Raw genomic sequence first — 242,037 nt, forward strand, 5'->3', positions numbered from 1 at the left:
ACACTTTTGCAAAAGCATCAGAGTAAAACAATAACTGTCTATACATCACAAAAGACTTAAAAATTGCCTATGACTAAAGATCTGATGAGAGTTCATTTCATGTATAGAGGGTGCCAAAAAAATGTATACATATTTTAAGAAAGGAAAAAGCTATTAAAATTGTAATACTGAATATATACTGAAAACAAAACATGAATACAAGTCACGTTTGACTTCTGCAATTACAAGAGATGCTCAAAGTGGTTACCATCAGCGTCCAGACACTTCTGATTACAGTGAACTACTGCTTGAGCAACGTTGACCAAAGTGTCCACTTGTATACATTTTTTTGGCACCCCTGTTATATATACTGAAAATCAGAACCAAGAAAAGCAAATATTACCTATAATACCTGGCTTTAAAAAATTACATAAAACGGAATGTGTGAAAGTCCACCTAACTTCACCCTTCCAATCCCCAAGAGTATGCACTATCAAGTTTTTCCTGTACTTACACTGACATGTCTTTTACCTCCATTTTAAAAAACAAAAAATGAGATTATGTTATGCAAACTACTTGCAGTGTTTTTTTGTTTTTTGTTTTTTTCCAATCAATGACATATGAAAGATATCTTTTCAGGCCAGTACATAGGAATCCATTTAATTCTTTTTAATGCCTGCGTAGTGTTTTGCTGTATGGTTGCATCATTTATTTATTTTATTAGTTATCTATTGATGGATATTTTGGTTGTTTCTAGATTTATGTAGCTACAAGGCTGCAATAAACATTCTTGAAATTGAAGTATATATGCTGTTTTGTTTTTTTTCTTGGTAGGATAGACTTCTAGAAGTATTATTGCTGGGTCATAGCAAACACATGCTTTTAATGATATTAGATACTGTCAAAGTACCTTCCAGTAAGTCTACATCAGTTTACATTTCCACCAATAGTGTATGAGAGTGTCTATTTCCACACATGATTGGCATTATCACGCATTGTAGTGTTTATTGAGTGACTGTTCTTAAGTCCGTCAAACCAAATGTGGCAGAAATGATGGATTGGCTCACTCAACGTCCAGTCTAACTGCCTCCTGGTATGTTTTCCTGGTATGTACTGGAGGCTGGAAAACCAAATTACATTCCCAGACTTGTTTCCAGTTAGGGAACTGGATGCACTCTTTCAAGACTTGAGTTTGGAACTGAGTGAAGTGGGAAAAGAGGCAGGGCACAAGATAACCATTTGTGCTGGTGTGAACTGCAGCGGAGACGGCAGGGTTCTGGAGCCAACAGCCTTAAAAGGGGCTTCCTGATTGTGGTAGAGCCACAGCTCCTTTGGTGGCTCCCACTATTAGGAATTGGGGAGTCACTCCTAAAAGTTCAGCCTGGAGTCTTTTTCTTTAGCTCCTTCAATGATTCTTCAAGTGATTTCATTCCCTGAAATAAACATTTTTATGCTTACACTATCTAGAGTGGATCCTATGACCTTGTTTCCTGTTATATCCAATTGTGTGACATTGTCAGTTTATTAACCTCTCTGAGGCCCAGCTTCCTTATTTGTAAAAAGTAGATAATAATATTACCTATGGGGATGTCATGAGGATTAAATGGAAAAGTGATGGACTCAGTTTGGCTTCAACAAGTCTTGTGGGCGGTGGGTCCCTTTTCTCTTCCTTTTTTTTTTAAGACTCACTCATTCTATAAGACCCAGCTCAAATGCCATCTCCTAATACCTGTGCAGAGACAGAATTATTGCTGTCTTCTCTGGGCTCCCACTATATTTAGTTAATTCCTTTTATAGGTCATAACATGTTGTACTATGATTTATTCATAAATGCGTTTGTTTCCCCAACTAGAGTTTAGCTCTTTGGAGGCAGGGGTGTTCCTGATCTATCTCTGTGTATTTTCAGGGCCTGATACAGAGCAGGGGATGAGTGAAACGTGTTGGTTGAATGAATTAACCCTAGCCCAGCCTCACTGAACTCCTCAATTCCCCATCCTTGTCACAACAGTCAACTCTTAATGTCCCCATTGGTATCTTAGACTAGTATCACTTGGCCACAAGGAACAGGAAGACTTTTAAACCACTTCCAGCAAAGTTGGGTGTATCAGTTAAACTTCAGATGCAAGAAACAGAAATCACTCTAGTTACCACAAGTAGAGAAAGAGTTAAAGAGAAATGAGGTACTTATAGGTTGTTGCAAATGTAGAAGGAGTGAGTTGTAGGCTGAACCTACAGGAATAACTCCCAGAACAACACTGCCAAACTGACGTGCTGGTGGAGCTGCCACCCTTGGCACAATCAGGGAGGTAGTGGATCAGAAGACCAGCGTGGAACTATGGATGTTCAAGAATATGCAACACAGCTGCACCTGAGGGATCAGGCCGCTGCGGCCGCTGCTGTCATAACCACTTGTAGACGCCCACGAAGTTAGTGACTGGTCACTGAGCTACTGCTGCAGAAGACCCCGAAGTCTCCATAACGGTTCTTCCTGGCATCAGCAGCCAAAGCTGATCCGTCCCACCTCTCCCTTTCCAAACTCTCGTGAGTGCCTCTCATTGGTGGAGCCTTCTCTCCCACCCCTCCTGTGTTATTGCTCTATTGCTTACTAATAAACTGCCACAGACTTAGGGGCTTAAAACAACACATATTTATTATCTCAGTTTCTGTGGATCAGGAGTCTGGGAAGGATTTAGCTAGGTCCTTTGCTCAGGGTGTCACAAGGCTCCAAGCAGCGTGTTGAGGGGTTACATTTTCCTCAGAAGCTTCCAAGCTCCCTCACGTTGTTGGCAGAGTTCATTTCCTTGCAGCTATAGAACTCACGGTGGCATACTTTTTAAAGGCCAAAAGGGAGAGCAAGAGTGAATCTGCTTGGAGACTTCTATACTGAGAGTACCTGGAAATAGCGACACTCCATAGTAATGAGCTCACCTAGTGCTTAGACCTTGGCTTGTAACTACTATTCTTCAGTGAAAGGAATCCAAACTCTCTATTGGAGAAAAGGCTGATTTGAGGACTGGATCAAAGAAAGTACTAGAAGAGCCTAGAACACCTTGGGCCAAAAAGCAAGGAAGTGCTCAAAGAATGATGGGGACATGTCAAAAGGAGACTGAATTGGTACAACCATTTTAGAAAACAATTGAACACGTCTTACAGAGTTAAATATACATTTCCCTACAAGGGGAAATTCCATTTCACACCCAAGATAAATGAAAATATATATCCACACAAAGACTTATACATAAATTGTGGCTTTATTTATAATAGCCCCAAACTTGAAATTCCATCAACAGTAGAATAAACAAATTGTAGCATATCTGTACAATGGTATACTACTCAGCAATAAAAGGGAAGTGGTGACTGACACATGAAATGACATGGATGATCTCAAAACCATGCTGAATGAAAGAAAGCAGACACAAAAAGTACAGACTGTATGGTTCCATTTATGTCAAATTCTAGAACAGGCAAAATTAAAGTGACAGTAAGCAGATCATTGTCAGAGGTTTAGGGGATTGAATGAAAAGGCGCACAAGGCAATTTCCTGGGTCAGAAGGGTGTGATAGTATATATACACGTCATCTGTAGTTGCTTGCTAGACCAGCAAGCCAAGCCACAAAGTCCAGGGGTTTCCAATGAGGGATGGAAGCCAGTGCATAAAAGCTCTCAGTTTCAGGTAATCTCTTCCGGGAGGCATTCTGTCCACTTCTCTGAGGTTCTGGCAGAAGTGAGACCCTCAGTGACACACTCTACATTGGCTTTCCCTTTCCCTCGTCTCATTACTGTTACCGAGGATCACCTCCCAAATGAACTACCTGCACCCAAGTACGCACATTCGTCTCAGGTTCTACTTTTTGGGGAAATCTAAACTTAGGTAGTTGGTACCAGGAGAAGATTCTGGAACGGAATCACTCACTGATCAGATGGCAACAAGGATCTCCTGTTGATGTAACTTGAGCAGTGCTGGCCCCTGATATGCTGTGCTATCATAACGAAGCCTTCACCTGTGGTAGAACAGGCACCAGTGGAAGGAGTACTTAGATTAGGTAGTAGCTCTAGCACAGAGATTCCAACCCGTTTTGTTTTTTAATAGTGCTCTCTTAAAGAGAAAACTTAAACTTAAAGTATCCCAGGTGGGAAGGCGGAGGGGCAAAGAGGTAAAGGTGATCAAAAGGTACAAACTTCCAGTTATAAGATAAATAAGGTCCTGGGGATGTAATGTACAGCATGGTGACTATATAGTTAATACTATTTTGTATATTTGAAAGTTGCAAAGGAAATAGATCGTAAAAGTTCTCATCACAAGGAAAAAACTTGTAACTATATGTGGTGATGGATGTTAACGAAACTATATGTGGTGATAGGTATAAACTAAACTTTCACAATATATATGTACATATGTGTATATCAAATCATGTACACCTAAAGCTAATAGTGTTATAGGTCAATTATCTCAATACAAATAAAATATCCCACAAACCATTGTAATATCTAAGATGTAGTTTTGCCCACCTCAGAACAAGTTTCACTTCCTTGGGGGGAAGTATCATCCCCATTGAGAATTCGTGCTCCAGCACTTGAATGATGTGGGGTTAATGTTAATTACAATTTCATGGAATCGGCTGGATTTTGTTAACTATTTTAAAAGCCTTGAAGAAAGTGATTTTCAGGCGCAGGTTATCCACCTATCAATTTAGGACATGGTATGAAATCCAGAAGACTTTCATGGAAAATTTCTAAAAAACCTTCTCCCACAGCCGGAAGCAGATCATGCTGAAAATCAGGCCCAGAATGTAATAGGGCCAAGATCCTTTGACTGTTCCCTTATGCTAAAGTCGGGTTTTCCGTAGGTAGGGAGTGGGACCGTGAGGCCTGGGATGGAGACATTTGGGTGGATGCAACCGAGAACCCGGTACCTTTAGCAAGTAGCTGCTCCCACTTGTTAGCACAGAGCTGTCACCCTTGACTAGAGACTCTATTCGCTTCTTACTGCTGCAGTAACAAACTGCCACAAGTAAGGTGGCTTAAAACAACGCATTCATTATTTTTATTTTTTTGTGGTTCAGGCTGCTTTTCGAGGGAGTATGTGGATATGTGCGTGGGGGTGGGGATGGCTTTCATTCCCTACACAAAAGTTAGATGCTCGGATCACACTCTTCATCCCCATTCCTTCCCTACCTACTGGGTATTCAGTGGTCACATCCTCCTATTTCAGTCAGACACACAGTCATTACTTCACAGTTCTGTGGTTCAGAAGTCCGAAATGGGTGTCACTGGGCTAAAATCAAGGTGTCCGCAGGGCTCTGTTTCTTTCTGGAGGCTCCAAAACAGGATCTGTCTTCTTACCTTTTCTAGCTTTTGGAGTGGTTTTTATTCCTTAGCTGGTAGCTCCCTTCCTCTGTCTTCAATGGGTGGGTGGAGTGCTTCTCACATTCAGTCACAACTCGATCTGACCTCTTCTGCCGTCTAGCCTACCTCTTCCTCACTCTTCCGCCGCCCTTTCCCGCTTTTAAGGATGCTTGTGATTACACGGAATTTACCTGGATAACCCAGGATGACCTCCCCATCTCAAGGCCCTGAATGTAATCACACCTGCAAAGTCCCTTTTGTCACAGGAGGTAACATATTCATAGGTGCTGGGGATTATCAGGAGGTGAACCTTTTTAGGGAGACATTATTCTGCCTACCACAGAGACCACGCAAAAGCAGTTTCGTTTGGGATTAATTTACTGGGTTATGATCTTGGGTTAACTCCTCTGGGCCTTGGTTTCCTCTTCAATAAAATGAGGAGGGAAACAGTAGTCTATCTCAAAGGCTTGTTAGAGGTTTACAGGAGATAGTGCTTAGAATAGTACCTGGCACATGGCAAGTGCTATGTTAACATTTATTTAATATGTTTTTATAACATTTTATTGATTCTTACTATGTGTCAGGCACTGTTCTAGATACTGGGGATGTGGATAGAATGGATAGGAATATGACGATCTCAAGGAGCTCAGGGAGTCGGATAGACAAATACAGTCACCACACAGTGTGCTACGTGCCATAACAGGCATGGAAGTCCTATAGGGTTACAGCAGTGTGAAGGCTCAGGGAAACTTAAGAGCTATTAGTTGAATGAATAAATGAACATGACATTTGAGCTGGTGGGGATGAACAAGGGGCCCCATACTAACCCTGACGAGCTCAGGGGAGGCCTGCACTGCCAGCCTTACAAACTTAGAGACCCAAAGAGACCACACAGGATGATCTGAACATAAAAATTCCTGACTAAAAGCTAGTCACATCCTAGTCCTGTGGCTTCCTTGACAAAGGTCAATCTTTACCTTAAGTGAGCCTGTCGGTTGTCTTTTTGGCATCTAAGATAACATACCTTTGAAATGTCAGAGAAATCCCCCTTTCCAGATGCCCCAGGGCACACCCACCACACCAAAGCAGGAGACCACAGAACCCCTCATTGCTATCTTGTTCCCTAATACCATCTTTACATGCTATAAATATTAAGTATTTACTATCCTGTACCCACCAATGTAAAAGAAGCATTTCTCTCCGCTTTACTTTTTATCCAATCCCAGAGATTTCCCCGCTTTGCTTTCTCCTGCCCCCTTAATCTACCACCGGTGAATTTCATGTAACCCTCCTTATGTCTCCTCCTTTGATTCTAAAGTATAAAATAAGCTCCAACATTGCTATTCTCTAGAGCATTTTCTCAGTCTGTTGAGATTTTGCTTCCTGGCCATTGTCAGTTCAGCTCAAATAAACTCATAAAAATTCTCTATAGGTTTGGACATTTCTTACGTTCACACTGGGCTTTGTAGAATGAATAGGTATTGGCCAGTGAGATAAAGAGAGAAGGGCTCAGAGCCATGAAGAAATGTATGTTCAATGAACATTAAATAGCATTTTGGTGTGGTTGGAACAGAAGATTTATGGTGTGAGATGAAGCTAGACAGGCTGCTGTAAGTACCAAGGTTGTATGGTACAAAAGCCTTCCAGAGTGTTTAAACAGGAGTGGGCATCATCAGTTTGTGGTTTTAAAAGGCTACTCTGGTCCCCAGTAAGAATGGATTGCATTTGGAGACTGAAAGCTGCTCCAGTTGTCCAGGTCATGGTAGTGAGTGAAGAGAAGGGCAAGGCCTTGAGAAATATTTACGATACTCTACAGGATTTGGTGACTAATTTGATAAGGGTGTCGAGAGAGGAAGAATAGGGTTATGTCCAGGTTTCTGGGACTGCTGGATGATGGTCCATTCACTGAGAGCAGGAGGTAACCTTAGTCGCACCTTTGGGTGAAATTGGTAATAGGTATGGTCAACATTCCAAACGGTTTCATGAGTGCTAAATTGTAGTTATTATTATTATTGTAAAACTGAGGCTTGGAGAGATCAAATTTAGGTACACAGGTAGTACTGATTATGGAGAAATTGTGGCTTAGAAATGTTCAAGTCCTATCACTAGCATTTGTACAGCTGGGACTTGAAGCAGGACAGTCTGATTCCAGACCCTTAGTCACCAAGGTTTCCGTTTTGGACACGTGGAATTTGAGGTACCTGAAGTGTAAATGACGCTGCCAGGAAGCATGGGGAAACACAGAATCTGAGCTCCGGGGAAAGGTTTGGGTTGAATGTATCCTCCGTGGTCGGAGAAAACCGAGAAAGGAAACCCATTTTTTAAACCTCAGTACAAGATAGTTCAAACCTCCATTAGTACAGTATTTCTTTATCTCCTCTCCACTCCAAATAGTATAATAAATGTTTGGCTCTGAGGTCATAGGAGATGGGGTGGTTTTCAAATTTCGCTCTTGGCAATGATCTAGCATATGCGGTGGTGCTTTGTAACCTGAAGGGGACCACAGGACCAGGGGGTTAGCCATCTTTTGGGACTTTTCCTGCACCATTAACGCCCCCAGAAATCGTCCCAAAATCTTCCAGGAGAAAGGCGATGCCAAAGGAGCCTGCAGCTGTAGACCGCCGGACCTGAGAAGAGCCGCTGGTGCAATGACGTCATGCGGCCTCGGGGTGATTCCCCAGCCTCTGGCGTCATGCACCGATGACGTCATCCCAGAAGCTCGCCTTCCCCTACGCCTGGGTTGGCAGTACTCACGTGGGTCTGCCCTGGCCTCCCCGCCCCCTCCCACCTGCGGGAGGCGGGGCGGGCGGGCTCTGCCAGCGCCGCTGCCTCGCCGGGAAGGGGGCGGGGGCCGGGGCCGGGCCGGTGGGAGAGGCTGTCCCGCCAGGCCCCGCGGCGTACAATAGAGCGGCTGCGGGCGGGCGTGCGGCTGCAGCTGGAGCCCAAGGTGCCAGCAGGCAGTAGACGACCCTCACGGCTTCCCTCGCTCACTCCCTCCCCGCCGCCTCCCTCCCTCGCCGGCTCTGCGGTCTTACCCCACGGACGCTTTCCTGTAGACTCTCATCCCCTCTTTCACGGAGCCCCACTCTGCCGAGATCCCCTCGAAGAACTGTCTTCGCCCCACCTCCTCCCCGGGAGGCTGCCCGAGCCCTCTCACGTCCCCGCCCCCCACAGCACCCCCTTCCCCGCGTCGCCTGGCTCCTTCCCTTCCCCCTTCCCCGGCGCTGACACCCCACCCCCTCGTCCTGAGGGGACTCCCCGGCCCCAGCCCAAGCGGGGTGGGGGAGGCGCCGAGCGCGCCGCGGCGGCGGCGGGAGGGAGAAAGTGAAGCGGCCCGTCGCGCACACTCGCGCGCTCACTCCCGGGCTCGGCCGCTGCCACCCGGGTGGAGGAGGAGGAGGAGCCCAGTCGAGCCGGGCGAGCGCGGAAGGTGAGAGCCGGCCGCCTGCGGGTACCGCTGGCGTCTCAGGCTGCCAGGCTGGGGTGCGGGGTGCGGGGGCCTGGGCCCCATTCATTCCCGAGGCGGGGTGGGGCGGGCGGCCGAGGGCGCCAGGTGAGACGAGCGGGGGCGTCGACCCGCGAGGTTGGCCGTTCCCGTCCGACCAACAAAGGCTCCGTGTGCGCTCACCCTCGCGGCCGCGGGTCTCACGCTGGGGGACCCAGGAGACCCCAGGGACCCGGGAGAGGACAGAGGCTGGGGCGAGGCCGGGAGACTCCACAGATCCCAGTCTGGGAGCGACTCCGTCCTGAACTTAGCGGTCCTCCTGCGCTAACCTTGGCCGGCGATGGGGAAGCCTAAGCAAAGCGGCGTCCGATTCGTTCTGCTTGGAACAAGCACCCCTGTCCGGGAGGGAGGAATCACCTGTAGGGTCCAACTTCTTGAAAAATACTATAGGATAGAGCCTGACTTCTGCAGTCCCTCCCCCACCCCGGGAATACTCTAACTTGTGGAGTTAAAAACAGGGAAAGGATAGAGCTATTGTTATGTTCATTATTCCCTTTCAAAAGACATGATTGTTGCAACCTTTACTGTCTTGAATATTTTCTCAGCCAGCATTGGTGGGAATGTTTTTGGAAGAATGCTTGAGAAGTTTTGGATGTTGGGAGCAAAGTGCTTGTTGTTTGTGAAACCCTTTGGGTGACTGGCGTAGGTTCCCCACCCCCACCCCCGGAACTGTGAAAGGTTGTACTATGGTTATCAATAAAAATTCGAATTCATTAGTTTAGCCTTTAAGAATTGTTCCTGAGAAAAATCTTTAGTTTGCTTACTGTCTTTGGGCGCTCTCAACTTTGTCAGGGGAAAGCAGGAGGCAACAGTACACAGATGCCTCATTGGTCTTACCTTGTGACTTTACCTACTTCCTGTGTGACCTTGAGCAGGTCACTTCCAGCCTTAAAGTTCCAGGAGTTTGCTTTTATGCCCTAGAAACAGGCAGGTATCAAGCACTTACTCAGCTTTCAAGACTCCACTGAAGATTTCCTCTCTCTTCGCCCCACTGCGAAATCGTTGCTAGCAAACACCCCCAAACTCTAATCAGGCAAAACCGACTTCTCACTGGGGCTCTCAGAGGCCTGTAGGATTTACCACAGCACTTGTAACTTTTTTTGTTCCTGTTTGGGAAATCCTCAGGTGCATATGAAATGCACCTCATCTCAACTAGAAACTCGATTCAAAAAGGGTTTTGGGGACATGGACCCTGAAACATTCCCTGAAGCTTATTCGTATCCTTACCTGTGTGAGCTCATGGGTCTATCTGGTAAATTTGCTTATCCAGTCTTTCATTTACCCAATATTACTGGAGTGTGGAGCGCTGCTGTGTTTCAGGTTTTCTAGGGCTATGGGGATTCAGAGTCTATTAAGACATTCCCTGTCTTCAAAGAGCTCAAAGTCTAGTGGGTGAGGTAGACATGTAAACAATGGAAGCCTGCCCTAATCTCTGGGGGACTCCAGCTATCCAGGGAGCAGTGTGCAATAATTGCGGCCGCTAGACCTGTTTTACCAGTCTTTTGGTCCTGGCCAAAGTGAGTCCAAAGGGAAGGTGGTGACCTGCCTCTCATCCATAAGACAGCACTTGGTAAAGGCTTGTTTAATTCAATTGAATACGCATGTACCAAGCACATGTTCTGAGGCCCTGTGCTAAGCTTGGAGGAAGCAGGGCTTTCTGGAAGGAGAGTAGTCTGTATCCAGAGAGATCTTTGTAAAACAAAACCCTTCACATCATTTCTCCCTACCTCAACTAGTCCTAAAGATACATTTTCAAACTCTAAACAGAATAAGAAGCTCTCAGAGATCAGATTGCTGCCCACCTTTGCAGCCTCACTTTTCTGTAACTCCCCTGCCGTACTCTTTCTCATCTCTGCTTTTGCTAGTTCTGTTCTTTCTGCCTGGAATGCAGGTCTCCCGACTCCCTACCTTCCTGTGGAGAAGTGCTTGTTGGACCTCTGAGAAGCAGTCCCTTAGTCTCTCTTCCTGTGACTTCCATAGGATGAGTTGCTCTTCCATTCTTTGGCTCTTGCACGTACCACTCTTATAGCAATAACTGCACTGCAATTATTTGATTTGTGCCTGTCTTTTCCATTAGTTAACCTTTGAATTTCTTGAGGGCAGGATCTGTTTAGGTTTAGTGCCTAGCAAAGTTCTTGCACTACATAAGTGTTTGAAAAGAATGAATGTGTGAATGTGTGAATGAAGAAGCAAGCCGAGGCCCATGAGATAGAGGATACCCAAGCCTTTGGGTTAGAACAATTAGCTCTAAGTGTGAGCTCAGCACCAACCGCATCAACATAATCTGGAAATTTGTTAGAACTGCAAATTATTTGTTCCGTCCTAGACCTGCAAATGAAAAATTCGGGGTTGGGGCCCTAAAACCCCTGCTTTAACAAGCCCTCCAGGTGATTCTGACACTTGCTAAAGTTGGAAAACTGTTGGGTTAAAAGATCTGCTTTTGATAAAACCAGCTCCTTGCCAGCTCCCTTCCGCTCTTCCTTCTTTTTCTTCCTTCTGTATCAGAGCATTTACTGCCTGACATTCTATTCCGTTCCATCTGTCTTTTGCCACTAGAGTGAAAGCTTCCTGAGAGCAGAGAATTCTGTCCACTACTTGAATCCCAGTGCTTAAAATAGTAACTGCATGTATCAGGCACTCAAATATTTGTTGAATGAATAATATGAGATGATTTAGTCCCATTTACTGCCAGCTGCTACGTTGGGATTTTATTCAAGAATAGTTCTCAGCATAAAGAGGAACCACACTCCAATATGGAAATTCAAGTGGATTCTAACATTTTTTGGGATTTATTTTAGACTGAGCTTTTCTTCCCTTTTACATCTGTCTTTCTCCACCAACGCCTGCAGGAGTTTTCGGCTTTTGTTCTTCTAGCCAAGACCTGAAAACTGCTGTTGAAATATCCTAGGCCAGGATTGTTTCTTGGGAATTTGCAACTTGGTTTTGCAAGTCTAACTAAGCACCCTAACTTCTGAGCCTTTTAACTTGAAACTGTCTCTTCCGGATCTCCTGTGGTTTTGTCTTTCTCTAGTGATACTCAATGCCGTACAAGGGCCTGTTTGACTCCACACAAAGGTTTTTCTTCCTTATGAAGCTCTTAAAATTTTTTTCTTTCACTTTCTTATTAGCCCTAAGATACCATATCCAGTTCTCTCTTTTCCTCAATGCCCTCTGGGAGATTGACTTCATTTGTTCATACATTTATTTATAAACATTTATTGAGTCCTTCCCTACCATGTGCCAGGCTCCATGCTGGGACAGGATGTTCAGATATACATAGGATGCAGTTCAGGTCTTTAAGGCGTTAAAGATATCACAACATGGTGTGATAAATCCTGAAATGAAGGGATAAAATGAAGAGAAAAAAAGTGATGTATACTCATAAACATGGGAGAAAGCTGTCTTTCTAATTCACCCCCGTCGATTAGGAATAGTTTATTAAACAAGCATCATTTTGATAAGCAGACTTTAAAAAATTTTAATTAAGAAGTTGACGGCTTTGTTGGGGAAAAGGAAAACAAAAATCAAAGTAGCATCAGCAATTGCCAATCTGAGAGAATTCTCAATTCGGTTTTAATGAATTTTCCTTTCTCCCTTTTTTATCTTTCTAATCATAACCAGAAAGTAGGGGGAATCTTTTCTTTTTTTTTTTTTTTTATAGTAAAGAGAGAAGTGTAAGGTTATCAAAAGAATATACTGTTTCATAGATGTCATTTTAACTTCTAAAGACCAGTGTTGTAATTTGAGGTGGGTGGGTGGGGAATAATGAAACCAGGAGAAAGGCAGGAGACCTTAATTTAGTTTCTATATTACTGCATGACCTTGTGGAAGTAATGTTATCTCTGTGCCTTTCCTCCTAACTGTAAAATGGGGATAGTAACTGTTGGTATGACTAGCTTACAGGGTTATGAAGCAACTAGATAAAATGGTGACTAAAAGGAAACTTTTCAAAGTACAATTTCTTAGCTATTTGTCACCTGGTGGTAAACTTGTTAATAGTCGCTTACATTATTGAACACCTGCTATGTACCAAACACTATGTGAGATGTTTTCTCCAATCTTCAAAATAAACATGTAAGGTGACTGGTGCTGTCTCTCTTTTGTGGCTAAGGAGGTTGAGGCTTAGATTGGCAAAGGGAACTTGTTCAGGGTTTTTCTGAAAGTAAGTCGCAGACCTCAATTTCAGTGTATACACACCTGATACCAGCTGTTATGTGTTCTGTTCATTATCGGGGTGCTGTAATTTTTCCGTATGGAGGGTATAGGAATGTTTTGCAAGTATATTGCTATGAGAGTTAAAATAAAAATGTTCCTCATTTAGCCTGCTCTCTTTTTTTGTGCATAGAAAGATTGGGGAAGACAGATTTACATACATTTACATTTATCTTTCATACAGGGGAAAAGAACATCTTGTGCTGGTGTTTTTGTTCAGTCTTTATAACAGCCCTGTGAGATAGGTATTTATTTCCATTTACAGGAGTTAGGAGACAGGATCTTGGAAGTTTTGGCTTGCTCAAAGGCACATTATTAGCACATGACTAAATATCGGTTTAAAACTACATTGTTTTGAATCTAAATGTAGTACTTCTACCACTGTATCATACTGCCTTTTAAACTCTATCAATCTGAACTGTGGGGCACTAGAAATGTCCTTTTGGATTGCTTCCTAATCTCTTTAGCCTCTTCTGCCTAAGAAAATCCTGACTGAAGTCCAGCAAAAAAAAAGAAAGAAAAAAAAAACATCTTCAGACCGTCATGATATTGCAGACTTACAAATAACACTTCTCTACTGAAGCTGAGAGATCAGACTGTATCCAGTATTCTGATGCACTTGTGCCTGAATATTCATTTCCCTTTGCCATCATAAGTTTATTAACATAACGTAATACATTTTTCTACTCTTTGTTAAGCCTTCTCTCTCCTGAGTAACTTCCTCTGCCTCCCATCCTTCTAGTCTTTGAGATGGGGGAAATCACCTATGTGCTAGAATCCTACAGACATCTCCTCTAGGAATAGTGGACTAATAAGTCTAGAAAGAGCCGGAGGTTCATTGATCCCTCCTTAACAAGATTTTGTTTGGTATTGATTCATTCTCTAAAATTGGTCTAAGTCTTAGTTATAAAAAATCCGTTATGTCTTTGCTCTTATTCATGGACTCAGGGTGAGCTAATTTGCATGCAGCATTGGGAAATTTATTTTTGCTTATGGGGCTTTCGTCTTCTACTTTTCTACTTCCAATGTCTTTGTCCCTTTCAGATGAAGTACCAACTGAGGCTGGCAAGAACGTTTTCCTCCTTTATAATATCTGCCTTTTGAATCTTTGGGGATGGTCAATGACAGTGACAATATATGTGTGGCTTCCACCCTTTTCTGCCTGCCTGTATCTTCAAGGCCCAGCTTTCCCTATTCGTTCTCTGATTCCCACAAAGCGGGGGTTGATTAATGTCCTCCTCCTTTGAATGCTTGTCCCCGGAGCACTTTGTGTACTGCTGCAGTATTAGCTATCGCTTTCTTGGGAAGGAGATAGATGTAGAAGGAAGAGCACTAAATTTGAAGAAGGGCAAAGACCTACTTGGACGTAACTTATTTTTATCTTTCTTTCTTCATTTGGAAAAAAGAAATAATACCTAAGTCACAGAGTTGTTGTAAAGATTAAGAATGTATTAATATGTGAAAATGAATTATACCATAGTAAGGTACAAAGATGTTAAATAGACTTGTAACTTTATGACTACTATTATGTATAGCAGTCATTTTTAATTTTGGCCACGCGTGTGAACTACATGTGAAGATGTTAAAAAAAGTTGCCTGTGCTCTAGCTCAAGCCTACTTAACCAAAATCTCTTGGAATCTCTGTTTTTGAAGGTTTATAGGTGATTCTGATACACAGTCAAGGTTGAGAAGTACTGCCTTATATTATTTTTCTATCGATGTTTTATGTGCTTATTATATAAAAACTAATGATTTAATGTTCATTTAAAGTTAATTTCCTAAGCACACATTACGCATCAGGCACTGTCATGGGCCTTGAAGACACAGGTGACTCATACCTGGTCCCTACCTTTAAGTTTACACTTGAGAAACAGGTATGTTCATAGACAATAATACTATACGGAGACAAAAATGAAACATGGAGGTAGACATATGTTGTTACCGTGTGAAGACAGAGAAAAGGCATCTACTACTCCACATGAAATGGGGGTGGCCTGGCAAGTCTTAACGAAAGTGACACCTAAGTTGGGTTCTGAGAGGTAAGCCAGGGTTAACCAAGTACAGTGGGGGGAGGGTAGGAAGAGAGGCGGGAGGGAAGACCTTCCTGAAGGAGAGTGCAGGAGGCGGGCTAGAAGGCTTGAGAGCATGTTTGGGGAACCCTGACTAGTTTAGTCACTTAGAGGATAGATGCAAGGTGGGGAGTGGGAAGAGCAGAGAGGAGGGCAAGCTCATATGATGAAAGGCCTTTTGTGTACTATACAAAGTACTTTCACTGATATTACCTCACTTTATTCTTTCAACAACTCCTGGGGTTAGCTAGGACATATTGTTTTATCTCCATTTTATGGAAAACAGGTTAATTGAATTGCCTGAGGCTGTACAGCACCACTAGTGATGTGAAGCCACGTCCTTCTGAGTCTTGAGCTGAGGCTTCCATTGCGCCATAGCTGTTCTGTACCTGTATAGGGCTGTGAGGATCCGATGAGCTCCTGATAGATGCACAGCAATGTGTAAGCTGTGAAGTGCTTCGCTGACGTTGCCTATACGTTGGGAGTTTGGATTAAGTGGCCTATGACAGTGCTTTTAGTTCTAAGAAATTGTGGCCCTTGCCTCGGATTTTCCTTAATTCCTGAAGTAGATGTTTTTCTCCAGGTGTTGGTAACCAGGGCCCAGTGAGCTAAAATATTGTCACATAGTTGCTCTTCCAATTTGAGTGTCCTTACACAAATCGCCTTGTTTGTTTTACATATGCTTTTGTTTCTTTTATCATGAAAGCAATACAGCATTCTTATAGAAAATTTGGAGACTGCAAAAGAATAAAAGGTTAAAAAAATAAACCCAAACCCAATAAATCCATCAGAGTTTTATTGTAGAACGATAACTAGTAGTAGCATTTCATCTATTTCTTTATAATCTTTTTGAAAAAATGAGTTTGGGACGTGATCCCCCTGTTTTCCAAGTAACTCCTTCCGCCAGCTTCACTGTTGGGAATAAATGGGATGAACCAATCAACATCATCAGCCTCATTACAACTGACCTTTCATTGAAGACTTTTACAATTTACACTTTACATTTGATTTTTCATTTACACCTCAAAATAATCATTTTATAGATTTATATTCACTTTATAGATGAGGAAATTTAGGAGCACAGCGATCAAGCTGGGATTTGAAGACTTTTGGGAGGGGAAGGGGAACAGGACTTTATTGGGGAACAGTGTGTACTTCCAGGACTTTTCCAAGTCAAGTTGTTGTCCTTTCAATCTTAGTTGTGGAGGGCGCAGCTCAGCTCCAGGTTCAGTTGCCGTTGTTGTAGGGGGCGCAGCCCACCATCCCTTGCAGGAGTTGAACCGGCAACCTTGCGGATGAGAGGACGCGCTCCAACCTGCTCAGCCATCTGGCCACCCAGGAGCTGAGCAGCAGCTCACTGACTTCATTCTAGTTGCAGAGGGCGCCGCTCACTGGCCCATGTGGGAATCGAGCCAGCTGCCCCATTGCCCAGAGCTCGCGCTCTAACCAACTGAGCCACCTGTCCACCTCGAAGACATTTTTATGATTATTACTTTGTGACCATGGCAAGTCACTTAACCAGCCTGAGCCTCAGTTTTCATTAGCTGTCATATAGGTGTATTAAATTTGATGCCGACTTCCCAGTTCAAATATTTTATGACTGATTTTTTTCCTTTCTCTCCAACTTCCTGCTCTCACCCTTTCCCAGTAATACACTAAGGCATAGTCCATTAGTAACAGTGTTTCACTATGGAAAGAATTCTCAGTGGACTAGAGGAGCAAAATTTAAATTTCCAGGTTGGAGGATGGGAGGAAAGGGGCCTGGTATAGTTGGGAGGAATCTTAGTCTCCCTGTCATCTGCTGGAGATATTATAACATTATTTTCTTTTTAAATATTTTATTGGGGAAGGGGAACAGGACTTTATTGGGGAGCAGTGTGTACTTCCAGGATTTTTTCTAAGTCAAGTTGTCGTTTCAATCTTAGTTGTGGAGGATGCAGTTCAGCTCCAGGTCCAGTTGCTGTTAGTTGCAGGAGGTGGAGCCCACCATCCCTTGTGGGACTTGAACCAGCAACCTTGTGGTTGAGAGCCCACTGGCCCACGTGGGAATCGAACTGGCAGCCTTTGGTGTTAGGAGCACGGAGCTCCAACCACCTGATCCATCGGGCCGGCCCTATAACATTTTTTTCCATTTAAGATTATTTTGCCATCTGGACTTTGACCGGTCCAGCATCTATCATTTTTATTTTGTGTCAGGGTAGATTTTGTTTGATTAGTTCAAGAAGTTTTCTATATATATTCTGCAAAGTAACTTAAAACAAAGCAAAAAAGCCATATGAGCAATGGGCAAAAATTCATAATGGTAGACTTTTGAAATCAAAGCTTCCTGAGCAGCATAGAGACAATTAATACAGATTTAGTATTTATTGTTTTCAACACTTTTATATACAATCACATTCAATTTAATTCTATCCTTAAGGCATCACATTTTTACAGATGAAGAGAAGTGGCTTGTCCATGACAAAACATAGCTGGGAATTTGCAAATTGGAATCTTTAATCCATACCTTCTCCCAAATTTGGTATTGGCTCCTGATCATTTGGGCCCTGCCTTCACTTCTTTCATTTTCCCTTGAGTTTTAAAAAATTCCTGGTTTCTTGAAGAATGGTAAAATCTATTGATAGCTTGCTCTCTTAAAAAAAATCATGTTTCTATCCATTGCCACTTGCCTGAGAGTTGTCTGAAGTTGACTACTTTGTAAATGCCCCAGGCCAGCCGGGAATGGCTGATGAGTATGTTCTGATTTGTGGGCTGGTAGAGTAGGGGCAAGACACACACGTTCACTTGTAGTGTACAAAACCAATACATCTCTCTCGTGCTTCTGTTTATTCCTTAATTACAAATATTTATTGCTTGCTTCCTATGTGTCAAGCAATGTACAAATAAGGATACAATTATAAACATTACAGAAATGGCCCTTGTTCTTTCTCTTACTAAGCTTACATTCCAGAAAGGAATACAGACAAAAGCATTAAATGTACAAATAAACAGTTGCAGGTTTTGCTAAGTCCTACAAAAGTCATAAAGGACTCATGTAGAGAATTTTGGAGTAATAAGGTGAAGGCCTCACTGAGGAGATGATGTTTTTAAACTAAGAAATGCAAGAGAAGTGGATATTAGTCATGCAGAAAATCCAGGCAGAGGGGACATTTTAAATGCACAAAGACCCTGAAAGCAGATAAAAGTTTAGAGCTATTCTGTTCAACATGGTAGCTACCAGTCAGTGTGGCTGTTGAGCACTTGAAATGCGGCTAGTTCATATATCGATACGCTGTAAGTGTAAAATACATATCAGGTTCTGAAGACTTAGTACGAAAAAAGAATATAAATTAACTTTTTAGATTGATTATGTATTGAAATGTCAATGTTTTGGATAAATTGAGTTAAAATATATTTTCAAATTAATTTCACCTGCTTTTTTAACTTTTAAAAATATAGCTATTAGAGAAATTTAAGATTACATATGTGGTTCATGCTAGTGGCTTGCATTGTATTTCTATTGGATACCGCTGGTTTGCTCAACTTAGAGGAACTGAAAAAAGGCTGTTAAGTCTGGCGCATAAGGAGTAAGAGTGAATGGTACAAGGTGAAGTTGGCGTGCTATCCTGTGCAATATTCTAGTTACTCCTGAGAGTCTGAGGAGGGATTAAATCTGATTTTATAGATGAAGTTGATTGGTGACTACTTGACCCCTTTCCTCTCCCCCCCCACCTCAGTAGTGCCAGAATGAGGGGGTGAACCAGCACTTTTAGCAGTGTGTTGAGTGTAGAATGTTTTCTGTCATTGTCAGCTAAAATAAGCAAATAAATATTGATGAATAAATTGATTAATCCAAGTTTTCAAGTGGTTTTGAGATTGCCTCTAGGTATCTATGATATCTAATTGGAACTGTTGGTCAAAGATTGAATTTTTCATTAAAGGAAAAAAAAAACAACCCTCCTGTAGGCTGACTCCTCTTGAAACTGTTTCACCCTACTTCTTTCAATTTTTTTTGCGTTTTTAAAAATTCTTTATAATAAAATACTGGGAGGGGAGTATGTACAGTGAGCACCGATATACTCATTGTTTAGATTCCATAATTTTTTGCTGTATTTGCTTTATTGCATTTATTCCTTAATCTATTCATCGATCCATCTTTTTTTGAAGCATATTTCAGAATAAATTGCAGATATCGTTATACGTCACCCTTAAACACTTTAGCCAGCATTCATATCATTACTTGTTTACATGGAACCACAATCTTACCCAATATGCTATGGCATTGTTTGATTGATGTGTGTCTACCCTATTATACCCTAAGCTCCAGAGAACCATTTCTCGTTCAGGCCTGGCACTGTAAAGGGAATGAGTTTTAACACAGTACACTTTTCTTGAAAATAAAGTTGTTTTCTTTTTTTTTTGCTCAATGTTTTATTCACACTTCCTAGCATATAGTAGGCACTCAAAAAATATTTTTTGAATATTGATTGAATGAGTGAAAGTGGAGCTGGCATTCACACTGAGGTCCATATGATTTCGTTATGAAGAACACTTGCTTGATTTTTCTCAAGTTCAACAAACATAACAAGAATCCTTTCAATGTCTGGTGTTGTGAGAGAGGAGAGATGAGACCTCACTCTGCTAAATATTTAGCTACCCAGTGCAAATATCTCTGAGTCAAAGCTGCAGTCATGCCCTTCGACGAAGGATGTGTAAAATTCCCCGATCCCCAGCTACTTTGTTATTCTAGGTCAGTCTTCATTGCATGTGAGTTGAGGAATTACACATTACTGAAAAATGGCATTGGATTGAGGCTCTTGTAGGCATATTTGAGGGTCCCTTCATTTTAGTGCTTATCCAAGGCAACATTTCAAAACAGGCAGTTTCTTTTAAATTAGTATGAGCTTCTGTAAAATGCCACATAATTCTGATAAAGCTCAATATATATAAAGTACTTTCTTCCACTAGAAAGAGCAGAGCTCTGTTTCACAAACTGTTTTGTAACACTATTAATACATTTGAAATTCAGTCATGATTCCATCATTCTAATGAATAAACTCTTTTGTTTCCTTTCTTCTTTTTCTTGTTTCCTTTTTTCTTACATATAAACGTACATATTTACATAGTTGTAATCACAATGGAGACCTAAGTTGTTTGCCCGTTTTTCTTGACCTATAAATGTTTCTTCATGTTGCTTCTTAGTGTTCAATATACAATTTAACATGATATTCCATTATATGCCTAAAACCATTGTATCTGTTCTACCAGAGTAACTTCATGAGTAGAATTCTTTCTCAGGGAAATCTTGGTTATGTGCTTGAGGCCTTTCAACTGATTGGATGGTGCCTACCCACTTTATGAATGACAATCTCCTTTATTTAAAATCAACTGATTATAGATGTGTCCCACATCTACAAAGTACCTTCACAGCAGCACCTAGATTATTGTTTGATTCAATAACGATGCCATAGGCTAGCCTAGCTGACACACAAAACTTACCATTGCAATCATTTAGGTTTTTCTTTTTCTGTTATAAATTACACTGTAATGTTATCTATAACACAACATATAGTTTTCTCCTTTCAAAAATTATTTCTTTAGAATAAATTCCCATGGGTGGAAAGACTGGGTTAAGGGGCACAAAGATCTAATGGGCTCTTAATATTTTCAAACGGAAAATTCCACCACAACCCCTTTTAAAAAAAAAATAGTGTCGTGGGGAGTTGGTCTATTCAACAAACTCACTTCCCATTTCCACAAACCTGCTTTTCTCCCTCTGTTTTCTAGCCCTGTAAGTAGCTGCTTTTCTTCAGGGTTAGCTTATATTCTGCCCTCAGTCTCCACCTGTCACTTCTCCTCACCTCCCTCCGTACCCCAGACTTTGCCTCATGTATCACAGGTAAAATTGAAGGTAATAGTCCTACTACTAAATCTAAGAGTCTGTTGGGTTTACATCCATGTTTGCCTTTGCCCCTTCCTTTACAGTGAAGAAAGTGATTCAAGGAGAGGTCTGCTCCTTCACAGGCTTTTAGATTCCTTCCCATGGCCCCTCTTAGAAACCTCACTTCATTGCTTTCTAATGAGTTATCATAAGCAGCATTCAAATATTCTGTTTAAAGGAAAACAATTTCCCCCTCTCCCACCAATCGGAAGCATTCCTGAGATCCCGTGTCAGGTTCCAGCTAAACCCTGTCTTTGCTCTCCTTCAAAGCCAGTCTTATTTAGATAGCTGTTTACAACCTCTGCTTCCAGCTCCTTACCTCCTGTTTACTTGGCAGCCTGCTCCACTCCACTCCTACCCCTCTGCCTCGTCAGGACTGCTCCCGGGAAGGCCAGTAATGACCCTCACAGTGTCAAATCTACTCAGAACAAATAGAAGCAAACAAACCCCCCAAACCAAGGCCACATATCCCTCCCCACCATAATCTCTTAATATCATCATATTCAGTTGTGATTCAAATGTCATATTTTTCCTTAACACTATGAAACAGAATCCAGATAAGGGCAACACAGAGATTGACGTCTTTTGTGTCTCTTAATCTCTAAATTCCATCTCAATCTCTTTTTCCCCCCATCAGTTTACTTGTTGAAGAAACCACATTGTTTGTCCTGGAGTTTCCCACTGTCTGGATTTTTCATTTTCCTGTTATAGTTTAACAAGTTCCTTGGTCCTCTATGTTACTTGTAAGTTAGTATCTAGAGGCTTGATCAGATCCACGTTTTTGTTTTGTTTTCATGGCCACTTCTTAGGTATCCGTGTGTTCTTTCATCGTGCGGCTTGTCATGAATGCCTGGACGTCTCTCTTTTTGTGATGTTAGCAGCCATGGAATTTCCTTTTCCTTTTCATCTACTGGACCTCTCAGTATATTTGCTATTCTTGATTACGCCCTCTTTAAAATGTCTTTCTTTTCCCTTCTGTGATACCACTTTTCTTGTTTGCCTCCTACCTCTGACCACTCTTCAGTTTATTTTGTTGACTTTTTCTACCTTGATTTTAAATGTGGGAATTCTTTAAGGGAGAGAGACTCTTTTTCCTCTTACACTATACTCTTTTCCTACTTGATCTCATTCATTGTCCTGACTTTAAATATCATATATATTATATATATTATATATATTATATATACTATAGATATATAAACACCTATTTTCCAGTTATCTCTAGCCTAAACTTCTTACCTCTAGACCCATATATCCAATTGTCCACTTGATATTTCTTTCCACTTTGAGGTCTTAACATCTCCTACTTAATGTTCTCTGAAACCGCGTTCTTGATCTTTTCCACAAATCGGGTCCTGCCCTACTTATTTTGTCTCAGTAAGGGGCATCTTCATTTCCCTACTTGCTCAAACCAGAACTTTAAGATTGATCCCTGACGCCTCCTACTTTCTTACCTGCCATTTGTGCTCTACCCTCAATCTTGTCAATTTTACTTACGTATTTCTTGAATGCATCTATCTTCTTCTCCCCATCTCTGCTGTCACCTCTCTCATCTAAGCACCACCATCTGTACCCTGGCATACTATAGGACGCGATCTTTTAACTGAGCTTTTGCTTACATTTTGTAAAGGCTTTTTGTTTTGTTGAGGAGAAAATATAACATCTTGAACATGATTGATAAGGTTCTGAATGACCTGGCCCTTGTTTTTGTTTCTCTGACTTCCTCTTGTGCCACTGTCAGCGGCTGTGCTTCCGTGATGGGCATTTCTGCAAAGTTTGGGAAAGTCTTTCTTGCTTCAGGGTCTTCACACCTGTGTTTCTCCCCTGGTTTGCTTCTTTGCAGTTTTGACTTCTTCGCAAGTCTGGTTTCTCTCTCCTTCCCTCTTTTCCTTTTTTAAGTAAACAAATATGGAGTATTTACTGTGAGTCAGGATCTGCCTAATCTAACGAGGATCCCTCTGTTATCCTCTTACAGTACGTTATTTTCTGTAATGGCATTTGTAATGGTGTGTAATTCTATACTTAGTTGGCTGTTTGTTATATACATGTCTAGATTTTCAGCTCCATGGAGGCAAAGATCATATTTCTTTTGTTCACAATTGTACCCCATCACCTACTACGGTGCCGGGAACAGTTGAGTGTCGTGTTCGCTGAATGAATGAGCTCGCATTATTCATCCAATGGGTTAGTGAGCCTTGTCAGTTTCTGTCTCTGAAGGTTTTTTCAAATTTGTTTTTATTTTTCTATCCCCTCTGTCCTGGTTTACATCATAGCCATCTTTTTTTCATCTTTTCTCTAAGCTTTTAATTACCTCTTAATTAGTTAACTAGTATTCTGGCCACCAGTCTTTCTGCCCCATTATTCTGCCAGGATTTTTTTAAACGTAAGTTTTTTATTTATTTTATTTATTATTTTTTATTGGGGAATGTTGGGAAACAATGTGTTTTTCCAGGGCCCATCAGCTCCAAGTCATTGTCCTTCAATCTAGTTGTGGAGGGCGCAGCTCAGCTCCAAGTCCAGTTACTGCCCTCAATCTTAGTTGCAGGGGGGACAATTCAATTGCCATGTGGGAATTGAACTGGCAACCTTGCTGTTGAGAGCTCACGCTATAACCAACTGAGCCATCCGGCCACCCCCCACGCCCCCGGAGTAATTTTTCTGAACCTCTCACCGTTTTGCCAAAAGCTATCAGTGTGTCCACATTGCCTATAGGATAATATGTAAATTAATTTGTTATCTTGTGAACTTTACAATTTGACCCCACCTACCTCTTCAGCCTCATCCCTCCTGATGCTACTTTGACTCTCTAAAAAGACTTTTAGTCTCATTCACTTTCATATGTGACATCACTCTGTGCCCTCAGGCTGGGGTTCCTTTTTCCTTTATGCTATTAAAATTCTTCATTCTTTAAGATCCATTCTTTAAGAGGCATTTCTTCTATGTAGACTTCCAGTTCTCATCCACCATTCATGATTATAAATTCCTTAAGGGGATGCTATAGACTGAATATTTGTGTCTCTTCCAAAATCATATATTAAATCCTAATGCCTAATATTTGGAGGTGGGGCCTTTGGGAGGTAGCTGATTAGGTCATGAGGCTGGGGCCCTGATGAACGGAATTAGTGTCCTTACAAAAGGGTCCCGAGAGCTCCCTTATCCCTTCTGCCATGTGAGGACACAGCAAGAGAACCATCTATGAACCAGGAAGAGGGTTCTCACCAGACACTGACTCGTCTGGCGCTTTGATCTTATATTTCCCGTCCTCCAGAACTGTGAGAAATAAATTTCTGTTGTTTGTAAGCTCCCCAGTCTATGGTATTCTGTTATAGCAGCCCAAATAGACAAAGACGGGGTAGTACTTTGTTTCTTTCCTTGCTATGCACTCAGATCGTAAACAGATCTGGCACATAGTAGGCTCTCAATACATACGTATTGAATGATTGAGTAAAATAATTTACTTATCTAGTCACTCCATAAATATTTATTAAACATTCTTTGAGTTTCCATAGCACTCTCCCCATTCATTGCACTATAATTAGATATATAAAAGTTCATTTGTTATCAATAGGAACGGATCACTTATAAAATTAGTCCCCACTCACACATCCCTCCCTGCTCACCACTGGGCTCTGTCCTCTTCACTCTGTCAGTAAGTGCCCTTCTAATGGTAGGACGATTAACGTCTAACAACACGATGCAAATATATTCTAAAATGGAAACTGAAATTTTTGCAAAACAGGAAGAATTTTATGAATTTGACGGATTATTGGATAATGGCTTGAAACACACACACACACAATTGACAAATGAGGCTCAGGCAAAGTTAGAAGACCAGTTTAAAGTTGAAGGGAACATTACCGTGAATAATGACATAATCGGAGATTCAGAAGACAATGATTTGAGTAACAAAGGATTAAGAGAGACCCTGGAGAAAAACTGGTGAAGCTCTTGAATATTTTTACAAAATTGATCCTCCTATCAGCGTGTGTTGAAAGCCAAATGTGAAGTGACAGATGTTCTTTGTTTTAAGAATTGCCTTAGTGGCAGTTAACTTCAATTTTGTTAAATTAAGAATTACAAAATTTTGTTTTATATTTATTTTGATAAAGGCCAAATGAACTTTAAAAAAAATTTACTAGGAAATTTTGGTCCCTAGCAAGTTAACTTAAATGGCATTTTGGGGTTTAGTTATCCTCAGATAACAAGAAACCCTCCGTATGTACTCCCCCATGAGATTGTGTTTTCAGAGTTTGGGGATTGTGCTTTATTCATTATATTCCTATGGTGTCTAGCTCAGTGTCTGGTACATAGGAGGTAGCTAATAAGTGAATAATTGAAGGGATTTGAAAAAGCTCCTTGAAAAGATTGGTACAGAGCTTGTGTGGCAGGTGAGTGAGGAGGATTTGACTTAATACTTTGTTAGGTCCGAAAGGAAAACCTCTCTTATCCTTCCTTTTGCCAGCCCCTCCCTACAGTGTACTTTAATATTCAGCGTCTGTTGTCTGCCTCAGTAGCTCTTGTTCTCATTGTAATTCTTCCTGGAGATTGAGATGGAAATGAGGAAGGTTTTGGGCTGCTGCCTGGGCATCCACATTCATGAGAACTTAGAAATGCAGAGGGACCAAATGCCATGCCTGACCTAAAGGAATCCAGGTCAGCCAATCGTTGCTTTCCTGGCTCTCCCTTTGTTCTCGGTGCCTCCCGCCGTCTATCTGCTGGAGGTTGGTGCTACAGCTGTTTATAGCAATTAATATAATGCTAATGTGCCCCTTAATGAAGGCATGGAAGCACAGGGTCCCAGCTGGTGGATAAGAGCTGTACTGTATCAGCCTTTAAAGTACATTTTCACTAACAACTATTCAACCAGGCACCTGACTACCTTTCCACATTGTTTGTGAAACCATGGAAACAGAAGCTGAAAGTGACCATAGCTTAGGGAGTCTAACCCCTCATTTTATGGGATGAAGAAAAGAACTCAGAGATGAAAAAGCTCATTCCAAATTAATTAATGGAATCATGCCTCGCATTTTAACAAAACTCTATCTCATGGAAATATAATTTTGTCCTCCTCTCAATATTGCATATTTGTTAAAACCTCTGTCACTGATGTAACTTTGAATCCCGTGGCACCTGCTACTTCCTGATTATGTGATCTGGGGGGAGTTACTTCTGTAGTTTTAGTTTCCTTGTCCTTAAAATGGTACGAATAATAGTACCTGCTTCATAGGTTTGTTACTAGGATTACATGGGGTAATAATTGTAAAGCACTGAGCAGATTCTGGCACATAACAAGTGCTCAATACATGTCAGCTAGCATTGTTATTATTGCACAGTAGGGGAGCTAAAAAGAGCTTAATAACCAGTGCTTTACTATACAGCCCTGTCCTTGAAACCTTTGCTTCTAATTCTCCTACAGAACCCAGCCTTGAGAAAGCAAGGATCTTGTCGGCTTGCTTGCTTCCCTGTGTCCTCAGTACCCAGAATAATTTTTAGCGCATAATAGATGCTCAGTAAGTATTTGGTGAATTCATGAATTCTCTTTGGGAAATTTACTCTGGATAACACCTCCTTTTAGATACTCCAATGACTTGAATCTTTCTTTTCTTTGCAGTTGTGTATATGAATGATCATATTTGTGTCATGTCCTTGAGCTTTTCAGATGTCTCTGTTTCCCTGTACGTTGTAAATCATCGAGAGTGGGGGTCTGTGAACTCTGCTCTGGGGTCCTAGTATGATATTTGTTTTCCACAGTTATAAGTGCTTAATGATTACTGATAACGGACTGTAAAAGTCACTTGTATTTAACAGTAATTTAGTGAACAAAAACCATTGTACTGTGGCATCATTCTCAGCTCTAAGAAGTTGTGATTTGCAAGGTAGGTCTTTGGTGGCAAGAGACACGTTAATTGCCCTTGTGAATGTGGTTCTTTACGCTTGAAACACACCTGTCCTTCCCGCCCTTTCTCTGCCCGATCTCACAGTGCTCATCTTTCCGAGCTCAGTCTTTTCTGTCAAGTTGATTTTCTTCCTTTCCTCTGTGATTAACTACTCTTGATGTAAATCTCTTCGTGGAAGAAGTAGGTAACTTTTGCAAATAGGATGATTTTGAGGGAGGGCATTCCACATTGAAGGAAGAGTTGATGCAAAGATGTGGAATGAAACAGTCAGGTATTACGGGAATATTATAGTGAATATCATGTGCTCTTTAGTGTAGGACAGGTCAGGGTTCTTATTATGATAACAGGGGCAAGCAACAGAATCTACTCTAGCAAGTTCAAGGACAAAGGATGTAGTAAATAAAGGGTACCAGAGAGATTAGAGAGTCTTTGGGAGAGTAGAAGTAGTGGACCCAGGTTGAGCTTCCAAAAATTAGCTCCCCAAACTGCACTAAAAGACTGAGCTCTCAAGGATGCTATTGTTTCTGCCATGATCGAGAAGCCACAGAATCAGGAAGCTGTTGCTACAGCTGTTAGATGTAAGTCTATGCTGCTTCTGCTGCAGTTTGTTCCAGCGAAAGGGACGTCCTGTGCCCTGTCGCTCCCTTCGTCTAATTTCATTCCAAAGCTGTATCTAGTGTGAGAGCATCTGATTAACAGAACCTAAATCACATTTAGAAGGGAGTTTGGGAAATACAGTTGTTGCTTTCCAAGATCTGTAGTACCCAAAGCTGGAAGGGGTTGGAATAGTGTAGAGCAAATCAGTTTACAGATTCCGCCATAGAAAGTATTCAGGTGGCTTGTACCCTTTTCTAGTACCAAATTGTATATCATTTAAAATTCTGTAAGCAGAACTTCTAGCTCAAATTTGGCTTAAATCATATTGACATTAATATCATTCTTGTGTTATTTTTATCTCTGAGCTGGCTTCCATCATGGTGGTAAATTGGCTGATAGGAATAGTTAAGGAGCTAAGTTTCCTTGTTAACCAATGGAATACGAAGGTCAGAGAATTAAGTTCGTGAACTCATCCTAGAAAAAGTGCTACATACCTCATTGCTGCATATCACTACGGTCACCTTCGAAGTGCTCCCCTTGGGAAGCTATGCACCGACGCCAGTGCCTAGTTCACCCTTCAAAGCAATTTTGGAACTCTTTTTCTGGAATGGCTATTAGAACTTTAGTCATGTTACCCTTGACGTCCTGAATGTCATCAAAATGTCTTCCTTTCAATATTTCCTTTATCTTCCGATAAAGAAAGAAGTCACTGGGGGCCAGATCAGGTGAGAAGAGAGGGTGTTCCAATACACTTATTTGTTTACTGGCTAAAAACTCCCTCACTCACAGACAGTGCCATGTGAGCTGGTGCATTGCCATGATGCAAGAGCCATGAATTGTTGGCGAAAAGTTCAGGTCGTCTAACTTTTTCATGCAGCCTTTTCAGCACTTCCAAATAGTAAACTTGGTTAACTGTCCAGTTGGTATAAATTCATAATGAATAATCCCTCTGATATCAAGAAAGATTAGCAACATCATTGCAACAGTTTGCAAACTTAATTGTCAGGCCGTGTGTGTGTGTGTGTGTGTGTGTGTGTGTGTGTGTGTGTGTACAGAGACAGAGGCATAAGAAGCAGAGAGACAGACATTGACTTCATCTCCCAAAATGGAAAAAAAAATTATTCTCTTTAGTCCAGTTGGAACAACTGAGGCCACTTGCCCATTCATGAACTATAATAGTTTCGGGACTTGCCAGATGCCAATTGGTTAAGCCTGAGCTCTTGAACTAACCACCGGCAAGGAGAATGGGATTACCACGTTCGATCTGGATGGAGACTAAAAGCCTAGCCCTGGAGCTAGGTTTGGGGTCAGCTTTCCCTTGGGACAGCAGTAGTTTTCCAACTGTGGTCACTTGGGAACTTGTTAAACACGCACATTCTCAGGGCTTGTGCCAGACTCTGGGTGTGAGGCTGAGGAATCTATTTTGACAAGCCCTCCCCATGATTATGACTGTGGTGACATACTAGAATTTGAGAACAGCCTTAGTCGCATAAGCTGCTGAGGGATGAATATCTGATAAAAATCAGGGTTATATTAGGAAGGAGGCAGAGGGGAATGGATGCTGGGTAAGCAGCCAACAGCATCCATTTCAAAACCGTGAGGGTGGGTAGGAGTCAGTTCATGAGAAATCTTGCACGTCTGTCTCACTGGATTGTTGTGAGATATGAGACTGGATCCTGCGTGTGGGAGGGACTTGTATAAAGAAGGAGGTGGGTTATGACAGGGATACAGTGGAAAGTACATTGAACTTGTTGTCAGAGGTTGGGTTCTTATTCTGGTCTCTTTACTGCTTTGAGCTTCAAACTTCTTTTCTATGAAATAGGGAATATCACTACTGCTGTGTTGGGAGAATTAAATGAACACAGGTATGTGGAAGTGTCCAGTTCATCGTTTAGCATATTAGTAAGTAAATATTTACTGAAAATGATGATGTTTGGCTAACATACTCTGAACTTTATTCCGAGGACATGTCTAGATGTGTTCCCTAGGGCTGCCTTTTTTCCTCAGACGATTCCCTTGTTCTCAGCAATTGTTTCAGGTCTCTGGTCTTTGACCATATTCAGATCAACTCTGGTTTAACTGAATGAGCAATGGTTTTTGCCTCTGCAGCCTTATCCTGGGGGCGTTACATGAATTATTTACTTCAGCTGTCACAGGGATATAGAGGTTTCTTTCTGCTCTTATAACTAATATATATTCAGGGTGATGTGACCATACATATTTTATGTTCTGTCTTGGCAGTGTAATTTACTACTTATTTTCTTTTGTGAGGTCTTTTAAATTTGTAACCCTATGCCCCCTCTTACTCCTAATTTTTGTTTTTTTACATATTTCACATTTTCTAAATATAGAATACTTATAAATCCCTATTAATTTAGAGTGGGGAAAGTGTTCAGGATTGGTTTGGACTCTCTCCCTTACTTTATATATGTAAAGAAACTAAGACATCCAGATATCTATTTTAGAATTTCTAAGGCTGATTAAAACATGTACCACTTACTGAATAAGACATAACAGTGATAATTTTGTTTCTGACAATGCCCATATGTATTAGTTGTGTGCAAATATCAGCTTTCCTTATGAAAGTGTACTATAAATAATGTATAATTCAGCACTCGGAGCAACAATTAGTCCTCTATGAAATAACTTAAACGTTTCCCAAGAGGAAAGATCTCTGGTTATTTGGAAATTGTATGTGTCTATAACATGTGAGATGGAGACATCTATTAGGCTTTATTTTTCATTTAAAAATACTTTTTCCTATTTCTGTTGCAATTCTGACTTCTCCCACATATATCACATTCACATGAATAGTTTTCCTTCAAAAAAAGAAAACCACAAATAACCTTGAAGGACGATCATTAATTAACAAGTGGTAATTTACTGCAAACATGGTTAAGCTGAAGTGGGTGTTGCATATAAATGAAGGACTAATGGAGTCAGAGAGGCCTCTAGGAAATGTGTCTAAGTATCTGTGCTGGATGTGGTCCTAAAAATTCCTTCTTTTGATTTTCTCAATTCATTAAAAAAAGAAAAAGAAACGAAGACAGGGAACTAATTTGTCCAAAGACTTGTAGCCTCCTTCTTGCCCTCTTCCTATTTCTTGGCATGAAGAACTTACATCTGGGGTTACATTTCATTTTTTGTCCTGTAATATTTATTAGTCAAAAGTCACTTGTAAATTGCTTACATCTGATGGGATTTAGTGAAAGTCGTAAGTCTGGTCTGCTGTAAGTGAAGCAGAGCTGATGTCCCAACCTAGGGAGAGTGTGGTGAATACAAGTGTTGGGAATCCAGCAGGGGGAAGAAGGGCCACGCCACACTCCTCACTCCGAGGCCTACTTGGAATGTTGTTCAGACGCGCCAGTTACTGGATGTGCCAACCCTGTGTTATTAGGTGGCTTGGCGCCTTTTCTGTGTTTATATTTAGGGTGTTTGAGGAAGGAAGGAATGAAATTGAATGGGTACCTTTAACTCTGTGGTGCTGAGCTCTTCTCACCTTATCTATACTATAAATAACAGTTAATTTTTTCTTTTTTGCTTTTTGAGGGTTACTGTTGGGTGGCAAGGAAACCAGAAAAACTGTTTCTCATAGACTTGGTACTAATTAAAACCTAGAGTGCCAGCTGAAGGGGAACCTAAGGGTTATCCAATCCAACACCCTTGTTTTATGAATGAGAAAACTGAGGCCAAGAGAAAAAAAACCAACTCAATTATTATACGATAAGTTAGTGACAGAGTCAGGACTACATCTCAGCACTTCTGACTCCCAGGTAAGTGTATTTCCACTACACCCCTCTACAAGACACAATGTGAGCGGAAATGGGGGGTAGTGGAAAGAGCACAGATTTGAGGTCAAAAGATCTGAGTACAAATGTAAAGATTTTGTAGGGTATCCGATGGACACTTGTCTCGTTAGGGAGACCACCTCAGGGATGATGTAGATGCCTGATCACTGTGCTGTACACCTGAAGCTGAGGCTGAAGAATAACGAATGTCAACTACAACATATATATATATATATATATATATATATATATATATATATATATATACATACACACACACACAAGAAGCAGTGTACAACATTAGGAATAGAGACAGTGGAAATGTAATGGCTGTGTGCGATGTCAGAAGGATAGTAGATGGGGGGAGGGGGGTTGTCACTGTGTGAAGGATATAGATGATAAATGTCTAACTATTACATTGTTTTGTGCACCTGAAACTGATTAAAAAAATATTAAAAAAAAGAAAAGAAAAATAAAAAGATCTGAGTACAAACCGTGGCTCTACCACTTACTGACTTGTTCCTGAGAAAGGAACATCACTCTCCAGTTTCCACATTTGTAAAATGGGTTAATGCGGACACATTATTAGAATAAAGTGTGAGATTCAGTGGAAAAAGGGAAGGTTTTAAAGTGGACGTGGCCAATTTGCTTATGGATTTCAGCTCCATCACTGTGTGATTTTGGGCAAGTCTGTAAACACAGACTTACACAACATTTCTGTAAACACAGTTTTTCCTTTGTAAAATTGGGACAGTAATAGCTCCGTTGCAGATTTGTTTGGAGGACATTAGTATATGGAAAGCACTCAAAATGGTGCCTGGCACATGATAGGTGTTCAATTAAGTGTTTGAGATTTTCTCAGAAGACTTAGTTCTTTCTTCTCAGAACTGTTCCTCTAAAGGCTTAAAATAGACATAGCAGAACTTGTTCTTCTGTGGCTTTAAAACTGTTCTGTAGAGTTTGATTTGGAGGCTGTAGGTGGGGTAAGGTATGGGCTTTACTGTTTGTCAGGTTTTCGTTCTAACCTATAGTGGCCCATGGACAGGCTCTTCTGCCTAGGGAAGGGCCTCTAGAGTTGGGAGGCATTGCATGTGGCGAATTGCTTTGCAGGATTGCAGGTCTTGGGTTTTTGAAAACTTTGCTCTACTGCTGACTTCCCTTTGCAACCTTGGTCAGACCAGACAGCTATTTCCTTCATCCCTAGTCATTGTGTGGGACCTGCCAGGTTCCTCTTCCTGGTTTTTAATGCTGGGTTGGGGTTTGTGGTTCTAATACATGATAGCTGGGGAAGATGAAATCTGTATGATCAGGCAAACAATATTTCCTCAGAGGTTCCAGGGAAAGCATAACGCTGGGTAGGTTCTCTCCTCCTCTCTCTGCCAAAAGGGAACTCTCATATACGCCATTAATTCAGTAAATACATAGTAGGCACATATATTATGGATCAGACATTCTTCTGGGTGCTTTAAATACATCATCTCACCAAATGCTAACAAGTAACTCTATGAATTATGCCAATGATATTGTCCTCAACTTCACAGATAAGGAATATGGAGTTTAAACAAAGGAAGTAACTTGCCTTAGCCAGTAAAGGGTAGATTCAGGATTTGAACCCAGGTCTTTGACTCAAAGATAATCACTGACTGCCATGTCTACCTTACTAGACTGGGAGTTCCTTGAAAGCCAGGGTCTTGTCTGATTCAAATTTGTGTTTCCTATTCTCAGCACAGGAACTGAAATAGCATAATTTTTATCAAATAACGAGTACATTGGAAGGTCATAGACTCAGGAGAGCAGGGCAGTTGGGAGGAGGTATTAAGAAACTGTTTACTGGTCTATGTTATTTGCCCAGAAGAACCCCAGTCATCAAGGTGATTTTTTTTTTATTTTTTTTTTAAAATATTGAGGTATAATTAACATTATATTAGTTTCAGGTGTACAACATAATGATTTGATGTTTGTATGTATCGCAAAATGATGACCACAATAAGTCTAGTTAACATCCATCTCCATACTTTTAAGATCTACTCGCTTCGCAGCTTTCAAATATGTTAACTATTGACTATAAATATTAGTAACTATAGTGACCGTGATGTACATTGCGCCCCCATGACTTATTTATTTCATAACTGAAAGTTTGTACCTTTTGACCCCCTTAACCCATTTCACTTGCCCCCCACTCCCTGCCTCTGGCAACCACCAATCTGTTCTCTGTATCTGTGAGCTTGGAGTTTGGTTTTTGATATTCCATATTTGTGAGATCATATGGTATTTGTCTTTCGCTGTCTGACTTATTTCACTTACTGTAAGGTTCATCCATGTTGCTGCAAATGGCAAGATTTCATTATTTTTTATGGCTAAACAGCATTTTGTCATATAAAATATATATGTGATATGTATATGTACACATATGTGTACACACAGACACACGGCATTTTCTTTATCCATTCATTCATTGCTACAAACTTAGTTTATTTAGGATGTTTCCATATCTTGGCTATTGTAAGTAATGTTTCAATGAACATGGGAGTGCATATATCTTTTCAAATTAGTGTTTTCATTTTCTTCGCATAAATACCCAGAAGTGGAATTGCTGGATCATATGGCAGTTCTATTTTTAATTTTTTGAGGCGTCTCCATACTGTTTTCCATAGTGGCTGCACCAAGTTGCATTCCTACCAACAGTGCACAAAGGTTCCCTTTTTTACACATCCTTGCAACACATATTTCTTGTGTTTTTGGTTTTAGCCATTCTGACATGTGTAAGGTAGTCTCTCATTGTAGTTTTAATTTGCATTTCCCTGATGATTAGTAATATTGAACATCTCTACGTACCTACACTGTTAGCTATATGTATGGTGTTTTTTTGGTTTTGGAAAAAAATGTCTGTTCAGATCCATTTCTTTAATCAGGTTGTTTAAGTGTTTTTTGTTTTTTTAATTGTTTGTTTGCTATTGAGTTGTGTGAGTTCCTTATATGTTGTGGTTAACTCCTTATTGGATATATGATTTGCAAATATCTTCTCCCGTTCAGCAGATTATTTTTTCCGTTTTGTTGATGGTTTCCTTTGCTGTGTAAAACCTTTTCAGTTTGATGCAGTCCACTTGTTTATGTCTGTTTTTGTTGCCTTTGTGTTTGGAGTTAGATCCAAAAAAATCATTGCCAAGATTGATGTTAAGGTGCTTACCACCTATGTTTTCTTCTGTGGGTCTTATAGTTTTAGGTTTTACATTCAAGTCTTTAATCCATTTTGAGTTAATTATTGTGTATGGTGTAAGATAGTAGTCTAGGTTTATTCTTTTGCATGTGGCCGTCCAGTTTCCCAACACCATTTACTGAAGAGACTGTCCTTTCCCCATTGTATATTCTTAGCTCCTTTGTTGTAAATTTATTTGCCATATACGTGTGGGTTTATTTCTAGGTTCTCTATTCCGTTCCATTGACCTGTGTCTGATTTTATGCCAATATCATACTGTTTTGATGACTATAACTTTGCATATAGTTTGAAATCAGGGAGTGTGATACCTCCAGCTTTGTTCTTCTTTCTAAAGATTGTTTTGGCTATTCGGGGTCTTTTGTGGTTCCATACAAATTTTGGGATTGTTCTCAAGGTATATTTTTTTGTAACCCATGGGATCAAAAAGGAAAGCATTATTCCATTCCAGACATCTATAACAGTAGTTAACAAAAACATTATAATGCTTTTTAGAACTAAGTGTTTCATTGGGAAAAGAACACCTCCATCCCGGTGTTATCTTGAGGAAAACTGAGATAATAACAAGTAAAAGAGCCTGGCAAAAGTGTCAACTGTCATGTTGTTTTCAGGCCTAGCTCTACATGTCCTATCACCTGTCCGGGCTTCAGTTTCTCTGTCTGTCCAATGAGGTTTTGGACTGAATGATTTCTGTGGTTCCTGACAAATCAGATATTTAGAGAATAGTCTTGCAGCGGTTCCATTGCTCACCTCCTCTGTTCATGCCGGAACAGATAGTGGATGCCACTGATGGTCTGCAGCCCATCGCCTCTCTCTTTAAATCCACTGCCTCGTTTCCTTTAAAGTCCATCGTCTGCTTTAGTTTTGTTTTCTTTTTCAGGCTGTTTCTCTGTGGGCTAGCGTTCCCTTTTGAGGTTGAATTGCGTTGTGTAAGGCCTCAGGAAGTGGCAGAGGCACCTTCCTCAAACCTGGTTACACCAAAAGCCCATCAAGTCAAGTTCTGTCCCCAAAGAGGAAGAGAAAGCCTGGGTTCCTTATCCAGTAGATAAGACTTTCTTCCTTGAGCTCTCTGGGCTAATTTTACCACGTAAAGAAGGGATATTTTCTTTTAAATTCTAAACACCCCACCCTGTATACGATTAATATCCCTGGGCCATTTTTGGGTCACTCCTTAAGTTCCATCCACCTTCCTAAGTCTGACCATACGAAATAAATTCAATCTCGCCATATTGCAATCCTTTATAATCACAATGGTGATTTTATTTGTGTTCTTCTCTAGTAAATATTTTCTTCAAGAGTTTCTCAGGTGATTACCTCTCTGCCTCTCTATCACTTTTCTCTCCACCGAAAATTCCTGTAGGTGGCCTCTTCTTTCTGCTCATCTTCTGTCCTGTGTAACCCATTCACTTCTACTCTCTCCAGCTTTCTCACTGTTGCTTAAATAAGCCATACATTCTCTTTCATGTCTCCCTAACTTCTTTCTCATAGTTTCTTTTGTTTAAGATGTTTTCCTTTGCTTTCTGTATTTCTTCTCAACAACCTTCAAGGCCCAGTTCAAATATCTCGGTCTCTGATACCTTCCCTGACATTCTCCTCTTGTTCCAGCAGAAGTAATATTCCCTTTTCAGCATTTATGTGATCCTTTGTTCCAATGACTATGACAGCATTTATTGTACTTGCTTCTACTGTATTGTATTTATTTATTCATTTATCCTACCTCACCCTAAACACTTCCTCAAAACAATTAGCCCTTCCAAAGTTGGAAGTACCTGGCGTATACTAGATGATCAGTCAAAGAGTAGATGAATGTTGATTGAGTGCCGTACTGCTGTGCAAGTTGCTTAGAGATGCTCTCACTTAATGCTTATACCAGGTCTCTCCTGTAGGTATTATGCCCATTTTACATACAAAGTAATTGAGGTCCAGAGTGAGTAAGTGGCGTATTTATGATCTCATAGCTGGTATCTCAGAGGACTGGGATTCAAACCTGTTTGCTGACTCCAAAACTTGAGCTGTATTTAAAACTATTCTCCTGATTCTGAATTCAGTATTTTTTCTGTGTACATCAGAAAAACACCTATTGAGATGTTTAATTCGATGATAGACAAGAGTTCTAATGGGAGCAGGGTGTGAATAGCTGTGTCACTCACATAACTGCTGTGTATTGAGAAACGGCCTTAGAATCGTTCTTGTCTTAATTGGTACTGTAGGCAGTCCTATAATTTGGAATTTAAAAATGAATCTGTTTTAACTGGTCAGCAGATGTAACACCACCTACCTTTGGGCATGTTCTGTTCTAAAACGGGGTGAAAAGCTGCTTCTCTCAAGGTGGATGAGCTCAGCTTTGACCTGAAACAGTGTTAGTGCTTCTGAAATTTTTCACTTCCAAGCTTTGTCATATTTTTATCAGGTGCTGGTAACCTACTTTTTCAGAGATGCAGAATCAGATAATTGGACAATGGGGTTCTCACCCCAACTGTTTGAACAGCCTAAGCTCTCACCAAGGAGAGCCTCACCACAAAGTACTGTTTTGGAGTTGGTAAAGGAGGCCACAAGGTAGAATTTGGGAAACAACTCTGCCTCCTTGTTTTTGTGACATGGCTTATGCTCTTTTAAATCCACTAATAGAAAATGTGTTCCAGAAAGGTAACAAAAAGAAGAAGACCCGGGTCAAGCTCTTGTTGGCTGTATGCAATTTTGGGCAAGTGATTTATGCTTCCTAGGCCTGTTCCTTGATGTGTTTTAATCCAGTGATTCTTTCCAGGGGATGTGGTCCTGCTCTCCACATACTGCACTTCTCTGCTGCCCAGGAACCATGCAAGGCGCTAGGTTACATATTTTGCACACCCCCGCCCACTTTTTTTGTAGTCATAAATTCTCCATTCACTGTCTATAGTCTAAAAATTTGTTGAAGTCTCTCATCAGATGTTCCCTCACCTATTTTCTTTCTTGTTGTTGTCTATAACTTTCTTTTTTTTTTTTTTTTTTTTAATATTTTTACCATCATTTTAATGTGATTTTGGCTGGGAACATGGGTAAATGTGTTTTTAATTTGCCATATTTTACTAGAAGCAAACTTCAAAGGAAGTTAAAGGAGCAGAAAGTAAAGTTACAAAAACTTGACCATGCAGGTAAGTGAGAGGATAGACCTTCCCTGTAGATGTCCTGGCTGCACGTGTTGGCTCCATGGTCTACTAGGCATATGACCTTGGACAAGGTAACCTCCCTAAACTTCATTTTTGAGATGGACATTTTTTTTGGAATACAGAAAAGATACATCAGAAATTGCAAGGCATTAGGAATCAAAATGCAAGTTTGCTTTTAGCAGACCTTGATGAAATCCTCCCCCCCTTTTTGGGCCTCAGTTTCCCTTTCTGGAAATTGAGGAAGTTGGCCGCGGTGCCCTCTAAGTTCCTTCTATCCTTACTATTCTGAGGAGTCTGAGATTTTCCTGATTCCTGAAGATCACTGGTCCTTTAATGCTAACATTCAGTCCCTTGTTAGGATGCCGAAGGGACCCAGACAAACAGGATGGGGTCTTCTGAATCTGTGTGTATCTGCCTCCATACCAACCAGAGAGTGATGCTTCAAAAGAAAGAGGAATCACAGTGTGCCAATCCATGGCTTTTAGACATATATGGTAAACAGCCAAAACATTTCACCCTTTTTACTTTTCCTCTGGGGATTAAGTCAAGCCAGGGTACCTGAGATCTTAGCATGAGAAAGAGGAGCTTTCTGCTCTTTGCAGTTGTGATTACTGACTGCTCCACAGGAGAGAGGAACGCGAGAGTTATTGTACTATTCAGTGATGAATGTATAATAGAGGGTTGAACACAATATTATCTAAGCAAGAGGGGAAAGGAGAAGAGGTTACAAGGTCTCCACAGAGGAGGTGACACTTGAGTGTGGAAGAAGGAGCAGGAAGGAGTTCGCCAGTTTGAAAATGTGTGATGTCTTTAAGAGTGGCTCTGTCCTGTCCTGGGCTTCAGACCAACCTAGAGGACTCCTTTCTTTATGTAGGAAGTCTTCGGAGCCTATCGGGAACTGAAAAGTTCTCTGGAAATGTGAGTTAGTGTTTTTCTGATGCTGGCTTGGGCTTCTCTTTTTGGTGGTGGGGACCTGGAGCAACAAGATACTTGGCCAGACTGTAGTTCTCAGTTTGTTTGAGGTTTGGGTGCTGATAATAGGTGTATTTCAGTTAAGCAGAAGACGATGTCTGCCCTTTTGAGAGCTACCTGAGTGAATTTCTAAGAACTGTTCGGGATCTTTACATCCTGTCATCCCCAGCTGTGGGGTCTTCAGAACTTACCCTGTTTAAGGTACCTCAATGTTTAACTCTCTTAAGTAGCTCACCAAAGTGTTTTTCTTTTTGGACTAACAGTTGGCTCTAGTTTGACTTTGCTACTTTTTGTTTATGGGTTGTTGGGGGTTTGAACTTATGAATAAGCATGTGGCAGAACAGCCTGGCACAGAGATAGTGAGTAAAACATTTTATTGCATGCACAACAAATATGATTGTACTGATTATATGCTACCTGCGGTGCTAGACCCTAAGTATACAAAAGTGAGTGAGATCCAATTCCTCCTTTGGAGAAGCTCATAGACTAGTGGCAAAGAAAGAGAAAGGAATACTTTGGGAAATGTTGACTGAGCGCTTCTTTTTTTTAAGACTTTATTGGGGAAGGGGAACAGGACTTTATTGGGGAACAGTGTGTACTTCCAGGACTTTTTTCCAAGTCAAGTTGTTGCCCTTTCAATGTTAGTTGTGGAGGGTGCCATTCAGCTTCAAGTTGCTGTCCTTTCAGTCTTAGTTGTGGGGGGCGCAGTTCAACTTCAGGCCCTGTTGCCGTTGCTAGTTGCAGGGGGTGCAGCCCACCATTCCTTGGGGATTGAACGCTTTTATGAACTGTGATAAGCACTGGGGATGAGTGAGAGTCCCAACCCTTGCTGTGTTTCTAGTGGGGGGTGGGGTAACGAGAAGGAGCCCTGGAAACCAATAACGAATACAATAGACAAAGGAGAATGTGGCTTTTACTGTAAAAGAGAGAGAAATTTTATCGTGTAAATTAAAGAAGATATCACTTCAGGATTTCACTAGGTGGTCTGTAAGCTCTCTCCTAGTCCCAAACGGTCCATGAATGTATGATTTTGTGAATTTTTCATTTATGGGTCCCAGAGAGTATGCAGTATCTACAGAAAAAGCTTAAGAAGAAGAATGTTGGTTTTAAAACAGCTGACTCCAATGTGACAGAACCGTAGACGTAGGACAAGTGATTTTCTGGTTATCAAATTCTAAAACAACAGTGGTTTTTGGAACATTTTCCAGAAAGTGATCAAGTGAACAGATGTTTCCTGAATACCTTTTCTGAGGTCAGCCTTTCCCTAAGAGTGGTCAGTGACACAAAATAACTATAAAATGATGTTCCTGTCCTTGAGAAGCTTTGATTTCGTTAGGAATGTAGGATGCATGTGCTGAAAAATGGAACAGTTCCACCAAAAAAACCTTGGTATAAACTTGAAGAATTTAGAGGAAAGTGGATGATTAGTTTCCTAGGGCTACTGTAACAAAGTACCACAAACTGATTGGCTTAGAACAATAGAAAATTATAGTCTCACAGTTCTAGAGGCCGAAAGTCTGATATCAAGGTGTCGACAGGGCCTTGCTCCCTCTGAAGCCACAAAGGAAGACTGTTCCAGGCCTCTCTCGTGCTTCTGGTACCCTCCGGTGTTCCTTGGCGTATGTATAGATGGATGTCTTCTCCCTGTGTCTCTTCACAGTCTTAGCTCTGTGTTTGTCTTGTGTCCGAATTTCCCCTTCTAATAAGGACACCAGTCAGATTGGATGAAGGCACACCCTAATGACCTCATTTTAACTTGATTGCCCCTGACAGACCCTATTTCCAAATACAGTCATTCTGAGGTGTTGGGAAGACACAATGCAAACCCATAACAGTGGGCTTGATGGTGAGGGAAAGAACTTGGTCATGTGAAATTTGAATTAGCAGAGAAAAGTGGAGATATTGTGAGACAAGTCTTTGTAGTATCCAACGCTCATAAGAGGATGCTCCAGATAAATTCATCTTGATGGAACCAGAGTTCTGAGAGCCACAAGCAGGGACATTTAGAGAACAAAGATTACATCATATATTTTTTCAGTTGTTTTTGTTCACAGTATACTATTGTGGGTTGCTTTGCTTTTTCTATAAGCAGTTTTATTGCCTCATGCCACATCTTGACCTAAATTAAGATGTTGATTGCATGGTGCCTAGAAATTTATTCTTAGGTTAACAGAAGTTAAATTATTTTAACTTATATAGTCATTTATAATAATAGAAGATATTTTGCTTTGTAAATGTGGTGAGTTTACAAAAAAACTGATGACTTCAACTCAGAGAATTTCACATTGGAAAATGAGGGTGGATCATGATATTCCTTAATCTGTGGGGCCAGGGAAGTGATTCTCGAGTGTGGCCACTCCTAGAAAGCTTAAAAATATGTTGCTACCCAGGTCCCACCCTGGACCAAATAAATTAAATTTTGTGGGTAGAGCTAGGTATAGGGCCCAGGCATCAGTGGTTTTTAAGAGCTCTCCAGTTTGTATACCTCATTGTAGCTCACTGGTTAGGGAAATAAGAAGGAAACTAGATTTTTCTTTCTCTCTCTCTCTCTCTCTCTCTCTCTCTCTCTCTCTCTCTCTTTCTTTTTAAAATTTTATTGAGGAATATCAGGAAACAGTGTGTTTCTCCAGGGCCCATCAGCTGCAAGTCGTTTTCCTTCAGTCTAGTTGTGGAGGACGCAGCTCAGCTCCAAGTCCAGTCACCGTTTTTCAATCTTTAGTGGCAGGAGACGCAGCCCACCATCCCATGTGGGAATTGAACCAGCAACCTTGTTGAGAGCTCGTGCTCCAACCAACTGAGCCATCTGGCCTCCCTTCCAGCAGCTCAGCGGCAGGTCGTTGTCTTCAATCTAGTTGTGGAGGGCGCAGCTCACTGGCCCATGTGGGAATTGAACCGGCAACCCAGTTGTTCAGAGCTCGCACTCCAACCAACTGAGCGATCCGGCCGCCCCAGGAAGCTGGATTCTTGTCCTTACCATGAGCTTTGGGCATTCCCTAAAACTTCCGAGTCTCAGGCACCTGTGAGAATGAAGAAATGTAGGTGTATGATCTCTTGCATGTACCACCTGTTCAATAACCATGGGCAAGTCACTGGAATTCTTTTTGACTTTTAGTTTTCTCATTTATAGACTGGAGATCATTAAAACTACCTTCCAGCATTGCTGTCAAAATCAAATATTGGCCAGTAGTTCAGAATACTTTGTAGATTCTGAAGTATTATATATAGTTTCACTGACAGATAAGTTGCCCAAGGTGTTAGAACTGCTTGGTGCTCTAGACAGAGCCAGAGTCCACATCTCCTGAATCTTTTAATTTCCCCATTAATTTGAAAGGTGATTTTACCCCCTTCCTTTTTCATTTTTTTTAGCCTTCCGTTAAATTGTGCCTGAATGCCGTCTGCGTTGGTGTGGTGAAAGCATATTGGTTTAGCGGGAAGAACATGGTCTTTGGAGTTGCATGGATATGAAGTGCCATCCTGGCTCCAGTACTAACCAAATCATTTTAGCCTCTCAGTTGCAGTTTCCCTGTGTGTTAAATAGAGTATCAAGTGAGCCAATGATGTAAAAGCACTTAGCACTGCACTTGGTGTATCAAACACTGGTAATGGTGCCTATTGTTCCTAGGAGGGGCAATGCTGAAGGGGATACTCTTAGTACAGCTGGTGAGTGGGACAGCAGGAGCCTTTCCATTTGATTCACTGAGCAGAGCCATCTCGAGGTTGCTGTTGGGAGTGGGCTCGATTAGGGACCTTCAAGAGTCTTCATGATAACAACTTTCGTTTTCACAGTTCTTTACTGTTTTAAAAATACCTTTACGTGATCATTAATATGCTTTATTTACAGAGTTTCGATAGTGCTAACATTTAAAATGAAAATTTTTGATGGTGATTATTAGTTTTTAAATTCTATTAAATTTATTGGGGTGACATTGGTTAATAAAATTATGTAAGTTTCAAGTGTAAGGAAGCTAAAAGTACTTTTACAAACTGGTCTCATTTAATCCTCACAATAATCTGCAAGGAAAATGTCCTTATATATTCAACAGGAAAAGCACAGGTAAGAGAGATGGAGTGACTTGAAACTAGTCAGTCCCCTTATGAATAAGCAATGGAGACAGTTATTATTTAAGGGGAAGCCCCAACGCTTGAGGCCTTGGGTTTTGTTTCAGCTGGACTTTTGCTTTTGTAACAGGGACTTTCTTTTTTCTTTTTTAATTTTTATTGGGGACTATTGGGGAACAATGTGTTTCTCTAGGACCCATTAGCTCCAAGTTGTTGTCCCTCAATCTAACCGTGCAGGGCGCAGCTCACTGGCCCATGTGGGAATCGAACCGGCAACCATGTTGTTCAGAGCTCCCGCTCCAACCAACTGAGCCATCCGGCCGCTCATGGTTACAGAACGGGCTTTCTGATGTAAACGCTCAGCTTCGTGGTTGTATTAGTTTTCTATTGCTGCATAAATAAAATGCCGATAGAACTTAAGAGCTTAAAAAAACGAATATTTATTATCTTCCCCAGTTTCTGAGGGTCAGGAATTTTAGAATGGCCAGGCTGGGTGGCACTGTTCTGGCTCCGTGTCTCTAATGAGGTGATAGTCAAGCTGCTGCCCACGGCTACAATCATCTGAAGGCACAGCTGGGCCTGAAGGGTCCCCTTCACTCGTCTGGCTGTTGGCCAGCCTCAGTTCCTTGCTACGTGGCCTCTCCATAGAGTAGCTCACACTATGTCAGCTGGCTTCCCCGACATGAATTATCTGAGAGAGATGAGAACAACAGAAACAGAAGCTGCAGTGTCTCTTATCATCTAATTCCAGAAATGACAGACCAGTCCTTCTGCTGTATTCTTTTGGTCACACAGACTGACCCTTCTACCAGGTAGGAAAAGATCCTCAAGGGTGCAAATACCAGGAGGCAGGGACCTGGGTGCTGTCCCGGAGGCTGGCCACCACCGTTGTAGAGGAACTTTGGGGCCCAGGCTACACCCATCATTTATTAAGGAATTAACCTTAATACACAGGTTCAGATTCGATTCCATGTTCCAGGCACGGTGGATACCAGAATTCCCTTACGTCTCTAAGGGATGGTTTCTCAGGATGCAGGGAATCTTTCAGAGGCCTCCTGTGTCTCATTTATTCACTGTCAGTCTAAGTTGCTAATGTCACCAGGCCTGTTTTTACAGTCAGACACTCTACACTCGGGCATGGGTTCATGAGAGGATTTCTTTGCCGTTAGATGCTATCTGGTGAAATTGTCCTTGGAAGTTTGAGTATTTTGATTCTTTTACATGTAGCGAAAGTTAGTTGAGGGAACTGGACATGCCTCCAGCCTTTAGTGTTTTTAAAAACGCCTTCCCGTGATTTCAAAGGAGAATGGTAGTGCGATGAGATGGGAAATGGCTGTCCTTTCAGTCAATGCGTCTGAATTTGAGTTCCAGCCTTGGCACTAATTGACTGTGGGACCTTGATGAAGTCATGTTCTCTTTCTGGACCCCAGTTTCCTTACGTAGCATGTGGAGGTGTTAAACGACAGTCTTGGGGTTTTGAAGTGCAACCTCACAGGCTACTGGGGTGCGAGGGGGAGGTGGGAAGAGGCTGACGAAGTGGGACTTCCCCACCTCCTTTTCAGCCAGAGCAGCTACTTTTTATCTGTTTAAACATTTTGGTGTCTATGTAAGATTTGATTAGAAAAAGAGGTCAACATAATTTTTAAAAGTTTGAAACCCCCTGAATTGAGTGATCTCAGAGGACTTCTCTGTTCAAAGGACGAGGTTGGTTTTTCTGATGCCATTGGGCAAGCGATAACCTAAGAGGTGCTGGAGTACCCTCTTCTCTACGTTTCTATAGCTAGAGCAGCGGAGCTGTGGACTGAGATATCTGCTAAGAAACCTAGACTTTTATCTCACGCTTTCTTCCTTAGGCCAGTGTTGGGAGAGAGAGACATTTGTTGCTGATGGCTGCATCTCCCATCTCTCCGGTGGTGTAGCTTCGTCAGAAATCAGGATCCAGATGTGGAGAGGTGAAGGGCCTTCCGGGGAGAGGTCATGAAACAGGCTTCCTGGGAGAGGAAGGGCCAAGGGGAGGAGCAGCAGGTGAGAAAGGCTGGTTTGCTAAATTGGCCTCTGCCTCCTTTGGATTATTTAGATGTAACATACTTTCCCTCGCATACTATTGGGCATCAAGGCCATCTGTCTTTTGGAGACTAAACTAATGGAGTGGGTAGAGGTGGGAGGAATTCAGATGAATCTTGCTTCAATAAGTTGGAAGGCTCTTGTCTTTCCGTGCCTTCAACACTTTTTGTTATTCCCCAGTTGGCTGCAGAAAGTAGATCTTTGCCAGCTGATTGATGCTAATCTCTAGCCATCTTTCCGCTACTCCCTGTTCTCTTACTGTCCAGGGAAGCATTCTTTTTGGAATAGAAGCCTGGAAATGAATGGTTTAGTGGAAAGAGGACTGGACTTAGAATTAGTAGCTCTGGGTGAAGTTCCAGCTCTCCTACTTACCTGCGTGAAACTGGGCAAGTTTCTTAACCTTTTTGTTTGTTTCTTTATATGTAAAAGAGGATTGCTGTGAAGATGAAAGGGGATAAGCATGTAAAGTACTGGACCTGCCCCACAATATGTGCTTACTATGTGCTAAGTATTTACGTATCATTATTTTTGTATTTGTATCTTTGAGAATTTAGGATAGATGCTAATTAAATTATAAAAATACCATTTTATATTAGAGCAACAAATCAATACTGGAATGAATTTTACAGCTCATTTTATATATTCATTTTAAAATTTGTACATTTTGTACTTGGAATTGTTTAGACTCAGAGTGAAGCAGTGAATGGCCCAAGGTCATCGAGGGGAGGCAGCAGGGACTCAGTTTCCAATACCTCATTCCCCAATGACAAGAGTGTCTTAGACTATTCAGGGTGGCCGGGGCTGGACTAGCTATCCACAGCAGGTTCCTAACTTTATGCTGGGAGGGCCATTAATTTGTGTGTCCAGGGTGACCAGTGGCCGCTTTGAGTTTGGGTGCCGCTGAGAAGAGCCAATCTGATAACTTCGCAGTCTCCAGAGAAGTACTCCTTGGTGTGGACCTGGGCCCCTGCAGATATACTTGGTGGTTCTTTCCTTGACAATGTAACCCCTCCTTCTCTCTTCATAAATTAAAAACAAATCCTGAAAAAAGCAGGCAGCTAGAGTCATGAGTGTCCGAGTGTGCTGGGATGGAAATATAGGAAGGAGGGAAGGAGAATGGAAAAAAAAAATCAGAAAATTCTTTGTGTATTTTTTTTTCTTTCCAAAATCTGCTAAAGGCTGTTCTTTCTGTTGTGTGAAGAGAGAATTGCAGAATTTTAGGACTGAAAATTCGCTTTAAGGGCAGTTAACACAGCCTTTACCCCATGTTTGAATTCCTTCTGCAAAGTTCCTGCCAGGTATTTCTCCAGTATCTCCTTGCATGCTTCTGTGATAGAGAGCTCTCTACTGCTAGGGGCACTCATTGTCATGGTGTGACTTTGGCTCTTACAACTAAACTCTGCTCCTCTATTAATTCTAATCATTGGCCTCTGATGCGAGGACACTTAGGTTCAGGCAGATGAAATGGTGTAACCAGGCCCGTGGGTGTGCATCTTTCCATTCCACCTTCGGCTGAGGGATCAGGCAAGAACAACCCAGCATCTCAGTTCTAGGGCCTCAAATCCATCCTCATGTCTTGTGAGTGTTTTTCATTTAAATTATTTGTTCTTTTTCATGGACTTGCTGAATGTATTAGGATCATTAGAATTTATTATTATAGATTAGTACCTGAGACCCGGGGGGGGGGGGGGGTAAAGACATCTGCCCCAAATCATGCAGAAATTCTGTGACAGAATTGGGTTCAGGACCCTGGTCTTCTGGTAGCCAGTCCTAGGTGTCTTTCCATAGACGACAGCTTTTCTAGAGAAGCTGTTACCAAACTCTAAAACTTTTTTTTCTGATGCCATGTGGCCTGTGTACCTTGAGATTTCTATTAGGAAAGACAGCATCAGTTAAAAATGACATAGATTGCCATCTAAAAAATATCGTGCTGTTTTTCAACGTCACAAGTGAAGGTAAAGAGTTCCATCTACAAATATTTTTAGGTCACCTATAGGAACTCCTGAGCCAAATTTTTTGACAGTCTCCCTCCTATTTCAGGACACAACTTAGAAATCCTTACTTCTGTGCAGCTTTCTGATTGTTCCTTCCCTCCACCCCCATCCCTTATGGAAATATTCCTCATTATAGAACTCATTCTACACAGGCAATATGGTGTGGTGAAAAGAATCTGGACATTGGATTCAAACAGGCAGACCTGGGTTCGATCTTGTCTCCACATAATTCATGTAGTGCTTATCAGAATGCTAGACACACAGTAAGAGTTCCCAAAATGTTGGCTACTGTTATTGCAATTATTTTTATTGTTACTCATGTCTTATCTCCCTCTTCAACCTGGGAGCTCTCAAGGGCAGTGTTGTTTTCCAAACTCTTAAGTCATAACCCATGGGTTGTAGATTTAATATATAGTAAGTTGGACCAGCATTTTAAAAAAAGTCACATAAAATGTCAAATAGGATACATCAGAGAAAATATTAGAATACATTGTATATAGAAGGAGTAAGGATTGCTTTGTGAAACATTTGTTTCAGTTTTGTGTTTATTGATGGGTGTCTGTGTGTGCGCATGTGCACTGGCTCTCCATATAAATCAGATTCTTACTGCAGGTTGTAGTCAGAACAGTGAGAAACCCTGCTTTAGGGAAGAGACTGCCTGCTATTTATATCTTTTATTCACAGGACCTAGCACAGGGTCTGGAACAAACCTAATGCACATGTAACTAAGACAAGGCAGCCTGAAATTAATTGTTTAATATATGATAGAGACAGTGAATGCAGTATAGATTCAAAGAAGGGGGAAATTGTCTTGAGAAACAGTTTAGTAAAGTAGTTGGGCTTAGTTTTCTGGTGGCTAAAGATCTGGGGATAAATTGCAACTCTGCTACCATGTTTCTCCGAAAATAAGACCTAGCCAGGCCATCAGCTCTAATGCGTCTTTTGGAGCAAAAATTAATATAAGACCCGGTCTTATTTTAATATAAGACCGGGTCTTATATAATATTAAAATAAGACCCGGTCTTATATAATATAAGACCGGGTATGATATGATATGATATGATATATTATATAATATATAATGTAATATAATATAACATAATACCGGGTCTTATATTACTTTTTGCTCCAAAAGACGCATTAGAGCTGATGGTCCAGCCAGGTCTTATTTTCAGGGAGACACGGTACTTACTGGCTAAGGCAATAAGGCAAGTTACCTAACCTCTGGTATCCTCATTTTCTTCATCTCTAAAATGGAGGTGATAATTACCTTAGGTTGTGAAAATTAAGTGAAATAATGTTACTATCGTGGCCAGCACATAACGAGTACTTGCATACTATTTTCAAGGAATGCAGTGGTGGTGGGAGGCGTTTTGGAGGAGGCCAGCATTTGTCCTTGATGTTCTGGTAAGAGCTGATGTGGGGAATGTTTGAGATCTCCAGTATGGGGCGGAGTACTCTGTAAAGCCCTCAGTGTCTTTTCTTCTTATGTATCCTTACTCCATGTTTTCTCTCAGCACCATACCCACAGTCTTTTTCTTTTCAAAACCACTTCCTGGGGAGAAAGTCCAACGTAAGATGTTGCAACTTGGCTCTCTCAGAGGCCAGTTTTTTTCCCCATAGACAGGGAAAAGGAAACTAATTCAGGTTGTCTAACTCAAGTAGTACTTTCAGGCAGAACAACAGTAGAAGCAGCTTAGCTTAGCCCCTGCAAGAAAGGACCCTGGGCAAGATAAATGGGAAGAGTTCTTGGCCTCTGATCCAAAGCCCAGACTGGCGCTCCAGAGGGCAGGTCTTTGAGAAGGTAGGCAACTGGGAGGATGGAGAAAGGTCAGCCGCATCTCTGACTTCTGAGGATGCTGAAAAGATATAGATCTTGTTTCCAAACATGGAAAGGAGGGAAGGAGAGAGAAAGGGGGGGAGGGGCAGAGAGGCAGTGGGGAACTGAAGAGAAAGTGCAGGCAAGGTATCTGAGTTAGCTGTGGAGGTTGCACCAGCCTGGGAGTCAGGAGATGTGGGTTGTAGCTCTGACTTCCCTGCTGAGTCTGTTCTTTTGTAAACTACTTGCCCATTTTTGGCCTTGGTAAAGTAAGGGGCTCTTTAAAACCTGTTTAAGACTAAAACTTTTATACCTACTTAATAAAGCCTAGAAGAGAGATCCAAATAAAATACTCTAGGAGTTCAGAGGAGGAGGAAGAGAGAACTTCTGTTTGATACCGTGTTTCCCCGAAAATAAGACCTAGCCGGACAATCAGCTTTCATGCGTCTTTTGGAGCAAAAATTAATATAAGACCTGGTCTTATTTTACTATAATATAAGACCGGGTATAATATAATACAGTATGATATGATATGATATATAATACTGGGTCTTATATTAATTTTTGCTCCAAAAGACGCATTAGAGCTGATTGTCCATCTAGGTCTTATTTTCGGGGAAACACGGTATGTTTAGTCCATATTAGAGTTTCTCATCTTCGAGACTTGGTATTTTGGATTGTATAATTCTGTGTTGGGGGGTCGGTGGCTGTTCTGTGCATTGTAGGATGGTTAGCGCAGCACACTTTCCTCTACCCAGTAGCATCTACCCTCACCCCCTCAATAGTGACAGTCAAAAATGTCTCTAGACATTTTTTGTCCCCTGGGGACAAAATCAATGCTGATTGAGAATCAGTCGTCTATATACATGCAAATGGTAGGGACAGCTAAAAGATAAAATTAATTTAAAAAAACCCCATAATTTCATACTTAATATAGCCCTTACTGTGTGCCAGACACTGTTCTAAGCCTTTAAATATATTAGCTTATGTAAGCTCCATAGTCATCTTATGAGTTAGGTACTCTTAGTGTCCCTGTTTTACAAATGAGGAAACTGAGGGTAAAAGGTCAAGTGAATTAACAGTAGCTAGTATTTTATGAGGCGCTGTGTGTCAGGGAGTCTGCTAAGTACCTTACCTATGATATTTCATCTTCAGAATCCCTGTGAGGTGGGTATGACTGTCATTGCTGTTTACGGATGGAGATGCTGTCGTGTGCCTCACCCTGCCCTAAGCCCTGGGGCCACTGGCATAGATTCGTTTACAGAGTACGTCTCCCTACTTTAAGAACAACACTGTGAAGTGGGTAACACAATCGGTATCCCCTACTCTTTGAAAGTGTACGTCACACTACTTCACTTTTATGAAAGACCTGCATTAGTATCTGTTTTTGCTAACTGAAAGAAAGCCGAAGAGGATTTTCGCTTTTATGAAAAAGGCGAAAAGTGAAAATAGTGGTCAGAGTTTGTTCTGCAGCAGTGTTCACAGAGGCAGTGTGTCCCCCAAGCAGCGAGAGGGGGGCTGCCCGACTCTTTCCCTGGGAAGCCTCAGGCTGCCATTGCTTTGAACTGTGTCTGTGAGTGAGTGTCTGTGCTTTTTCTCAGTTTATTTTGTGCTTCAGTTAGCAAGGTGTGTCCTGGGGTAATTCCTACCCCACCCTTTCAGCTTATGAAAGTTTTCATAGGAATCTTTTGGAGAGTGGGGGACACCTGTATCCCCATTTGATACCTGACAGACACTGAAACTCAGAGAGGGTAAGGGGCAGAAACTGGTGACCGGCATTTGTTGTGTGTTTGTTTTGTGTATTTTGTGGTTGGCCATGATGCTTTCAGCCACACAAAACAGCTGGTGAGAGCGTGTGGCCAAGAAACACTGAGCCCATTGGTGACGGCGGGAGAGCTGAGAGGAGCGCCCCCAGGGGCTATCTAAAGTTTGTTGGTGAGTTTTGTGCCGCATGTGTGCTCTCCTCCCCATGCCTACTTCTTCCTGACTGACACTGGCAGTGTACCACAGTGAATTATGTTCCAACGGGCTTGTTGATGTTTTTAATCTCTGACTTCTGCAGTATCCTGTCCTGTAAGCTCCATAAGTGTAGACTTAGGTATAAACAGACCCTGTTTTGTTTGCCATATCTCAGCACAGTGCCTTGCGTGTAGTATGACTTTTATTTGTGAAATTTCTGTATCAGTAGATACATGGGAAGGGGATTGAGTCAGAGAAATTTATTTATTCAAGGTTAGATAGCAATGTGGTGGCAATGTGGGGGCTAGATCTGATTTTCCTGTCCTCCGGCCCAGGATTCTTTGTCCAGCATTGTGCCGCTTGCCATTTACCTACCATAGGATGGGGACTGCTGTGTGGTCTTCCTGTGTGGCCTCAGGCAGGCTCCTCAGTGTCCCCTTCTATAAACAAAGGCATTAGACAGCTGTCCTCCTTTCCATCTTTGCTTGCCCACGAGGGGTGCCCTGGTGGCTTCCAGCCACAGCAAAAGCATCTAGGAGACCCAGGGGAGCCTCAGTCCTTGCTCCTTGCCAACCCAGTACCAGAACTCCGGTTTTCTCTCCCGAACAACGGCTTCCTATTTCAGTGGCGATGTGGTCGTGGTGGTCAGGGGATACAGATGGAAACAGAAAGTAAGTTTGGATTTTAGGGGAAGAAGGCATCGGGGTATCTCCTGCGACCCTTTCTTTATTCAGGGCTGCATGCTGAGTGCCTGTGTTCCTAGTCTTTGGAGCTGTCTTGCTCTTCATTTTAAATTTTGGGTCTGCTCATTTTCCTTTGAACTCGTGGGAAAAGCCACAAAGCTACTTAAATTAGGAAAAAATGTCCTTTCTCTTTGTTGTGATTATTTTTGTCAGTAAAATTAGTGCCTAGAAATGTCAATCAAGAGAAAATATGTGTCTTAGGAAATCAGCTTATGCAAGGCACTTTCTATTTTCTCACCTCACTTTCCAGCCATATTGTAAAGGTAGTGATTATTATTATTATTATTACCCTCATTTTACAAATAAACTAAGACTCAGTGAGAACTCGTCATGGAAGTAGTAAGCAGTAGAATTTGAACCTAGGTCTGACTCTTAAAGACCAGTGAATGCTCTTGCCATTTACCATAGTGTGAGTGAGTGAGTGAGTGAGTGTGTGTGTGTGTGTGTGTGTGTAATGGCTTTATTGAAATATAATTTACCTGCCATAAAATTCACCTACCGGTACTTAAAGTATATAATTCACTATATTTTAGTATATTCACAGGGTTGTACAATCATCACCACAATTTAGTTTTAGAACATTTTGTCCTCCTAAAAGAAACTCCTAATGACTCCTAAAATGACTCCTAATGCAGTCATTCAACCATCCTCTCCCATCCTTCTCATCCTAGCCCTAGGCAACTATTAATCCATTTTTTGTCTCTATAGATTTGATTTGCCTATTTTGGACATTTTGTATCAATGGACTCTTACAACATGTAGCCTTTTGTATTTTGTTTCTTTCACTTAGTGTGGTTTCAAAGTTCATCCATGTTGTAACATTTGACCATTAATATGAGCTAGTTCCTGAATTCTCAATTCTGTTTCATTGATCTATAGCTCTATCCTTATTTTAGTACCATACTGTCTTCATTGCTGCAACTTTGTAGTAAGTTTTGAAATTGGGAAGTGTGAGCCCTCAGACTTTGTTCTTTTTTTTTTCTCCAAGGTTGTACAAGTCTTGCACTTTTTAAAAATGTTACTGTAAATGGAATTTTTCTAATTTCAATTTTTACATTGTTCATTGCTTTTGTATAGGAATGCAATTGATTTTTGTATATTGATCTTATATCTTGCAACCTGGTTGAATGTGTTGATTCTAATAGGTGTGTGTATGTGTGTGTGTGTGTGTGTGTGTGTGTGTGTGAATTCCTCAGGATTTTCTATATACCAGACAATGTCACCTCAAATAAAAACAGTTTTACTTCTTCCTTTCTAATTGGGGTGCTTTTATTTCTTTTTCGTCCCTACTTGCTCTGCTGGAACCTTCACTACCATGTTAAATACAAGTGGCCATAGCAGATATCATTGCCTTGTTCTTGATTTTAGAGAGAAAGCATTGAGTTATTTACCAATTAAGTATGATATTAGCTGTGGGTTTTTCATGGATGCCCTTTATCAGGTTAAGGATGTTTCCTTCTGTTCCTGGTTTCCTGAGTGTTTGTTTCATGACAGGATGTTGGATTTTGTCAAATGCTCCTTCTGCGTCAATCAAGATGATCTTATGGCTTTTGTCCCTTGTTCTGTTTGCTGTGCTGATTGATCTTTTTGGATATTCAACCTTTGCATAGCTGGGATCATATTGTGTGTAATGACAAGTACTTGTTGGGCACCAGCTGTGACCAAGACTGTAGGAGTGTACACAGAACTAAGGTATTGTCATCCACTGTAATAGAGGAGACAGAAAAACACACAGACTTAAAGTAGAGAACACGAGAGTGCAATAAAGGCAGTGTCTTATGTTCAGGGATGATAAATAGTTACCAAAAGTAACTCTAGAATGACCTTGTTTTCAGGCCATTCAATAATCATAGGTTGGTATGTTGTAACACTTGGACCTCAGTTTCACCATCTGTATGTGGGAAAGTGGAACTTGGTGGTATTTAAGATCCCTTCTAGTTATAACGTGTTGTGAAATTACTTGCCTTTTGTGGGACTTCCTCCACTTAGGTCCGTCTGAAGAGTTTGTTGTTTCGATACGTTCCAAGTGACGAGGTAGTTAGGTGACCCTTCCGGTTCTGGTTCTGAGTGGGAAAAAAGATGCTTTACACTTTCCTTAGTTGGCCTTAATCACACCCCCGTTTCAGAGAGATTATCTCCTTCTGGTGAAAGGGCATAATAACCCTTGAGAAAAGCCATTTCCCTCAGCAACACATAAGCTCTATGAGGGAAAAAGACCCCTGGAGAGGTCTAGTTTCATTTTTTTTGCATGTATTTGTCCATTTTCCCCAACACCATTTATGGAGTAGACTGTCTTTATCCCATTGTGTAGTCTTGCCTCTTTTGTCATAGATTAACTGACCATATAGGCATGGGTGTATTTCTGGACTCTCTATATTGTTCCATTGTTCTGCGTGTCTGTTTTTATGCCAGTACCCTGTTGTTTTGATTACTATAGTTTGTACTATAGTTTGATATCAGCTAGCGTGATACCTTCAACTTTGTTCTTCTTTCTCAAGATTGCTGTGGCTATACATTTTAGGATTATTTGTTCTAGTTCTGTGAAAAATGCCATTGGTATTTTGATAGGAATTGCATTCAACCCATAGATTGCTTTGGAGAGTCTGGACATTTTAACGATAATTCTTCCTCTCCATGAGCATGGTTGTATGCTTCCATCTATTTATATCTTCCTCAATATCTTTCTTCAATGTCTTATGATTTTATGAGCACAGATCTTTTACCTCCTTGCTTAAAATTACTCCTAGTTATTCTTTTTTTATGCAATTGTAAAATAGATTGTTCTCTTAATTTCTCTTTCTGATAGTTAATTATTGGTGTATAAAAATGCAACTCATTTCTGAATATTAATTTTATATCCTATTTTACTGAATGCATTTATCAGTTCTAAAACTTTTTTTGTGTGTGGAATCTGTAGGGTTCTCTCTATATAGTATCATGTCATTTGCTAATAATGACAGTTTTACTTCTTTCCAATTTGAATGTTCATGGGACTTTTGATCGGTGCTTTAAACATTATTTGTCTAACACTTCACAACAACTTTATTCCCATTTGACAGGTGAGGAAATTCCAGTTCAGAAAGGTTAAATAACCAGCCCAAGGTGGCAGAGTCAAGAATCAAAATTAGGTCTAACGCTAGAATCCGCAGTCTTTCTATTGTACTTTAATGCCATTATCTCATTACTGTGGATGTTTAGTTTGTTAAATTGCTGGAGATGGTCTCTGCCAGGCTTCTCCACTGTGAAGTTACTCTTTTCTCCTTCATAATTATTAAGCATTTTGTAGGGACATACTATGAAACTATGTAAAAATCCCTTTGTTTGCCAAACTTTCAATATATTTAATTATTTTATATCTGTATGGAGTTGTGGTTTCCTATTTTATTTAATAGGCAATAACCTATTGCTATCACTATTTATTTTAATGCTCAAACGCTCCCTGATTTGGCCAGTGGAAGCTCCATTCAGATTGGCTTTGGTCCACTTTTGACACGTCCTTATTGTTCTTTGACAAATACGCCCTTGCTTTCTGGTCCAACAAGATGTTCTAGGCTCATCTGGTGCTTTCTCTGCCCTGGAATAAGACATTTCATCAAGGAGCCTTGATTTTATTTTATTTTAATTTAATTTTGTTTTATTTGTGTTGCGCGGCATTTAGAAGCCTAGATATGGCTGCTAGGTGTGCTTATTGCTGTTGGGCTGGTGTTACTTCCAGACCTTCTCAGTAGAGCTAGGGAGGAAAGGAAGTGCCAAGTCACCATTCCAGCCTCTCCTCACTGAGTGGACGCCTCCTCATGCTGTGTGGGCTCCAGCACTCTATACCAGGTTGCTCTGCCATGAGGACTCCTTCACATCTTCAGCTTGGGCTCCGACATACTGCACCAGGCCACTGTCCCCCCTCATAAAGATGCCCTGCCTCACCGTACTCAGACTTGGGCACCCCACAGCAGACCACCTCCCTGCCCTGTGCGTGTCTGCCCTTCTCACCCTGCTGGGGCTCTGATTCTCCTTACCGGGTTGCCTCTTACCTCCCTCCCTCCCAATGTGGACCCTCCTCAGCCTTAGGCTCTGACCCCCTCATCCTCTCTTACCTGGACTATTGTAACACACCAGCTTCCGGACCGTCTCACTGTTTCTCATCTTCCCTTACGTTCACACTTCTGCTAGAATGAGCTTTCTAAAATATCAGTCAAATCGTGCCACTGCTCTGCGTGAAATCTTTATAATCTCCTTGCTTATAGAATAAATTAAAAGTTCTTTAGGCTGGCATTCAGGGCCCTCCAGGATCTGCCCTAGATGTACTTTCCTGCCTCGTTTCTTATAAATTCCTCTGTGTGCCCTGCACTCCAACTATGGTCACTGGCCATTCCTTAGACGTACCCTGGGACATTTACTCTTACATGTTTTTACCTTTGCCTTCTCTTCTATCTGGCTTAGCCAACTCCTTTATTCTCTCTCTGACAAAATCCCTTGGGGTCCCAGTTCAGATGTCTGATATGGGAGGTCAGAGTCAGAGTACGATGAGGAGGGCATCCATTAGAAGAGGGGTCACCTGGCGACGCCTGTCTGACAGCGATAGTCAAAATTAATCCCCTTTTCCTTACTTCTGATGGAGTACTTACTTCATTTTTTCTGTTCTCATGATTAATTCTCATCTGTAGCCCCTGATTCATTGGCTGCTCCTTGAATGCACCCAACACATGGCATTGCATTTAGTAGACACTCAGGGCAGATTGATGCAACTTGTGGAGGGAATGAATTATGCATCGTGAGTCTGTTGCTCTTATTTGAAGCCTGTTTACGGACCGTGTTGAAGTCTCAGAGGCTCTGACTACAGGAAAGGCTTTGGACTGTGGCACTGCTGTGTCAGATGCATGCCCAGGACCAGAGCTCTTTTGGAGAAAATTATATATTTGCACTGCTCTCCTCTTTTGTAATTTCCAAACATGTCCTTTAAAAAAATTTCTCTACACTCTCATCCCAAATAAAAGAATTTCTGACTATAGGTATAAGGGTATCAAAAAAAATTTTTTTTCATTGGGGAATATTGGGGAAGAGTGTGTCTTTCCAGGACCCATCAGTTTCATGTCAAGTCATTGTTTTCAATCTAGTTGTGGGGGCGCAGCTCACTGGCCCATGTGGGAATCGAACCAGCAAACTTAGTGTTATGAGCACTGCTCTCTAACTACTGAGCCAACCGCCCGCCCAATATAAGCGTACTTGAAGCTTCTAATAATAGCAGTTACATCACTCTACCAAATAAACTTGCCCCAAACTGTGTCAATACAGTGTAATGACAACAAGTCTTCCGACAGCCTGCCGGCCATTCAGTCTGTCTCTGGAGAGGCATTTAAGTTGAAGTACCCGCAAAGGAGTGTTAGACTTTCTCAGTGACTTACTAACCTGTAGCTTCAGGTGCTGTAGAGAGAAAAGCAGCACCACAGGTTAGGTTCCTTGCAGGATGCGGGGATGTCTGAGGAGGAAGAGAAGGACAGGGGACTGTGTCTCCTTAGGTCTCACTTCCGACCGTGTTGCAGCCGCAGTCACATGTTGATTCTCTCTTGTTCTGCTGTTCCTACTTCCAGGCCTTTGTTGCAGGCTTTTCTTTCTTCCCTAAGTTTGAACTGCCTGATTTCAAAGCCTAGGCTCTTTTCTACGTTTCGTAATCATAGCAATGAATGGCAAAAAAATGGATTGTTCACTTTTGCTTTTCCTGTCAGATTTTCAGTCTAGTTAAAATAATTTCAAAATTGAGGTCAGAACATTCTCCAATATACATATTCAATTTTCAGCTCATCCTTCTGAAGTGTGGCAGCACCGGAATGGCAGTCAAGCTGTACTTACCTACAAGGCTGACTCTTAGTTTGATTTGGCCTGAGAGACGATAGAACGTTCTCAAGTCAAAATTAGCACTGTTCCATCTGCTTAGTGGTAACTGAAATTAAAGAAGAATAAAGGCTTTTATTCGATAATGTTGGGAAAGTAGCATGGAACATCTTTAGGATGTATTGGACCTGACTTCTGCTTCCAGCTCTAATATTTACTAGGTTTGCAGATTTTGGCAAATGTTAAGCTTCCCGTGTCTCATTTTTAACCTCAACTGTAAAATGAGGATAATAAGGCTGATTTTGTAGAGCTGTCAGGATACATTTGGTTCCCCTGGGACAGACCCTGATTTTGCCTCTGTCACCTATAGTGGGAGTCATCAGCCTAAGCTTTGTCTCTAGCCGAGTCTGTCATTTACATTCTCAAGCCACTTTTACTCACGTGAGCTTATGTAATTGTCAGCGTGTTCAGAGAGCAAAACACAGTGCTGGCTCCCATTTGACAGATGAGAAACTGAAGCTCAGAGAAGTGGAGTGGCTTGTCCGAAGACCAGGGACCTCTGAGTCCTAGTCAGGACTTCTGTACACCGGCCGGTCCTAGGACAGGGCAGCGTGGTAAAGCGTCCATTCGTGGAAGTCAAGAATACCTCATTGTAGTCTTAGCTTGGAGACTTTGGGGAAGTCATTCCAGTGTTTACTTTGTTAAAATAAAAATGCTAACTGTCCTGCCTAACTCTGTTTATTCATTTACTTTGCTGTGCTCTGTGCGAGGCCTGGTCCCTTTTCTCAAGCTGCTCACACTTCACCATGGTTAACAGATTATATAAGTGAGAAGAGCTATAGCAAATGTGTGTGTTAGGAGGAGGGGAGGTGGTGGCACTGGTGGTGGCAGTAGACCGGGAGAGATGGCTTTGGGGGCTGAGCTTTGCTTGTGAGGAGTAATCTTACAGGATCGTATGGAAGAATTAAATTGCATAATGTGTGTAGGGCTGTGCTTGGTTGATTGTAAAGAACTGTGTAAATGTTAGGGATTGTCATATCTTAAAGAAGGTACTTCTTTCCTAAAACCTTGGCTGACTTAGTGCAGCACCATAGTTGGAGTTTTAAGCTTTATTAAAGTTGGCAAGATATATTGGGAGCTCATTAAAAAAAAAAAAAATTTGCATCGAAAACGTTTTGAATCTAGGAGTCCTTAGAATGGGGATATGCCCATTAAAATAGTCGTCTGCTTTGATGACACAGTGGGCCTTCAAACTACTTTGGGTTTATAAAGAACTTATAATCAACCCCTCCCCGTATTTTAACGCCACCTGTACTGCTGCAGCTTTTAAAATATTTAGGAGAGGTATTGAAGGCAGCCTTGGAAACAAGCATACATCCTGGGGTATAAAAGGAATCAGAGCAAGACAAAGAGAGATTGGGTGGCTGAATTCGGTGCCAAAAGATATGTGATGTTTTTATTTTTAGATTTGTTTGGGATTCAGTAGATATAGTTGTTGGGAACCTTCTGCATACTAGGCTTTGATTAGTAAGTACTGAGGATACAGAAATGAATGCAGTATTCCCTAACAAAGGGACTTAAACAGTCTGGGTGCAGATAGAAGACACGTGTGGTAAGTAAAGTGACAAGAGTTTTCATGAGGTGCTGTAAGATCCTAAAGGAAGAAGACTGCATCAGAGACGGCAAGTTAGAGGAGCTGATACCTGACAGGGGGATAACGAGAGACAAGGCTATTCCCGTCAGGGACAGAGGCACGGAGACTTAGAGGAGTGCCTGCTACTGAAAGCACCCAACAAATGACAGATACATTTCTTAGAATTTAATGTTGGGATGTTATAACTGGTAAGACTTTCGGTCGTCTCCTTTTGGGGGAGATGGTGAGAGCATTTGTAGATGTTCATGGTTACTGACGATGTTAGCCTGGAATATGTTTAAAAAACAACTTATATATGGGAAGAAAGGGCGTATGTAATAGACAAGTGAAATTAATAATTGTCTTTTTTTTTTTTTTTTTAAAGATTTTTAATTGGGGAAGGGAAACAGGACTTTTTATTGGGAACAGTGTGTACTTCCAGGACTTTTTTCCAAGTCAAGTAGTTGTCTTTTCAGTCTTAGTTGTGGAGGGTGCCGTTCAGCTTCAAGTTGTTGTCCTTTCAGTCTTAGCAGCTCAGTTCCAGGTCCAGTTGCTGTTGCTAGTTGCAGGGGGCGCAGCCCACCATCCCTTGTGGGACTTGAACCGGCAACCTTGCGGTTGAGAGCCCACTGGCCCATGTGGGAATCGAACCGGCAGCCTTTGGAGTTAGGAGCACGGAGCTCCAACCGCCTGAGCCACCGGGCGGGCCCAATTGTCATTTGTTTTTCCTGCACAGCGTGAGTGACCTAGGCTTCATCACCATCGTGTGCTCACACCACACTTGGATTTAGGACTCAGTGATGTGAGAGAGAAAGTAATGGGAAGTTAGCAGCCGCAATACCTGCAAGGTTGAGTTCTGGTGCTGACGTGGTCTTGGTACTGGTAGCGGCTGTTGCACTAAGGATGAATTCCCAGCCCCCAAGTGGCAGTGCTACCCGTTAAAGCATCTAACGATGGGACGTCATTGCACTGGTTTCCTCATTGGACTGTTTCGTCAGTGTGGCTTTGTGTTTTGTTCTGGAAGTTTAGCCTTAAATCTGGCCGTCGATTGTTTTTGTAAATAAAGTTTTATTGGAATACAACCATACTTATTAATTAACATATAGTCTATGGCTACTTTTGTGCTCCACAGGCAGAGTTAGTTGAGACAGCAGTGATATGGTCTGCAGAGTCTAAAATATTTATTATGTTCTTTTGCAGAAAAAAGTTTTCCAACCTCTGTTTTGACTGATAATAGTTTTCTCTGAACAAAAGTAAGTAAAATACTTTTTCCACCAATGAAAGTTGGTTAGTTTGAGTTTCACTCCTTTCCTTTTGATTTTGGTTTGGCTTCTAGCTGGTCAGAGCAAAATTTGGTTATAAACTGCAATAGCTACCTCTAGCATGGGTTTTTGGTACAGGTATACCTTGTTTTATTGCATTTCATTTTGTTGTGCTTCACAGATACTGCATTTTTCACAAATTGAAGGCAAGGCCCTCCACTAGCAAAAGATTACAGTCACTATATTGCAATACTCGCATTATTGGTGATCTGGGACTGAACCTGCAGTGTCTCCAAGGTCTGCCTGTACTTGCTGTAATTTTCTTCTGCTTTATGACCTGTATCCCATTGATAATAACCATTGCCCTAAGACACAAACACACACTCGCACACACACACACACACCTTTATATGTGTAAACAACCTGGAAGCCTTTTTTTGAAGTAGACAGGGTTATATTGTTATTCTGTATAAAAATAAGGACTTATTAGGGAGAGTGATTGCCAGATTTCTCGTTCTTTCTTATCTACTCTGTATTGTCTTACTTTCCTAGACCTTCTTTCAATCTCATGCTAATAAGAGGGATTCATTTATGGTGAGGGACAAGTGGCGGGTAAGGAATGCATGTCGCAGACTAGTAAACATCTCCTTCCTTTTGATCCTCTAATGTGCTTCCTGTTTGTATCCGTTAGGAATGCCTTTAGCTGTAGTTTAGAAAACCTAGCGATGACTTGAAATATAGGGATTAATATTCTTCATTTAGTAAAGTCTGAAGGGAGGCGGTCGGTTGCTAGGATGGGTTCAGTTACTCACAATAGTATTTGGAATCCAGGCTCTTTCTGGTTTTCCACTCTACAGCCTTCGAGTGTTTGCTTTCAACCTTTGTGCTGATGACCTAATGGTTACAACATGGCTACTACAGCCCCAGAAAGAATGTTTGAAGAAGAAGGTGGAAAGACAGACCAGCACTCTTCTGTGTCTTATTTCATAATTAAAGGACCCATTGCCCCAGAATTCCTAGAAGCTTCTTGTGTGACTTACTGCTGTAACTGTGTCACACGGACACACCAGACTTGAAGGAAGGTTGGGGAAATGAATAGCTGTCACATTGCCTTCCTGGACAAAAATCCGGGTTTACAGAGCAAGGATGAGGGAAGAATAGATACTGGTTAGGAATTTGAAAATCTTTTGACTTGAATGAAGTTTTAATATGGTTTTTAAAAATGTGTTTGCACTCTGGATTATTCCGTAAAAATATGTAGTAGTGCCTGTATTTTTTTAAAGTTGCCTATTCTGGGCTAGGGATATGGTAATAAGTGAGGAGATATGGTAGCTTTTTAGTCTAGAAGTGAAAAGATATTATATTTTAGTCTGCTTGGTCCACCATAACAAAATACCATAGATTGGGTGGATTAAACAATAGAAATTTATTTCTTCACAGTTTTAGTGGCTGAGAAGTCCAACCTCAAGGTTTTGGCAGGATTTGGTTTCTGATGAGAGCTACGAGGTGTGATCAAAGAACACGATGAATGTTTAGATAAATCAATTCATTACAGTAAAAGACACATTGCCATTAATCCCCCTCAAAATGTTCCCCCTCACTTTGAACACACTCATCCCATCATTCTTGCCACTTTCTGAAGCAGTTCTGGAAGTCCTCTTTTGTGAGTGTTTTTAGAAGCGCTGTCATGGCTGCTTCGATGTCCTGAATCAATTCAAAACATTTTCCTTTCATGGCCATTTTGACTTTGGGGAAGAGCCAGAAGTTGCACGGTGCCAGATTCCATGAATAAGGTGGAAGAGGACACATTGTAATGTTTTTATTTGACAGAAATTGCCGTATACCAGAAGGAATGTGTGACACAGAGCCTTTTTTCTCTTTGTGATCCCAAAATATGCAATGCTGCTGTTGAGTGCCATCCAACGGAAAGGCAGGGATCTTCAATATGGGAAGTGACATGTCAGACCTTAGCAACAGTGTGTGACAAGTGTCACTTTGTTTGGTGGAGTCAGTCGGGTGTGAGCTACGGTTGAGAGAAGGTGTGTTTTAAAGTGTGCTGTAAATCGTAGCTCACAAACAATGCGTTAACGTGAAACGAGCAAGTGGTTTCATCCTCCATCAGGACAACATTCCATGTCACACGTCGCTTCTGGTGTATGGCAATTTCTGTCAATGGAATTATAATAGATATATATGATGCCAGAGGGGCAATATATTGGGGGAGTACGGTTATCACTTTGTGAGGGGTGAAATGTCTAACTGTTACATTGTTTTGTACACCTGAAACTAATAATAATAATAATAAAAACAAAACAAAATAAGACAACACATTATGGTGTGTTCTCATCCACCTTATTCACCTGATCTGGCACCATGTGACTTTTGGCTCTTTCCCAAAGTCAAAATGATTCAGGACATTGTGTTCTTAATTTTTTGTGGAATCTCCATACTGTTTTCCATAGTGGCTACACCAATTTACATTCCCACCAGCAGTGCACTAGTGTTCCTTTTTCTCCACAGCCTCTCCAACGCTTGTTATTATTTGTCTTGTTGATGACAGCCATTCTAACAGATGTGAGGTGATACCTCACTGGGGTTTTTATTTGCATTCCCTAATAGCAAATAGGGCACTTCCTAATAGAGTTCTTTTTTTTCTACATCCTCTCCAATACTTGTTATTTCTTGTCTTATTGATAATAGCTTTCTAATAGGTGTAAGGTGGTATCTTATTGAGGTTTTGATTTGTATTTCCCTTATGTTGAGCATCTTTTCACGTATCTGTTGACTGTCTGTATGTCTTCCTTGGAAAAGTGTCTATTCAGGTCCTTTGCCCATTTTTTAAATTGGATTTGTTGTTGTTGAATTGCAGTTCTTTATACATTTTGGATATTAGCCCCTTATCGCAGGTATTGTTTCTCTTCTCCCATTTGGTTGGTTGCTTTTTTTGTTGATGGTTTCTTTTGCTGTACACAGAAGCTTTTCAGTTGGATGTAGTCCCACTCATTTATTTTTGCTTTTACTTCCCTTGTCTGTGGGGTCAAGTTCACAAAAACCCCTCTGAGACCAAAGTCTATAAGTTTAGTGCCTATGTTTTCTTCTATGTATTTTATTGTTTCAGGTCTTATATTCAAGTCTTTAATCCATTTTTGTGTATGGTGTCAGATAGCAGTCTAGTTTCATTCTTTTGCATATGGTTTTCCAGTTTTCCCAACACCATTTATTAAAGAGGCTTTCCTTTCTCCATTGTATGTTTTTGGCTCCTTTGTTAAAAATTGTTTGCCCATATATTTGTGGGTTTATTTCTGGGCTATAGGGAGCCGTTAATAGGCATTTGGCCCTGTCTAGTTATAAGAAAGAATGGTATGTTAAATGACTGTTTTATAACCAGAATCATCATTGTTCACTGATTTTTACATTTAAGTGGTGATATCAGAAAATTGTAATTCTCAATCAGTGAACGTATTGTTCTTAAAATGATTTGTGGTTACAAAGGATCAAATAAAAAATCATTTTCCACAGTCTTATAGGCAGTATAGTTACGTTAATCATTAGTTAAATACATAACCCATTAGGCTGAAAGCTGTAGTGTCCAAACAAAATTTGCTAATTATTACTGATCATTAGACTTTATATGGTGTTACCAGGGGTTGCAGACTCATATGCCTCAGAAGCCAGGCAAGTGACCTGCAAGGGCCTGGTCAGGCTTAAGATGACTACACAGATAAAACATTGCGGATCAAGGTCCACGGAAGAATAACTTGTAAATTATTTACTTTGTAAACCAAAGGGCTACATAAATGCAAGGAGTTATTGAACTTAAGACAAGTTAACTGCTAACTTGTGCAAACTTGGGCAAGGCATTTGAGATCTACCTCTAGGATTTAATTTCTTTGAAAGTACAGTTTCATCTGTGAAGTCCCCTGTACCTCATTTGATAGTTTTTCATGTCTTTAGCTGATAGTGTCTTCCTTGATTATTAGCTATTAGCTCTCAGTAATAAATTAAACTGCTGGCTTCTTAATAGTGTGCTTCCATTTCATGAGTCTTGTGTTCTCTCTCAGAGGGAGCCAAGTTTAGCCAAGCTTCCTAGAGCAGAGTCAGTGGGAAGAGTCAGTGTCTGAGCCAGCTAGTCAGCCTTCTGTAACCCAAACCAGCATCTGGTTTGGAGAACTGAGACCTTAAATAGAAGATGACTGATTTTGCTCTTTCCTGCTGAAGACCTTAGTGGTCCTGCCTTGTACTCTATGATACATGTTTCTTTGTTTCTTCTACCGTATCGGATTTATTTCGTTTATTCAGTTTTCTAGTGCAGCACTTTTTATAGTTTATATATGTCAGCCTCCCTTATTAGCGCTGATTCCCGAAGACATGGGGCATTTCTAGGTCATCTTCAGTCCCTGAAACCTAGTATAGGCAAGGGCACATACCTGATAGATGTTTGCTAAGTGTTTGAGGAGATAACATACTTATTAGATTTGCCAGTGACAAAGACTGGAAGGGAACACAACCGTGCTAGATGGGGGTAGAGGGGAGAGAGAGAGCGTGCATGCGCATGCGCTTGAAAAGCTGGGTTGAAGCCAACAAGACGAAATTTCAGGAGGATGACATGAAGTTCTCATTTTAAGTCTCAAAGAAATGGCAACACATCGGCAGCCTGGAGGAGCTCTAGCAGGATGTTATTCTGATGAAAATGGTGGTTTTGGCTGCCTAAGCTCAATGTCAGTCAAAGGCATTGCAGTGGCTGAAAAGCTAATGCAGCTTCAGACTGAATTATTGGAAGCACTAAGTACAGTTAAGTAGGTGATAGTCCAACTATGTTCTATAGGGGACACGTTGCACTTAGAGTATCATGCCCCCCCTTAGGATACCAGGCAGTAAGAGAGTCATTGCAAACAGAACTATGGTTAGTGGAAGTTGCCCTACGTCACCACTCCTCGAAGTAGAGTCTGAACTGTTCCCAGGCTGCATAGAAATTGAGTGTTTAGAAACTTTTAAAGCAATTTGACAGAGTCATCTTCTATCTAATGAATCTAATAAACAAGAAAATGAGCTTTATCTTGTATGTCCTTTTTTTTTGCCTGATACTTTAAACATTTTTAAATTTCATTTTAATAGATTGTATTTTTAGAGCAATTTCAGACTTACAGAAGAATTGACCAGAAAGTGCGAAGAGCTTCCGTATACTCCCTCTCCACCCCCGTCCCCTGCATTTCCTCTATTAGCAACAGTTTGCATTAGTGTGGTACAATTGATGAACGAATATTGATACATTATTATTAACTAAATTCCATAGTTTTATATTACAGCTCACTCTTTGTGTTTTATAGTTCTGTGGGTTTTGACAATGCATACTGTCCCATATCCACCAGTATAGTATCATACAAATCGTTTCACTGCCTTAAAAATGCCCTATTCATCCCTACCCCCAATTTCCTTTTGAACCCCTGGCAACCACTAATCTTTTTGCTCTTTCTATAGTTTTGCTTTTTCCAGAATGTTGTATAGTTGGAATCAGCCTTTTCAGACTGGCTTTTTTTCACTTAGTATACATTTAGGGTTTTTCCATGGCTTTTCATGGCTTGATAGTTCATTTCTTTTTATTGCTGTTTTAATATGCCATTATGTGGATGTTTGTTTATCCATCCATCTATTAAAATCCTTCAGTAGATTGAAATCTTGGTTGCTTTTGAATTTTGGCAGTTGTGAATAATGATGCAATAAATATTTATAGACAGGTTTTTGTGTGGACATAAATTTTCAACTCATTTGGGTAAATACTTAGGAGTATAATTACTGGATTGTAGGTAAGCCTATATTTAGTTTTGTAAGAAACTGCCAGGCTGTCTCCCAAAGTGGCTGTAAGATTTGCATTCCCGTGAGAGTTCTAGTTGCTCCACATCCTTGCCTGCATTTGGTGTTATCAGCGTTTTTGATTTTAGCCCTTCTAATAGGTATGTAGTGGTATCTGATTCCTGTTTTAATTTGCAAGTCCCTAATGACATCTGATGTTGATTAATTTTTCATGTTTCTTTGCCATCTCTGTATCTTCTTTAGGGAGGTGTCTATTCAGATCTTTTGTTCAATTTTCAATTGAGTTCTTTTATTCTTATTGAGTTTTAAGCATTCTTTGTATATTTCAGATACATCTCAGATATGTGTTTTGCTAATATTTTCTCAAGTCTGTGACCTGTCTTTTCATTCTCTAACAGTGTCTTTTGCAGAATAGAAGTTTTACATTTTAATTAAGTCCAACGTATCAGCTTTTCCTTTTATGGATTGCGATTTTGGTGTTGTATGTAAAAAGTGGTCGCCAAATCTAAGGTCATCTCTATTTTTTCCTGTGTTATCTTCTAAACATTTTATAGTTTTGGATTTTACATTTAAGTGTATGATACATTTTGAGTTAATTTTTGAGACAGGGGTAAAGTCTGTGTCTAGATTAACTTTTTTGCACGTGGAGGTCTGTTTCTAGCACCATTTATTGACTATTCTTTCTTCGTTGAATTTCCTTTGCTCCTTTGTCAAAGATCAGTTGACAGTATTTGTGTAGGTCTGTTTTGGGCTCTCTGTTCTGTCTCATTGATCTATTTGTCTATTCTTTCACCAGTACCACACAGTCTTGATCACTGTAGCTTTACAGGAAGTCTTGAAGTTGAGTAGTGTTAGTCCTCTGATACATATCTGTGTAGCTATAGTTATAGATACATAAAAATATACTCGTATACCTAGGTCACATCCCACACCAATTGAGTCAGAATTTCTGGTAGGACTTCAGTATATATTTTTAAACCCTCCCAGGTAATTGTGATGCACAGAGAGCGTTGAAAACCACCCTCACATGACCATAAACTCCTTGAAGGTGTGGCTTCTAAATGAATGCTAGTTGTTGAATGAACAAATGGTTAAAAGAACCGAGGGTATTTATCCTGGAGAAGTGAAAAAGTACAGGAGCTTTATAGATTACCACACACACATATTTGAAAGTCTTTAATATGGCCTGCCCAGAAGGATGTTTTTTGAGGTGTCCCAGGAGGCAGAATTAGAAGTTTACAGAGGCACCTGGCTGAACACTGGAAAGCACTGTCTCATAGTGCTAATTGTTCGTGAGCTGTCTGTTCCCGAATACGTTCCAGCAGGGCCTGGAAAGCCATCTACAAGAGGACGCTGCGTGGGGTGGGAGGTTGGCTAAAATCAGATGCTATGATTATTGATCATTAGTTTGAAAAACGATGTCCAAGGCGGAGGACTGTTTCTGGCTCTCATTCACCCTGTATAAGTTGAGATGAAGGACAAAGGTATGGGGTCAAAAAGACATTCTGAAACTATTTTGAAGCTGACCCCAGTCTGTATTATTGACCAGTTTTGTCTGTCATGTGGGCGTCTTCAGGACATTCTGTGTCTTCTTCACCTAATTTGGGACTTCTGGTAGTTGGACTAGCACAAGTACTCAATGGTCTGGGAAAGGGAAAAGATACTTAACAGAAGAGCTTTTTCTGTCCTCGTGCAGTTCTTCCCCTATACCCTTCTGCAGTTAGATTAATTTGGGCACATTGAATGGAGGTGTAGACATGTGTCAGGGAAAATGGATAAATAACATAAAATTCCCTCTAGCACACTTAAATCATTGATCAGGCATCATGCTGGTTACCTGCTCGTTGCCAGGCAGTAGGGAGAGAAATATGACAGTTGATGTAGAGTTGAGTAACACAGCAAAGAGAAATAAAGCAGAGGCTTAGGAGTCAGACCTGAGTTGGGACAACTTGGCCACTTACCAGCTGTGTGGTCTTGGGAATGTCAGTGCCGGATACCACCCTTGATATCCTGGCATTTCAGCAAATTCTGCTGCTTCTTTCAAGCTGTCTCTAGAATATGCTTGTTTCTTTTCATCTCATCTTCCAATATATTAGTCTAAATCACTACCATCTTCCCTTGCCTGGAGTTCTGAAAGAATCTACTCAATTGTTTTCTTGTTTCCATCATTCTCCCCCTATTCTCCATTCAGTATTCAGTGATCTTGTAAAAATGTAAATTCGATCTTGGCGTTCTGCTTAAAACCTTCCAGCGCCTTACCATTGCTAAAGTTTAGAACAAAATTCAAAGTCCTAATTAGGATCTGGGAGAGACCCTGCACAATCTGACTTGCTATTATCTCTCAAGAGCAGGACCTAGAGGGCGAGTTGGTGAGGTAATATTACCTCCTAGGGAGCATTTGGAAATGTGTGAATGTGTTTTTTAATTGTTTTCATTTTTGCGGGCACTATTGGCCTTTAGGGGTCTGGACCAGGGTTGGTAAATATTCTGTAATGTGTTGTTTAGCTCAGACCCGTGACAATGCCTGACTTACATTAATAGGTGTTTAAGAAGTACTAATTGTATGAAACCACATTCTCCTGGACCTCGGTTTTCACATGTGGGTATGCGGCAGTGTCTACTTCCTAGGGTTGAGGTGAGACAGACATAACATAACGCCCCTGGAACACAACAGCACGGAAATGGTAGCTGCTGCAGAGCTCTCTCTGCTTAGTACAGGTGTAGTCCTCACCCATCTTTCCCCCCAGGGCATTGGAATTAGAACCGGACACATTTATGGGGAGGGGGTGCATCTCTTTTTCCGAAGCCTAATCTGATAGATCGGAGGTTTGACCTTAGTTGTCCTGTCCAGACTTAGATGCAGAACCTAAGGCACAGAAGAACTCGTGTTCACTTCCTTGACTCGGGGGCTCACCAGGCCTTGTCACAAGCCTTGGAAAGCCTGGTCCCTGTGAGAAATTGCCTCCAGCTGGAGACTAGGTTGGAGAGAATAGCTGAGAAGGTGGGAAAGTAGTAGTCTCCCCGCCCTCAGTTCTTCTTCTCGGAAAGGAGAAGCGCCGCTTCCTCCCGCCTCCTTCCCTCCCTTCCTCCTCCGCCCCTTCTGCTTCGCCAACCCCGAAGCAGCGCCTTCACTGCGCCCTGCGAGGGCGGGAGCGTGCTGCACCCGGGAGCCGGGGCTGCTGAGCTGCTTGCGGGGCGCCCTGCTCCAGCCGAGTGAAGAGGCGCGGGTGGAGCCAGGGCTTTGCGTGGTCAGGCGAGGCGGGAGACGTGCGGCTCTGCGACAGAAACAGTGGCCAGAGATGCTGGGGCCAGCTCTCCCCACCAGGTATTCCGGCCCCGCTTGGGTGGGTGCGCCCAGCTGGGCGGTGCTAGGGAGGGGGGTGGTCTCCGCCGGCTTCCGGGCAGCGGTGACGCAGGGTCCGGTAGATTTAGGGTCTCTTCCTTTAAAAGACCCCACATGAGAGAAGGGCCGAGGGTGGAACCCTCTGATGAGCCCACCCAGGGCTAGGCCGGCACTGGAATAAGAGCTCAGGCTAGGACAGGGTGTGAAGGGGAAGCTGGTTTTGGGGGAACTGCTCTGCTTCAGAAGCCGTGCTCCTTTGCAATCACCTTTCTGCTCGGTGGCTAGGGTGAGGCTTTTCTCTCCCTGGGCTTAGGTGCTGGCCTGCTGGGAGCACGGGGGCTTTTCTCTTGGATGCTGGGGAGATGCAGTATATTCTACATGACCTGTTGAGAGGTGCAGCACGCTGGGAGAGAGGAGGCTTGGGGCTGGTCCTGCTCAGGCAGGCTTGCTGGCCTCAGTTTCCTGATCTGGGCTTGACATTCTGTTTGTGACTCTGGCTTCCCCAGGCAGTCAGACTGCCTTTTGGAAAGGTGAGCCGGCTTGAAGCTCTTTGAATGGGCTGCGGAGATGTCTCCCTCCACACTGTCCGAGGCCCGTGAACTGAGGGAACAGAGGGTGGTACCTGTCTTCCAGCGAGCCTGTCGCATGGCCTCTTGCTGGTCTGCCCAGGACCCAGGGACTTCATGGGCAAGGCAGAGACGGAGAGTTCTGATTGTTCTAGTGTTGAGTGTAGGTTTGTTAGGTGGAGGGAGGTGGGATTGGGAAGAAGCAGATCAAGGTATGTTTTTCTCCGAACTGGCCAATGTTTTGAGACTTGGGTGCGAAGCTGCTTGAACCTAGGTTGTCTTCTCTGGAGCCCCCTCCGTCCTCTGCCAAGTTAATGACAGACCTCGGGGTTGTGTAATATCTTAATCACTATAATCTTTCCTTCTTGATGATCTGGGACCAAGAAATACACGTCAGGCTTGATCCTAACCTACCTTGATTATTTTGGACCTCCTTCCTCCCCCCAGTCTTTTTATGACTCCACCTCCTCATCTTCCTTGCTTCACTTTTCTTTCTGTTTTCTACTCCTGATTATTTTTCCTGTCCTGCCCGCTACCCACCTTTTCTCCCACCCCCACTTTCTCCCTTGTTCCTCCTCCTCGCACGCTTCCTCTTTCTTATCCCTCCCCAGAGCTGGTTTTTCCTTCCCGCTCATGTGTCCTTCTCTTGGTGAGGCTTTCTTCTCTTCCTCTTAGAAATTTGGGTTAAGCTTCCTCACTATGAGTGGATTAGCGGTTTGCAGGGGCCTTTGCTCTGGTATTTGGGAGGCCCATACACGCTGTTTCCTACCTAATTTACCTGCTTTCAGCTTTCACTTACAAATTCTATCTTCCCCAAGTGTCAATCTCTCTCCTTACTGCCTCCGTCCTAACTCTGGGCCTACCAATAAGCAATCTTTCTCCCCGGGTTTGCTCCCTACCTCCTTCCCTGAGGGGAGTGGGCAGCAGCAGGCAGTAGGGAGTCAGCAAGATGGGAAGTGGGGAGCTTGAAGACTAGAGTGGGGGGACAGCGAGTGTCTAATCGGGCTGGGCAGAAGCTCACATTCTCGTGAGATGAGTGACTGGGAATGAACAAGGCTCTGGCAGCTCTGAGACGTTGCTGACCTGGAGGAAAAGAGGCAGAGCTGTGAGCCTAGGGAAGAAGAGGGACAGTAGGGGTGAGGCGGGGGGAGAGGAGAAGGAGGGAGAAGAACAGTGGTCTTTGGAAGAAGAGGGCAGCCTGGACAGGACAGGGCTTATCTGGGGATAGAGGTGGGTGTGGTGGGAAAGAGGATCAGCTAGGTTCATTCTCTTTCCCTCGGAAGCCTGGCTTTTTGGACTGGTTTGTTTCCACTCAGCAAACTTTTCTTGAGCAATGTCCTCCAAATAGGAGAGGGAGAGGGGAAGCAGAGATAAGAAGCAGGGTTGCTGTTTTCCTGGCACTCACTGTCTAGACTAGAGTGTGCAATGTGTATGTATACAAAAAGCTTTGAATATGGGCTCCATCAATCATCAAACGTTCTCCGAACCGTCTATTCTAATGTTAGTTATGGTGCCAGGTGCTAAGGATACAAAAGTGGAAATTGGACTCAGGTGCTGTCTTCTAATACAGGTCCAGGAATATGGGTATCTGTAAGCTCTTGTGGTAAGTATATGTGACATAAGAGAAGCACAGGGGCTGGGATAACACCGAGGGAACTTTTGATTCATCAAGACAGTGGCTGAGCTGGGTCCTAAACTCAAGTCTTCTTTAAAGGTGATACCTGTTCTCTTACACCATGTTATCTCCTGGCCTATATGTACATGTGGTGTACAAAGAGCTTTCTTATATTCTCTTTTCTGCCTACCTGTGGGGTTAGACTCTAGGTACTGCTGCGAATAAAAAAGAACACTTCTGTAGGGTAGGTCAGGTCACCGTGCCATGGCCAAACAAACACTCATTACCTTGGAAGGGAAACAGACTCGGTCCCTGTTAACTTCTCCTGGCTCCAGGCCACTTGGGTGACTTGGTGCTGAGCTCCCTCTATGAGTCATTTGCTCTCTAACTCTGCTTCTGCCATCCCCTCTCCCCCCATTTTTTTTTTTTTTTAAATTCAATTTCTGGCGGGTGGTAGAGTCCAGAGACCAGATGGAGCTAGGTGAGGCATTTTACTTCCATTGGCCTGTGTAAAATAGGGATTTACCAGTTCATAGGGTTGGTGAAAATCAAATGGAATAATGAATCTTTGAAACTGCTTTGTATACTGTAAAGTGCTGTACAGATGTTACTGTAGTTATTTCTGAATGCATTTTCAGCCATGAAAAACGCTCAGATGGTGCAGCCCGAAAGACATACCCAGGGTTGCTCACTGACTAGTTTAAAACTGAGCTTCAGTCCTTAATAATAAAGGGAAAGGAGACTTGTAATTGAGTCCCATGCTGAAAACAGCTTCAGAGGTATAGTGATTTGTTTAGGGTCAAATAAATAGTACGTGGCAAGTATAAAAGGCATTGCTTTTAGTGATGCCTTGTGATACACACAACACACACACACAAAGTGTGATCAAAACATACGGCGAATATTTAAATAAAAAGATTTATTACCATAAAAATACACATTGCCATTAATCCCCCTCAAAATACTCCCCCTCACTTCAAACACACTTATGGGATCGTTCTTACCACTTTCTGAAGCAGTTCTGGAAGTCTTCTTTTTTGAGTGTCTTTAGTTGAGCTGTTGTGGCTTCCTCGATGTCCTGAATCAATTCAAAATGTTTACCTTTCATGGTCATTTTGACTTTGGGGAAGAGTCAGAAGTGGCAAGGTGCCAGATCCGGTGAAGAAGGTGGATGAGGACACACCAGAATGTTTTTATTTGACAGAAATTGCTATATACCAGAAGCAATGTGTGACATGGAGCGTTGTGATGGAGGATGATTTACGGCACACTTTAAACACACCTTCTCTCAACCGTTGCTCACACCCAACTGACTGCACCAAACAAATGGAAACTTGTCACACACTGTTTCAAGTGCTGTTTCCCGTGTTGAAGATCCCTGCCTTTCCGTTGGATGGCACTTGGCAGCAGCATTCACCATATTTTTTGATCACACCTCGTGTGTGTGTGTGTGTGTGTGTGTGTGTGTGTGTGTGTGTGTGTGTAAAGGAAGGGGAAGAATTTAAAAGCAGACTGAACTCAATTCAAATTCTGGTTCCACCACGTACTAGCTACCTGGTTTTTAATCTTGCTAAGTAAGCTTCATATATAAAACGGAAGCTATTTATACCTACCTTGAAGAGTTTACTATAAAACTTAAAAATAGTTCTATAATAAAGAAAAAAATATATAGTAGGCATTTAATAGCTATACTTAGCTTGCAAAAATAAACTCTAAGTCACCTTCTTAAGAACGTCTTCCCTGACTCCTAGGCTGTTAGGGCCCGTCTTTTGGATCCATACAGCGCTCACGTGCTTCCTCTCACCGCTCATTGTGGCTCTTACCACATTGTACTATCAGCGTGCTTTACGCAGGTGCCTCTGCCATTAGTATGTGAATATTTTGAGAGCAGGCACAGGGTCTAGTAAATTCTGGCATCTACTCTTGTAAGCCCTATTTAGTTGCTAGGTGTACATTAGAAACACAACAGACTTAGTTGCTCCTTTGCGAAGCTTACTGTTCATTGAGAGAGATGTATAATAGGTAAGCGAATATAATTAAAATTCATGACAGATGCTGTGAAAAGCAAGAGTTCCATTTGTTCATGTTAGGTTTTAGTTACTGATGAGAAATGCAGGTGGAGTTGTCTAACAGATGGTTATTAGTCTGAAAGAGAGCTTTTGAGGTAAAGATAGAAACCTGGGCATCAGCAATGTATAGATGATATGTAAAGCCATGGGAATGGATGAGATCATTTGGGGGAGTGTGTAGTGTCTGAGGAATGGAGCTTCTTAGCCTTGGACATATGGAGACTATCTAGTGAAAGAAGAGTCTGCAAAGGAAATAGGAGTAGACAGAAAGATAGAAGGAGAGCCAGGTGAATGTGCTTCCCCAGAAGCCAAGAAAGTAAATCATTTGAAAGAAAAGGGAGATCAATTATGTTGAATGCTGCTGAGAGATTGAATAAGGAGCAGACAGAATCGTGACCATTTGATTTGGCAACATGGAGATGACTGGCAATCTTGACAAGACTACTTTTGATGAAATACAGGGTGTTAGTTGGCAAACAGAAGGGGAGGAAGTAGAGATAGTATAAGAAGACAGTAGCTTTGCTATAAAGGGGAACAAAGAAATAAATGGTGTTTGGAGGAGGCTATGGGTGTGAAGGGAGGTGTGTGTGTGTGTGTGTGTGTGTGTGTGTGTGTGTGTGTGTCTTTGAATAGGAGACACTACAGCATGTTTATTTTCATCCAGCGTTCTCACGTCGGGCTAATAATTTAGAGATAAGCTTGATTTTTCCTTTTTTCTCACACTGTACATTCAGTTTCTAAATAAGCCATTTGGTTTCAAAATATATCTACCTTTGCAATACTTATTTCTACCTGTTGCTGTCCATTCAAGCCCCCATCAGTTCTCACTTGGATTATTGTAATAACTTCTCGATGGTTGCACCACTTTTCCTTGCTCCCCTGAGAGTCGGTCATCCACTGCCCTTAGTTAATTAACATCTTCAGTCTCAGTTCACTGGCTGGTGCCCCGGCATTGACAGGCTCCCACTGTCACATGGCTGATACCACTGTGAACTTCCGGCACATGGTAGTTGACTGATTATATAGTAATTTCTAATTCCCCTTACTTTTTATCCTTTTCTTTTTTTGTAATAAAATATACATAACATAAAATTTATCGTCTTAAGCATTTTTAAGTATACAGTTCAGTGGTATTAAATACATGCTCATTGTTTTGCAACTATCACCACCATCCATCTCCATAACTCTTCATCTTGTGAAACTGGAACTCTATAGCTATTAAACAGTAACTCCCCATTCTCCCCTCCCCCACCCCTGTCAATCACCATTATATTTTCTGTCTGTGTGATTTTGACAACTCTGGGTAGTAGAGCAGGTAGTAGATTCCTCATATAAGTGGAATCATACAGTAGTTGTCTTTTTTGTGATTGGCTATTGCACTTAGCGTAATGTCCTCAAGGATTATCCATGTCGTATCGTATTGCGGATTTTCCTTTCTGTTCTGAATACTATTGCATTGTATGTATATAGCATATTTTGCTGATTCATTCATTGGTCGCTGGACACTTGAGTTGCTTCTATGTTTTAGCTGTTGTGAATAATGATGCTCTGGACATGGGTGTACAAACATCCCTGCAAGACCTTGCTGTCATCTTTTGGGTATATACCCAGAAGTGGAATTGCTGGATCGTATGGTAATACTATTTTTAATTTTTTGAGAACCTGCTATACTGTTTTCCACAGTGGCTGTATCATTTTACATTCCCACTAGCAGTGCACAAGGCTTCAGTTTCTCCATATCCTCACTAACACTTATTTTTTCTGGGTTTTTTTGATAGGAGTCTTCCTAATGGTACCTCATTGTAGTTTTGACTTGCGTTTCCCTAATGATTAATCATGTTGAGCATCTTTTCATTTGCTTATTGGCTGTTCATGTCTCTTCCTTGGAGAAATGCCTATTCAAGTCCTTTGCCATTTTTAAAAGCAGGTTGTTTTTGTTTTTTGTTGAGTGTTAGAGGGTTGATGGTTTTTGATATTTGAGTGGTTTTGATGGATGTGGTTAGGGAAAAAGAGAAGTGAAGGCAGGGGGACTAATGGATAGTGGACTGGAGCTCAAAATGAAATTCCGGAATTACAGTGGAAGTTCCTGAGCCAGTGAGCTGCATGGATAGGAGGTTGTGTTTGGGTACATGTGCTTCATTCCAGGTATTGGAGTTGATGCACAGCTTGATGATAATGTGCGGGCTGTGATCGTGCGAGTATTGGCGAACTTGGACTGGAGGTCAGCCCGTGCAGTGGCCAGAGCTGGACGGTCATCGGTATGGCTGTTGGAGTCACCTAGAATGGCATCTGGTGGGGTACAGAAGAAGACTGATCTAGGTTCTAGAGCCTTTAAGTGGGGAGACCAGGAAGTGGGTATTAGGCAGCAAGGAAGTGTGATAGCAGCCTGTGGAGGCCACTCAAAGGAATGGAAGTTATACAAGAGGAAGAGAAAGAAATGTTTTGTTTTTGTTTTTTGTTTTTTTGAAATGGCACTGAAAATTAAAGAGAACATTGATAGGTAAGGTGTGAGAGAGAACAGCCTCCAGGTGAGAGGACTGCTAGAGAGGTCTGTTCTTCAGGTGACAGCTGGGTTTCTTTAAAGGAGAGGAGGCAAGGGGAGTAAGCCCACGGCAAATGGGACATTCCAGAGGAAATAATGAAAGGGCTCCAGAGTCGGAAAGGAGTGAGGAATTTGATCAGATTAGTGGGCATACAGAAAAGGTTGGGGATGAAAGTTTGGGTGATCAAAGATGACTGAAGTAAATGGACACTGGAAGCTTGATTGGCTTAGTTCGGGTTATCTTTTAGAGGCAAGAGGACAGTTCATTTTCATGCTGCGGTTTTTATGCTTCCAAGAGAAACGTTCCTTTGAGGCAGCATGTGTCAGTGCGGGAAACCACAGGATGTGTTCAGGCAGAGATTGCCTCGAAGGTCATCCACTTAGGAGACAGCAGAATAGATCGCAGTGTTTCTTGGGAACACTGGCCATCCATTGGGAAGGCTAGAGATTTGAAGTTGACTGATTTGAAGGGAATAGCTCAACTGGGGCTGCAGGTGAGGAATTTCCCAAGTTAGTAGGGAGAGGATTGTAAGACCTTTGGTACTGGTTTCTGCAAGTTACTCTAGTGCCTGTTGGTTAGGTGTGAGGAAGATGTGTAGGTGTGATTGATGGGGGAAGGGGAGGGTGAAAGGAGAGGGCCAGCTTAAGTGAATTTAAGTCTCTAACTCCAAATCTCTCTGCCTTTTCCATTTCACTTTGCTGACTCTCATACCTCTGCAATTGCAGGAAGCCTCCCAGGTACAGCCCTTTGTTCATTCTGTCTCAAATTATAATTAGTGTAGAAAGAATGTTTCTAAGAGAATCGGAATAATCAAAGGCCAGTCATGTCCTTTTCATTATTTCCTTGAATGATCTTAGATAAATTGCATATCCCTATGGGTTCAGATTCCCAGCTATAAAATAAGGCTTTGGTACTGACTGATTTTTCAAGATCCTTCCAGGTCCTGTGTTTTGTTGCTTTTTTCCCTCTAAACCAGGTTGCCTTAGTCAGTGAACTTTTAGTAATTACCAGGTCTGTGCTGGGTGGGACAAAGGGACTTAGAGGATAATTAGACACAGTTTTGTCACTTGAGTTGTTCATGGTCCCTTGCGTTGTTGATATGAAATATGGAATTTGCTGCATAGAAGAATGTATAAAATGCTATTAAAATGGGGGGGAGTAGAAGTAAGGGGGCTTCTGTGAATGTTTCATAGAAGTGAGTCAAGCTGGGTCTTGAAGAATGAGTAGGACTTTGCTTGGCAGACAAGTTGGGACATTTTAGACAGAGAGAACAGCGTGGGCAAAGGCAGGGGCATGGAAGCATATTTAGCTGGAACGACAAGTTTAGGGAATAGTAGAGATGAAACTGGAAAGATGAGTGGGGGAGGGAAACATATTTATTGGACCTTTATTTATTCTCTGCCAGGCAGTATGGTAGATGCTTTTATATATGCTTTTTAATTATGATAACTATAAAGTATTAATGGATAGTCTTATTTGTATTTACATAAGAGAAGACTGAGGGTTAGAAATTAAAGTTGCTCTCCTACCAGGCTAGAAACAGCCTCCAGTTTTCCTCCCTGCTACCTCAGCCGTTGCTTTCTTGTTGCTAACCCAGAGCAAGTGGCTGGAGGCCGCATAGCGGGGATGTCTTTGACATGTCAGAAGGACATCCCTCAGCAAATTCAAGACTGCAGCATTCTAGGCCTCTGCCAAAGAAAACCTCCTGGCACAATTTAATTAAAGATCAGATTCTCATAACTAGGTGTCAAGGGCACGCAGTACTCCCCAGTCCTGGGTGGAGTATAGGTCATGCCTGTCTCAGCTGCTCTGAGTTGTCGGAACTGAGAAATGTGATTCATATATGGAGTAGGTTTTCTTTCTTCTTTTTCCTTTCCCTCCTTCATGTTAAATAATGATCTGAGGAGTTATTAGAGGTTGTCAGGTCCGTTCCTTTGCCTCTAGAGTCAACAGTGAGGTGTGGTGTCGTGGACAGAGAGGTCTTACAGCCTTCATTTCAGGTCCCTGCCGCTGCTGCCCACTAGTTCTATGACCCGGGACTGGCTAATATTTCTATTTTGTTTCTTCTCACTTGCTCACTGTTTTATCCTCAGCACCTACCAGGGCCTAGCAAACAGTAGGTGATGAATAAATATTTGCCTGAAGGAATGAGAAAACTGATAGCGATCAAACAGATTTCCAAGTTTTCGGTAAACTCCAAGGTGTGATCTCATGTCAGTGGTTATTAAAATATCAGTCCCAAATGATGGCTGAAATCCTACTTGTAAAGATAGGGTCTCTGGGGAAGCTACGTTTTAGAACGTTAGCAACTCTCTTAGGCAGTTCAGGAACTCTCCTAAACTCCAAGTCCCATTGCGTGAATTCTCACCATCACTGAGTATGAACAGCCCAGCCGACAGATAGCAGCTGGTCCCCTCCTCCAGGCAACACCTCTTTTTTCATTGTCATCTCTCCACAGCCTTTTTTTAAATCAACAGTGTCATCTTTTATTTTTAACATGAGACAGTCATTGTGCAGATCTAGAACTGCTTAGAAGGGACCAGTTTTCTGACCGAAAGAGCTGTATGTGTGTGGAGAATGCAAGGCCCACCGTGATCCCTCAGCCTCCTTTTTCATCTTCGTGTTGCATTCTGCCCAGCTGTCCTCTCAGACATACACCGTTCCTGGGGTCTGGGATGCATCTGCTGTCGTTGTGCTTCATCAAAATCATTCATTTATTTATTGTCTGTTTGCTTTTGTGCAGGTAGGATACCAATGCCCGAGCTTGTCCCAGACCAACTAAATCGGAACTCAAGCATTGGTTATTCCACCCTCCACCCCCATTTTTTATTAGGAAAATTTTCAGAAGTACAGCAAAGTTGAAATAATTTTATAGTGAATACCTGGGTAACCACCCCCTAGATTCTTCTACCATTAACATTTTCGAATACTTGCTTTATCACATCCACTATATATTATATATTGACATATATATTGTGTCACACCCCTATGTTCATCCATTACTCTATTTGATTTTTATAAAATGTATTTCAAAGTAAATTGCAGATATTAGTGTACTTCCCCCTACGGACTTCAGCTGGTGTTTTAAAAAGCTCATAGAGGATTCGAACAGTCTAGAGTCAAAGACTACTAGTCTGCCCTATTTATTCTTTAAGCCCCTACTCTTAGTACCACCTCTTCTCTAAAGCCTCACTGATCACCTTCATTCAGCACAGTCTTTCCTTTGTGTGTCTTCCGACATGTTATTGTTTGTACTGTTGTACAGCAGTACTTCCAAGTGGCCTGGTGGTGTGGTTTTCTAGGTCCTGTCTGTCTTGCTTACTGTCCTGAGAGAACCTCTAGAGCCGAGATCATATCTTGTTCTTGTATTTATCTCCAAGTCCCTGGTTTCTAGCATAGCACCTTACATATAAATACTCAGTAAAAATGTATTGATTTGAATTGTACTAGAATGAAGAACCTGCAACTACAGCAAAAAGTGTGTATAACTTTCACGTGACTGATTTGAGGATCAAGAATTTATATGTCTTCTTTGGTGCTTAGTTCCTGGCAGAAATTTAGTAAATATCAATCAAGTCCAGCCCAGCCATGTTTATGTGTTACAATATTTGCCATTGTCTCGATTTGACTCACGTTTTGACTCACCTAAACGTAAATCAGAAGGAGCAGAATTCCGGTCAGAAAAGATACAAAGGAGCTAGAATTACCTCCAGTGTAGTTGGAAAATCCTTTGGCAGATAGTCTGAAGACATGGGTTCTAATCCCCACCTTTAAATTGCTGTGTGACCTTAGATAATTTCCTTCTCGTTTTTTGGCCCTGTGTGCCTACCTGTTGTATGAGGTGGCTAATATGAGGGGGTCAGATTAGATAGGTGACTTTTATGTAAGGTTGCTTCTGGCTTTGATGGTATGTGTATCTTAAATCTTTGATTACCTTGACTCTGTTACATAGAAGTGGCTGTGGAATCCAGATGTGACTAAGTAGAAAGAAGTAGTTTGTGAGCACACTCTTTCTCTGAATCCCTGTCCAGTTTTTATTCAGTATGTAAAGTACCTTACACATAGTAGCTACTTGGAAAGCATTTTCTTTCCCTTTTTTCTACTCTAGCACTGTACCTTTATGCTTTTTACAGCATGCTATGCTTTTTACAGCCAAAGAGGCACAGTCGCTTCCCCTCCCTGGTTTGCTCTTAACCAGTATCTGTCTAGGGACGGCACAGTGGGAAACAACAAATTGCAGGTCGTAGGTGAAGGGACTTCTGTAAGGACTGTAGCCGGTAAGTAACAGAGGACTTCAACTCCGGTCTCCTGATTTTAACTCCAGTCGCCTTTTTACTATATCGCCCTACCAGTGGCCCTTGTGAAACCTCACAGCGATCCTGCATTTATCTCAGAGCCATTCAGTTGGTTCATAATGAAAACTTCAGTATAATTTGTTGCTCATAAATTGTTAGGCTCCTGAGCTCTGAGGCAGTGGTAAAACCTGGGCAGTTTGTCTTTCTGTCTGTTATATCAGTTTGTTGTCTAGGAAGGAGAAAGGGTTGCCGTCTGAACTGTCACCCTAGATGCTGGCCTCAGGCCCACTGACTGCAGCGTCCCAGAAGGCACTGGTTTGTCATCCTCCCAAATCTTCAGCCTACAGACACTGTGTCTGGTTTCCTATTTCAAGAGTTGAGTATGTTTCTTCTTTCCCCTCTCAGGATTGAGGTTTTTGACTTGTTGCCCTGTAAACAAAGTTTAACATTGGGTAGGTTTTAAAATGTGCCAAGTGTTGTGCTGAGTACAGATGGACGAAATGACCAGTGAGGGGATCTGTGACGTGTAAAGAGAGTGAAACGTGTGGAGAAACCACAGGAAAGGACTGGTTTGAGGGCAACGGGGAAACTAGAAAAGTCCAAGTCAGTTGGGAGACAAGGACTAAGAAGGCATGAAAGTGTGTTCTGTGAGTGCAGTTGAGGGTCCTGCAATGTTTAGCATTGAGTAAATAGATTTGGGGGGCCTCGAAAGATGATTGAAGTATCTAAAGTTCTGTCTGGGGAAGAGGCAGTAATCTTTCCTGAATAGCGCTAAGAGATAGGATTTAGGACTAACAGGTGGAAATAGTTTTTGTTTGTTTATTCATTCATTTGTTCATTTCTTTCACTTCTTTATTTGTTCAACAAGTCTTTATTGATTACCTACTCTTTGCTGGAGTTGGGGCTGAAAAATAAATAAGACTGAAGTTAGTTCTTGAGGAGTCCAGAGTCTAAGTCTGGTGGGTGAGGGGGTGTAAGGGGAGGCAAACGCGTAAATAAGTAATTGCAGTGCAGTGTGAGATAGACAGAACTTAATTGAAGTGAGAACTCTCTAAATGAGGTGACCAAAGATAGAATAGGCTAACTTAAAAAAATTTTTTTTTTATTAGTTTCAGGTGTACAAAACAATGTAATAGACATTTACCACCCTCACAAAGTGATAAGAATAGGCTAACTTTTGAGACTGTAGGTTTCCTGTCACTGGAGGTTTTCAAGCATAGGCTGGATGACCTAGGCTGGAATATGATACAGAGGATTCAAGCATTGTAACTCAACAGCAGATTTTAGGTTTTAAGTAACTTGGAATCCCTTTGAAACTGGAGCTCTACCACCATATTATTCAAGCATAGGGAACGAACTGAGAAATGAAGAAAAGCTGGAAAGGTTGATGAAGTTTTTCTTGGCACAGCCCAGGGCTGTGGTCCTGAAAGGGAGTTACGGTATTCAATGAAGTTGTTGGCTGACTCACCGAAGAGGCAAGGAAGGGCCTGCTCTGGCTATCAGGTGGCTGCAGGGAGTGTAATGTTGGAAGTGGCAATCCCGAGTGAGAAGGTACATGTGAGAGCGAAGCCAGAAGTTCTCTTTTGGGGAGTTGAGGGACTTGAGTTGGGGCTGGGAGGGAAAGCAAAAGGAAATCTGCAAAGTGAAACTGGAAGAAATGGATAAAAAGCATACCATCCAGAGAGTTCATATAAATTAACAAGATGGTCGTTGCTTTCTTGATTTGATTGGTTCAGAAAGAGAAGTCAGGAGCAGTTGGTTTGCCAGAGGAAGGTCAGGATGATTATACAAAGAGGTGAAGTTTGAATTTGACCTTGAAAGATGATTAAGATTTTTATCATTCAGAGGTAGAAAAATCATTGGCAAGAAGCATTGGGGCATCAGGAGGAGGGTAAGAGACAAATTCAGGAGAACAGAGATTTCTGAGGCATAGTAGGAATGTAAGCATTGTCCAGGTGTAGTGGCTTAGTTTCTGAGGTGGGTCATTGCCAGATTGTAAAGAGCCTTACAATTTCATGTCCTACACTCCTTCAAGGCAAGGTATAGACCCCTGTGCAAACTTTTGATTAATTAAAATATTTATTGAATCTACTGTGAGTCAGATACTATACTAGACACTTTAGGATTCCAAAGGTGACAAAATCGAGCCCACCCTTTGGGGAACATTTCTGGCTCTTGGTGAAGTCAATTGTAACAGTAAAAATAAACGTAATAATCTGGAAAGTATACCCATTGCCTGGTGAGTCTGGAGGGAACACCTAGGTGAGAGCATTTGCAGAGGGATGTGGAGAAAGGACTTAAAGGAAAAATAGATGCAGGGCATCTTTTAGTTTTGCATTTATTAGAAAATATTTAAAAGACTCCTATAGATTGTGTTCATAGCATTTAAGTAATTGATATCTGAAGCAGTGGTATTGACATCTGGCTGGCATCAGGATCACTAATTTTTTAAATTACAGAATTTTGGCCTTTACCCAGTCATACTAAGTCAAAATTTATGGAGGTCCAACCGGGCATCTAAATTTCCAAAAAAGCTCTTCATGATTATTATGGTGGTTTTGATTTTTTTGAATTAGAAACTTGAGTCTCCAAAGCAGTATTGTGTGCAATTCCAATGAGCTTATGTTCTAAATGGTCATGGTGAAAGATACAATTTCCACTGTCACATGGACAAATAATGAGAAACTATTAATTCTGGAAACATTCATGTCTACCCATTGGAATTTAAGGTAATAACATCTATGTTCATTAGAACTATTGGTACATCTGATAGGGATTTTTCACTTTTATTTTAGATTTCATTCCTTCTGTTTTCTAGATGAATTAGAGATTGCTACTACATTCAACATCATGTAGGATGGGATGGTTACTGCATTGACCATGTATTTTTAGAACAAGAAAGATGGATGCAGGGCATCTTTTAATTTTGCCTTTATTAGAAAATATTAAAGAGACTCCTATAGGTTTTTGTTCATAGCATTTAAGTAATTGATATCTAACGTATTTTGGAGGAAGGAGATAGTGGAGAGGTGATACAGCCAACTTTTCCTGTAAAGAACTAGATAGTAAATATTTTAGGTTTGTGGGCAGACAGTCTCTGTTGCAACTGCTCATCTCTGCTGTTGGAAGGTGAAAGCAGCCATAGACAATATGTAAATTAATGGGTGTGGCTGTGTTTCCATAAAACTATCTACAAACCCTGCAACTTTCCTGATCCTTGATATAGTGATACAGCCCATTCCAGAGAGGGAATGTGATTTCCCTAAGGCCACAAAATTAGAGGTTGGCAGAGGATTCACTACATGGAATGCTGTTAGCAGTTTTCTTTACACTTTCATGTGAATGAATAAATGGCACCCAAGTGGTTAAGGAATTTCTCTAAAGCTAGTAAGGGGCACTGGGATTCATACTGAGTTTGGCGGAGCCGAATTTCTGTCTTTTAAACTACATCGTCATGGTTTTCTGTGCTCTCTAATGCCATAGATAGGGGAATGCGGAGGAAAACCAGAACCTTGTGAATTTTCAGCAGCATTTGGCACAGAGTAGGTGTTATATCTTTGAGTATTGTTGACTGGATATGCTAGCAGTAGTCATGCTATGTAAGCCCTGGAAGGGCTTGAGCCGGGCCCTGGAGGAAGAGTTGTATAGTTTGGATTCTTTTAAACTTTTCAACACATAGTTTCCTCTTCCTGAAAAATAATAAAAGAATTATGTTCTTTTCTTCTGATTCCAGTAGCTGCTGGTGGTGTTGACAATGTCAAATAACGGCCTCGACATTCAAGATAAACCCCCAGCCCCTCCAATGAGAAACACCAGCACTATGATTGGAGCTGGCAGCAAAGACGCTGGAACCCTAAACCACGGTTCCAAACCTCTGCCCCCAAATCCAGAGGAGAAGAAAAAGAAGGACCGATTTTACCGATCCATCTTACCTGGAGATAAAAGTACAGTATTTCATTTCTTTCTCATCACTTATATACCTTTTTTTTTTTTTTTTTTTTGTAACCTGGATAAGAGATCTATCCTTCCCTTCACTTACTTTTTCGTTAAGACCTTTATTTCCCGATTAAATGTTTCCCTTGTCTTTCTTTCTTAATGTGGTTGAAGTCAAATGGAAAATAGACCGTTTTAAAGTTCTGTTAACTATTTATCTGAGCAAATTCTACGAAAATAATTATGCTCTTGCCAGATTTTAGACAATCTGAAGCCACAGTTACTTAAAAAAGTTAGTTACTTTATAAGTTCTTAAACTGTTGATGAAATCACAAAATATAAGAACTATTGAAATATCTTCATTTGGAAATGTTTTTCCCCAAATTATTTTTATGTGGAATGTCTTCTTTCCAGATTCTTGATTGCCTCTTCTTTATTCCTATGTCCTGAGTTCATAGCCAAATCTGGGAATTAAATATCAGTAAGAAGGGCAAGTAATAGCTGAGGAAACGAAACTGAGAAGAGGAAGCAGGACTCAGCATGAGTTCACTGAAAATCAGTCATACTAGGAGGCTCATTTCCTTTTTACTGATAAAACTTCTAGAAGAATAATCGGGATTTTAACAGCGTATCTGATAAAGTCACTGAGATCCGATGGACGAGATAGTGAAATAGAGGTTTGGATGTCCTCATGGTTAGATGACTTGTTTCACACCCTCTCCTCCAAATATTTATTTAAATGTCTATTGATATGAAGTAAACTTCTCAGCCATGCTTGTGGGCCTTGTTCTTGTGGCATGCTGAAGAAATTGGCTTTCTGTCTATATATAGTTATCGTGAGCTTCTGATTTAGGTGGACCTGGGTCACATCCTGGATTCATCACTTACGAGCTCTCTGACTTTAGGTATGTCAGTTAACTTCTTTGACTTTTAGTTTTCTATCTGTAGGAAAGATTGGGATTTTCCTATCTGTAAAATTGGGATAATATCACAGGGTTGTTGTGTGAAGATTACACGCCAAGTTCCTAATACAGTACCTTCTGCACAGAAGGTACTCAAATGTTAGTTCCCTTTCTCTTTACTCATTTAGTGAAGTTGGAAGGCATAGCTAGTAGACTGCATGACAGAATCAGAATTGGGATTCTGAAACAGTAGGCCAAATACCACAATTGCGAACTGCAGAAAATAGCTCACATTGCAGAAAAATATAACTGCATAAGTACACATCGGGGGCAATGGTAGATGATAGCGTCATTAACCAGATAGGGAACACAGGAAGAAGGACAAGTCAAGAGGGTTGGTGGTTGGAGAATGGGGAAAATGATGATTTTTTAAACACAGTGCATTTGAGGTGAAAAGAATTTTAGACACTTTGCATTTGAGATGTCTTGACATAGAAATGTCTGATAGGTAATGCTCTTACAAACAGGAAATGATTGGTGAGCAACTGAAATAAGAATGATTGAGGGCTTACGTTGAGTACTGTGGGCTCGTATCTTTGTGTGTTTAACCTTTCCCCTACTGCACCTTCATTGTGAGCTCTTTTTGTGTCTAGATAGAAAAGACATGGATGAGTTGCTGAACTTGAATTTTCTGGCTAATTCATTTATAAAGTAGCTGCCAACTTACTAGGTACAGGGGCTGTGTTACCCTACCCTAGCACCTTCTACCTCATAAATAGCCATTTTGTTTATCCCTCAATTTAGGTGTTTGCTTAATTTTAATATTGTGCTTTAATCAATCATGATTCTTATAAGATCTCTATAAATAAGTAGGTCTGTAGCCCAAGTTTCTAAATGTGTAGTAAAGAGGACTTAAAATTAAAGATTAAAAGGTTGGCTTTGTTCCTGCTGACAAACTAGGAAGATAATAAGATTCGTGCCTGAGAGGAAACATCAAAATTAAAAACTTTTATGCTTCAAAGGGCACCATCAAGAAAGAAAAATGATAACCCACAGAATGGGAGAAAAATTTCCCAAATTATGTATCTGATAAGGGACTTGTATCAAAAATATATAAAGAGCTATTACAATCGAACAATAAAAAGGCAACTTAAAAAATGGGCAAAGCATCGACTAGATATCTCTCCAAAGAAGATACACAAAGGCCATGCATGAAAAGATGCTCAAAATCATTAGCCACCAGGCAAAGGCAAGTCAGAACCACAATGAGATACCACTTCACACTCAGGGTGGCTATAATAAAAAGAGATATTAACAAGTGTTAGCAAGGATGTGGAGATATTGGAACTCTCATACACTGCTTGTTGATAAGATGGTGTAGCCAGCTGTGGAAAAGTCTGGCAGTTCCTCAAAAGGTTAAACATAGAGTTACCATATGACTCAGAAATGAAAGCATGTCCACGCAAAAACTTGTGCATGAATGTTTATAGTAGCATTTTTCGTAATAGCCCCAAAGTAGAAACAACCCAAACATTCCTGAACTGACGAATGGATAAGTAAAATGGGGTATATACATACAAAGAAATATTAATTGTTAGCAAAGAGAAATGCTACAACATGCGTGAACCTTGAAAACTTGTGAGTGACAGAAGGCAGTCACAAAGGACCACATGTTGTAGGATTATTTTCGTATGAAATGTCCGGAATGGGCAAATCCATAGAGAAAAGGTAGATGAGTGGTTGCCCAGGGCTGTGGGGGAGGCAGAGAGGATTTGGGGATTTTGGCTAAGGGTTTTCTTTTTGGGGTGATGAAAATGTTCTAAAATTGATTGTGGGATGGTTGCCCAGCTCTTGAAGGTACTAAAAGCCACTGAATTGTGCACTATATGGGTGAATTGTATGGTATGTGAATTACATCTCAATAAAACTTTCTTTTTTTTTTCTTTTTTTCTTTTTTGTTAAAGAAGATTTCCTACCTTAAAAAGCAGATGGAAGCATAACCTTCAGATATCATTAGGAACTGAAGGGATGATCTTATGTTCTGAATGGGGAGGTGGGGTGTGGATATCTGGGTTGTAATTTTGATTCTGCTGCCATGAATTGGCTGCCTGATTTGGGTCGATTACTTCTCTCTGTAGACTTCAGTGCCTTTATCTGAAAAATTAGAGTCAAACCAGTAAACATATACAATCTCTTATACCTTTGAAATCCTATAATTACCTAAAGGAGATAGTATAGAGATGAAGTTTGATCAAGTTGTATATGTAGGTCATTGTAAAGAATCCAGGCCATTGTAAAGTACTGGAATCTGTGATAAAGCTGTAGACCCAGAGGTTCTTCTGGAAATACTTGCTGAGTAACTTTAGGCCAAATCTGGTTTGAAACCAAATCTCTTAGCTCAAGATCAAAGCTGTATGTCTATGCACTCAAAGCAGGGAGGTAGAAAGCATAGTTACAAGAAGTTCTTGTGAAACTTCTTTCATCCCTAGTAACCTCTCTTTCATCCCCTTGGTACATAGGTTTCCCCTCTGAGCACATGGGTTTCACCCTTTGCTTTAAGACCCTAGATGGCCGTAATTGATGCGTACACTGAAACGAAACAAGTGAGGTTTTTTCCTTTGGTTTGGAACCTTTGTTCAGCCTGACTGTGCATATTGGTACCACCATGGAAGCATTTGTTGACCTGCTCCTTTGTGCTTACCTTAGTCCTGGCGGGATACACAGCAGGGTTGGAAGTCTTTGAAGTGGTATGCCCTTCGTCAAGTATTTGAGAATTTATACCAGCTGCATAGAGAGATGGTCTAAAACTGGACTTAGAGAACCTAGGTTGAGTCCTACCTCTGACATTTACTGACTCTGTGATTTTTTTCCCCTTTTACCTATTTACTTTAATCCTAGTATCCTCATCTGTAAAATGAGAATATGCATAATTTCCATCTACCCCATATCCTTAGTAGGCTTTTGTCATTTGATGTAGTGGGGGTAAAAGCATTTTCAAAAGTGTAAAACACTATACAAATATGAAGTGGTTTTTTTTTGTTTGTTTCTTTAATGGAAACCTCATTTCTTTTTTTAAAATATTTTATTTTATTTATTTATTTTTTAATTAAAGTTTATTGGGGTGACAATTGTTAGTAAGTAAAGTTACAAAGATTTCAGTTGTACAATTCTGTATTACATCATCTATAAATCCCATTGTGTGTTCACCACCCATAGTCAGTTCTTCTTCCATCACCATATATTTTATCCCCTTTACCCTCATTTACCACTCCCCTCCCCCCTTACCCTCTGGTAACCACTAAACTATTGTCTATGTCTATGAGTTTTTGTTTCTCATTTGTTTGTCTTGTTCTTTTGTTGTTTTTGGTTTATATACCACATATGAGTGAAATCACATGGTTCTCTGCTTTTTCTGTCTGACTTATTTCGCTTAGCATTATAATCTCAAGATCCATCCATGTTGTCACAAATGGTCCTATTTCATCTTTTCTTATCACCAAATAGTATTCCATTGTGTATATATACCACAACTTCTTTATCCATTCATCTATCGAAGGACATTTTGTTTGTTTCCATGTCTTGGCCACCATAAATAAAGCTGCAATGAACATTGGAGCACACGTGTCTTTATGTATAAATCTTTTCAGATTTTTGGGGTAGATACCCAGGAGAGGGATTGCTGGGTCATATGGTAATTCTATTCGTAATTTTTTGAGGAATCTCCACACTGCCTTCCATAGCGGCTGCACCAGTCTGCATTCCCACCAACAGTGTATGAGGGTTCCTTTTTCTCCACAGCCTCTCCAACACTTGTTACTATTTGTCTTGTTGATGATAGCCATTCTGACTAGGGTGAGGTGATATTTCATTGTGGTTTTTATTTGCATTACTCTGATGATTAGTGATGTTGAGCATTTTTTCATATGTCTATTTGCCATTTGTATGTCCTCTTTGGAGAAATGTCTCTTCAGGTCCTCTGCCCATTTTTCAATTGGGTTGTTTGTTTTTTTTGTTGTTGAGTTGCATGAGTTCCTTGTATATTTTGGATATTAGCCTGTTATCGGAGGCACTGTTTGCAAAAATCTTCTCCCATTCAATTGATTGCCTCTTTATTTTGTCGATGGTTTCTTTTGCAGTGCAGAAGCTTTTAAGTTTGATATAGTCCCATTCATTTATTTTAGCTTTTACTTCCCTTGCCTTTGGAGCCAAATTCATAAAATGCTCTTTGAACCCAATGTCCGTAAGTTTAGTACCTATGTTTTCTTCTATGCAGTTTATTGTGTTCAGGTCTTATGCTTAAGTCTTTGATGCATTTTGAATTAATTTTGGTACATGGTGACAGATAGCAGTCCAGTCTCATTCTTTTACATGTGGCTTTTCAATTCTGCCAGCACCATCTACGGAAGAGGCTGTCGTTTCTCCATTGTATGTTTTTTGCTTCTTTGTCAAAAATTATGTGTCCATATTTATGTGGTTTTATTTCTGGGTTCTCAATTCTATTCCATTGGTCTATGTGTCAGTTTTTCTGCCAATACCATGCTGTTTTGATTATTGTTGCCCTGTAGTACAAGCTAAAGTCAGGGAGTGTGATACCTCCAGCATTGTTCTTTTTTCTTAGGATTGCTTTGGTTATTCGGGGTCTTTTGTGGTTCCAAACAAATCTGATGAATTTTTGTTCTATTTCTTTAAAAAATGCCATTGGGATTTTGATGGGGATTGCATTAAATCTGTATATTTCTTTGGGATGTCTTTCCATTTCTTTGTGTCTTCAATTTCTTTTAAAAATGTCTCATAGTTTTCAGCATATAGGTCTTTCACATCCTTGGTTAAGTTTATTCCTAGGTATTTTATTATTTTTGCTGCAATTGCAAAAGGAATTATTATTTTTTTATTTCTTTTTCTGAGATTTCATTGTTAGTATACAGGAATGCAGTGGATCTTTGTATGTTGATTTTGTAGCCGGCAATTTTACTGTATTCATTGACTGTTTCTAATAGCTTTTTGGTGGAGTCTTTAGGGTTTTCTCTATATAGCATCATGTCATCTGCAAAGAGTGACAATTTAACTTCTTCATTCCCAATTTGGGTGCCTTTTGTTTCTTTCTCTTGCCTGATTGCTCTGGCGAGGACTTCCAACACTGTGTTGAAAAGCAGAGGTGATAGGGGACGGCGCTGTCTTGTTCCTGAACGTAGAGCTTCAGTTTTTCACCGTTAATTATGAGATTAGCTGAGGGTTTGTCATCTATGGCCTTTATTATGTTAAGATATTTTCCTTCTATACCTATCTTATTAAGTGTTTTAATCATAACTGGATGTTGTGGAAACCTCATTTCTTGTTTTATCTGATGCCTGCAACAACTCATTTTCAGTTGGGGAGGCTGAGGCTCAGAGAAAGTAAATTGCTCAAGGTCTCACAGCTGGAAAGTGGCAGGGATGAGTGTGGAACTAATCTCTTACATCCTAGCATACTGTCTCTTTCAGTTATACTCCACCCAGTTTGCATATCTGGCTCACTTAGGGTGCTTTTAAAAAAAATACAGATGCCTGGGTTTCCTCAGACTTTTGGAGCCAGAGTTTGCAGAGCAGTAGTTAGTGTTGGGTCTCTCTCTAAGGAGATTTGGGAGATGAGAAGGAAGAGTTTCCTGTGGGCTGTGGTAGTGGCTGAGATTTGAGTTGGCAGTGGGTAGAATGTCTGTGTCATTACCTAATGCTGACCTCCAGCAGGGCTTCAGTGTGTGCTGGGGGAATGCACACATGATTGGAAGAAGCTGTCATCCAGGGCTTGTAATAGGTGGCGCTGAGTTGCAGAATTCCATGGGCGAAGGCCTGGTGCCTGTGGTTAGGATCTGGAGCCTTTGGTTTATTCTAAGGAGTCCTGCAGCATTTCGTTTGGAATCTTTTTCTGGCTGCATTTTCACAAGCAAAATGGAATTCTCTGAGCTTGGGAAGTATCTAGCAAAGTTAATTTTAAAACTGGACTATGTCAGTGTTTATCTCTCCAACTTTGGAGTGTTTTACTGCCTTGAGCTCAGATTAGCTCAGCTGAACCAATGAGAGGTGCTTCTTAAAAATAAATCTTTAAAAAATAAATAAGGCCCATGAGTTGTGCCGAGACTTGGAGGGCTGTTCAGCAACATGGAATTTTGCAGTGTCAGCCTCACGTTATCAGAAAGCCAAATGGACGAGGACAAAGATAGAGTTAAAGTTAGGATGGGTGAGGTTCTAAGCTCCTTTTTCCACCTTATTTCCTCAAGCCTGTGATCTCTAGTTACATGAGATCAGGATGATTCTTTCTTCTTTCTCCTTAGCCCGTTATCTGTCTTCATGAGTGGGCTGGGAAATCTTAACTCTGACCTCTTTCTTCCTTCCTTCCTTCCTTCCTTCCTTCCTTCCTTCCTTCCTTCCTTCCTTCCTTTCTTCTTCCTTCCTTCCTTTCTTTTTTTAAAGCAACTTAAAACAACAAACATTTATAATCTCGCAGTTTTTGAGGGTCAGGAATCCAGGAACAGATTAGTTGGGCAGTTCTGACCCAGGTAGCTCATGAGGTGGCAACAGAGATGTCTCTGACTCTTTTTTTATATTAATGATTGCTTATGTTTGTAAAGCTCTCTAGCTTACAAAGCACATACGTTTTCCTTACCTTAGTTGATCCTCAAAGTAATAACACTAAGACAAATAGTAATAACAAAATAATAACACAATAGTAATAACCATAAAAATAGTAACAACAATAACCCAGCTACTATTATAATTTGGACCCTGACTACATTTTCAGTTAGGAGATAAGCCCTCAATACAAGCTAGGAAATGACTAATGCATGGTAATATGGCAGACTACCAGTGTCTTTAGAACTTACAAAAGGAGGGAAGGTGAGGAAATCCATTCTGGAAGAATTGGGACTTGAATCAGTCTTTAAAAGAGGGCTGGGGATGTTTAACAGTGGAGGAAGATCGTTTCAAGCACGGAGAAGGAAAAGTGAGTAAACACTTGGAGGTGGGAATATGGAGGTGTATGCAAGGGTGCAGAGAGAGGAATGGCTTATGGGAGCAGAGCCGCCTTCAGCATTACCGTGCATGTTTATGTGTTAAATGCTTTTATTTCCCTGGCCTCTTTTCTTTCCACTACTCATCCTTTGAGCCATTCTCGTTCTGTGTCTCCATTACCAAAGCTCCTTTTGTGTTTGACATTCTATGCCTGTGATGGTATATTACATAGTATATTAATAACGTAGTAGAAATAATATGTAAAAATATAAGATCTATAAATATAAAACAAAAACCTAAATAAAATGTAAAAATAGCGTACCTGTTCTTTTCAATCTTTTAAGTGACTAGATCAGAAGAAATTTGGGAACAGAAAGCAACTACAAAGCCCTGTAACATGTCCCATGCAGTCTAGCTATAAGTAAGACAGATGAATTTATGTCATAAATGAAGGCTTAATTTGGGCCCTGGTAAACCCTTCGCCTTCCCTGTCTCAAAGCAGCTCCTTCTGGAAGAGAAATGATCAAGTTCATAAATAGCTGAAACCCTAGCAATTGGCATGTAGGCAAATGGTTCTCGTAAAGATACTGAGGAAAGAACTTTGGGAATCAGACCTGGGATCAAATCCCAGCTCTTACTAGCTGTGTGAGCTTGCGTAAATTATTTAACTATGTTTTCAGTTTCTTCATCTCGAAAATGACAATAATCTATCTCATAGGATGGTACTAATTAAGGAAAATAATGTGTGTTATGGTATCTTATACATACATTCTTATTTGATGTTATTTCTTCTCATTTTACCAAAATTTGTTTTCTTGACTCAACTTGAAATTCTTTAGGGAAGGTGAAATAGTAGAATGAAAGGGGCCTTGGCTTTGAAGCCAGACTTTTTGAATTTGTATTTGTGAAAATCAGGTCAGAGCTGGTAAGAATGAGACATTTATTCCTGCCCTGGAGAGAATTTGCATGTCTTAGGCAGGTGCCTTAGATGCTTTGCCAGGTTGAGTTAGGTGTCTGGTCATTTGTTCCTTTCTTCACTCATTGACCAAGCACCTATATTTTGCCAGGCACGTACTAGCTGTTAGGGATCCGTGGTGAGTTGGACATGGCCCCTGTACTGGGACTCAGTTTGATTGGGAAGATAAACCCTTAAAATAGGCAATTAGTATACTGGTGCTGTGAGAACAGAGGAGAGGTTGAAAAACTGCCCAACCTAGAGACCAGGAAAGACTTCACAGAAGAGATGACCTTTAAGCTGAGACTTGTCAAGGATCCGTAAAAGGCTTTGTGTGGCGTGGTGGCAAGGGAAGGGACAGGGCAAGGCAGGATTCACAGGCAGCGGGAGTAAGCTTGAGAAAATGGGAGGAGGTATGGAAGAGCCTATTATGTTGGGTGAACCATAACTGGTTCAGTGTAGTTGGTGTAGAGGGTATGAAACGTAAGTATTGGGAGATGAAGGAGAAGGTACAAATCTGTAGAGCAGAGCATCTCCGACTTTTTTTTTTTTTAAAGTAGACTCCCATTTGCTAGAGCAGTTTTAGGTTCACAGCAAAATTGAGTGGAAGGTACACAGATTACTTATATGCCTCCTGCCCCCACATACACACAACCTTCTCCACTATCAATACCTCGTACCAGTGTGGTACATTTGTTACGATTAACAAGCCTACGTCAACACACCATACTCACCTTACGTCCATGTTTTACATTAGGGTTCACTCTTGGTGTTGTGCATTCTATGAGCTCGGACAAATGTATAATGACATATATCTACCATTATAGTATCATACAGACTAGTTTCATTGCCCTAAAATTCCTCTGTGTTCTCCTAGTTCAAGCCTTCTTCCCGCCTAACCTCTGGCAACCACTGGTCTTTATAGTGTCTCCATAGTTTTGTCTTTTCCAGAATGTCATATAGCTGGAATCATACAGTGTATAGCCTTTTCAGATTGGTTTCTTTCACCTGGTAATATATATTTAAGGTTCTTCTTTTCATGGCTTGATAGTTCATTTCTTTTTAGTGCTGAATAATATTCCATTTTCTGGATGTACCAGTTTATCCATTCACCTACTGAAGGGCATCTTGATTGCTTCAAGTTTGGGCGATTATGAATAAAGCTTCTATAAATATAAATGTGCAAGTTTTTGTGTGAACATGTTTTCAGCTCATTTGGTTAAATACCAAGGAGTGCGATTGCTTGATTGCATAGTACAAGTATGTTTAATTTTGTCAGAAACTGCCAACATGTCTTCCACAGTGACTGTATAATTTTGCATTCCCACCAGTAATGAAAGTTTTTGTTGTTCCACATTCTTGTCAGTATTTGGTGTTGTCAGATTTGGATTTTGGCCTTTCTGATAGGTGTGTAGTGGTATTTCATTGTTGTTTTAACTTGCATTTCCCTAGTGATATATGATGTTGAGCATTTTTTCCATCTGCAGGTCTTTTGCCCATTTTATTAATTGGGTTTTTTTCTTATTGTTAAGTTTTAAGAGTTCTTTGTATATTTTGGATAATAGTCCTTTATGAGATATAGCTCTTACAAATATCTTCTCCCTGTCTGTGGTTTGTCTTCTCGTTCTCTTGATTCTCAGACTTTTATAGGCACACGAATCATTTGGGAGCCTGTTAAAATTCAGATTCTGACTCCGTAGGTCTAAGGTGGAGCTGGAGATTCTACGTTTCCAATAGCCTCCCAAGTGGTGTGGGTGCTGCTTTGGGCAGCAGACCAGAGATGCCCCGACCGCTGTTTGGATCGGAGGAGACCAGATGCAGATGCCAGGCTCCTGTTAGAATGATTCAGACCACAGATAACAATGTCTGAGGTAGGGTGGTGGCATGAGATGGAGAAGAGTGAACACATTTGATCACGGTGTAGAAGATAGAATCGGTAACAGCTTGGGGACAGGAATGCTTTGGGAGAGAGGGGAGAGATGACATCATGAACAGCAATCGAGGAAAGGCAGTGACAGAACAGAAAGGCCTTAGGGCTGGGAGTTTGAAAACCTCAGTTCTGGTCCCAACGTGCTTTGAACTTACTCTGTGACCTTGGGCAGGTTACTTAACTTCTTGGAACCTCTGTTTCTTCTTTTGTAAAATGGGTGCCCTAATCACTGCCCTGCTTGTCACAGACTTCTGAGGCTCTAGTGAACTAATTATGTGAAAGTCCTTTGTAAACACTAGAGCATGAGACAAATGATACAAATACAAAACTGATTACATCTGTAATGACCCTATTTCCAAAGAAGGTCATATTCTGAGATACCGTGATTTAGTACATAGGATTTTTTTTGGGGAACACAATGCAGTCCCTAAAAAGGGCACATCAGCACTACACCTCCTTAAGTATTGCAGCTTTTCCTGCCAGGTGAGCAGGACCTTAGTGAACATCTGCTTTATGCAAGACCCCTGATGGGAGAGGGAAGTCTGCGAGCGTTTGAACTGATGACCCTTTCAGGCCATTGCCTAGGGAGGCAGCATAGCTTAGTGGTGTAGCGCTTAGACTCTGAGTCAAGCTGCTTAGATGGGTCTGGCTGGGTGCTGCCCGTTACTAACCATGTGATCTTGGCTAAGTAAGTTAATCTCTATGCTTCCGTTTCTTTACCTGCAAATTTAGGATGCTAGTACCTGATAGGGTTGCTGTGCGGCTAAAGTGAATATATATAAAGAATTTGAACCATTGCCTGGTAAGCCCGCGATAAAATAGCGATTCTTCTTATTAAAACAACTTCCAAATGTAAAATTCTGTACTTTAGAGACCTTAAAGCAGCCCGTGATCAAGGACCAAACAAGTGAGATGCAGGTTATAGAGAAGCTCATAGAATGTGGGATGTCAGGGCTGCGCGTGCCCTTAGAGACGATCTCCTTAGGCCTTCTCTTCTTACAGACGGGGAAGCCAGGCTTCGGAACGAGGAAGGGACTTTCCCTGGAATTGGCCCATTCATGGTAGAACCAGGACTATTATCTCTGATGAATGTTCTTTCAGCTCCTCCTTTTCTTTAGTTCCACAAAAAATTAAGTCTTTAATCATGCATTAAGCAGGTACTCCAACGTAAGTCTGGGGCTGGGCTCTGTTCATGCACACATGCAATAGGCAGTCCTTGGCTTCTAAAGGAACCTACAGCTCAACAAAGAGCTAACTCAGCCTCAACACCTAATGATGTTCCTGCTTTTAATTTCCTTTTCCCTGTTTCTTGTGCAGCAAATAAAAAGAAGGAGAAAGAACGGCCAGAGATATCTCTTCCTTCAGACTTTGAGCACACAATTCACGTTGGTTTTGATGCTGTCACAGGGGAATTTACAGTAAGTCCTGGGTCACAGAAAAGCCTTTGGTCTTTCAGAGTTCTGGCTATACACGGTTAGATTCAACCCTTTCTAGTCTGCCTCATGCCCAAGACTCTCATTACTGCCTTCTTATGTTCGCGAGAGGGACACTTTCCTCATCTCCAAAGCTGTACCAGAGAAGCCTTTGAATCTTCAGTCCTTAAATAGAACTCTTAAGTGGCCCCTTGGCAGCCGGCTCTGTGCTGGGCTCTGATGTTACACAGACAAGTCAGACATGTTCCTGTTCTAAAGGAGGAATAGCCTGGTGCAGGAGCAAAAATCTCAAGAAAGGACTAATACAGTGAGATAAATACTATAAAAGATGCTTGTGTAGTGCTCTGAGGGTATCAAGAGAAAGGAATGACTAAACCCATCTTCAGCTGCCGGCAGGTATCACAGTTAGCTCTGATTTTCCTTCAAGATTCTCCATGATTGTCTTTCTGACAGCCTTGCATGTCTCTCTTACAGGGGATGCCAGAGCAGTGGGCCCGCTTGCTTCAGACATCAAATATCACTAAGTCGGAGCAGAAGAAAAACCCGCAGGCTGTCCTGGATGTGCTGGAATTCTATAACTCAAAGAAGACCTCCAACAGCCAGAAGTACATGAGCTTTACAGGTATGGAGATTGTGTCCGGTGCAGTCTGGGAAAAGAAGGATTTTCATCCGGTGGAAAAGCTCCACATGCCCACGGGTGCAGGGTGAGAGAAGAAAGTATTAGGAAGAGTGGAGATGGCACGTTCACTAAGATGGAATTTCAGAATTTGAGAGCCAAGATGATGGGTTTTTGGCATCAACTTGCATCTTTACTCTGAAACTGCACATTTAAAAAAGTAATATATAGTGAACGTTGACTTTGTGCTAGAAGATCTAAATTCTGACACTCACTAGGTTCTAATAGTCACTTCGTTTCTTTGAGCCTCAAAATGGGAATAGTAATAACTCTCTAGAGGTTGTGGTGAGGAATTAATGAGCTCATTGATGTGAAAACTTATAGGTTATAAAGAGTACTATGGAAATGTAGCTATCATTATCATTAATATCATTAAGTTATTTAATAACACATTTAATGTGTATCTTTTAAGTAGGCAAGCACATTTTCTTCCTCAAGGCACTAATTTTTATCAGTCAAGTGAAAAACAGGGCAATAATAATGTTCTTTAGATCTACTCTCTCTATATAAGGGACTGTGTTTTCCACAGGATTTTTTCCCCCATTAAACCTTGTTTTAATGGGTCTCAAAACTCTGACAGATTTTGTCAAGTTGTTTCCATTAAAAAGTACTGATTTTAAAAACTAATAACTTAAAAACTGCCCCCTACACACAAAGGAAATGATCCACAAAACATTCTCCTTTCCTCCTGAAGGTTTTACGATGCATTATAATCATTAACCAGTCTTTTACTATTAAACGTAAATGGCCAATTGAGACAAACAGCTCTGAAACCATTCTCCCACCACTGGTTAAGACTTGGGTGGCAAGTACTGGGGATAATATTCATTTAGCCTTCTGAGCTTCCTGGGCAGATTTGGTGACTGTGCCAGCACCAGCTGCCTTCTTGTCCACTGCTTTGATGACACCCACAGCAACTGTCTGTCTCATGTCACGAACAGTGAAATGCCCCAGAGAAGGGTAGTCAGAGACGCTCTCAACACACATGGGCGTGCCAGGAACCATATCAACGATGGCAGCCTCATCAGATTTCAAAAACTTTGGGCCATCTTCCAGCTTTTTCCCTCAATTATGATCCATCTTCTCCTTCAGCTCAGCAAATTTGCAAGCAATGTGAGCTGTGTGACAAACGAGCACAGGTGCACATCCAGCACTGATTTGGCCTGGATGGTTCAGGATAATCACCTGAGCCATGAAGCCAGCTGCTTCACGGTCAAAAATGACTGGTGGGTCATTTTTGCTGTCACTAGCCACATTGCCACGACGAACATCTTTGTCAGACACATTCTTGACATTGAAGCCCACATTGTCCCCAGGAAGAGTGTCACTCAAAGCTTCATGGTGCATTTCAACAGACTGGACTTTATTTGTAAGGTTGACTGGAGCCAAGGTGGCCAGCATGCTGGGTGTGCGAACCCCAGCCTCCACTCGGCCCCCAGGGAGAGGACCAACACCACCAACTGTGTAGACATCTTGGAGGGGCAGGTGCACAGGCTTGTCAGTTGGACGAGTTGGTGGCAGGAAGCAATCCAGAGCTTCAAGCAGCATGGTTCCACCCATTGCCTTTACGGGTGACTTTCCATCTCTTGAACCCAGGCATGTTAGCACTCGGCTCCAGCATGTTGTCACCATTGTAACTAGAAATTGGCACAAATACCACTATGTCAGAGTTGTAGCCAGTTTTCTTAATATAGATGCTGATTTTCTCAACGATGTCCTCATGTCTCTTCTGGCTATAAGGTGGCTCAGTGGAACCATTTTGTGAACACCCACAATTAGCTGTTTCACACCCAGTGTGTAAGCCAGAAGGGCATGCTCACAGGTCTGCCTGTTCCTGGGGACACCTGCTTCACACGCACCAGCAGCAGCAGCAACAGTCAGCACAGCACCATCAGCCTGAGGTGCCTGGAATCGTGTTTTTGATAAAGTCTCTGTGTCCTGAGGCATCAACGATGGTCACATCATACTTGCTGGTCTCGAATTTCCACAGGGAGGTATCAGTGGTGATCCCATGCTCACATTCAGCTTTCAGTTTATCCAAGATGCAGGCAGACTTGAAGGAGCCCTTTTCCATCCCAGCAGCCTCCTTCTCAAATGTTTTGATGGTTCTTTTGTCAGTGCCACCATATTTGTAGCTCAGGTGACCAGCAGTGGTGGACTTGCCGGAATTGACGTGTCCAATGACAAGGGTGTTGATATGAATCTTTTTCTTTCCCATTTTGGGTTAGATTTAACAGTGGTTTTCACTACCTGTGTTCTGGCGGCAAACCCATTGCGAAAAAGCCTGAGTTATTTTTAATAGCAGAATTGGGATTAGAATCCAGGTCTCCTAATTCCTATACCAGCATCCTATGAATTTACTACTTGCTTCAAGTAACTTTAATTGGAGAACCTCCTTCTGTAGCAGAGAGATTTTTCTTTTCCTAGATAAGTTGTGAGATGGCCTACATTTCTGGAAACTTACCTTTTATGTAGCATCTTAGAATGTTAGAGCAAGACATATCCTTAGTATATACTGTGTTTCCCTGAAAATAAGACCGGGTCTTATGTTAATTTTTGCTCCAAAAGACGCATTAGGGCTTATGTTCAGGGGATGTCCTCCTGAAAAATCATGCTAGGGCTTATTTTCTGGTTAGGTCTTATTTTCGGGGAAACTCAGTATCACTTCCAGTTCCCCCTTGTTTTGAGGACATTAAAGCCAAAAAAGGCCTTTCTAATGTGGCTAAATTAGTGGCAGAGCTGGCCTCTTAACTCTGAGTCTGGTGTTCTTTCCAGAGTCCATGCTGTCTTTTTCAAAGGGCAGTATTGTTGAGGAAGGTGGGAACCAGGATGAACTAGCTTATTTTGAAGGATGCTTTCCCCAGCAAGTATCTGGCTTGTATCAAAGGGCACAGATGGTAAGGATGACAGACTGCAGCTTTGCCCCTGCTGCCGTGGTGGTGTCCAGGAGAGGTCATGCGTGTTCCCAGCAGTACTTCCTTCTTCACGTCTGGCCCCGCTGGGGCTGTCTTACTTCTCCCATTGAAGGACTGGGTCATTCCAAGGAGAAATTGGGGTTGAGGGGTGCTAGGAGCAAGATTTCCAGTCAGGAGATTAGTGCTTGTGTTTTAGGTAGTTTGTCGTGGAGACACGAGATTAGAATCTAGATTTGAAGCCTCAGCATCAAAGTCTTTGAAAGCACTTTTCTTTCTTTTTCTTTCTTTATTTACTTCTTTCTTTCTCTCTCCCTCTCTCTCTCCCTCTCTCTCTCCCTCTCTCTCTCCCTCTCTCTCTCTCCCTCCTTCCCTCCCTCCCTCCCTCCCTCCCTCCCTCCCTCCCTCCCTCCCTCCCTCCTTCCTTCCTTTCTGTCTTTCTTTACTTTTCGTTTTTTAGTTTCAGGTGTACAAAACAGTGTAATAGTTAGACATTTATCATTTGTACTCCTCACAAAGTGATAACCCCCCTCTGCCAATCTACTACCCCTCTGACATCGCACAGCCATTACATTTCCTCTGTCTCTATTCCTAATGCTGTACTCCACTTCTTGTGACCTTGTGACCATATATATATATATATATATATATATATATATATATATATATATATATATATATATATAAATAAATATAGTTGACATTCGTTATTGTTCAGCTTCAGGTGTACAGTGCAGTGATCAGGTATCTACATCATCCCTGAGGTGGTCTCCCTAATGAGACAAGTGTCCATCGGATACCCTACAAAATCTTTACAACGTTATTGATTACATTCCCCAAACTGTCTTTCATATCCCCATGGCAATCTTGTGGTTACTGCTTGTGCTTTCTAATCCTCTCACCTTCTCCCTCATCCCCATCCCCCTCCCATCTAACAACCCTCAGTTTTTCCTCTATGTCTCTGAGACTGTTTCCGATGAGTTCGTTCATTTATTCTATTCTTTAGATTCCACATATAAGTGAGTGGAAGCATTTCTTTTTTTATGTGTACATGTGTGTAGATATGTACAAGTGTATGTATGGAAGCGTAGCTCTGTAGGTTTGCATGTTTGGAATTAAAGTCCACTTAAATATTCATGAATGAATATATGTATGATATACACATTCAGCTAATTGTGTGGATGTTCACCTGTGCATGCATATGTGAATAGCATTGAGTATATGTGTATATGTGTGCGTGCGTGTGCGTGTATGCATGCATGCAGGATTTTAATTGTCTAAAAGTTGAAAACCAGGGTTAACTCTAGGCAAAATTGTATATTTGGCACAGTTTATTTTGAATGTCACTTCTGTCCATTTCCTGTTTTCCCTCTTGTATTATTAATTATGATAACACTACCTGAATTTGTATATGCTTGTATATGAATTATGTCATTTGATTCCCATAATGGCCTCATGGGGTTGGTAGGGCAAGGATTATTATCCCCATTTACAGATTCAGAGAAATTAATTAGGCTCAGAGAAACTAAGTGACTTACTCAGGGTGATTGAACCGCTGTGTGATGGAACTGTGTTTTACACTTGGGCCTTTAAACCCTATGCTGTTTATAACCCGAGCATACTCCTCCCTGCCAATTTCTGTGTCAGGTTTTCTATTTTTTCAGCACTTTATTTTTTGTACCAATTAGTAGCTAATGTAATAGGCAAAACACAGACTAGATTGACAACTCCCAGTTCTGGATTTTAGCCCTACTTTTGCCACTGACTGATGCAATCTTGAACTATTTGTTTCCCTCTCTGAACATTAGTTTCCTCATTTGTGAAACGAAGGAGTTGGAAGTAATTTCTGCTCTGTCATTCTGTGCTATGGAATTTGATTTTGATATATAGAAATTATATATCCCGTTTAAAAGGAGCAATGCTTACTTGTTTTTTATGTGGCGAAGATATATTTATTACCGGAATAACCTAGTCCTCAAAAACACTAGCAATGCGTAAGGTTGGAAGTGGTGCAGTGAAAGCGTAGTATTGCACTGTGCTCTGCCTAAGTTGATGTTCTTTTGGACAAGAAAAACAAATATATTATGTTTAAGGTGTATCCTGAATTGATTTCTCCAGCCAGGGTCCAGCTGGCTATTCAGGGTTTGTTTGAAGAACACATTGTTGCAGTTTGTGGGTTCATTATTTGTCATGGGACCAAAGAAGCTGTGCCTGGCCCTTTCTTATATAGTGGAGTTGGAATCTTGGCCATTCTTTGGGCTTGGCTGTTGGTGAGGAGTGTGTTGGATTTGGTAGAATAGTCCCCCTCCTTAATTCCATCTGTGGCGAACCGGCAAAATCACTGTCTTCTTGTATCTTTAGGAGTTAAAGAATAAAACTGAATGCAACACTTGGTCTTTAAACTTATCTTCTTGCTAAGATCTCCTCTGGGTGTATGTTTTATATTTCATTAAGTCTAAGATATCATTGGTTGGAAGAGGTACCATTATTTTATATACCACTAAAGAGAAAAGGTTGCCAATTAAAACATGAAATGCCTTTGATTGTAGGACAGAGCTCTGTTTCAGAGATGTTAATGTGAAAAAATGTCCATCTTAGAATCAATGAAATATGATAATTGCCTCATTGAGAGAATGCAAATCTCTTATTAGATACAAGACCTGGCCTTTAATTAGGCTTGACATGATTAATTCAACTCTTTTCCTAAGCCTTAGTCTTTCTCTCCCTGTGGGGAATAGACATATATGTAGAAGATCTTTTCTAAAATCTGAAGCTGCAGGCTGGTCATAATTTGTCAGGGATGGCTCAGGGCAGTGCCAACCATGAATTATTTTCCTTTCTTTCAGATTGCAGGAAATTTCCTTGACCATTCAGGCCTGGTGATGATATAATTGATGAGGTGCATACAGCTTTATCATAGTATTTACAATTTGACCAGGATTCACATCTTGACTCCTATTTGACCTGTGTGTACCCTGGGAAAATTGCTTAATGTCTCTGAGCTTCAGTTTCCAAATCTAGAAAAGCAGATATACTAATAGTACTCAGAACTGTAGTGAAGATTTAAGGAGGTCATGTGTATAATGTGCTTATCATGGTGTTGGGTCCATAGCACCAGTAATATTGTATTATTCTCTGAGCCTGGCAAATGCTTAACTGGATGGGTTTCCTTAGTTCTCAAAAATAGATGACCTATAATTGTTTACTGACTGAGTCCCCTCTTTTTTCCTTTGCAGATAAATTAGCTGAGGATTATAATTCTTCTAACACTTTGGTAAGTCTTTATTTCCTCCATTTCAATATGGGCAGGTATGGTGGTTAGGGACTCTGACAGTGTGACCGGTGCAGAGCCTGGGCTGGCAGGCACTCATCTGGGTCATTCCCCACCCTGGCCTCAGAGTTCCTATCTGTACAGTGAGGAATTGAACTTAAGAAATAGTAGGTATCCCTTCCAATTTTAATTTTTTAATGTTCTGGAAATCCTTACTTTGGAACCAGAAGAACTGGCTTTTAGGCTCAGGTTTTCATTTGTAGCTTTGAACCTTGGGAAAGCCAGTTTGCCTGTCTGAGCTTGAGTTTTTTCCATCAATAAAAGGGATGATACACTTTGCTTTACCTGAACATGTCTTCGAAAACCTGAATTTAGAAGAGAATTCTCTTTCTTTGGTTGGTAGGGTGTACAAAACCAGGATTAGGACTCATTGCTGAAGGGAACAGATTCTGTTCACTTAAGGTTATCCATTCTGTGCTCTGAAGTTGTAGGAATGTCCTGTCTCTTAAAGGGATAACATCTCTTAAAGGGATGTTATAGGAATCATTGATGAATTGGCTGGAGTGAAACCTACATGACCTCAAAGGTCCGTCTGCCTCTCTCAACTTACAAATTCTGTTTTCCAGAGCAGATAAAATGAGATGTCGATGTGTTTGAAGGGGTCTTTAAGTAGTAAGTTGTGACACACACACACACACACACACACACACACACACACACACACGGTCAGACAATTAAGTTCATGAACTCATGCTAGAAAAAGTGCTACATATCTCATTGCTGAATATAACTATGGTCACCTTCGAAGTACTCCCCTTGGGAAGCTGTGCACTGATGCCAGCACCTAGTCCACCCTTCAAAGCAATTTTGGAACTCCTTTTCTGGAATGGCCATCAGAGCTGTCATCGTATTACCCTGGATGTCCTGAATATCATCAAAATGTCTTCCTTTCAATATTTCCTTTATCTTCAGGTAAAGAAAGACGTCATTGGAGTCAGATCAGGTGAATAGGGAGGGTGTTCCAATATAGTCATTTGTTTCCTGGCTAAAAACTCCCTCACAGACAGTGCGATGTGAGCTGGTGCATTGTCGTGATGCAAGAGCCATGAATTGTTGGTGAAAAGTTCAGAGTTCAGGTCATCTAATAACTTTTTCACACAGCCTTTTCAGCACTTCCAAATAGTAAACTTGGTTAATTGTCCAGTTGGTACAAATTCATAATGAATAATCCCTCTGATATCAAAAATGGTTAGTAACATCGTTGCAACAAGTTCACGAATTGTCAGACCTTGTGTGTGTGAATTCTTTATACCTGATGTTATCTCTTGTATAATGGTGGTTATGCCATTTTGATTTACTAAACATTTGCAAATCTCCTACTCTATGCCAAGTCCTGTGTAGAAGTGGCAATATAGGGATGAATCAGACATTGTTCCAGCTCCTAATAATCTCCTAGTTTTCTGAACAACAGGAATGTACAAACAAACAGTTATAGTGCAGTGTGCTAAAACTTTATGAGGCCAGGGGCTGTGTCTCATTTGTTAATTGCTGTATCAAGGCATCTGGCAAATAACCACTTAATGAAAGTTTGAGTGTATAAGAGAAAATTGCTTAATGGTAGAGTCTGAGCTGAATGAGTTAGTTATCTGGGGGCAAGAATTAAGAAGAGACGAGGATATTCCAGACAGAGACAGAATAAATAGCATGTGCCAAGACAAGGAGGTTTGCATGGTATGCTTTGTACAGAGTAATGCAAGTAGTTTGTTATGACTGGAATGTGAAGTGTGAAGGGAGTAGAAGTGAGTGGAAAGGAGGAATGGTAAACAGGTCAGATCATGTAGGAGTTCTAACTTTATCTTGAAGGTAATGAGAAGTTATTGAATAATTTTAAGCAGGAGAGTAGTAAGTTCTAACACAATGTTGGGTCAGCCTCAGAATACTGTGAACCATGTTTCCAGCAGTGGGGATTGGTTTACTCTGAGTCATTTATATTGTTATTGATTATAAAAAATGTTCGCATATCCAGTACCTTGGTTCATACTGGGTTCTTTCTTATTCATTATTTCCTTTAATCCTCATAGGAGCTTAATGAGGTGGGTTCTTATCTTTGTTTAGTAGATGATAAAAACTGAAATTGAACAGGGTTAATGGCAAGAGGTATCAGATTCCCAGTCTGCCTTGTTTTCCCTTGATTCATTCTTTCATCCAATGGAAGAGATGTAATTAAAATATAGGGAATAATTTGCAAATGTTGAGATCTTTGGGAGGTTCTTACCATCATTGAATAGTAAATTGTTGAAGAAGGGGCTGGAACAAAGCTGAGCTGTGCTTTGTGGCTCAAATAGCTTTCTGCTTTTATAGGCGGAGTGACAGCTGTCGTATATTGAGTGGCCAGTGTGTGCCAGGCACTGTGCTAATAACTCTATGTGTGTTAGCATAACTAGTCCTCACAGTTGCCTTGTGAAGAAAGCATTATTCCCATTTCACAGGGAGAAAAACAGACTTCCCCGAAGACTCATAATTGGCTCTTGTGGCAGAACTAGATTAGAACGAGGGTCTTCCAAATGCCAGCCCAGGATCCTTTTCATCATGGCGGTGAACTGAGAAAGAAGATGTCAGAAAGGCTTAATAAAGGAGACGGCAGTAAAGCCATAGCTGTGTTGTTCGTTAGTGAGGAGGAGAAGCCCTGGGGCTCATGCCATATGGCGGAGAGGATGACACCTGCTTGGTAGAAACCTGTACTGCTTTAATATCTACAATTACAACCACTCAGCCTGTCAAGGACATTTTCTCTCCCATTTTAGAACATTTGTCCCATTTGTGGCTCAGTACTCTGTATTTCCTTACCAGTTTTACACTATGGGGATGTGGTTTGTATTGCAGTAGCATGTCATTATTTTCCATATCGGTTTCATACAGATCATTTTACTTGATTTGTGAAATAATTGGACAGGATTATTATCCCCATAACACAGAAATTGAGCCTCAGAGAGATTAAGTGACTTGCTCCCTACCCTTGAATGAATTAATAGAAACCAATACAAAATTCAGTTCTCCCGATCATTCATATTTATTCATTCATACTATAAATATTTACTTCGTCCCTTCTTTGTGCCAAGATGTTGGAGATACAAAAATGAAAATGCACTATCTCAATCCTTGAAGGAAAAATTAATAACAGACTAGAGGGATAAGGGCTACAAGAGAGGTATAAATAATACACAGTGGGGGTCGCATTTGATGGAGTGATTTATTCTGCCTGGTAGTACAGGGAAGTTTGCACAGAGTTGTTGGGCCCTACAATCTGTTCATTTAACAAACACAATCTTTAAGGGCCTTCTAGCTTTAAAATTCTGTTATTTGTGGCTCATTGGTCTGAGATCTACACCTTTTAGTACCCGAATTCTCATTTATAAAATGAACATCTATGTGATAGGCTGGGGAGTCAAGGACTGGTAAGGTTTTTGCTCTTGATCTCACAATTTAGCGAGGAGTCAGAACACATAATCAAGGATTTATAATACAGTGTCAGGTAAACACAGGTAGCGACACCATGCAGAGGAAAGGGCAATGCTTCCTTGTGTGAGGGAGCATGAACAAAAGCCAAGTTAAAGATCCATCACGTCTGGTCAAAGGAGTTGGGCTTTGTGCTGGAGCTAAGGAATATTTTAAATAGGAGATGCACGTAGGTAGATGTACATTTTAGTACATCTTAGAAAGATTCCTCTGGAAGTTGGATCAAGGTAATGGAATGAATTCATTCATGTGTTTCTCTCTCTTTCACTATTCTAAATTTCTTCATATCAGAGAAGACATATTAAGAAATAGATTCCAAATAGTGCTCCAAACCAAAAACAAGACAAAACTGAACCCTTGTCAGGAATTCATGGAAGACAGAAAGCAGGTAAGATTGATCAGAGCTGCAGAAACCACAGCTTAAAGTGTATGGAAGTGGAAACTCCTACAGAGGTAAGAGTAGCTCCAGAGAAAGTGGGCTGAGAGAATATATATAAGAAGCAGGAAGGAGTCCTAGGTTACCTTCAAGGGTAAATTAATTAAAACTCTGCATTTGAAACAGCAGGGACAGTCTCTGTTTTACAGTGGGCAGAAGTAGCAGAATTTTGACTTCTAGTATTTTAGGATAAAGAGAAAGATCTTCAAAGCTATCAAAGAGAATGTAGAGCTAATGCCCCTCATTAACAACAGTGAACAAAGGAGCGGTTATCTTTAGAGGTATGAGGAAAATGATTTCGAACCAAGAATTCTATACCTAATCAAACTAGCATTCAAGCATGAGGTCAAAAGAAAGACATGTTTGGACAAGTGAAGATATAGGTTTACCACTCACAGATAATCTCTGAAAAGCTAAACAACAAATAGTAATAATAATTACCACCAGAATTTTTAGTGATTAAGAATATTCACTTAAAAATATTATTTTTTACCCACATATTAGATTAAAATGTCAAATAGGACTAAAATCCTTATAATTGACAGCTGTCATGGGATCTTCCTTTACCATTGGCTCTAAGCTTAAACCAGATAATTTTCTAGAGAAAGTAAACTACCTACTTGAGGAGAACTCCTGGTGTGGGAAGTAGAGCAGAACCCGAGTTAACTCTGTTATCTCTACAACAGGTACAGGAAGGGGAAAAGTAGCTCTGCAGTGGAAGAAAAATTACATTTCTTCACCCCAAGAGTAAATTTCTTATACTTTTGATAAATGGGGGGAGAAAAATCTTTCCCCTACTTGCTTTCCCATGACAACATACTAGGAGCCTAGTAAGGGGAGAGTGCTAGGGGTCTCAGCATTCAGCATGCATATATCCACTTAATGACCCTGCTTTTTTGATGTGATACTCTTATATTTAACTGTGCTGACATTTCTATGCAGACGTCCTCTGTTTTACGTTCTGCAGAGAATACACCTCTGGTTTTCTGCTGGGAAAGGGGAGGGCAAGGACTCAGAGGTGTAGAGTAGAAGAAGAGATGTAGGGATCTAACTGCAACTGAAATAACTTTAGTTGAATCTGCCTTTAGTCCTCTCCCCTCCCCCTCCACTTCATCTCCAGTTTCAGAATACATGGTGCTACCGGTTCCTGAGCCTTTTGGAGATTCTGCAGCATAGTTACATAGATCAGCTTTACCCACTGTCACCTTTGGATTCAGCCTTGAGTCAGTCTCTGCTTATCCATCTGTCATTGCCTCCTTTTTTGCTGTTCTTGCCTCTTGTCCGATTCTCTCCATCCTTCTGGGTTTAATGCCTTTAAGGACATTCCTTTATTGTATTTCTAGTGAGATTTCAAGAAATAGGTGCCTGTGTTCAACCTGCCATCTTTACCAGGCACTCCTGAGGAATGTTCACTTTTAACTCCTTGTATTTCTACATTATCTAAAATGTATAATGAGAACCTACTGATTTTATGTACAATTTAAAATTTTTACTTTTAGAAAGCAGTTGTTTTTGAGGTGTTAATTACATACTATGAATTTCACCCATACTAATCGTACAATTCAATGATTTTGTTAATTGTATACACTTATGCAGCTATCACCACAGTCTAGTTTTAGAACATTCCCATCACCCCAGAAAGTTCCCTTGTGTCCTTTTACAGGTCATTCAAACTCCCACACCTGTCCCTAGGAAACCGCTGATCTTCTTTCTGTCTGTATAAATTTATCTTTTCTACACATTTTACATAAATAGACTGATCCAACATATAGTCTTTTGTGTCTGGCTTTTTTTATTTAGCACAAAGTTTGTGAGGTTCATTTTGTGGTATGTATCAGTACTTCATTCCTTTTTATGTCTGACTAATATTCCATTGTATTGCTATATTACTCTTTTTTTTTATCCATTCATCAATTAATGGGCATTTGGGTTGTTTCCACTTTTTGGCTATTATGAATAATGCTCATATGAACATTCATGTCCAAATTTTTATGTGGATGTATGTTTTATTTCTGTTGGGTATATAATATACCTAGGAGTGGAATTGCTAGGTCATATACTTAACTTATACTTAACCTTTTGAGAACTACCAGACTATTTTCCACAGAAGCGGCACCATTTTACACTCCCACCAGTAATTATGAGGGTTCCACTTTCTTCCTGTCTTTCCCCATACTTGTTATTGTTTGTTTTTGAACATAGCCATCTTAGTGGGTGTGAAGTGATATCTCATTGTGGTTTTGATTTGCATTTCCGAATCATGGGTAACGATACTGAGCATCTTTTCATGTGCTTATTGATCATTTGTTTATCTTTGGAGAAATGCCTTTCCTGTTGTTGAACTCTGATTTAATTCCATTGTGGTCAAAGAATAAATTTTTTGTGTTTTCAATCCTTTTAAATTTATTGAGATGTGTTTTATGGCCCAGCATATGGTATATTCTGAAGAATGATCCATATGTGGTTAAAAAGAATGTGTATTCTGCAGACCTAGGGTGAAGTGTTCTGTATATCTCAGCTAGGTTGAGTTGATTGATAGTGTTGTTCAAATCTTCTATATTCTTGCTAATTTTCATTCTAGTTCTATTAATCATTGAGACCTCTTTCAGTTCTGTCCCAGCTTTAACTTTTTGCTCAGCCCTTTTGAATCTTTTATGTGTATGCACACAGCCAGGCCTGTATGAGGAGTGTGGGGCCTCTCTGTAATGTCAGCTGTGCCTGTGAACAGACTCAGTCAGATATTTGTTTGCCTTTCCCAGAACTGCAGTCTTAAGCTAGTAGGTCCTAGCAGTTGGCGCTGTCATGCTACCACCTCTCGGAGGTCACGTCACTGACAGCACACCTAGGCCTGGGTATTGCCCACTCCTCCAAATGAAAGGGAGCCTCTTGGACCATGTAGTGATAGCTGGCCCCCCCGGAAGCACCTCCAATCTGACGAAGGTGGGGTGTGGTGGATAGGAGCATCCCTGGGCCAGCACCTCAGACATCCTTACTGGGTTTTTTTTGGGTTTTTTTGTTTTTTAATTTATTGAGGTGACAATTGTTAGTAAAATTACATAGATTTCAGGTGTATAATTCTGTATTACATCATCTATAAATCCCATTGTGTGTTCCCCACCCAGAGTCAGTTCTCCTTCCATCACCATATATTTGATCCCCCTTACCCTCATCTCCCACCCCCAACCTTACTGTTTTTACCCAAAGTTTTACCCAGCAGTTTTTAAATCATATGCATGTCTCAGCAACATAGATAAGCCTCCTAGAGGTTTTTGTGGCACACCAAGCATGTTTCTATCTCAGGGTCTTTTTACTTCTTCTATCTGCCAGGAATATTCTTTTCCCAGCGAGTCCCAGGGCTTGCTCTCTCATTTCATTCAGGCCACTGCTTATATGACTTTTCATTCGAGAGGCCATTCCATGACTGGTCTATCTAAAGTAATATTTCCCTTCTTCCAACCAATCTCTACTCTCATATGTTGATCTTAGTATTACTACTTGATACTTTGCTAATTAATTTTGACTGTCTCTTCTTCTAAAATGTAAGCCACAGACCAGGGACTTTATTTTGTTCTTCAGTATAGGCCCAGACCGTAACATAGAGCCTGGTACCCAGTGAATGAATGAGTTGAAGTCATTGGCTTTTTTAAAAAAAACAGGTGTGGGGTTATTAGACATAATGATAGTTTAATTGATTCCTTACCTCTTTCTAGGTCCTTACCATTTACAAAGTATTCTTATACTCACATCACTTCATTTCATCCTCCTGGTGGCCCTTTGAGCTAGCCAGAGAGCTGCTGTCATCATCCCCATTTTAGAGATGAGAAACTTGAGGCTTAGAGTAGGACAGCCTTGCACAAGGGCACAGGTTTAAGAAGTAAAGATTTGGGGCAAAAATCTGTATCTCTTGATTCTGGTAGTTGTTAATACTAGCACCCAAAGCTATCACCTGTGGAAAACAGAATGTGTTGCTAAGAAAGGTGATGGAATCACTTTCTCTCTAGAGTCTTAGGGAACAAACAAACCTAGTGTTTATAGTATACATTAGGGAACCCTCAGGCTGCCCAGTGATGACGAGGCTGCTGAGTTAACTTCAATTCCCATTTTGGGTTCCTGGTAAAATTCTGTTGAGTGGAATAGTGGGGAGAAAAGAAATTCAAGCAGAAAAACAGCAAAACATATGCTTTGATAGTGAAAGCACCTCTACTGGATTTCAGAACTGGAAGTGATCTAAGATCACTTCTCCAATTATACAACTTCTTTTCCTTCACATTCCTCAAGAGACAAAACTCGAGACCAAAAGGATCGATGCATCGCCCGTGATCACCAAGGCTAGTTGCTTGCACATACCTGGCACTGTCACTTTTTAAATTATGCCCTGCACCGGAAGTCCTGTTAAAAATCTATGAGATTGCCAGTTTTCCTTAACCTTAGTACATCCAGTGTGGTGAAGGCCAGTCTCCCACACAGTAACAGTAGCTCTAGTCTAATAGTCCACTAGGTAAGTTTTTCCACTTACTCTGTCATTCTGACTCCCAGCTGTCCTCTCTCCAGAGGCCCCAAATGGCAGGCAGGAGGGGGAACTCACCCTCCGTCTCCTATATCAGATGATGAGCTGCTTCAGGACATGGACCACATTTTTCATCTTTGTACCTTTATGCCAACAGTATCCAACACACCATCTTGCTGAGCACCAAGTAGGTGCTCTGAAAAATATCTAAAACTGTTGCATTATATCAATATATATTAAAATATCCCGATTGCTGCTCTGGTCCTGTGCTGTATTCATTTAATCTCTATCAAAAACCTCATGTTTTGGAGCTACTTTGTTTCTTGAATCTGTGTTGTAAACAGTACTGGTAAGATGTTTTTGCCTGGACCTGCCCCTAAACCTGCCACTCTTGCTTCAGCTTTGTTAGAGTTTGCGTGGGAAAATCCAGATGCTGAGATTATAGCAGATCCAATTAGTGGTGCTGGTCAGGTTCATTCCAGGACACGGCAAAGCGTAGTGAAATGGATAGTATCCAGTCTGGGGAGAAACTCATTCATCTCTTGAGAGAAGGGGCTGCCGATGTTCTATCTTCAGGTTGAGGCAAGAGTCCCTGAGGACATATGGGTGCAGAGGATTTAGTAAAGAAAGGAAAAGAAGGAGAGGCAAAAGTCTGTCTGCACTTCCATTAACCACAGCAGAAAGGAGCAAGAAATTACAATGATAAACTCCGTATAATTCCAAACTTTTGATCCCTTCCCTGCATTTCGTACTGTATTACCTATTCAGTGTGGAGAGTGAAACTTACAGACTAAGGAGCTATGATCTTGTCTTCAGGGTTTGGATTAGAGAAGCTTCCCAATCTCCAATTGGGCTTTGGGTGTGAGAATGGGACTAAAAAAAGAGAGGGCAGCCGACTGAGTTCCTCACTGGCTACACAAAGGTGGAGAGCTTGGAGGCTGATGTGGGTTTCAGCAGAGGTGTCCGGAAGAGGTTTCTCTGGGGAGGGCCTGGGGGAGTGGGACCCTGGTAACGTAAGTTCCATGTCAGCTGGACCTGATGAATCTGGTTTTCCTCCGCTGTACAGAACGTGAAGACGGTATCTGAGACCCCTGCAGTGCCACCAGTTTCAGAAGATGAAGACGACGATGATGATGCTGCCCCACCTCCAGTGATTGCTCCGCGTCCAGAGCACACAAAATCCGTGAGTCTTTGGGGGCGTGGACAGCTCTGTGATTTATTAGAGTTTGGAGGGCAAAGGTTGGTGCTGAGCCTCGAGGTTTCATATTCTGGTCGGGGTCATTAGATTTTGGAGCTGGTGAGATCACTGAACCACCTTTATTGAAAGGTGCTTTCTTTATGATGAAAGACAATAAGGAGTATATATACTTACTGTGTGTTTGCAGATGGTACCGGCGTGTCCTGAATAATTGGTGTTTATACCAACCCAGCCCTGGTTTACTTAGCCTGATTTCCACAGACAGGAAGTCATACAGAATTAATGTTCCTTAGTGCAGGACTCACATAAATTACTCTGGTCCCCCGGGAAGCAACAAATTCGCCTGCCCCAGATCCTTTCTTCTCTGTTACATGTGCAGCGTTCAGCCTCTTAGAACATCATTGATAACACTGAAAGACCCAAGGGAGGGGAGAGATACCTTAGTGCTATTAATATGCTGGACATCCGGAGTGCATTCTGATGCCTAATGTTGGCAGTGATTTTTATATCACTTCCTTGGAGGTTCTTGCATCTCAAAATAGCCACAGTCCCTCTGCCCTCACTTTGCACAGCATGGATCTCATGCCTTTTACTTGATTTAGCATCATTGAGCACTGAGCTATCATCAGATGTTACTCTACTGGTGTTTCTTTGCTTGGACTTTTTATTATGACAAGAGCTTCACAATGAAAGAATGATGTAGAGCTTAACCTCTGTGATAATACAAACAAAAGGCTGCCTTTGTTTATTTTATTTTATTTTTATTAGCTTCAGGTGTACAAAGCAACATAGTGATTAGACATTTATACACCTCACAGAGTGATGACCCCAATAAGACTATTCCTCATCTGACACTGTACATACTTATTCCAATAATATTGACTATATTCCCTATGCTGTACTTTACATCCCCATGACTATCTTTTTCAATTATAGTTGACATTCAGTATTATTTTGTATTAGTTTCAGGTGTACAGCATAATGGTTAGACATTTATATAATTTATCAAGTGATCCCCTCAATAAGTCTAGTACCCACCTGACACCCTACATAGTTTTTACAATATTATTGACTATATTCCCCATACTGTACTTTATATCCCTGTGACTATTTTCCAGTTACCAATTTGTACTTTTTAATCCCTTCCCCTTTCTCACTCAGCCCCTCATCCCCCCTCCAATCTAGTTAGCTTGTTCTCTGTATCTGAGTCTCTTTCTATTTTGTTTGTTCGTTTATTTTGTTCTTTAGATTCCACATATAAGTGAGATTGTATAGTATTTGTCTTTCTCACTCTGACTTACTTAGCATAATACCCTCTAGGTCCATCCATGTTTTTGCAAATGGAAAGATTTCATTATTTTTTATGGCACAGTAATATTTCATTGTATAAATATATCACCTCTTCTTTATCCAGTCGTCTATTGATGGACACTTGGGTTGCTTCCATGTCTTAGCTATTGTAAGTAGTGCTGCAGTGAGCATAGGGGTGCATATATCTTTTCGAATTAGTGTTTTGGATTTCTTTGTATAAATACCCTGGAGTGGAATTGTTGGGCCATAAGGTAGTTCTATATTTAATCTTTTTGAGGAACCTCCATACTGTTCCATAGTGGCTGCACTAATTTGCAATCCCACCAGTTGTGCACAAGGGATCCCTTTTCTCCACATTATTGATGATGGCCATTCTGTCAGGTGTGAGGTGATATCTCATTGTGGTTTTTATTTGCATTTTTCTCTGATGATTAGTGACATTGAGTATCTTTTCATATGACCATTGGCCATCTGTATGTTCTTTTTGGAAAAATGTCTGTTCAGGTCCTCTGCCCATTTGTTAATTGGATTGTTTGTTTTTTTTGGTGTTGAGGTGTATGAATTTTTTATAAATTTTGGATATTAACCCCTTATCATATGTATCATTGGTGAACACTTCTCTCATTCAGTAGGATGTCTTTCGTTTATAAAAAGGCTGCCTTTGGATTAGAGCATTCAGGGAGATGTTTAAGCAGAAGTTGGTTGACTGACTATGGGACACGCTGTGAGGAAATTCAAGGGGATTAGGTGACCTCTGAAGATGAGAACTTATAAACAGAATCTGTGGAGTCACCCTTTCTGTAGGTCACAAAGTCACCTTAAAAAAAATGAGCTTCAAAATCGGAGAATTGTCAAGATACCTCACATTGCTATGGCTTTTTTTCGGTTTGTAAGCATGTTCATTTAAAAATTTTATTCCCACTAAATCATGAACTTCTTAAAAATAGAAGAGGTACATACATACATACATACATACATACATATATGTGTGTGTATATATATGTATTTGCAATGCTTAATATAGTTCTTGGCAGGTATCAGAAAAGCAGTAAATAGTGAATGAATGAATCAAGCAATCAATAAATTTGATCTTAAGAGCATTCCTTCCTAAAAAGGCATTGTTAATTCCTAATTTATAGAAGAAGAAGCTGAGATGTAGAGTGGTGACTTGATGTATCCAAAGTCTCTTAGTAAGCAAAAGAGCCAGGACTGAAAGCAGGTAATTGACTCCAGGTCCAGGTTGTTTCCCACCATAGCACGGTGGCCTCTTTGTGTGTGCAGATCTGTGCTGGGAGCCAAAGAAGGAGATTAGAGAAGGAAAAGGCAGGATTTGTGCCCTCGAGGAGCCATGTCAGGGGAATGAAAGAAGGACAAGACGTGAAAGTACAGGCCTTAAGGTGACAGAGATGTGGTTGTTCTACAGGTATATAAATAGAAAATTAAGAAATCATTATGCTTGAGTAGTCAGGAACCTCTAGTCTCTGATCTCAATGTCTTGAATTAAGTTTTCTTCCATTTCCACCTATTAAAATCCTGTCCATCCTTCAAGATTTAGCTGAAGAATCCCATTTATTTATTCATTGATTTATCAAACAGTTAACCTGAATGCATGTTTCTTGTTAGGCAACTGGTTAGACACATGCACTGAGGGATGAATGACTGTCTTCATGGGGTGTATAGACTAGCCAAAAGGTAGTTGTGGTATTTTTATGAAAAAAGTCTGATAAATGTCTTGAAGTATCTTCTGGGGAAAGGGAGTATAACTCATAATCACGTCTTCCGAACCTCAAGTGTGTGTGTGTGTGTGTGTGTGTGTGTGTGTGTGTAGTTTATTCATTTTTTATGACATTTATCCTTTTCTGCCTTATAGTTATGACTTTCTCACAAGACTTTCTTCACAAGAATAGAGGATGGGGCAGCATTTTGCACAGCAAGGGAAAGAGTAGATTCTCAATAAATGTTTAAGTAAATGAATGAATAGGAAATATAATAATATTCGCGAAATTTTGAAAGCTTAAAATCTGTTGGGCATGATTGTAATCATTTCACGTTAATTTATTACTGCGATGCCATCAGATAGGTATCCTAAATATCACCCTTTTACAAATGAGGAAACTGAAGCACAAAGAAGCCCAGTAATGTGCTCAAGGTCATACAAATGGCAAGAGTAAGACTTGGGATTTAAGCCCAGGCAGTCAGTTTCCAGAGTCTGGTCTAAATGACTATACCCTACAGCCTCATCAAGGACAATCGTAGTTCCTTCTCTGCAAGGGTTCATGTTTTAAAGAGGGAGTAACTCGAAAGAAGATACTGTTAAGTATTATCTTAACAATGCAAAATGCAGTGGGAATACAGGATATTCATTTCAGTTTGGGAAAGAATAGAATTTTGAGATGGTGCGGGTTCCTATATGATGATAGAATTGTCTTTAAGTCATTTTTGTTGAGAGTGTCTCACCTGTATTAATACCTTCAGTGTTCAGACTCTCACTAACCCCTGTTGTGTATACTGAGATCGAGGATGGGCCTGGGCACAGAGGAGGAGGAACATAGATTTTGACCTAGGAGAACGGATGCGTTTGTTGGGATTTGATCTGTGGATGTTCTAACACACACATTTAAGAGAGGCTCCAGAGCTTCACTTCCCAATGCTAACAGAGGTTGGCCTTGCCACATTCTTACACCAACAATGCAGGTATACACACGGTCTGTGATTGAACCACTACCTATTACTCCAACTCGGGACGTGGCCACATCTCCTATTTCACCTACTGAGACTAATACCACTCCTCCAGATGCTCTGACCCGGAATACTGAGAAGCAGAAGAAGAAGCCTAAAATGTCTGACGAAGAGATCTTGGAGAAATTACGTAAGCACTTTGCAGCTTTCTGAACCTTCCTCTGGTATAAGCTTAGTTAAGCAAGGATGGAATTTTGTTGCCGTAAGGATCCCAGTCATAATAACCTTGCTCTATGTGGCTGGCTAGCTCTGCTCGATAGCCACGAACTGTACTTCTCCTTACCCTGTCCCTGTACCCACCGCCTCTGTCTCACCAGCCTTAATTGGATACCACATTAGGATGGGAATGTGATGAGAGCCTTTTCTTTCAAAGGCTGGGCATCTCTCAGCCCAAGGCATGGGTTTGTAGATGGCAGATAACTTTCATCTAGTGAATAGTATGAAATGTTGTGTTGAGAAAGACTGAGGCCTTGTTCATACTTGGTAGGAAAGAGCGCTGTGATCTATTTTATTATTATTATTTATTATTATTATTATTATTATTTATATGTTTGCTATTGACCTAAGGGAAGACAGATCTGCCATCTTGGTTATAGGAAAAGAGGGAAGGGAAACTAACAGTTTGTAAGCCTGGACTATGTACCAAATGACAAACAAGGTATTTTCTTGATTTTTTTTTCACTTATTCCTTATGTTAACCCTGTGAAGACAGACATTATAATCCTCATTTTTTGCAGTTAAGGTATTTGAGGCTCAGGGATGTTAAATACCTTGCCCCAAATCACACAGTTGGAGAGTGACGGGACGGGTTAAAACACAGCTTGGGCTCCGGTAATTAGAGCACGTTGCCTCTTGCTCTCGGGTGGAAACTTAACATTTTACAGTTTTCAGTGGCCAGAAATGGGGGTATATTAGGGTAGTTTGCTCTTGTGCTTCAGTAAACCGCAAGATAATTTATATTAGAAGGAAGGACTAGGTTGGTCTGTGGGCTTGAAACAATCATTTGACAAGGCCTTTGATTTATTCTTGGTACCTACCTACTTCTAAAGAGGATTTGATGTGACTGAATTGGCCAAATCTGTGAGGTGGTATTGCTTTCTACAGACAAGGTTTCTGGTTCTCTAGCCTAGCAGCTCTCGATTTCTCCCTGATAATTCTTGTTTGACTTTTTAAAAAATGTTTCACTCTTTTCAAAGTTGCCCTTGCCCAGAGCCCTTATGAAATGACGAAGTGAGAAAAGCCACTTACGTAGTCGTCTGTTTGCTTCTATATGTAGTGTTTTTATCTGACCCAAATTAAAAAGAACAAACCAGTAATACTTAGAATTACGGAAAGCAGACTGGCCTGGTAGTTAAGGATACTTGGGGTGAAGCCCCAGCTCTGCCACCGACTTGGCTCTTAGGCAATTTCCTACTGTTCTCTTTTTTATATCTTTTAAAATAGGGATGTTAATACCTGTTTCATTTGTAAAGCAAATGAAACAATATATGTGAAAAGTCCCAAATCTGAGTAATTGGTATTAGGGGAAAGCACTTTGGAGTGGGAGACCAAAACCCAACTCCTGATCTCAGTTCTGACAGCAGTTGGCTGTGTGACTTCGGAGGACCTATCTTCCTTCCTGTGGACCTCAGTTGCACCAACTCTAGAACACAAGTTGTGAAACCCAGTGAACTCTCTCATACCTCAATGTCTTTGTGCTTGAAGTACTTCCTGTTATAACCCCTTCTCAACTTTCCCTCCATGGCTAACTCCTACTTACCCTGTAAAAATCAGTCCAGATATCACCTCCTTTCTGAAGCCTTTCCAATCTGTATTTTGTGCCTCTTTCTGTACCCCCTTGCTGTCTATCACAAAAATTACTATATTTTCATGGAACTTTATGCTTGTCTATCTCCTCCATGAAACTGAACTTCTTGAAAGCAGAGACGGTCTTTACTGTCTTACCTATTTCTTTATTCCTAGCACTCAACATAAGGCTTGGTACATAGTTAGTGAGCATATTAAATAAGCAAATGTTTATTGAATGAATGAATTTAAAAAAGAATAAATGGCGTTTAGGAGTTTAGAAATGGAACAGATTACAATGAATAAAAGCTGTAAGGAGATGAAACTTTTGGGTGGAACTTACGGGGGAAGCTAAGGACCTGCTTAGTATGGTTTTTGGGTATTGGAGGTACCTTTGCCAACTCCAGGGTTTGGGGAAACATGGGGCCTGTTTTGTACCTTGATCTGGGAAAAAATGATTCATGCTCTCTGTTTCTTTCAAAGGGAGCATAGTGAGTGTTGGCGATCCTAAGAAGAAATATACACGGTTTGAGAAGATCGGACAAGGGTTAGTAGGGGCATTTTCTTTCACTAGAAATGACTTCAAATTGTGTGTGCTGGTATATATGATTTTGCTTTTGTTTTGCCTGCCATAAATCTTGTTCCTCTTTACCCCTCACCCATCTGGAGGTGTGACATTAGGCTGACTTTAGGTTTGGCAGAATTATGCTTAATATGAGAGATGTGCCATCAGCTGACCATGTTGCTACAAATACCCCTGTAGTGAGAGTGAAAAAAAACCATTTATTTTCTTAGCATAAAACCTGCTTCCCAAATTACAGCTCTGCTTTTCCAGATTAACCCTGTTTACATGGTGCTGGGATCTACTAGCACCAATATGACACGGAACACATGCAACTGCAGACCCTTATGCTAGGGTAACGGGACCTGTGTTTCTAGGTGGATGCCAGAATTCATGTCTTCTGTTCTCTGGTTCCTTCTTTGCATCATGTATGCTGCCCTCAGTGTACTGAACTCAGTAAATCTTAATTGAGTCCTGTTACATGCTAGACACTGGGAATGCAGCTATGTATCAGAGACAGTTTCTGGCTTCAAAGACCTCGTGTCTACAGAAGGAGATAGACAGTCAGACAAAGAATTATGATACAGTTGACCGTTGAACAACACAGGTTTGAACTGGGTGGATCCACACGATTTTTTAAATAAATACTGTAAATGTATTTTCTCTTCCTTATGATTTTCTTAACATTTTCTTTTCTCTAGCTTACTTTATTGGAAGAATACGGTGTATAACACATATAACATGCAAAATATAAGGCTTCGGTCAACAATAGGATATTAGTATGTAAGGTTTTGGGGAATCAAAAGTTATACGCAGATTTTTGACCATGTGGGGGTCGATGCCCCTAACTCCTGCATGTTTAAGGGAAACCTGTATACTGTGATAAGTCTTGAAAGTGTTTGGCTATTGTTTTGAGCAAAAAAAGCCAGACATAAACAAGCAGATACGGTATGACTTTATTTATATGAAATTCAAGAATAGGCAAAACTAATATATGCTAATAAACGTCAGAATAATGGTTGTAAATGAGAAGGGGATGTTGGGTGGGAAGGGGCATGAAGGGACCTTTAAGGACGATGTTGGTGGTGAACACGTGGGTGTGTACCTATTGAAAATCCATCAAGTTGTTCACTTAATATTTGTGCAAATTGCTTGAGGTAAGTTATACTTCTATATGAAAAAGAAAAACAATGAGATTTCTGTAGACCTACCCAAACAGCTAAAATTAAAAAGAAACTGAAAAAAAAAAAACAACCCAAAAAGTCTGGCTTGTAGGAAGCGCTCAGTGTTAGTGGTTAGACAGCATTGTTGCTAATGAAGTCAGTGAGGTTTTCTGTGGTAGTTTTTTTCCTATGCATCCAAGAACTTCTGAAAATAAAGTATTGCATAATGTACTGGTATTATATTTATACAGCATTCTACAGCTTGCATCTGTTATTTGCATCTATTGTTTAAGTTAATCCTTAAAACAACTCTGGGCTTGAGTGGATCTCGTTTTTTCCCTGGTGTAGTGCTTTTCCTACCAGACATGCTTTTGTGAGTCTGAACTGGTACAGGGTAGTTAACACCTTGAAAAGGAATTATTTTCCTTGCCTCAGAGTAATCTGGGATGGCATTTCTTTTAGCTAATTACATGGAGATATTGAGAATGTAGCAAAAAGGTACATGGGCAAGTGTGGGCAAGTCAGTCCCTTCTTTGGACTTCAGTTTCTTCACAAATTTAAGGGAGAAAAGTTGTGGATTTAGGGTTTTTCACCTGCAAAACTTCTGACTTTTCAATTTTATTCAGATGTATGAGGCCCATAAATAGGAAACACATACAAAATGTGTTTTCCTTGCTATTTGACAGGTCTGTCAGTGTAAGGGAGGAATGAAATACTTATTAATCACCTATGCTGATATTTTCATGTTCCATAATTTTAAAAATATAAATGCCAAATAAATATGATGTATTAGTACTACTATAATGTTTGCTTGTTTTTCCCTTTAAGACCTGAAAAACAGTTTTTTTTTTGGACCCGGAATTCACATGTCTAATCATATGTCTATTCAACGTAGAAATAATGAAGTACTAACCAGTGGGCCTGAGTAGCTCTCTAGACTTCTGTAATAATAGAGACATAGTCCCAAAATGTCCATCTCCCAAGACCTGGGCATACTTGCCTTTTAAGAATGGTACATCTCGGGGTGGCCAGCTAGCTCAGTTGGTTAGAGCGCTGTGCTCTTAACAACAAAGTTGCCAGTCCGATCCCCACATGGGCCACTGTGAGCTGCGCCCTCCACAACTAGATTGAAACAACTACTTGACTTGGAGCTGATGGGTCCTGGAAAAACACACTTAATGTAAATAAAAGTTAAAAAAAAAAAAGAAAGAAAGAATGGTGCATCTGGTAGGACAGGGAGGATGGGCATAGGAAGATAGACAGCTTTATGACAGAAGAAGGCTAGAAGTAGGATGATCAGGCAATGGGGAAATAATTGCCGATGCAAATAATGCAATGCTTACTTGATAGCCCTAGCTCATGATCATAATTTTTTGGCATGTAGCTAGGATCCCAACTAAAGAGTGGTGGTTAGGAAGCTGGTGACCGTAATTTCTAGCTGCAAGACAAACTTACAATTGACTTTTCTTCCCGAATTGACCTGCTTTTCCTGGGAAACATAACCTTAGGGCTTGCCTAGAAATGCATTTTTGCAATACATGGAATTACATTTCTTCAAATTGCATCATATATATCTGACTTATGGCATATAAAGTTATAAATAGTATTGCATATCATCACCTACAAACATACAGGGTTTATGGTTATAGGCATAAAATGAGGTTTTTAGTTATTTAGAATGGACACGATTACTTTCCTAGCATTATTCCTAGTATTTCCCTCCCTTCTTCCCTCCATCCCTCTTTCTCTTTGTGTGAATGTACATATGTATGTATAGGGAGGACACCTTGGGGGGAGGGTAGACGTAGTATCAGATTTCCTGGAAGGATATCTGTTCAAGAAAGCATATTTAATATTTTATGTTTGAAAAAAAGAAAAAGAAAAACCTGTTCTACAAACTGCCAAATAAAATTCATGTATCTTCTTGATCGGATACATACTTGAAAAACACTGTTTTACAGGATCATAGTACCGTGTTTCCCCGAAAATAAGACCTAACCGGAAAATAAGCCCTAGCATGATTTTTCAGGAGGGCATCCCCTGAACCTAAGCCCTAATGCGTCTTTTGGAGCAAAACTTAATATTTAAGACCTGGTCTTATTTTCGGGGAAACACGGTATCATCAAAATGAGAATGGCACTTTGAGATTATTTTAGATTATTTAATGTGGTTTTCAAGTTTTTATAGGTTTTTAGTAGTTCTCATTTTAAATGTAAATTTTAATTGAATAATTGTACAACTTGATGACTTTTCATAAAGTGAACACACCCACGTAACCAGTACCCAGATTAAGAAACAGAGCATGACTGTTGCCCCAGAAGCCCATATCCCATTTTGCTACAAATATAAGCCATTCCCCACCTCATTCTGAAAATTTCCCTAGGGCCCCTTTCCCTTCACTTCTCAACTCCAGTTGCAAATCATAGCTCTAATCTTACCTTAGGTTACAGATGAAGAGTTTGAGACCACAAGAGAGTTAAGCAACTTGCCAAGGGTGATGGAGGAGAGGAGATGAGGAAGAAAGAGCAGGAAATTAGTATAGTATATTGAAGACCTATTATATTCTACGCACTTGGCTCGTGCTTTGTGAACTAATCGATTTAAATTCTCTTATATGCTTTTATCTCATTATCTTCACTTTGCAAATGAGGAAAGTGAAGCTCAGAGAATAACTTGCTCAGGATCATATAGCTGGTAGGAACTAGGTAGAAGTCCCAGATTGGAACTCAGGTCTTTTGGGTACTAGAGCCTGTGTGCTCTTTACACACTGTCTCTCAAATACGAGAAGGAGAGGGGGCAGTGGGCAGGGATAGTTTTGCTATTATTATTAACACTTGCATTGCCAGATTGTGTGTAGAGCTGCATTTGACAAATTTAACACCTGTTTTCTCCCCCCTCTTCCCACCTGTTGTTCAGTGCATCAGGCACTGTGTACACTGCAATGGATGTGGCCACAGGACAGGAGGTGAGTACCCACCACCAACTATTGCTCCTTCAGCTCTGCTGTTTCTTGGTTAAATATTAGCCCTTCTTAACTCAGTAAGGACACCTTCAGTTTCTTTTTTTCTTTTCTTTTTTTTTATTTACTGGATGCTGCTGTTTTTTGTGTTTTTTTTTAAGTTTCAAGTGTACAAAACAATGTAATAGTCAGACATTACTCCCCTCACAAAGTGATAATGGCCCCCAATCTACTAGCCCTCTGACATCGTATATAGCTGTTACTATACCATTGACTGTATTCTCTATGCTGTACTCCACATCCCGTGACTATACATGTGAATATATATATATATATATATATATATATATATATATATATATATAATTGTTCAACTTCAGCCTCAGGTGTACAGTGCAGTGGTCAGGCATCTACACAGTCCATGAAATGATCCCCCTGATAAGTTCAGTGCCCATCTGGCACCCACGTAATCTTTACAACATTATTGATTTTATTCCCCACACTGTATTTCATATCTCCATGACTATATTGAGTCTACTAATTTGTACTTTCTAATCCCTTTACCTTCCCTCCTATCTCCACCCCCCTTCCATCTAGCAACCATCAGGTTTTTTTTCCCTATGTCTTTGAGTCTATTTCTGTTGGGACACTTTTAGTTTCTTACTGTAGCAGACTAGAACTAAACAGAGGAGTAACATGGTGAGACAGATTTTGGAATCATAGTGGCTACAGTGTGGAGAACAGATTGGACGAGATAAGAATGGGAACAGGTGAGTCAGGAGGTTATTGTGTAACTCCAGGTGAGACATGATGCTTTGGACTAAGGTGGTGGCATAGTATAAGTGGATGGATTGGACAGAATTTGGTGATTGACTGAATGTGAGGGTGCCTCACAGAGAATGATGTTAGTCAAGGAGAAAGAAATAGGTGGAGGTGTGGGTTTGAAGAAGTTGGATGCTGACTGAGAGACATTCCTGTGGAACTGCCTAGTGAAAAATTGTTTATCCACATTTGGTGCTTGGGAGAGAAACCGGATATAGGAGAGATTTAAACAGATGTCTCTTGGCTCCTAATCTGGTTGTCCTTCCATTCCTCTGTGTCCAGGATTCCATAGGCATTGAAGTCCTCATTTGAAGGCATCTCTTTGTTTTTCTCATTTCATTAAGCTGGCAGAACTCCGACCTTACTGCCAAAACCGGCTGACCCAAGATCTTATCTTCAGCAGAAGGAGGCCACGAAGGGAATGAGAGTAGTTGGGCTTTCCTTGCATTCTCCTCTGTTTGCAGAGTGGGAATGTTGGCAGGCGGGCTGTGGATGGAAGCTGCCTGGGGAAGTTCATAGTTCAGAATACTGGGGCTCAGAGGTTGAGAGAGGTACCTCCTATTCCAATGAAAAGCGAATCGGGCTCCTCAGAGGAAGGCTGCTAGGACCCGCTTGTATGCGTGTGGTGGCTGAAACCCTTTGGTGCACTGAAGAAGCCATGACTAGTAGGGACAGCACATATGTCACTGCGCTCACTGCGTCTTTTACAAGTGCCTAAGCCAAACAGTGAGGCTCCACTGAAGGGAAGTCAACTTTTTAAGAAAAATCATCATTATGGTTAAGGATTTCTTAATTGTTCTTTGAAGTGAGAATCCACCCACCAAAATGTTTACCTTTAGTAACTTACAGAACCTTGGACAAGTCATTTGCCCTCCCTGCGCCTGAATTTTACTTATTTATAAAATGTGCATGATAACATATGCCTCAGAAAAGTGTTGAGAGAATTCAGGAAAGCAGTGGATGTGAAAATACGTCATCAACTTTAAGAATTACATATTTATTTATTTTTATTTGTGCCTATTCATTTATTCTACACAGCATTTACTGAACATTTGCTTTATGCCACACCTTGTGCTAAGAATAAGAACTATATGAAAGATTCAGTCCTGGGCAGGTGCTCAAGGCATTAAAATCATATATAAATGTAAGAGACCAACTTCCCATTGTGTACATATAAAACCTATAGTGCTGGCAGGAGGGAAGCTGTGTTAAAATAATGGTGAGGAAGGAAGGATGATGTCATTGTACCAATTTTAAATGTGGTGAATTGGAGGCAAAGATAGAAAAGAGGAGGTTATACTAACCCTACAAAGAACCCTATGAGGTAGGTAATGTCATTTCCTTTTTACGGATGAGGAATTTGGGGCTCAGGGAGTTTACATAACCTTTGCAGGGTTGTACAATTAGCAAGCACTGGGTTAGAAACGTTTGATTCTAAAACCTAAACCTGTGCTTTCTGGGCTGCAAGGCCACAGCAGCGCTCAGGGGAGGCACTAGGGCCCCTTGTCATGTTTCTGGCCTCTGGGGCCTTCCAGCCATTGAGGGGAGGCAGGGTGATGATGGGCAGTTCCTGGAAGGGCAGGCGGCTGCGTGTGTGAGAAGCTGCCCACGGGAAACAGAAACTTGACTTCCCTATGGGCTGCCTTGTGGTTACCAAGCTATGAATGGCAGCGAGTCCATTAGGGTGGCTAATGCAGCGTGGTCAGGAAAGCTGCATTTCCTGCCCCAGGGAGTATCAATCTTTAGTGGAGCTGGCCAGATGCGCTGAGTCTTTGTGAGTGATGCTTAGGGGGAAGTCTCCAGCTCGGTAGCACCGAGCTGTCGTCTGCCACATACAGGAAGTTTAGCGTGTTAATGCTGGGAAGTCTTCCAGTTACAGATCCAACAATTATTTCTCAAGCCCAGTTTTGGAGGGAATGTGTGTGATAGAATAGACTGGAAGAGGCTTTGGAATCATCTGGACCCGTGAGCATTGACTATGACCTTGGGCAGTTTGCTTGCAAGTCTTAAGCCTCGATTTCCTTACGTAGATAATGATTTTTGCTTGGCAGAGTTGTTGTTACGTCTTACTGAGATAATGTAGGTAGAGCACCTAACATAGCACCTGGCACACAGTAGGCGTTCAGTAAATAGTAGTGGCGGGAGGGTACCTGGTTTTGGCTGTTGTTCCTGCTGCTGTTGTCATTCTTGCTGCTCTGTGCCAGGTACTCATCCAAGGCAGTTATTACGAGGATTCGCATTTTCATGGATGCCTTACTTGATTACTTAGATTTCTTTTTTCTATGAGTAACACACTGGCCACTATCTCAGTTAGTCCTCAGAATGATCCTTTGAGGAAGGGCATCAAGGTTGGTGTTATTACCCTCAGTGTGTTGATAAAAAGACCGAGGCTTAGAGAGCTTGTGATTGGTCAAGGTCAGGAAGGGACAAACTCAGCCCCAGAACTTAGATCCTCAGAGTTTCAAGGCCAGTTCTCTTTCAGTTACAGGAGTGCTATCTGGTGGCCTAAGTAGGAAGGATCTGATTAGACAGGCATTGAACTAGGCTGTAGTCAGTCAGTAGCTATTGAGAAGGTCGCCTGGTGTCCTGCCACTGCCTCTGCTATCCTCTGCCTGCCATCCTCTCTTCTTCCTTTCTGCTGCTGGCAGTGACCTCTGTGAGGTTCGTAAGCACCATCCCATCCTCCACGATAGCCCGAGGAACACCAGAGGTACTCGTTCGGCTCCAGACCTTACCGTGTGTTACAGGGCTTGCTATACTTAACACGTTGCGTACGGATCATGAGAATCTTCACGAGGGATTTAAACCCCGCCATATACAACGTGTTAACATAATGTCTGTAGGTCAGTGTGTTACCCTACAGACATTAGCAAAAGCTCATCATCTGTGAATAAGAGAAAGCTGCAGCCAGCTCAGAAGCCTAACCTGATAGGAGACCCGCTTTTAAAGCAATTTTTTCTCACTTGGGGTAGGGAATGGAGGTGCTCAAAGTGTTTAAAAGAATCATTTCTATTGCTATTGATGAATTGTATCTGTAGAAAAACTGTCCATACTTGACTTGAATAAATAATAGAGTCAGGGTTTTTTTTCCTTAGAAAAATTTGAATTATTCATCCTTTACCCTTCTTGCTGCTTCTGGAAAGACTAACTTAGTTGTTCTAGTAGGCGTTCATGTTCTTGTCTGTTAAACTGAAAAACAGAAAATATCTCTAGGAAATGAACATTCATCGTATCATTTAAAGTCTACTCCTATGGGGTAGAGTAACCCATTGCTCATGCCGCTTGTGGGTTAAAAATACCTGTCAACCCACTGAAGTCTCTCTTTCCTTCTTCATTTGCACAAATTATTTGTTGAGCACCCATTGTGTGTCAGGCCCTGTGCTTGGCACCAGGGATTCAGAGCTTTCAAATGAACTCTCAAGCTTCTAGACGTACACATGCTAGCTAATCATATAGGGCAGAATGTGCTAAGTTTCATAAGAAAGGTTTAAATATGAGCTTATGGGGCTTCAAAGAAGGGAAAAGCCTATCTGGTCCAGAGAATGAGGTTTCTTTTGGCCTGATACAAAGTATATAAGTAGCTTTTGAACATGTGAATAGGATGGAAGATATTCCAAAGGGGCAGAAGCTCAGATCATGGAGTATATGACGGAATACAGTGGGAAGTAAGCTGTGGTCGGATCATGAGAACTTAGAAGGTTAGGCTGAGGAGCCCCGCTAGGCAAAACAGGAACCATCTATGTTTTTTCAGCAGGGGAAGTGTTATCAGATGTGTGCTGTGGGGGAAGATTAATCTGGTCGTGTGTGCAGGATAAATTGGCATCACTTTTGAGCGTTCTAATTCTTTTTTGCTAGCTGAATAGCTGTGTATGCAAGTCACGTATCCTGTCCGAATCACCATTTCCTTGTCTGTCAAAAGGGGTCAGTAGTAATGCTTATCTCATAGGGTATCTCTCAGGATTAAATGAAATACGCTTAAGAATACCTTACATAGTACCTGACAAATACACAAGAAGTTCAGGCACAAATGCCTTGGAAACTAACATATACCTTATGTTTTTATTATGTGGAAATTTGTTTATTTCTATAGACAAAACGCCTACCAAGATCTTTCTCATACATAAATATTATAGGGATCGCATCCCCTTTTTCTCTTCTCTCTTAACCTGGTCAACTCTTATTTACTTCTCCATACCAAGTTCAAAAAGTCATTTGCCCCTTCCTGAAGCCTCTCTGCATTGCCAGTGAAAAGAGTTCCTGCCCTATTTTGTGTTTCTGTAGCACTTTGTATGGACTTCTGTTACAGCGTACCTCTGTAATATTGTGATTTTTAGAAAGTATTTTTCTAATATAAAGATTTTATTTAGTAGCAAGTTGGATTCTCAGACTGTGGTGCACATCAGGGTCACCTGGAGGGTTTATTAAAACCTAGAGTTTCTGGTTTAATAGGTCTGGGTTGGGCCTGAAAATGTTCATTTCCAACAAGTTACCGGATAATGTTGATATTGCTGGTCTGGAGACCTCACATGGAGCACCCCAGGTCAGAGTGACTTCCTCAAGGGGAAGACCGTATCTTACTCATCTCTGTCTCCTTAGTGTTTCAGGTCTGGTACTTAGGAGGTGCTCAGTAAATGTTGGGGAACTCTAACTGCATATTGAATGTACTTTAATTTCAGGTGGCCATTAAGCAGATGAACCTTCAGCAGCAGCCGAAGAAAGAGCTGATTATTAATGAGATCCTGGTCATGAGGGAAAATAAGAACCCAAATATTGTGAACTACTTGGACAGGTATGGAGTGATAGGCACTGTCAGAGAGCTAGGGCCCTTGGGACTGATGGATGGTGCAGCTGTTAACAGACAAGGAAACACCAACACTCAGAACTGCCTCCATTTAAGAATCTCGCATGATGCTTAGCTCTCTGCCACTGACCCTGCGTACCACTGGACACCTCTGATTGCTGTACAGTCTATCTGGGTTAGGCTGAGCCCTACCACCCTCTAGCTCCTGACAGCTCATCCTAGTACTGTTTGTTCTGTCTCAGGAAGTTCTCCCGCCTATCTGCCTGATTCAACGTGTAGGTCTTTAAATCATTCTGCATCCGAAATCTTTCCTTATCCTGTTTCACCCTCCTGAATAACTTCTAGTTTGTCTGTATCCTCACAAAATGTGACACTCAGTATTTTCATTTGAGATTTGACCAGTATGGAGACAATGGGACTTCTCTGTTGTTCTAAACTCATCACAACCTAATGATTTCATTCATTGTGTGTGTTTTTTTTTTTGGGGGGGGCCTACTTCATTGTTGACTCCTAGTAAGTTTGTAGTCTGTTAAAATCTCTGATCCTTTTCTTTACATGTATTTGCCTTAAACTGGTAACGTAGAATTTTTTAGTTGTCTTCATTAAATCCCGTGTGGATTACTGCAGCCCATTGTTCCAGCCCATCACAGTTTTGTTCTTCAATATAGTAAGGTTGTAGCTACTATAGCATTGTGTTATGCTTTACTTTTTATTAAGTGCTTTCGTGAACAGTATCTCATTGTGAGGTAGGGTTTATTATCTGTGTTTAACAGATGAAGAAACTGAGGTTGATAGATGTTAATAACCAGTCAAGACCAGTAAGCCAGTAAGTAGCAAATGAGAGTTTGGGATTTGAATATTCCTAGCACCAACTTCCATGTGCTTTCCATCATATCATGTTTTCTCCTTTCTCTGAAAAAAGAAAGTGAGCTTCTTGCCCAGGTTTCAAAGATATCACAGATAGAGGTGATATTGAACTAAGTCTTGGACTCTAATTCCTTTACTATTTATATCACGTTGCCAACCAGATTTCATTTCTGCCAGATTTCTTATTCTGCATCCAAAAAATTGGTAAGCTTCAGTGTCTTTAAAAAGGACTTTGACTTTTCCCGTGTATGATGTTGATAGCTGTAGAGAACAAAGCCTTCCTTTGGGGGATGATTGTCTATGATGTGGGTTTGAATGGCTCTGAAGAATTCTCTGGAAGTTATTACCATCCCATCTCTTTCAAGAACTTATTATACAGAGAATATAGCTTGGACAAACTACTGCAGACAATAAAGATACCAGATTTCTGTTTATACGGGACTCAGGATAAAGAAAAATGAAAGCTGCCCAATAAGGGTATGGCATGCTCATAAAATAATGACTTCCTCCTCACGGGCGGTATCTAAACAGTAAAATGCATGACCGTGTTGTTGAAGAAATTTGTGTCTGGGAGTGGGATTAGAAGATTGATAAGTATTGTTTATTGATATGGAATCAGAAGTAAATAAAGCTCAGTCCTTGCCCTCAAATAGCTCCTAGTCTGCTGTAGAAAAAAAGGATGTGGGAGCCGCTGCGGGAGGACAGAAGTGGTGGCCTTAACTGGAGCACTCAGGGAAAGTATTATGAGGTTGGTGTAAAAGTCATTGTGGTTTGAAAGGTTAAGAATGATAGCAAAAACCACAACGACTTTTGCACCAACCGAATCCAATTGAAAGTCTGGTTTTCGTGAGTTGTCCCAGAGGAGAACTCCATCCATGTTTGTTCTTCTCCAATATGTGGTGGTCTGAGGCTTTACCTGGAGATGTGGTGTTTGAAGGTACCTGGCACAGTGTGTGGTAGCCACCAAGTGTTAGAGACAAGCTGCCTCTGGACTTGCGCTGTCGTAGCTCTGACAGGGATGTATTGGGCCCCGGTTGATGGGCTCTGCCTCGTCAGTGTCCAGAGGTCATCTCTCGGCCCCTCCTATTTCTTCCCTCTATCAGTCCAAGTTGACAGATGTCTTCTTGATGTGCTGAGTGAAAGGCCGTAAATGTGCTTTTTTTTTTTTTTTTTTTTTTTGGTCAGTTGGTTAGCAAGGAAACAGGATCAGGCCGGCGGAGGGCTTTTTACCTGGTCCTGAATTCTCTTCTGGTCCAAGTCCCCATAAGCTTCTTGGTCAAAATAGATTCTTGAATAAAGACTTACTTTGTCCTATTTATTCTTTATGGAAATTAAAAAAAAAAAAAACCTACAAGACACAAGACTTCTAATGATAAAGAATACAGAATCTTACGGAAGGCGTACTAGATTCACAGTCACGAGAATAAGACTCAAACGTTACCCTTTGCCTGAGACCATTTGTATTTTTCCAGTAGTCTCCCCATCTACACAGCAGTCATCCTACTGTCAGGATGAATATGAGGTGACATACCACACAGCTCAAGCCAATCCAACCTAGCTTCTTTGTCTGAAACTAGCAGAATAGTGTGTGGGGTTCTGGGCTGTCCTTGTTTTTATTTGTCTTACTCTACAGCTGCGGGTACTAACCAGACAGGCAAAGTGACCTTTTTATTTATCACATAACAGGACTGAGTGATCCAATCCCTGAGTCACACTATTGGTTCTCATTCATGTGTCAGCCCCATAAGCTCTTTAGGGATCTAGTACTAAATGGCAGAAGAGGCTTTGGCTCTGCAGCTCTTGCTGGATTCATGCCATTCCTAGAATCAGAGACACTCAAGATGGAAATCAGTGTCGGCATATTCACTATGTGGATAACACTCCATAGCTTTTAAATAGCTTTTATAGCCATTGTTTCATTTAATATTTATAGTTATATTTTATTTTGCTCATTGATTTATTCAGTAAATATTGGCATCTACTGTGCCGGACTCTGGGGATAGAGTCTTTGAACAAGACCCAGTGCTTGGTCTCATGGATCTCAGATCTAGTAGAACTCGCAAGGAGGGTTAGTGAGTTTCCCTAAGATTGGTTACATGGACTTCAAATCCCATCTTTGTCAAATGGTTGGGAGCTCTCTGCTCGGATGCTTCTAGCGGTGTGGGAATCATGCCTAATTTTAGGAAACATTACTTTGTGTTGTGATGAAATATAATTTTACTTTTCATATCTTCAACATAGTTGAAGATCTTCAGTTATGCCCTTTGGGGCTTCACAGAACAATCGGCTTTGTTTTCTCCAGGTGAATCCTTAGGAGATGTCAAGTTAGTAATTCTGTCTCCCAAATTCTGGTTTTCCCCAGAAAAAAGAACCCTAGACTCTTCCAGATCTGATGGAAATGTAGGTTCATTCTGTGTATATGCTTCGTCTTTGAAATCCAGTGCTATGACTCAATGTACTCTGTTCTTTCTCAACCTTTATGTGTACTTCCTCCTACAGTTACCTCGTGGGAGATGAGCTGTGGGTTGTCATGGAATACTTGGCTGGAGGTTCTTTGACAGACGTGGTGACGGAAACCTGCATGGATGAAGGCCAGATTGCAGCTGTGTGCCGCGAGGTAAGGCCAATGGCTAACCTGCCTTGAGCAGGAGGTGGCTCCATGTCTATGTCTGTGAAAGTTCTGCACCTGATGGAATCTCAGCCTGGGCACTGTGGAGATGGGAGAAATTAGTTAGACTCTCCCATCATTCTCTTATTATACCTGTTTTGCAATTTCTATCACCATGATTTTTTTCTTTAAAGATAATTCTGATTATAAAATTATATACCCATTGTAGAAAAATTAGAAAGTCCCAAATATATGTAGGTGTGTGTGTGTGTGCATGTGTGTAGTCACTTATAGTTTCAATCCTTAAAGATAACTGCTATAAACACTTTGTAATATTTTCTTTCTCTATTATATGGATAGCTATTTTAATCATGTTTTTATTCTGCTTTCTTCATATGCTAAGAAGTTTCCTATGATGTGGAGTAAGAAGGTAGTGACAGAAGAAGTACTATTTTAGTCGTCAGGGAAGGTGTTGCATAGATTTGTATAAAGATCTGAATAATATGTAAAAGCAAGCCAAGAAAAAATGTAGGGTGGAATACGTCCAGGCAAAAGAAATAGAAAACAAAGCTTAAATTGGTATTTTTCCTTTCTCCTCATTGCTATTAAATGTCTACGGCCTGTAATATGCTGGTATAAGAAGGGGAAAAAATCCCCTCCACGAGGGCTCTAGGAGAAGCAGTGTCTTCACGGGGTAACCACATTTTCATTAGAGCAAGAAGATGAAGTAAATATTCAGAGAAGTTGAGGATATTGGGGTTTTGCTGATATGAGCTTGGAACTTTCCCATAGCCCAATCATAGAAAAGTTTGGGACTTGGGAAAAGACTAGAAGATTAAATGATTACATTAAATTCAGAGTTTTATGGGGATGAGTCTAATAGAGTGGTTGGGGGTGATGATGCAAGATCTGGAGGCATACAGATGAAATTATATAGTTGTATATTTAATCAATATTAGGAAACATAAAATCATGTGACGTCAATCCTGTCCTAGAAAATATGATCACCTTTGCATGAAAAACCCTGGGATCTAGAACAAACACAATAAATTAATGGAATTAACACAGGCTTGGGATTCTTAGGAGATCTGACTTCTTTTCTGTACCACTAATGCAGTATTTTAAGAAAGGAAGTATATTAATTTGAGAACATTTAAGTAGCATATTCCAATTGGTTTGCATCTTCAGTATTTTTTAGTTGATAGAAGCTTCTAAAATTTTAGCTTTGGGTTCTGGACTTGAACTACTGGATTTAGTAGCAATCCTGAAGTTATCTTTTCTGATCCCCACATTTTACAGATGGAAAAATAGAAACCCAGAGAGAATAAATGATTTGTCTAGAATGATTTTGTTCATCAGGCAAGTGGCAAAACCAGGCACTTTCCTTGTTCTATTCAATCTCTGTGTCACTCATTCTGCTTGCTAAATATAGGTGTTTTCCAAGGTTCTTTTCTTTCTCCTCTTCTATGACATTTGCCAGTTCCAACCATTTCTGTAACTTTAAAAAAAAAAAAAAAAATCATCTCTTCACAAACGACTTGTAAGTACTTATCTCAAGTCCAGACCTCTGTATAGAACTTAAGACTCTTGTTCAATTGCCTGTTGGACATTTGTCTACAAATGTTAATAGGTATAGAAATTCAGCATACTCAAAACAGTATAAAGTATCTCCTCACAAAAGTAAGATTATCCTCCTAACTTCACTGCTTCTGATAGCACTTCCATATGCCTAGTTTCCCAGATATGATTCTTATTTGTCACTTTCCTCTAGTTTTATCATTACAAAATCCTTTCCATTCTAACAAAGTAGTTTTTCTTGGCAGGTTCTTAGCCAAGTATCTAACCCTCTGTTAAAAAACAAACAAAAAAAACCACACACTCCAAAATATATTGCAGGAACTCATGCACTTAAAGAAAACTCTTACAAGGTATATCATAATAAAGTATAATAAATAAGGTATATTGTAAGAAAGGTATAAGGCACCATGGAGTATTGAAAGAATGCTTTGTCTGGAGACAGAAGACGAGGCTCTAGACCTGTCTGTGCCACTGATTTGGAGCAAGTCTTTTTACTCGTTGGGGCCTCACTTTCTTTGTCATAGAATGGGGAGGTTGGATAAGTCGATTTTCCTGATTTTCTTTAAGTCTTCGTATTACATATCCTTTCTTTCTCCCTCTGCCCACATCACTTCAATAGTGCCTGCAGGCCTTGGAGTTTCTGCATTCCAACCAGGTCATTCACAGAGATATCAAGAGTGACAACATCCTGTTGGGAATGGATGGCTCAGTCAAGCTAAGTGAGTAGGAGTGATGATACTTCTCTGTGGGACCCTGGCTCCTACGGGATGGTATTCCTCTAATACTAGCTACAAGACTCACCAGAGAGTCTTTATTTATTTTCTGGGATATGCAGGATCTTTATATTACTCAGCACTATATAGGGTGTCATTTTATACATTCAGCCAAAAAAAAGTTTACTGCATGCCCACCGTGTGCTAGGTCTTCTGATGGGCAATGAGGTACTTTTGCCTGTCTTCAAGTAGTTCTCAGTCTAATACGTGAGACATGAAATACGTAATTACAAAAGAGTTAGTGTTGTTCTGTCATTCAGTCATTCATTCATTCAACAAACTTTTATTAAATGTCTATTACATGCCAGATCCTCTGGGAATTTAAAAAAATAAGAAGACACAGTCCTTTCTATCAAAGGCTTCATAATTTAAATAAACATATAACTGCAATGTAATGTAAATGAACTTCAGGCAGAACATGTTCCAAAGCGTTAGGACCACTAGTCCCGACAAACAGGCTGTGTCGTAGGTGGATGGGCAGCGTATGGGAAGACTGTTAGCAGGCTCTCTCCCGGGTACATTGTGAAGAATTAATAAAAGCAGCGCCATGCCTGACTGTAGGTGATTAGGGTTTAAGTCTGGGACTCATGCCCAGGAAATAAAGCAAGGACCTAGTTGCCATATTTTGGGGTATGGGAATGGTTTTCAAGAAGAACGCAGCATTGGGGCAAGGAATTAAGGCCAAAATGGGCAGCTTGGACTTTAATGCTTAGTCCTTCTGGCTCCAGGACTGGTGAGAGGCACGAGGTGATGTTTCTCACATTCTTCCAACTTCTCTTCAGTGTCGAACAGGGGACAGGCTAGGAGCTGGTTATGAAGGTGGCAGTTAGGTGACTCCAGCTTTGGAGACACAGGGATGGCGGCAGGTGGGAGTGAGACACAGCTTGACACCTAAGGGTAGGCACACAGTCAGTACTCATGGAAGGAGTACCCTAAATACAAATCCTTCTTCTCTTTTCTTTTTCTAGCTGATTTTGGATTCTGTGCCCAGATCACCCCAGAGCAGAGCAAACGGAGCACCATGGTGGGAACCCCGTACTGGATGGCACCAGAGGTTGTGACACGGAAGGCCTATGGGCCCAAGGTTGACATCTGGTCCCTGGGCATCATGGCCATTGAAATGATTGAAGGGGAGCCCCCGTACCTCAATGAAAACCCTCTGAGAGTGAGTGTCACTAGTCCCTTTTCAAGATGTTTGGGCTGTTGTCTTTAGTCCCAGGAAATGGGACTTAGGCTATTCTCTATGGCTTTCAACCTAGCTCTCTCTTTTCTGGGTAAAACTGGGCATTGTTGAATTTAAAGTATAAATGCTCAAAGATAAAATAGGGATATTAGCAGTCATTCATTTATAGTATTCAACGGTTGAATTCCTATCGTGTAAGAAGCTGTTCTAATGATAATAAAACAAATTATTATATGGTAGCAGAAAGTAAGTTCTATGAAAAAAAGCAGAGTAAAGGGTTTAAAAGAGTAATTGGGGAAAGAGGGAGAAGTGTGCTGTTTTATTTGGGGCAGAGAAAGAAGTCCTCTCTTATAAGTTATTTGTGCAGAAACCTAAAGAAAGTAAAGGAGGGAGCCATGAGATTAATCTAACCCAAGAGTTTTCCAGGAATCAGTATGCAGAGGACTTGAGTTGAGAACAACAAGGAACACAGTGTCCCCGAAGGAAGTAGGTGTGCAGGGTGGAGAATGGTAGACAAAGTCACAGAACCAGCAGGGAGCTAGGTCAGGTAAGACCTTGTGGCCCTTGTGAGAACTTGGCTTTTATTCTCCAAGAGGTTGGAAGCCATTGGAGGATTTTGAGCTGAGGTGTAATGTGATCTGATTATGTTGTAAAAGAATCATTATGGAAAACAGACTATAAGATACCATTGTAATTGTTCAGACAAGAGGGGTGACTTGAACTATACTGGTAGGAGTAGAAGTGAAGAATGGTTGGACTCAGGAAATATCTTGAACGTACCGCTGATAAGATGAATGAGAGATCAGAGAAAGGGGAATCAACAGTGACTACAATATTTTGGAACTTAATTGCAGAAAAAATTGAGTTGTCATTTACTGAGAAGGTTGAAGAGCAGGTAAAATGGGATGATGGTTGGTTTTGAATGTGTTAATTTGAAATGTTTGTTAGATAGCCAAGTGGAGATATTGAGTAGAGTTGGGCATAGGAGTCCAGAAACTACCTTCTATAGTTTCTTCCCTTTAGTCCCAGTTTTGCCTCTGAATCTACACACCATTCATCTTCCCCACCTTCATTTAGAATTGCCTTGAAAATGAAGATGAGTAGGGTGTGATGGAAATAAGACTGGGGTTTGAGTCAGAGCACGTGAGCTTATATGAATAGCTTGATCCCAGGCATACCATCTCTTTATGTGTCTGGACTTTGTGAAATGGCGATGCTACCTCCTGTCATTCCTATTACCCACAGTTATTGTGGTCATTAAGTGAGGTCGTGTTTTTGTAAGCACTTAGTGAATTAAAGTGCTGAATGCTGAAAAGGTTCGTATTACAGTGGTACCTCGGTTTTTTAACGTAATCCGTTCCGGAAGAATGTTAAACCCGATCCTTAGGTCATATTCTTTCCAGTATAGCAGAGCTGCCTCTTTGTGTGCTAGAGGAGGAAAGCCTCTGACCATATTTCTAGAGGGCATGTCTGGGACCAAGAGAGAACTTCAGTTGGAAACTAAGGTGATTCTCCGTTTGTGTTGCCAGGCCTTGTACCTCATTGCCACCAATGGGACCCCGGAACTTCAGAATCCAGAGAAGCTGTCAGCTATCTTCCGAGATTTTCTGAACCGCTGTCTTGAGATGGATGTGGAGAAGAGGGGTTCCGCTAAAGAGCTGCTGCAGGTAACTGCCCCTCTGTGCAGGAAAGCGCCTGATTCATGGGATCGCTAAACCAAGCCTTTTTTGCTTCATTTCTGTCTGTGAGGTACTGGTTATTATAGAACTAGGCTTCTCTCCTACCACTTTCTACACTCAACCTGTAGACCTAGGTCCCTAACCTTCTTCATCCTGGGCCTTTGCTCATGTTCCTCCCTTAGCCTCTTCCGCAGCCTGTTAAACTCATCACACATTCTCCTAGTCTCAGCTTGAAAATCTTGCTGAGCTCCAGTTGAACTTTACCTGTATCCTTCGTTAGCCCTTCTTTTGTTCTGTCTGACGTAGTCTAGCAGAGTTTGTGTCTTGGGGAGGAGAAGCTCTCTGACATGCGAATATTACACACGTCACAGTTTATGGGGAGATAAGCTCAAAAGATACATTTTCAGTCAAGGATATCAGAGGACATAAGTTTAGGGCACAGTTAGTAGTGAGTGCAGCTTTTCAAGTCTTCCCAGTTTTTCCACTGGAAACCCTCTCAGATGGTGGCAGTGATTTCTCCCAGGCTTGGGGAAGCCTTAAGTTGGGGGGTTGCCAAGTCTTTTATACTATCACCTGCTTAATCCTGAATATATAGCACAGTTATTTCATATGGTTGCAAAAGCTACCTTTAGCAGACCACATTAGTATTTAACATTTATATGTCAGGTACAATTTCTTATTACTAGTATTATTTTACTACATTGCCTATGGTGATTTGTTAAGTAGCACATGAAACTTTTGATAGTGATTAATCTGTAGGCATGCGTAGTCAGTTACCTTTTTATTATGAGGACCAAGAGCAACTGAGCAGGGCAGGGCAGGGCAGGGCAGAGCAGGACATAACCACACTGCCCTGCATTAAAGTTAGTTGTAAACATCTCTGTCTTTCCCACTAGATTATAACCTCTATCTTATTAATCTCTGGGTCTCCTCTTATCCCTAGGACCTAATTCAGAATTGTATTTAGAAAATATTTGTTGAATTGAATGAAATTGCGTCATTGAAATATTACCCTCTGGAACATATTTAGCATTTCTTTATGATTGGGGTTACTGGTTACAGAGCACTCGTGTGTTAGATATGAGATCTGGGTTCTGCCCAGTGTAATCCTTTAGTCTCTAGAATCCTTCGGGACTAAAAACCCCTTATAATAGGATCCTTTTGCCTTTCATATGAGGTTTGTTCTGGAAACCCTAGGCATTTGGAAATGTGCAAATACTATGCTAAGCCTGTGATCGGTGAAGATATTGTTGTTAATTAGGTACCAAATTATAGTCATTGAAAGATTAGTGCCCTTTAAAGTTTTCTTCCTGATATAATAATAAATGCATTGCACTGATTCTTTACCACACTCTAGGCACTAAGACTTTATTTATTTTCATCTATTCTTTGTAACAACCCTGTGAGTTATAGCTTCTGTTATTCCCATTTTTACGCATGAGGAAACTGAGGTGTCAGGTGTTCAGTAACTTTTCTATGAATCCATAGCTGATAAACAGTGGATGCAGGATTTCAACCTGTTTCTTTGGCTCTCAAGTTTGTGTGCTCTTGGCCACTGCTATTTTGGCTCAGAGTGATATGTCAGGTACTTAGGAAGGTCCTTAGGGCTTATGTAGTCTACTTTGTTAGACTGGAAGGTCCTTAGGGCTTATGTAGTCTACTTTGTTCATTATACAGAGAAGGAAAACTGAGGCTCCCAGTTGGGTATTTATTTGATTATGCTGCTTTCTCATCTTCGAGGAGAATAGCAGAAACACGTATCTAATGACATTGGCTCTTTAACTTGTTACTGTATATTATAAATATTCAAAACCATGATTTTTGGAATCTTAAATAATGAAAGCTTCACATCTGTTTCTCCTATGCAAACACATACATGGACAGAAATACATAGGATGTTATGTTGGAATTCATATCTTCATGATTGAGCCAAAATCTTTTATTCCTCTCATAGTAATGGTAACTTCTTGTTCTCAGTATCTATTTATGTCCTATTTCTGTCCAAAAAGAAGTTGAAGCAACTTCTAGCAAAGAACATGTGTATATGTATCTATATATATGTGTGTCTATACACACATACAATATAATTAAAAAGGGACTTATAAGAATGGAAAAATAATCAAATATGCAAATCATTTGAGTTAAATAGTTTTGTTTAATATAAAATTTGGTCCTGAGTTTCCTAGTAGCCAGGACAGAAAAGGAAATGTAATAGTCCCTGTATATCAAATGGAAGAAACATCCCACATCCTCAATACACAAAATTTTTTCACTACTAAATGTAAGATCAATTGTAGTTAAGAGGCTCTGAGTTACATAAAGAATTGTTTTCCACAGGTTTACTGAAAATGCACATGTAGTTTCTGTATGGTGTTTTCTCCAAACTGATCTTCTTTAATAGTGGTGGGTGTGGCTCAAAGTACAGCTCAGTGAAAGCAATTAATCATCACTGGATTAATTAGCCTTACTGGATTCAAGGATAGCACAGCAAATTGTAAGATTAGTACTCCTGAAATGCGTACCGTTGGGTCATGATTAGTCAATGTCTTCCTCTAGAGGTAACTGTTATTCTGATTGTCACCATAGGTTAGTCTTACCAAATGTAAAATGGAATCATACAATCTGAACGCTCTTGTATGTGGCTTCTTTTCACTCAACATAATGTTTGTGAGATTCATCCTATTGTCAGTGTATCAACTATAATTTTTTTATTGCTGTGTAATTTTCTGTATAGTATTATATGAATATAACATTATGCATTCTTCCCTTCTCTTGGACATTTGGGTTCTTTTCAGTTATGACTATTATAAGAAAACTGCTATGAACATTCTGGTGTATGTCTTTTGGTGGGTACACAAACTCCTTTCTCTTGGAAGTATACCTAGGAGTGGAATTGCGGGGACATAGGACACAGGTGTGTTTAGCTGTAGGCAGATGCTGCCAAATAGTTTTCCAAAATGGTTTATTATCTTTTAAAGATGTCCTTCAATTTGGGGCTGATATGAGCTCTCTAGGTAGCATCTTAATAAAACATGGATGCCCTTAACATCTTGTGATGGTACTGAGGAAGAATGGTAAATAGTTATGTGTCTTTTGCTCTTGTTTTCCTTTCTAGCATCAGTTCCTGAAGATTGCCAAGCCCCTCTCCAGCCTCACTCCACTGATTGCTGCAGCAAAGGAGGCAGCCAAGAACAATCACTAAAACCACGCACACTCCAGCATCATCGTGCCAAGCCTTCTATGAAATTAAAGCTCATTTCAGAAATTCCAACTCCTGATACCCTCTCTTCCTTGCCTTGCTTTCTCCCATTTCCTGGTCTAGCACTCTCGAGACTTTGCTCCTTAAAAACCATGTGTCCAGCATTGGAGACAACTGCAACCGACTAATCAAATGATGGCCGTTTCTAAATAAGGAATTTGGAATTTCCTCCCAATCTATGGATATGAGGGTGGTTTATGATCAAGGACATATGAATAAACCCTTGGACTCTTACTTCTTTTCCACACACCACCTCCCTCACCATCTGACCAATCAGTTCTTGGATATATAAATTTTGGGCTCTATAACATTATCAATTTGTAATCAGTTGAGGTTTCTTTAGTGCTTGATTTTCTGTGACTGAACTGCCTAGACATCTTGTTGTACGTGAAAATTGGAACAGCTTGTGGAATGCCATGGTGGTTGATAATCCACCAGGAACATGAAATGGCCCAACGTCCTGGACCACGACTTCGGCACAGCCGATCCTGATATGGGAGCGAGCACGACCACGTTTTTCCTTGTGTGTGCTTCTAGCAGCCGTTTCGGAGGATCTTGACCCAGTAGTGTTCCCCGTGCTATTTCTTGTGAAACGGTCTTGGCTATGTAGCGGCTTTTGACTCCCTACATCCCCTAGGCTACTGCCCCCACTCTGTCCGTGTTTAGAACATTGAAAAGTTTCCTGGGGCACATGCTCGGTGAGAGCAGTGTGAGAAGTCAGGAAAGAAAATGTAGCTGCTTTTAGAACAAGGCTGGACATCAGCACCTGTCCAATTATACTGATGCGATGTTTCAAGAACTGTCTGTTTTTCCATCTGGGATAAGAGGCTGAAAGATTAACCCAGATCTTCTAATGGCCTGAATCTTTGGGTCAAAGGGAAGGATCTCCAAACCTGAGACTACATGTTATTTTGGATGGATTTGGTGGCCTGAGATGATCCTCTGCCAGCTGTGAGGGGACCCTGTTTTCACGATGCATGGCCAAGCTCTCTGCAAATGGAAATGCTTGCACTGGGTGTTGGGGATGTTTGCTACCTCCTGCTATCTTTGTGGTTTTGGTCCTCCCACCATAGTAGGACCCCTGGCCAGCATTGTGGCTTGTCATGCCAGCCCTATGGCTACCTTGTCATGCTCTGAGGTACCTACCTGCCTCTGCAGCACAAGTTTTATTTCCTTCAATAAAAGGAGATGAAAATACTCTCCTTGGAGTTTATGGCTTTCTTTCTTCCTTTCCTTTTTTCCTTCCTTTCTTTTCTAATTTTTGAAATAATCTCAAACTTAAGAAAACAATATTATAAAATAAATGTATATGTTTTTCTTCCCAAACCATTTGAGATTAAGTTGCAGATATAATGCTCCTTTACCCCTATATACTTCAATGTGTATTCTTTCTTCTTAACACTTTTAAATATAAATTAACTAAGAGAAGTGGGCCACAGTATTTGTGTATGATAAGGTATTGGCTGAAGCAATTATGGAGGCTGAGAAGTCCCATGATCTGCGCCTGCAAGTTGGAGACCCAGCTAAGCCAGTGGTGTAGTTCAAAAGTCTGACAGCCAGAGAGCCAGTGGTGTAGATTTTACTCAAAGTCTGATTCTGAGAACCAGGATCACCAATGGCAGGAGAAGATTGATGTCCCAGCTCCACAATCAGACAGAGAGCAGCCTTCCTCCACCTGTTTGTTCTATTCAGGCCCTCAACTAACGGGACGATGCCGACTCACACCGGGAAGGGCCATCTACGTGACTCACGCCACCAATTTAAAGGCTAATCTCTTCTGGAAACACCCTCACACACATACTTGGAAATGACTTTAACCATATACTGGGCGTCCGTGGCCAATCAAGTTGACACATAAAGTTAACCAGAACACTCCCCACCCCCACCTCCAGGTGAAGGAGGTAACTCCAGGGGGTACTAAGGGAGCTGATGGCTCCTATAATGCTGTGTGGTTGTGACTTTTAGGTCAAGGGGTCAAAAAGTAATAAAATTGGGGACCCCAAATATAGTTTTGTAGAAAAAAAATACGAAGGCACAGGAGATCCTCCATACAGTTACTTAAAGAACAAGTACAATTGGATTTCTTATTTGTAATATAGAAGGACGTTATCGTTTTCCCGAAAATAAGACCTACCCGAACAATCAGGTCTAATGCATCTTTTGGAGCAACAATTAATATAAGACCCAGTATTATATATTATAATATAATATAATATATTATATTATATTTTATATTATATAAGACCCCGTATTATATATTATATTACATTATATTATACCTGTATATTATATTTGTTATATATTATATTATATTCCCGGTCTTATAGTAAAATAAGACTTGGTCTTATATTAATTTTTGCTCCAAAAGACATATTAGAGCCAATTGTCTGGGTAGGTCTTATTTTCGGGGAAACACGGTAGATGATGGTATGGCCCATCAGAAGATGAGAGTCTTTGGTACAGACCCAAAGACTGTACCTCCTGACTTTTCGATTGCAGTGGTAAACTGGCTAGTCTGATGAGGCCTGAGGAATTGTTAGCTGATTGCCCCTCTGGTATCTTAGCGTTGTCTGATTAGTTGGATGCTAAAGCAGAAGCATTGGTCGTCCTGTAAACTTACCAACACTCAATTTAAGCATTATCGGGATGACTGTTTATTCTGGTATATCTGGACATCCACTCAGATAATGGAATATTCTTCGTGCCCAGGCAGCTTAACACAGCATATTTCCCTGCCTTTACTGCTTGCAGATTATGGAGGCAAGAAAATCCTGAAACTCTCTACTCAGAGACAATTGCTGCTTGTCTAATTCTATACTGGTCCTGAACACATCTATCCTCTTTGTGTTATTTTTCTATTGCTAATATAACAAATTACCACAAACATTGTGGCTAACAACACAAATTATCTCAGTTTCTATATGTCAGAGCTCTGGGCACAGCATGGCCGGATTTTCTGCTCCGGGTCTCATTAGACTGAAATCGAGGTGCTATCTTAGAATTCTGCCCAGCCCACCCTGCAAGGGTCTATCTGCTCTCAGCCATCTGTTAAGGACCGAGGAGATCAGGGGTGGGGAACTAACTGGATAAGTACAACTGTGTACAATCCCCTGAACCTACATATTCCTTTCCACACCTCTAGATTTTGTCTCCTACTCTGATTCTCTTTGGTCGTTGGGAAGTCTGCACAAGATCCTGTACCAAGAGGGGGCAGACACCAACCCGAAGGCACTGCTTGTTCTGTGAGGCTGGCTAGTGGTGACCCATCAAACTGACATCTCACGAATACCTTTATCTTGCATTTGATGGTATTGTGTACCTTGCCACGTGGGCACTGCGTTAGGTGTCTTCACCCTTGGGTATAAGTAAACGCAGTCCAACAACTATGGGACCATGGAGGAAGGAGATTGGTGGTGAAGGAGCTGCTCCTGGGTTCCTGTTAATGGCGATTGCGCTGGGCTAGAAGTTACAGGTACTTTCAGGAGAAGGCTGTCACCAGAAATAAGGACATACCTGAAACCATGGGAGGTGTTTGGAGGAAGTACATAATATCTTGTATTTGGATCCTTTCAGCGATTGTCACCAAGGCCATTCCATTCTTCTAGGCTTCCCTTATTCACAGTTTCCCTTCCTAACCTGTCACAAAATTGGATCAATCATCAGTTACTGGATGCAGCAAAGGAAAGCAGAAAGTACTCCAGTGTTTCCTGACATTGATCTACTTTTGTTCCACTGCCCACTACCTGCCAGTGAATCTGTCAACAGTGGGCTCTTAGGTTCCATGTCTAGTTCGTCCTCTATCTCTTGGGATGACACAGGATTCTTGGTCATTGTTAAAGGCTGGGGAGCAATCCTACAGGCCTTGGTTAGCCTTTATTCAGCCCTGTAACTGGGAACGTGGCCTTAAGTTCGCACAGTGCACATATATACGACTCTGGACTGGATAGCATGCCCCTTCTCAGCTGTTTTGCTCTGTGGTCCAACAGCCTTCACTTGTTTGCCTCTCGTGACCATGACCTATAATCCTGAGGTGATCACCCAGCTGTTTCATGTTTTCTGGGTTTCTTAGGCCTCCATAACCACCTCCTGGCCTACATGTAAAGGAGAAAACTCCCCAGTTGGCAGTGGGGAGGAAAGACTAGTAGATACTACATAGTCTTATTCTTGGTGCTAATTGAGGCTGAAGATAATAGCAAATCTTCCAGTTACACTAGGCTCAATAGCTAATGAGACCACTCTAACCACCCAGCCAATTAGCCTGGATTCCTTAGCTAGGGTGCTTTCATTTTCATTATTGTTGTTACTGTTATTTTAATCAAGGTGGATTTAGACCACAGAATTGATCTTTATCATCCAACAGCCAAAGAGCTGCCTGTGCCCTAATCAACACGGCCTATTGTTTATGGATCATGATTAGTGGTAAGTAGAATAATCTATTCTGCCCGTGGAAAAAGGAGTAAGGTTATTTAATGTACCTGAAAATCAGAACCCTGTTACCTCTTACTGTCTGACTCTGAGCCCCCTCCACCTCTGGTTTAGGGGAGGGCTATTCATGGCTTTCCCTATTCTAATGATTGCAAAGTGTGGTTCCTTTGACATGTGGCAGCATTAACATTACCCGAGCAGTCTTCAGAAATGCAAATTCTCAGGTCTCTCCGTGGACCTTCAATCTGTAGATAAGTCCTGGTGATTCTGATACAGCTAAAGTTTAAGAACCACTGCCCTAGTCGCTGTATTGACCATTCTCCAGAGTTCCCTATAGGTTGAAATGGTACATATTACTGATGGAATCAGGTATGATGCATAGAGACCACACTGGAGGTGGAGAACTACAGTGGTTGAGAAATAAGGGTTAACTTGCCCAAGATTCTCTGTAGGCTGGCCTCCCAGAAAAGGAGTTGGCCTTCAAGTTCCATGGAAACTAGCCACAGGCTTAAGGAAATCAATTTTACTAGAATGCTAGTCAGGCCACTTGTCTGCCATATCAAGTCTGGCCTTTTGCCCCTGGTATGGTCAGGAGAGAGCCTTTCACTCCTAACTGGTGTATGATGCTGAAATGATGGAACAAGGCTAGAAGCCACGGTTCTGCCGTGTCATGCCGGTATTGGATCATAGCCTTTGTCAGGCCAGCCACTCTATGGTTTTCAGACTTCTTTATGAAGAAACAACCTTCCTCATTGGCAGTGAACAGGGAGGGAGTTGATTAGGAGACACTGTTCAGTTACATTCATACAAGGACCAGGGGCCCTCTCACTCCTGTGTGCTGATTCCAAATGGAATAAGCAACATGGGGTGTCAAGATCTGGTATTGCCCCTATATTCATTCATTTCCCCCAATAAATGCTATTCTGCAGGTCTGGTATGTCTACTGTCTGGTCATTTTCCTTTGCTCCGTGTTATTCAATAGTATAAATATGCTGATGCTCTTTATTCATTCTTCTGTTGATTAGCATTTGGGTTATTTGCTATTTGGGGCTATGAAAAGCAATGCTGCTAGCACAGATTTACCTAGGAGATATCCTAGGTGTGGAACTATTGGACCATAGGACATACATATAGTCAACTTTTTAAAATAATGCCTAAGAGTTTTCCAAAAGGCTTATACCAATTTACATCTCCCACTAGTGTGGAAGTTCATACATATTGCTCAACCTTATGTTGTTCAGTCAATCCTTGCTAACATTTGATATTGACAGACTATTTCACTGTGACCAGTTTGGTGTGTGTTGTAGTATTTCATTGTGTTTTTATTCTCTTGTGACATCTTTTCAAATCTTTTCCTCATTTTAATATTGTCCTTGTTGAAATTCTTTGGATAAGTATTTTCTCATTTTATGTTGTAAAATCTCTTATTTTGTTGCTTGTCTTTTTTAAATTGAACTTCTATTTTGAAATAATTATAGAGTCACATGCAATGTAAGAAATAATACAGAGAAATCCCACATGCTCTTTACTCAGTTTCCTCCAACTATAACTTCTTGGAAAACTATAATACAATATCACAACCAGAATATCGACATTGCTACAGTGAAGACGCAGAACATTTCCATCACCAAGGATCCCACATGTTGCCCTTTTATAGCCACACCCACTTCCCTTCTGCCCCCATCCCCTCCTTATTATAAATTCATTTTTTTCTGCTGGCTTTGCGTTTATTTTGCTCTTTTTCTAGGTTCTTGGGGTGGGAATTTAGATTATTGATTTAAGACTTCCTATTTTCTAATTTATGCAGTTTAGTGCTATAAATTTGCCTCTCAGCACAACTTTAGGTGTGTCCCACAAATTTTACATATTGTATTTTCACTTTCATTCAGTTTTACGTATTTTTTTATATAAATTTTATTGGGGAATATTGGGGGACAGTGTATTTCTCCAGGGCTCATCAGCTCCGAGTAGTTGTCCTTCAATCCAGTTGTGGAGGGCACAGCTCAGCTCCAAGTCCACTCGCCATTTTCAATCTTTAGTTGCAGGGAGCAAAGCCCATCATCCCATGTGGGAACTGAACTGGCAACCTTGTTGTTGAGAGCTCGTGCTCTAACCAACTGAGCCATCTGGCCGCCCCCCAGTTTAATGTATTTTTTAAATTTACCTTGAGACTTGCTCATAGATTATTTTGGAGTGTATTGTTTAGTTTCCAGATTCTTAGATTCTCACATTATCTTTCTGTTATGATTTCTAGTTTGAATCCAGTGTATTAGAGAACGCTCTATATGATTTAAATCTTTTAAAACTTGGAGTTTGTTTTAAGACACAGAATATAGTCTATCTTGGTATACATTCCATAAGCACTTGAAATATGCTGATGTTGTTGGGTCGAATGTTCTAAAATATCAATTAGATCCTGTTAGTTGAATGTTAAATTCTTCTAAATATTTACTGATTTTCAATCTAATCGTTCTATCAATTGTTGAAAGATGGATGTTGAAGACATAACGATTATTGTGGATTTGTCTATTTCTCCTTTCAGTTCTATCACTTTTTTATTCACCTATTTTGCAATTCTCTTGTCTGCTGCACCTATTATTGCTATATCTTCTTGGTGGATTGACCTTTTCATCGTTAAATAATGTCCTTCTCTTTAGTAATTATCTTTGCTCTGAAATCTAATTTACCTGATATCAATGTAGCCTCTTCTGCTTTCCTTTAATTAATGTTTTAATTAATCCATTTACTTTCATCCCGCCTATATTGTTATATTTGAAGTGAGTTTCTGTAGATAGCATACAGTTGGCTAAGGAGTCCACAATGGAGGTTACACAAAAATCAGATCATGTGTCCTGAATTTTATTTATATTTATATCCCACTCTTTCCCACAAATGATTTAAGAAAACCTGCAACAAGAACATTTTCAATTAAATAATAATAAATAAGCACAGGTAGGAAATCAGCACGAAGGAAAAGATGAGCACCAGGGTGTTGACCATAGAGGCTAAATTACTGCAATACCTGAGCCTAAAATTTGGAATTGAACTTCCTGGAAGTCAAAGTAACAAGGTAATTTATGTAATTTGCATTATCAGAAAAGAGAGAAGGCATGGCAGTTACTTGTGAGTCTAGATCGGCCCTGTCCAATGAACTTTGTGCAATAATGGATTCTATACCAGCATTGTCCAGTATGGCAGCCACTAGTCACCTGTGGCTGTTAAGGACTTGAATGTGGTTAGTACTAGCTGAGGAACTGACTTTTGTATTTTATTATTCATTTAAATTTACATAGCCACATGTGGCTAGTAACTACCTTAATGGACAGCAGAGGTCTAGAGGACAAAAAGCAGTATAGTATAGTTGGAGCTAAATAGGCGTGTTTAATTCTTGGCTCTGCCACAGGTATGTATGACCTTGGGGAAACTACTTAATCTTTCTGAGCCTGTTTCTACATCTGTAAAATGAGTATAGTAATAGTATTTACCTCTAAGTTTCTAAGGAAATAAAATAATGTATGAAAAGTGTTTATCACAGTGCCTGAATATAGCCAATGTTGTCCTGTTTTATAATGCTTAAAATAACCTGGTTTGTCAAGAGACTCAATGCCCACTCTGACTCTTACTGGCACTACAACGGAGGTTTTATAGAAAAATCAATAACTAGGAGTCAAAGTTGTACTTAAGCATCTTAGCCATTAACTGGTTTCTGGTCATAGACTCAAAGGTCAATCAAACATTGATAAAAACTTGTATCTATTTGAGGCTGCTTGAGGATACTCTTTTCCAAAGCCTGGGCCTCTTTTCCTGCCAAGTAGCTGTGGGATTAAGCCCTAATATTAGTATTTAGTATCTCATTCAGACTAGTAGTTAAATATTTCTCCAGTATGGATGTATTAAAAGCAAGAATATTAATTTCAATGACTTTCCACTTCAAATGAGATTCATTACATTTAATAAAAAGGACACTTGTTAAACCAGGAATACCACATACATTTAGCAAAGAGGATATCTACTCTTGGGCTTGATACATTGCTGCACAGTTGACCTTGGGCTTGATACATTGCTGCACAGTTGACTAGAGTCTGGCATCGAGCCCCAGCATACTGTTAAGAAAGGGGAATCATGGGGGGAGGGGGCTATCACTGTGTCAGAGATATAAATATAAATGTTTATTATATTGTTTTGTACACCTGAAACTAATTTTAAAAATGTTAAAGAAAGAAAGAAGGAAAGAGAAATCAGAGGCTGGCACTCAGCTGCTGAGGTGACATGTATTCATAGGTCTCAAATTTATCCCTTTCTTTGTGTCTATTTTATCATTTTGCAGATTTAGATAACTGGTACTTAAAAAAACCCTTGGCCATTTACTCAATCTTCAGTCCAAGCAGTGAATGATAAAATCACTCTTACAATAATGAAAAAGCTGCAAAAAGATTGGAAAATCTCATGCCTAGATTTAGGATACAGGAAAAATCAGGAACTGGCTATGTTTTTATGTTATCACCAGATTTTTATATTTTGCTGAGAAACCTCTCCTATATACAAAAGCCTAGGTGCCCCTGTGCCATCTAGATGTTTAGATAGCAAATGACTGTGTGTGTGTGTGTGTGCACGCGTGTGTACACGTTTGCAAAATATTTGAGATATGCTTTTAGACTATAGCAAACTGCACACTCTCTTATATTGTTTTTGCAGATCTCTCTATGATGATAGTATAACAATGATCACTAAAAAAAAATTTATCTCAGATCAGCTTGTTCCTTATGGGAACTATTGCACTAAGAGTCCCTACTCTACAGAAAGAAGGTGGATTTTTGAAGAAATGACAAGCAAACCTTCAGTTCGCAGTTTTGAAAGAGTCTTTAAAAAATAATAATAACTGAGTTCTTCCAACACAATCTTATTTGAGTTTATTAAACATTTTGTCTAGGATCAGACAGGGCCCACCAGACTTTGAACAATATTCATTGCAAAAGAACAATTTAATTAGATGAATAATGAGTCTACAAAATTGAGTCAGTTCTGTTGGGATAAGAAAGCTGGGGGGGGGGGGAAGGGGGCGAATCTCTCCCAGATATCAATGGGAACCCATGGTTTCTTACTTATGCCACATCATATGCCCAAGTCTACTTTCATTACTGATTTTAACAGGCAAGTTTGAAGCCTCAAACAGAGATTAAATGAATGCTTATTTAAGAAATAAGACTGTTATCATTAGACTTACTTTAATAAGCTTATTGGTACACCCCCCTTTTTTAAATATATATATTCTGTTTTGCTTCAGTTTTGTCTTGCTTCTGCTTTAAAACCAGGAGTGACAGGATCAAGCCTGTATTTGCTCAAACATAGAACCAACCTCCAGAGCTTGTTTCATTCTCTGTTGATAAGAGAAGAGGTAGTGAAAAAGAAATCAGAGTGAAGTTTCAGAAACTCTTCATTATCACAAAAGATTGCTTAACCTCTTGATTACTACCTAATCTCAGTGAGAGCCAAAGAGTTTAGTACTGCTACATCAAGGGTTAAGATAGGGTCCGGAATGGAAGATAGGGGGGAGAGAGTAAATCTCTCAAAGATCAGTATACTATTACCCCCCAGATCCAAGCTATGATTCTCCCTTAGGGATTAGTGTTAAATACTCCCAACTGCTTAGTGGGGGGTACACTCCAGGGAATTCAGCAGGGTCAGAAAAAAATGTAGTCTAACTGCTTTATTCAGTTTAAGGGTTGATGGGTCTGTAGCTTCTGACTATTTATTTAATCAACCAAATTGTGCCAAGCATTGTAGTAAGCACCATGATCAACAGATGAGTTAGATATGGCCTCACCCTCAAATAGATTACAATTAGAGGGGAGAAGCAGATATTAAAACCTCAGCAAAACAAAATAGATAATTATAACCAAGGTGGCTAATACATTACTACTACTGTAAGAGGTTTATTTGGAGGGATAGATATGACATACGAGGAAGTACTTAACTCAGTCTGGTGGTGAGAAATAGGTGTGATGACCATAGAAGGCCTCCTGTGCTGTGTCTTACACCAACAGAAGGATTTAGCTAGGTAAAAGTTGGGGTGAAGAGTGGGTAAGCCTGGCATTAGGGACAACATGAATAAAGATACACAATGGTGTAGGGGAGCGGTGCCACAGATTTGGTTTTGTTGAAGTTTCAATATGAGTGGGGCTGAAAGAGAATAGGGGGAAGATGAAGCTGGAGAGAACGGCAGGATCCAATTTAAAGAGCTTAAACTTTCACTTTAAGAATGAATTTTAAACATGGTCAGAGATGCATTTTTTAAATAAATCAGTAGCTGCTCTTTGAAATGCCGATTGTGGGAAAGGTAAACCGAAAGTAGTGAGATCCTTTGGGAGTCAACTGCAGTAACTACCTGACCCCTTACCATAGAGTCCTAAGCAGTTGGTACCCACTGAGACGATAAGGGCGCCTAGTGGGCATTAAAGTGCAACAAGAGAATGACTAGAAGAAATGGACAGGAAGTATTATAATGAGCAGAATTTGGTCGGAGTTGGGGTGGGAGTGCTGCTAAGGAAGGGAGGTGTCAAGAATGAGGCATTGAATTCCTATCTTACCATTTAGCGATTTGGAGCCACAGGAGACCCAACAGATTTGAAGGGACAGATAATTAATCCAGGTTAGGGTTTACTGAGTTTGAGGTGTCTACAGCAGGACATTCAGATGAAGATGACCAGCAGGCAGCTGGATATAAGGGTGTAGAGCTCAGCACTGAGGTCAGCGCTAGAGGGATAGCTGGAGGACTCAAAGATTAAACAAACAAAACTAAAACAGGTCCATTGTTTGAAGTAGGTTAGAAAAAAGACATAAGAAAAAATAAAACAAAAAAGAGACCATCTATGAATAAGAGGGCTACCAAAAATAGGTAATGACTGAATTGAATAGTTAACAAGAATTAAGTGGATGCCTAAGTCATTTTTATAAGAACCCAAACAGAACAAAGCAGAGAGTATACCTTAGCAGGTACATTACCAATGTGGTGCTACATGCTAAGGTTGGGGGTGGGCTTTAAATTCTCCTGACGGGCCAGAGGGAAGCATCTGAGGCCACGCCCCTGGCCACGCCCACCCATCCTTCCGCCTCAGACGCCTTCTTCAGCCAAGCCTCCATCTTGAGAGACGCTGGTCTGCTCCAGCACGAAATTCAGATTGCGGTTGGGCTGTGAAGTCATTGTAAGTAATGTGTCCAGCCCCGTGCTTCTCACTCCCGAGATAGGAGCTACTTTCATGTTATCAAGTTGGCAGCCAAACCTGAGTCCCTCAGACCCAGTCAGCTCGCTAAGTCAGGTCAACTTGGAGCTGCCATTATCCCCAAGGCTCATGGGAGGAAGCTGAGACCAGAGGGCTTCCGCCTGTGCCCGTCCCCTTAGGGGCAAAGTCTCCACGCCCCGCAGACCCAGGGCAGACCAGGGACTCGGCTGGGTGTGCAGGGCTGGCCTGCGCGGCCTGTGCGGAAGTCCCTGCAGGTGTGAAGGGCTCCGCATCATTGTTTCTCCTGTTTGGCGGATCACAGCCCAGAGCTGCGAGTTGTTCAACGTCTGAAAATGGTTGTTGCCTGTATTTTGTCCAGTTTTCTCGTTGTTTATGGTGGGAGGTTAAGTCTTGTTCTTCCATCCTGCCGGTCACGCCCTGATTTTTGACTCAAGCAACTATATGCCCTTGACTGAGATGGGACAGACTTCAGGAGGAATAGGTCTTGGAGGGAAAATCAAGAATTCACTTTTGAACCTATTAAACAAGAGATGCTTGTGAGACATCCAAGTGGAGATATCAGTAGGCTCTTGGATGTATGGGTTTGGAAATCAGAGAAGTCTGGAAGGGAAACAGTGTTTACGGATTTTTTCCCTAAATATTACTGAATTTTCAGTGTGGACTTGGCTACCCTGGCTCATACACACCAAGTTAAAGCACTTGTAGATATGTGGAAAATGGCAGTGGTAATGATTCTGATGAACATGCTCCCATTTATTCAGGACTTAAGCAGTTTACCATCCTCCCAGGTACTGAGCATTTGTGCAAAACACCTTTCTTTTATAATCCAATGTTTGCAACATACATGCCAAGTTTGTGTAGTTTCCTCATAGTTTTATTATGAACCAATTTAAACTTTTTTCTCATTTTGATCATTATGATCATTTTCCTTTGACCCATAGGTTTTTTGTTTCTTTGGGGTGGGGACAGGGAGTCAGTCCTGTGTCTTTATTAAAGAAAGTTAGAAAGAAACTACACCTGGCCACCAAGGGGTGAGGTACTGGCCAGAAATGTGGGGTGAGCTCAGGCCCTGGGGATTCAAGGACAGACTGATGGCCTGGGAGGGGCCAAGGAAACCAGGTCCTGACAGCAGTTGAGGCGGTGAATGAGGGTAGATTTGAGGCACTAGGGCGATCAGCTGGTTCTGCAGGAGGTACAGGGTGGGTTGGGCGGCCTGGAATCTCCCTGAGGCCACACTGACTTGTCTACCTAGATCATCCACTGGTCCTGGTCCTGGTCCTGGTCCTGATCGTGTTCCCTACCTTCCATCGTCAACCTGTCATCAGGTGGCTCATTGTAGTCATTCATCGCATCCATCTCCCGCACGTCCTTATTATCTTCTGAGTCCGCTTCACTATCCTTCTCATCATCTTTATCTTCCTCTTCCTCCTCATCATAGTGTTTTGAGACTGGCTTGTCAGTAGGTACCAGGTCTTTTTTGGAATAATTTGAGAAGGATAGATATTAACTCTTTAAATATTTGATAGGATTCACCTGTGGTCCTGGACTTTTGTTTTTTGGGGAGTTTTTTGACTACTGGTTCAATTTCATTGATAGTAACCAGTCTATTCAGGTTTTTTGTTTCTTCATGTTTAATATTGAAAGATTATATATTTCTAGGAATTTATCCATTTCTCCTGTCCAATGTGTTGGTTTATTGGTAATAGTAGTCTCTAGTGATTCTTTGTATTATTTTGGTGTTGGTTGTAACTTTTCTTTCATTTCTGATTTATTTATTTGGGCCCTCTCTATTTTATTCTTTTTTTTTTTTTTTTTCTATTTTATTCTTGATGAGTCTGGCTAGGAGTTTATTAATTTTGTTTATTTTTTCAAAGAACTAGCTCTTAGTTTCATTGATCTTTTCTAACGTGGTTTTTTAATCTTTATGCCATTTATTTCCACTCTGATCTTTATTATTTCTTTCCTTCTAGTAACTTCGGGCTTTATTTATTTTTATTTTTCTAGTTTCTTTTGATGTGAAATTAGATTGTTTATTTGAGATTTTTCTTGTTTCTTGAGGTGGGCCGGTATTGCTGTGAACTTCCCTCTTAGGGCTGCTTTTGCTGTGTCCCATAGATTTTGGAACATTGTGTTTCCATTTTTATTTGTCTCAGGTATTTTTTTATTTCCTCTTTCATTTCTTTGTTTATCCATTAGTTGTTTAATAGCACCTTGTTTAGTCTCCATGTGTTTGCGGGTTTTGTTTTCCAGTTTTCTTCTTGTGATTGATTCTAGTTTCATACCATTGTGGTCAAAAAAGATGCTTGACATGATTTCAGTCTTCTTAAATTTATTGAGACTTGTTTTGTGGCCTAGCATGTGATCTATCCTGGAGAATGTTTCATGTGCACCTGAAAAGTATGTGTATTCTACTGTTTTGGGATGGAATGTTCTGTATATATCTATTAAGTACATCTGTTCTAATGAATCTTTTAAGGCCGATGGTTCCTTATTGATTTTCCGTCTGAATGATCTATCCATTGATATAAGTGGGGTATTAAAGTCCCCTACTATTATTGTATTGCTGTCAATATATCTCTTTATATTTGTTAATATTTAAGTATTCCTATGTTGAGTTCGTATTTACAAATGTTATATCCTCCCTTTAGATTGGCTTCTTTATCATTATGTGATGCCTTTTTTTCCTTTTGTGACAGTATCTGTTTTAAAGTCTATTTTGTCTGATTTTTGTATTGCTATAGCTTTTTGTTTTCATTTGCATAGAATATCTTTTTCCATCCCTTCACTTTCATTCTCTGTGCATCATTAGATCTGAAGTGGGTCTTTTATATGCAGCATATATATGGGTCTTGTTTTTTATCCATTCACCACCTTATGTCTTTTGATTGCAGCATGTAGCTCATTTATATTTAAAGTAGTTATTGGTATCCATTTTAATTTGAGGTTCATTTAAGTTTGAGTGCATTCTACAAGCACTACGTTTTTACACCCCCCCCAGCACCATTTCATATATTTGGTATTATCATTTATATCTTTTTATTTTGTGTATCCCTTAACTAATTACTATGTAGTTCATTTTACTACTTTTGTTTTTTAACCTTCATACTAGTTTTATAAGTCATTGATCCACTACCTTTACTATATATTTGCCTTTACCAGTGACATTTTTTTCATATATTTCCTATTTATAGTTATGGCCTTTTCTTTTCCACTTAAAGAAGTCCCCTTAACATTTCTTATAAGGCTGGTATAGTAGTGATGAACGCCTTTAACTTTTGCTTGTTTGGGAAATGATCTCTTCTTCAATTCCAAATGATAATCTTGCTGGATAGAGTAGTCTTGGTTGTAATATTTTTCCTTTCAGAACTTTGAATATGTAATGCCACTCCCTCTGACCTGGAAAGTTTTTACCTAAAAATCTGCTGATAGCCTCATGGAGTTGCCCTTGAATGTAATATATTGTTTTTTTCTGTAGCTGCATTAAGATACTCTCTTTATTCTTAAATTTTATCATTTTAAGCATAAAGTGTCTTGGTGTGGTTCTCTTTGGGTTCGTCTTATTTGGAACTGTCTGGATTTACTCAGCCTAGATGTCTGTTTTCTTCCATAATTTTTTCAAATAATTTTTTTGGCCTCCTCTCTCTCTTCTTCTGGAACCCCTATAATATGAATATTATTATTCTTGATGTTATTAAGGTCCCTTCACATGTTCTCACTTTTAAAAATTCTTGTTTTATTTTGCTGCTCTATCTGGGTGAGATCCATTGCTTTGTCTTTCAGCTCACTGATTCTTGCTTCTACTTCTTCCATTCTAATGTTGAACCCCTCTAATGTGCTCAAGGGTGTCTGTCATGCAGATTGCTTGCTCCCACTGGCTGTGGCAGTGCTAAGGCTGCTATGCAGGGTGGGCTGGGTGTGAGGGCTTGCTTGGCCAGGTTGTGGTATGGCTGTTGGGGGGGGGGGGGTAAGGTTGTGGCACTTGTCCATCTGAATTGTGATATTGCTGTGTGGGGTGGATGGGGCACAGAGCACATTCATCAGAGCTAGCGGGCTAGAGGGATGGGATAAAAAATGGCACCTGCCAGCTCCATTACCAGCAAGTAGAATGAGATTGCAAAAATAGCTCCTGCCAATGTTTCTGATCCTGGAGAAAGTCAGTGAAGGTTCCTTTGTTTTTAGCAGCCACTTTAAGATTAGTAAGCTGGTCTCTGTCACATAACGACCTAGGCACTTTTCAAACTGTTGCTTTTATGCTGCATCTCAGGGTGAGTGGGTCTATGAGTGAGTACTTTAAGAATGGATTTTCCGTTTCATACAGCTCTATGGTTTCCCTGGTCTTAATCCCTATTGATTTTCAAAACCAGACATATTGGGAGCTTGTCTCTACAGGGGTTGGGGTGCCTGATGTGGGGGCACAGTGTCTTCACTCCTCCAAAGAAAGTTCCATTATTTTGGGATCCCTTCCCAATTGGGGTACACCACACTTGGGGTGGCATCCTAGGCAAGATGGAGTCTCTGCCTCTCATACCTGCCTGCTACATCTCTTTTACTTTTTTGTTGAGGTGCTGTTTATCTAGTTCTCAAGGCCCTTTTCAGAGGAAAATCATTCCATATGTAGCTGTAAATTTGTGTGTCCATGGGAGGACGTGAGTTTAGGGTCTTCCTACACTGCCATTGTGAACTCTTCACTACGTGGTAATTTTAATTGGATGCTAGGCTTTGTGAATTTTGCTTTGTTGGCTGCTTCCTGTATTTAAAAAATACACATTATTGAAATTTGTTCCAGAACACAGTCGTTACCTGGAAACATTTTGATTTTTTTGAAGCTGACTTTAAGCTTCGTTAGGCCAGACCATAGCCACATTGAATGTAGGCCTAATTTTTCCCCACTACTGTGGCAATACCCTCTGAGTATGCCACATAGTGCCCCATGAATTACAAGGTTTTTCTGCTCTGATGGAAACACAAACTATTTCCATCCTTTTGTGCACTCTGGAGATTGTCTCATCAATGTCTTTTGTGTGATTATTTCTCTAGGCTCAGATAATTTCTTCACAGCTATGTACTGATTAGTATTAAATTGGAGAGTCAGGGGGACATGGGAAACTCTTACCTTCCTGAATTTACATTTCTGTCTGCGCCATTCAGGGATACTGCCAGGCTCCACCTGCCTTCTCAGCCTCACTGCTTCATCCTGGAAACTTTAAAACAGATTGTAAACGGGGCGTTCATAATACTCACCTCCTTTGTTTCCTTTCTCTCAAGGATTTCTATCCTTCACTGCTTGTTGTCCACTGTCAAAAACTGTTTCATGTTTTCTGCAGTTTTTTTAGTCACTTAAGGTGGGAGGGTTATTCCAGTTCCTGTTACTCCATTTTGACCAGAAGTGGACCTATGTACTCTTAACTACAACACTAGAGAGCCTTTCACAAAGGACAGAGTGGAGCACAACAGAAAGTTTTCAGGAGCCGAGACTGTTGCCTGGGATAAGGTCCTTTAAGATGATTCATGTTTGTTTGTTTTTAGTTTGTTCTCTCCTACCAATTGTACACATTCTCTTAAAGATCCTTTGTGTGTGAACAACACTGTCCTATCACTGCATTGAGAAAATGCAGTAGTGACAACTTGATGTCCCTCAATATCTGTTTTTCCTGTTTTTACTAGTAAGAAAACCCCAGTCTGTCAGTGAAATGGCATGTTCATCTTCTGTAAATGCCCTTAAAATAAGGGGGAGCAAGCACCCTTCTTCATTCCTTCCTTTTTCCTGCTGGTTGGAATTTGGAATGATGGATACAGCTTTTGGACCCTGAGAAGGAAAACTTGTGCTGCAGTGGGACAGAAAGATGCAAGATATCTGGGTTCTTCATGGCACTGTGAAGCACATACCACATATGACTTTTTTTTTTTTTTAATTTATTGGGGAATGGTGTGCTTTTTCAGGATCCATCAGCTCCATGTCAAGTCATTGTTTTCAATCTAGTTGTGGAGGGCGCAGCTCACTGGCCCATGTGGGAATCGAACCAGCAACCTTTGTGTGATAAGCACTGCATTCTAACCACTGAACCAACCGGCCGCCCTCACATACTACTTTTTTGTTGTCAAAAGAAACGATAAACTTATTACAGCCATAGCTATTTTGAATATTTCCTCATTCTTAATGGAGGCTAACCCTCACCGATTCCATATGGGAGGGGAGAGAAAGGGAAGCGGCAGGCAGCTGTGTGTGAGTCACTTATTAGTCAAGGACTGTGTTTTTCATATACGTCATCCATGCCTCTAAGTTCTCAAGTTATTTCAAGAGCATATTACAGTTTAAAAGACGCATTGTGTGTGTGTGTGTGTGTGTGTGTGTGTGTGTGTGTGTGACCTAATGTGATGCTTTCAGCATCTATTCATTGGCTAGGACAGAGAATATGGTCCCATTTTAGAGGTGAGAAAACTAAACCTTCAATGGTGCAATGACTGCAAGAAATATTCAACAACTTAGTGGGACAGGCTGGGTTGAAGCTGTAGTCTTCTGCACCAAATCTAGTACATTATCCTAGATTATAAACTTTTAAAAAACCCATTTTTTGTGTGTGTAATTGTCAGTAGAATGATGGGGTAGAAAACGTTTAAAGGAGCTACTGGATCCTGATTGTTTTATTTTTTATTCCAGCAAAAGGTTGTACCATGTTTAGGAAGGTCAACAGGAGTCAGGCCAAGCGCGAGAAGAGAAGTCAGAAAAAGTGTTTACCATGGATTGTACATATCTTCAACCACCAGTGCTTTGTCACCTACATTACTGGCTTATACAGCTGCCAGTGGAAAACCAAGCAGGAGAGAAAACCCAGATGTGGACCCTGCTGCTGCTCCTGGGTACAGAGAGATGGGGAGGAGCTGGACCACACTTTGGGATGTGGGGAACATGGACTGGTCCCCGCTCCTATAAGGGCTCATTAGAGTCTCCAGGATGGGGCAGCTAGGGCTCTGCTTCTCCCATGGAAGGTTTGCCACAATTCCACAGCCACAGTTCACCTTGTCGAAACATGTGTCTGTTTTCTTCATTTTCCTCCACTTTTATTCTTTACTTCTCCTTTTTCTTACTGCTTCTTTTATATCATTCATTTATTTATTCACTCACTCTTGCTTTTATTCATTCAATGAACCTTGAAGAAAAAGTGAGGTTTAGGTGCAATTAGATGTTTGTGGCTAGGGATTACAGGAATGCCTGAATATTTCATTATCTCGTTATTGTGAGTTTCCCAAAGGAGCTATGCTTATGAGAAAAAAACAACAAGTGGGAAATAAGGTGCTCCTTTCTTATTGGTCAGGCTAGTGCCTGATTTTCCCTAATGAAGAACTCTGATAAGGCTGAGTGGTGACATGTGGCCTAGCAGCATTGAGGGCCTCTTTCTTGCTCTAAGCTGTATGTTGGGACCCTCTGCTGGGCTATATGATATAAGAGACTGATGAGCATACTGAAATGAGAAGATGATGGCCATATCATGTACTTGCACTTACTTGTGAACGTGGTCCAGCTAGGGTCCGAGATTCTGACCAATTGGATCACATTTTTTTTCTTTCTTTCTTTCTTTTTTTTTTTTGCCTGAGATGGGAGCACAAGGAAAGTGGTAGAAATAGGAGGCTTCTCTGGATTAGGCAGGAGTGTTCTGTCCCCTGTATCGTTCCTGCCCAGATATTTGGCTTCTGATAACAGAAGTGCCTCAGGCATGGTTCCTGCGTTCGAGGAATTCAAGTCTACTGAAGGAACAGACAAGTACACACACTATCTCAATATAGTGAGAGAAGTGGTATAATTGTGTGTGTGCGCATGCGTGTGTGCTCACACACGCATGTACCCACATATCAAGGGAGAGGCTGAAAATTATTTAGAAGCGGAAAGGTGGTTAAGAATTATGTAGGTAAATAATAGGAGATAGCAGAAAATGGTATTAGAGGAGGCGTCAAAGGGTATTGGTGTGGAGGAGTCACTGGAAGTGACACAGCTAACGTAGGGAGACATCTATGCCTTCAATGAGAAAGTAGTGGCAACATTCAAGGGAAGAGACGTTGCTGGCCTGGATGAGAGCAGTGGTAGTAAAGATAGAGAAGAGTAAACTGATTTAAACAGGGTTTCTTGTGAAGATAGAAGCGGTAATATGTGGAAAACACTTAGAATAGGGCTCAGCTCACAATTAGCACTCAGTAAGTGTTAGCTAATATTACCACTGTCCCAGAGTCACTGACTTGTGGAAGCGATCTTCCACATACAGAAATGATGGTGCAGGGGATTCTGGGTAGAGGGTATGCGGTGGTCAGAAGTTCAGAGATAGAGAAGCACAGTGGTGTGTTCAGGGAAAAATGAGTCTCCAATGTTGAATTTAGTGACATGTAAGGTGAAAAATAGCAAGTGGTGGGGTTGGAAAAGAATATTTTAATTAAATTATGAATAATTTTCATGTCAAACTAAAGTATTTGAACTTTATCCTGTAAACAGTGGGGAGCCTTTAAATATTTTGAGCATGAATGGCAACACTGAGAATCAAAATAAGGAAATGGGTTTATTCAACAAAAGCAATTTATTGAATACTTACTATGTGCCATGGTGATTAGTACAACTAAGGCCTCTGGCTCTCCTGCATCTTACATTCTAGTGGGATGAGTTATGTAATAATAAATGCAGACAGATGATTTCAGATAATGGTGAAGACTTTGAAGGTCATAAATAGAAAAATGTGTTAGAAACTGGGATGGGAGAGTGGTTAAGAGAAGACCTCTTTGAACAAGTGTAATGTGAGGTGTCTCCTAAATGCATAGGTGGAGCCAGTCATTTGCACACGGGGACAAAAGTATTCCAGGCCAAAGAACCAAGAAGGACAAAGCTCTTGATGTAGAAACAAAGTTGGCCACGTACTAGAAGCAATGTGGTGTGGCTGGAGTTCAGAAATGGAGTCAGTCAGGAGTGGGCCAGGGTTGATCATGGGAGACCTTACGGGCCATCAAAAGCAGTTTGGATAATAGTCTAGTCTAGTATAATGGGACGCTGAGGGATTTGATCAGTGGTAGGACAGCTGATACATATTTTTAAAACTCCACCCAAGTTTTGTGTAGAGAACAAGACCTGAGTCAAATCCTGTACTGGTCATCCTCCTGTACTCAGAAGTGGTAATTTAGTGCCTTGATACCTGTAATGTCACTCATCTTATTGGAATGCCCTTTCTATGTTTTCCACTTTATTTCTTTATTCTTACTCCTCACAGTAACCCCATGATTCAGGCAGGGCAGATATTATTCTATCCATTTTTAACAGAGTGAAGGCAGTATCCCTAAGAGACGGATTTCTTATTTATGCGATAGAGGAGTGTTAGGATTATAACTCAGGTAGCAACCAAAACCTAATGTTCCTGGGGAGAGGTTGGCAACCTCTGGCATGGCTGGCTTGTGACATGGTTTTCAGTGTGCAGGGGGTTGCCTTCGAGGCCCAGTTTGAACACCTCTTCTGCAATGATACCCTCCATCCTGGCTTTGGGCTCACAGTACCCCCGCCACTTCTTGTCTGTGTGACCTGAGTCAATTACTTTTGCAAAATGAGGTTAACAATACTTACATGGCTATACTGAGAGGTAAATCAAATGAAAGTAGTCCGTAGTGTTGTACTGGCACCAAGTCGCTACTCAAAAGTAGGTTTATTCCCTAACCTATTTACCCTCACGCCACACATGTTGGTAGATAAATGACAAAATGAACTGATGAACAATGAATGAATTAGTTAATGAATGAGTCATTCAACAAACACTGGTAGCTGGAGAGGTGGATGAATTCAACAGATTATCGTTGGGAGCCAGCTGCATTTAAGGAACTATGCTAGATATTGGCAATGTAGAGATGTGTAACAGAAGTTCCTTTTCCTCAGAGAATAAACTGTCACAATAGACACAAACATGTAAACATATAGTTGCAGTTCAGTGTTATAAATAGGCTCATACAAAATTCTGTCGGGGTAAAAAGAATGCAGTGGTCCCTCCAGCCTGGGGAGAGTAATGCACGGTGCTGTAGCTATGCAGACCTCTGGCAAGTATATACAGATATTACTGAGGTAATACGGATACATGGAGCTCAATTAGACTTTTTTCTTTCTCTTCCCAGAAAGAGCAATTATTTTACCCATTTCTGGTTATTTCATCTTGCTTGTCTGTGGTTTTGCTGTTCGTGTGGATAGAAACCTCAAATGACTACTTTGGCTTTGACTGGTAAGTTCCACTCTTTATATTTTCATTTGTGAAAGGGATTTTTGGTCTGAGAGCCACCTGGATCCTACCTCAGGTTGAAAGATCTGGTGGCATAAGAGGGAAGGAGGACAAAATTGGGCTTTTGACAGCTGGTGGTTGAGAAACTAGACTCTTGGGTGGGGAAAGGATGCTGGACACCCTCACCTATTATACTTCCCTTCCACCTTTGCTTGCTCTCACACTTAGTCCAAATCTGTGAGAAGTTTCTTCTGTTCTTCCAATGTGCCAATCATTCTATTTAGGTGACTCCTTGGCACCTTGTTCCTCATTCTTTTTGTCTTGGTTGCTGACGCCTGTGCTAGTCTGTCTTCATGGTCTTACCCATAAACCCCGATGTCTCTGCCTCACCTCCATCCCCTGCCTCCTTCTTCTGTCCTTTAGCGGCTTTCTACGACTCTGGGTCCAGAAATGGGTGTCCCTCCTCAGCACTCGTCCATGGCCAGAATCCTATTCCTGCACTGCTCCCAGCTCTTCCAGTTTCACTGGCCTGATTGTTTTAAATCTGACCCATTTGCATTTTGGGAAGAATAGGATGTTTAAGTATGAGGTTTTGTGTGTTTTTTTTTTTTTTATGGAATACAGTTTATTTTTCTCTTTACAGAAGAAAAATTGGTTGTTTTAAATGTAAAAATTGAAAAAAAATTAGAAACTATAAAATTCTCTTAGTCTTATTCCATAGTCACAGTCACTTGTCGGCATCTTTCCCAGCCTTTTTTTTATATTTTTGCTTATTTTTATATTTTTGTGTTCATACCATATATGTCATTTTGCTTTTCCTTTTCAGCTAAAACAATTACAAACATTTGGTAAATTATTAAAAGTCTTAATGAACATCATTTACAATCGTTTCAAAATATTTCATGACATGAAGATGCTATAGTACACTTGCTCAGCCACTTTTTACTGTTAGGCCTTATGAGTGTTCCTAATTTTCTTGTTTTTGTAAAATAATAAGAGTGCAGAGAAATGCTTCTGTTCTGACTAATGTTCTTAGACTAGAGTCCCACAAGTGGCATTCTGAATTAGAAAGAATAAAACCTCATAAAACTCATTATGTCTATTGCCAAAGAACTTTCTCAAAACGTTGTAGCAATTTCCATTCACAGCAAAGGTATATGAGAGTTTTAAGCTGTCACATTATCTATTCTAATTTTGAATAATTTTAATTCATTTTCAAGATGGCATTTGTTAAGGTTTTAATTACATCATTGATTAAGTTTCAAAACTAGTTTATTTAACTGATTTACTTTCATTTTAATTTTCTTCCTTTGCCCATTTAACTTGTTAGATCTCTAGTATGTTTTCTCGTCAGTTAAAATGTAATCGTTATTTATGGATCAGCTCTAAATTATTCTATGGTACTTGAAATACAAAAATGTTTCATTTCTTCATATTTATAAATACCCGCCCCCACGCAGTTATAAGAAAACTATTCATTTAGATATAATTGACATATAACATTATGTTAGTTTCAGGTGTACAGCATAATGATTTGATATTGATATATATTGTGAAATGATAACCACAGTAAATCTAGTTAACATCTATCATCTCACATGGCTGCAATTTCTTTCTTGTGATGAGAACTTTTAAGATCTACTCTTCTAGCAATTTTCAAATACATAATATAATGTTAATAACTATTTCACCGTGCTCTGCTTACATCCCCATGACTTACCTACTTTATAACTGGAAGCGTGTACTTACTTTCCCCACCTTTACCCATTTTGCACATCACCCAGCCTCTATCTCTTGCAACCACCAATTTTTGTTTTGTTTTCGTGAGTTTGTTTTTCTTAGGTTCTGCATAGAAGTGAGATCATACAGTATTTGTCTTTTTCATTCTGTCCTATTTCACTTACCATAATGCCCTCAAAGTCCATCCATGTTGTTGCAAATGGCAGTAGTTTTCTTCTTTTTTATGGCTGAATAATATTCCAGTGTGTGTGTGTGTGTGTGTGTGTGTGTGTGTGTGTGTGTGTGTGTCTGTGTGTGTGTCTGTGTGTGAGTGTATACCACATGTTCTTTATTCTTCTATCCACTGATGGACACCTAGGATGTTTCCACTATAAATAATGCTGCAGTGAATATCAGGGTGCATGTATCTTTTTGAGTTAGTGTTTTTGTTTCCTTTAGATAAATACCCAGAAGTGGAAATGCTGGATCATATGGTAGTTCTATTTTTAATTTTTTGAGGAACCTCCATACTGTTTTCCATAGTGGCTGCACCAATTTACAATCCTACCAACAGTGCACAGGGTTTGTTTTTTTCCACATTCTCACCACTTGTTACTTCTTGTTTTTTGTTTGTTTGTTTGTTTGTAACTAGCTGTCCTAACAAATGTGGTTTTGATTGCATTTCTCTGATGATTAGTGATATTAAGCACCTTTTCATCTAGCTGTTGGCCATTTGGATGTCTTCTTTGGAAAAATGTCTATTCAGATCCTCTGCCTATATTTTAACTGGATTTTTTCCCCCGTTGAGTTGTATGAGTTCTTTATACAGAGTGTGCCAGAAAAATGTATACACATTTTAAGAAAGGAAAACTGTATTAAAGTTGTAATACTCAAATATACTGATAACAAAAGATGAATACAAATCACGTTAAACTTCTGTAATTACAAGAAGTGCTCAAAGTGATTACAATCAGTGTTAAGACACTTTTTTTAAAAAAAACTTTTTTATTTATTTAAGTGTGTTTTTCCAGAACTCATCAGCTCCAAGTCAAGTAGTTGTTTCAATCTAGTTGTGGAGGGCGCAGCTCACAGTGGCCCATGTGGGGATCGAACCGGCAACCTTGTTGTTAAGAGCACTGCGCTCTAACCAACTGAGCTAACTGGCCACCCCCCAGACACTTCTGATTACGGTGAACTACTGCTTGAGCAACGTTAACCAAAGTGTCCACTTGTATACATTTTTTTGGCATCTCCAGTATATAATAGTTAATACTCAGTATTATTTTATATTAGTTTCAGGTGTACAGTGCAGTGGTTAGGGATTCATATAATTTATGAAGTGATTCCCTGATAATTCTAGTATCCATCTGACACCATGCATAGTTTTTACAACATTTTTTACTATATTCCCCCATTTTTTACTATATATACTGTATTTCACTCCCCATGAGTATTAAAATGCTACCGATCGTTGTATATTGATTTTTGTATCCGGTAATTTTACTGAATTCATTAATTAGATCTACAGTTTTTTGTGAAGTCATTAGGATTTTCTATATATAAAATGATGTAACCTGCAGATAGAGACAGTTTTACTTCTTCTTTTCCAATTCTGATGCCTTTTATGCCTTTTATTTCTTTTTCTTGCCTAAGTGCTCCGGTTAGGATTTCCAGTACTATCGTGAATAGGACTGGTGAGAGTGGGTACCCTGGTCTTCTTCCTCATCTTAGAGGAAAAGTTTTCAACCTTTCACTGTTGAGTAAGATGTTAGCTGTGGGCTTCGCATATATGGCCTTTATTCTATTGAGGTTATATTGAAGATTGATTATATTATATTGAGGTTATATTATATTGAGGATTGGGTTAGGATTAGTCACAGGAGAAATCTGCATAACATTTGGAAGTGGGAAGCGAATCAGAAGCTAATTTTTTGCACTCTGAAGATCAGTTGTGGGCCCAGACATTACAGCAGCCTTCAGGCACTGTCAATATCTAGTAGTTCACTTAGTTGGCGTGGGCAGTGCCTGGGCCTACGTTCTCCTGCCAGATAGTCTTCAGCTTCTTCATGTCCTGGGCCAGAAAAACATGCAGCTCAATGATGAAAGGCACCAGGTTTGCCTTGCAGGTTACCTTAATCATTAAGGGTGGAGGCACTGTGCTACAACTTTGTTAAGTAAACATGTGTTAAGTGGAGCACAGGGTGCTGGATGATGATTCTAGGCAATAATAATGGTAAGTGGAGATGCAATAGCAGACCACAAGAGAAATTGAAACAGAGAAGGTTATTAGTCATAGGTCATGGAGGAAGTACACGGCACGCCTTGAGGGGCCACACTGGGAGGTGAAGGTAGATTGCAGAGAGAGAAAGAAGCAGGATGTGGGGCACGTGTATGTATTATGGTCCGTGGGTGTAGTGCTTTGGGGTTCCTGGGCTAGGGCCCAACTGGTCAATTCCAACTGGAAGAGGGGGGTTTTGTTAAGCCCCACGGGGGCCTTATTTAGGGTACATAAAGCATGGGTACTGGGACGCAGGGGAGACCGTTTGATCTCAAGTCATTCCAGGAACTTGTATTTGCTTGTGATTCTGTGGGCTGCTGTGTAAGGTATTCACTTCCCTGAGGGGGCTAGTGTCACTTTCAGGTCCCTGGAGGCTGCTCAGCCAAACAACATGCATGCGAGGCAGCAATACCATGGAGTAGCTTAGCTAAACTCTCCACACGGTGATAGATCGGCTCAGGTTCCATGCTTTCTGTGTGTCCTCGTGGGTTCCAGTCTGTCCACATGTGTTTCAGTTTGTCCCTGTGGGTCTAGTTCCTCCTCATGGGTTTCAGTTCTCTCATACATTGTGTTCAGTTTTCTTCCCCAACTGCTGGCCTGTCTGATTTCTGGCAACTTTAGGCCAAATATCAGAACAGATGTAACAGCCTTACATAAACTTTTTTAGCAACTTCTATAATATTGTAAGGTCTAATCTCTACAATAAATCCAATTCTGAGTGATCCCAGACTAATACAGTATTTTAATCATTTTGGAAAAGTTCTCAGCCATTATCTTTCAAATATTGCTTTTACCCTATTTTCTATTGCCTCTATTTTTAAGACTTCGATTTTATGTATATTAGACCTTCTCTCTTTATCCCCTGACTTAGCCTTTCTTCTGTATTTTTCTTATATATTTTCCATGTGTCTCTGTTTCAGTCTTGATTTTGTTTTTTACCTTTTGTTTAACAAATGCTTCTAGGCTTTGTCTTACCTGCTATTAAATTCATTCACCGAATTGTTAATATTTATTGTTATATTTTCCATTCTAAAATTCTTAATTGATCCTCTCTTTAATAGTTATCTACTGAAATTCTAATTTTATCCCAGTCCAAACATTTTAAGGATAATTATTTAGAAGTCAGTGTCTGATACCTCTGTTCTCTAGATTTGCTGACAATCTTTTTATGTTGTCCATTGTTTCTTTTGGCGTTCATTAATGTGGTCTCCTCTCCTAGCGTGCCTCATTGTTTTTGCTCAAGCACCAGGCATTGTATATAAAATGTCGTATGGGTAATATGAGACCTTGAAGTATGTTATTCTTCTCAGAGAGTTATTCTGGCAGGTAACTAGGGGTATTAGCAAATCCTAGTCACCTTAGTCCATTTTCACATGTTTAAATGGTTCAAAGCTAGGATTCGGTTCCCCAAAAGAGTCTGTCTCTAGTTCGTGCTTACTCCTAGGATGTACCCCTGGAAGGTCCCAAATCAATTTTATAGTGTTTATCAGATTATTCTTCTCCCCTCTTGTCCTGCTACTGCTGCAAGATACAGAAACCCCTCCTTCCTGTGTCTCAGCCACTTCTAGAGAGAAATTATCCCAAATGCCAAGTGATGTCTCTGGATTTCTTTTACTATTTGGATCTTGGATCGATAGCTCCTCACTGCCAGTTGGCTTTCTGATTCCTTCATTTAAATGTTAAAAGAAATTTTGTCCAACTTTTCTAGTTGTTCCCCTTAGATAAGGAGAGGTAGAGCAGAACTTTTGATGGGGTAACTGTCACTTCTCCTTTCCCCCCTCCCGCGAAGTGTGTTCTGCGGTTAGACTTGTCTTCTCAGTCCTTGCTATTTGAAAGTTCCCAATGCCTCACCACAAGTGTTTTTCTTTTTCTTTTTCTTTTTTTTTTTCAGCGTTACTGTCAGCTGACAATTGGTGGTGCTAATACAAAGCATCGTGTTATGTAGGGTATATATTGGGAGAAGATGCAAGAGAGCTGTACCTTGCAGCTATGGGAAGTAGGGAAGGGGTCCTGGAAGATTTCTTTAAACATGAGTACAAAGAATGTGGATTTAGATGAGGAGGTTGCCCCCACAGAGGCTCTCTCAGTTGAATGAGAAGGCCTGTATTTAAAATGGGGGCGTGATTATGCTCCTAAGGATATAAAATATTGGCCCAGAGCAGAGAGAAAACTACTTGAAAATACTAACTCAGAAGAAGCTTAAGTTGGACAATCCATGTAGAATGAGCCTGTTGTATAGCCATCAGCAGCTGTATGTTCCTAGTTTAAAGAAGGGATAACTGTGAAAGACCCTTTTTCAATTCCCACTGCATTTGGTCTGGGCATTTACTTAAGCACATTCATTTTCATTCTTCTCATTTCTTTTTGTTACACCATCACCACCACCAAGAATGAGGGCAGGTGAATGAACCAGGAAGAAGTAGAAAAAGGAGAGAGAAAAAGAGAGAAAAAAAAAATCTTCCTTTGAGAGCTCCACTAGCGTTTAGTGAGTTTTGAGCTGAATTAAACTAATAGTAAAATTTCATGTGATTGAATACACAAAAGAAGACCTTTTAGGTTGAAAGGGAGTGAAAAAATGTAACGTAGCCGGAAATTATTAGAAAAGACAAAAGCACCAATAAATGGCAAACATTAACTTTCTTTCCTTCCTTGGAAAGCAAAGTCATCACTACCTGTTTAGGCTGTTTGATGAATTATTTTGGCTGTATCTAGACTGCTATTCAGCCCAATTTCTGTCTTATTTTCAAGATCTCTGATTGTTTTGATAATCACTGTGCTTGTGTTAAAAACATCCAATTCCTGTTATGTGTGAGTCCTTCCTTTATATTTGTAAAGATCTTTAAAAAAATTTTTAAATTATAGTTTACTTTCAATAGTATATTATTTTCAGGTGTACAGCATAGTGGTTAGACATTTACATAACTTACGAATGTCTTGCACCCATCTGACACTATATAGTTATTATTGACTGTATTTCCCATACTGTACTTTACATCCCCGTGACTATTTTGTGACTGCCAATTTGTACTTCTTAATTCCTTCACTTTTTTCACCCAATCTCCCAACCCCCGTTCCATCTGGCAACCATCAGTTTGTTCTCTGTATCTATGAGTCTTCTTCTGTTTTGTCTCTTCATTTAGTTTGTTCTTTATATTCCACATACAAGTGAAATCATACAGTATTTGTCATTCTCTGTCTGCCTTATTTCACTAGGACCATCCGTGTTTTTTAAGTGGTAAAATTTCATTCTTTTTTATGGCCGCCTAATATTCCATTGGATGTATGGACCCCATATTCTTTATCCATTTGTGTGTTTTTTTTTGGTTGGAGCCTTTACTCCATTTACATTTAATGTAATTATTGATAAGTATGTAGTTATTGCTATTTTACTGTTTTTGTAGTTCTCTGTTTTTTTCTTATTCTCTTGCTCTCTTCTCTTGTATGTTGATGCCTTTCTGTAGTGTTGTATTTGGATTTCTTTCTCTTTATTTCTTATATAGCTCTTGTAGATTTTTGGTTTATGGTTACCATGTGCTTCATATATACCAAGCTGTGTTTACAGCAGCCTATTTTAAGTTGATGGTCACTTAAGTTCAAACACATTAAAAAATCACTACCATTTTTACTCACACCCCCTCTATGTTTATTTTTTTTTTCATTATTTTTTACTTCCTTTGTATGTATGTGTGTTCATGTGTATACCTAAATTTATTGTAATGACACACAATCTTCCCACTTTTGCCTTTTAACTTTGATACTAGCTTCAGTGTTGGTTGATCTACTGCTTTTATTATGTGTTTGCCTTTGTCAATGAGAATTTTTTTTCTTTGCAATATTTTCTTATTCATATATTTAATTTTTTCTTCTCTTTCTTAAAGAAGTTCCTTTAACTTTTTTTGTAATACTGGTTTGATGGTGATGAACTCCTTCAGCTTTTTCTTGTCTGGGAAGCACTTTATCTGTCCTTTAATTCTAAATGATAGCTTTGCTGGGTAATGTAATCTTGATTATATGTCCTCGCTTTTCATCACTTTGAATATTTTGTGGTAATCTCTTCTGGTCTGCAAGTTTCTGTTGAGAAATCAGCTGACAGTCTTATGGGAACTCCCTTGTACATAACTAACAGCTATTTTTCTTTCCACTTTTAAGATTCTCTGTCTTTAACCTTAGGCATTTTAATTATGATATGTCTTGTTGTGGGCCCTTTGGGTTCATTTTGTTTAGGACTCTGCACTTCTTGGACTTGTATGTATGCTTCCTTTGCCATGTTAGGGAAGTTTTCCATCATTATTTCTTCAAATAGGTTTTCAATTCCTTCTTTCTCTTTTCCTTCTGGTATCCCTATGATGTGAATTTTGTTATGCTTGATGTTATCCCCAGAGGTCCCTTAAACTATTTTTGTTTTGCTGTTCTGATTGGGTATTTTCCACGAACTTGTCCTCCAAATCACTGATTTGATTCTCTCCTTCATCTAATCTGCTGTTCATTTCATCTAATAATGTGGTCTTCATTTCAGTTATTACATTCTTCATTTCTGACTGATTCTTTTTATGTTTTCCATCTCCTTTTTTATGTTGCCTATCTCTTTGTGAAGTTCTCACTGAGATCATCTATTCTTCCCCATAAGTTCAGTGAGCATCCTTATAAAGTGTTTTGAACTCTGTATCTGGTAGATTATTTGGCTCTATTTTGTTTAGTTCTATTTCTGAGTTTTGTCCTGTTTTTTCATTTGGGACATGCTTCTTTATCTCCTTATTTTGGCTGCCTCCCTGTGTTTGTTTCTACATATTCGGTAGATTTGCTTTTTCTCCCCATCTTGGCTGGGTGGCCTTAAATGTAGAAGGTGTCCTATGGGCCCTGTGGCACAGTCTCCCTGGTTCCCTGAGCCAGGTGCTCCAGGTTTGTTCTTCGTGTGGATTGTGCACGACCTCCTGCTGTAGTTGATCATTGATTGCTGTTAACACGTAGTGGGTGGTACTGATCCTTAGGTTGACTGGCTGTGACTACAGCAGATGAGCTGTAGTGTGGGGCCTGACCCCTTAGAGTGGGGCTCTAGTGTCTGCCTAGTCTTCCCTTTGGGTGTGTCATTTGTGGCACTAATAGTGTGGTGCTCTGGTGTGGTCTGAAGCCAGCCACCAGGTGTGTTGTTTCTGGGGCCTTTGGGTAGGGTCTCCAATGAAGGCCAAAGTTAGCTGCTGCCTGGGCCCTGTCTGTTCTGGGGCCATGTTTTAGGAGCTACTGAATAATCTCCAGTTGCTAGCTGCTTGTTCTGGATTTGGAGGCACCTGGGAGTGGTTAAGCTGTGAACCGAGGCCAGAATCCACTAGTGCTGGGCTTGAGGCTGCTTAGCAAGAGGTACAGAGCACACTGAGGCCAGCCACTGCTTTTTTGGGGTTTGTGGACTTATGAGATTTTAGGAATGTCTGCAGCATGGGACTGGCCACCTGCTTATGTGGATTAGCCTCTGACTGAGGTTTAGCTGTGCCTGTGAATTGGGTGGGGTCGGGTCTCAGAGAATCACCATGGTTGGGTCAGAGTCTTGTTAGCCAGGTTAATGGAGACTCAGATTTGTTGCCCGCCTTTACCTGCTGACTTGTAGGAGGATGACCTAGGAAAGGAACAATGGCACCTGTGGGCATTTTAGTCACAGAGAGCTGCCCCTCTTGCCCTCAGCCTGAAACCAGGAAATTCAGTTTCTCCCCATATGTCTTGTCAATTTTCGAGCTGCTGTCTCTTCTCTGGAGGTTAGGTTGAGTTTATGAGTGAGTGAATCTGTGCTCGGGCCCTTTAGGAGGACACGTGGGTGTACTGCAGCCATCCGTCTCACTGGATGCAATCTTGCTGATTTTCACAGCCAGTTGTTGTGAGGACTTCTCTTCTGGTGCTCCTGGCTGGGGAGCCCAGTGTGTGGCTGGGACCCCTTGCTCCTCAGGAGGGACCTCCATAACAGAGATATTCCTTCTGATTCTTAACCTCTACATGTGGGTGTGGGACCACCCCTGCTACCAGTGTTGACATGACTTCTTTTTATCCTTAGTTATAGGAGTTCTGTTCAGCTAGTCTTCAGATGATTCTCAAGGTGGTTGTTCTATAGTTTTAATTTTGATGCGGTGGGAGGAAGTAAGCACTTTGATTACCTACTCTGTCATATTGACTGGAAGTTCTGAAGATCATAAATATATATTTTGTGGTTTTATGAATTACATTTTTTGGGTGCAAGTTATCCTATTAATTTGGCTTCATTCTGTTCATTTGTTGACATTCTTTACTTGTTTTCTGATTCCAGGTTATGACATCATCTCCTACAGAATACTCTTGATCTGGAATAGCTGTCACTAGGATGACCATTTACCTGTTTCTTTCTTCTTGGTGTGTCTGATAGCCCGTGACTAAAGAGAATTTTCTTTTTTATCTTTAATGTGCTTATATATTCACTCATCTATATATTGTTAAAATATAATTTCTCCAGGTTTTATATAGAGAGGAGGTAATTTCTGTTATTTTGAAATGAAGAGTCTAAATTACCTGACATGTGATACCTAGATCAAGTACAGCAAATCATTTGCAATTTTCTCTCATAAAATACTTGAGGAAAAGAACTCATCGGGAGTGTTTAAGGGCCCAAATCTCTTATGCAGAACAGAGCAATTAGTATGGTGCCAATAACTGCAATTATGTAAGAAAATATACATGCGCATTGACAAGGAACTTACCAAAATGGAAAATATTCCTTGTATTAAGGCAGTAAACTTATGGGTGACTTGTTCTCTGTCGGCATTTCAAAATTTCTGTATTATTATACTGCTTTTTAAAAGTATACATAATTTTTTTAGTATATATTCTAAATAACATTAAAATACCATACCACTTATAGAGAACCCCCATTAAAGTACCCAATTGCCTGTAGCACGAAGTTAAAACTCTTAACTGACTATCCCCAAAACTCTTCACAGATATGTTCCCAAATTGCTTTTCTTATCTCCCTCTGATTTCTTATGCCTCATCTACTTCAATCTTGTCTCCCATCTTTGACAGAGATGCTACTATTTCCTGCTATATTTTAAGGATTGCAACACCTTTCTTGCAGGGTTGTTTATCTAGGCACAGGATTCTGGTTCTTCTGGTCCCTTCTTTTGCTGAGTTTATTTGGGATTCTGACTGCCTACTCTTCATTGCTGTTGGTGAGTAATGTTACCCATTTCTCCCACTCCCTTCCTGAGTGGCTTCACAAAGCTACTGTCTATGGTATGGTGGTCAGTTGGTGCTGGGAGCCCACAGACTTGAAGATCACTCTTCTGTTAGCAGAGTTGGGGTTTATATTAGCTGCTTGAATTTTAGGCACGAAGGATAAATGGAGAAAAAAGACTTGTGCTATTAAAGGATGCATTTCATCACTTTGACCCTTTGAAAGAGTGGCAGAACATCATTCTTCTGTTCCCTGTTTCGTAACCTATTTTATGGTTCACTCAACATTGTTATTTTGGACACCCACAGTTTTGTATTAGCAGTACCTTTACACATTGGACTACCTCATTTCATAGCCCATCTCCTGAGAATCAATCTTTCTGGGCCTTACAAATTAATTACCATGTTTCCCTGAAAATAAGACCTAGCTGGACAATCAGCTCTAATGTGTCTTTTGGAGCAAAAATTAATATAAGAACCTGTCTTATTTTACTATAATATAAGACCGGGTCTAATCTAATATAAGACTAGGTCTTATTTTACTATAAGACCGGGTCTAATGTAATAACATAACAATATAACATGACATGACATAACATAACATAAAACATAACATAACATAACATAATACTGGGTCTTATATTAATTTTTGCTTCAAAAGCTGCATTAGAGCTGATTGTCTGACCATTTTTGGGGAAACACGGTAGTTTTTTTAAATCTGTTACAATGCAGAAATGCTAGTCTGCTAGTCCAGGTGCAAATTACATTTTAGCAAAAGTCTCTGGCAGTAATGACCCTACCTCTGTTGTTACAGGTAGGGAGAGAAATTCAGGCCAGGCAAGACAGAAAAGTCCGTGGAAGGAAAGAGCTTATGGGAGAATAACTTTTAGGTAATTGGAGTTTTTCAGTGACCACTTATACATAGGGCATATATGTTGGTCTCTTATTTCATGATTCCTTGTCTCCACTGATTGCCTGTCTGATACAGAAGAACCCAACCCCAAAATCAGTTGCCATTTGCATTAATTTTTTTCAACAAAATTTGTTAATCATTAAGCGTGATAAATACTGAGTATACAGAGACCAACAAAACATAAGCAATTTATGTTTTCATGCAGGGCACTTCAAAGTGATATGTATAAAATGTAAATTTGCATAGTCTCTTAAATCAATGAGTCATAATAGTCGCTTAAAATCTAGTACGGCAACTGTCTATGGCATAGGCAAAAATAACTAACACGACAGACCATTATAATTGTTACAGCAAGTCCTAAATAAAGTTCTGCATGGATTCTGAGAACAAAGAGGTGACTTCCACCAACAGGATTAAGTAAGGCTTCGTGGAAGAGGTGGCACTGGAGTGGGATCGTAAAGGGATATTGAATTTGGACTTGTGTATATGGGGATGGGGAAGAACATTCCAGGCTGAGGGAACATCATGACAAAGTTGGCAAATAGGAAAATATGGGGTATGAAAATATCATAGGGAAAGGTCAGTTCTGTTAGCATGTGGGGCATAATGAAGAATAATAGGGAACATGGCTAAAAAGATATGGTTGTGACAGCTCTTGGAAGGCCTGGAAAGTAAGGTTAAGACATTTAGTAGAAATCAGGTTAATGTTTTAGGAAAGTCATCCTGGAAGTTGTGGCATGGAGGGTGACTAGGCAGAGACACAGTTAGACACAACTTTATAGTGGGGACAATGCAGTGAGGGATGTGCTCTGGGCCAGGCTCTGGCCACTGAATTGTACTGCTTTCTTACACAATAAACATGAAAAGCTTTCACTTCTAAGCTGGGAGTGAGTTCTGCTGCCCAGTAAGACACATATTTTAACAAACTTCCTCCTTTCCCTCCCTTTGATTGAATACATGCAATGGCAACAATAGTGAACAAAGAGGGAGACCTGGGTTCTATTTCCACCTCTTTCTTTAGGTTACTTTATAACCTTGGTCAAGTCGTATAACTCTTCTGAGACTCAGTTTAATTTCTTTCAAACGAAAATGGGAATATCATTAAAGACAATGGTATTATATAGGCCTGGGTAAAGAAGAAATGAAATAATATACATTAAATTATTTTGATAAGAAAGGTAAGTGCCATCCATATACATTCCAACTCTCAGTAATATCCCAAACATCTGAGGACTCCAGTTTTTCAGTTTTCTTCTCCACGTTGACTTGGTGACTGGCTAGATTTACATTCAAATCTGACTAAGATTTATTGGCTAAATACTGGTGTTACTAACAATGGTCAACAATTGTAACAACAATACTGGTTTCTCAAGAAAGAGCTTCTCCATGACCCTTGGAAGGGCTGGCCCTGACCTGTACTCTCTCACAAATGGGTCTAGTAGTACCAGAAATAAGCCCCATCACAGGGAAAAGAAATTGGTGGCAACTCAGGAAGGACATCAGTGTGGTGGCTGTGAAGAAATGCCAGAAAGGATAATTAATTCTTGTTGGAGGTGCTGGTGAAAGATACAAATAGGAGGTAACATATGAATAGGCTTTGAAGGGTCAGTGGCCTGGGGAGGAGGAACTTTTCAAGCAGAGGAGCAGCGTGGCAAACTTCTAGAGACCGAAAGGTGTGAGTACAGCAAGAAATGAACGTAGCAAATGTCGTGCTGACTTCAGAACAGTGCTGTGGGCTGCAACTCGGTGATTTCAAAATACCCTCCTTTTCCTTCTTTGCTTTTTCAGGTACTTGGATTTTTGTTGATCTGGGAAGGGAATGAGCTACACCTGCACTGGTGTCATAAGGTAGGACATCTGACTCTTCATAGGAGACCTTAGACCGGGACTGAATGTTCGCTTTGGCATTCAGTGTTAAGGACAGAGTCACACTTCCTTCAATGTTCCCCTGAGAAAGAAGATATCTATTTACACTGTTTTAATTGAAATCATTAGATTTCTAACAGATGCAACTGATTTACTAAAGGAGCTCCAATCTATTTTTTCTCACTGCTCTTTATCAAACTTACTCTGTGACTCTGTTTTTCCCATCCCAATAGAGTCACAGGCAAACTCCATTACTATCCCAACGCTTTATAGTCACAAGAAGACTCGTTTCAGTCATTACAAATTTTCGTTCATTGCAGTAACCCAAACTCCAACTCTATCCGACTTCCCCCACTCCATTCGGGCCTGACCCTGGCCTGGAAGCCTGCACTGGTGGGGAGAGCGAGATGCTCCTTTTACCTCTCTTCCACCAAAGGCGTGCTCAGGGGAACAGGAGATAGGATGAAAGAACACAGTCCTGCAAGGAAGGCCAAGAGGGTCACTTGGGGTTGATGCCATCAGGGCCAGGTAAATGCACAGTCGTTGGCTGTTTTCCCCACGGGCTTTTGCTCTGTGTGTTTTCAGAGACCCTTCTGCTGAGAACCTGGACTGCAGCTCTCTCGGTGGAGTCAGTGCTTGTCTTCCTATACACCCTGAAGTCCATTAGTTTAGATCTTTTTAAAGATCTAAAGTATCCGTATCTGGTTCCCAGAAAGGAGGCATCTTTGCCCCACTGTCTGTGAACACGTAGCTCGTTTCCCACGTAGCCTCCCTCACTTCGTTCTGCCTTGGGCTTGAGCAGCTCCCGCCTCTTGCTTATTTATAGACTGTTTCAGGCTGGGTTTGATACCTCACCTTGTGTTTCCTCACAGCCAGGAACATGTCAAACTCTCCAAGTATTCCCCTTATGTTTCTCTTCTTAGTCAAATGAGACATAGGAGCTGGACATACAAATTTGAGAGTTATTAGAATGGATGGAAATTGAAGTCATAAGATCTTCTATGGAAAGAATGTCGATTTAGAAGTGAACCAATAGGTGTTATTGAGACCATCTATTTTTGAGTTGGGACACCGTGATCAGTTAGTCACCACAAAGAATCCCAGTGGGATAAACCATTCTGATAACCATTCCAGGCGTGTCCCTATTGTAGAATCCATGCTTATCTTGCCTCTGCTGCTACATGGCCTCTGCCGCAGCAGGATCTCATTATTGCCTTTGAAATCAGGAAGCCAATTCCAGTGGCAGCATCCCTCACCTTTATTCAGGCATAGAGGATAGCTACTACAGTGCTTTTTTTCATGGATGCCGACACTTTCCCCACCAGTGTATTTTTAAATGTCCTCTGAGACCTCCTATACAACATGATAGGGAGTGGTTAGCTTATCGTTGGTGATAGCGTTCCAGCAAACATTTCTCACTAAATGTTTGGATATGTTCTTCTATATAACACCAATAAATTGTTGACATCCCAATTTCATTCAGCATAAGCCACTATTGAGCCAAGGTTTCAAATAACCAAAGAAACAATTAGAACCAATTTAAGCTTCATCTGGACCATCTGGATTATGGTATACTGAATTCAGAAGCTCTAGTAGGTGCACATATATCAATAAATTTAGCCCGATCTAAAATTACTCTTCTGTTTTTTCTCCTCGTGTGGCACTGTTAGGATCCATTCCCACACATAGTCTACATGGTTTTTGTTAAAATAAATTAACAAAGCCTTCATTTCTTGAGGCATTCTGGGATCTCATTCCAGTTACAAGTGTGCTGGCAATGAGAGGTAATGGAGATGGAGTATGAGACGGGTTGGATTTCCTTGGAAGGTAACTACCTTGGTTGGGCCTTCAAACCATGAGGACTAGGCTTATAAAACTTTGGAGGAGAGTCTGCTTCTATGAGCAAGGGAGATTCTGTAGGGCCTGGAGTTTTAGTTTTAGTGTACTCAGAGTAAACCTGGAAGGAAAGGATTAGCACCAGGCCTATAACCTATTCCCCTTCTACCTAGGAATGCTCAGAGAGGAATGAATGATCTCAGTCAAAACTCCTGGAGAATACACGAAAGATATTTATTAGCCAAAGATAATGAGAGTCCTTATCTATGAAAACTTCTAGCAGGATATAACCTGGAATATCTGGGTTGTTTATTGTAAAGAAACCTGGAAATTACAGCTTTGTAGGATGGGAGACATGGCTGGCTGGAGTTGTATAATTAATGGGATATATGATACAGATGCTCCAGAACGATAAATATTCCATCTTTGAAGCAATGTTTCCACATATTTGCTCAGAGCACACCTCTCATTTTAAGTCCAAGATCAGACAGAACATATCCTAATACAGGGAAGGAAAGAACTTTTTATGAGTAGCGGCATTTGACAGGATCAGATTTCTCCAAGGGAAAATGTTTTATTTTTACCTTATAATTGCCTGCACTTTTTCAACCATTAGTTAAGGTGGAGTAAGATCACAGAATCACATGAAATTAATGTGAGTCTGATTTGATAATTAAAGCTTTGTGTTGTGATGCATTTAGTTTGCTAATAGGCTATTTCAGATGTTTGCATGTATGTACACAGGAGAGGTTGGCCTATATAGTCGCATGCCACTTAACAGGGATATGTCCTGAGAAATGCATCCTGAAGTTATTTTGTCATTGTGCGAACATCATGGAGTGCACTTACTCGTCCCTAAATGGTATAGTCTATTGCACACCTAGGCTCTGTGCTACAACCTATTACTCCTATAGGCTCCAAACCTGCACAGCATGTTACTGTTCTGAATACCGTAGGCAGTTGTGACACAATAATTAGTTTTTGTGTATCTAAACATATCTAAACAAGAAAAGGCACTGTACTTGTATACAACTAACTAGCAATGCAGTAAGTTTGTTTACCGGCATCACCACAAACCTATGACTGATGCATTGCTCTACGGCATTAATTATGGCTACGATGTCACCAGGCGATAGAAAGTTTTCAGCTCCCTTATAATCTATGGGACCACCATCATATATGCGGCTGACTGTTGCCTGAAATGTTACTATGGCACATGACTGGACTTGTTCTTTTCTGGTAATGTCTTGGTTGAGTTTAGGTGTCTATGTTTTGTTGGTTTCACGAGAGAGGCGACTAAATGTTATATCTCTCTCTCTATTCTCTGGAAGAGTTTGTTATAGATTGGAAATGTTCCTTCCTTTAAATGTTTGGTCAAGTTACCTCTCATACCAGCAAGGCTTGGAGTTATTTTGTGAGAAGGCTTAATTATGGATTCAATTATTTTAATAGATATAGAGATTATAGAAAGGAAGGAACTGAGCCCCATCTAGAATGCTACACAGATGTAGAATGACTATATATTTCAAGTGGAAGAAGTGAAACTTATGTCTGCTTGGTCTCAACGTTCTTTCTCTATGAAGTATACAGTGCTCTGGCAGGCAGATAGTTTTCATCTGTTCAACAACTGTTTATTGAATGTTTACTATGTGTCAGACATTCTGCAGGGCAGAGAGGACATCATCATAAATATTGTCCTGGATCTCATGAAGCTTACAGTCTCTTGGGGAAAACATACATTGCAAAGACAATTACAAAATAATTACTTATGATTGTATTGAGTTAAAAACAACAAGCAGTGAATATTTGTAATGGCCCTGGTTGAAACTGAGTGAGAGACGCCAAGCAATGTGGGGGGCCCGGCTGAGGGTGGTGATGATAACTAGTAAAGGCAGCAGACCACGTCGCTGTGTAATTATTTTCCAGCCATGCTACACAACGAACACTTGGGAGCAAAGAAGGTAAATGGTTGGATCCATCCAATATCGGGGATTCGCAGGATGGTCACATTAAAAAGATGAGAAAATGAGGTCCGTGACATTGTGGGGACACACATACCATTCCCAAAGACAGTTCTAATGCAAGCCTAGGGCCTGGAAGTCAGGAGATTTTTTTGTTTTCCCAGATCCTGACTCTGCTGGTGATTGTGGTATGCACGGTTTTTATGTTGATTTTAAGCATTTACTGGAAAGACAGGTGGCTGACATTTGGGCTCTCACTGAAGGTAAGCATCATCCCATAGGTCTAGCGCTGTTTGTTCAGATGTGGTCAGCCTGACTTTTGGCTTTCTCCCAGATCTTTGCTCCCTACATCCACCTGAGCAGCATAACCATGATGGTTATCCTTTCCTGGCCCGTGGCTTTCTACTTGATGCATTTGGAACACGAAGGTATGTCATGTGGGCAGGAGTCTTGCCTGATCCTTTCAGCTCTGGCTTTCGCTTGCATACTCTTACTCAGCAAAACACAAGCATGGCAGGCAGCCACCACTATACCTCCTTGACATTCATTGAGCTTGTTACTCAGGCATGTTCTTTGTGGTCAAAGTCGCAACCCCGCATGGCCTGTCAGAGCATTTCCCTGACCAAACAGGCCTTCTTCTAAAGAGGGAGTCTGCTTCTAGGAAAATCAGAATTATCTCCATGTCGTTACACATTGACTGTCTGAACATGGATTGGGGTGCGTGGAGGATAGAAGCCATTTTAATTTAATTTGACCAGAGCGATGGTGCTAGTCACACTTCTTTTAGTTTGTATTCATATGTTACCAGTTTCAACAAATGAACTTATACTGGTCCAGATATCTCTGGTTACATTGTAATAACTCCAAGCAGGCCTCTGTGAGTTCCTGTCACACTGGGGACTTAGATCAGAAACAGAAATAGCTACCTCTGCCACTGGTTTTCTCTCCATTCTTTGCCCTAATATCATGGAAACAAAAGAGAATCAGAGCTGTATACGAAGTTGTTTTGAGAGTGGAGTAATCTCTCAGCACCCTTACCTAGAAACCAGTCGGATCTTCTTTCTACATCTCTCTTTTTCCTGTTTTTGAAACAAGGAATGTTTGCCTCCTGCCTTGTGTGAGGATGGAGACAATGACTGGATGGGTAGGGTTGCCATTGTATGTGTGTACATGTGTATACATGTGTACATGTGTGTACGTGTGTGTGTGTGTGGATGTGGATGCTGAATGGTAGGAAAAGTCTCGGGGCAAGAGTATAAAGGGAAAAATAATGAACGCTTTTCTTTTTCATTTCTAAATTTTAGCTAGAATGAGAAGACACAAGATGACATGGTACGAGAGAAGAGTGAAGAAATTTAGTATACTCACAAAGTTGAGAGGTTAGAGCTGGAGATCTAGAGTGGAAAGTGATTGAAACATAGGTGGTAATTGGAAAATGTACAAATGGGTAAAATCCTCAGAGGTTTGTAATGATGTGTTGGGGAAAGGCTAGTGATAACAGGTACTGTGGACGTGATACGTGTGTGTGTGTGTGTGTGTGAGAGAGAGAGAGAGAGAGAGAGAGAGAGAGAGAGAGAGAGAGAGAGAGAGAAAGAGAGAGAAGCAAATACCTGATATTTATTCAGTACCTATTATGAGTCAACACTGTCATTAGCAACTGCGAGGTAGAAGTTAGCAGCAAAATAGCCCCATTTTCAGACTGAAGACCCCGAGAGGTTAAGCAATACGTGCTTAGTCACACTATTAGAGAGAGGTAATGTCTGGCTTTGAACTCAGAGTTTGGTCAGCTAGTGCCCTTTCCACTATACTGTGCCGCCTTATGTATAGGGACGTTTCCAGCTGATCTTGACAGGCTTCAGGGCTTTCTCAGAACTGGTCAGTCTCCTTCTCCTGAGAAGGTGTTCCTGAACGTGACCTCCCTTTCCTTCCCACCGCCGGCACAGTTCAATCTGTTGTAAATTTGCAGTCCCAGTAATACTGCCTTAATAATAATGCTTACATTTGGATAGTTCTGTACTTTCAAATCACTGAAAGTGAGTGGGAATGTGATAGAAATCAAAAGTAAATCAGACATTCCACACATCAATGAAACCCGTGCGCTCGGTATTTACTGGCTGCTACTTTGGGATAGTTAGTTGCTTGGGATGGGTCTCTTTTCCTTTTTTTCTCATTCCCCCTCCTTCCAACTCTTTCAGCTATACAAGTGGCTGTTGGATTGCCCTTTATTATTATTATTTTATATCTCTATTTGGTGCCACTGGGGACTTATTCTCCCTGCATTCAGGAGAAGGATAAATTGGGACCCAGGCCAGACTTCTTTGGACATAGAGGTGCACCCATGGTAGGTCTGAGCGTGATGAACGTGGGTGAGTACAAGTGTGTATCGGGTGTGTGGATGAAATTAGGGGACCTCAGAACCATGGGAACACTTGGAAATGAAAAGGGGTTGGCTTTAGATGACAAGAATAGAGTTAATTGTAGAGGTTGAACTGGAACCCAGGTCACCTAACTCTCCGTCCCTGTGTTTTTACTGTGCCTAGTGACGTTGCCTCACTTGAGCAGAACCCCAGAATCAGACTGGGTAGAGGAAAATATAGGCCAGCTCTCTGAAAAAAGAGCTGAGGGAGCCCAAGTCTGCTTTGTAACGTGCTTTTTGACTGAGCTCCCCTACTACCGTAGAAGGGATGTTGGGAGGAGAAAGTCTGAGGTACGGCGCCTGATGTCTGTTTTTCCACAGCTGGGGCCAGAGAATACCATGATGTCCTTCGAGAAAGCTGTTGAAAATGGGGTCTTTGGGCTGGAGACTGATGTGTACTTAAGGTAGGAAAGCAGGGACCGCGTAGGGAGATGAGGCCAAAGCCATGGAAGATGTAGTGAGGACAAGCCCTAGGGAATTTCTCCTGTGTTTGTATGCCACGTATACACACAGAACACACACATGAACCCCTTCTCCCTTACAAAGCATACATGTGTGTACTCCCAATCACAAGCTCATAGATCATACACACTCTGTACAGTCTCCACACATAATGCAGATTTGTCCCCGTTGAAACCATGCTTGACCCTAGGCACTACCTAGCAATCTGTTTACCTAACATTCCTGGACAGCTACCATATTCCAGGCCTTCCTCTGAGTGCTGTGGAGAGGCGAATGAGTGAGATACACTTCTGCCTAAGAGATGTTCCCAGCCAGTGAAGGAGACATGGCATATTTACAAGTACCCACAGTATAAGACCATTTGTGAGGAGTGCCTCCCAGAGAAGAATAAGTCAAATACATTGGGACCTCAGTGGAGGAAAAGCCACCTCCAATTGCTTATCCATTCATCCACCAGTGGGCATGTTGATTGCTTCCGCCTCTTGACTATTTTGAATAATGTTGCTACTAACTTGAGTGTGCAAATATCTTTTCAACGTCCTATTTCAGTTCTTTTGTGTACATACCAAGAAGTAGAATTGCTGGATCTATGGTAATTTTATGTTTAATTTTATAAGGAACTGTAATGCTGGAGAAAGGGATTTTTTAAATTTGTCTATAAAATCCTTGGTAGACCTTTGTATAACCCATGCATGGGAACAGACAGAAGCAACAAAGTAGAAGATTTCATAACTGAACGTTGGTCTGGAACACCATCCAGGTTTTAGATTGACCTCTGGGTAGCACATAATGAGAATGGCCAGCGAAGCACTGAAGCCTTTTAAAACCAATTTAGCATTTGAACCACAGCCCACAAACATGGGCCAGGACCTGTATTCTGAACCTAAACATGGTGACTGCTAAAATTGATTTAAATAGGAACCAGAATCTCATAATACTGAAAATAGCCAAGATACAATCCAAAGTTTTTATCATACCAAAACCTACAAAAATCTCAACGTGAGTGAGAAAAGGTAATCAATAGATATTAACATCAAGAGAAACAGATATTGGAATTATCTAAGAATTTTCAAGTAGCTAGCATAAAATGTCTCCAACACACTGCTATGAACACCCATTAAACAAATGAAAAAAAAAACACAAAGTCTTAATGAAGAAATGGAAGGAATAAGAAATAAATAAAAGTTCTTTAGACAAAAGAAATGATTTAAAAATTCAACTGTATACATAAGAGGTCTGACAATTGACTTTGCGAACTTGTTGCAATGATGTTGCTAACCTTCTTTGATATCAGAGGGATTATTCATTACGAATTTGTAACAACTGGACAAACACTTAACCAAGTTTACTGTTTGGAAGTGCTGAAAAGGCTGCATGAAAAGGTTAGACGACCTGAACCTTTCGCCAACAATTCATGGCTCTTGCATCACGACAATGCACCAGCTCACACAGCACTGCCTGTGAGGGAGTTTTTAGCCAGTAAACAAATAACTGTATTGGAACACCCTCCCTACTCACCTGATCTGGCCCCCAATGACTTCTTTCTTTACCCAAAGATAAAGGAAATATTGAAATATTTTGATGACATTCAGGACATCAAGGGTAATACGACAACAGTTGTGATGGCCATTCCAGAAAAAGAGTTCCAAAATTGCTTTGAAGGGTGGACTAGGCACTGGTGTTGGTGCATAGCTTCCCAAGGGGAGTATTTCAAAGGTGACTATAGTGATATTCAGCAATGAGGTATGTAGCACTTTTTCTAGGATGAGTTCGCAAACTTATTTGTCCAACCTTGTATATTAAATCATTATGTTGTATACCTAAAACTAATTATATCTCAATAAAATGGGTGAAAAAGTTAACTTGGAACATCAGGAATAAAGAAAGAACAATGGAGAGGGTAATGTATAAAGAAATAAAATAGAAAATTCTCCTCCTCCAGAGTTTGAAAATTATGTTTGATGTTAACCAAACATCATAACATTGTCTGATGTGGGTCTCAATATATTTTGATATATTTAAGACAACTACATCATAAATAAATTAAGGGGGTATGGTAAAGGGACCTAAAAAGTATTTTATAATTCTACAATCTACTTGAAGTTGTAGAATTATGAAGCTAGTAAAATGTGATAAGTTAGATATATATATACAGTCATACATCATTTGATGACGGGGATACATTCTGAGAAATGTATCATTAGGCGATTTCATCATTGTGCAAACAGCACAGAATGCACTTACACAAACCTAGATGGTATAACCTACTATACACTAAACTATATGGTACAGCCTATTTATTGTTCCTAGGCTACAAACATGTATAGCATTACTGTACTGAATACTGTAGGCAGTTGTAACACAATGTTAAGTATTTGTGTATCTAAACATCTAAAAATAGAAAAAGTACAGTAGAATATGATATAAAATATAAAGTGTGTGTGTGTACGTGTACGTGTGTATGCACACGCATACATGCGCATTGGAGGGACCAGAAGGGCTCTGGAGGGAGGTGCTGTGAGAGGGAGAGTAAAGTTAGGAGGAAGGGGGAAGAAGGGACAGAAGGAAGGAAGGACAGAGGTGAGAAAGCGATAACACAGATCAAACAAGATCCAGAGAAAGATAAAGCTCCAGACAAGAAATAATAAAAGCGAAAGGGGAAGGAGGTGGAGAGAGAGGGAGAAAAGGAACAAACAGGACTGGGAGGAAAGAGAGATAAATAAAAACTGAGTGAAGGGAAGTGAGTTTGTGCACACGAGTGTGTGTGTATGCATGTGTGCAGGGGCAGGCATGGGCAGGCAGGGGCGGGGGGTGCAGTGGGCATCTTGGCTCCCCTCCTCCCCATGCTCCTTGGCCAACTCCAGGCCCCAGCTGCAGGTGGGCACAGGGCATGTGGACAGCATGCTGAGCCTCCTTGTCTATTGAAACCACCCAGAGCAGGCAGTAAATTCAGCATGTTAGTCAGGTCCAGCCTTATCTTTCTGCATCACAAACAAACGTTTTGCTTATAAACCATTATAATCATATGCAGCCAACATTGTATATGGAGTCCATCATTGACTGAAACACCATTATGCAATGCATGTCTGCACTGTAATCTCTAGGGTAACCATACCAAAAAATTATACAAAGAGATATACTAAAAAACCCACTATAGATAAAAAAGCTCAAATAACCAACAGGAAAGCCAGAAAGAGGAAACAGAGGAGCAAAATTAGAGGGAACAAGCATAAAACTAATATTAAAATGGCAGACTTACTCCTAACATATCAGTAAATATATTAAATATAAATGATCTAAATATACCAATTAAAAGAGACTAGCAGAATAGATTTTTAAAATGTGACACAACTATATGCTTTCTACAAGAAATTCATCTCAACTGTAATGATATAGGAAGGTTAAAAATAAAAAATGGAAAAATATAATATGCAAATTCTAATCAAAGCTGAAATGGCTATATTAATATTAGACAAAGTGACTTCAGAACAAAGAAAATCACCAGAGACAGAGGGACATTACATAATGATAAAAAAAACGTTAATTCATCAAGAGGACATAAAAGTTCTAAATGTGTATGAACCCAAGAACAGAGCTTCAAAATACATGAAAAAAAAATTGACAAAACTGAAGGGAGAAATAGACAAACCCATGACTATAGTTGAGGACTACAATATCCTTCTCTTAGAAATTGTTTAATCACTAAACATAAAATCATTAAACATGAAGAACAGCTGAACAACATCAACCAACAGGATCTCAGTTACATTTCTAGAACACTCACACCAAGAACAGCAGAAGGCACATTGTTTTCAAGTTTCTACAGAACATATGTCAGTATAGACCATATCCTGGGCCATAAAACAAACTTCAACCAATTTAAAAATACTGGAATAATACAGAATGAGTTCGCAGACCACAATAGAATAACACTAGAAATTAGTAATAGCATTAACAAGAACATCTTCAACCACTTGGAAACTAAACAAATCCACTTCTAAATAATCCACAAGTCAAAGAGGAAGTCTCCTTTATTTGACATGCGATTTGCAAAACTTTTCTTCCATTATGTGGGTTTTCTTTCATTTTACTTGAAGCCAACTGATTTTGACAAAGATGCAAGGCAATTCAGTGACTGGTGCCTTACACCACATATAAAAATTAACTCAGAATGGATCAATGACATAAATATAAGAGCTAAAACCAGACAATTCTTAGAAGAAAACACAAGAGTGAATAATCTTCATGACCCTGGGTTTGCTGTGGATTCTTTGATAATACATTAAAGCGTGAAAAACGATATAAAAAAAATAGGTTAACTGTACTTCTTCAAAATTCAAAACTTTTGTGCATCAAAGGACATGATCAAGAAAGTTAGAAGACAAATTACAGAATAGGGGAAAATATTTGCAAATCATATATCTGATAAGGGTTTAATATCCAGAATATATAAAGAACTCCTACAACTCAACAACAGAAAGACAAACAACTGAGTTGAAAAATGGGCAAAAGACTTGAAGACATTTTTCCAGAATGGTTATACAGATAGCCAATAAACACATGAAAAGATACTCAACATCATTAGGAAAATACAAATCAAAACCACAGTGAGATACCCCTTGACACTTACTAGTATGGCTATAATAAAAAAAGTATAAAATAAGTGTTTGTAAGGATGTGGAGAAACTATAATTCTTGTACATTGCTGGTGGAAGTGTAAAATGGTATAGCCACTGTGGAAAAGTTTGTGCTTCGTCAAAAAGCTTAACATAGAATTACGATATGAACTAGCAGTTCTACTCCTAAGGATATACCCACCCCCTGTAATGATGAGCGGGGGAAAAGAAAGAGGAGGACATGCTAGAATGAGACTAATGAATTTATTTAGCAATATGCAGTAGCAAAAGACAAAGGCAGTTAATAGAATGTGCTAATGCCAGAAAGTAAAGGCAATTAAGACTAAACTACATTGATAACAATGTCATGTTAAAGTTTAAGAGATATCAACATATGTTTACTATTGATCCAAAATCATTTGGCTAAATACACAAATAACATCGATGAGTATTTAAATGCAGTAATAAACTCTATAGAATAGCAACTGTTACAGTAGATGCCAAAAGCTCATCAAACTGTGAGGAGAGCTGAGGTATCTCCCACTGCTGCAAGCTGCAAGCTGCATACGAGTTTCCAAAATGCTAACAAGTTCTCAAGAATGCTAACCATGGGGAACAACACTGGAGAGGTCAGGAACCAGCCAGCCCTCACCAGGTCTGCGACTGGGAGTCAGGGCGTCTCCTGGTGGTGTAAGCTGCATGTTGCTGGAAGTTTCCAAAAGTGTTAGAATGATGAAGAATCACAAATGACAAAAGACGAATTTTTTTTTTCACTGCCAACTGAGGTCTGTCTGATACATTTTTTCAGATGTACCTTACAGCCAAGCTCCTTGTTCCTGCCTCCCACTCTGGGAATGGCCAGTTCCGGGAGGGTCCGGCAGTTACTGTGATAAGAATATTGCTTATCCGGCTGAAGGGCCAGTTCATTCGGACAAACAACACCTGTTGCTCTTGCCTGGGACCATCAGCCCAAGGCTTTCCAAAGCCTGGCAACATGCCTGTCACGTCATTCTGATATAACTTAGTTACTTCTCCACCTCATTTGCTGATGTGGGCAAAACAGACAGAAAGCAGCATCCTCCTATATCTCCTGCTGGGAATGAGACAAGGGAGAAATTTTCTTAACCCTAAGCTAACCAATACCTCATGTGCAGTCTCTCACGTGAGGGAACCCCACATGCAGTCTCTCATGTGGGGAAACAAAGGGACAAAAACTAACAGATAAAAGCTCACATTAGCCAATGAAGGCAAATTTTCCTCAACGTCTTCCCTACACCCCCCAAAATTGAAAACAGACTCAAACGGATACTTATACGCCAGTGTTTATTGCAGCATTATTTATAATCGCCAAAAGTTGGAAACAACCCAAGCATTCCATCAACAGATGAAAAAAATGTATATACATACAATGGGGTGTTATTCAGCCATAAAACTTAATGAAGTCTGCTACAACATGGATGTTACAATGTGGGTGAACCTTGAAAACACTATGCTAAGTGATACTGGCTAGAAACAGAAGGATAAAGCTTATCTATTTACATGAACTATCTAGAACAGGCAAATTCATAGAGACAGAAAGTAGATTAATGGTACCAGGGTCTGGGGGAAGGGGGAATTGGGGAGTTATTACTTAATGTGTATACAGTTTCTGTTTGGGGTAATAAAAATTTGAAATAGATGGTGATGGTTGCATAACATTTTGTATGTAATTAATGCCACCAAATTGCACACTTAAAAGTGGTTTTAAAATGTCAAATGTTGTTTTATATATGTTACCACAATAAAAATAATTGAAAAAAAGCTAAACAATGGAAGAAGGATAGCCTTTTCAACAAATACTCCTGGAGCATTGGATGTCCAGAGGCAAAAAAAAGACGCTCAAACTAAACCTCAACGTTTAGACTCAAAAAACCAAAACTAACCAAACAATAACAACAAACACCTCAAAATTGATTATGGTTTTAAATGTAAACTGTAAAATTCTAAAACCCTTAGAAAATAAAACAGGAGAAAATATTTGATATCTAAGGCTAGGCAAAGTTTTCTTATACCAAAAGCACTATCCATAAAAGGCAAAAATGATAAATGGGACCTCATCAAAGTGAACAACTTTTGCCCTGTGAAAGAAGTCCCTGTGAGGAGGATAAAAAGAAAAGTGTCAGACTGGGAGACAATTATTTGTAAATTGCGTCTCTGACAAGACTTCCATCTAGAATATATAAGGAACTCTCAAAACTCAACAGTGTAAAAAAAAGAAAGTCCAATATACTCCAAATAGAACATGGACAAAAGCTGTGAACAGACATTTTACAGAAGAACATGTACAAATGGCAACTAAGAACCTGAGAACAGGTTCAACTTCATTCACCATTAGGAAAATGCAAACAAAACTAAAATTACTACTCACCTATCAGAATGGCTAAATTGAAAAATAGTGATAACTTCAAATGCTGGAGGACAAACGGGATCATTCATACGTTGCTGCTGAAAACGTAAAATGATATAGCTGCTCTGGTAAGTTTGGCAGTTTCTTGCAGAATTAAACATGTGCTAACCATACAACCCAGAAATTGCACTCCTGGGCATTTATCCCAGAGAAAAGAAAAATTAATGTTCATACAAAGATCTTTAAATTATTGTTCACAGCAGCTTTATTAATAACAGCCAATATCTGGACAACCCCAATGTCCTTCAAGAGGTGCAAGAGGCAAATGGTCAAACAAACTGTGGTGTATCCACACAACAGGATTTTACTCAGCAGTAAAAAGGAACGGCCTATTGATACATGCAACAATTTGGATGGATCTCATGGGAACTATGCTGAGTGAGAAAAGCCAGTCTCAGAAGGTTACATACTGTGTGCTTCCATTTATGCATCACCTTCAAAATGATAAAATTAAAATGGTTGGAAATAAATCAGTAGTTTAGGGGGGTGAAGAAGGAAGCATGAGAGAGAGGGGTAGCTGCGGTTATAAAAGGTAGCAAGGACTGTTCTTATGTCTTTACTGCTGTGGGCAGGGCAGAGAACCTCATCCTGTACTTTACACCTTATACAGAAATTAACTCAGAATGAATCACAAATCTAATGTAAAAGGTACATCTCTAAAACTTTTAGCAAATACCACAGGAGAAAAGTCTTTGTGACCTAGAGTTAGGTGACGTGTTCTTAAAGATGACACCAGAAACACAAACTGAAAAAGAAAAATTAAGTTGGACTTTATCAAAATAAAAAAACTTTGGCTCTGTGAAAGGTCCTGTGAAGAGGATGAAAAGACAAGGTAGAGGCTGGCAGAAAATATTTGCAAACCCATGTCCAACAAAGGATTTGTATCCAGATTACATAAAGAGCTCTCTCAACTACCACACAAGCCCATTAGAAAACAGGCAAAAGACATGAATGGACACTTCACCCAGGAATACATGCAGATGGCAAAGAAGCACATGAAAATATGGTCAACATCATTAGCTATTAGAGAAAAGCAAATTAAAGCCATGATAAGACACCCCTACACATCAATCACAGTGGCTGAAAAAAAATATTGGCTGCCACATACCGACAAGAGGAACAACTGATTCTCTAACACATTTGTTGGAAGAATGTAAAATGGTATAGCCACTCTGAAAATCAGTTTGGCAATTTCTTCTAAAGTTAAATATTCACGAGCCATATAACCCAGCAATTGCTCTCCTGGGCATTTACTGTAGAGAAGTGAAAATGTATGTCCACACAAACTGTATGCTAATATTCAGAGATGCTTTATTTGTAATAGCCCCAAACTGGAAAGAACCAAAAGTCCTTCAGCAGATGAATGAATAAAAAAAGGTGGTACTTCCATACAATGGAATGCTGTTCAGCCACAAAAAGGAATAAAGTATTGACACATGCAACAACTTGGATGAATCTCAATGGTATTATGCTGAATGAAAAAACATCTCAAAAGGTTACATGCTGTGTTTCCATTTATGTATCACACTCGAATGAGAAAATTATAGTGGCGGGGGACATATCAGTGGTTGCCAGAGTTTAGGATTGGGGGAGGGTTTGACTAAAGTGGTAGCACGAGGCAGTTTCTTTGTGATGATGAAACAGATCTGTACCCCAGTTGTGGTGGTGGTTACACAAATCTATACGTGTGATAAAAATTTGTAGTGCTATGCACATATATACACACATACACAAAATTGAGTTATGTCATGTTTGTATATATTTTTTTTTCAAAGACTTTTTTTTTATTGGGGAAGGAGAACAGGACTTTATTGGGGAACAGTGTGCACTTCCAGGACTTTTTTCCAAGTCAAGTTGTTGTCCTTTTAATCTTAGTTGTGGAGGGTGCCATTCAGCTTCAAGTTGTTGTCCTTTCAGTCTTAGTTGTGGAGGGCACAGCTCAACTCCAGGTCCAGTTGTCATTGCTAGTTGCAGGGGGCGCAGCCCACCATCCCTTGCAGGAGTCAAACCGTCAACCTTTGTGGTTGAGAGGACACGCTCCAACCAACTGAGCCATCCGGGAGCTCAGCAGCAGCTCAGCTCAAGGTGCCATGTTCAATTTTAGTTGCAGGGGGCACTGCCCACCATCCCTTGCAGGACCTGAGGAATTGAACTGGCAAACTTGTGGTTGAGAGCCCACTGGCCCATGTGGGAATCGAACCGGCAGGCTTAGGAGTTAGGAGCACGGAGCTCTAACTGCCTAAGCCACCGGGCCGGCCCTGTCGTGTTTGTATATTGATGGAGATGATTCATCCTGACATTTAAAAACTTTTCAGGACCCCATATCCTGCTCCAGTTCATGCCCTATACCTTTCTTATAGGCAACATTCCTCCAAAGAGTTACTTCTGCTCTTTGTCTTCCTTGTGCTTTTCCAATTCCTTTGGAGCCCACTCCAACCAGACATTTTCCACAACACTTTACTGAGCTCTTTCTAAGTTAACAGTGACCTCGCACTTTCCAAACATGATGATAAATTTTCAGTTTTCATCTTAACCTCTCAGCATTTGAATACTCCCTCATTTTTAAAACACTTTCCTTATTTGACTTCCAGAATATCATACTCTCCTGATTTTCTTCCTTCTTAGGCTGTTTCCTATGAGATTTTCTATGCTCACTCCTACCATCTCTTCTTGCCCTCAAAAGTTTGGAATTTTTGAGATTTGTGATAAAATATTTGTAAAGGTGGTCTCATCCCCACACCCAAAGTGAACTTGGACAGAATGTTCACCCCACTTTGTAAAATTGCAAACACATTCTTAAGAAATGTCAAACGTTTATATGAAACTTTCATTTGAATATATTTTTGAGAACCATTTGTAAAGGAGGAGACATTTGTAAAGGAGGAAACATTTGCAAAGGAGGAGACCTCAAAAGCGAGTAAGGTAAACAGGTATTTAGGGTCTGAGAGAAAGCCAGTGGGAGGCCCTTACAAGAATCTATGCGAAGAACTTCTGGCTGCTGAGGTTTAGCATAAAGCCTGCCAGCCATACCCTCACTGAGCATGGAGCAACCTCTCTGGAGAAGGCGGTCACATTCTCTGAAGCACTGTGGCCCTCTTTGAATGGGCCAAAAGGAGAAATCTTGCCAGGAGTCACTGGGAGTCAATGGGAGCTGAGGCAGCGAGACTGAAAGATCCCAATAAGCTTATGTGGGCCTGTTTCCCCACGCCTTTCCCACCAACTCAGCCTCTACATAGTGTTTTAAGGGAAATAGTTGTAAATATTGTACCTAAGAACTGTGTGTGGGGGGAGAAGGGGAAGAGAGATCAGTGATTTCTCTCATTATTGGCCTACCCTTTTTACCATCCATGATGATCAAAATGTCAGATATTTCAATACAGATGTGCCATGCCAAGCCATGCTAGAGCCTGAGGCAAAAGGAAGAATCAGAAATACCAATTCTGTCTATATTTAAAATTTAATATTTTGTTTCTCATGGATTTTTTACATTAACTTAGATTTTTAAAATAATTGCATTAAAATAGTATTTATCTCAGTTACTGGTTTTTTGGGGGAAGGACCTCCCTTACATTTTACACCTGGGGTGAGTACACTATAATATTTTGTTGTTTGTTTTCTCATTCCCTGCCTTCTTTTAGATTAATGGAGTATTTTTTTAGGACTTTATCTCCACTGTTGGCTTATTAGCTATACGTCTTTTATTTAATCGTTGCACTAGAGTTACAATATAATCTTTTAAGTTATCACCTCTTTCTTTAAATATTATACATTTTTTTGTGTAAAATACAAATCTTTTAACAGTGTATTTCCATTTCACTTCTTTTATTGTTTGACCTGTTATTGTTAGGTATATCAGAATATATTGTTATTAATATTTTGCTTTAAACAGTCTTTTTAAACATTAAAAAATGAGAAAAATAGTTTTAAATATTTACTCAGATGTTTATCATTTCTCATACTCTTCATTCTTTTGTGTAGATGCAAATTTCCAATTGGTATCTACTTTTTTGCTTAAGAGTATCTTTTAATTTTTTTTTTAATAGTGCAGTTCTGCTGGAAATGAATTATCCTATTTTTTGTTTGTATGAAACATTTTCATTTTCCCTTTTTTTGGTGTTAAATATAAGTTTATTTTGTGCCTTAAGGTGATTTTTGTGTGCCAGAAATATTTCACTTTGGTTGAAATCAAAATAAGTATTCAATTTATTAAATTCAGGACACTAGTTCTTACTTAAGCTTTTAAATTTACTTAAAAACCGTATTGCATTTATAAGTCTAACATTTGAACCATCATTTTTGAGAACCTTTGAATAAAACTTAATACTGTTTTCATTAAGTAAATAAATGTTTTAAACTGCAGTTATGTATTTAATATATTTTCTTCTTTTGGTACGGCAGTTTACTAACGTAATTCTTTTCAAGGTTGCTTAAGTACTTCTTATAAATCTAATATGTTAAATGTATAACTGTGTAAACCTTAAATGTGCTTGTATCTTTCAAATTTTTAAGTAAATGTAATGAGATTTGAACTTATAATCACAAGTCTAGATCAGTTACTCAATTTCATACAGAGGTTTCAAGTGTACGATTCTGTAATATGTCATCTATATGTCACATTTTTCTGTCTGATTTATTTTGCTTAGTATAATAATCTCAAGATCCATCCATGTTGTTGCAAATGGCAGTATTTCATTTTTTCTTATGGCAGAATAGTATTCTGTTTCTCCATATTCTTGCCAACACTTGTTGTTTTCTTTTTTGAGAGTAGCCATCCTAATGGGTGTGAGGTGATATCTCATTATAGTTTGATTTGAATTTCCCAAGTGACCAGTGATGTTGAGTATCTTATTATATGCTTATTAGCCATTCACAATTTTAAATATTCACGAAAGCCAGTTTGTCTATTTTTTCTTTTGTTGCTGTGCCTTTGTTGTCTTATCCAAAAAAATCATTGCCAAATCCAATGTCAGAAAGGTTTTCCCCTATGTTTTCTTCTAAGAGTTTTGTTGTTTTATGATAGCTCTTACATTTAGGTTGTGGATCCATTTTGAGTTAATTTTGTATATGGTATTAGATAAAGGTCCAATTTTATTTTCATGTGAATACCCAGTTTTCTGGCTATTTTGACGATTTTCTCTTCCTCTTCAGTTTTCATCAGTTTTGTTATAGTAATCCCTACCATGTTTCCCCAAAAATAAGACCTAGCAGGACAATCAGCTCTAATGCATCTTTTGGAGCAAATATTAATATAAGACCCGGTCTTATTTTGTTATAAGACCAGGAATATAATATAATATAATATAATATAATATAATATAATATAATATAATATAATATAATATATATAATAAATATAATAAATACAATATAATATAATAATATCAGGTCTTAATTTTTGCTCCAAAAGACGCATTAGAGCTGATTGTCTGGCTAGGTCTTATTTTCAGGGAAATATGGTAATGTTGTGGGGGGTGTGTGTGTGTGTGTACTCTTGTATTTATCCTTTTTGGTATTCATTAAGATTCTTGGATCCCTTAATGCATAATTTTCATCAAATTTTGAAGATTTTTTTTAACTTTTATTTCTTTTTTTCTGTTCCCCCTCTTTTTAGGATCTAATCACACATACATAATATTGCTTGATATTGTCTCACAGGTCATTTGGATAGATTCTGTTACTACATCTTCAAATTTATTGATCTTTACATGATCTGTAATATCTAATCTGCTGTTAATTTCATCTAGTGAAATTTTCACTTTAGTTACTGTACGTTTTCAACTCTAGAATTTCCATTTCTGAATATATTACTACTATGTCATTATGTTCATGTTTTTCTTTTCATCTATCATATAAATTATGTGTATTTTTGCTTTACATCATTTAATACCCTTAATTTCTACTTCTATTACCTCTTTCATTTCCAAGTTTTCTTTATGGAGTAATTTCTGGTTATGGTTACATTTTCCTGCTATTTTACGTGTCTGGTAAATTTTCATTACATGCTGGACATTACAAGATCCATAGAGTTTTACTCTGCATATGTACAAATTGATATTTAGCCATACACTGAAGGGACATCTGTACATATTTCCCTAGAACTCTTTTATTTCTTCTTCTTCTTCTTCTTTTTTTTTTTTTTTTTCTGTTTTTTTTGCATAGCTCCATCCTGTATGGGACTCTAGCACATGAATTCTAGCTGTCTTGACCTCTGCTTAATCTGGTTTCTTTCTCCTCATTTCAGCACAATGGCTGGGTGCCTTTTAGGTCCCCCCTCTCTGTGCCACAGTCCAGTATTCAACTATAAGAAGGAAGCCTGGGTGATGGTAGAGCTTATTGCATTTGTTGTCTTTTCTCAGAGATCATCATACTATGCTCCCTGTTGTTCTGTTGGCTGAAAAGATAGTTCCCTTATTTTGTCCAGTTTTTTAGTTGTTTATGGGCAGGAGGCTAAGTCTCAACCCTGTTACTTCCTCATGGCCATTATAGAGTTCTCTTCATAGGTATTTTAATGGGAAAGGAAGAGAGATTTTCATAAATGCGGAGCTCCTTCAAGGCAAATAGCAGATAACAGAACCAGGAACTTTAGTGATACCATCTGATGTGAAGCATCTAGGACCAGAAATACTCAGGGCAGGTGCCAAGCTGGAAAATGGGTCAGAAAACCGTGGGAAGATTGTGCTGATACCTTCTTAGTATAGTTCTGGGAACTCAGGACCTTGTCCCATCACCACCCAACTCACCTTACTCTCAGGTCTCTACTGTACCTACTATTTTCTTAATGCCAGAAAGCCCTGGATAAGGAAGCCACCTTCACTATCACTGATATGATTGTTATATGTCACAAAAGATTGATCCCTAGAACAGAAAAATATTGACAACAAAGTGTAAATGACTGGTACTTAAGCCTTTGCTGAGATTTTGAAAGGAATAAGGAACCATAGTAAGATTTGTGACATTAATGGGCTTTCTGAGAACCCTATCTGCCAAGATGGCTGAGTTCAGCCTATCCACCCTTTCTCCTCTTTTCCCCCTCTGCCTACAGTTATGATGAGGTGCCTTTTCTCATGCATGACAATGACCTGAGAAGAACAACCAATATCAAGGAGGTCATGCCAAATGCTTCCTTAACACCTGCTGCTTTCTTCACTTGGGATTTCCTGTCGACTCTGAATGCAGGCAAATGGTTTTTACAATCACAGGTAAGACACATTCCCCAGCTCAACAATCCTGCATTGAATCGCTCTTCTATATGAGGTCATGTGATGCTCCTGAAGATAAAGGTTTTAGATGAAGATAGTCAAGCATACACAGATTTCATTCCAGTTGGTAGCAGGACTATAGCATTGGCAAGTGGGCTTTTCCAGTAATGCAGTCAATCTAATTACTGCTTTCTACAGTCACTGGAAATTCTGAAGATAAACTTTTAAACTTATCATTGTCATTTAATTCCTTTTTATCCAAGCATTTCATAAACGTTTACAGTGTACCTACCATGTACATTACAATTTCCTGGGCATTTTGAGTAGCTCACAATCATAGATGAGGCAGACTAGGAAACATTTTTTTCTTCATTCTATCTTCTTACTATTCAAAATATATTTATTGAGTACCTATTGGGCACTACACAAGGAATACAATGGTGCATAAACACACAGCCTTAATGGAGTTCACAGGCTAGCATATGAAACAGGCAATTGCAATACTTTGTGATATTGCTAAACTAGAGTTCATTTCAGTTTGCTAATTTCTGTTTTATAACTCATCAAGTTTGTAGTTGTTTATTATAGCAGCCCTCGGAAACTAATACAGATTATACAATACATCTTATAGTATCTTCAGTTATTTCTATACCTGAATAATTTGAACTTTGTTCCATTCATAGGAATAACTCATAGCTTTAAATTTTTGAGTCTTTTTAGGGATTTTATATGTATGTATGTATGTATGTATGTATGTATGTATGTATGTATGTATCTATCTATCTATCTATCTATCTATCTATCTATCTATCTATCTCAATAGATAGCAGTCTAACATCTCTTTAAGGCTGTTGGTTAGAATATTTTTGGCCAAAATTCACTTTAGAAGCATTCATTTCAGATTTGTTAAGAGTTGACAAGGGATGATATGTCCAGCATATTTTCAAGTTGTCTCCACTAGTAATAGTTTGGTGGAGCTGAGTTGTAGTTAGAGTGATAGTTGTCTAGACAATCTTAGAGTTAGGCAAATTATTGTTTTTAGTTCGAGGAACATGATAGACTAAATCAGCAGTGTATCAGCTCAAGCGAGTAAAAACAAAAAGTATGACAAGATAAAGAACAAAAGCATTCAAAGGTGAATTTAGCATTTATTAGGAAAATCTTTCCCATTGCTTTTTGATGGCAGCTCTCCTACTTCATGCAGTTGTTTGCTAGTTCCAAAGGTCTTGGCTCAGCTGTTGACTTCTAGTATTTATCCGGAGAAGTTACGTTTATGATCTCTAATGGCTGTACCTTTCCAATTCTTGTAGATAGGTGATATCATTTTAGTTGGGAACTATATCCAGGATTGATTATTTCTACTTTAACTAGTCTATTTGAGTTCAGAGTATCTGATATTGTCCTTTCCAGTGATGTTCAAGGGCAGTCTTTCTATGAGCTATTTTTGAGCCTGTTCCTGTTAGTGAGAGGTATCTTGGATAATCCTCTATAATATTTAGCTAAAAGAATTTTTTATAAATGACTGATATGAAATTTGGGTGGAGATATCCCCAAAACATGGAGCTGCATGTGACTAGTTGACAGGGAGATAATCTAAGACTTATCTGATTGGAAAGAACCCAAAGCATGAGACAAAATGGGTCTTATGGAATGTAGGGGCATGGAATTTCAAGGGTATTTGATAGTTCGGCTGATTTCAGTATTTATGTTTCATGTATTCTTCCTACTTTCCCCAAGTATGGTGTGTGTAAGGAAAGGAGATGTTTTAGTGAGGAGCAAAATTTTGCATAATTCAAAATAAATATCCCAGTAAAATGTTTTTCCTATCACAGGATAGCTAGATTAGAGCAGCTTAGGTAGAGAACACAAATACATAATAGTTTTTACAGCCATTTTAATTTACAGTTGCTATTTAATGGGGAAATGCTTTAGCCTATCCATAAAATAATCGTACAATTACTAGTACAAACTCATTACCCACAGAGGGAAGAAACTACAAAATCTGTTTCGAGATCCTCAAAGTGTCCCTTTCAGCAAGGCTCTAATCCATGACTCATTTTCACAGTTTTTTTCAGGATTATGTTGGATTCACACGAGGAAAGAACTGGTCACATCTTCAGATATCTTAGAAAAGTTGCCCCGTCAGTGTTTAATACTGCAGTTCATTTGTTCCCACTGTGATGAGTTGTATCATGAGGATTTGGGGAAGTGTCTATTTGAGGTTAATTGGTACTACCCGGTAGCCACCGTGAATCTGGCAATTTGATTAGTTCTAGTGTTTCTTTTCAGAATTGGGGGCCACATTTTGTGTGTTAATGATGCAATTCTTGAACTCTGCAAATTGATCTTTCTTGTCTATAAGAGGCCCTTGTCTAAGGTCTTTAGTCAGATCATTCTGTTTAGTATGATGATCTGCTAAAGCATTTCCTCTAATGTCTCTTGTACTGTGGACCTGTACCTTTAGAATAGCAACTTATTTGGGAAGCTTCAAGGCATAAGTCATTTGAATATTTGTTATTCATTTTTTTAATGCAGATAACTGGAGAGGTTGAAAACCTCTTTTTTTCCTATACCATTCCAAGTTGTGAACTACTTTAAAAGCAAACAAGCAATCAATGGATATACTTACCTCTTTTACTTTTACCAATGTCACATGCCCTAGAGAGGGCCATATTTTGGCCACTTGAGTCAATTTGATATCTGGTAATGGATAGATTCTAGATTCTATAAGAGAATCTAGAAAAAGTATCACATAATCAGCCTATTACCATCTTTTAAAAATAAAAGCTATCAATAAACAATATGAAATCAAGATTTTGTATAAGAGCATCCAAAAGAATTGTTGCAGGCATGGGTAGTCCTCTAAGTACAGAGATCATGAGTTTTCCTTCCCTGGTAAAGATAACACAGTTGCTGTATTAAAAGTGTTACATTGGTGAATGGTCATTTGAGAAAGAGAAAGTGTGTGGTATTAATCAACTAACATAAAAATATTGCACATTTTAAGTTAACAACAGGGATTGTATTGAATGTGGTACCATAAAGTAGAAATGTGAACCTAATACAGGATCTGAAAATTCTTAGACTAGTTTAGCCAAGACTGCATTTTTTTTTTTTTCTGAGGAAAGATAAAGCGCCTTGCTGCTGGATCAGGGGATAGACAATAAAAAGCAGTGTCTTTGATGTATGCCAAGCTGTTGAGTTAATGCCCGTAGACCGTGGCCTCTCCTTTTGTGTACTTTCAAAAAGAAAGGTTTATGATGATACGGAATATCAGCAAACAGGTTTGTTGAAGAAATATTTTGAAATCACTGAAGGTCTTTTGGTTTCTGTGTTTCATGAGAATGGTTCCAATATGTTTGATTAAGTCAAATCACATAGTGGCCTATTTCAAAAAAGCTTGCTACCTATACTTTAGAAGACCCAGTTTATCCAAGAAATCATCTTAATTGTCTTCAGTGGTCAGCCTTGGATAATTTTGGATAATTTATAATCTCTCATTTGCTTAATATCCTTTCTTAGCCAATATATCATGGCGTAGGTCAGGGGTTGGCAAACTGCAGTCTGCTGTCCAGATCCAGCCCACTGGCTGTTTTCGTACAGCCTGTGAGCTGAGAATGGTTTTTACATTTTTAAATGGTGGGGGGGAAAAAAACAAAAGAATAATATTTCATGATGTGTAAAAATATATAAAACTCAAATTGCAGTGTTCATAAATAAAGTTTATTGTAACACAGCCATTATCATTCACTTATGAATTATATACAAGCAGATTGAATAGTTGTGAACGAGACTATGTCTCCCAAAGTCAAAAATATATGGTATGTGGCCCTTGACAGAATAAGTTTCATTAACCCTGAATAATGACCTGTTATTTTGTAGAATTAAGATTTCTCCTTAGAAGTTTTGTAAATAGGGTTGTTGAATCAATCTGAGAATTTCAAGATGGGTTGCTGCATATCCTTAAGATCTTGGTTTGGCTTGAAAGGAGTAGCATGGACTGTCAGTAAATGCCTGAAGCATAACTTTCCAGGTAAATTGTTGATTTTTCCCTAGTGAAGGCAATAAATATTGACTATCTTCATCAGCAAGGACACAAAAGAAAGTAGAAATTGGACCAAGAGAGTGTAATGGGTTAGGCAGTACTAGAAAATGAGGTGTGACTCTGGTTAATAGCTCACAGGTATTGGATGAACCTTTATCCTCACCATCTCAGTTTTGGGTTTTTTTAAAGCAGGTGAAACAGACATATTGCTTGGACTAATGCAAGCGATAATTAATCCTTATTATATCAAGTCTGTCATAAGTTGGCTTACTGAGAGGATTTTAGGCAACGCTATCAACAGAGTGAATCTAGAGTCTCATGGGTTTCACTCCAATTATTCTGCCTCTTTCCCCCGCAGGAGTTCTGGTACCATGATCAATTATTTGTTATATTTTGAATCACTATACTAATACCATAGCTATAATTTGATATCGTGCAGTAGAATTATCTTTGATCCCTGAAAATTTTGTCTGTGGTACATTTCTTCTGGTGGTGCTTCTTGTGAAGTAGATTCTTAATGATGAAATTTGTAGGAAAGTGCCATAGAGAAGGAGTATTCAGACAATGGCCTCAAAATAACCTTTATACTTACGGCACATGGAAAAGGATTTCAGATTGTTAGAACTTCTTACTGATTCAGTGGTATTCATACTCTGAGCAATCCAACTTTCCATGGTAGTGGGGTTAATAGTAAAGTTAGTGGCACCTGTTTCAACAGTAAACCGTATTGTTGTTCATCTCTATTTCCAGATACTTCTCCTCAAATTGTCTGGTGAGTGGTTTCCTTTAAGTGGCATTATTGGGCAGATTTTGATTAATTTTCCTATTTCTTAAACAGTATGATACATTGAATCATCCAATGGCCCTTCTACTTGTAATTTCTCTAAGCACAAACATAGAGAACCAAGGAGTTGTCATTTCTATCTTGTTTCTTCCTTGGGCTTTTTGAAAGTGTTCAACCACATGTTGGAGATAGTGTAAACTGCCATTGTCCCATTCCAGATTATTTTTCTGACTAACTCCCCTATTTTTGATACAAAAAAAGACATTTACTTCAGCTGTTAGATAACCTCCCCTCCCCCAACACCATGTAAAGCTTACTGGAGTCTAGTTTTAAACTCTCCTGTTGATTAATCTTTATTATTTTTGCTATTTTGAATTTCTTGTCCAATTTATTTTTAAAAGAAAGACTTCATAAATGTCCTCGTATAATGCATTTGCTATTCTTTTTGCCCATTCAGGGACATTTAAAAAATGTGCACAGCTAAGTTATTTAAATCCTCTCTTGATCTTTGCCGTTCTGTTCTTTTAACAATGAAATGAATCAGTTGGTCTAGATCTGGTAGAGTCTAACAAAATCTTGAATCCTGAAGTGAATTTCTATCCTGAGGATGAATTAAATCCTCCATTATAGACCTCAACTCAGATCTGGAGTATGGTTCAGTTCTGCTTCTATGATCTGCCTTCTGGTGAGGCATGGAGATACCGTGCAGTGTGATTGTTTCTTCCCTAAGAAAAAGGTGAGAAAGAGCAGCTTGTTTAGGAACTCAAGGGAAGAAGAAATAGAAAGGGTGAGAATGAGAACGAAGATAAAGTTGTGTAGAGAACAAGAGAGATTACTTGAGTCTTAAGAAAATGTGAGGTGGCTAGTGCTTGCTTCTCCTGAGAGAAAGCCTTTTACCACTAACTTCATGTACAAATGGCCTGTAATTGGTAAATGACAATAAAAGTAGCCATCTACTACTTTTAATATAGCTGATATATGTATGGACTGAGGTATAAGATGAAATGCTTTTTATTGCAAAGAAAAATTAACAGTCCCTACGGTGAGGCAGTTACACTCCAGTTGAAGCAGTAGCAAGTTAGGGAACTAAGTGACTTGTACTCTTCTCTATGTCCCAGACATGCTCCTACACCCTGTAATTATTTTATAATATTTAATCTTCAAAATAATCTTGAGAAATACATAGATGACTCCCTCCTTCCCCATTTTACAGTTTGGGCAATGAAGACTTTGAGAATTTAAATGGTTTTACTAAGGTTACACAGCAAGAAGCATATGAAGTCAGGATTTGAATCTGGTCTAAGATATATACAAATAACTGTATATATAAAGCAGAATGAGACATACAATTACAGAGGCACAAAAATGGGCCATTGGAGTTTAACACCATCAAAGTCTCTAGTTCAGAAATATTTAAGGAAGGCTTCATGAAGGTGGTAGCATTTGAACTGGGCTTTGCAAGTTGAGGGTAGGATTTTAACAGGCCAAAGCCTATTTTCTTTGTATTACACAAAACTAGAACAGTGAGAGCAAATGGTGGAAGCCAGTGTAACCAAAAAGGGATTATATTACCTTGTGTTATAGAAAAAAAGGCTGAAAAGGAAGGTCAAGACAGGAACATGAAGGTCTTTCAATGCAAATACAACAGGTTCTTCAGTAATAGACAAAATCATTCCAAATACCCTTATTACCTTATGAAGATTACATTTAATTTCTCTTCTTGGCAACTCTTATTTCAGGACCAGTACTTCAGAGGGCCCGGTGGGTTCAATGATAATGGAGCAACATGGCGGTAGGGCTGGTTGTAGGGCTGTATAGCAGGAGGATTGGAAAATGCTTTTAATAGGAGCCAGTGTATTCTCTGATTATTTATTTTTAGTCCAAACCGTTTTACAACATGAAACCCTTATCAAAGGCTGACAGAGAAAAAGCAAGACATCAGATGATTCCAAAACTAAGTGACTTATTGGAACTTGCAAAGAAGGAGAAAAAATTTGTGATATTTGATCTGAACGCCCCTCCACCAAAACATCCGCTCAGAAACACATTTGTCCGCCGGGTAGTAAGAGTGATCCTTGAGTCTAAAATTGAGCAACATCTGGTACGTCTATCTCAGTATTGATGGTAGAGGTTGGGAGGCGGGTAGCCTGTCCCAGGAGCACAACAGTTGGACCTGCCCTGTCTTGTAGATCTTCCCTGAGATCCTTGAATAAATTTACTCCCTATAGAAATGGAGATTATTGCTCATATGTGACAATCTAAGAATGATCCACTTATATTTATCTCAGTGGGGAAAAACATTGAGGCTGTTTGCTATTCCAAACCAAATGAAATATCAGCACTCTGTTAAAAAGGAATGTGTGTAATGACTACATGATGTGACCTGGGCCATCACCAACGTAGAACTATTAGAAGGAGCCTGGGGAACACTAAGGCTTTGAGGACGTGGCTTCAGTTAATGATGTGGAAAGAACAGCTGGTTCTTATTTGAGCAGAGATTTGTTCATCATATTTTTCAGAAGCAACTCTCTGCATTAGGATAGTCAATCATTCTAAATCTCTTCAATTCTCAGAATATGGAAGAGTGCTACGAGTGAAACAAGTATGTGTTATTTTGCCAATGGAGCTATTTTCACGGATGAGTCATAATAGCATTCCCTGTTGTCAGGAAATGAGCCCCCTCAAAGATGATTTTGAGCCAGAGGAGGAGATGTTTATGATTCCCACCTTTCATCCACTCCTACCAAAGCCTCATCCACTTTGGCTGGTGTCAGGCTATCTGCACACAATGGGCCTTGACCCATGATGTTACCTGAGAAAACTCATCTCCAGAACAACCTGATGAAAGCCTCATTATAAGAGTTCATTAGACAATATTAGGCCAAGGGTTAGAATCTCTCTCTGCTCCCTATAGACTGTTACCAGTGCTGGAATGGGGCTCCAGCTATTCTACATGGGGCTGTGTGTACCTAGATTGTTGATTATCCACTGAAAGACGTCCTGTTTCTCCTTATAGATTTATTGGTTGACAGCTTTTGATAGGCATTTCGTCAAGTTGAAAGCTCCTGGTTTTCAGCAAGTGGGTCGGTTATACTCCATTGAACGCCTTGCAAAAGAAAATATCACTAAAATAAATGTTGACTACAAGAGGTTGTTCTACAGTGGGTTGAGGTAAGTGTTTGACCACCTCACTCTCGGCATGTGCTGCCTTACTCGCATAAAACCTGCATGCTAACTGAGCTACTTAGCTTCCCCTTCTCATCTCAGGATTTCTGTGTGGCTATCTTTTTGGAGTCCCCTACTATCTCCTCCTTGCCCTTTCCTCTCTCTCTCCCTTCCTCCCTCTGCCAACAAACATTTATTGAGTATAAACTATGTCCCTGGAACATAGTCTTCTGCCCCTTCTCCTCTGTGCTTTACTCTCTCATCATTCAACACACACGTTTGGTGTGCTTGGCGTTTTTGGTTTTACATAAGGTGATCATTGAAAAGTCAGAACTCAAAAAGATGTTTCTTTTCTCCTGCCATTACCAGATGGATTGCAGTACCTCACAAATAGCTTTGTAATCTACATAGTCAGGTTTCTTATAGGCATAATTAAGAACATTGCTAAATCATTATTTTAAAAAACTTAAAACAGCCAAGCATGAGAAGAAACTAAAATTATTAACCACCATATTTATAAACATATAATTAGAGACAGATTTTCGGAATTAAAAGCACCTGGGAATAAAATGGTAACTTTTCCAAACTTAACTGTTATTAATCACTGCTTAATTTAATCCATATCTCCTTTATCTTAGATTTTAAAATGTTTTCAGATCATTCTAAATGTTTCCAAGACAATGTCTTCCTTGTGTATCCAAAATCTCCTTGGGCTTAATAAAAATTCCTCTAGATACCTTTCTGCATCTCAAGCTGTGAACTCAGCTGTGGGATGCACCTCTGTTTCTGTTCCTGCTTTTCCTGCTTCTTGGCCATGGTGTGGTTTATAAAATACGTCATTTTTTAGCATTGGAAAATTGTGTTTTACCTCTAGTTCCCAACCAGATTTCTCTTTGCCCAGCTACTCCTGTATTTTTAGTGTTCTTCTGTTTTTGTTTTTGTTTTAATTTTTTTCTAAGAGAAAATGGCTCTAAATGATTTCCTTTTCTTCTGAATCATAATTTAGATTAATCTAGAAGTTGAGAAACAATTTTAATACCTTCTATTTGTTGAACTTTTATTATGTGTCAGGTTCTGTGGTTGGTAGACTACAGGCTCTTTTATAAATCCTGGCTACCCATCAGCTACACATAAGACTTTGGACACGTTTCTAATTGTCAGTTTTCTTATTTGTAAATTGAGTATAACAGTAATCTGATGCAATGGTTAAATGATTAAATGAGTTACTTCATATTTTGCACATAGTAAAATGCTGGGCAAATATTAAGAACACAATAAATGTTAGCTGCTGCTTTTATCATCAACATCCTTACATGCTGTGCTCTGGAAATTATCTTCATTTCCTTTCCCTTCCCTCAGACCCTAACTCCTTACAATGACTGATCTGTTCTCCGTATCTTTTTTTATTTATTTATTAAAAATTAATTGGGGTGACAATGGTTAACAAAACTACATAGATTTCAAGTGTACATTGCTATAATACATCATCTGTATATTCATTATGGGTTCACCACCCGGAGTCAGTTCTCGTTCCATCACCGTGTTATTTGACCCTCTCTACCCTCTTCTATCATTCCCCTTCTCTCCTTTCCCTCAGGTAACCACTAAACTGTTGTCTGTGTCTATGAGTTTGTTTCTTTATTTGCTTGTGTTGTTCCTTTGTTGCCACGTATGAGTGAAGTCATATGGTTCTCGACTTTTTTTGTCTGACTTATTTCACTTAGCATAATTATCTCAAGATCCATCCTGTTGTTGCAAATGGTCCTATTTCATCTTTTCTTATGGCAGAGTAGTATTCCATTGTGTGTGTATACCACATCTTCTTTATCCAATCATCTATCAAAGGATACTTTTGTTGTTTCAATGTCTTGGCCACTGTAAATAATGCTGCGATGAACATCGGAGTACATATATCTTTACGAATAAATGTTTTCAGATTTTTTGGGTAGATACCCAGGAGACGGATTACTGGGTCATATAGTAATTCTACTCTTAATTTTTTGAGGAACCTCCATACTGTTTTCCATAGCGGCTGTACCAATTTAGATTCCCACCAACAGTGTATGAGGGTTTCTTTTTCTCCACAGCCTCTCCAACACTTGTTATTATTTGTCTTGTTGATGATAGCCATTCTGACTGGGGTGAGGTGATATCTCATTGTGCTTTTGATTTGCATTTCCTAATAGCAGGTGAAGTTGAACATTTTTTCATATATCTGTAGGCCATTTGTATGTCTTTTTGGGAGAAGTTTCGGTTCATGTCCTCTGCCCATTTTTTAATTGGATTGTTTATCTTTTTGTTGTTGACAAAATATATAAGTTCCTTATATATTTTGGATATTAGCCTCTTATTGGAGGTGTTGTTTGCAAATATATTCTCTCATTCAGTTGGTTGCCTCTTTGTTTTGTTGATGGTTTCTTTTGCTGTGCAGAAGCTTTTAGTTTGATAAAGTCCTATTCATATATTTTAGCTTTTACTTCCCTTGCCTTTGGAGTCTAATTCATAAAATCCTCTTTAAACGCAAGTTCCATAAGTTTAGTACCTATGCTTTCTTCTGTGCAGTTTATTGTTTCAGGTCTTATGTTTAGATCTTTGATCCATTTTGAGTCTAGTTTCATTCTTTTGCATGTGGCTTTCCAATTTTCCCAGTACCATTTATTGAAGAGGCTTTCTTTTCTCCATTATATGTTTATGGCTCCTTTGTCAAAAATTATCTGTCCATATTTATGTGGGTTTATTTCTGGGTTATCAGTTCTATTCCATTGGTCTGTGTGTCTGTTTTTCTGCCAATACCATACTGTTTTAATTATTGTTGCCCTGTAGTACAAGCTAAAGTCAGGGAGTGTGATACCTTAAGCACTGTTCTTTTTTCTTACGATTGCTTTAGTTATTGTGGGTCTTTTGTGATTCCATACAAATCTGATGATATTTTGTTCTATTTCTTTAAAAATGCCATTGGGATTTTGATGGGGATTGCATTAAATCAGTATGTTGCTTTGGGTAATATGGCCATTTTAACTATGTTGATTCTTCCAATCTATGAACACGGAATGTCTTTCCATTTCTTTGTGTCTTTTTCAATTTCTTTTAAAAATGTCTTATAGTTTTCAGTGTATAGGTCTTCACATCCTTTGTTATGTTTATTCCTACGTATTTTATTATTTTTGTTGCCATTGCAAAAGGAATTGCTTTTTTTAAAATTTCTTTTTCTGAAATTTCATTGTTAGTATATAGGAATGCAGTGGATTTTTGTGTGTTGATTTTGTAGCCAGCAACTTTACTGTATTCGTTTACTGCTTCTAATAACTTTTTGGTGTAGTCTTTAGGGTTGTCTATATAAAGAATCATGTCATCTGCAAAAAGTGACAGTTTAACTTCTTCATTTCCAATTTGGACGCCTTTTATTTCTTTCTCTTGCCTGATTGCTGTGGCAAGGACTTCCAATACTATGTTAAATAGCAGTGGTGATAGGGGACAGCCCTGTCTTGTTTTTTAACGTTTTTCTCCATTTCTATAATTTTGTCATTTCAAGACTGGTACATACATAGAATCATAAAGTACATAACCTGTTATGGTTGTATTTTTTACAGTTAATTCCCTTGAGATTCATCCAGGTTGTTTATGTGTTTATGTGTGTGTGTGTGTGTGTGTGTGTGTGTGTGTGTGTGTATGTATATATATGTATATATATATATGCATATGTATATATGTTTATATAATTTAATTTTGGGGGTGATTTTTAATGGTATTGTGTTTTTAATTTCAGTCTTTATATGTTCATTATTCATATACATACAGAAATATGATTTTTTGTGTGTGTCAGTTTCAAAGTGTAAAAAGTAGCTTTTTACTACTATTTCCTTATTTATATTTTAAAATTTATCATTAGGTGATCTGTAGAATTATCTTAGAGTCATACCAGATAACTAATGGACAACACTCTTGCAAAAGTGGCATTATTATTTTTATCTTACATTTATATATTGAGCATAAGAACATGCCACACTAGTATATGACAGAGCTGGGATTCAAACTCAAACTTGTACAGAGCTATTTCCAATATGCTATACCAACTCAATTTTCAAAAAAAAATGTTTGGAAGGCACTTACATGGTATATTTTCTGAGAAATTTAATCCCTGAAAATGACAACTTGGCCAGCATTACTAGATATTCTTCTACTTATCTTCCTGTCTCTCTAGACGGTGCAGAAGTATCTACTGATATTTAATACATTGAAAAAAAGTTGGGTTCCATTCCTCCTACTCAGTGCTTGTAAAACTTCTTTATATTTGAAATTTAAATATTCACCAGATTGGTGTTCGTTTATGCATTCCTTCAATTACTATTTATGAAAGCAAGTATTATGCTAGGTACTGGATATACAGTGATGAATGGCATTGTCCTTGCATTTAATTTGCTTATACTCAAGTAAAGAAGACTGATAGGAAAGTAGATAGAGTAGAGGGTTGTCAAGTGCTTTGATGGAAGTAGGTATAGCTGCTACCCAATAATAGTGTGCTGGAGCTGTTCATACCAGCTCATGGGAGCCAATTATTAAATATTTAGAAATTTGCAAACCTGTTTTACCAATGGTAGCTTGAAATTGGCTATGGTAGGAGTATTTACACCATGGAAATTGGCAAATAGTACAAATAGGGCTTTTCTTTTCCTCCCCTGCCCCTCCGCTCCCCTTCCTTTTCCCTTCCCTTTTTCCCCCTTGGGACATCCAGTTTACTAACATACCACCATTAGTATGGGTATTAAATCCAGTCCTTTATGTCGTTGCAACATGAGCCCATTCTGCGTGTCATAAATTGTCCCAGGGCCAGCTGCTTCTGGTGATGTAAACAGCCTTTCACGAACATGGTGGCTGCCCCCCTTTTAGATGATGGGAGTCAGATTAAGTCTAAATCCCCTGTGGGTTCTGTTTTTGTTCCAGAGATTATAAAGCAGCTAACATCAATATCAACTTATACCTCGTTAATGAACCTTGGCTCTACTCACTGGCGTGGTGCTCCAGGATTCACTCAGTGACCACAGATAACGTTAAGCTCCTGAGGAAGATAAAGCACCCTTATTTCTTCATGGTAAGCTAGTTGTCCAGGTTGTTCTTCCAAGTCTGGTACAATGGGAATTCATGTCCCCTACCCCATCCATACATTGCCAGCTGTGCAGTCCTCTGGGGAGCTACTGAAAAGCAGAAACTTCTGTGGTCCTGGAGATGTGGCATTCTCCCTTTTCTCACGCAGATCCTTCTGTGATTTTCAGGGAGAAATGAATATTTTTCTAATAATTGCCGTTTATTGAATCTTGGCAATGTGCTTTTTCTGCATTCTGTAATTGAGCCTGCTGAGTTGGCCGCTATCATTACCCCATAAGAAAACTGAAGCTGGAAGATATGAAGATTTTTGCACATTGGTGCATGATACAAGATTCAGAATGAAGATAAAGCTAGACAGAGAAGCCTAAATGAGAAGCCTAAATATTTCAGGTTGCCTTCTCCGTACCTCCAGTCTTACTAGCCTCTTTTTTTGACCTGTTCAGAGTGAGGATCAGGAGAGAGGGGATCAAGGTTAAGGGCACCATCTCACACGGCCAGTAGTGCATTGAGGCCCTCTGGTGGCATTGTAAAATTTCTGTTCCCTTCTTTCTCGGGGGCTTGGGCAGCTTTGTGGAGATGATCCTGAAGGAAACCTTGGATGGCAGGTCCCTTTGTAAAGGTGAAGCCTGTCCACCTCTTTGTCCTTATACAATTCCCCTGCACGTGTGTACTATATATTTTTCTAACAATTTAAAAAATTGATTACAAAGAAAAGTTGTTCATTATATAAAATTTAGTCATTACAAAAATGCATAAATTAGAAAGCTACACACAGACACCTCCATAACCCTGTTCCTCTAAAGTAGTAATGTCTCACAGTTGCCTCTTTGGATATAGTGTAAATAAAACTTCATTTTAATACTTGAATTGATAATCAATTCATGTGATTCAAAATTCAAAAAATAGAGTGTATAAGTAAAAAAACTTCCTTCAACACCAGGCCTGGGCTTTTTTAAAGGACCCCATGTCATTTTGTTTAGGGAGGTGGGGCCAGTAACCCAAGGGCTTTCCCAAGCAGCCCACACTCTGCTGTTAGAATATGCAGACGCACACCTTGGCTTTACCACTTATTGTATATACTTGGAAATGTTAGTTAAACTGTCTGTGCCTCAGTTTGCTTATTTGTAAATTTGGGATAATAGTACAATACAAGCACTTTTATCCAACACAATCTGGTCTGATCTTTGGTCTGTTAATTGAAAAAGTTAAAAGTGGGGAATCATAAAAAAAGATACGCAGTCTATCAGCTTTTCCTACATAAAACAAAAACAAACAAACAAAAAAACCCACCTAAAACTTAGTGGCTTACAAGAAAGAAATATTTGTTACATTTTGTTTGATGATTGAGTGGTTGCTGTGGTCTGAGCCAGCTGGGCTGGGCTGTCTGGTCTAGGATGGCCTCATTCCTATGTCTAGGGTCTTACCTGGGCTGGCTGGGGTCTCTCTCCAAGTGGTCACTCATCCTCAAGGAGGCCAGCTTGAGCATGTTCACCTGGTGGCCATGGGTTCCCAGCAGCAAGAGAGGTCAAGCCCCAATGCACGTGTACTTTTCAAATTCCCCCAGTGTGATGTTTGCTAATATTCCATTGGTCAAAACAAGTCATGTGGCCAAGTCCAGATTCAAGGTGGGGCAGGAGAGAACCCGATTCCACCTCTTGATGGGGAAGAATAGCAAAGTCACAGCGCATATGGGTTTGCATTTAGGGAGGAATATTGTGGTCGTATAATCTACCACACACACACCTTACACATTTTATTTTAGTTTAAGATATTCATTCACCTTTTGACATAGAGTCAAACTCTTCTTTGAGGTTAATTCAGCTGATTGGATTCTGTATTCTCTTCCTTATTTAAATATCCAGATGAACCAGTTATGATTTCTAAGTTTTATTTCTTTAAAGCAGAATAAGAATTTAGTCATAAGGAGAAACAATCTGAATGAGGATTATACCCAGCTTTTTATAATTTACCTGCCCCAATCTCCTATAGTGTTTCACACACACCTAATTCAAATGCACTTTATTTTTTAATGACCTACTTTGTCTTCATGCAATTTTTCAAAGCATTGACTTAGTTTCCTTGAAAATGACATACTTTTTTTTCACTCGTTTTACAAATTTAAGTAACATTGAGTTATACTGAACATTTATAACAATGAATACAACTGTTCTAAGCCATTTGAAGAGCAAGAACAACTGATTCTTGGTGTTGCTTGGTGATGCTCTCCTGGGGGGCATCCTGGAGCAGGCCAGCAGGCCTGGAGCATCAGTCTGTTTCCCAGAGGGCATTAAGAGCCCCAGTTTAGTGGAAGTTGTTAAGAGCCTGGTAGGACTGTTATGAGGATTAGATGTGAAAATACTTAGAACTCTTCCTTAGCTTCTGTAAATGCTCATTAATTGTTGGTTATTATTATCATGATCATTAGTGTTGTTATTAATATTACTGTATTTGCCATGTATAATGCGCACGCATGTATAATGTGCACCCACATTTTTGACCCACACTTTCCAGGGAAAAAATCTTTTGTTTTAATTTTTTAATTCAAATTTTTATTTGTTTACATTTAGGTACTTGTTTTTGGTATTATAAAGGAATTTTAGCATTTATTTTTTAACATAATGGTACAAAAAATTTTATGTAACAAATAATTACAAAATGTAAGAACAGATACAAGGTACAAGAAATTTTATGTACCGGTAACAAATTTATGATATTTAGGCATCATAGAAGGTCAAGAACTCTTTGTTGCTGCAAGTTCATCATTAAGTTCAACAAAACCGATTATTGTATTCCAACCGATATCTGTATTATTTTGCATACAGATATCATTATTGATTTCTAGAGTTACACTTAACTTATAAGCATAAATAAAAGATTTAAAAACATACTACCTATGTATAATGCACATCCTTAGTTTTTCCTCACAAATTTGGTCAAAAAAGTGTGCATCATACATGGCAAAATACGGTAATATTATTCAGTCCAAGGAAAGACCTTGAGCTAAGGTAGAGAATGGCCTAAGAAAGAATAAAAAGTGCCAGCTCCAGTAGCATCAAGTAAAATTGGAGAGGGAACAGTGGGGGAGGAAAGGAAGGATCAAACGAGGGAATTGTAAAACTCACACAAGAAGACCCAGGAGATGCAGCTCTTGGAAGTGGGTGGTTCAGGCGAGGAGCATGGAGAAGGGGGCATGTTAGTTTAGGGAGCATTATAAATTCAGCATGCTTACTTGAAGCATCATGGTATAGAACAATGATTCCTAAGTGCTGGCTTACAGACTAGTTGCATCAGCATCACCTGGGGAGCTTGTTAAAAATGGAGAAATTCTAATTCCTGAGGTCGGTAGGGCGACCCAGGAACCTGTATTACTAAAAGCTGCCCAGGTAGATTTGGATGTACAGCCAGGATGGGAAGCCATAGCGTGAATACACAGAGCACTGGAAGTCAAGAAACTTGGGCTGGAGTCCTGGGTCCAGAGCAGACTTGCTCTGTGGCTTCGCTGGGACTCCCTCAGGCCTCTGTGTTGAGGGTCAAGGGAAATGAAGGGTGTGGACTGTCTTATCCCTTGTAGAGCACCCCCACATGGAAGGGGTGATTGTTAGGACAGCAGCAGGTACTCTCTGTGTTTGAGACCACCACAGCAGTCAAGGTTTCCTTCACTTCTGCCGCCGCTTTTCGCCACCCCCAGCCCAGGTGGCAGAGCAAGGGACGTGGCCCATATGATCGAAAATCCCTTGCCACTGTAAAGTTCTTTGACTTCAGTTTGTTTTCTGTTTTGCAGACACCAGGTTACTATATGTTCATGTGGCTTCTCACGGATGGTGTTTCTGCAGTTTTCATTGTTGCCATATTTTATTTTCATTGGTAAGCATATATTTGTAATTTTAAATGTTTTTTCCCCAAAGTGAAAGTATAAATGGTTCTTATGGAAAGTTGAAAAAAACAAAACAAAACAAAAAAATCAGTTACACTCTTCCTGTAATCGCACATGGCAAGATCTCAGGGAGACAGGGTGAATAAGCTGAACCTCTCATTTCTTCTCATGTGGCTTGCAGCTCCTCACACCCCTTCCACGTCCTCAGCACAAGACAGACAGTGTTCTAAGGGGAAGGACGCTCATGAAAGCCAAGTGAAAGCCTGTTACTATGGATTCAGTGTGGATCACTTGGGAGGGGACAGGGGTTGAAGGTTGCCCAGAACAAGTGCCTCCATCTTCCCACCTCCCACGAAACGGACATGCAGGGTACTGTGCAGAGCAGGTTCAGAAACTGGGAAGGCTGAGTTATAGCCCTCAATTTGCCCCTTAGTTGTTGGGTGACCCTGGGAAAATCACTGTCCCTTTCTAGACCACAGTCTTTTTATTTGTCCAAAAAAAAATGACATTTGAGAATCCTTGCAGGGCAAATCCTACAGGATTGCAAGGTTCAAGGTTGGAGAGGAAACACCCTGGTCGAGTACCGTATTTTGCCATGTTAAATGTGCTCCCAAGTATAATGTGCACTCACGTTTTTGGCCTACACTTTCTGGGGGAAAAAAATCTTTCGTTTTAATTTTTTAATTCAAATTTTTATTTGTTTACATTTGGGTACTTGTTTTTAGTATTATAAAGGAATTTTAGCATTTATTTTTTAACATATTATGGTATAAGAAATTTTATGTAACAAATAATTACAAAACACAAGAACAGATACAAGGTACAAGAAATGTTATGACCAGTAACAAATTCACAATATTGACACAGCATAGAAGGCCAAGAACTCTGCTGTTGCAAGTTCATCATAAGTTCAACAGAACCGATTATTGTATTCCAGGGTATTGTTCTGCATACAGATATTGTTATTGATTTCTAGAGTTACACTTAGCTCATAAGCATAAATAAAAGGCTTAAAAACATTTATATAGATACAGAATTAGTACTACCCCTAATTAGTACTATTAGTGCCTCCTCATTTTTTCCTCACAAATTTGGGCAAAAAAGTGTACACGGCAAAATACAGTAATTTTAGCTGGAGGATACCGTGGTTGTGTAGACCTCATAATTCCCATCATTTCTTCATTAGTGAGTTATCCTTTAAAGGGGGAAAGTACAAACCCTCCAAAGGGAGAATTTGACCGGATAATGTTACTTTTCTGGCTACTGCCTCGGTTTATAGACTTTTTGGAAGAGGTCTCTGAGACTCATGGGCAGTCTGCTTCCTTCCAGGTGGAGAGAAAAGAAAAAAGAAAAAGCCTTGGAAAGCACCAGCAGTCAAGGTAAAGTCAGAGGCCTACCCGACTCCTAACCATTGCCCCCAGGGCACAGGGTCTGCCTCTCACGTCTCTGACAAGAGGCAAGGGAATGTGGAGGACGGGGGTTGGCACCAGGGAGAAATGGAAAAGTGTAGCCGGGGCAGAGATTCTGGATGACCCTCGATATAGGCTTCCTTTTGGACTTCATTGTCTAAACAGTGAGACCCCTTGGAAGATTTTGAACATGGTGTTTATTTGTTAACTTGTTCATATATTCATTCATTGAATACGTACTTTGCACCATGCTCTGAGAAGGGCTGAAGACAACTGAAAGCTGTCTGTGGGTTGCCTAAGAGAGAAGAATCCTGGCCCACAGAGCAGTGAGGACGCAGACAAAAGCATAGCAATTGACATCATTGGGCGAGGCACCTAGGTCCAAGACAGAATAGTTCCCATGCCTGTTAGGGCTGAATGTGCTCTACGGGGCTTCAGTTATGTGTGATGTGTATTGGAAGATGGAGGGAGAAAACTACAGAGACCCTAGAAAGCTGTACTAGAGTCTAGGCTCTGCATATAAGTAGCCAGGAGATGGCAAATGGGTTTGAAACAAGGGAGCAATATGCTTAGATTTCTGTGTAAAGGGATGGAATAACAGAGTAGTTTGTTATTCAGCAGCAGAACTCAGGGCCTGAGGAAGTGAGATGGGTCTAGTAAGGGGAAGGGAAGCTAGATTTAATTTTCAAAAGGTTGTGGAGATAATCACACAGTGAGTTTTGGGCTTGGAAAGCCAGTGCAATGTGAAAGGAAAAGCCAATTAGAAGGCAGAGGACTGTGCAGTACGTGATACGATCTCCTTCCACAGCTCCTGGAGCCTCAAATTGGTACCATCACAAAAATCATAAATCAATTTAATTTCTTGGGGACAGTGGTGAAGATCCTGAGATGCTGGGCACTAGCTGGCAGAGGGTTGAATCGATACAACACTTAGAGTCAGGAATGGATCCACAGGGACCATGAAGAAATAAGTTCAAAATTTGAATAAATTAAATAAAAGGCAATGGTCTTTCATACTGTGAAACTGAAGGGTCAAACGAAGATTATCCAAATCTGGTGGGCAGAGGGGAAGAGAGATTTCAAATAACTCTGAGTGACATGGATTTTTAAGATCATTATACTGGCCATTAAGTCTGAAGGCTGTATTCCAGTTACATTATGATTTTCAGTAGTTGTATTAGTACACTAAGACTGCCATAACAAAATATCACAGGCTGGTGGCTTAAACAGAAATGTATTTTCTCACAGTTCTGGAGGCTAGAAATTCAAGATAAGTGTGTCAGCAGGCTTGGTTTCTTCTGAGGTCTCTCTTAGTGGCTTGCAGATAGTCTCCTTCTTACTGTGTCCTCACACAGCCTTTCCTCTCTGTGCACATGCACCCCCAGTGTCTCTCTTTGTGTCTAAATTTTCTCTTCTTCAGTCAGATTGGATTAGAGCCCACCCTAATGGCTTTATATTAATCACCTCTTTACAGGCCCTATCTCCAAGTATAGTCAGATTGTGAGGTTCTGGGGGTTAGGGCTTTAACATGTGAATTTGGGGAGCACACAATTCAGCCCATAACAGTAATTCAGCCAAGAAATGAAAAGAACATGGAAATGGTGAGGAAATCATGGATGGGAGAGAAGTTTTGAAGGAAAATTTGAAGAACTGTCTAAATTTGGATGAAGGAAATGGCTATAATGCCTTAGAAAAAGTATTCACTTAACTTGACCCCAACTCCCCACCATGTTGAAATGATAAGAAAATAAGATGAGTAGAAAATAAATTAAGAATTTTTCCCGTTTTAAGAGTTTTTAGTTGGTTGTTACAGAAACTATTTTTGCCTGATCTAAGCAGAAAGAAAATATATCAAAAGGCTGTTTGAGTACTTGCAAGAAACACCTAGTAGGTGGAGGGCTAAGTTTAGAATCAGGGAGGGAATAACGAAGGCTGGACAGAAGTCAGAACTTCAATCTAGATCGATTCAGACTGAGGGGGAATAGAGTCTCCTGAACAATCTGGCACCACAACCAGCTCCAGGATGGTCATGTCCTGCTGCACCTGCTGCAACCAGAAGGCATTCAGCACCTTTCTAGCTTGAGGATGTATTTTTTAGCACGTTGAAGAAGTCAGTCCTTTGTCTTCCATCTTACATAGTTTCTTATGAAAAGTCTTCAAAAAAAAGATAGTCTTCCATTTTCTTATCTTTGTTCTTCTGCTTGTAATATGTTCTTTTTCTCTGACTGCTTTTTAAAGATTGTTCCTTTTACTACTGGTTTTCAGTAATTTGGTTACGGTTTATATGATTGTATCTGTGTGTATTGTGCTTGGGGTTTGCTGAACTACTTAGATCAATCAGAGTATAATTTTCATCAAATTGGATATATTTTTAGTTTCTATTATTTCAAATATTTTTCTGCCCTTTCCCCCTCTTCATATATATATATATATATATATATATATATATATATATATATATATATATGTATATATATGTATATCTTTGACATTATCCCATAGGTTACTGAGACTGTTCATTTTTATTGTTAGACTACTTAATTTCTGTGCTTCATTTGGATAGGTTCTATTGCTGTATGTATTAGTTTTTTATTGCTGTATAACAAATTATCACAATCCTAACAGCTTAAAACAATACAAATTTATCATCTTACAGTTGCATGAGCCAGGGGTCTGGACATGGGTTAGCTGGGTCCTCTGCTTAGAGTTCACAATCCAGATGCTGGCTTGGACTGCATACTCATCTGAATCTTAGAGTCCTCTTCCAAGCTCACAGGTTGTTGGCAGAATTTAGTTCCTTACAACTGTAGGACTGATGTTGACTCTGTTTTCTTTTCATCATTGTTGGCAGGGTTTTGCTCTGAGCTTCTAGAGTCTACCTTCAGGTCCTAGCCATATGGTCCCCTCACAACATGGCAGCTTACTTCCTCAAAGCCAGCAGGAGAATATCTCTTATAACAGATGGATTCAGGAAAAGGAGAGCAAAGGAAGCAAAATCACAGAAAAAAAAAGTGAAAAACAAGTTCAAATATGGTAGTCATAAATCCAACCATTTTATTAATTACATTAAATATAAATGGACCAAATACTCAAATCAAATGTAGAGATTTTCAGACTAGATAGAAAAAAGCAAGACCCAACTGTATGGTATGTACAAAAGAAATACTTAAAATACAAAGGTGCAAATGGATGAAAGTGGAAGGTTGGAGAAATGATAAGTCATGTAAACAATCAACATAAGAAATAATATCTGAAAAAATAGACTTCAAAGCATGGAGAACTACTGGAAACAAAGATTTCATAATGATGAAAAGGTTAATATATCAAGAAGGTATTATAATTATAACTGTGTATGCACTTAGTAACATAGCTTCAAAATACATTAAAACTGGATGAAAGAGAGATTATAGTCAGAGATTTTAATAATCCTTTCTCAGTACCCAAAAGAACAACTTAACACAAAAATACATATAATCACAAAGGATACAGGTGTCTGAGCAATACTTTCAGCCACCTTGACATAAAACAGTATATGCAACAACCGCAGAATATACAGTATTTTCAAATGTACATGACATGGCCTATTTGCCAAAATAGACTACATGACAAGCCACAAAACAAGTTTCAATAAATAAATTTCAAAAGACTGAAATCTTAGAGAGTATGTTCTGTGGCCACAACAAAATTAAATAAGAAATAAACATTAATAACATATCTAGCTAACCCTCCAAATGCTGAAATTAATGTGTTTCTATGTGAGGTGTGATCAAACAATACAGTGAATGTTTAAATAAAAAAAATTACTACAATAAAAGACACATTGCCATTAATCCCCCTCAAAATACTCCCCCTCACTTCAAACACACTTATCTCATCATTCTTGCCACTTTCTGAAGCAGTTCTGGAAGTCCTCTTTCATGAGTGTCTTTAGTTGCACTATCGAGGCTGTGTTGATGGCCTGAATCATTTTGACTTTGGGGAAGAGCCAGAAGTCACCTGGTGCCAGAGCCAGTGAATAAGGTGGATGAGGACACACCAAAATCTGTTCATTTGACAGAAATTCCCGTATACCAGAAGTGATGTGTGACACGGAGCATTGTCATGATGGAGTATGATTTATGGCACACTTTAAAATACACCTTCTTTCAACTGTAGCTCACACCCAACTGACTGTACCGAACAAGTTGAAACTTGTCACACACTGTTATTAATAAGGTTTGATGCACCACTTCCCGTGTCAAAGATCCCTGCCTTTTTGTTGGATGGTACTTGGCAGCAGCATTCACCATATTTTGTGATCACAACAGAAAGGCTCCATGTCACACATCACTTCTGGTACGGCAATGTCTGTCAAATAAAAACATTACAGTGTGTCCTCATCCACCTTATTCACTGGATCTGGCACTGTGCGACTTCTGGTTTTTCCCCAAAGTCAAAATGACCATGAAAGGGAACTGTTTTGAATTGGTTCAAGACACTGAGGCAGCCACGACAGTGCAACTAAAGACACTCGTGAAAGAGGACTTCCAGAACTGCTTCAGAAAGTAGCAAGAATGATGGGATAAGTGTGTTCGAAGTGAGGGGGGAGTATCTTGAGGGGGATTAATAGCAATGTGTCTTTTACTGTAATAAATTTTTAAAATTTAAACATTCACCATAGTTTTTGATCACACCTTGTACATCCCATTGATCAAGGGATAAAGCACAAAGAAAATTAGAAAATATTGTAAACTAAAGGATAATGTATATACAGTAAAATTTGTGGAGTACAACTAAATCAGGACTTGAGGGAGATTTGTAACTTTAAAAGTTAGAAGGAAGAAATGTATAAGTTTTTACCTTAAGAATCAAGGGAAAACAGTAAATTTTTCCCAAGGAAAGGAAGGAAATACTAAAGATAGCAGGAATCAATGAAAAAGAAAAGATACAGACAATAGAGAAAATGAAAAAAATGAAAAGTTATTTCTTTGAAAAAGTAATAAAATTAATATACCCTTTGTAAAATGCAAGTGATGGAGGGAGGATGGGAGAGAGGGAGGGGATTGGGAAGGAGACAGGGAGAAAAAATTGCCAATATGATGAATGATGAAGGAAACAGGAATGTCTCTTTAGATCCTAGACATAAAAAGGAAAATTATGAACATTTTTATGCCATTAAATTTGACAATTTAAACGAAGTAGACAAATTCCTTGAAATACACAACTTCCCAGAACTGAGAGAAATAGAAATTTTTAATAACCACAATCTGTCACAATCAATTTGTATATATAACACCTCACTACAAGAAAATTCCAGGCCCCTTTGATAGGTGACTGGATAAAGAAGACATGGTATATATATACAATGGAATATTGTTCAGCGATAAGAAAACATGAAATACTGCCATTTGTGACAACATGGATGGATCTTGAGAATATCATGCTAAGCAAAATAAATCAGATCAGGAAATGTCAAGAATCATGATTTCACTCACATGTGGGATGTAAAACTGAAAGCAACAAAGGAAAAAGACAAACAAACTCATAGACACAGACAACAGTTTAGTGGTTATCAGAGGGAGGAAGGAAGGTAAAAAAGGATAAAGGTGATCAAGTATATGGTGGCGGAAGGAGATTTGACTTTGGGTAGTGAACACACAATGCAATATACAGATGATGTATGATAGAATTGTATGCTTGAAACCTCTATAATTTTATTAACCAATGTCACCTCAGTAAATTTAATTCAAAAAGTCAAGGCCCAAACAATTTCATTGGTTAAGGAATATTTAAGAAATACTACTAATCTTGTATCAACTCAGAAAAAAAGGAAGAGGAAGGAGACTTCCCAGCTGATTTATGAGGTCACCAATAACTTCATATAAAACCCAACAAAGACTGTACAAGAAGTAAATTTATAGATCAGTATCATCCACAAACTGAGACATAGAAATCCTTAACAAAATATTTGCAAATTGAATCCTATCAGTATATAAAAAGGATAATACATCATGAGCAAGTGGAGTTTATCTCAGTAATGCTAGATGGATATATCATTTGAAAATTAATCAATATAATCCATCCTATTGACAAAATAAAGTAGAAAAAGCATTTTTGACAAAAGTTAGCTCCCATTTATAATAAAAGCTCTGGGCAAACTAAGAATAAGGAGGAAACTTCCTCAATCTGATCAAAGATATTTACAAAAAATATACCCAATATAATTTTTAATGGTGAAGCAATAAATATTTTCCCTGTAAGATCAGCAATAAGGCAGGGATATCTGCTTTCACCACTTCTATTTAGCATTGTACTGGAGATTCTAGCCAGTTTAATAAGATAAATAACATGCATAAAGTAAGAAATAAAACTCCTGATTTGCAGATATGATTATTTGCATTAAAAAATTCTAAAGAATCAGACAGCAAACAAACATAGAACTAATAAGTGAGCTAAGCAATGTCTCAGGATACAAGGTCAATACACAGAAAAATCACTTGTATGTCTTTATATTAGCAAAGAATAATTGGAAACTAAAAAATTTTAAATAGCATTTATAACAGCATAAAAACATAAAATAGAAATTTAAGGAAAATGTTATAAGCCCTCTTAAAGAAGATACATAATTGGTCACCGAAAACTACGAAAGTTTACTGAAAGAAAGAAGACCCAAAATAAATGGAGCAATATACCACATTCATGAATTAGAAAAACTATCATAGATATTAGTTGTTATGAAATTGACCTACAAATTCAAGTGTAATAAAAAAAATCTCCTTCCTCTTGTAAAGCAGACTTAAGATGAAACCCACGTGTGCAGCTGTTTCTTCAAGATTGAAATTATATTCAGGAGGAAAAAAACGAGTTCTGGTCTTCCTGCTTTGGAGTCTCACTTTCTTCTCGATTTTTGCCCCACAGTTCTCCCCATATTGTAAATTCTTAGATTATTTAGTATGTTTTCTTGGTTCTGTATATTATCCAGTTTTTAATTTCTCTTTGGTAAGAGTCAATTTCCTAGCTCCACTACTAGAAGAAATTGTCCATCATCAATTTTTTTCAATCAGTCAGATAAAAATTATTTTTTGAGCGCTTATTGTGTAACACACTTCTGAGCACTGTGTATGTAGTAACAAGCAAGACAAAGTCTCTGGCCTTAAAAAGCCCTCTTTGTAATGGAGGATGTGTTCATTTTTTCGTTCAAACTGACTTGGAAGCAATGGTTGTAAAATGCATGAACTTTAAGGAAATGTCACTCTGTCTTCTGAGGGCTTCCATTAGGGAACTAGAACATCACACAGTAGACTCTTAAACTCCAGTGCCATGCTCAGTTGGAGGACCATGATAAAGTCTGCATCAAGTCTGAGGTAGGGCAAGAACTAGGGGGAAAGAACCTGAGATGGTAAATGAGGGACTAACATTTTAAAGATTTCATCACATGACCGGTTAAGATTGGAGAAGTGACATTTGAGGCATCTGTGTTTTTGTCTTTTCTATCCTGCAGATACAGAAATACTCCCAAAGGGAAAAAGTAAGAATCAGGAAGCTTCAAATTTATCCATAGCGCCTCCGGCCCGAATTTTGGAAAGCCCTTGGACTCTAAAACCCCTCTACCCAGCTTTACCCAACAGAATAAAGAAACACCCAGGCCCTCGCCAGTTTTTAGTTGCCCCCAAGAAGACAGACGGAAAACCAGAGCCAGTCAAGGAAACCACAAAACCAGAGATGCCTGCAAAGGATAATGATAGACAACTAATACCCTCCAAAGCCTTTGAACCCATCAAAACACCCACCTGGAAGGCCACCAGAGAGGCCACCGTCCAAACTGTATTGCCTGCCTCGAAGGCAAATGAACCAACAATTTCCTCCATAGAGGTACCTCATCCTGAAACACAACATAAAAGGATGCCCACTATTGAATCCCCCGAAGAATACTCTTTGAAGATGGTTTCCTCCACATCTCACATATCCTTACCCTCCTTTAGGCTGTCTTCAGAGAAGAAGTAGTTACATCTTGCCTCCTTCATCCTCTTTCTCTCTGTGCTTGAGGTTGGTCATGGTGGGGAGTGATCAAGAAAGGAGTGCAGGAGAGCCGTTAAGGCTCTCAGGAGGACTGTTCTGGTCTCGCATCTGTACAAAGAATGCATCTCCAGGGAATGGGCAAGGGAAAAGCAGTGTTTGTGGTCTTAGGGCTGGATCTCGTTTTTCTCTGGGTGCTACAGGGTTCATCTCACTCTAACCCTTCATAGTGTCCCCTGCTAATGGAGTGGCTGTGGTAAACATCAGCATGGAAATAAAGGCAACCTTTCAGGAATGCAGAAAGTAAATGGTGTATTCTTTGGACTCTCCTGTGATCACTGAGGCTGACAAAGTCTAGGGAATTAGTGCAAAAACGATGCCATCCTGAGTCAGAAAATGAGAGATGGCATAGGCATGAATCAGGAGCAGAGATTTTATCCCATGTGCACTTTTGTGATCTAGTGTGAAGTGGGATGCTTCTTAATAGCTTCTTGTTGGCTGGTTCCCCAATGGGATGATGGGCCTAATCCCATGCCCACCCAGTGGCCCTAAGCCTTGAGCAAACACCAGATCCACAAGTGTCTATAGCCCTATCAGTAGGACGGCCTCAGACCTACCAAGTGAAAGAAGCAGTGCAATAAGCTACAAATGGAGTATTTTTAAATACTTCATTATTTAAACCCAGGCATAACTTCTAGAGCCTCGTCCTCTTCACTGACACTAAGAATAGGATATTGCCACCTTCCCTCAGATAAAAATTGAATCTGGTGTAGAAGTCAAGATAAATATAACTATTTATAGATATAAATATTTAAATCTTCATGATAGCACTGAAAGAACTATCAGCAGTCAGAAAATCATTGTCTGTCTACAAACTCATTCAGAGAGTAGTAGTTCTTGGAATCCAGAAAAGCAAGTGACATTATTTTGAGATTGGAAGAAATCTGGGAGAAATTAGAACTGGAATTTAAAGATTTGGGTAGGATTTGGAAATGAGAAAAACAGATTACATATTAAGTAGTCTAGACAACATTAGTAAAACAAAATTTTAATACCAATCTTAATTTTTTAAATTTGTCCTTTAAAATTATGATAAGATATACGTAACATAAAATTTATCACTATAACCACTTTCAAGTGTACAGCTCAATGGCATTAAGTAAATTCACACTGTTGTGCAGCCATCACTCCTATCTATCTACAGAATTTCTTCATTTTACCAAACAGAAACTGGATGGATTAAATACTTAAATGTAAGACCTGAAACCATGAAACTACCAGAAGAAAACACAAGGAAAAGCCTTCTTGACATTTATCTGGGGAATGACTTTTTGGATAGGACACCAAAAACACTGACAGCCAAAGCAAAAATAACTTAAGTAGGGTTGCACCAAACTAAAAACCTTCTGCATCACAAAGGAAATAATTAACAGAGTGAAATGGCAACTTACAGAATTGGAGAAAATATATGCAAACCATATATCTAATAAAGGGTTAATATCCAAAATATATGAGGAAATCATACAACTCAATAGCAAATGCATACATACATTCACACTGAAATAAAAAATGGGAATAGGACCTGAATAGACATCTCTCAAAAGACATACAAACGGCCAACACATATATGAAAAGGTGCTCAACCTCACTGATTATCAGGGAGATGCAAATGAAAACCACAAAGGGAAATCACCTCACACCTGTGAGAATGGCTACTATGAAAAAGACAAAAGATAACAAGTGTTGAAAATTGTTAGGAACTCTCATCCTGAAACAGAAACTCTTGTACACTGTTGATAGGAGTGTAAATTGGTAAAACCACATGGAAAACAGTATAGATGTTCCTCAAAAATTTAAAAATTAAAAAAATACCATGTGATCCAGAAATCCCACTTCTGGGTATATATCCAAAGAAATTAAATCAGTACCTTGAAGAGAGATCTTCACTCCCATGTTCACTGCAACATTATTCACAATAACCAAGATATGGAAACAACCTAAATGTCTGTTGGTGGATGAATGGATAAATGTGTGGGTAAATACATATATAATGGAATTTTTTCTTTCAGTTTTCTTTTCATTTTTATTTGCATGGAATATCTTTTTCCATCCCTTCACTTTCAGTCTGTATGTGCCCTTGAAGTTGAAGTGAGTCTCTTGTAGACAGTAGTGTCTTGTAGGCAGCATATAGTATTGTTTCTTTATCCATTCAGCCACTTTATGTCTTTTGATTGGAGGATTTATTCCACTTAAATTTAAAGTAATTATTGATAAGTATGGATTTACTGCCATTTTGTTTATTATTTTCTGGCTGTTTTATAATTCCTTTGTTCCTTTTTTTTTTTCTCTTGCTGTCTTCCTTTGTGATTTGGGGGTTTTCTGTATTGGTGTGCTTAGATTCCTTTATCTTTTGTGTATCGACTGTAGGTGTTTGCTTTGTGGTTACCATTAGGCTTACAAAAAACATCTTTATAATAGTCTGTTTTATGTTAATAACAACTTAAGTTCAAATATATTCTAAAGCTCTACATTTTTGCTCTCCCCTCCACGTTTTATGTTCTTGATGTTACAAATGTTTATCTTCTGTATCTATTCACAAATTATTGTACTTATAGTTATTTTTACTCCTTTTGTCTTTTAACCTTCATACTAGATTTACAAGTGATTAATACACCACCATTACAACACTGGATTATTCTGCAATTCAGTTGACTCTTGAACAATGCAGGGGTTAGGGGTGCTGACCCTCCATGCAGTTGAAAATCTGTGTATAACTTTTAACTCCCCAAAAAACTTAATAGGCTACTGTTGACCAGAAGTGTTACCAAAAACATAAACAGTTGATTAATACATATTTTATATGTTACATGTATTATATACTGTATTCGTACAATAAAGGAAGCTAGAGAAAAGAAAACGTTATTTCAAAAATCATAAGGAAGAGAAAATATTTATTGAAAAGAAGTCTGTGTATAAGTTGACCCCTGCAGTTCAAATCCACGTTATTTAGGAGTCAACTGTATATTTGCATTTACCAGTGAAATTTATACTTTCGTATACTTTCCTGTTATTAATTAATACATTTTTATTTCAGTGTAAAGAAGTCTCTTTAACATTTCCTGTAAGGCTGGTCTTGTGGTGCTGAACTCTTTCAGCTTTGCTTATCTGGAAAACTAACTCTCCTTGAATTCTGAAGGACAACTTTGCCAGATAGTGTATTCTTGGTTGGCAGTTTTTTTTTCTTTCAAAACTGAATATATTGTGCCACTCCCTTCTGGCCTTCAAAGTTTCTGCTGAAAAATCTGCTGATAATCTTTTGGGGATTCTGTTGTACACAACAAGTTGTTTTTCTCTTGCTGATTTTAAGATTATCTCCTTATATTTAACTTTTGACAGTTTAATTATAACATGTCTTGGTGTGGATATCTTTGGGTTCATCTTATTCAAAACTTTCTGGGCTTCCTGGATATGGATGTCTGTTTATTTCAGTAGGTTAGGGAATTTTTCAGCTATTATTTCTTCAAATAAGTTTTCTGCCCCTTTTCTTTCTCTTCTGTTTCTGGAACCCCTATATGTACTTGATGTGGCTCAAGAAGCCCCTTAAGCTATCTCCACTATTTTTTATTCTTTTTGTTCCTCTGATTGGATGAATTCCACTGCCCTGTCTTCAAATTCCCTGATTCTTTCTCCAACTTCATCTAGTCTGCTGTTGAAACCCTCTATTGATTTTTTTTTTTTTTTTTTCAGTTCAGTTACTGTATTATTTAGCTCTGTGATTTGTGTTTGGTACTTTCTTATATTTTCTACCTTTTTGTTGAAATTCTCTTTGTTCATGCATTGTTCTCCTGACCTTGGTGAACATTTTGATGACTATTACTTTGAAGTCTTGCAGGCAAATCACTTACCTCCTTATCTCTAAGGTCTTTTTCTGAGGTTTTATCTTGTTCTTTTATTTGGAACATATTCCTTTGTTTCTTCATTTTCCTTGATTCTCTGTTGATTTCCATACATTAGATAAAACAGCCACTTCTCCGCGAATTGAAGGAGAGGAAACTTATCATTCAATCCTGCCCTAGCTCTTGGTTGTCTCTCAAATCTATGTTATTATCTGAGCAGACTTCTTTGTTCTTAATGACTCCAGTAGTTGGGGTGTGCCAAGACCTGTCAGTGTTCCAAAGGGGAGGATATCAGTCAGCACCTAGATGCAGGCTGATTAGAAGACCATCCGTAGGCAGCAGTGTTTACAGTATGCAAATACACCTCTTTCAGGGGAAGACTGGGAAGTGGGCATTTTTATCTGCTTTCTCTTCACTGAGCCCTGGGGGTATAGCCAGTTTCTTTGTTTTTTACCATCCTGTTGAACCTGTAAACACAAATACCTCTGGCCACCAGAGCCAGGCTATCGAGAGATGTGTCTTCTAGGTGATAACCACAAAAGCCATTTCACAAGATGTATGTGCAACCTTCTTTCTTGGAGGCACCAGCAACCTAGGACATGGCAGGAGAAGAGCATGAAGATGGCGCCCACTGACCTCCTTGGTCTCTGGAAAGGATTGCACTCGGCCCCTACAGGTGTGTGTTAAATCAGAAGCCCTGCCCTCAGGCTACAGCTTTTAAGATAAACAAACAGGCCTCATTTCTGGGTGTTTCTGCCTGCTGCCTCAGCACTGTGCCCTGAGGAGTGGGGGAAAGCCCGTTAAGAACTATTTCTCTATTATAATCCTATGGGACCTGCAAATGTGAACCCCACTGGCCACCAGAGCCAGGCAATCAAGGGGCATGCCCTTGGTGGCAGCTGTGAAAACCAGGGTGCCGGACATGTGCACAAGCTCCTTTCTGGGACACAATGGTGACTTGGAGTAAGACAGAAGAAGAAGGTGAAGACGGTGCCCAATAGCTCCTGCGATCTCTAGAGAGGATTGCTGTTAAACTCTAGATGTGTGTTAAATTTGAAGCCTGCCCTTCTGACCACAACTATTAAGATAAGCGAGCAGTTCTCTTTCGTGGAAAAACTGGGTGTGTTTCAGTCTGCTGCCTCTGCACTGGGCCCTGAGCTTAGCCATGTTGGTCTGTGTGAGCCGTTTAACAGCTGTCTCTTAATTTGCAATAGCCTTGTAGGTTTGGTAGATGCAAGCTTTGTTGGCTTTCAAAGCTAGATGTTTGGGGGCTCTTCTCTCAGGTAAAAGTCTTAAAAGTTGGGGCACCAAATATGGGGTCCAAACTGTTTACTCCTCAGAGAGAAGCTGGGAATTGGGAGTTTCCTCCTGGTGTGTGTCACCATGTCAGGGGTGAGGTTTATGGTGAGATTATGTCTCAGCCTTTCCCCCCCATTTTGATGTGGTTTTTATCTTGTTTGCTCAATGTGTAGGAGTAGCTCAGCTAGTTCCTGGCATGGAATGTTATTCCATCACCATTGATGAACTTGGAGTGTATTATGCTAAGTGAAATAAGCCAGACAGAAAAATACAAATACTCCAGGATCTCCCTTATATTTAAGCAGAGAATAGGAATGGTGGCTGCTTGGGGGAGACAGAAATGGGGAGATGTTGGTCAAATCTGTGTTGTATACAGTTGGTTTCAATTATACAAGATTAATAATTTCTGGAGATTTAATACAGGCATACCTTGGAGATATTGCGGGTTTGGTTCTCTACCACTGCAATAAAATAAGTATCACAATAAAACAAGCCACGAATTTTTGGTTTCCCAGTGCATATTGTCGACATGAGAACAACCAAACCTGTAGAGAATTTTTGAGTTTATTTGGGCCAAACTGATGACGTGACAGAAAGCAAGATCTCAAATGCTCCAGAGAATGACAGTTTTGCAGTTCTTTTTATCCATTTGTAATTAAGGAGGGAACTAAAGAAGATTACATGAAGGCCGAAGAAAGCCTGGCCAGGAAATCTCTATGATTGGATTACAGGATACCTCACAAAATCATGTGCTCCCCTTGAAGGTGGTTATGCGTCCAAGGGGTCTGAAAAAGAGGATTACTCTGGCATATCAAAGCTGTGTTAACCCAGATGCACAAGAACAGTGGACAGGGCTTCCTTAAGGCAAAGATAAACCTTTTACTAAAGAAGTTATAGGCCTGAGGTGTGACTACCCACTATAACCTGCCCAGTTAGGAATTTGTGACTGGATCACCCTGTGAGGTTACTTTCATTCACTGAGCTTTGTCAGATTTATTATGGAGCCCCTTTTTATTCACAGTATAAAATTCATGTTCATACTATACTGTAGTCTATTAAGTGTGCAATAGTATTATGTCGAAAAATGCAATCTATATACCTTAATTAAAAATAATTTATTGCTAAAAAATGCTAACCATCATCAGAACCTTCAGTCAATCATAATCTTTTTGCTGGTGGAGGGTTTTGCCTTCAATTTCTCAAAACACAGTATCTGCAAAGCACAATAAAACAAAGATCAATAGAACAAAATATGCCTTTATATAGCAATGTAACTACAGTTAACAATACTGGATTGTATACTTGAAATTTGCTAAGAGGGTAAATCTTAAGTGTTCGCACCACAAAAGAAAACGGTAACTATACGAGGTGATTATTATATGAGGTTAATTAGCTTTATTGTGGTGATTATTTCACTATGTATAGGTCTATCAAAACATCAAGATTTATACCTTAAATAAATACAATTTTTATTTGTCAATTATACCTCAAAAAAGCTGAAAAACCCGAGAAACTCTGTACCCATTAAACAATAACTCTCCTTTGCCCAGTTCCTGGCAACTACCCTCTACTTTGTGTTTCTGTGATTTTGGTTACTCTTAAGTACTTCGTATGGGTGGAATCATACAGTACTTACCTATTGTGACTGGCTTATTTTGCTTAGCATAATGTCTTGAGGGTTTATCTATGTTGTAATATGTGTAAAAATTAACTTCCTGCTTAAGACTAAGTGGTACTTCAGTGTATGTGCATACTGCATTTTGTTTATCCATTCATTAATGTATGGACATTTGGGTGGTTTTCACCTTTTGGCTATTGTGAATAATGCTGCTATAAACATCTATTCATGTCTGTGCTTTTAATTCTTTTGACTATATTTAGAAGTGGAATTGTTGGATAATATGATAATTCTATTGTTAAGTTTTTGAGGAAACTGCCATATGATTTTTCACAGTGGCTGCACCATTTTACATTCTCACTGGCACTGTACAAGGGTTCTGATTTACCTACATCCTCGCCAACTTTTGTGTGTTTTGTAATAACCATCCTAATGACTGTGAAGGGGTATCTCATTGTAGTTTTGATTTGCATTTATGTAATAATTAGTGATAATGAATGTCTTGTCATGTGTTTATTAACAATACGTTTTTCTTCTTTGGAGAAATGTCTATTGAAGTCCATAGCCCATTTTTTTAACCCAATTCTTCATTTTGTTGTGTAGTTTAGGAATTCTTTATGTATTCTGGATATCAATCTCTTATCAGACATATGATTTAAAAGTACTTTCTTCCATTCTGTGGGTTGCCTTTTTTACTCCGTTGGTGAGTGTCCTTTGGTATACAAAAGTTTTTAATTTTCATGAAGTCCAATTTGTTTACTTTTTCTTTTGATGCCTGTGTCTTTGGTGTCATATCCAAGAAATCATTGCCAGACCCAATTACATAAAGATTTGTCCCTATGTTTTCTTCTGAGTTTTATAGTTTTAGCTGGTAACTTTAGGTTTTTTATCTATTTTGAGTTCATTTTCATATATGGTGTAAGGTAAGGGCCCAACTTCATTCTTCTGTGTGTGGATATCCAGTTTTCCCGGTACCATTTGTTGAAAAGACTGTCCTTTTCCCATCAGATAGTCTCGGCACTCTTGTCTAAAATCAGTTGACCTCATAAACGGGTTTATTTCTGGGCTCTGTATGCTATTCGTCTTTATGTCTGTCTTTATGACAGTGCTGCACTGTTTCGATTACTGTAGCTTTGTAGTGAATTTTGAAATCAGGTGGTGTGTGAGTCCTTCAACTTTGTTCACCTTTTCAAGATTCTTTTGGCTTTCCAGGGTCCCTTGATATTCATGTGAATTTTAAGATGGAAAAAAACAACAACAACAGAAAACCACCATTGGGATATTGATAGGGATTGCGTTGAATCTGTAGAGTATTTTGGGTACTGCTGTCATCTTAACTATATTAAGTCTTCCAGTCCATGAACATGAAGTATCTTTCCATTTATTTATGTTTTCTTTAATTTCTTTTGGCGGGTGTTTTGTGGTTTTCAGTATACGAGGTCTTTCACCTCTTTGGTTAAATTTATTCCTGAGTGTTTTATTCTTTTTGATACCATTGTAAATGTTTTTTTAAAAAATTTTCTTTCTGGATTGTTTTTGCAAGTTCTCTAGTCCTTGTTTTTTTAAATTGCTTTCTTCATTTGTTTCATTTTCTTGCATCTGGACATTTATATCCTCTATGACATTAACTTAACTTTTTTCCTTTATATACTTTACAAGTAATTTTTGTTTGTTTTCTTCATTTTCATTCAGTCCTGTCACTTTCGGTTTTACATCTTCCTATTGCTTTCCCATATCTTCTCTGAGTTTTATTTATTTTTATTCCATTGTAATCTTTCAAATATGCAGTTGCTTGTCTAAAATATTTTGATTACCTCATGTTGGAGAGCGTTGCAGGCTTTTTTTTCTTCATGACATGATATTTTTTTGTATGCTTTTTATTGCCCAGAAGTTATGATTCTTATTTTCTGTTGGTTCTCACAGTGTCCTTCTAAGAATACTTCAGTGTAATTTTTATCATAAGAGAATATATTGAATATCATGGACTAATTACTAGCTGGGCAATTCTATAATGTGATGGAAGAGGAGAATTTTGGACACTTTCCACTTTTCTTAGTTCAAGGGCTCCTCTTGCTGCTCAAATTAAAGGCAGTTTCTTTATAGTAACCTTTTGGGGGGCAGGTTTCCTCTGATCTTTCTATTCTTTCTTGTTGCAGTAGCATCACTAATGTCAGGAGCCGCCATACTTCTCTTCAGAAACTGGCTGCTTCCTCCACAGGATGCCGCCACCTTCCAATGTGTCTGCCTCTCTTTCCATTAGAAACAGTGCCTTTTACGACTTTCTTCCTGTCCCTTGAACGTTAAAACTTCTTTCTTTTAAATGCCAGCACTCTCACTGCTAGGATTCAGACCTGTTCTCAGTAGTTCCTGTTCATCACTGGACCGCTTTCTCAGGTGAATCGTCATTGGCATTTTACAGATGCCACCCCCACAAGAGCCTCTGCATTTTTCATTTTTCTTCACAGCTCCCTGTGGTCTCTTCTCACTTCTGTATGGATGTTTCTGGATTTTTTTCTCTTCTTGTTGCTCTCTATGGTCATTAAGAAAATGTATGTGGAGATAACAAAACTATCCAGCATTACCCTATAGAAATCCTTACTTGGATAATACATGTCTATTACTTGATTTATTAGCACTAGTTAATATCTTTTGAACCACCACCATCCTCAGACAATAAACGGAATGGTAAGTAATGAGCTGACTTAAATCTCTCCCCCTTCCCCTCCTAGCTTATCATCTCTACATTGGCAAGATTTGTAATATTTACATTGCAGCTATATTTGTTTTAGTCTTAGTGCTTCAATTAAATCAATTCACTACTTAAGACAACCCTTTTGCTGTAGTTTTTCCATTTATCTCTTTTTGGCTGAAGTTCAGCCTTTAGTAGTCTCTTCAAGAAGGGCTCATGGAAACAGTACATCCTGGTTCTTATATATTCAGAAATGTTTAACTACTGCCTTTAAACTGATATCAGAGTTGGACCTCGTGACACATTCTTTCTTGGGTCACATTCTTGGATTTTGTAGGAAATCGTTTCATTATTTTCAAGCATTGAATGATGCTAGGGAGAAATCTGAGGTGAGCCTTGTTTCACCTAATAAATTGATCTTTCTGCCTGGCGTGGGGAAAAAAAGAGTCTAGTGACTTAATTTAAAAATGACTCAATGCTGCTCATTCTGGATCATTTTTTCCTTGGCCTCAATATACCTTTGTAGTCTCTAAATTGACATTCTTCATAATTTTCACTTGGGTGTCTAATAGAAATCTCAAATACATCATGCCCCAAGCAGCTGAACTCCTGATTTTCCACCACCAAAAACTGCTTTATCTGCATCTTTCCAGTTAATGGCAATTACATTTGTTCCTTAGACCAAACATCTTGAAGTCATCCCCGAATCCTCGCTCTCGCACAACCCACATCCAATCCACTGGCAAATTCTTTTGGTTGTACCATTAAAGTATATTCAGATTCAGCTACTTCTAACCATTTCCACTGCCACCACCCTGGATCAAGCTATCACCTCTCACGTGGGTTGCTGGAGTAGCCTTAATTGGTCTCTATGCCTCCACCCTTGTTTAACCTTTCTCTTCCCTCCTCCCGAACCCTAGTGTTTTCAGCACAGCAGCTAGAGTGATCCAGTTAACACCTAAGTCAGATTATATCACTTCTCATTCCTTGCTCATTACTTCTAGTGCCTCCCCATTTCACTTGAAGAAAAAGCTAAAAGACAATGGCCTAGAATGGCCTACATAGTCTTATATTATTACTCTGCTCAAATCACATTGGCCTCCCCTTTCCTTAAATATCTAAGATGCTCTTCTCTCAGGGCCTTTGCCCTTGCTATCCACTGCCTGGAGTCGCCTCCAGTATCCAAAAGGGTTCACTCCCTCAGCTATTTCAAGTCTTGGCTCAAATAACACCTCAGAAAATTCTACCCTGAAAATCTTATTTAAAATTGCCAACTCACTCTTACCCTTATCTTCATCAATCATTTTCCCATTGCTTCTATTACCTTCTAACATGCTATTAAGTTTCTTATTTATTAGTCTCTTATTACTCCAGTGAGAATGTAAGCTCTATGATGGAAGGGATTTTTGTTGTTGTTTACTGATGTATCTTCAATACCTAGAACAATGCTAGATGAAACTCAACAAATGTTTTAAATGAATAAATTACTAAAAAGATTTAAAACAGCTTTATTGAGGAATAATTAACATATAATAAGCTGCACATATTTAAAATGTAATATTTAATAAGTTTTTGGTTAGTTGTACACTTAAGAAATCATTACCACAACCAAGAAAATGAACAGATCCTTCGCCACTAAAAGTGTTCTCATGCCCTTGTGTAATCACTCCCTCCTGCCCTTCCCTGAACACCCCATCCCCAGGCACCTGACCTGCTTTCTGTCACTCTAGAGTAGTTTGCATTTTCCAGAAAATTCTATGAAGTGAATTAATAGTATATACTAGATTTTGTCTGGCTTCTTTCACTCAGCGTAATTATTTTGAGATTTCCCCCACGGTGTTGTGTGCATCAAGTTTATCTCTTTTAATTGCTGAATAGTATTTTATTGTATGAATACACCAAAATTTGTTTATTTAGTCACATGTTGATAAATATTTGGGTTGTCTCCAGTTTGGGCTATTACAAATAAAACTGCTATGAATATTTGTGTACATTTTACCTGTATTTGTGTGGACATATGCTTTCGTTTCTTTTGGGTAAATGCCTAGAAGTAGAATAGCATTATCATACGGTAGATGTATGTTTAATTTTTTTAAAAAAATTAATTTGGGTGACATTGGTTAATAACATTACGCAAGTTTCAAGTGCACAGTTCTATAACACATCATCTGTATATTGCATTGTGTGTTCACCACCCAAAGTCTAGTCTCCTTTTGTCACCATATATTTGACACCCTTCATTCTTTCCCCATCACCATTCCCCTCTAGTAACCACCATACTGTTATCTTTGTTTATGAGTCTCTCTGTTTTGTTTGCTGTTTTATATCCCACATTAGTGAAATTATAGGATTCTTGTCCTTTTCCTTCTGACTTATTTTGCTTAGGATGATACTCTCAAGATCCATCCATGTTGTCGCACAAGGTAGTATTTCATCCTTTCTTATGGCTGAGTAGTATTTCATTGTGTATATATACCACATCTTCTTTATTCAATCATCCATTAAAAGACACTTCAGTTGTTTCTATATCTTAGCTATTGTGAATAATGCTACAGTGAACATAGGGGTACATGTATCATTATGGATAAATGTTTTCAATTTTGGGGGGTAAATACCCAGAAGAAGGATTGCTGGGTCATGTAGTAATTCTATTCTTAATTTTTTGAGGAACCTCTATACTGTTGTCCATAGTGGCTGTACCAATTTACATTCCCACAAGCAGTGTATGAGGGTTCCTTTTTCCCCACAACTTTTCCAACACTTGTTATTTCTTGTCTTGTTGGTAATAGCCATTATAACAGCTGTGAGGCGCTGTCTTACTGTGGTTTTGATTTGCATTTCCTTTATAGCTAGTGAAGTTGAACATCTTTTTATGTATCTGTTGGGTGTTTGTATGTCTTCTTGGGAGAAGTGTCTATTCAGGTCCTCTGCCCATTTTTGAATTGAACTGTTTGGTTTTTGATGTTGAATTATATGAGTTCTTTGTATATTTTGGATATTAGCCCCTTATCAGAGGTATTGTTTGCAAATATCTTTTCCCATACGATCGTTGGCGTTTTTGTTTTGTTGATGGTTTCTTTTGCTGTACGGAAGCTTTTTTGTTTGATAAAACGAAAAATTCATTTATTTTTGCTTTTACTTCCCTTGCCTTTAGGGTCAAATTAATAAAATCCTCTCTGAGACCAAGGTCCATAAGTTTGGTACCTATGTTTTCTTCTATGTATTTTATAGTTTCAGGTCTCATATTTAGGTGTTTAATCGATATTGAGTGAATTTTTGTGTATGGTGTCAAATAGCAGTCTAGTTTCATTCTTTTGCATGTGACTTTCCAATTTTCCCAGCACTATTTATTGAAGAAGCTTTCTTTTTTCCCATTGTTTATTTTTGGCTCTTTTGTCAAAGATTAGTTGCCCATATACCTATGGGTTTATTTCTGTGTTCTCAATTCTATTCCATTGGTCTGTGTGTCTGTTTTTCTGCAAATACCATGGTAATTTGATTATTGTAGCTTTGACATATAATTTGAAGTCAGGGACTGTGATACCTCTCTGGTCTTGTTCTTTTTTCTCAGGATTGCTTTAGCTATTTGGGATCTTTCGTGGTTCCATACAAATCTGATGATTTTTTTCCTGTTTCTTTTAAAAATGCTATTGGGATTTTTATGGGGATCCTGGAATGAACCCCACTTTATTGGGGTGTATTATCTTTTTAATGTATTGTTGTATTCAATTTGCTAATATTTTGTTTAGGATTTTTGCATCTATATTCATCAGAGATATTGGTCTGTAATTTTCTTTTTTGTGTTTTCCTTGCCAGGTTTTGGTATCACTGTAATGTTGGCTTCATGAAGTGAGTTAGGCAGTATTGCCTTTTCTTCACTTTTTTGGAAGCATTTGAGAAACATAGGTATTAAATCTTCTTTGAATGTTTGGTAGAATTCACTACTGAAACCATCTGATCCTGTACCGCCCTTTTTGGGAGGTTTTTGATAATTGTTTCAATTTCCTTACTGTTGATTGGTCTATATAGATTTTCCAGTTCTTAAAGATTCAGTCTAGAAAGGCTATATATTTCTAAAAACTTGTCTATTTCTATCAAATTTGGAGACATAAAGCCTTTCATAGTATTCTTGTGTAGTTCTTTGTATTTCTGTGGGGTTGATTTTATGAATCTTTTCAAAGATTAATTTTTTCTAATGTCTTTTCATTAACTATTTCGTTTAATGCTGTTTTAGTATTTTATTATTTCCTTCCTTCAACTGAATTTGGTCTTCTCTTTCTAGTTTTTTTTTTTTTTTTCCTCCTTCTTCCATCTCCCCCTACCCCCAACTCGGGTTCAAGCCGTTGTTCCTCAGTCCAGTTGTATAAGCCCATGCTGGTTGCACCTCGTTGAATTTTTTCAGAACTTCACTCTTGAATTCTCTGTTGTTTAAATCACATATTTCCATGTCTTTAAGTTTATTTTCTGGAGATTTTTCATTTTCTTTCTGAACTACCTTGTTACCTTGGTTATTCATGTTATTTTATGAATTATTTCTCTGCCTGTGCATTTGAGGGAATTAAATCCTTTTTTCTTTCTTTAAATACTGTCTTTCAGCTGTTTACCAGGTTGATAAGTATGTCTTTCTTTTGTTTTCCAGTAGGTGATGCCGTGATGCAAGTTTTTTGTTTTCTCTTACCTGCACTACTGGAACTTCCGGGATCTCTGTGGGATGATGTTGCCTCAACTGTGGAAAATGCCCCATATTCCTCCAGGAGGTAAGCATCCTGTTTATGATCTGGTCACCTTGGTCTCGGTACCACTCCTGTGGTGGGATGTGGCAGGCTATGGGTCCACTGGCCTGTGTGTTCCCAGTGCCGCTTTCTTGCAACCGAAGCCGCCAGCCAGGACACTCTGTCTGAGGTATTTTAGCTGCCTCTACCAGGCTCCAACACAAGGGATGGGGGAGGTGTGGGCAGGGGGAAGTGAGTTCATACATCTGCGGCTCTGTTCTTTCCAATGGGTTCAACCACAATGAGTATAGACCACTTAGGCTGGAATGATGCTTCTGCCCCGTTGTTATCTGCCGAATGAGGGTTGTAATGCCAGGCAGGCGGTAAGAGGGAGCACGGTGGGAATTCTGGTGTCTGTGGCTTTGTTTGTCTGGTGATGATAGCTGTTGACCACTGCCATCCTTTGCACTGCTTCTCTACCCCTGACCCTGGGCTCAGCCTCAATGTGTACAGGCCACTCAGTCTGGATTGCTGCCTCTGCTCCCCAGGCCTGCCCAGTGGAGATTGCACTCTGACCTTTTGCTGCTATCATGTTGGTTGGGGCTGCAGCAAGCAATGGATTATGTCAGTAGCTCCCATATTTGTCCTTCTCCCTGGCCTGCCTCCCCTGTTCGCTCCAATATGCTCACCTTCATATGTCTCAATGCACAGATCTCTCAGATTTGTTTGTGTGTTGAGCAGCAAATCCTTTGTTGAATTATAGTGGTCCAACTTATTATAACTTCAAGGGGAGAGAACTAGAGGTCTCATGATGCCATGATGCTGACATCACCTGTTTAACTTTTTAAAGAAACTGCCAAACTGATTTCCAAAGTGGTTGTACCATTTCATATTCCCACCAGCAGTGAATGAGAGTTCCCCTTTCAACATAATTACCAACACTTGGTTTGGTCAGTCTTTTCCATTTTAACCATCCTAGTACACGTGGAGTGGAATCTCGTAATTTTAAGTTGCATTTCCCTAATGTTTAATAATGTTGAGCATCTTTTCCTGTACTTACTTGCCATCTACATATCTGTTTTGGGAAATGTCTGTTCAAATATTTTGTCCATTTTATAGTGAGTTTATTTTATTATTATTGATTTTTGAGACATACTTATACATTGTGGATGAAAAAGGGGTTCCACAATATTTAGATGAAAGCCTTTTTTGAAATTTTTTGGTTATATTTTTTAATTTTTTTAAATAGTTTTTAATTTTTCAATTACAGTTGACATACAGTATTATATTAGTTTCAGGTGTACAACATAGTGATTTTTTGTAACTTATGAAATGATCATCCTGATAAATCTAGTCCCCATCTGACACCACACTTAGTTATTGCAATATTATTGACTATATTCCTTATACTATACTTTACATCCCCATGACTACCTTGTAATTACCAATTTGAACTTCTATATCCCTTCCCCTTTTTCACTCACCCTCCCCAAACCCCTCCCATCTGACAACCATCAAAATGTTCTCTGTATAAGTCTGTTTCTATTTTTTTTCTTCATTTAGTATGTTCTTTAGATTCCACATGTAAGTGAAATCATATGGCTTTTGTCTTTTTCTGTCTCACTTACTCCACTCAGCACAATGCCCTCTAGGTCCATCCATGTTGCTGCAGATGGCAAAATTTCATTCTTTTTTATGGCTGAATAATATTCCATTATACATATGTACCACCTCTTCTTTATTCATTTATCCATTGATGGATGCCCAGGGTGCCTCCATGTCTTGGCTATTGAAATAATGCTGCAATGAATATGTGAATGCACATATCCCTTTGAAATAGTATTTGGGGTTTCTTTGGATAAATAGCCAGAAGTGGGATTACTGGGTCCTTCTTTGTCTCTTGTTATAGCCTTTGTTGTTTTAAAGTCTATTTTGTCTAGTATAAATATTGCTACCCTGACTTTTTTTTTTTTTTTCATTTCCATTTTCATGAAATATCTTTTTCCATCCCTTTACTTTCAGTCTGTGTCTTTAGATCTGAAGTGAGTCTCTTATAAGGCCGCATTGTGTATGGTTGTTTTTTTTCTTATCCATTCAGCCACCCTATATCTTTTGATTAGAGCATTTAATCAATTTATGTTTAAAGTAATTGTTCATAGATATGTAGTTGCCATTTAATTATTCATAGTTTTGATCTTTTCTTCTTCTGAAAGAAGTCCCTTTAACATTTCTTGTAATACTGGTTCGGTGGATATGAACTCCTTTAGCTTTTTCTTATCAGGGAAGCTTTATATCTCTCCTTCAATTTTAAATGATAGCTTTGCTGGGTAGAATAATCTTTGTTGTAGGTTCTTACTTTTCATCACTTTCAATATTTCATGCCCATCCCTTCTGACCTGCAAAATTTCTGATGAGAAATCAGCTGACAGTCTTATGGGAACCCCCCTGTAGGTAACTGCTTTTCTCTTGCTGCTTTTAAGATTCTCTCTTTGTCTTCAACCTTTGGCATTTAAATTATGAAGAGTCTTGGTGTGGGCCTCTTTGGGTTCATCTGGTTTAGGACTCTGTGCTTCTTGGGCTTTTATATTTATTTTTTTGGCCAGGTTAAAGAAGTTTTCTATCATTATTTCTTCAAATATGTTTGCAATTCCTTACTCTCCCTCTTTTCCTGGTAGCCCTATGATGTGAATGTAGTCCCAGAGGTCCCTTAAACTATCATTTTATGGATTATTTTTGCTGTTCTGATTGGGTGTTCTCTGCTACTTTATCTTCCAAATCGCTGATTTGAGCCTCTGCTTCATCTAATCTGTTGATTCCTTCTAATGTATACTTTATTTCAGTTATTGTGTTCTTCATTTCTGACTGGTTCTCTATTATGTTTTCTATCTCCATGTTTATGTTTCCTACCTTTTTGTTGACGTTCTCACTAAGCTCATTGAGCATCCTAATAATCAGTGATTGGAACTTTATGTCTGATAGATTGCTTGTCTCCACTTTGTTTAGTTCTTTTTCTGGAGCTTTGTTCTCATCTTTCGTTTGGGACATGTTTCTTTGTCTCCTCATTTTGGGTGCTTCCCTGTATTTGTGTGTATGTATTAGGTAGAAGTGCTATGTCTCCTGGTCTTAGTAGAGTGTACATAGTAGGTGTGGGGCCCAGTAGCACAGTCTCCCAGGTCACCTGAGCCAGGTGCTCCAGGTGTGTCCCTTGTTTGGGTTGTGTGTGCCTTCCTGTTGTGGTTGAGCCTTGATTGCTGTTGGCGTGTCAATGGGAAGGATTGATCCTCAGGCTGATTGATTGTGAGGACTGGCTGTGACTACAGTGGAGGAGCTGTTAGGGCTCCCTCTATGGAGCAGGATTTGCTTTAGTGGGGTTTTGTGCCTGCCAAGTGTGCCTTTGGGTGTATTGTTTGGGGAGGTGGTTAGGCGGTGCTCTGGTGCAGTCTGAAGCAAGTGTGTTGGTTCTGGGGCCTCAGTATCCCCACCTATATAATGATAGACCACTACAGAACCTTCCTTCTGGCTCAGATTTATCCTGGGCTGATGGTGGAGTCGTGTAACCATTGGTGGGATAGGGTTGTCTCAGACAGCCACATGATCTTTCCAGAAAGCAGGGCTGTCTAGTTTGGGGCTTCCATTTCCACAACCAGCCCTTCCCCTTCCCACACAGGC

General features: G+C 39.9%; 2 protein-coding genes and 1 pseudogene across 9 annotated transcripts; 2 read left to right on the top strand and 1 right to left on the bottom strand.

Annotated features, from left to right (window-relative positions):
- The first annotated feature begins 8,175 nt into the window (after nt 1–8,175).
- On the top strand, nt 8,176–142,185 carry PAK1 (p21 (RAC1) activated kinase 1). 8 transcript variants are annotated; one of them, XM_088791553.1, is made up of 16 exons: nt 8,176–8,755; nt 59,943–59,995; nt 83,980–84,190; nt 96,267–96,367; nt 96,857–97,004; nt 103,207–103,244; nt 112,767–112,883; nt 116,904–117,078; nt 119,217–119,280; nt 123,375–123,423; nt 128,916–129,028; nt 132,407–132,524; nt 134,713–134,812; nt 135,835–136,031; nt 137,579–137,716; nt 140,844–142,185. In XM_088791553.1, exons 3-16 carry the CDS (start codon nt 84,001–84,003, stop codon nt 140,928–140,930), a joined length of 1,635 nt encoding a protein of 544 aa, XP_088647679.1. In that variant the 5' UTR covers nt 8,176–8,755; nt 59,943–59,995; nt 83,980–84,000; the 3' UTR covers nt 140,931–142,185. The 8 variants fall into 8 exon arrangements, with proteins under 8 accessions (XP_088647679.1, XP_088647677.1, XP_088647680.1 ...); XM_088791555.1 differs by lacking the exons at nt 8,176–8,755; nt 59,943–59,995 and adding exons at nt 68,918–69,140; nt 85,033–85,084; XM_088791557.1 differs by lacking the exons at nt 8,176–8,755; nt 59,943–59,995 and adding exons at nt 68,918–69,140; nt 85,033–85,084 and having other exon boundaries at nt 83,983–84,190.
- LOC148755825 (elongation factor 1-alpha 1-like) lies at nt 97,884–99,285 on the bottom strand (annotated as a pseudogene).
- A 26,278-nt stretch (nt 142,186–168,463) lies between the features above and the next one.
- Nucleotides 168,464–216,158, top strand: GDPD4 (glycerophosphodiester phosphodiesterase domain containing 4). Its single transcript, XM_074337077.2, has 15 exons — nt 168,464–168,525; nt 171,050–171,067; nt 173,967–174,060; nt 176,766–176,825; nt 180,805–180,903; nt 180,975–181,068; nt 181,945–182,019; nt 182,836–182,981; nt 183,378–183,460; nt 197,623–197,779; nt 204,488–204,709; nt 205,625–205,779; nt 210,715–210,862; nt 214,658–214,740; nt 216,080–216,158. The coding sequence occupies exons 1-15, from the start codon at nt 168,464–168,466 to the stop codon at nt 216,156–216,158; spliced, it is 1,575 nt and encodes a 524-aa protein (XP_074193178.2).
- The last annotated feature ends 25,879 nt before the right edge of the window (nt 216,159–242,037 follow it).

This window comes from Rhinolophus sinicus, chromosome 14, assembly GCF_057876585.1.
Source record: "Rhinolophus sinicus isolate RSI-liver-muscle chromosome 14, RSI-T2T, whole genome shotgun sequence".
NCBI lineage: Eukaryota > Metazoa > Chordata > Mammalia > Chiroptera > Rhinolophidae > Rhinolophus > Rhinolophus sinicus.

Excerpts from the sequence above, each read along its gene's own strand:
- GDPD4 (XM_074337077.2), top strand. The coding sequence starts at position 168,464 with ATGCCAAGTGATGTCTCTGGATTTCTTTTACTATTTGGATCTTGGATC. Across the intron at positions 183,461-197,622 it reads GAGACTGATGTGTACTTAAG|TTATGATGAGGTGCCTTTTC; the intron begins GTAGGAAAGCAG and ends CTCTGCCTACAG. Across the intron at positions 204,710-205,624 it reads CTAAAATTGAGCAACATCTG|ATTTATTGGTTGACAGCTTT; the intron begins GTACGTCTATCT and ends TTCTCCTTATAG.
- PAK1 (XM_088791553.1), top strand. The coding sequence starts at position 84,001 with ATGTCAAATAACGGCCTCGACATTCAAGATAAACCCCCAGCCCCTCCA. Across the intron at positions 103,245-112,766 it reads ATAATTCTTCTAACACTTTG|AACGTGAAGACGGTATCTGA; the intron begins GTAAGTCTTTAT and ends TCCGCTGTACAG. Across the intron at positions 132,525-134,712 it reads TTGCAGCTGTGTGCCGCGAG|TGCCTGCAGGCCTTGGAGTT; the intron begins GTAAGGCCAATG and ends TCACTTCAATAG.